Source organism: Equus asinus, chromosome 10 (assembly GCF_041296235.1).
Source record: "Equus asinus isolate D_3611 breed Donkey chromosome 10, EquAss-T2T_v2, whole genome shotgun sequence".
NCBI lineage: Eukaryota > Metazoa > Chordata > Mammalia > Perissodactyla > Equidae > Equus > Equus asinus.
In genome coordinates, this window is record NC_091799.1 from 32,058,085 (window position 1) to 32,301,363 (window position 243,279).

At 39.0% G+C, this 243,279-nt stretch overlaps 2 protein-coding genes across 6 annotated transcripts; both read right to left on the minus strand.

Annotated features, from left to right (window-relative positions):
• Positions 1 to 6,082: 6,082 nt before the first annotated feature.
• KIAA1958 (KIAA1958 ortholog) lies at positions 6,083 to 155,796 on the minus strand. Of its 5 annotated transcripts, none has more exons than XR_011506285.1 (5): positions 155,532 to 155,775; positions 84,883 to 86,077; positions 48,770 to 49,819; positions 23,690 to 23,862; positions 7,218 to 8,335 (listed from the first exon to the last, which is right to left on the minus strand). XR_011506285.1 is itself a non-coding variant. In XM_044779040.2 (4 exons), the coding sequence occupies exons 2-4, from the start codon at positions 86,051 to 86,053 to the stop codon at positions 7,529 to 7,531; spliced, it is 2,151 nt and encodes a 716-aa protein (XP_044634975.1). In that variant the 5' UTR covers positions 86,054 to 86,077; positions 155,532 to 155,796; the 3' UTR covers positions 6,083 to 7,528. The 5 variants fall into 5 exon arrangements, 3 of the variants coding, with proteins under 3 accessions (XP_044634975.1, XP_070375071.1, XP_070375070.1); XR_011506286.1 differs by lacking the exon at positions 155,532 to 155,775 and adding an exon at positions 155,089 to 155,195; XM_044779040.2 differs by lacking the exon at positions 48,770 to 49,819 and having other exon boundaries at positions 6,083 to 8,335; positions 155,532 to 155,796.
• Positions 155,797 to 161,836: 6,040 nt separating this feature from the next.
• On the minus strand, positions 161,837 to 232,546 carry HSDL2 (hydroxysteroid dehydrogenase like 2). Its single transcript, XM_014834472.3, has 11 exons — positions 231,991 to 232,546; positions 222,774 to 222,937; positions 221,399 to 221,497; positions 215,242 to 215,356; positions 210,157 to 210,260; positions 209,045 to 209,143; positions 195,825 to 196,019; positions 194,678 to 194,749; positions 183,031 to 183,180; positions 179,864 to 179,992; positions 161,837 to 168,067 (listed from the first exon to the last, which is right to left on the minus strand). The coding sequence occupies exons 1-11, from the start codon at positions 232,068 to 232,070 to the stop codon at positions 167,955 to 167,957; spliced, it is 1,320 nt and encodes a 439-aa protein (XP_014689958.2). The 5' UTR covers positions 232,071 to 232,546; the 3' UTR covers positions 161,837 to 167,954.
• Positions 232,547 to 243,279: the final 10,733 nt, after the last annotated feature.

The following is a 243,279-nucleotide window of genomic DNA, read 5'->3' on the forward strand; positions in this document are numbered from 1 at the left end:
TTGTTTTTGAAAAGGAAACTGGTTACTTTCTGACTGGACTGCCCGCAGGATTCTTCCTTCTCCATCCTTGGTAAATCAACAATTTTGCCAGGTGCTTATGTGTGGGTCTCTCTCGCCTTTTTTTTTACTGGAATGCAGTGAGCCCTTTTAATCTACACACACAGATTTTCATTCTGTTCAGGAAAGCTTTCATTTTATAGTCTGATGACATTTTTTCTCATATAGTCTTTCCAGCAGAAAAGCAAATGTCAGTAATGTTAGCTAATGTTCTGTCTTCCAAATCCATTATCTTTCCCCATTATTTTCATCTCTTATTTCTTTTGAAAGAACATTAGGAAGAAAATCTCAAGTCTGTTCTTCACATTATTGATTTGTGTTTTTTTAAGCATCAGTATTCTTTTCTGCTTCCAGTGCGGATTTTGATCTGCTATTGTGTTTTTCGCTTCCTGGAAATCCTTCTTTCTAATCTTCTTCTTCATTTTCTTCAATTGCCTTTCTCTCTGAGCCCATTCCCATGTTAAGATAACCCACTACGGCTGCATAGAAGCAATTCTTCCGTTCTTTCAATTGTGACAGAGAATCCTAAAATTTTCTTGTTTCTTGCAAAACACTTTCATTTTCAAGTGTTCTGGAAGCTATTCATTTTCCTTGGTTCAGCATTTTATACGCCTTCTTTCGCTTTCTACTCTATACTCATCCTTAAATGTGATCCTTTGGTCCCAGACTCAGTGTTTGCCCTTGGTTACGCTATCTGTCCCCTTGAGTGTGGTCAAACCCCTTTTGTGGATGTGCAGGTGTGACGGTAAGGAAATGCACCTACTTCCACGTCCAGTTTCTAGTTAAACACTTTTCCATTGAAGGGGCATCCTTTTCCTTCCCATCGCCTGGTCTTCTGGATCTCGGCACCAACACTGTACATGAAAACATCAAAATATTTGCATTTTCTGCTACCTAGTTATTTACTGTTGCTGCCCTCACTTAAAGGGCATTTTTCTCAGAACGCACGATGCCTCTAATAGATCCTCTCTGCTTTCTGCTGTGTTTTAGCCCTAGGATTTGGAGTCTTGGATGGCATGAAGAGGAGGTGGGGTGGGGAGAAGGAAGAGAGAAATGTTTCACTTCACGGTGTGGCACCTGGTTGAGAGGCAGGATCTGCCGGCTACCTCTCTGGCTCTGAGTTAGGAGACAGACATGGTTGGGGAGAAGAAATATTAAATCTCTTTCAAATTTTTTATTTCACAGGGCCTCTCTTTCATGAAGTGAAGCCGAGAAAACACTGAGCTGCAACCTGGAAGGTTTTGCCTCAATCCATCTCCATATGCCTCACAAATTGTATCGATTCCTTCTAGATTCTAGAATTGAGATGTGGCCTTCAACTGGGTCTTTATGAGTGTGTTTTCTGGGAAGGCAGGAGTTCATCGGGGGCTTCTGCTAGCCAGATGTTGTTCTGCAGATGCAGTTCCATTAATTAATTTTTAAAAATCCAAATCTTCCCAGCTGTGATATGGAGGAAAGTGCTCTGGACTAATTTTCCAGTCCTGAATCTACTACTGATAGTCTGGCTGCCCGTAGTATCTCTGGGCTTCAATTTCCTTATTGGTAAAATGAGGGAATATGACTGGTCTATCTCAGAGTTACCCATAACCTATTGTTTTTTGTCTCAAAACAGAAAATAAACATGCCCTGATAAAGGACAGCATGCGAAACAAATGACTAAATAAGCCTAAAGATTTAAAAATCCTCTGACACCAAAATTTAAAAGCAAAAGTAAAAAACCTCAGCATGTACTTGTGACATAGGTTGGGAAGTCCTTTACCTTTTGAGCAATGATACCAATGTCAAAACAGGTAGAGTTTATAAAGTAATTGACTTTTTATTAGAATAAAGTGGCATAACCATCTGCCCCTTAAGATAGATAATAGGTAATATAGGTTATTTGTTAGATAAAGACAGAAGGTTCTCAATTGACAGAAAACGTTATACTCATTCACGGAAAACCAGCAGGCTTTCCAGGAACTACTAAATTATACCAAGTGGCCCATCAATTCGTAGGCCAGTACATATACGGTATAACACAGTACAGCTTAGGAAATGAAATCTTTCCCAAACAAATAGAAACTGCTTAATTTTTTAAAAGCTCTGTGATAAATGGACCTCCGTGGGCCTGAAGAAGGAAGTTTGGTCTAATGGATCGTGTGCTGGATTTGGAGTCAGAAGACCAGGGTTCTCCAACCTATTAGCTCTGTGAGACTTTGGGAAGTTTACTTAACTTCTCTGAGCCTTGGTTTCTCAAGAAGTAAAATGGGAATAATTAGACCTATCTTGCAGAGCTGCTGTGAGAATTAAATGAGGACATGAGGCAGCTGTAAGAAAGCGCTTACCATAGTCAGCGTTAGGCAAATCTGAACCTTCTAGAAACTTTTATTTGAACAAATCAGTAACACTAACTACAGTTAAATGCAAATTAATCAAATTAGTTATACTGACCTAAAGTATCTAGGAGCCCATTCTCATCTCAATGGGGGAGAGGGCTCTAATTGCTATTAATAGTAATGGAAGCAATACGCACCTACATATAACCTAGTGATTTTTTATCTTAATAAATTAATATTTCCTGAAATGATTAATTTCCCTATGAGCTGCATTAGATGAATAATAAAGCACTTTAGTTGAACATAATTTAATTCTGGTCAACAACTGAACATGGAGAACTCGTCTGGATTTCCTGGACCGTAAAGAATGGAAGTACTCAAAATCATAATAATAGGTGAAATTGGCTGGAAGGAGGGGCCGCTTCCCTCAAAGGCATTGTGGGAAATCCTGTGATGTCAGAACACACGGATATAGAATACACAGGAATTTCCAGAGATGACTTAGTTTATCATCCCACACGGCCTCTTCTTCTCTCAGAAAGCCTGGCCTGAGGTCACCATGAATCTCTGCCTCCAGTTATGTTTTGGTGGTAGTTAATAATTTATATGGGAAAATACAACAAAGATTTTTACCTAAGAAAACTGCCAAAACAACTGTTACGTTTTTCTTTTAATTCAGAGCATTAAAAATTCACCCCTTGGGGCCAGCCTGGTGGCATAATGGTTAAGTTTGCCCGCTCTGCTTCAGCGGCCTAGGTTGCTGGATTCGGATCCTGATTGTGGACATACACACAGCTCATCAAGCCAAGCTGTGGTCGTGTCCCACATATGAAGTAGAGGAAGATGGGCACAGATGTTAGCTCAGCGACAATCTTCCCCAAGCAAAAAGAGGAAGATTGGCAACAAATGTTAGCTCAGGGCCAATTTCCTCACCAAAAAAAAAAAAATTTTACCCCAAAGCAAAAGCATCTAAAGATATCTACCAATTTGAAACTTTTAATGTATTCTTTTGTTCAGGGCTGTCTGTTAACAGCTTCTAAATACGTATGGGCCTTAACAGACTAAATTAGAGCTCACAGACAAAATGAGGTAACTCTGCACTGACGTCTGCACTCTTTGCATTTATTGAGCCTAAAGGATAACTGGTTACTAGCTCAAAAATATTTAGCAATCCAGATTTCACTAAAAGCAACAGGATGAATCTTCGATTAGGATAACATTTAATCATTCTGTTTACTTTATTTAACCAGAAACAGTGTGGTCAGTGTTAGCCTAAACTGAGAAAAATATTCAGCATTCTGCTGCCTAGAGATAGCAAAGTAATTTTAGAAGGTGTGAAACTTGAAAATTCAAGAAAAATCTTATTTTTAAAGAAAGCATTCCAGGCAGAAGCACTAAATTAGGAGACTTACCATATGACCCTGAGGCATTATGAAATTTGCTTCCTAGTTTTGCCACTTGCTAACTACGTGACCTTGAGGAGCTAGAGAAGTGTAACGTTGTTCGCTTCGGAGATGCTCCATCCAATGATCCCACTATATCACTGCGGAAAGGGAGAGCACAATTTGCCAAGTGGGCGGTGAAGGGGCTCCCAGTCTAGTCGTCTTTCTACTACAGCAAGAGGCTTCCGCTTCTACGGGAGGGTTACTTTGTGCAGATTCTCCTAATGACTGTCTATGAACATGCTGAGAGAGTGGTATAGTGCTTGATGCTTTTAATAAGGTTAAAATAAAATAAAAATCAAAGTAACAGAATTTCACATTTCTTCAAACACCATTTATCAGTCAGGGCGGATTAACACAGCATTTAATCCCAGGAAAGCTGGAAAATGCCACATGACCAAGGAGACCATTTCTTTCACAACTTTGGTTACGTACTCCAATAATATTCCCCTTTGCCAACACACTAAACAACGAAAAGCTTTCTCCTAAAGCCTCTTACGGCTGCTCTGTTCGTCCTTCACTTGTTTTTGCTCGTATCTGAGGTATCAGGGCTTGGCTGTGTTGGAGGTAGAATTCGTGGGCATTAATGTGACCAGATTATCATGTTTGGTTTCCTCTTCAAGTTTAAAAGTTTAAGGAAGAGAGAATCTCCATAATGGAAGAAGTAAGTGACAGAATGCAGGTTAGTCGAATAATATTAATTAATCCCATCACCAAAAAGTTGTAAGTGAAAGAGCTAACGTTTATTGCATGCCTCCCATGCGCTGCTGTTGTGCTAAACCTTTTATATTTGATTGAGTCACGTCCTTCAAGCTGACGGCCTATCATCTCTGCCAGGATAAACTTCCAGGGGGAGACTTTCCAGGGTCTGGATTCTGGGGAGGAGGGCACCAAGCAAGCAGGCCTCACTTTAGAGCAGACGCAGAAGGTGCTGTGGGCAGGGGTCACGCAAAGGACTCCACGGGTCACACCTACCATTCCTGATACAGAGCCCAGAGGCAACGTGTGCTCAGAGGAACTCACGAACTCCTGAGATCCATTCCCATTTTTGAGTAAAAAAAAAATCTGAAGATTAGTGTAGAAAACACTTAACCTCCCCCCCTCCTTCCCTGGGATTCTCCTGTCTCCTGGGTTGGGCCGCCAGCGGGTAGGGTTTAGAGCTGCTGGAAAGACAGAGCAAGTGCCTTAGCCAGGCGCCAACTGGAACTAGCCACTCTGGCCGCCTTTCAGGTCCTCTGAGGAGGGTCATGGCCATATGGGAGGATAGGTGCTTTGCCATTTTAGCAGGTTTACTAGGCATTTGAATTTGAATTTTATTTAAGTGTGTGTGCACGCTCACACCTCTACACAAATACATAATAGAAAAAGTGACTAGTACAATGGGTGGCACAGAGTAGCAATCGATAAATTTCTTTTTTTCCTCACTCCCATTCCCCAAGGAGGCATGTAAGGAACTCCATTTAGGATGCTGAGATACAATTCTTTCTTCCATCAGATATCACTGAAGATTCCCCTTCTGATTTTTTATTATACTCATTCACTTCAGAACTCTGGGGATTTATAGTACATCAAACAGGCGATAAGCAACAAATGTGAGGCAGAGACGGTTATTCAAATGACGAAAAGCCACTATCAACAGAAAGATTACAACCTCTGGATCAGTTATTGCTACTTTTCAAAATGTTAAAATCTGAAAAGATCCCAGTGATTCCTAAGGGCAATTTCTTCTTGCATCTATTTAAAATAAAAATGGAGGTTTTATTTAATTAGGCTACCGGCTCTGCCCAGAAGTTCACATAGATTACATTTCTGTTTAAGTGCAGAACTGACAAGAAAAATGACCATCTGCTTTCCACAAACAAAATATCCTTTGGGTGTTTGGCAAACTAAAGGAAACTGTATCTAATGTTTTGTGTCTCTTTTTAATCAAAACCCTAAAATCACCATAGGAAACTACAACAGAACAGTATGCAATATCAGGTCATAACATTGATTATTAAATATTACCTGTTGTTTATATATGGATGGAGACAGACCAAATTAATCTATACTCAGCAAAGACCAACTAGTAAACAAAATTATAAATGGGCAATAACTGAAAAGGGAACACCATTAAACCTTAAGGCAGCATTGGTTGAGTCTTCTCTGGGAAAGGAAGTATCACATATTTCAATGATCAGTGAATGATTTTTAAAAACAATTGATTAAACTAAACACTAAAATACTGTTTTGAAAAAAAATAGGACTGATTTTAAGACTCCTGCAAAGTGAATTTGTATTGGAATTTTAATTTTGGATTAGAAAGCACACATAGGAACAAAGTGGTATAAAGTTGTCGCAGTCTTTCTTCAAATACAAAATAAAGATCCCTAGAAATTATTACTATTAATCAGCACTCTTTGGGCTCCTTTTCCACTAACTATTGCATTCAGAGTAGTTATTAGGAAATTCTGCTGCTGTTTCAATAACGTGTGCTCAGGTTGGATTTTATCTGAGTGACACGGTTTCAAAATGCATTAATGACCCGTCACCATGCTCTGAGGGGACAATAAGTCTTTACTGCCGGGTGTGCTTACCTGGTAGGCTGCCAGCATCCTCATGTCCCAAGCATTGGTGCCCACCTAAAACGATGACATCTACTGTGGATGAAAAAGCCCTACTTTGATAAAAATATTTCAAAGCTCTTTAATAAACACATTTAGGGGTTTGTTTTCTTTGCACCTTGTTTTGGTTGGATTTTCCTGGTTAAGCCTGAAAATCACCTTTAGTTGTTTGACAGATCCAGTGCTATGTGCTGACAGAACAACCACAGGACACAAAGAACACAGAAAAAACACTCTAAAAAATGTTCAAAGGGAACTAGCTTTCACGTGGTGCTGAGAAATAAAACGTAGGCACTTCTGCTGCAGGAGGTTTTCACATTTTGGTCACAGATCGCTTTTCCAAGCCACTTTCTTTCACTACTGGAAATTCCCTTATGGTACAAACCATCGAGTTCATTGGAAACCTTGTTCTCACCAACACCTTTGGGTGCATTCATCTTTTTTCATAAAATTGTCTCCGCTGATGCAGAGATCAAGGTCCTCCCAGTGCTGAGGGCAGCCGGCCAGCTCCCTGCCTCTCCCTTAGCATGAGTGAGCGCAGCTCCACCGTCTTCCATCATGCACAGCTGCTCGCTCTGCAGAACCAAGCTAGCCATCCACAAAATATAAAGAAGTGTCAAGTGCAATTCTTCTCCTTGAACTAGTTCATGTGTCTGCCTCTCTGATTCTAGTTCTTTACTGTGAGTGTAATTCAATGAAGTGTATTAGTCTTTATAACATTCTAAAGCTACTAGGCTACTGGGATTTTTTTTAATGACTACTTAAACAGTTTTCCTTTTTCTTCCCACCATTTTTTTTTTGAGAAAATCTGTGCTAAAAAGGCACTAGATAAAATGAACTTCCTCACTCTTGCGTATGTAGCAATTATACATTGTATTAGATTCTGTAATTTCACAAAGGTTACACACATTTGGATAAAACATCCTAATTTTTCATACTCTTCTACTTCCAGTTAAAAAACAAACTCAAAGATATAGCAGGTCACACTGACAGAGACCAGCATGACCATGAAGTCCTGGTCATCTCCTGCCTCCTCAGGGCTCCGGCCGCGGCCGCCTGAGGGAGCGCTCGCCTATCAGGATGAGCAGGGAGGTGGCCTGGAGCCAGGGAATCACTGGCAGAAGCTGTGGGAGCCAAGCCTCCTAGACACCTGAGTAAACGAGACGAAGGTGAAGTTCTCACAGTTTTCCAGCTTGACCTTCTTGGCTAAGTTTGGGACAATTCCCCGAAGAGACCGCAGTCCCATTCTCTGTTCCTCATACCACACACTGCCCAAGTCAGTGGCCTCCTTCCTGGCGGTAAGGTAGAAAGGAGACTTGGCCTCCATTTGGGCGGGCGGCCGGTGGATGTACATGTACTTGTAGAGGAGGCAGTAAGGGCACTGTCTGTGCCCCCTGGAATGCTCATGGTAGATCTTCCCGTGACACACTCTAGTGGAACCACTCCGACTCTCCCGCTTGACACTGTCTGTCCGGGCAAAATAGGGCTGGTTTTGTGGGTCTTTGAGCAGCTCGATGTCACCATACATCAGATCTGCATGCTCCTGCAGCGTCCGCATATTCAGGTATTGGCTGTTGTACTTGACCACAGTGGAGAGGAGAGTGATAGGGCTGTCATCCCCTAGACACCCTGTTTGCCACATCTCCTCCTCATCAGAAAGGGAGAAGTAGACAATATTGCGGGAACGGGCACCTGACATCCCTGCCTTACTCAGCACCCACAGCTTCTCCTTGAGTTTCTTGGTGGAAGAATTGAAGGTGCTGCTGGTGATGGAAAAGCCCACGCCTGCATTCTTCAGGATACGGTCCAGACCTCGGCGAATGGCATGGAGCGAGGTGGCCAAGAAGTCTGAGCCGTCACTCTTCTTCACGGTGACGTAAAAGTTCTCGAGCAGCTCGTTCAACTTCACTGCAGGGATCTCAAATGAGACAAACACTGAGGTTACACATTTGAGGACACCCAAACAGCCAGACCCCTCCTTCCTTCTCCTAATCCTCACCAGGGGCTGGACTGTGGCCAAGACATTTTGTGGCCTCTAGAGGGGTGACTCCTTAGCATGCTACAGTAGAAAGGACAGCGAACTTCAAGCTGGATGATCTAGGTTCCATACTTGGCTCTGAGTCTCTTAAAACCTCAGTGTTTCAAGCAGCAAAATGGGACATAATAATCAATATCTTCCCAAAGGATTATTATAACGCTTAAATAAAGGAGTGGATGTGAAAGGATTTGGAAATAGTAATGAACACACACACACACACACACACACACATCATTATTATTATTGGCCTTTGTAACTTTCACCCTTCCTCTCCGGAAAGCTCTTTCTTCTTCTCCTCTAGCAAAGCATTTCCTTCCCTCCCTCCCCTTCAACAAAATTCAACCATCCTCTCTGAAGAATTCCTGAGCTAAACTTAAACTCTGAATCATTCCAACATTAATTTCCTTGATATCTGCACATACTGTTTGGTACTGCTGGTACTAAACATGGTGCTGTAGGAAAGACGACTGACGTGTTCATTTTGCATAGCAAGTTACTGCGCCTTGATTTTTCACTTGAATTTATCTGAATAGGTCCAGAAAGATCTCTGGCTTAATGATCCATAGGGTTTCAATATCGATATTTGTTCAAAAGAAATGAAAAACTTTAGGACTATACTGACAATTAGAGAGAGCTCTTTATTTGGGCATGGTGGGAAGAAAAGAAGGTTGGCTGGTAAGAAAGCTTTATTTTCAAGAGGGAGCTATCAAGGGAAAACCAGACCTTGCTCATAGTCAATTCAGGCTGAATAAATATTCTAGGACAAAAGAAAGTCTCAATAAAAAATGTTTTAAAAGCAGAAACTGTACAGGTAGCATTCGTTCTTCTAATAGCCCTTGGGCCAAAGAGAAAATAAAAACCGGATTATAGATGAAAAGTGAACCAAACAAAATGTTACATATCAAAATGTATGAGATGTTGCTAAATACACTCCAATAGCACCATAGTCTTGAATGACTTTGTTAGGAAATTTCACTGAAAATAAGCAAACACAATTTCAAAAGCTAGAAAAAGTAAACCAAATTCGAAAATAGTAGAGTGAATCGATAAAAATAAAACATAAAATAATGAACTAGAAAAGTTATAAATTGGGATAGATAAAAAATGAAAATATATAATCTTCGAAAAGACCTATAAAGCTGACGAATTTCTAGCAGGTCTGACAGAAAGAGAGAGAAAGAAAAGGAAAGGAAATATATATATTTAAACAATATTAGGAATTAGAAAGACTATAACTACAGAAAATGAATAAAGAATATGAAAAATGTCATATACTTTATGCATATTAATTTGAAAATCTAGATAGCCTGAACAATTTTGTAGCAACATATAAACTGCCAAACTTGGTTCAATGGAGGTAAAAAATCTGAAGAGCCCCAAACAAGGGAGTGAAATGATTGTCAAAGATGTACAGCGCTCCCAAAGAGGATGCTGCCCCTGATATCAGTTCATACATGGGGTTAAAAGCAAAAGCACACATCTCCTTTCCCTGCTTCTCTAAGTTACAGTCATAAGCAAATAGCAGTTTTTCAAACCTTTGTATCCCTGAACTGCACAAGGCAAATAGAAGTTACAAATTGTTTTTAAAAAAACCCAGGTGGCCTCACCCTAGGCTCACACTGAAGTTTTGGCTAATTACGGGTTCTTGAGGTTTGTTACAGGAAGACTGATATCCAGAGAATATCAAGAAACTGAAGCTTCCCAGACTCCAACTCCTCAGCTTCCTGGCCCCAGAATCCACCACCCATCACAGAGGCAGACAACCAAGGACACCCACCTGTGGATTCCCTCATCTCGCCATCCCCTTCTCTGCAAGCAGCCTCACAAGGCAAAACACAGGCTGAAGATAAAATCTAACCAGAAAAGTCCAGACCGTCAGGGAAAAAGAAATTCCATCTTAAGGCCAAATGCAGGCTGGTGGAAAGGTGGCAACCAGCAAGTCCACATGCTAAACGTCCCCTACCTAAAACCCCAGCACATGCTCCCTCTCCCCTACCTAAAACCCCAGATAAAATCCTCTACCTTTCTCCCTTCAAGGAGGTGGATCTGAATTCTAACTAACTCCCACCTCCTCGTCCGGCTGCCTTTTGATAATAATAAACCCTTTCCTTGCCATCAGCCTGGTGTTTGTGGCTGGGTAACAATTTTGCAAGCAGCCAGGAAGCTCTTGCTCATGGCTCTGTGGCTCCAGGCTGACTGGGATTTCCTGGGAGGCAGTTCAGCAGCTGCCTAGGTGATTTATCCTAGGGACTGTCCCCAGTACTTTTGACCTGATGCAGCTCTGCTGGCCCTAGGCACATTTTCTTGTGTAAGGAAACAGGCTCTAGATTTGTTTGTTTTTGCTTCTGGTGAGTCAATGGACTCAATGTGGAATAGGGTAAGTCACCTTGGGGATGCCTGCGAACTGTCTTGCCCTCCATCTGGGATCATTCCATTTATGGCAGGGCTGTCTGGGGTCCTTCCATTTATGGCAGGGCCATCTGGGGTCCCTTCTGTTCACAGAGGGGCCATCTGGGCACATATTTGGAGTGGGAACAGTTGTAGGACTTTCTACTCTAAATCTGGGAACCAGTTCACTGGTGTCTGGTTTTTCTGTGTCTGATGATCTGTGTGTCTGTCTGTCTTTGTGTATTGGAATGGGGAACATGCCATCTGTCCCCAAGCAGAGCCCACTGGGGCTGATTCTGAGTAGAAAGTCTGATTATAGTTATAAGACAATGCCTAAAAAGGATGATTTTGTAATACCACATGGCCACAATATTGTTTAGACTCTGGAGGAAAAAAATGGCCAAACAAAGGATCCTTAAGTTGGAAAAATTTTTAGAGAGCTCCCATCATAAACAGCTGTTTTATTGGTACCTATGAAAAGGCCAAATTAAAGGAAAAATACAATGACTAGTCTTGAGAACTTAAATAAACTTGGGGTCTCAGCTTCTCATGGTCTTACAGATGCTAATGAAAACATTAAGTTAACAAAAGAATAAAAGAAAGTTGAGGAAAAATAAAGGGACTCTTCAACAAGGTGGCAATTTTTAAAGGCGTTTTTAAAACTATGATAATAATAATAGGTAAATAAGACAAATATTAAAGAGGGAGAAACAACGAAAAGTCAGAAAGGGAACAGCCACCGGACTCATCCCAACAGGATGGAAATGTTTAGCCAGTTATTAAAAATGAAAATGGGATGAATAGAACGACATGAGTGAAGTTAAAACAGAGGTTCGAATAAAACACTGCCTAAGGTTAGACGGGCTAAAAGGACCCCTAGTGGTCCTCCTCAACATTAAAGGACCTCAGACAAGCCCATTCTATTCACCCCAGTTTGAAAAAATTTAAAAGGCCAGAAGGCAGAAATCACAATGAGAAACCTGACCAACAATTGTTTGGGGCAAGAGTTAGGCTGCTAAGGTTCATAAGACTATAAAGATTAAAATTTTTTTGTGTGTGTGAGGAAGATTAGCCCTGAGCTAACTACTGCCAGTCCTCCTCTTTTTGCTGAGGAAGCCTGGCCCCAGCCAACATCCATGCCCATCCTCCTCTACTTTACATGTGGGACACCTACCACAGCATGGCTTTGGCCAAGTGGTGCCCTGTCTGCACCCGGGATCCAAACTGGTGAACCCCGGGCTGCAGAGAAGCAGAACGTGTGCACTTAACCGTTGCGCCACCGGGCCGGCCCCTAAAGATTAAAATGTTTAAGCTAATACTATATGAAAAAGTTTTCTCAACTTTGACTAAATGTTTTTTGGAAATAGATGTTATGTCTGGCTGGGAATGCTTCCCCATGCAGTACTATAATAATGAAACTTGTTAAGGAAATCCTAATATAAGATGTAATTAGAGGTTTAAGTGTTGACAAAATTAAAATAAAATTTTGTAAAAAGTGGTGTATTTAAATGAGCTTTACATAAAATGATTGCATCTCTTTTTGCCTGATTGTGGGGGTAAATCTGCCCATCAGACAATGTTAATTAAACATACTAAAGGGAAGGCAATAAGGTTGCCTGAGCCCACACCATATGAGACAAAACTAGAGACTAATATCAGACACTAAAATGGTAATAAAGGCTTCTCCACACACAAGGTAAATTGGTCTAAGGTTAAACTGTACATTTAGAAAGAGGGCCTTTGTTAAATGCTTTATGCAGACTTTTAAAGATGCGGTACATTGTCCTAAATTTTTAAAACATTAACTATGGAGTCCTTAAATGTATGTGTGTCTATGAATATGTTATATACATATATGATATTTTGATATCATGTATGATTTTGATATATGTATGACCACACATATATATGATATTTTACCTGTGGATGGTATGGCCAAAATTAAGAGCTCTGTTTAATTGGCTTAAAGTAAATGCTTACATAAATTATTTCTAAATGTAACAGAAACTAACCCAAATGTCTTTTAAGTTAACATGATAAGAAATAATCTTTAATAAATAAAAGTTTACTTAAGTTTGCTGGTTCTATTAAAATAGGCATGTCCTCAGAGTTATCACCATTGGATATGATGCACACATACAGCCTGGGTTTACTGGTCAAATGAACTCATGTTATCTCTTACAAAATTTGCCAGCAAAAGCAATAACCTAGAATAACAACTGATTTTGTTTGATGTCTCATGCGGTTTTTGTAGACAATCTAAATATAATTGAGGAGGACAGGGAAACTAAATAGATGTAAAAAAAGATAAAAGTTTTTGGAGAAACTTTTAACAAGAATCACGTTATAATGTATGTTCTTAAAACAACTTACGATGACGGTTAACTGCTTTAATGCCACATAAAGTTTGAAAGCAATCTAATCTAAACATAATTGTTGGAAACAAATAATTTACACAAAAATTGGTAAGAGATTTTTGGGTACTATAATTTAAAAAATAGCTTCCAAAATCTTTTTTGGTAACTTAAAACTTTAGAGTTTTGCTAAATTAAGTGATAAAAACCTGTTGAATATCTATGTCATTTCCATATAAGATAAAATATTAGCAATTGACTAAGCATAGATTTGTCTGCCTTTGGTTTCTTATCTCAGAGAAACTGAAAGATGCTGAAGTTTATTAATAAACGTGTTTTGTGCATGCTGAGAAATTTCTTATGAGAAAGAACATATTTCAAAAAAGTCTGTATACAAACAAAGTAAAATGTATGTTTTCAGTAAAGAAAGTATAAAGAATAGAGATATTTTTGTTTTGTTAAAAAAAGATAAATTTGTCCTAAAGTAGAGGAAAGAAAAAAGCAAAAGAAAACAAGGGACAAATTCTGAATGTAAAAAAGTAAATGACAGAAGGTTTAAAGAAGTAAAACCCTGATGAGTTTTATACATGGTCAAGTTGGCTGAGATTAAAATGAATTCAATTGAATGAGTTTCAATATCAAAAGTAACCTGGTACAAAATCAGAATTTGGTTTTCTCTCTTAAAAAGATATTCTCTTAAACTTTTGGTGTACTCTTGACAAAGAGGTTATATAAAAGGTTCTTCTTTGAGTGAATTTACCTAAGAGAGAGAAAAATCTAAATTTTGTTAAAGTAATTTCCTCTGTTCAAAGAGACTGAGGTCTCTCTGTTAAGGGTTTTGGACTGTTTTAACTCTGTTTGCCTTTGACTGTTTATGTTGTCACCTTGACTGAATGGATAACTAAGCATTGTTTCCCATTTCACCAAATGTTTTAAAACTTTTTGATATTTTTGATGAACCTGTCCTAAAATTAAAGTCTTTCTTTTGACTTAAGAAAACTTTGAGGGGCTGCCCTGTAGTGTAGTGGTTAACTTTGGCGCACTCTGCTTTTAAGTCCAGATTCACAGGTTTGAATCCTGGGCGCAGACCTACACCACTTGTCAGCCATGCTGTGGCAGCGACCCACATATAAAGTGGAGGAAGACTGGCACAGGTGTTAGCTCAGGGCTAATCTTCCTCAGCAAAAGAAGAAAAAGAAAATAAAACTTTGAGAATCTCCAATCAGCCTTGGGACTTCTCAAATAATTGCTTTCCTGCAGTCCTGAATTTGATTTGATAATATAGGCAGTCCTTGTTTTGTGTGGTACCATGTTAATTGCTACTTTGCAGGAAAGCAAAACTACATCATGACAAGTAGGGATTACTGTAAAGTATAAGGATGACTCAATCTTAAATATTTTAATATAATTGACATTTGTATATTAAGGAGAAATAATATGAACTTGATAATTACTGAAATAATTTGAAAGAATGTGACATCCATTTCAAATTTTTAAAAATTCAAATTAAATTTAGATTGGAAGAAAAAAATCCTCTTACTTAGATGAAGAGTATTTTACAGACAAGAGCTATAAAAATTATAACCAAGATGAAAACATTAAAATACTTTTAATAAAGTCAGGAATAGGATGAGCATGCTGAATATCACTGCTATTATATAATACTGGGCTGGAGGTTCTAGCCTACCATGTAAGACAAGAAAAAGAAATTACACACACACACACACAAACATATGTATGTATATACACATATAGGAAAGGAAAATGGAAGAGGAGGGTAGCTGTATACAAAATGTAAAAAGTAACAGCTGTCTTACATACCTGTAGAAACCAGTTAAAATAACTTCTCAATAACCATGACACCCCAATCAGCTGGTTTCAGATTTTTATGTTGTCACTTACAACCCCCTACTTGCAGATGTTAACCTCTCTTTGTATTAGTTGGGACTCATTTGGTTGCAAGAGATAGTCCAAACTCAAACAAGCCTAGGCAAAGAGGGGTATCAGAATTAGTGGACTCCAAGGTCATCAGGACACTCTCTACCTCTCATCTCTGCTTCTCTGTACAGAGCAGCTTTCTTTATATAGCTCAAAACATAGCCACCTAGCACTCCCCAAGGTTTATGTCTTACAGTTTCAGCCACTGGCATGAGTCCAACTCTCATTTTCAGTAGAAAAAGTCTAAAGGAAGGATTCGGATTGGCCCACTCCTGATCCAACCAACTGACCAAAAGGTGGGGCACTGTACTAATATGATGGCTTCTGCAGTAACCCTGGGGAGTACAGAAGAGAAATGGTTCCTAAATAAGAGGTGCTGAGCAGAAAACCTTATTACCCTAGTGCTTAAAAACAAAATAAAACAAAACAACTAACCTCTGATAGCTTCCTGTTGCTCTTAGGACAAATTCCAAACTGTGTACCTTGTATACGAGTCTTCACAATCTGCTTCCACCCTATGGTAGATTGTTTGCAAAGACAGCCACAATTCCTCCCCTCCCTGTTCTCACACCCCTTTGCACTGCGACTTTGCTGGTCTTCCCATCAAGAGGTGGAATCTATTTTCCCAACCTTGGAATCTGCACTGGCCATGACTTAATTGGACCATAGAATATGGCAGAAGTGACAATGTGTGAATCCAAGCCTAGGCCTCAAGAGATGCTGCTTTCATCTGCTTTCGTCTTATAGGTTCTTACAGGCTCTGCTTTCATCATCTTAGTACATGATGTTGCCGCGTGAGGAAGCCAGTTAGACCTCAGGAACACATGAGGCAGAGACAAGCTGTCTCCCATCTAATATACAGATGACTGCACCCACATGAGTACCCCAAGTGAGACCAGTAAAAGAACCATCCAGCTGAGTACAACCCATAGAACCATGAGCAAATAAAGTGAATGTTGCTTTAAGCCAGTGAGTTTTCGGGTGGTTTGTTATGCAGCAATAGATAACTGGTACACACCCTATTTCTCTAGCCTCATCTTCTGTTCTCTTTGTACTCTGTTTTCCAGGCTTACTGAACTTTGTGCCATTCATAGAAACCACCAGGCTCTTTCATGCTTCTAAGTCTTTGCACATGCACTTCCTCTATCTAGAATGCTTTTTTCCTAACCTTCTCTATTTGCAATATTCAATTTCAGAACTAGCTCAAATTCTGCTTATATAAAGCCTTCTCCAGCTTTCCTAAGCAAAGTTACTCTCTCAACTGGGATCTCATGGCACTTAATTTAAATTTTATTATGGTCCTCTCCATATTGCACAGTCTTTTGTCTAATTATATGTCTGTTTCTCGAAGTGGACTGAAAGCTCCCTGAAAGCAAGCACTACATCTTATACACGACTGGGTCTCCAACACCGTTTGACTGAAATATATCATTGAGACCCAATGAACTGATACACAAGGGTTAAACTACTGAATTAACTTTGGAGTCAGGAGAACCAAGTTGACTTAGGAGGCAGAACATTTTTCTTGATTTACACAGAATATCACAAATTTCAAAATAAGATCATAGCGAAAGCAATTCCTAGAGAAATGTCAAGTCACAAAATTTATATTGTTTGCACACAAGAAACCATTCATTCTGCCCATGTTGGCTGCCTCCTTAGTTTTCTCACACTGAGTTTTCGTTGGTGATTATTCCTCCAGGTTACCAAGGTCTTCAATTTGCTACAAAGACACTGCAAGAACTATTTTCCTTCATTATCCACTCTGAACATATTTACCATGTCAAAATTCACCATGGATTATAAATCTGGCTTCCTTGACATGAAAATGACCAAAGGGAGGGACCAGCCCAAGTGGCACAGTGGTTAAGTTTGTATACTCCTCTTCGGCAGCCCAGGGTTCACGGGTTTGGATCCAAGGCGTGGACCTACACACCGTTCATCAAGCCATGCTGTAGCAGTATCCCACATACAAAACAGAGGAAGATTGGCACAGATGTTAGCTCAGGGACAATCTTCCTCAAGCAAAAAGAGGAAAACTGGCAACAGATGTTAGCTCAGGGCCAATCTTCCTCACCACCACCACCAGCAACAACAACAAAAAGACCAAAGAGATGTAAGAGCTTGGTCAGAAGGCTGATGACTCCAGGTGGGAAAGACCAGAATAAAAAAAAATTGAACTGTTTGACAAGTTCCAAAGTTCTGGAACTACACAGTAATCCTTGACACTTGAAAGAGTTATAAGACAAGCAAAACCAAGAGTTACTTTTGGGGAATGCTTCAAACTCCCCTTTGTGGTAATCCTGTCTAGGTGGATGGAGAAAATGCTTATGAACTACAAATACTCTTATAGGAAAACAAAATGAATCTTGAAGTAACCATTGCTGACAACAAAAATGACTTCATTTTGCAGTTACCAAATTTTACTTTATTCAGAAAGATAGGTATGGAACTTCAGAATGCTCTATTTTCTGAGTGAGTCTAAGGAATACCCATTGATGAGATAGCAACCTTGAGGGAGATGAATCAGTGAGGATTAGGCCACACTTGTGAAGAAAAAATACTATGCGGAACACACTTGGTAGATCATAGTGTGACCACAGAGTGGCAGTGTACACTCTGCTTATTTAGATAACATTTTCAAGTCTGATTTGACTCCTTGCCTTCTTCCTTGAACAAACAACTATATTCAAGGATCACCAGTTGCCAAACAGTCATCAAGAGCTGTTCCCTCCCTCGTCTGCTGCCAGCTGTAACTATCTTTAAAGACACATCTAGACCAAAAATACGTTGCATTAAGACCAAGAAAGTGAGATTAAAGAGTAGGGGCCTTGATGCCACAATTCCTTCTTTTAACTAAATATTGGCTATTTCTCTAAGATATTGGCCTCTTTCTTAAGAATTTGTTATTAAAAATATTTAATTTTAGGGGCTGGCCCCATGGTGTAGTGGTTAAGTTCAGCATGCTCTGAATCAGTGGCCAGGATTCACAGGTTCAGATCCCAGGCGCAGACTTACACCACTCGTCAGCCATGCTGTGGCAGCAACCCACACATAAAATAAAGGAAGATTGGCACAGATATTAGCTGAGGGCTAAACTTCCTCAAGCACAAAAAGAGGAAGATTGGGAACAGATGTTAGCTTAGGGTGAATCTTCCTTAGGAAAAAAAAAACCTGACTGGCCCATGTGAGAAGATTACAGAGGATTGGAATATATCTTCTTCACCCATTATTCCTCTAGATGACACCAGGGAAACTAAGAAACACTAGTACCTAGAAGTGGTGATAAGGCACACTCTACTAGACAGTTGGGATATTTCCACCAGCTTGGATGTATATGTTATCTAAGGAATGGAGGGTGTAGAGAAATGAGGCTCTTCATGGATTCTTGCATGGAAATGTAAAAGTTTCCAGTAACAGACAAGTGTCTTCATAGTGACTTCACAAAGTCTGGAAGACAAGACCCTATGGCCTGGAAAAGGTTAAGGTGAGTGGAGATGAAGAAATGGTGATGGGGGTCCGTGAGAATAGGTGAATTTTAAAATTACTACTAATAAAGGTGAAATAGTTACATTTCAATTGATTTATTTGGGGTTTTTATTGTGGTAAAATACACATAACATAAAATTTACCATCTTAACCATTTGTAAGAGTACAATTCAATGGCATTGAGTACATTCACAATGTTGTGCAACCATCACCACTATTCATTTCCAGAACTTTTTCATCATTCTAAACAGCAACTGTACTGTACTCATTAAATAACAACACCACATTTCCTCCTCCCCTCAGCCCCTAGTAACCTCTATTATACTTCCTATCTCTACGAACTTGCCTATTCTAGGTCCCTTAAATAAATGGAATCAGACTTGTTTGTCCATTTGTGTCTGACTCATTTCACTTAGCATAACATTTTCAAGGTTCATCCATGCTGTAAGCATGTATCAGTACTTCATTGCTTTTTATTGCCAAATAATATTCCATCGTATGGATATGCCACGTTTGTTTATCCATTCATCTGTGGATGGATATTTAGGTTGTTTCTACATTTTGGCTATTGTGAACAATGCTACAACAAATATTTGTGTAGAAGTTCTTGTACAGATCTGTGTTTTTAATTTTCTTGGGTATATGCCTAGGAGAGGAATTGCTGGGTGATAGAGTAACTCTATGCTTAATTTTGGGGGAACTGCCAGACTGTTCCCAAAGCAGCTGCATCATTTTATATTCCCACCAGAAGCGTGTGAGGCTTCCAATTTCTCTAGATCCTCATCAACACTTGTTACTATCTGTTTTTCTTCTTTAATTCTGGTCTTTCTACTGGACGTGAAGTGGAATATCACGTGGTTTTGATTTGCATTTCCCTGATGTCTAATGAAGTTGAGCATCTTTTCATGTACTTATTTGGCCAGTTGTTTATCCTCTTTATAATAACTATTTAATGTCTTTGTCTATTAATTCTAAAATCTTTATCAGTTCTGGTTTGGTTTTGATTGATTCATTCATTAAGGGATATATTTTCTTGCTTCTTTGCATGTCTGATAACTTTTGTTTAGCTGCCAGACATTGTGAATTTTATTTCTTGGGTTCTGGATATTCTTAAAGCTTTGTTCTGGGACACAGTTAAGTTACTTGAAAACCATTTGGTCATCCTGGGTTTTGAGTCTTGCTCTTTTTTTTTTTTTAATTTTTAAAAAATTGAGATACAATTCACATATAACATTATATTCGTTTGAGGTGTACAACATAATGATTGGATATTTAGATATATTGCAAAACGGTCACCACAATAAGTCTAGTTAATATCCATCACAACACATAGTTAAAAATGTATTTTTCTTGTAATGAGAACTTTTAAGATTTACTCTCTTAGCAACTTTCAAATATATAATACAGTATTATTAACTAGTCACCAGGCTGTACCTTACATCATCAGGTCTTCTGGCAACCTTTACCCATTTTGCTCACCCACTCCCTGTCCTGCCTCTAGCAACCACCAATCTGTTGCCTGAATCTATGAGTTCAGTTTTGTTTTTTGCTTTTTTTTAGATTCCACATATAAGTGAGACCATACAGTATTTGTCTTTCTCTGTCTGACTTATTTCACCTAGCATAATGCCCTTAAGGTCCATCTATGTTGTTACAAATGGCAAGATTTCCTTCTTTTTCACGGCTGAATAATATTCCTCTGCGTGCGCGCGTGTGTGTGTGTGTGTGTGTGTGTGTGTGTGTGTGTTTTCTTTATCTATTCATCCGTCTATGGATAGTTAAGTTGCTTCCATGTCTTGGCTGTTGTAAATAATGCTGCAATGAACACAGGGGTGCATGCATCTTTTTGAGTTAGTGTTTTCATTTCCTTCAGATAAATACCCAGAAGTGGAACTGCTGGACCATATGGCAGTTCTACTTTTAATTTTCTGAGGAACCTCCACACTGTTTTCCATAGTGGCTGCATGAGTTTACATTCCCACCAACAGCGCACAGGGTTTCCTTTTCTCCACATTCTCGCCAACACTTGTTATTTCCTGTCTTTTTGATAATAGCCATTCTGACAGGGGTGAGGTGCTATCTCACTGTGGTTTTGATCTGCATTTCCCCAATGATTAGTGAGGTTGAGCACCTTTTCATGAACCTGGGTCTTGCTTTTAAGATTTGTTGGGTGGGAACAGCAGAGCTCAGTCTATGGCTAATTATTCTCCACATCTGACGCAAGACCTTTCTGAGTACTCTACCCCATGAATCCTGAGTTTCTTCCAGTCTGTCTGGTGGGAACAGGTACTATTTCCAGTTCTGTGAGAGCTTCGGGTACTGTTCCCTCTAACCCTTCCGGGTGGTTTCTTACCAGCCTCAGGCAGTTTCCTCACATGCATATGCTGATCAGTACTCAGCTGAATATTGGCGGGGGACTCTCTTCACTTCTCTCAGGTTCTCTTTCTCTACTTTCAAACACTCTGTCATGACAATTCTAGCTACCTTGGCCTCTCTGGACTCTCGGCTCCATTTCCTCAAGTCAGCAAGTCTGCTGGGCTCTGCCTGCACTCTGTCTCCCTGCACCACAGCCTTGTAACTCTCTCAAGGCAGCAAACTGGGGCGCTCGTAAGACTCCCCTTGTTTCCTGTCTCTCAGAGATCACTGTCCTTTGCGTGTTATACTCGCAAAACATCATTTATCTCATTTGTCTGTTTTTTGGTTGTTTCAGGCAGGAGGGTAAATCTGGCCCTCCAAATTGGCTGGAAGTGAATTCACTGAGTTTTCTCCTGGGTATGAGTCACTTGTTCCCACTTCTTCCTGTATGCAGTAATATTTGATTAGATGCTAGAAATAGTGAACCTTACATTGTTGAATTCTGGATTTGTCATATTTTTTCAATGAATGTTGGAACTTCTCTCTAGTGTCCTCATGTCCTCAGCCTCCCTGAACTCTGATCCCTGTCTCCCCTCAACTCAGCAAGACTGCCAGGCTCTGTCTGGGTTCCCCTCCCTTCACTGCAGTTCAGAAATTGCCTCCAGGCAGAAGGCCCGGGATGGTAGCACTCATGCCATTTGTTATCTTTCTCTTACGGATCAAGTCCTGCGCTGCCTGTTCTGTCAGAAAAGAGTTATTTCATGTATTGTGCCCAGTTTTCTAGTTGTTGCAGCAGGAGGGTAATTCTGGCCCCTTTTATTCGCTTATGGCCACAAGTGAAAATTTCTACTTATTTTCAAATCTGCTGGATTATTTTGATTAGTGTGTTGTTTTTCGTTCATTTTTTCCTAAAAGATTTTATTTTCCTTTTTTTCCCCAAAGCCCCCTGGTACATAGTTGTATATTTTAGTTTTGGGTCCTTCTAGTTGTGGCATATGGGATGCCGCCCCAGCATGGCCTGATGAGCAGTGCCATGTCCGCGCCCAGGATCTGAACTGGCGAAAACACTGGGCCACCAAAGCAGAGCACGCAAACTTAACCACTTGGCCACGGGGCCAGGCCCATGTTCATTCATTTTTATAATTCTTTTCATTTCTATAAACATTTCATACCTACTTAGTCTATAATCTACTATCTAAAGTCCTTGGGGTCTAAATCTGTTGTTTGTTGTTTCTCTTCCTTCTCACTCATGGTGACTGACTTCCCTGAGTGGCTTGTGATTTTTTTCTTTTAATGAGCACATATTTAGTTGATATTAATCTGCAAAAAACCTGAGCACCTACATTTTGGATATTTCCCTTCAAAGATGATTAGCATACGACTCTGCGAGGAGCCAGGGTATGCTGCTGACCTAGTACAGAGCTTGTTTAGGCCCCTTTTAGGGTCCTCTTTTCAAGGATTCTTCAGGTCAGCTGTCTCTCTCTCCCCTTCCTTAATAATGTTACCAAGATTGCCCTCAAGGAGGGCCCTGCCTTTCAGACGTGCTGACTGCTCACCACTCTAGTTTCAGCTGTCCTTGGTCCTGTGGATGGTTCCCCTTCTTTCTGCAACTAGAGCAGAGAGGCCCCTTGCAGTACTGCGTGCACCATGCTGCCAGAAGAACAAACCTGGATTTCCTATTTCATCTTCTGTTGGTGCCCTAAACACATCACCCAAACTTGGAGATGCTACTTGCCCTTGGGTTTCAATAATAACCTTTATTTGCAAGACCTTTAAATCTATACTTCCAACTTTAACATTTCTCCCATGCTTTAAATCCCACATTCCTGACTGCTTATTGGACACATGCATCTGGTGGACATTCGTATGATTTAGACTCAACATATCCACATCAAAATACAACATCTTTCTGTCCTGCCTCCACATGTCCAAGAATTTTTCCTTCCATTCACAAACCTCAAAGATTTCCAGTTAGAAGAGATTTTAAGGACTCATTTTAAAACTGAGGACCAAGTGTATTAAATTAATTTCTCTATAATATCACTTTCATTATGTTCCTTCCTGTTCAAAAAACTTCAGTGCTTTCCCTTTTGCCCAACCCTTCAGACACTTGCAGATCCTATAGTCAGAGTATTCTATTTCGTTAGTCCCTCCGCTGCTGTGGCTGCAATAATCTTTCAAACAAAGTCTCTCCTTACAAAACAAGTAAAAAACAAAACAAAACAAAACTTCAATGGTCTCCCAATATTCACAAGATTGTGGTTTGGCATTTAAGGGTTGTCAGAATCTCGTTTTACAGTCCACTGTTCCCATATACGAAGCCTCTGTGGCAGGCGAGTGAGTCTGCACCTCCAAATTTTACTCTTCCTTACGTCACTCAGCCTACAACACTCTTCCCTTCATCCAGTTCCATTAAAATTCTACTTCTCCCTCAAAATACAGCTTAAATACAAATTCCTTCGCTAGTCTCATAAAACTGAAATTAATTCATCCATCTGAACTTTTTGGCATTTGTGATCTGTAAATTCATAGAACACAATAAATTCTGCTTTGTACTGTGAATATTTTTCCTTCTATTTTATGTTCCTTTGGAGTTTCCCCAGGCAGAGAGCTCCTGTTCAGTGTTCCCCACAATGCTTAGCACAGTGCCTGGCTCTTGGAAGCTCAGTGAAGGCGGCTGAGAGCAGATGTGAACTTAAAAGTTTCTTACCTTGGTGATGTCTGTGTGATCTTTGAGCCCGTTGGTCATGCACCAATATCGCCACACATTCAGGGCATACCGTGTGGCTTTGGTAGTATTTGGGCTTACTGCACTGGTACACAGATCATTCAAGTCATCATTAATATTAAACACAGGAAATTTGTTGAGCTTAGTAGAATAAGCTAGAAACAAAAACAATAAAAGGCATTAAAATAATTTACTATCCCCTTCTTTAGAGAATTACATCTTGGGATCACATTAAATAACAGAAAACTCCTAAGAGATAACGCTTTAAAAAATAGAATTTCTATCAAGTATACATATATTCGAATAAATAAAGTAAGAAACAATATTTCTAGCATGAAATCAATGCAGTAACCTTGCATTTAATCCCAACAATTTTGCCATCTTTACTAACTGAGACACTTATGTAGGCATTCCAATAACAGAAGGAAAAAAAATGAATGCAGAAAAACACAGAATGTTCTAGCTAAAATTTTCACTGGAAATAAAAACAGCATTTCTATTAACAGCAACAAAACTATAGAAAGAAAGAAGGGAAGACAAGTTACATATCCTTTCTCTCTACTCTTAGCAGATGAAGAGCTGTTATTTCTATGTAATACATAGTCTCAAATGTCTTATGTGTCATCCAGAGCAGGCTTGAATTAAATGGTATTAGCATATTTCTTTAACTCTTTTCACAAATTAATAAAGAGAGAGAGATTTAAACCTTGACTCCACAACCCATCAGCTAGCTTAGAATCAGAATGGAAGGTCAAGCAAGAATCATATTAGAGGAAAGAGGAGGAATGCTCCAGAGAGGCTCACATCTTTTGAAAGAAGAGGGAACAGATTTTATTTTCATTTATTTATTTTTGTGTGTGTGTGGGTATATGCTTTTTTCTTTTTTTTTTTAATTTATTTTATTGAGGTCGTATTGGTTTACAAGAGAGGGAACATTTAAAATTGCAATTGCCAAATTACTTCAGATGAAGACTGGTCTTCCTCAATGTGTCTATTTTAAGTACTGGTTGCCAAAGAGATAACCAAGTCCATAATCATTAGCTGGCCTTTCTTCATACTCTGTGATCTACTGAAAAACAGCTTAAACTGTTCAAATTGTTGTCTTTGGATAGAAGAAAAAAATCTAGGTAGACCACCTCAAAGTAAACAAGGCCAACCTGTACTTTATCTAATGGTTCTGACCCTCTCTGGAATGTTTCTGCATCAAACAAGGCACTAAAAGGCTTGGAAATAGCAAAACGAACAGTTAACATAATTACCACGGTGATCTGCACATCGGTTTCACTTTACCTAAACTTCACCCCTCCTGGCTCCCACTGAGGAACTCCACACCACAGCCTGCTCTTGTCCCCAGCATCCACCTGCGCCCAGGACACCCACACCACACCTTCCCCACACTGAGCCTGAGAAACCTCCCCGTGGTCTTTGTGCCAATTAAAACAGTGTCTGTTTTTCAATTCCACTTCCAATTCCAAACTCACTTCTACATAATCTTCCCTCACACTAACCCAGCTCTCTTACCCTGTCCTTCCGTATGTGTCTCACATTTGCTTTATCCTTCCTTAGAACTGTGATCTAATTGTGTCCACAAGACCTTCTGCACTGGTCTGACTATGTCTTCACCCTTCAAGTCTGCTGTTGAACTGTGGAACACACAATCTGCTTTAATAAATGCTTACAGCCAGAGAGGCATACACAGTGCTAGAAACGCTATCTGAAGCAACTGAGTCACGTAGGTATACTCCTCTCACCACCCTTATGAAGTGAGATAACGCGTATTATTTCTGGGACTTGCTTCATATTAATGAAAGGATTCTAGTATAAAATTTATTATTACATCTAGCACAAATTGAATGCTTACTATATGCCAAGAGTTATATAAATTATCTGTAATCTCTGAGCAACCCTGTTGTTATACAGATAAGGAAACTGAACCTCAGACATTTAATAACTTCATATGTTACTCATCCAATATTTCCTGAGGTACCTTCTCTGTGCCAGGCACTGTGCTGTCCCAAGTCACAGAGTTAGCAAGGATTAGAGCCAGGCTTTGGACCTGGGTCCCACTGACTCTATGATCTGGCCACTACACCAAAGGAATCATGGTCCCACAGGGATAAAGTGTTCGGTAAAGAATGCAATTTAGATATCAGTCTCTCATGCTTATCAAAAATATTCTGGCCCCCCAAATTCACTCGGATTAACCTTCAGTGAGGAGAACTCAGTCTGATTTACTTAGACAACCACTATACTTTCATCAATTTTTTTTAATAACAAAACAAAAAAATGATTTATTTACAACACAGCCCAGTGCCCATCACTTCAATACAGCATAGGAGCAGAAAAGAGTCACACTGCGAGATAGGAGGACTGAGTTTAATTAACACGTTAAACAATTACATGGCCTTAAGTAAGTTCATTTTTATCACAGGACAGAGATTGTATGCTGAAAATGGAAACCAAAGACTAGTATACAGAGAAACAGGTGAAGAACGCTTGCATGCTTACATAATGGGAAAGAAATTGTGTGAGAATGATTAAATGACATAAACGGTTCCTTCCTGACTGTATTTAAAGATTAATATATGTACTTAAACTGCTTTTTAAAATTTTTGAGTAGAAGTTGTAGCGTTATGGTGCTGAGGGAATTTTTAGGAGACTATATTGATGGAGAAACAAACAAAAGAGTTTATTCTGGATAGAGAAAAAGAAGGGACTACTACCGAAGGATTTGAATTTCTTTTCCACTAGAAAACAGGCAAACTCCAAGCTCAAAGTTAGGCACAGCTGGCTGCCGGCGTGACGCCAGGGTCACAGTAGTGTAATCTAAGGATGGCCAGATCTGAATTCAAAAGACGATCCTGCTCTCCATCCATAGCTACCGATTACAGCATTTACAGCACAGGTGTGGCAGGCACAGAGTGTGAAGTGTGGGAAACCTGCTGTGGAAGGCTACTCGGGGTCAGAGAGAGAAAGGGCGGCATTGCTTCATGTAACTCTGGGCAGCCCCATTAGGCAGAGAGGGAACAAAGAAAAGCAGCTACAAAAAGCACGAATGCCTGAATGCACAGCATCTCTCAGGTAACGCCTTCCCTGTGTCTACATTTGAGAGTTCCCCACTTCCCAGCTTGTTTCCAGCTTACACATCCTGGAGGGAAGCCTATCCACAGCACTCGCTGTAGCGGGGCGAAGTCCGCTCGCAGAACCCCGTGCTCAGCTATTACCTACAAAAGAGAGCTCTGTCCAGATTCAAATGGGAACCTCTAACAATGTCTAAGAAAATCCCTGTAAGCTACCAATAATGATAGATCTAGACTTTCATTTTAAAAGGTGAGCACACAAACACGCATCACCTGGCAATTGGGAAAAACAATAGCAGGAAAGTTACCAAGTTACACAAGCAGAGCAATTAATTCCAGCCCCTACCCCCTCCCGCCCACAGAGTTAATTCAGAAAACGGATGAAAAAGTTAAAAGATCACAAATACATCATCACACAGATTTGGGAAGATAACGCATTCTTAAAACAAGAACAGCTTTCATTGGAAAAGAAAAAATAGGAGAACAAGAAACATCCTTGACATTTGAAATGATTGAAGAAACATATTTTAAAAATACCATAGAAGAGCTGAGTATTTAGAAAGAGCATGGCTAAAAGACAAATTAGTGATCCGGAAGGAATTTTCCCTGAAGGGCAGGAAAAGTAATAAAAATTTTAAAATTAGGAGGGAGAAGTTAAGAAGCATAGAAGACAGATTGAGGAGATATAAAGCCCATCTTATAAGAATGCAAAAGAAAAAATTTTAAGAGGATAGGATAAAATAAATAACCAAAGAAATAATATACGAAAAGTTCCATTAATCAAAGAAAGATTTTAATCTCTAGGGTGTTAAGGTTCATGAACTATCAAATAGACATACTGAAAGAAGACACACATATAAACATATCTTGGTGAAATTTCCAAAGTCTATGAACCAAAAGAGAATTCCACGATCTTTCTGGTAGGGGAGAAAAGCCATCAACATAGTAACAAGAATCAGATTTCCCACTTGTGACATCAAACACTAAAAAATAATGACTCAGTCTTCTCCGAGTTGTGAGGGAAAAGGACTATAAATGAAGAATTCTATTACTTAACTAAAGAATCATTCAAGTGCTAGGGCAAAATAAAGGCTTTTTTTTTTTCTTTTTCTCCTTAAATCCCCCCAGTAGATAGTTGTATATTTTTCAGTTGTGGGTCCTTCTAGTTGTGGCATGTGGGACGCCGCCTCAACGTGGCCTGACAAGCAGTGCCATGTCCACACCCAGGATCCAAACTGGGGAAACCCTGGGCCGCAGAAGCAGAGTGCGCGAACTTAACCACTCGGCAATGGGGCCGGCCCCAGCATTTTCAGTCATGAAAGAAGTAGCATCCAAAAACTCTTACTTGGAAAAAAATATTAGTCATGAACATTTGCCAACAAAATGAAAAATGAATTAAAGAAAGGGGAAGATATCAAGTACAAGATACAGCGAGGAGGACAGAATTTATTTTTAACACTAAATAATGTGGCAATTAAGCTTAACACAATGGTTAAGAAAGGACTGTGAAAAGAGATGAGGCATGATGGGACAAATTCTTGAACCAAAACTCCCCATGATTTCAATAATATATGAGGAAAGAAGAGGGAAGATATAAAAAATGTGATTGAGGCCTCATCCTGTTTGGGAAGGGTAGGGAGCAAAGAGGAAAAAAGAAGAGACTACCAATGTGGTAATTTTTTTATATAAAAAACATGTTTAAATCTGTTAAAAACAAAACATAAGAAAAGCAACCATTAGAATGGAGATAGGATTTTCAAATAAGAGAGTAAATAAAAGAGTATCAGTAGAAAAAGAACTAAACAAAAACAAAACTCCAACATCTGCAATCCACCTGGCAAAATTCAGGACAAGTTAATGAAAGAAATGAAGAATTTACAAAGAAAGCATGATGTATAAAAAACTTAAAATGATCGCCAGAGCACTTCCCCTTAGGGCTATGATCAAGTAGCTAGTATCATACTATCCTTCCTTCTGAGAATAAAGCTAGATAAAATGCACTAGAAAACAACCAAAGTAACTGGAACTCAGCAAAAATCCTGGAAAGAAGGGAAATGCAGATGTGAGTCCTCCACTGATGACCACGTTTTCCTCTTCGAGCATGTGTTGCAATGCAGTACAGGACCTGGAGCCCAAATAGAAAGGAGCAGCCTGAAGTCTACTGTGATCTCGGTGGGACAGTATACAAATACTCAAGAATAGGGCTAACGAGCTGCCAGCACTTGAGAGACTGAGATCCTGCAGGAAAGGAACCACAGAAAAGTTAGCCAACATTCTGCCTGCAATTTTTCTTCCAGGAATTGCTGACTCCTAAGCTAAACATGCAGAGGCAAGATGCAGAGAAACCAAAGAGAAACCAAAGAGAAAGGAGAAATCACTCAGAGGCAATTTCATGGCACTGAGGAGTTAAGAATAGTAATTCAGGGCCTTCCAAGAGGAGGAGGCTTGGTAACAATCCAGGCTTTCATTTGAAACCCAGGCAGGGCTTAACTGTAAGAGCAAGAGAAACTGGAAATAGAACAGTCTCAACTGCATTAAGGTTATCTGCCTACCCTATTTGCCAGCTGGTAGGAATCTAAATCCTCTCTGGAAGAAGATAACATCTTCAATAAGTTTTCATATATATTTAATAACAAGTTAACAGGCATACTATAAAATAAGACCAAATGAATGAAAACCAAGAGAAAATCAGGCAATACAAACAGACCTATGATAATCCAGATTATTGGAGTTGTTAGACATGGACTTTAAAATAATTTTAATATGCTCAAGAAAACAAGAAAAAGATAGAGAATTTTACTAGAACATTGGAATCTATTTAGAAAATGGAAATTCTAGAATTCTCTTTTTTCTCATCTTCCCCTTTCCTTCCTCTTCTTCTTCCCTTTTCTTCCTCAACTATTCAGTTTCAAAGCTGTTGGTGGCACAGAGCAAAGTAGACATTTGTACTGGAGTATGTGTGTGTGGGAGGAGTCGTGATGGCCTGGAGTGGGCCGTGAAGCCTGATCAGGATAGAGAGGGCATCTGCAGAGGAGAACTGCCCAGTGAGGGGTGTAGGAAACTGATCAGAGCAGAAATATATTTCAGTCAGGGCAATCTGGCGAGTGGTAACAGAGTTTGAATTGGGAAAGAAAAGCATCCCATGGAGGGGTAGCCATCTATGTGGTGCGATAGCCTGAAGGGTAAGAAGGGCATCCATACAGCAGTGGGAGATATGGGGAGAAGCCCCATGTGAAAAGTCAGTCTTACTGGAGTGTGGCCTGGTGTGAGGTATCATAGCCCAAGAAGGGTGATGAAGGCTTCCACGTAGGAGGGCTTCCCAGCATGGAATGCCAGAGTTTGAGTGGAGTAAGAAAGGTGTCCATGGTTGGGAGGATGGCCCAGTGCAAGGTGTCCTAAGTTGACTGGATAAGGAGGACATCTGTGTATGTGGGAGGCAGACCACAGCTAGGTGTCAGAGCCGAAGCAAGTAAGGAAAATCAAAGAAAGACAGAGGAACAGGATACAATTAAACACAATACATGATTCTGAATTGGATCCTTTTCCAGTAAAGGATACTGTTGGGGCAACTGGCAAAACTTCAGTGAGAACAGATAGCAATAATGCATCTTTATTAATTTCCTAATTTTGACCGTTATATTATGGTTATGTAGGAGAATGTCCCTGTTTGTAGGAAAATCACACAAAATCACTTGAAGGTAATAACGCATGAGGTTGCAACTTAATTTCAAAATGGCTTAAGAAAAAAAATGTTCTGTGTAATGCACTTGCAACTTTTTCTAGTTTGAAAGTTTCAAAATTTTAAAAATTATTAACATACCATAATGAATTAAGAATTCAGCAGATGGGGTAACAAGCAGATGTGACATATATAACATAAAAGATTTGTGACTGAAAGTAAGGTCAATAGAAAATACACAAGTTGGAGCAGAGAGAGAAGAGAATAAAGAAAACATAAAAGAGCATAATAGCTTTATGGGACACAGTGGAAAGGTCTAACATATTCCTAAGTACAGTCTCAAATAGAGAAGAGAGGAAGGAGAAGAAGCAATATTTAAAGAATACTGGATGAGAATTATCAAAAATAAAATACATCAATCTAAAGATCCAAGAAGCTTTATAAACCACACAAAATAAATACAAGGAAAATAAAACCCAGGCACATCATAGTAAAAATACTGAAAACCGGGGCTGGCCCCGTGGCTGAGTGGTTAAGTTCGTGCGCTCCGCTGCAGGCGGACCAGTGTTTCATTGGTTCGAATCCTGGGAGCGGACATGGCACTGCTCATCAGACCACGCTGAGGCAGCATCCCACATGCCACAACTAGAAGGACCCACAATGAAGAATATACAACTATGTACCAGGGGGCTTTGGGAAGAAAGAGGAATAAATAAATAAATATATTTTTAAAAAAATACTGAAAACCAAAGACAATGAGAAAATTCTAAAAGAAACTGGAAGAAAAGGAAGACTCGCCTTCAATGGAGCAACAACAGACTGACTGATTTTTCAACTGAAATGACAGAAGCCAGAAGACAAATGCTATCTTTACTGTGCTGAAAGAAAATTACTCCAAGTCTGGAATTTATACTACCCAAAGCATCCTTCAAAAGTAAATGTGAAATACAGAGGTAGTCACACAAAATAATGAACGTATTTGTTATCAGCAGTCAAGTACTAAATGATAATAAAGGGAGTTATTCAGGCAAAAGGAAATAATCCAGGAGGGAAGCACAATAATATAGAAGAAAATAAAGAGTACTGGAGAGAGTGAATATGTAGATGTATCTAAATGAACACAGCTGTCTGAAACAATACTAATGATGCCTCGTGGAGCTTTAAATACACAGAGAATTAATACTCATTACAACAGCACAAAAGGGGATAACTGGAGCTAGTGTTGACAGGTCCTTGCATTGTCTGGAAAATGATGAAAATACTAATTTAAAGTAAACTTAAACAATGCAAAGATGCATATTTGAATCTCCATGGGAACCACTAAAAGAAGAATAAACGAATCTATAACATAAGTTGATAGAGAAGGAAAATGGTATAAAAAAGACTTGCTTAAGCAAAAACAAGGCACAAAGGATAGATGGGACAAAGAAAAAAAATAAGATGATAGAATTAAACCTAAATGTATCGGTTATTACAGATTCAGTACTCCAACTAACAGATAAATGTCAGTCTGGATAAAGAAACAAAGCTCAGCAATATACGCTTCTTACATATAGGAATAAATAGGTTAAAAGTTGAAAACAGGGGCCAGTCCTATGGTGTAGTGGTTAAGTTCACACGCTCTGCTTTGGTGGCCCAGGATTTGTGGGTGTGCACGTACACACTACTCATCAGGCCATGCTGTGGCGGCTTCCCACATACAAAATAGAGGAAGACTGGCACTGATGTTAGCTCAGGGACAGTCTTCCTCACCAAAAAAAAAAAAGTTGAAAACAAAAGGATGAAAAAAAATGTATACTATGTGCACAATAAAGAAAGGAAAGCTGGTGTAACTACAGAATATCAGACAAAACAGACTTTAAGGCAAGAAATATTATAAGAAATAAAGAAGGACGTTTCAAAACTTATCAGAAAGATTTAACAATCCTAGATTTGTATGGACATAATAACACAGCCTCAAAACATAAAAAGGAAAAGCAAAAAAATCCTTTCCCATAACTGACAGAACAAGCAGACAGAAAAAATAGTACAGATATAGAAGATTTGAACAATGCAAATATCAAACTGGACCTAATTGAATACAAAGAACACAGCCAGCAATTGCAGACTACGCTTTCTTTTCAAAGGTACACGGCACTTTTACCAAAACAGAAAGACTAGAACACAAAGCAAGTCTGAACATATCAAAGGATTAATCATTCAGAATATCAGGAGAATTAAAATAGAAATCCATTACAAAAAGAGAACTTTTGATAATTAAGTGGTAATATTCTTCTAAATAAACCCTTGGTGAAAGAAAAAAATCAACAGGAATTAGAAAATATTTCAAACTGAATAACAATATGTCCAAGTTGTGGGATGTAGTTATTGCAGTGTCTATAGAGAAAATGACAGCATTAAATTCAGAGATTAGAAAAGAAGAAAGGTTGAATAGCAACTGGAAAAGGAAATCACAGAAAGAACAACAAATGTATCCAGAAAAGTAAAAAGAAGGAAACAATATGCTTAAGAACAGAAATCAATGAAATAGGAAAGAAATTTACAATAAAAAAAGGAATGCCAAGAGATAGATTTGAAAAGACTAACAAAATTAATAAACTAGTAAGAAAAAAAGAGAGAAGGTGCAAATTACTACACTAGGAATGAAAAGGGGGTTAACACTACAGATCCTATAGACATTAAAAAGACAGTAGAAAGATATTATGAACAGTTTGATGTCAGTAAATTTGAAATTTTGGATAAAATGGACAAATATCTAGAAAAGCCACAACTTACCAAAACTGAACAAGAAACATAAAATTTAAATAGTCCTACGCCCATTAAAGAAGTTGAATCTACAATTTAAAATATCACAAAAATCCTTCAGGTTCAGATGGATTTCACCAGTAAATTCTTTTAACATTTAAGCAGGAAATAATGCCAAACCTAAAAATTCTGCTAGTGAATAGCAAAAGAAGGAATACTACTCAATTTCTTTTATAGGACAGCATAATTTTTCTATAAAAATATAACAAGGACAATACAATAAAAGAAAATAACAAAGCCAACACAGCTCATAAACACAGACCCAAAAAAAAAAAAAAATCCATGACACAATCCAAGGAAACTGAATGCCTACCTCACACCATAAACAAAAAAACAATTCCAAATGAATCATGACCTAAAGGTAAAACAATAAAGCTTCTGGATGAAAAAATAGCAGACCATTTTTATGACCTCAGGGTGGCTACATATTTTTAAACAGGACATCAATATTACTACGCCAAAAGATTGCTAAATTGGATGTCACTAAAATTAAAAAGATTTCTCAAAATGCACCATCAAGAGGGTGAAAAGGCAAGCCACATAGTGGGAAAGATACGCGAAGTGTAGATACCTGACAAATCAATTAGAAGCAGATAATCCACTTAAAAACGGACAAACACGAATGAGCACTGCATAAGATAAGAAGCACCATTAATATTTCAGGAAATATAAATTAAAACACACTCACCAAAAGGTCTAAAACGAAAAACAAAACTTGCAAATCCCAAGAGTTGAGGATGTGCAGCCACAGGAATGCTCCTCCTCAGCTGGCGGAGTCCTTGGTCTGTACCACCACTCTGCAGCCTGAGTGGCAGTATCTGCTAAGGTTGAACACACACCTGCTCTCTGAGCCAGCAATGCTATAGCTGAATATAGACCCAACGGAAATGTGTAGATATGTTTTCTAAAAGGCACATAGGTATGAGTGTTCATGAGTGTTCATAAAAGTACAGTTAATAATAAATAGCCCCAAACTGGAAATAACCCTATATCCATAAACAAGAGAACGCATATGAAACTTCCAATACTTATACAATGAATTATTATACAGTAACAACAAGGAACGGACTACGGGAATGAACTCCATGCAGAAACATGAATGAGTCCCACAAACACAATGTTAAGCAAAAGCAGCAAGACAGACTGAAACAGCCCGTTTATATAATCCGAAAACAGATAAAATGAGTCCATTGTGAAGTAATACAGTGGTGATTTAGGGAGGCAACAAAGGGAGCGCGTATGAGGGAAAGCTGTGAGGTTCAGGTAATGTTCTGTGTTCTTCCTCTGGGTTATTACAGCAAAACGTTTGCTTCATAAAAATAAGCAAGCTGTACACTAATGATTTGTGCACTTTTCTGTCCTTATAACTCAACGAGAAAACTTTCAAAAAACTCAAAATTAAAAATGTATATACAAACCTAATAAACGAAGATTTATACCATGCGCCTGGATGGGAAGGCTCAATATTATAAAGATGTTTAATTTCTTCAAGTAACCTTTAATTCAATGTAATTCTGATTAAAATCCCCCTTTTTATTGTTACTTGTCAGGGTGATCCTAAAGTTTATCTAGGAGAGTAAATGCATAAGAAAAGGAAGGCAATTTTGAAAGCAATAATTGGGAGGCCTTGCCCTAAAAAATATAAACATGTACTATAACATTGCAATAATTTATTTTTTCTTGAGGAAGATTGGCCCTGAGCTAAAATCTGTTGCCAATCTTTCTCTTTTTGCTTGAGGAAGATTGTCCTTGAGCTAACATCTGTGCCAATCTTCCTCTGTTTTGCCTGCGGGACTCTGCCAAAGCATAGTTTGATGAGTGGTGTGTAGGTCTGTGCCCAGGATCCAAACTCACAAACCCCAGTCCACTGAAGCAGAGCATGCAAACTTAACCACTAGGCCACTGGGATGGGTCCCAACACTGCAATAATTTAAAGTGTTAAGTTCTTGTAAAGAAATAGACAAATAGATCAAAGCTATAGAAGAGAGTCCAGAAAAGACCTGTGTAAATATGCAAATTGAGTATATAATAAAGACTTCAATTTAAACTGCTGGGGAAAGAATGGACTCTCCAATAAATGCTTTGAGAGAATAAGCTACTGAGTTGAAAAAACAAAAACAAATTCAGGGGCCAGCCCAGTGGCCGAGTGGTTGAGTTCGTGCGCTCCACTGCAAGTGGCCCACTGTTTCAGTGGTTCAGATCCTGGGCTTGGACATGGCACAGCTCATCCAGCCACAATGAGGTGGCATCCCACATGCCACAACTAGAAGGACCCACAACTAAGAATATACAACTATGTACCAGGGAGCTTTGGGGAGAAAAAGGAAAAAATAAAAACAAAAACAAATTCAGATTCCTATTTCATACTACACATAGATAACATATTTCCAAATGGATCTTTTTTCAAAAAGCTGTTTCCAAAAAGAAAACAATTTTCATGACTTTGGGAGAAGGAAAGGCTTTCTCAGCACAAAACAACCCAGAGGTACGAAAAACAGATGAGCAAGTAAGACAACATAAACATTCAAAAGTTCTGCATTGAATAAATTTTAAAAGATAATAAACAGACCTGGAGAAAATATTTCTAACACATAAAGTGACAAAGTACATATGAAAAGCTCCTACAAGTCAACTGGAAAAAAAGATAACTCACCAGAAAATAGGCCCAGGATATGACAGGCAATTATTCATAGAAGTACAAATAACAAAAGGCATTAATAATCAGATAGGGTCTGGCCTGGTGGCATAGCGGTTAAATTCACACACTCCGCTTCGGCAGCCCAGGGTTTGCTGGTCTGGAACCTGGGCACGAACGAACCTAGCACCACTCATCAAGCCATGCTGTGGCGGCATCCCACACAGAACCAGAAAGACTTGCAACTAGGATATACAACTATGTACTGCGGTTTTGGGGAGAAGAAGAAGAAGAAGAAAAAGGAAGATTGGCAACAGATGTTAGCTCAGGGCCAATCTTCCTCACAAAAAAAAAAAAAGCATACCTTTAAAAAAAAGAAGGAAAAAAAAATAATAGTCAGACATTATAACCAAAATAAGATGTACTTCATTTACCAGATTGCCAAAAATACAAAAAGGTCCATATCTAAATGCTGGCTAGGGTACAGGGGAACTTGCACTAGTCTACAAAAAAATTTGGAAAGGTCCACATCACATTGGTTAGTAATTACTTTTGCGGGACTTTTAAGATTGACAATATGCATATATTACTCTTGCAAGTTATAAAAATCCCTAGGAGTTTGGAAATGTATATGTAGGAAAAGCAAATTAAATGTTCTTTTTATTTGACTCAGGAATTCCTCTTCTCGAAATTTGTCCTAAGGATTTAATCAGATGTATGTACAAAAACGTATACTCGAGGATGTTCTTTAAAGCAAATTTACAAAAGGAAAAAACTGGAAACAAATCCAATGCAACAAAAGCATTGTAAAATAGATTTTGGGCCCACTACGCAACAGAAAACTATGTAGCTAGGTAATAATCACACTTTCAAAGGCTAAAGATCTTTTATAAATATATAAAACAGTAAATACGGTTTGACTACAATTTTTGAAGTACATTTATGCATAAAAAATTCCAAAATAAAACGCCAAAATGTTAAAAGTTGTTATTTATGGGTACTAAGGTTCCCGTGATTTTTACTTCCTATTTTATTAGTATTTGCCAAATTATTCACAATGAATATTTATTTACTGCCTTAACATTTAAAAAATATTATAAGTTTTAACAAAGAAAATGCCTTTTTAAAAAACAAGTTTGGTCTGAAAGTGTTTGCCACCAAATTCAATGTTTGCTTTTAACGTTATCTTTTCAGATGACATATTGCCAACATTAAGTATTTTATACACATCAGCCATTTTAGTCATTTAAAATCTTCTTGGAAAAGATTACTATAAATTTAAAATAAATAAAACTTTAAAAAAATATTTTCCGAATTGTAGGCTAAATATTACTCAATTTGAATTCTAATATTCTTCCCCTACCGGGGAAATAAAATTTAAATGTGTAACTTATAAACACATTTAAAGATGAATTCATTGCTTATTGAAGTACTAAAAACATAAACTAAGTTACTATTTATAAAGTAACTTTAATACAATTTAAAATACTATAATACAAAAATTCGGTCATTATTTCTACTTGGAATATTCAGGTTTCTATGAGTAAAGATTTTGGTGGATTATTCATAGATATGAAACAAATACATTTGCATTTCTGCAAAAGAACTGACTGTGAGAGAAAACATGGTATTTTCTGGTGTTTTAATATGCTCTTCTTTATTAAACAGTTCTAGTGACACAACAAAGATGTCTGAAGTTAATACTTAATTATGATCATTTTCAACCACCATTCCTATTCTGCTCAAAGAAGACTGTCAATTGCGCTAAATGCAACAAATGGCACATGCAGAACTGTATCTGACCAAAAAGATTTTCCTAAAAACGAAGTCTGGAACCCGACATCTCCTTAGCTTGGTATAACTTGGCACGATTGGCCACCAGAGCTCTACATTAGACAGTTAGACAGACAGACAGACAGAGTTAGCGGTGGAACCTCCTGCTCCGTTAGCAGGATTTTTGGGCCTGGAGCTCCAGGAAGCACAGGATCAATTCGCTGTAAGCGCGTTCCTAGCGTGTCTTCCCTACCCTGTGGGCTGTGTCTGAGCGCTCACAGGTAGGAATGCTTCTCCACCACGCCCCCTTCCTCAGGAGTTAGAAACAACACTTGACACGGAACGCTTTGCTCAATATGCTCTCACTATATCTTGGAGCCAATGCAGTGACCAGGAGAATTTCTTTTTTCCAAAATGTGTTTTAACTTGTTTTTTAAACTGTTTGTTGTAGCTACAAAAACCAGTCAGCTTTGCAGAAAACCATTTATTAAATGAATGAAGACTGGTTATACCCAAAGACAGACAAAATACTGTGATGAAAGCATGCTCTCATGATGGAGACATCACTCATGCTCATTAGCCGATTTTATTGGATTGTTTTTCCTATTTCCATAAGTTTCAGGCTGTACCAACAAATACTGAAAACAATAGAAAATTACACTACATTAGAGGCAAACATTGTACACACAAGGGAATAAACCACTGGGACATAAAACTAGAATTTTATTTGGAGCACAAGTACCAGACAAATATGAAGCAAAAACAGTGGGCTGAGAAAGATGAAAACATCTTAGTGTAAAAGATCAGTGAGCAGCAAAATAAAAATGCAACCAATAGTATACTCTCATAGACCAAAAAAGTTCTATCATATTATTACAAATAGCAACTAGCAGAGGATTAATTAACCAAGAGTATCACAGTCACACATTTTAACATATTAACAGAAATTTCCCTCCATTTCAATTCACCTTTCTCCTCTTTCTTTCATAAATTATAATTGTAGCAGCTTAAAAAGAGAATTTTAAATATGATTAGAGTGAACAGGCACACATGTAGTTTTCTCATGTAAATCAGTTAAAAGTCAGTGGCCAGGAAATATATCAAAAATGGTAATCTATCAAGTAAGGGGGAAAGTAAACACATCTTCAAACAACAGTACTATGCTTCTTCATAAAATTTTCCTAAGTATTAATTGTGTTTATATTTCTAAACAGACACATGGTGTTAAGTTATACTGACTAAAGTGGTAAATCCACCTTTTTATTCCCAATTAACTTCTTAAGTGGTAGAGTAAAAGGAATCTTAAAACCATTCTTATAAGTTCTAAGAAAGATGGAAGAAGTTATTTAACTTGAATACAGAATTCACTCTACTAAACCACCAAAGTTCTTCATTTTGGCAGATAAATGAATCACATACAGTGATTCTGCTGAATCCAAAATGCTTCCAGTCATTCTCTCAGCAGGTTTCAGGCCTATAGGGTTACGGTTACATTTTCAGATTACAACAAAAAAGGTACAAATTATTGCTCACCATGAGGCTGATCTGGCAAATTTATGTCTAACTTGAGCAGTGAAAAAAAGTTTAAAGTCATGGTGGAAACATAACTCTATAACTTAGAAACCTAATAAATATATGAATTATTTGATTAAAAAGTTTCCCTAGGCATAAAGGCCTCAGAACAGACATACAAAATGTACAGAAGACTCAAAGAGGGGAAATACAGCAAGAGCAGGATTCAAATAACCGTGCCCCTTGCTATCTAACAGAAAGTGTTAATCATCAGCATACATCATGCCATAATCTTTGGTGTCCAAAATATAAAAGGAATTCCGAGTACAGAGACCTTGCCTGAAAACTCCCAATGCAGGAATCAGGAAATACTTCAGTGTCACTCTGGAGGCCACTGGACGGGGGCAGAACTTCTTTAGAACAAGCACAAGTGAATTTCCTTTTATTGCTCTGTCACCTCCACTGAGGGGTCAATGTTTAAAGCATATCTGGGAGAAAAGCCCCACACTTAAAAGACGCCTTGCTTTAGTTTTAATACTCTCAGAATTAAATCATCAATTTCAGCAGCAATGTTTCCAAACACAGCATTGGCTGTCGCCATGTCTCTGACAGCCACACAAAAAGCCTCTATATAACGCAGGAGATTATCCCTTTATTAAAGGAATCTTACCATTATAAACCCATTGAACAGACAATGAAACCCTGCACTATGAGGAGTTTTGGCGTAAAAAGGGACTTCAGGGAAGTATGCTCCTTTTCTTAATATTTTATAACAGTTTCCTTTCCATTTTAAGAGTATAAATAAAGTATGATGATATTTCGCCCATGGTGAATTTTAAAAACGTATAGAATTAATCCACTGAAATAACTTTCTCTCTACTTTCAGAGTTTGTTTGGGATTGCTGAGGCAAGCTGGAAATACCAGGAAACATATTGAAGACAGGCGGGCATGAAAAATTCTGATGACCATAAGGCAACCCAATGTTAAATAAGTCTATGCAAATGCTGAATATAAAAGTTAATATTTGGGGGGCTGGCCCCATGGCCGAGTGGCTAAGTTCACACGCTCTGCTTCGGCAGCCTGGGGTTCAGATCCTGGGTGTGGACCTGCACACCACTTGTCAGGCCATGCTGTGGTGGCATCCCACATAGAAGAACTAGAACTACAACTAGGATATACAACTATGTACTGGGGCTTTGAGAAGGAAAAAAAAAAAAGAGGAAGACTAGCAACAGATGTTAGCTCAGGGCCAATCTTCCTCACCAAAAAAAAAGTTAATATTTGGAAACTCTGAGGTTTCCATGGTCCCCTATAAATAAAATGAAAATACTCAATATCCTTATTAAATGCAATTCAAACAATAAGCCATAATAACTACCAAAAATAATGTATGTACCTCTTAGTTCTGTTATTACACTGTTCAACCTAAAAATTATTCAGGTCAAGGGAAATTATGCTGCTACATTGTCATTCTATTGGATTTCTCTGTAAGGTGCTCAAGTATCAGGAAGGAAAAAAAGATTTAAGGTAGGGAGAGCACTGGAAAAGTTCAGAATTCTTGCTTTCTCTTTTTGCAAACATTTCCCTTTCAGAGAGTTGGGGAAGGTGTAGAAGAAAAGGTGACCTGGAATTATTCACATGAAACGAGATTGTGAAGGTGGCAACACTTGACAACTACAATATTTCCTTCTGTAGAGGCCACTAAGTGCTGGCTCAAGATATTAAACAACTAAGTACATACTTTCACAAACCACACATACAAATGTTGCCTGGCACAGCCTCTTAGCACAGTTCTTCAGTTTAACTACAATAAGTGATAGCAGCAATGGTTACCAATTCCACATAAATACCACAAACACACATATGAAAGGGCAACTACGACGACATGCAAAACCTCAACAATGACATCACTCAATATTACACAATGCATAGAAATTGTCATGGTTTTTGGCAAGATTTTTTTTTGTAACAAACACTTTATAAAACAAAAGTTCTCTTGTTATAAATGCTATTTAAAAAGTTGTAATATAATGGATTGTAGATATAAAAATTCAGTTAGATAAAGTTAATCTGAGTGGTTAATACTAAAATGGACTTGCTATTTCATCCAGTATAAATAATCAATTATAAATTAACTTCTAGTGGAAGTATACTAAGGTATTTGATTTATAAAATGTAAGAATTACAGAAAGCAAACAAGCATAAAAATCACTTAAATACAGTATGCACAATTACTGTTAGGATTTGATATTGCTGATGTCTTCCTAAATCTATTTACCACAAATAAATAAATTATGCCAAAGCATTTTCAAAGGTCTTTGAAATGAATGTATAATGTAAAAATGCTCTCTAATTCCAGTGTAATACAAAGAAGAACATTAGAAGTCTAGCAAAATTCAACATTGCATTCGAAAGACAAATAATTCTATTGTACCTTTTTACATGCTAGAGTTTCATCTTTCTTATTCAACTATGATCTAGTAAATATCATTTGCAAAATAAAAATTTGTGCAGTTCTTTTAACATTTATGCTTGAATTCCTTTTTAGAAGCAGAATAGTATGAAAATTTACAAATACTTTGTATTTATACATCTTCCTGCTATAGGTCTCTTTTAGTTCCCATTTACTTTCCCCTTTCTATCTTTAAATAAATTCACTTCAGAAACATCCTAATTGATAGAAGTTGATAGAAATTTGATCCTTTTGATTAAAGATATGTCCCAAACCTTCAAGATGATTTTTTAAATTTTCCATAGACTAAAAAAGGATACTGTAGACTACATTCAAAACCAATAATATAGATGCTAGGTAGCTGGGTAATCAAATGAACAGCAAATTAAATAAAAAGTTACTTTTTAGTTTATAATCTGTAACTGGAATTCATATACTTGAAAACTGAAGTTTGTTTCCTCTCCATAAATGAAAACTAAATATAAATGGGGTAGGCTGAGAGATGTTTGTTAAAATAAGAAAGAGAACTATTATCTTTAGAGATTAACCCATCAAATTTCAAAAGAAGTTGCTATAATCAAGATATAACACTACACAATGAAAAGCGAAAATTCGTATGCAAAAAACAGCCTATTTGTAAACAGGGAGCTTGTTTCTACTAATAGAAACTTGACTCAGGGCTTAAAAAATGACTACAACCTTGAAAACAAGAAAAGAATACCCTTTCTAACTTGGTAGAAACGTAGGGTTGTTTTTCCTCCCTAAACTCTAACTATGGGCTGGAAGTCAGGGTGCCTGGTTCTAGTTCTGGCTCTGACTCTAACTAGGCCTTTGCACCTGGGCATTCATGTAATCTCTCTGGGGCTGTTTACCTCTTGTGTAAAAAAAGAGGAGTGAATTAGATCAGACGTTGTCAATCTTATTTTCCAGCCCAGCGCATGAAGGATGTGTAAGAGGTAACAGCTCATTCAGCCTAGTGAGTCTCAAAGTGGGAGGGTGGCGGCATGGGGAGCGTGAGGATTCCTGGGGAATCCCTGTTTGAGGATGTGCTGCCGTCTCCATCTCCTTGCCTCCTCCCCCAAAGAGGACATGGTGGCTCCTATTCTTCACGGCACTGAAAACCACCAGCTGGATGATGTCTGGGGTCCTTTCCAGGTCCAGCCTCTAGGACTATAACTTAACAAAGAGGATGGCTAACATTAACACTCTCACCTAATTAATATTCTGATCAAATTAGTACTCTGACCTAATTAGTACTCTGACTCTAATTCAACAAAGTCATGGTTTACATAAAAACTCAACTTAAATGTATTAAAATGTTATCTTTTTAAAAATAATGCAAACTTCAATACCAAATCAGGTCTTTCCTTCAGCTTGGGCAGGCCCAATTAGTCAATTTTACAAATAGGATGGATGATAAGAAATTTTGATTATCTTTCTTTTCTCTGTTTAGAAAAGAGAAATCAGAGTTGTTGGCAGTTTACCCCCCCCCTTTTCTGTTTTTATATCATTAGAAACACACGAACAACCAAAGGATAATATATGCAGTATAATTCTTTATCTCAGTTATATTCCATGGCAAGGATCTCTTAAACATCATCCTATCTTCATCACTTTGCCTTATGAAAGGCTATGCATTCGTATCATCTCAGCCAGAGCCAAGTAGGGAAGAGAAGTAATGTTTGAATATCACGCATTAAGTGAAAAATAAAAAACAATTGAGGATGCCCCTGCCAATGGCGTGTTTCTTAATAAGTAACTCCCTATCTGCACCATATCATATGGCAGACATGTCAAGATATATCTTGTATTATTAAGAAATTCTATTTGAGAAAAATCTATTAAAACTGATAGAGAACTTGTCAATTCTTTAATATTTCTATTTTTTCATGAATGGATCTTTCAAAAAATACCTTACTGTAACAAATTATCATATATTCCCCTTGATTTTTCCCCTAGGCTTGGAAATTTATTTCCTTTACCACATGGTAGAGAGTTTTTAATCTATAGATGCTAAGTCTTACAGCTTTATTTTGGCTAGAGAAAAAAGATCGAAAAACTCCTTTCTTATAAATAAAAGCAGTCAGAAGAAAGATGATTAAAATCAGAAGTGTTTGTCTCTAATATGTTAAACTGTGGAGATAATCAAACTAGAAAAAATCTGAATGGTTTCACAGCCCATCTCTAATTCTGAGAATCATAAGGAGAGTTATTTCTCCAAAAGCTTTCTGTTAAAAACAATCTTGACTAATTTAAAAAACCCACAATAATAACAACAAAATCCTCTAATAAATATTGTTAATTTGTTGACACTAAATTTGCAGGCAAGACCAGACTCCCCAGCAACCAGTAGTTGAGTGTCTGGTGGATGGTAACATCAGCTTCTAGCTTTGAGAGGTGTTCCCTCTGCCTAGAACCTCCCCTCTTCCCTGTCTGAGTTACAAGGAACTCTCTTGAAATCTGGTTGGGCTTTATTTGGGGTAAAAAACAAATGACAATCACTTTTAAAAATATTACTTGTGCACATATACACTCACCTGTATGACAAAATTAAGTGTTCTTTAATGAGTGACGCAAAATTTTGCTCTCTACTCATGGCCAGGAGGAAACAAAACTCTGCTGAATGTCCCATCTCAAAGTAACTCCAGTAATGGGGCCTAAATAACGTTGTGCTAACAAACATGCCAGGTGATGGCACTACTCTCAGTCAACAGGGAGTTGAATGAATATTGATGACTTTATTACATCAGGGATGTCATTTATAATTTATCACTTAAGAGGGTCTACAGAAGCACAGCAAGTCACTTTGTGAACAAGCAGCTACAGTAGAAAAGGACAGTGTTTAATGGTATCTGGATCTAGTTTCAGATCCTGATGTTCTTATGTATTAACTGTGATGTGGGAAACCATTTGACTTCTCTGGATTTCCTCATTTACAAAAGAGAAATAATGATACCTTCATAGGACTATGGGGAGAATTAAGTGAAATAACTTATAGAAGCACTTAGTACTACGGTGCATTGTAAGTACTCAATAAACGACAGGCACTCATGTTCATCTGCCCATTCTTACGCATGTGTGCACATATGCGAACACAAGGGATGGTGTCAAAATAGCTTTGCCTTTTCACTGATTTTAAAACAGGCTCTAAGGAAGATTCTCCACAAAATATTCAAAGCAGTACTATGTATTCTATACAAACCAACATATTCAACGGCTAAATAACAGACAAACTGCATGAATACAAAGTTTAAAAAACTGCAAAATAGTATGGGCATAGAGTTTCTTGCTAGGCCCTCAAAAATGAAATGAACCTTCTGTTACAGTATCTTTTCTAAATTCTTTGAGAGCAGGAAACTATTTTACACATCTTCGTACCCTTCCCAGAGTCTAGACACTAGGTGCTCAAATATTTGTTGATATGACTGTAAATTTTCGTCTCAGGAAGTCATCTGACGTCACGGCATCTGGAAGCTAAGCCACATGTCTCAGGCAAGTTAATGTGACAAAAGTTTCAGCTAACAATGATCTAATTGAAAAACCAGAGACCTAACCTAGGCTGGAAAATTTAGACTATTTTTTTGTAGATAAGAAGTGATTTAACATAGGGAAAAGTGAATTAACATAAAGAAAATTTAACATAGGGAAAAATAATTATAAAATGAATATTTTAAATAGCTGATGTATTATGAATCATATTCATACCAGCCCTGCTAACCATGATAACAAATGGAATCTTAAGAATAAGCTATATTGAATAAACATCCTGAGTATCTCTAACCTTTTCAAACATTATGGTTTTCAAAAAATTACTACCATCCATGGTTTTCAATTGCCACTCATTCACATGAATAGAGACGAAAAATTGAATTATGCAGCTATGTCATCCAAATGCAGACAGATGGGTTTGGCATTTTTGTTGTAGACAGTGCAAAACTTCCAGAGTCATGTCAAGGGTACTGGAGAATTTCTTACAAGACATTACACTGACCTTAAAGTATAAACTTTGCAAATATGGTTTTACTGTTTTTGTATGAACCACAGGATTGCCTGGAAAGGCAGCATATTCAGTTGCAGTGAACACCTGCTGGACTGTTGAATTTCTGCCAAAGCACATGTATGATTTGGGGATATATGACTGCCACAGTACGGACATGATTTTTTTTTAAGTTAAAGTAACAATAAACATGGCATCTGGCAGTAGTAAGTCCTTGGCATTGTTTATACAAAACTGCAAAATTTAGAGGTAGCTGCAGATAATTTTTCATAATTTAATTAACCCAAAGAGATACTGTAATTCACCTAAACTTCTATCAAGTCATTATTCAGAAAACAGTTTTCTAAATCTAAATGTCGCAATGTTCCTACTTGGTTTGAGTTATCAAAGCAAAATATAAATAAATAAAAATAATCACATTCTCAATTTAACTGTGTTCTAAATGAAAATGCAATAGGATTAAACAGGAGAGAGATTTTCATTTTAGTACCTCAATAAACATAAAGAGGGATCGAAATTCCCTACTTCTGCTTTCCCAGTGCATCCTGACTGCCCTTCATGCTCACCACAAGCACTTACTTTGCTGTCAAAAACATATCAAGAATTTTTTAAAATATGTCAAAGCAAAAATAAAACGCACAATCACATTGTGTTTTACAGAAACCTTTTTAACGTGAGAGGTAACCTATGTAAAAATAACCTTTTTTTAAAAAAGAGTTATTTTACAGCAGGCTGTCTTGTGCACTTTTAAACCAGTTATAGAATAAGGAGAACAGGAAAGTTTTGTAAAGAGAACGGGGAGAAAGAGGCCTTGTGGTTCAAAATGAACAGAAGAGGGGGCACTACAGGACACAAGATGCCATCATGAAAGATCACTCAGCATCCCTTTTAACCAGCCAGCCTCGAGAGATGGGAAGACACCGTGTCCCCATCTCTGGCTCAAATCACTGGAAACTAATTACGAGCTGGAACCAAGAAGGGTAAATAAACAAACTCTGGAGTTGATGACAGACAGTACCATCTCTTTAGCTATAATCTAACTGATCTGTCTTGATCTCAATGTAAAATAGAGATAACTCACCTTCTTTTCAAAGTTGTTGAAAGGATTCAAGATAAAGTATGTAGAAATAAATATGTATGTACTGAAATGTCTGCAGAAGTAGTTACCAAAATATTAACAGTGGTTATTTTTGGCTAGCAGATTTATGAGTATATATTTTGCTTTCTTCATGCTTATCTTTATTTTCTACTTTTCATACAATTAGTAACTATTACTCATATAAGTGATGCAGGTAAGTCACTTAGCATGGTGCTGGCATGCACACTGGCTCAAAAATGGTGACTATCATCATTATTAATACAAAAAAATAAAGCAGGATATCTTCTGCCCTTTCTTTTTGTTCCTAGATGCCTCTCTATGGAAGAAAAGTCATAAAATGAAGTTGATTCCAACACACAAGGTCCACAGCAGACTTCCCATTCCTCAGCCAAAGGAAAGGTCACAGCCTAGAGGACTGGATCTTTACATGTTTATGACTTAGTGTTGCAAAGAGCTGCCTAGCCATGGGAAAGCTGAGTTAATGAGATGATTTAGCAAAGCAAATCAAAATGAAAATTGTCCTGGTCGTACAATAAATTAATACATAAAATACCACCCACCTTCCTATTTAATGTGAATTATGAGGTTGCCTTGAAGAATAAGTACTTCCCAATAGAATGCCCAGATCCAACAAAGCAATTAAGATTTGGATTTTTTATGTGTTAATGATTATATAGGATAGGAATCTAGCTTATCTTTATTGTGGTCCTAATGTCTAAATTTATTTTGTTATTGAAATATCTTAACTAATAATCCCAGGCTTCCAGACTTAAAAATAAGGACCTTGGAAAAACCACCACAGAAAGCTGTTTAAGCAAAATTATTATTATTATAATTGCAGGATATTGCAGATAAATGAACTCATATTTACTGTAGAAGAAACTGCACATTTTCAAGAATGCTTTGAATTCAGCTAAATCTGGTAACAAAATGTTACCTAAAATGAGTGTCAATATTCCTTTGATCTCAACTGCAGAGTCAAGTAATCCCTCAGGGAAAAGAGACTGAAGTTTAACGCTTATAAATAAATAATTCAAAGGGCTGGAGCTTTGAAGACGATGAGTTTTTTTGTTGTCTTGAATAGTGCTTCTCGATTTTTAGCAAGACTTTTTCCATTCCCTATCTTCTCTTTTTGCTTGATACACAATCTAATGCTTGGGAACATTTTCAAAGCTTTGGTAGTTTAAAATTTCTTGTAAATTTGATAATCAAACTTCATTTACACTGATTTCCTAGGGAACAAAAAGAAATCCCATCCAGGTTCGAGCGCAACAGTAAAAATTAGCTATGTAACAGTCTTTTTTGCCATAATACTAGATTTTGCATTATTGTTTAAAAATTATCTATCTTTCAAAAAGAATGGCACCTTTAGTCCCTCCTTCTACCTCCTTTTCCCCAAAAAAGATGTTAGCTAAACATCTAGATTTTCACACATTGCAAAAAATGAGGCACCGGAGCTAAAATTCTAATTAAGCTAAAAAGAAAAAGTATATAAATACTTTGATATGGAGTTTCTATCAACACTTTCATATTCTGGATCTGACTGAATACAGTTTTGTGTAAGCAGTAAACTTAGCATTGTTGTCGCCTCCTGATTAAAATAGAGTTTTAAAAATTAAAAAAATAAAGCCATTTATTAAAAGTAGACTAAAAATGAGAGGTGGAGTGGGAAGGAAAAGCAGGAGCTGAGGACACAAGTGTCTAGGCTGCCTCTCAGTTTCCTTTCTGACAGTTTTTAAAGAACGGAATTCCTTCTCTACTTTGTGTTGCCTGAGAACCACTCTGGTTTTGTAAAGTCTATAACAGTAATTACATTTAATCACCCACAAGTACATTTGTTTTAAGCCTATAAATACTGTGTTAGTAATACTAAACTATCTCCATTGGCTTATCTGTAAAATGAAAAATATATTATATACTTCTATTTTTATAAAGTTAACACTGAGGGTAGAGGAAAGGGAACAAGAAGCAGTGCATCATCGCACTTTCTCTGGACACAGTAACCCAACTGGGATTGTGCTCAAGCCACCTGGTCAAGCAGTATCTGAGGAAGAGTCATAGGAGGCGGAGACGATGAAGTTGCCGCTGTTGGAGCGCCCAGCCACCGACTGGGCGGCCTGCTGGCTCAGATTGTTACAGATAAGCACCAGCTGGTTGCTCTGGGCCTCGGACAAGGTGCTGCAGCTCTGATACACACTGAAGTTGGTTTTCCTGCCGGGAATGTTGCCCTTCTCGCACATGGTCTTCACCATCTTGGCCAGCTTGTTCTTGCCGAGGGCCTGGCAGTTGTACCAATGCAGAGCCGCCAAGTTCACAACCGGCTTGATGGACAAGTAGAAAGGGGCATCCTCGTAGCGCATGGCAGGAGGCCGCCGCTGGGCATACTCCTTATAGTCCTGTACGGGGCAGGTCTGCGGGGCGTGCTGGGTGGCGTACACACGGGAGTCCGTCCCTCCTCTCTTGGTTTTGGCATTCAGGTCACCAGCGTCTTGACCCATCCACTCCAAGTACTCCAGCCCCGTTTCTGTTACCCGGAGCCGGATATCACCCCACTTCAAGGTGGATCCATGGAAGCCTGTGCAGTGCCCAAAAGCTTTTGTGTTGTTGAGCCAGACGAGGTTGAGCAGACCCTCAGGGTTATAGCGGCTTAGGAGTCCCCTCTTCCGCAGAATGAGCTCATCAGCAAAGGTGAGCTTCATGGACTTGTGGGGCTTGTTTCCTTTTCCTTTGCAGCGGAGTTCAATTTGCTTCTGTTTCAGGGCCTCTTGGGAACGCTTGAATTCCTTATCCCTGGTGATGCTGTAGCCATACCTGTGTTCTTTTAGGTACCGTTCAAGTCCACACTGGTAATTGGCCAAGCTGTTGGGTTCATATTCAGACCCATCCTTCTGCCTAGCATCCACAAAGAAAGAGGCCAGGTAGGCATCCAGCTCCTTGCAAGGGATGACATAAATCTCTCTTGTTTCCGAAGGGTACTTGGAGATGAGGAACTCTCGGAAATTGCGGAGCGCGGTCTGCGTGCTCCGGATGGTTTTCTCATTCTGCTCCCTGCTGAGCTCAGCTGCTCTTTCATCCTGGTCTGCAACAAATTGGGGAGGGGAGGGACAGAGAGGGTGTTGATAAGTTCAGACAATGCACTTTCTACTCTGAAATAAAGTTTCCTTTTATAATGAAAAGGGAAAGAAGGAATCAATTTTACAGAGATCACTAATAAATGTTATTTACATATCCGTTGCATTATAATAGTCAACTTCAGTTCCACAAATGATATACAAGACAAGAGTACACCCATTACAATCAAAATGAGCTTCTCGTGTCATTGGCACAGTTTAGTGCATGAAGGTTTGTGGAAAGAGTGAGATTAGAGACAGCCTTCATTTTAGGAAAAATGTGAGACAGAAATGTGCTAACTATCCTACCACAGTGTGCAAGGGCCCCATTAGAGCTGACACACTTACTCTGAATCACCTCAATTGTGAAACCAGAGACTGTACTGGTTCCATTTTATTGTGTTAAACTAAACTATTTGAATTTGTTATTTAGCACATCACTAGAGATCTACATTTAAAAAGTACTAAATAGATCATTTACAGCAGTTAATTCAACACATTCTACAGCAATTCAGGTAAACACAGTTTATCAATATTTTGTATGTAATTGCAGGGCAGTTTGTAATAAGTGATGAAAACATCTGGTGTTTTGGAAAGCAATGAGGATAAAACTTCATAGCTATAAAGACTACAATAAAATTTGAATCAGGCTATCATAATCAAGATGTAAGGAAGGGGGTATGTCTTCTGGATAAATCTTTTTATTTTATTAATTTATCATTTGTACTCTGCCACCAAAGACTGCAGGTGCCTCTTGCCATTATGGATCATCCATGCTTAAGCAATGCTGCTCTGGAGTAGCGGTTCTCATACTTTGGTGTGCTTCAGAACCATTCAGAATGCTTGATCAAAACCATATTCCTCAGCGGGAGGCCTAGGAATCTGCGTTTTAACTAGCATCTCCATGCTCAGGATGAGGTTCGAGAACACACTTTGAGAAACAAAGTTCTAGTGCTTATACCTTAGGAAGGAAGCACTACTATAGTTTACTCTTTTTTTTTTTAACAATGATTTAGTTCAACGATATCATTAAATGATTTCCTCTCAGTGACATGTAATTTAAATTTGGGATCTTAACATTAACAATAAAGACATTTTGTCAAAAATCACCACTATTATGTCAGACATGGTCTGTGTAGAACTCAAAAGAGAAATCCTAAACATTAAATTACACAATAGAAAACTAGGCTAAACTACTGATTTTTGAGAGGCAAATATCAAGGTTAATTTAAAACAACAAATTATATTATAAAAATACAATTTCTGATTCTAAAGTATAAGGTAAAAAGTATTTTGTTTATCCTAACTATCTTATTTAGGAAAACTTTAATTTGTAAGGTTGTTCAGTGGAAGTCTTTGTAATAACCACATACAATAATAAAAATAAAATTTCTAATAAACTGAACTTTATTCACAAAATACATTTTGTATTACTCTACACATTTCTAAATGATCACGTTATTTTAAAATGACAGTCCTAAGGTATAACTGCCAAAATTGTCATAACTTTATAAAATGAAAGGAACTAAAATTCAGTAAACTAATTTGATGTTTTTATAGGCACATTTTTGAGATATTTTCAAAATTCAAATATACAAAAGTATATTTTATGCTTCATTAGACAACTTTCGGTTACGCTATTTCCTTCTAGTTGAAATTGTTTATATAAACAATATAGATGTGTATCTTTCCATCAAAAAGATGGAATCCTCAGGTTACATGTAACCTTTCACCATGCTGGCTTTCTTGACTGTTTACATGTAAAGCCAAAGGGGCTGGGACATCTGCTTATTTTGGCTACTTGTTCAAATATCTAGCATAGTCGTTTTCAAACTTTAAACAAAAACTCTCTAAGAAATAAACAGCTTCAGGGAAAAAATGTCCAGTTTCTCAACTTTCACATGGAATCTTTTCTAAAACATATTTGTCTAAGAAGCTTGAGCTTGTACACGTTGCCATTTCAAGTCTATTGTGTTACATACTCTAGAGAGTAAAAGATTTTAAGGAGCCAAACAAAATTTATAAATTGATGATTAACTCCATAGGGTTTCCTCTTCCCCTCTGTCTTATACATATTCTGATATAAGTGAAATTTGCCATTAGAAACAAGGTATTTGGGCCTGAATTACAGTATCTGAATTCAGGATTTTTGAAAGAGTATAGGTTAATGAGGGTAATTATTTTAACTAGAACTACAATATTCTGCAGGACTTCAAGATAATGTAGAAGCTTAAAATTTTATTAATTCCTTCAGATTTGGCATGCTTTTGTTCACAAGATGCTTAACAACTATTATCAAATCCTATGAAATACTGATTCTAGTTGCAGTCAGTCCTCATCTTCATTTTATAATATAGTCAATATTTTCTATCTCCTGTTAACAAAAGTAAACTGATTGAAACTTATGTTGAAAACCTTTGGGCATCAATTTAAAAATGAGGGATATAATATGAGTTTTTTCAAAGTTCTTTTAAGAGGTACATGAGTAAAAGAATTTAAGTCTGTCGGACTTGATCAAGCAGCGTTAGTCAGCGTACTGTAAGCAGAACCGGTGAAGGAGATCACAGAAGGGTCCAGAGTGCAGGCTTGTCATTCAATCTGTGAGTTTTCTGAGTGAGGCAGCCAGCTCTCCCACTTCTGCATCGCATCCATCCATACTTGAAGCACCATGCTAACACACTCACAGTTGACCAACACACTAGCCCTGCTTCAACATCCTCAGCCCAGCCTTGTTTTCAAGCCTTTTTCTCCTTTCTTCTTGACCTCAATCTTAGTTAAGAGCCTGTGATAGTGTGACTTATAATAAGAAATATATTTGGTTTTTGTCCTTATTTGGGTTACTGGCACAGCTCCTAAAACCTTGGAATTTCCCGTGATGAGGGTGATAAAGGTGTCTTTTGTTATATGTTAATGAGATGACTTGCAAAGCACTTAAGGATGGGACTTCACTGATTGCGGGTGAAGCCAACAGGTGTGATTACAGAGTTGGAACTTTCCGTCCTGCTCCCTTCGTCTACTTCCAGGGAGGGAAGAGGGATAGGAGATAGAGTTTAATCACCAATGGCCAACGACTTAATCAACCGTGTCTATGTCATGAAGCCTCCAGAAAAACCCAACAGAACAGGGTTCAGAGAGCTTCCAGGTTGGTGAACACATGGAGATTTGGGGAGAGTGGCTTGCTCAGAGAGGGCATGGAAGCTCTGTGCCTTTCCCCACACCTTGCCCTTATGATCTCTTCCATCTGCCTGTTCTTGAGTTATATTCTTTCATAACAAACTGGTAATCTAGTAAGTAAAATGTTTGAGTTCTGTGAGTGAGCCCCTCTAGCACACTCTAGCACATTAATCTAATCTAAGGTCGGGGTCATTGAAACCTCCAATCGATAGTCAGTTGGTCAGAAGTACAGGTGATAACCAGGACTTGCGATTGACATCTTAAGTGGGATTGGTGGGACAGCCTTGAAGGACTGAACTCTTAACCTACGGAATCTGATGTTATCTCTACATAGATAGTGTCAGAATTGAGCTGAACTGTAAGACACTCAGTTAGCGTCACAGAATTTCTTGGTGGTGTGGAACCCGCTTCCCCAACATCAGAATTAAGTGTAGAACTGTAGAGCCATTCCATCTGCAGAAAATAACACGAAAGAAAAATGTCACAGTATCATATCCTTTCCTAACAGCCTGGAATGTGCCACAAAAGGAGGCTGGGAGGGTAGAGAAACCTTCACTCATTTTGCATAAATAGGGGGAAGTAAATGGCTTTAAAGTCAAGTAATAGTAATAAGTTTTTCAGCTAATTATAAAATCAAATAAAACCAGGGAAGATTGATAATATAAAACTGTTACAACTGCATTTATCTCTAGTTTTAGAAATTTTTCTGATCCACTTCCTTTTAAAAACTTTTTGTTAGATATAACATACCTACAATAAAGTAGACTAGATCTTAAGTGCATGCAATTAACTTTCACAAGTTGAATATACTGCCCAGATCAAGAAAAAGAACATCACTAGCATCCCAGAAGCCTTCTTCATGACCCCTCTTCCAGTTATCCCCGCCCACCAAGAGTAACACCTGTCCTGACTTGAAACAGCATAGATTTGTTTGGCCTATTATTATAACTTATATGAATAAGATTTCAGAGGAGGAACTCTTTTGTGTCTGGCTTCTTTTGCTCAACATTATATTTGTAAATTTCACGCATATTGTTGTGTAGTTGTAGATAATTTATCCTCATTGCTGTGTAACATTCCATTGTGTCAATATATCACAATTTATTTTTCCATTCTATTGGACATTTGGGTAATTTTCAGTTTTGGAGTATTTCCAATAAAATTGTCATGAACACTCTAGTAGGTGTCTTTTGATGCTCAGGCAGATGCATTTCTGTTGGGTGTATACTTAGAAATAAAATTGCCAGGTCATAGGAAATCATATGTTCAGCTTTAATACATATTAACAATCAATTTTCCAAAGTGGTTGCACAAATCTACTTTCTCCACCATGAGTGTGAGGGTTCTAGTTGCTCCATATCTTCGGCAACACTAAGTATTGCTAGTCTTCTTTATTTTAGCCATTTTGGTGGGTGTGTAATGATACTGCATTGTGGTTTTAAATTTTCATTTCCCTGATGACTAATGAAGCTGAACATGCCTTCATATGTTTATTGGCCATTTGTATATTCTCTTTTGTTAAACGCCCATTGCAGTCATTTTCTAGTGGACTGTCTGCCCTTTTCTTACTGTTTGTAGGAGGTTTCTAACATATTCTGTATACGAGTCTTTGTCAGATAAATGTATTGCAAATATCTTCTCCCGGTCTGTGGCTTGCCCTTTCACTTTCTTAATGGTGTCTTTTAATGAACAAAGAGTTCTTAATCCTAATATAGTCCAATTATCAATTTTTTTCCTTTATGGTTGACGCTTTTTGCATCCTGTTTAAGAAATCTTGCATACTCCAAGGTCATGGAGGATCTATTTCTCCCAAAATTTTTACTGTTTTAGTCTTCACATTTTGATATGCCATCCACCGTAACATTCATCAACATGTTCTAAGATAGAAATTAAGATTAATTTTTTTCAATATGGACCATGATCCATTTGATTTTAATTAATAAAATTAGAATAGCAATACAGCATATGGTACAGTATCTAAAAGCTACAAATGGGTATAGCGTAAAAGTAAGCCACCCTCCCATCTCATCTGTCACCATGTTTCCCTCTGCATGGCAACCAAAGCTACCAATTTATTGGGTATAAATTTCAGGATTTTCTAAGCATATACACTTATTCTTTACCTTTCAAAAAGAGGGAGGAACATACTATACATCCTATTCTGCGCTCTGCTTTTTGCCATTAACAATGTATTAGAGATAGCTCCACATCATTACACATATAGTTGCTTCAATCTTTCTAATAGCTGTAAGGTATTTTATATGTCTACACCATAATGCATTTATCTAATTCCCTACTGATGGACATTTGCATTATTTCCATCCTGTTGCTATTATAAATAATGCGGCATTGGATATCCTTTTATACATGATATTTCACTTTTAAAACTGAATGGGGGTAAAATTCCAAAGCCCTAGAAAACTGAATGAAGAAGACAATGTGGCAGACAAAAGTTTGCAAGTACAAATTATTTTTTTTCTAAGCAGATCAGGTATTTAACAATTGGAAATCAAGTTTTCCAGATGGTGAATGAGAGGACATCAGAAATATGTTTCCTATGGCTCCCACGAACCTAACGCATCCAACAGCCTAACCAATATATGTGCCCAGACCTAAAGGGCAACTTAGGCTCTTCCACCTCGTCAGTGCCTCCACCACCTGCCTACCTGCCCAAGCCTGAAATCTGAGCACGATCCTTGATACCTGCTCTCTCTCTTCTACAGCTAGTCCATCAAGTCCTGCTGAGCCACCTCATTCATCCATGATTCAAGAACACTTAATGAGTAACTAAAACATGGTAGGAATTAAGGAGGCCAAGTCTATAGGGATGAGCATAATAGAAACAGTCCTTGCTCTTGTGGAATTTACCATAGAGTGAGTGAAAACAGACAATAACACAAATAAGTAAATATTAGACAAACAGATACAAATGCTATGAAAAAAAACCCAGAATATTGTAAGAGAGAATAAGTGACCCATTTAAGGATGCATGTTCCAGGAAGGACTCTCTAAGACCTTTTAGATGAGACCTGAAAAGAAGAAGCTAGTCATACAAATTGTAGAAAGATGAAGAATAGAGAACAGCACATGAGGAGTTCCCACAATGGAAACTAAGTTTGAGAAACTGAAAGAATATCAGTGTGCCTGGAGTGAAGAGATCAAAAGGGAGATGTATGAGGAGAGGTTTGAAAGCCCCCTGGAGCCAGATCACACCAGGCCTTGTGGGCCTAATGAATGAGTTTGTATTTTTCCCTAAGAAAACCAGTTGGTCGGAAAACCATATGGTCAGATTTGCACTATTCTGTTATGATAGAAACCTACATACAGGTTTATATCTACCTATTTCCTCCCATGCTAAGAAAATCTTCAACAGACTCTACCCTGTATAAATAGGGCTGAGTTCACATCTGGATGACCTGGTGCAAAACATTCCCAGACAGTGAAACGATCCATAATCTGAACTACCTCAGTGGAAGCAGAAGGTCGGAGCCAAGAGAGAACAAGAGAATATCCAAGTCAACCACCAGCTCATCTTCACCCCCGCCTCCCCCAACCCACAAAAAGAAGGAAAGGCATTAGAGTTTGGAAAAACCGTGTGATAGAGGTTTGAGCTAATCTTATCTAGATTTTAAAGGATCAGGAGACACAAGCTGATAAACGGATTACACTCTTATCCTGCTATATTTATGTCATTCCATCTCACCTCTCTGTTGAGTTGAAACCTCCTTGATGAGAAAGGAATGCTTAGACACAGCCTCAGTAAAGTTTTTAAGCAGACAACTTTCCTATACTTTTTTGTATATTCTCTCTGCCCCACCGATTACATTATTTTTCATGTATTTGGCATCTGTGAATCCTGAGTACCCAGCATATGTTCCAGCACACCAGAGCTACCCAAAGAATGTATGAAGATTGACTGAATAAATATATGAACTGTCAAAAAAATTTTCAATCCACAGATCCTCCACATATATTTTGAATGACTGAACATCCCAAGCTTTGCCCTGTATGATAGGAAAGGGAGGACTTCTGGACGTGCATGTCTTTCAAAAACACATTTTAAAAATGTTTGCCTTTCCCCCAGAGCTTTAAATTATATTAGTTCCCTTCTATCCACACTGTACACTGCTGGGCTACTATTTTAGGGGTCCTTGCTGTCACTGCATCACTAGAATGTTTTAGTTATACCTAGAGAGGGTGGATAAACTCTCCATGTAAGTTTGAGTGACTATGGTTCTTTGAATGGTCACATTTCTTGCTGGTACCATCCACAAGAGTCATAACACTTATCACTTAAACTTACTGTAAGCTTCTCAAAAGGAGAAGCCATGGGGAAAGGTGGGGTGGGGGACGGGCACAAAGGGTGAAGGGGTGCACCTACAACACGACTGACAAACAACAATGTACAACTGAAATTTCACAAGGTTGTAACCTATCATTAACTCCATAAAAATTAAATTTAAAAAAAAAGGAGAAGCCATCCTATGAAACCCAGTACAGTGAAACGGGCCTTCAACAAATGAGGTCCAACAGGTAGAAAGGTTTTAGGTTAATAACTTCCAAGAGCTCTGTGACGTGAAAGGGACCCCAGACAGAGCCTCAGCACTGACTCAGGAACTCTTCCTGAGAGCCTGAGTCAAGTCTTTAAGCAGACAGCTTTTCTGTACTTATTTACATAGTCTCCATGCCCCATTAATCCAATTATTTCCTCCCTTGTTAGGAGATGGCATGGAAAAACACATAATTAGTGCAGTATCTTGTGTGCTCATTTAATTTGAGGAGATTTATGTTAGATTTAAATTCAGATCCATTTCCTTCTATTGCTGTAGCACTCAATTTAACAAAAAATAAACTTAGCTATCACATCCCTTTTGTGATTTTATTAAACCAATACATCGGAAGCAGTAAGAAACATTTCTTGATGTGTAACTTCATTATTTTCATTTAAGAAGAGAATTTTGTCTCTTCCCTTGACAGAGAAAAGAAATGACGTTCAAATTCTCTTTATAAACCAGTGAATAAGTCCATGAGCTTATTAAATAAGAATGTATTTTAAATTTGAAAATTAAAAAAGAAAGTAAAAAAGAAATCTGGTGAGAGGATTTACATTCATGAGGCTGCAGTTGGAATTAATATTTAATCCACATTTATGAGTGCCCACTGTGCCCCCTAGCATTTCAAGAAGACCTATGGGGTGTAGTCAAAGGCAAGTCCCTGATGGTTATGTAGATCACATCATAGCTAGAACAGATGACTAACAGACATAAAACTAATTAAAGAGACCATACATGGCACTGTGTAATTAGGCATTGAGTTTGTGGCATGGGCTCTAGGTCCTACAGGAATTCAGGAAGCTGGGAGAGAGAGAGAGAGAAAGTCAAACAGAGCTCGAGCTGTGTTGGAGCTCTATTCCAAGCGGGAATGGGGACTTGGGTTAGGTACTAAAGGATGGGTACCATTTGGTTAAACAGAACAGGAGGGTAGGGCATTCCAGGAAGAAACTGCATGAGCACAGGGGAAGAGATGGGAAGGAGTCTGGCTTGTGCTCACGAGGACTGTAAAACACCGATCTTGATTTGAAGTGGATGCAAGATTGGAGTGGGGAATAAAGTTAGACCAGTGGGATGGCCATGTCTATAATTACTTATAGTAATTATACACACACCAAGGAGAGGAGACTGAATGTGCTAAGTGCAAAGTACCCCCAAATGCCAAATATCTGAAGAGGCTGCTTTTTACAAAAATAAATCAACACCCCATTTCTCCACCCCTGACATTCTTTATTCCCCTGTTATTTTCTTCCACACACGTAGCACCATCTGACACACTACATATTTACTTGGGAACTTGTTTAGCATCTGACTCTGCCCAGTGGGCTGTGAGTTCCATGACAGCCAGGACTTCACTGCTTTATTCCCAGGGTCTGGAAGAGCACTTGAGAAGTAGTAACAGTCATTAAACATTTGTTGACTGAATTAACACCAAAGCTGAAAGGAAAGTTACTGAGATAACTCTGTATGTGTAATTACACAATCCACTTTAGACTATACGGACTACATTTAGAAAGAACTAAAAAAAAAAAAAATTTAAGTGGCATAAAATTAAGTTCTGGGACTCACAATCAGAATCTCATAGTCACCTTATCCTTTGTTAAGGCTCTTCAGAGAGTCAGTTGCAGTCAGGGCAGGTGACGTGGACATCCACAATAATGGTATGAAGTACCTATGAGGCCAGTGGAAGCTTTTCCCAGGGCTAATTCCTCAGGAAATACGGACCTATCAGCCATCACACAAACTACTACAAGACAATGTCTTTATATTATTATTAGGATATGGAAAAAACAAATAATACTTTAACAAAAGTCCATGCTAAAATGAATATATCCATGAAATCAAGGGATAGCTCCCTCTCCTCAATGTGACCTGCACTTAAAAAGAGATGATACTTCCCACAACTAGAAGGACCTGCAACTAAGATATACAACTATGTACGGGGCGGGGGGGGGGAGGGGAATTGGGAAATAAAGCAGGAAAAAAAAAAAAAAGATTGGCAACAGTTGTTAGCTCAGGGGCCAATCTTAAAAAAAAAAAAAAAAAAGAGATGATACTGACATTACAGTGCTGCCAATTAGTAACTACTTCTTCCATACATGTATTCATTTCGAAGAAATTTTCCTATAACTCTATGTTCAAGGAAAACGATCTTGGTATTTTTTTTAAAATATGCCCTGGTTGGTAATCTTAGGAAATAGGCCAACTTCAATTTTATTTTTCAGGGGTTCAAAAATGCTATTTCCCAATATTCATGTTTCAGTTTTGAAAAGAGCAGTGGCTCCAAACCCCTGCAATTTATGGAAAAAAACAGTGAGGTATATTTACTTGAAACGTGGAAAACAAATTAAGATAACCTTATAACTACCATGAAATGTATTAAAAAGTCAGTATCGTCTTTCTCTTTAAAACACCCAAAGCCTTGCACATTTTTACGCTTTCTCCTAGAACTTTAAAATGAAGGCAATTTTCTAGGATTGTTAACATCACTAATTGAAGCCAGACTTGTATGCTATGATAGCTATCTGACCAGTAAATTATTTTTATGCTTGGTTAATCTTTTCGAATAGTGGGAGTAAAACACATTTCTTACATACATACTCAGGAGCATGAAAATTTAGAACAATAGTACTAGTTAGTCCAGCATGGGGTTTTTTTAGTATTTTTCACTGAAGCAGAAATCACTTAAATAAATATTAGTCACCTGTTCCTTTCTCCCAGTAGTATGTTATGTGACTCTACAGCTTCTGCAAAATTTTCTCCTTAATAAAAATTTCTCTGTTTATTTTAGAAATAAAATAGAGCACAAAAACCACCAGTGTTTATTAAACAAAGTGCAGGCAAAAAAATCCCTGTCTTTCACACGCATATTCACTGTTGTCTCTATATATGAATTAAATCAGGCCAAGGAGCTGTGTGTTTTGGAAGGTGGGTAAGATATTGCTTGTATAAAGGAGACTAGGCACTGACCTTGCAGATCCTCACAATAAGGAATTAATTTGTGGCGAACTGGATGCAAGAGTCTGCATTTTTAACGCGCTCTCGATGATTCTAGTATAGGTGTGATCCAACAGGCCACGCTTTGAGAAACAGCGCCCTACCTCTCCCTTTCCCCAGAAGGCCTAGAAAATCACCTTCCTCCTCCCAACAAGCCTCAGCCCAAGCCCGGCCTCAGTTACAGCACTTGCTCCCCTGCTGGGATGGCAGATTTTCTGTTCTGAAAATTTTTATTTCCTAGGCAAAATAGTTGCTTCATAAATTAAAAAAAAAAATGTTTAAGTGACATCTGCTTCAGTGAAAAATACTATAAAAAATTATACTGGACTAACTGGTATTATTATTCAACAAAATAATGAATGACTTCAAGAATTACTTTCATCTGAAACTCACTGGATTCAGACGACTTCTTTTGTAACTTCTCTGAAGTTATTAAATTCAACACTGTTTCCTTAATTGCCAAAACACAATTTTTCAAGTCTAATCCTCCTTGGTCCCTTTCAGGGCACTTGACATAGATAGCGTAGTGAATGGTTAACGGCTCCAGCTTTGCCAATAAGAATGCCTGGGTTCAAATCCCAGCTCTGCCACTTAACCAGCCATCTGAATCTGTGTAAGTTTTTTAACTTAAGCCTCAATTTCTTCAACTATAAAATGGGTATAATAATTGTACCTACCTCTTAAGAGTTGTACAAGAGTTGAACAAGATAGGAAAGCAAACCACTAGCTCAGTGTTGGGCACACAAACCACCTAGGTTCAACTCTTTAAACATATATCACTGCTTAGAGATGTGTTCCAACCCACTAAATCAAAGTCTTCCTACTTCACCTGGGTCCCTCCTCCACTGCTGCTTTAATTTGTAGCAAATATTTGCTAATTCTTCCAAGCTGGATCTATGAAGGCCACCAATGTTAGGCATTTGTGCATAACTGAACATATCCTGTCATGGACATAGGTAAACAACTGGAGTTAATATCTGTATCTAAAACAATTATTAGGAGACTTTCCATTCCACATGACCCAGCAACCTGCAATTTGACAAGCATACTGTGTCACTATAAGAAGAGACATCATGTGACTGTATGAATTCAGTACAGTACTAAACAAAGGTGAAATCATGGAATTCTCTAAGAAAGCTGCTTTTTTGAAGAAAATGAGGGTTTCTCCTCAATTACTGCTTCCACTCAAAAGAGATATGGCATCCCAGGTGTGACCTGACAAGCCTTAAGGGCAGCCCCGATAGCTAGGGACAGCTTCAGCCTAGCCACATTTGCTCAGAAGGGAGTAAATTCAAACAGGGTTCACATACAATGGAGATGCAACATTTGGCAACAACTAAGAAGACACAAATAAGCAAAAAGGAGACCAGATGATGGGAGTGAATAAAAACAAGATGAAGCTTCTCAAATCTCAAACTTAATTTCAAGTCACACAAAAGAAATTAAGCATTGCAAAGGAGAAAGAAAAGTAGAACAAGAAAATAAATATTGTACTATATTAATCACAATAAGGAGCACTTTCATCTTGGCCAAAATATATTCTTAAATCAACTTTAGAATGTGGCTGCATTTTCAGGCTTAGCAGCATGAAACCCATGACTGTAATTAATGTAATAAATCATGTTGTGGAATTTTCTACAGAATCTGACGGTACTCACTGATATACTGCTTATTAGAGACTGCAGAGATTTCTCCCCCACTTTTTTATTACACTGCCAGAGACACTGAATCAAGAGTGCCTTCTGATGTGTCTGAAATATCTGCTGCAGGTGTAATACATAAAATATATGCTGAGCTGCTGCCATCAGACTTTGATACACAAAACATCATATATGAGTTCCAAAAAGAACCTTATCTTTTAATTCTCACTTTTCTTGACTTAGGGTAGTTATAGAAAATACATAGGTTCATTACAGAGTGACATTTACATTTTCCACAGTTTCAATCATGGAGTCACAGCTTTGTACACATGGCTCCCCTTTTCCGTTTATTCTGTGATGGCTCCCTTAGTATATAGTGTAGAATACTGTTAAATAGGCATTATTTTATCAATCTATACATGTTCTTTCATTGCTTTCAACATCTGACTCAAGTAAAATTTTATTGAATATTAAATCATTTTCAAAAGTAAAAATTAGTCCTTGTACAGTTCAGGAATTCAGCCACGACTGTATTTCATCTCAGTAAGTTTACATACCCTTAAATATGCTTTGCACAAATATCTTCTAATTTAGAAATCAGAAGTTTAAAAAAGCAGATGGTTTAAAAGGTAACTATTCACATGAAGAAAAGGTTATTTTATGTATATTTCCCCTAATAACTTTATTAGTTTTATCATAAAAGTAATTATTTGTTTAATATAAAATTTTTCCCCAGAAAATGAAAGTATAAAGAAGAAAACAAAACTGCCCATAAATCCATCATCCTAAGATAGCCACTGGATACATTTTGGTGTATATCTTGCCAATTAAAAATTTTAATGAAAAATACTACTCTTTAAACACCAAGAGTCTAGTCCATTCTATCTTAACTATACACTTGAATTTTCTTTTGTGACATTTTATTTTTCTCTGGAAATACTGCTTTGTCTTATGTTCAAGAAGAAAACTATTGTTAATACAGTAATGGTGGATAAGTTACTATTCTTGACATATTCCTTTTGATCATCTGAAATTACATATTTTAAGGATTGAATAAGAATTTGGCATTCAGGCCGGCCCCGTGGCCAAGTGGTTAAGTTCTCGCGCTCCACTTCTGGTGGCCCAGGGTTCGGATCCTGGGCGCGGACATGGCACCGCTCGTTAGGCCATGCTGAGGGGGCGTCCCACATGCCACAACTAGAAGGACTCACAACTAAAATAAACAACTATGTACCAGGGGACTTCGGGGAGAAAAAAAAAAAAAGCAGGGAAAAAAAAGAATTTGGTATTGGATTTATTATCCATTGGTGACACAGAAATTTCTCTCTTAGCTATTAAGAATTCCCTATGTGCACTCATGCTCCCATTCAAACTGTTCTGAGTAGCTGAGTGAGTTTTCTCAAAAGAAGGCAGAGAAAATTAAAGTTCTCTCTTTCTCCTTTCTAGAAATTTTAGCATCTGCATATTTGCTTCAACATTCAACAAAAATATATTCAGCACCTCAACACAGTAGACACTGTTTTAGGCACATCTGTACATGTCGTGTTAAACATGAATTTTCATCCCCTCCTTGTGGAAACAATTAGAAAACAAAAGCAGATGGAGATTGAGACTAGAAAAGGAAGAGTAAAAGTAGAAGTTTTGGCAATGTAGTTTTTGGAGAAATAAAACTGAGAGAAAGTTGGTCCAGGTCCTAAAAGAGGACTTTTAAGTGTAAAGAGGGAGCATCTGAACGGAGCCAGAGAAGCATCACCGTGGCAAGTGGGCCTAGTGTTAAGAGCATGAACTTGGGAACCAGACGGCCTAGGTCAGAATCCCAACTCACCCACCTCTTACTGTGTGACCTCCAGCAAGTCCAAGCTTTCTTTGCCTTAGTTCCTTCATCTGTAAAATGGAGTTAATTATAGTCCTAACTTCATAGAGTTATGAGAACGGAGTAACCAGAAGTAATTAGTGAGTTAATAAGCACTCTATAAGTATTGGCTATTATTATTGCTATTTTGCATGTAGCAATCAAAGAGAGCTAACAGCAGACCCTGCCTACTGAAGAGCAGTTTAGGAGTAAAATAATCTTCACCATTTGTTCACAGTTCATCAGTATGTCGGTCAGAACTGAGTATCCGGAAAGCACTTTTCTTGAGTTTGCTAAAATTCTATGGTTTCAATGACTGAGAACAAACTCAAGTACAATATATGAGGTAATGGCTGATGAATTTAAGAGATGAAATGCTACACCACAACAGAAATAGTTACAACAAACTTTTGATTAGAAACCATTTCTTCTTTTAAACTTACATTCAGTTTACAGGACTGCAGATCTTAATTAGGAAGGATCAAAATGCGAAGGCATCTTTTACTGAAAACGCAAAATACAGTCAAAAACACAAAGGAATTATTAATCAACTTGAAACAAAAGATGTATGGCACATAAAGCAAAGGAAAACAGATAACGCATAAAAATGGAAATGCATAAAACACTAATAAATTGCCTCCTTCTTTTCAGAGTTATGCTATTAATATTCATTACATTCTGTCCATGAAGTAATAACCTAATGGGTAGGAGAATGCTAATTTCTCTAATTGGGTCAGTGGATAATAAAACATATTTTTGAAAAGTTCATTATAAAATAAGAATTAACGTATTTTTCTGTATGGATTAGTTTTCTATTACCCATTTATAAACATGGGCAAAACAGGAAAATAAAGCTTTTTTTCTTAACAATGGAATGGCTGTTTCCATTACATGTAATAATAACTTAGCAGCAGCAATTATAACTGTATAAAGGTGTTAAAAAGCTAGTGACCTGTAACATAAATCTTAATATACTCTAGAGACAAAAAACATTATGTAAAATATAATTTCAGGCATTATTTTTAAGGAATATGTACTTATATTCATTGAACAAAACACTAAAGTCAAATTCACAGAAATAGCATATTTTAGGATTATAAGGACTCTATTTTTCCTGCTGAAATGAAAGGTGAAAAATTAAGTAATACTTAAGTTATTTAAAAAAAAAAGTTCACGGAGGAGTGACATCAACAAAATGACTGAATAAGACATCCCTCACTCGTATCCTCACCTCAACAATAATTTGACATCCCTCCATGTACACAAGTGCCTTTGTGGGAACTTTAGGACTGGGTCAAAGACTGTGAAGCCCCAGTACAGTCCAAGACCAAGGACAGCCATTTTGAGAAGGCAGGCTCCCACCCAGCAGCTGACTCACCAACCACAGTCCTGACTACAGATCCAGAACCAGCTCCACAGCCCTGAAGACTCAGCTATACCCCATTTGGCTTTGGTTCTGTCACCAGCACCACACGCCAAGGGATCAAGAGAAGTCATGCCCACCCCTGCATCGGGTAATAGGCCTACAGACCTTGGTTCAGGCTGTGGACCCTGAAGCACCTCCAGCTCCTCTTGGCTGTGGCCCAGGTGCCCCTGGAGGTAAGCTTGCCAAACTCGGTCAGACTGTAGATTCTGAGGGCTCTGTTATTGGGTTCCAGCCTGTCCCAGCCTTAGTCCATGCTAAGTCAGGCTGACAAAGGCACCCGACAGGAGACACTCCTGTCTGCAACCCTGGACTTCTGAAAGGGTCCTATACCCAGCTCTAGCCCCCTCAGAGCCGCAGTCTGCCAGCAGTCCTGCAGGTCCAAGGACCCACTGGGTGAGCCTCCTGTTGGCAACCCCAGAGATCCCGAAAGGGTCCTATACTTGGCTCCAGCCCCTCACAACCGCAGTCCAGGAGCAGGCCTGCTGCCATAGGGACCAAGCCAGAGATACTCCTGTTGAGGCCCCTGGAGATCCTAAAAGGGCCCTATACCCAGCTCTGGCCCCCTCACAGCCACAGTCTGCCAGCAGTCCTGAGGGTGCAGGATCCCAGCAGGAGATACTCCCATCTGCAAACCAGGAGATTCAAAAAGGGCCCGATACTCAGCTACAGTCCCTCCCACCTGCTGTTGTGAACAGTCGTGCTGGCACAGGGACCCAGCAGGAGACACTTCTGTCTATGCCCTATACTCGGCTCCAGCCCCTCAGCCACAGTCCATGAGTAGTACTACTTGTCCAGGGAACCAGTGGGAGACACTCCTATCTGTGCCCCCAGAGATCCTGAAGTAGCCCATACTCAGCCCTAGCACCTCTAGCCATGGACAGGGAGCAGCCTAGCCCACCCAGGGACCTGGTGGGAGACACACCCATCTATGCCTCCAGAGCCAGGTTGCAGACCTCAGTCTTGTCTGTGGAACCTCAAACAGCCCTAGGGATCAGTTATAGCCCTTCCTGACCATGGTCCAGGGCCAATCCTGCCCACCTGGGACCAATCCAGTGACAAGGCAGGAGCCCTCCCAGGGACCTGGTGGGAGCCACAAATTTCTGCACATCTGGTTAACACAGCTGCTGTCTGAGGACCCAACTGTGGATCCTGAAGCAGACCTTTTCCCAGCACCACCCTACCAAACAAGGTACTGGAGGCAGTCCCACCCACCCAGGAACCAGACAAGATCCACACCCACCCAAGTCACTGGGAATAAGCCTGCCATCTGCAACTCCACTACAGTCCCAGGGATAGCCTCATAACTGGCTCCAGCCCAGCATGACTGGTTCTGGGGGTAATCCCGTTGGCCCAGGGAACAAGACTAGGTCTATACCTACTGAAACCAGTCTATAAAGACTGGAAGAGGTGTGAGCTCCTTCAAATGCACAGACACCAGTGTAAGGCTACATGAAATCACAAACAATGAAGCAAATACAACACCATCAAAGGAAACTACTAAACTCTACTAACTGACCCCAAAGAAATGGAGATCTAGAATTTGCCTGACAAAGAATTCAAAATAATCATCTTAAAGAAACTCAATGAAATGTAAGAGAACACACACAACTAAATGAAACCAGGAAAACAAAGCATTAACAAAATGAAAAGTTTAGTAAAAAAAGAGAAACCATAAAAAAAGAACCAAACAGAAATCCTGGAGCTGAAGAATACAATGACAGAACTGAAAAATTCAATAGAGAGCTTCAAAACATACTTGATCATGCATAAGAAAGAATCAGTGACCTTGACAGACCATTTGATATTAGTCAGTTAGAGGAACAAAGAGAAAACAGAATGAAAGAGTGAAGAAAGTCTATGTGAATTATGGAATACCATCAAGCAAACAACAATTGCATTGTGGGAGGCCCAGAAGAAGAGAGAGAGAAAGGGGCAGAAAGCTTATCTAAAGAAATGATAGCTAAGGTGCCAGCCTGGTGGCACAGCGGTTAAGTGTGCGCGTTCTGCTTCTCAGGTGGCCTGGGGTTCACCGGTTTGGATCCCGGGTGCGGACATGGCACCACTTGGCACACCATGCTGTGGTAGGCGTCCCACATATAAAGTAGAGGAAGATGGGCATGGATGTTAGCTCAGGGCCAGTCTTCCTCAGCAAAAGGAGGAGGACTGGCAGTAGTTAGCTCAGGGCTAATCTTCCTCAAAAAAGAAAAAAAAAAGAAAGAAAGAAATGATAGCTGAAAATTTCCCAAATCTTGGGAGAGATATGGATATCCAAGTACAGGAAGCTCAAAAGACTCCAAGTAATATCAACCCAAAGATTACTCCAACACACATTACAATCAAAATGTTAAAAGTCAAAGACAAAGAGGGAATTTTGAAAGCAGCAAGAGAAAAACTATCTTTAACAGCTCTCAGCTGATGCTGATAGTCCAGGAACCACGCACGGAGTAATGAGGGCCTAGAGCACACAAGGGCTGCACCCAAGGTGGAGGCCACTCGGTCGGCTGGAACCTCAGAGACGCTCTGGGCTTAGGGACAACTGGTGAGAGAGGGTGGCAATGAGAAGGAGAGCTGAACCCAAAAGACTCATGAAAGATCTGTAGCAACTGTACCAGCCAGTGCCTCGCTAATCTGCCCAGTGCCCCACACTCACCTCTTTCCATAAAAAAATCAGACAAAACTTTGCTGAGGAAATTAAACCCATCATGTGGGAGGGCCAAGGCCTCTCATGTGGGTGCTGGTTTCTGAGACTTGTCTTTGGAGGCCTGCTAACCAACCACCAGTTCCCCACCCACTCTCTGTTTTGGGAGTCCTGCCAATCAATACATCCCACCTACTTTTTACTCAGGAAAAGGCCTAAGGGAAGCAAACCTATTTACACAACTGCAGAAGAAACCAACACCAGATTCCTCTCCTGCGTTCTTAGATGTGAACAATTAGACGAGGCATCAGAAGAAAGCTGGCAGCATTAAAGAGATGGATGAAGGAAAAGGAACAGAAAAACTGAAGGAAAAGATAATTCAAGGACAGAAGATAATTTTTTAAAACCTTCTAATTAAAATTCTCAAAGAGATCTGAGAGACTAGTACAATGATAATCTTTGTAAAAGGAACACGTACTAAAGGAAAACTTTCAAAAATCCTATTAGAGGAAAGGAATTTGCAGCAATTTAAAGACCCAAAGTTTACTTCCTACCTATGCATTCTTAGGAAGTTATTTGCTGAGCTCCAGCAAAATGAGGAGAAAATAGAGGGAAACGTGAAATGTAGGGAACAGTGGCTACAACCCAGGGGGAACCTCAGGGTGGGAGGGTTAGGCCCAGAATGGGAATCTTGGGGGGTCCGCACAGATATGATAAGGGTACACTGCACTTTTGTCAAGAAATGGTGACAAAAATTTTAGTAAAACATACACATACACAGACAAAACCCCAAAACTAGAATAATAACTATTTCATTGATTATATGCACTTCTTTATACTTTAACATCTCTGAAATTTTTCTCACAATTCTTGGGGATTATAGTTTAATTGGTAGCAGGCTTTTTCTTTCTTTGTGGAACATAAAATAATGGGACATCTTACATTCAATGACATTTCAGATGCAATGAAATATAGTGATAAGAATAATGTTGGGACATACTTATTCAGGACTTACTTTCTGTACCAGGAACTGTTCTAAGCTGTTAACATGAATTAAGTCACTTATTCACACAACAACCCTTAGGAACATTCTCCTTTCAGTGTCTCAAAGGGTCATGAAATTCATCAGGATGGAAAGAATTTCAATCTCAGAACACTGAAAGCTACGACCAATATTTATGCTGTCAAAATAATAGAAATGGTGTTATTGGTTTGGAACGTTTAGAGTCAACCTAAAAATAAAGCAGAAAAGACTCAGTTATAGCCAGAAAACAAAATGAAAATATTGGCAACCTTGTGAGTTTAAGAAGATGGTAAGAAGGAGGGTGAGGAGAATGCTGGAAAGAAGGATAGGGACACTAATATCTTCACCCTGAGATTGAGAAAGCATATTTATTTCCTCTTTCATTACTTTTAACTTTTCTATTGGTTACTTATATATTTTAATAGCATAACAATCAAATATTGGAAGGGTCATGAAAATGAGTTTAATTCTCATCATTCATAACAAGGAGTCTATAGATATTTTCTGAAGTTGATAAATCAAGAAATATCAAGAAACCGAAGTAAAAACAATTTGTTTATTATTTTGGAAGAACTGAAAAAGAAAGGCTTAAAAGAAGTTACTCTGAAGAATGGGATTATGAGGTGAGACTGTTAATTGCTCAGCAAAATTACTTTACTGATTGCCAACATACATGTGTTACCTTGATAAAAACAAAGAAAATTGAAAAGGTAATAAAAATGATTATTTTTGTCTAAGAGAGAAATCCTATAGTGTTACGACAGTATTGAAGAATCAGCCTGAATGTCAACTGAAGTCAAGAAACCAACTAAGATGCATCAATCATTAAATCAGATTTTCTTGATTGTAATCTGATCACTGTTTGCATCTAAAATAAAGCTGAAAATCACCCTGTAGCCATAGAAGCATAATTTATCATCTTTGTCACGTTACATAAATACTTTTCCTGGGTCTAATATGCTCTTGGGAACACAAGCCATTAGTTACATAAATGAGATCTAGATTGAAAGAGAAGATATTGCTGGGCCTAAAATACAATGGATCACCTGCACTCTGCTCATCCCTGCTGAGAGCCAAGACGGTCAGGCAGCTCAATCTGGGAGCAGTGGGAGGTGTCTGCTGCTTCTCTGAGGAAAACAGAAACAGGGACGACATTTGAATTCACAGGACACCCACGCTAAGACTACAGTGCTCTGACACTCACTCGTCTGCCCAGGGGTCGTACATTATTTCATTTCTTCAGAGCACAAGGAATGGATACCAAGACTAGAAAATCTTCAATTCTGAACTGGTTCTTGGCTTCCCAGTAGTCAATTCATTGAAAGAAAATTACATTCTGAGGTTTATTTATAGCTATTTGCTAGCCTGCTGTATTTGGGTACATTTTGCAAATCTGAAAGTCAATTATATATAGGCGAACTTCAAATATATCTAAACAACAGATATTTTACCTCATTGGTGTAATAGGGAGATGCCTTCATTTTAAAGAAATAAAAAGTAAATTAGGAAGATTTTCTTGTGTGATATTAAGACAAACGATACTTAAAAAGGATGTGCAAACATTGGATGAAACCTAATAAAACTGATAATTTCTCAGAAAAATATGCATTTGTACAACAGAGAGTAATTAGCTTGATTTTCTATTTTTGTCTTTCAGAAAACTAGTAAACAATTATATTTATAATTCTTAAAGACAGGTCACTAGTTTTCTGCAAAAATAAGCAATATTACGATTTTAATACAACTAGGATCATGTTATTTTTAGCTATGTATAAAGTGTCTCAAATAAATTATAATGTGGAATGGATTGACTATAGCCTCTGTCCTTCTAATTTCCAGCTAAGAAAGACTCGCCTTTCATTTATCATAGTGGCTTAATTGTTCCTTTAACCACTTTTAGCCATATATCATCCTAGAAACAGTCTTAATAAATGTGTTATCCAAAGGCAACCAATTTAGTCCTACAAAGTTGTTCACAGTTTAATAGCATCTTAGTTCAGGAAATATTTTAAAGTTTTTTTTTTTTAATTGGAGACGTTTTGAGCAGCAAGAGTTGAGCTGTCTCTCTCCCATTAGTGTAGGCAGTATGAGAACAAGAACCATGTTTTGCTTTGTCCGTTACTGTATCCACGGTACTCAACCTAAACTCGGCACGTTGTAGGCTTCCAATGGATAGCTGTTGAATGACTGAATAAATGGATGGTCAGGACATGTGTCAGAACTCTTAACACCATTTTATCCTACACACAGAATCATAACTTCATTGTAGAGACTTGTGTCCTGAAGACCTTTCGGTGTTACCTAAAACAGTGCTGTGCCTTTGGAAGAGAATACGAGGGTGGCAACAGAGATCCCAAGAGGCCAAACACTCAGAGGTCATCGAGGTCTGCACTTCCTACCTCCTGAAACATCTACCTCTGTCTCCCCTCCAACCCCTTTATTGTTGCCTCGCTTGAGCACTTACTGCCACCTCCCATCTGGGTTATGATAATTAATGCCCTATAAAACAGTTCTTGTGTCCCAGCCTCTACCCCTACTGCTATCAGTGTGATCTTCTACGATAATGAACTGTGTCCCTCTGTGCCACACGTACATTTGTGACATGACATACATACCCTAACACAAGTGGCTCCAGACTGCCTTTCCAGCAGCAACTCTTCTGACCCCTTTGAAATCTACTCTCAAGCCACACTCCCATCCTTGCTTCCCTAGGTAGTCTGCATCTGCTCATGCCCTAATGTCTTTGCTCATGTTGTTCCGTCTTCCTGAAATCCTCTTCCATGCGTCCCATAAGGTTGAGTTGACTGCTCCTTGTATATGTTCCACTGCATTTTATATACCTCTGTCCATACACTCGGAGTTGAAGTTGTTGGTTTGTCTGCCTCCTTCTCCAGATAATGATATTCCGGGGTCCGGGACTACGACATTCATCTTTGTATTTTCACGAGCCCCGTCACATGGCTGATCCTGGAAAAATGTCTGATAAACGGAAGGGCAAGTGACTTGTCCAGATGCTTAGAAGAGAAAGAGACTAAGACACACGTCCCCCTGCTCCTGGCACAGCGAGTCCTTCTATTAAACCTGGGTCCTTTGAAAAATGATTCTCAGAAAAAATAAATTCTCTCTTTAGGATATACTCTAGCAGCCTAAACTTTGGATAAGTGATAGGCACGACGTGAGAATGAAAGAAGGGGAAGAGGACGTGACGAGCTGTTTAGGCTATTCCTACACCAAGACAAGCAGAGAGAGGGACCATGGTGTAAAGCAACAACTCCATCCCTCCTAGGTAACAAGCAGGAGACCAGGTTTCTTCCCACTGTAACTCCAAGCAAATCCTCTTGTTTCTTTGTGCATCATTTCCCATCAGTAAAACAAAAGAAACCACCTTTTCTTCATGGAACTCAGGCAATGCTGATCCTGAAAATAAAAGTGCTATATGGATAAGAGAGGACATTTTGTTTTTGTGTTTTTTATTTATTCCAGCAGAAGAACTTAAACAAATTTCCCATGACAGCATCCCATCATAATCATAAGGAGGAAAGATACAATGAAATCTGTGAGAATAATTCTCAAATTCTTTGTCTATAAATAAGTACACTGGAAGATGATGTTAGTAAAGTTTGCCTTCTTACAAAAAACCCCCCTCGATATTAAGTAATAACAATAATGTCAAAAGGCTCTCATCTCATAGATATTGACAATTTTATTTATGCTTCATGATCTATAGTTAAAAGGTAATTACATTTAAAAACATACAGAAAAGTATGCAGAATAGTACCAAAGTATGCTTACCATGAACCAGAGGGCTCTGTATGGATTAATTTAATCCTTATATCAACCCTACAGAATAGATAGATTATTTTCTCCATTTTACAGATGATAAAGCTAAACCACAGAGAGGTTAAGTAACTTGCCAAAGTCACCCAGAAAATGAGTGGAAGAGCTGGAATTTGAATTCAGGCAGTTGTGTGTCCAGATTTTCAGAATTAAGCACTGTGCTTAAGTTGCCTCTTGTATAACACAAACTCATGTTCCTGCCACTCAGATTTAGTAAATATTAATAATTTGTGTTGTTTCAGGTTTTTTTTTTTTTTTTCCAGGAAGACTAGCCCTGAGCTAACATCTGCTGCCAATCCTCCTCTTTTCGCTGAGGAAGACAGGCCCTGAGCTAACATCCGTGCCCATCTTCCTCTACTTTATACATGGGACGCCTACCACAGCATGGCATGCCAATCGGTGCCACGTCCGCACCCGGAAGCCGAACTGGCGAACCCCGGGCCGCTGAAGCAGAAAGTGCGTGCGAACTTAACCGCTGCGCCACCAGGCCGGCCCCTTGTTTCAGGTTTTTGAAAGAAACTATCACAGATATAGTTCAAGTTTCCTGTGCACTCATTCCCATCCCGCCTCCTTCCCATTCTCATGTACCTGATGTGTCTCCATCCAGGCCATGTTTCATAATTAATCATACGTGCTATGTGTTTATAATATGCAACACATAGTAATGTTTGTTTTTTTAAAAAAGGTATGGTACTCTAAATATTATTCTGCAACTTTGTTTTCAAGATTTATCTACACTAATGCAACACATATATGGCTGATGCATATATTCCATTGAAAAATACATCACAATTTATCTGATAGACATCAAGGTTGTTAACTGATTTTTTTCCTTGTTATCACAAAGAAAGTTGCAATGTACATCCCTGTACATTTCTCCTGTTAGATATGAGGAAGTTTCTCTAGGACAGACAGCTAGAAATTGAATTCCTAGGTTGTAAGATACGTACATCTTTAGCTTTATTAGATACTGTAAATTGCTCTCCAAAATGGTTGTACCAATTTATATTCCCACCAGCATGTCCCTATCTTCCCATACTTTCAACAACACTTGGGATAGTTAAAATTAATAATTTTTGCCTTTCTCATGGTATCTCATTGTTGTTTCACTTTGCATTCCCCTGATTACCAGCGAGGTTGAGCATTTTTCATATGTTTATTAACTACATAGGTTTCCTCTTACTAGAAGTGCCTCTTCATTTCCTTTGCTCATTTCCCTACTGGGTTATTTGACCTCTTTTCTGGCTGATCTGTGGCAGTTCTTTATATAGTGTGCCTATGAATATTTTGTTATGCATATTAAAATCATCTCACAGATTGTTGCTTGTCTTTTAACTTTGTTTACGATACCCCTTATCCCAGCTAAGATTTTTATTTTAAGGTTGTGAGCATTTTCAATCTTTTCCTTTATGGTTTGTGCTTTTTTTGTGTCTTGTTTAAAAAACTCTTCCCCAACGCCAAGGCAATTTTGCAAGAGCTCCTTCAAGCAGTTTCAAGTTTTATATTTCCACATTTAAATGTTTAAATAAGACTTATTTTCATGTCTGATGTGAGGTAAGTATCTAATTTTATTTTGTTCCACATGGTGACCAACTGTCCAATACCATTTATTGACTGATCCATCCTTCTCCCGCTGATTTGTGATGCCATTTTTTCACATACAGTTCCCATGTATGTGTAGCTGTGTTTCTGAGCTCTCTGTGCTGTTCCATGGCTCTATCTTTGTGTCAGACCATTCCATTTTAATTACTACAGCTTTATAATAAGGGGTATATAATACACACATATAAGGTGTATAACATATGTTGTTACGTTATACAAGTAATAATGGGTTTTCATTATTGCCTTGGTAAAACTGCCTTTGTAAAAACCTAAATAAGACATGACAATATAGTCAATTCTTTTTCTTTTTTTAACAGAATGACTATACTTAATCACATATCCTTTCCCCCACCCCTCCCCCAGTGTACAAAACAAGGCTAAAAAGTACTAATTTAAAACCAAGGCTTTGTCTTTTCTAAGAACTGTATTGCAGGAAGGAAGGAGGGGAGTGCTCACCAGCTAGAGGCTGGAGAACACTATCCCCAGCTCCTTGAAATCCTCTTGGTTACAGGCTTTCTACTATACATGATAAAAATCTAAGACAACCACCATCACTCTGAGAATTGCCCTTTGATCAGCTGGGGAAGAGAGGCTTTGCGACACTTAGGCAGGAGACAGGAGACCCTGTGACACTCAAGCAGGAGAGTTAAGAGCTGGTGTTCTTCAAGTAAAGAAACAGTGATGATACCAGCTCAACACAAGGTTGACATAAGGGAAGCCATATTGTAGAAAAGAAACTATATTGTAACTTTGAATGGCCTCTGACTAACTAAGCCAGCTGGATATGTACCCTTCAGGCGATCTACCTGCTCTGTAGATTTTATGACCCCTGCTTGTGTCTGTAACTCCCAGCTGCGATAAGACAATAACTTTGTTCTTTTGAGTTCCCTAGGAATGTGATGACCAACCCCCTCCCACAGAGATTCTATGCTGATATCCATAACAACTGAAAGGTCTGGTATGGCGACTCCCCATCTGTAATACCAGAGGGTCAACATTCCTAACTCCCCATCTGTAACACCAGAGGGTCAACGTTCCTAACTCCCCATCTGCAACACCAGAGGGTCAACGTTCCTAACTCCCCATCTGCAACACCAGAGGGTCAACGTTCCTAACTCCCCATCTGTAACACCAGAGGGTCAACGTTCCTAACTCCCCATCTGTAACACCAGAGGGTCACCGTTCCTAACTCGCCACGGCCCCAATAACTCACTGCTTCAAGATTCTGGGGCCCGCTAATATGGTTCTTTAGGATGCTAGTTCACCATCTTCCAATATGTTAGCTCATCACTTAATAAAATGCCCTTCCCCTGCCACCATCTTCCCTCCCGACAATTTTGGCTTTTGCTTGCAGCAAGGAGATCGCACCCTTTGCGCAATAACAATGAGACCTTCCAATACTCAGCAGAAGCGAGGAAGGTAGCCTCCAAAAGGCTATGGGAAGGGGTGCTGATAGTACAGCTCTGAAAGGGTTCACAGTGTTCAGTAACATATTGGGGATCTGTAATTTCTTTTTTTTTTTTGAGGAAGATTAGCCCTGAGCTAACTACTGCCAACCCTCCTCTTTTTGCTGAGGAAGACCAGCCCTGAGCTAACATCCATGCCCATCTTCCTCTACTTTATAGGTGGGATGCTTACCACAGCATGGTGTGGCAAGCAGTGCCATGTCTGCACCTGGGATCCAAACCGGCGAACCCCGGGCCACCAAGAAGCAGAACATGCGAACTTAACCACTGACCCACCAGGCCAGCCCGGGATCTGTAATTTTTGACTTGCTCTCTCTTACTGTGGACATGCAGTCCTCATATCATAATGGGGAAGAGGGACCTGATTTCTTCACTGCCCAATTAGGTGAGTAGAGGAATGAAACAAGGTTACTGCTTTTAGATGATGTTGCTAACATCAAGCAGTGCGTCCCGCCCCGCCCAAACTCCTGGGAGCAGGTATGTATATTTCCCTGGGATATGCTCTCATCATTGACTACTTATCAACATGATCACCGCTTGCATACTATGTGCAAAGTGCAAGGCATTGCACTGCAATTGAAGAGAAGGAGGCTTTGTACTTCCATCAAAGCCTACCTCAGCATTACAAGAGAAGGGGAACATGAATAAATTAGGTAGGCATCTAGTCCATTAACTTTCTTCTAAGATGCCTAACAAAATAAAGCTCACTCCCTTTCACCAGATCTTACCAAACCTTCCACCGTTACCACTACTACTGATGGCAACTCAAGGGTGAAATTACTCAAGAGAAAGAAATGGAGGGTTAGAAGTGATGAATAAATGAAAAGTAATATGATATTGAGGTACAAGGAAGCCATTTGGTTTAAAACTAATTTGGCCTGATCTTGTTTTTCCAGAAAGGCCTGATGTGGCCTGTCGGGTATGCACTGCACATTTGCTTTAAACATTTACAATGTCCCAAAGCCAAGAATGATGCCCTCAAAGATAGGGATGTATGCCTCCCCCCATATCAGCATTTCTTAAAGATAAGCATTTCTTCCCCAAAACTAAGGATTAATTACGGACCTACTGTGCTCATCTTGTGACCACTGACCTGCTGTGCTAGCAAAACATCTTGTGACTGTAGTAAAAGAGAGATTCCTGTCATGTCTGGTGTATGTTCCTTGTCCTAAGACAATATACAACCACATGGTACACCGTGCTTCTTCAGAGTGCTTCCATCCTTGGTGAAGGTCATTCTCCCGGGCTATTATCCCCAAAACTGGCCCATATAATAAACTCACCCCAATTTGATTTATAGATTGATTACGGATTATTTGCATCAACATTTCAAAGAAAAGAAATGAAATATATGAGGCAATACAAAACGTTAGTGTCCAGATTTCCTAATCTTCTCCTATTTGGGCTACCTCCTAGTGATTCTGACGTTCAACCCCTGTCACAAGTGATCAAACTGAGAAAGCATAAAGAAATCAAATAGATATCTTAGGAAATAGTAGTATCATGTGAATTGACACGGGAAAAGGGACACCTTAGGGAAAACTAATCATTCAAAATTAACTTTTAAGGAATATTCAACATGGTGGTAAGAAGAAAAAATCTCATTTTTCCAGAACTGCCCTTAAAGCCCACAGCTGAAAGCAAAAGTACTAAGTACTTCCTTCCCCCCATTCTAGGTTCAGTGAATGCGTTTGCTGTGGGGCCAACTCCTCCCCACAATGAATGCGTTTCAGCAAAAACTCCCACTGGGAAGGGGAGGAAGGTTTTGCGAGGAGAAGCCATCTCTACCCCTCACCAAGCTTGGGCTGCTTGTACAGTTTCTACAGCAAGAGAGCACACAATACATGGCATCCTGGTATCAGTGGTTACTTACCAAGGGGATGTCGTTTATTTCAGTGGAAAATATAAACCTAGTGACAAAAGAAAATTATTTTGTTTTTCACACAACACCTAGGAGAGGTTAACACCTCTCCTAGGTTCAGAGGTTATATTCCTCCTGATTCTTTGTTTAAAACAACGAAAGCCCAGTCTAGCTAGTTTAGGCAGAAAAAATAATTTAATAAAGGCCTCAGAATTTCCTGGAATACCAGTAAATCAGGTTTAGAGGGGACCACACCACAGATTTGCTCTGGCGGAGACAATCCAGCTGCCAAAACTCCAGCTCAGGCCTCTAACACCAGAACTACTGCTGGAATGCCACTTGCTGCCTCTAGAAACTGACTGTATTTGCCAAAACAGACTCTTCTAGGTACTTCCAATTAGAGCCTGGTGTGAGCGCATTAGACTGGCAAAGCCTAAGGTCACAAGACTGTGCGCTCACTGGAATATAACCTTGGAAAGCAAGGTTCTGGCCTTTCCAATGGAGAAGTGCAGATGTACAAAGGAGGGAATTCTCTTACACAGGAAGAGCGTTCAAAGTCCCTCGGTAGCCAGATGGAATAACAATGTGCCCTAGAACATGGCTCCTGAATCCCCTATATCACTGCTGCTCAAGCTTCAGTGTGGATGCAAGTTACCTGAAGATCCTGTTAAAACGCAAATTCTGATTCTGTGGGTTGGGAGTGGGGCCTGAGATTCTGTGTTTCTAATAAGCTCCCAGGTGATGCTGATGATACTGGTCCATGGGCCGTATTTCAGTAGATGAAGAGGTGTAATTGCATAAAATCAGAATCACTTCACTACTCAAGAGTATTGAGCACAATCTAATCATAGCAACAATGAGGATGATGATAATGAAAATAAAAATACTAAGAACGGTGGGAACTACTACTTCTTGAATGTTTACCATATGTCACATACTCTCTTTAGTGCTTTACCTATATTTTGCATTTGGTCCTCAAACAATCCTGTGAGATAGGCATTATTATTATTTTACAAATGAGGAACCGAGTCTCAGAGAAATCAAATGACTTAGCTAAGGTCACAGGCCAGCAGGAGGGAGGGCTGGGAATCAACCTAGGCTTGTCTGATTGCAAACTCTAAGCAGCCACGCTCTACTGTCTTAATGCCCACCACTGCCTGCCAATCAATCCTCAGACGAGCACCCCTTTGATAAAAAGGGACATGATGGCATAAACCGAGCCTGAATTTTTACTTTGCCTAAATTATCTTTCAGAACTTATGTTTTAGGTCTTCCCGCAGGAAGGTATAGGAAAGGGTGTGGTTAAGAAAACAAACTCAGTCTTGTTCCATCTTGTAAGAAGACACACATACTCCTTGTGGAATAAGAAAATACATAAAATAATATGTGTGTGTGTATATATGTATACATATGCATACATACTCACACACACACACACAAGCCGAAACGTTCATACATACTTCTATCCCTCATACTAGAACACTGTTCTAGTATATCCGGTTTTTGAATTACATATATAAATAATTCTTCCTATCTGCCCACATGCAAAAAAAACTAAATGCTCAAAACTAAAACAAAAACCCCCACACAAATAGTAGTAGGTATCTGTGGTTTGCTGCTCCTTTCAAGGTTAGAACCCAGAATGTCCTTGGAAGACCACTCCCACCCAACCCCACACTCAGCCAAGTGGTCTGTGTGGGACTGGTCTCAACATGGTTCCCGTGCGGGGGCTTGATACCCAGTGACTGATTAAGGGTTTAGTGGGAATGCTGTGACACAGGCTCTGTCTACTACTAGACATAAATCCCAGTAGTACTTGGCAATCACCTTGGGGACCATGCAGGGATCAAATATCTATAGGGGCAACTAATACCAAGGAAGCTAAGGTGAGAAACGGCAAATGAGAAACCAGACATTGTTTGAACTTTGGATAAAAGCTCATTTCAAATAATATACAACAATCAATTTTTAAAAGCTCATTAAACTAAATTTTACATGAGTAGGTTTCAAAAAGTATTCTATTATATGCTTTAGACTACACCTCTCTCTTTCTCTGAATGTATTTTGTTTGGTATAAAACATAATCAAATAGTAAAAATTAGAAGAAAAAGATAAAGAAATCAATAAAAACAGAATTGAAAATCTAGAAATAGACCCAAATATAAGCAAAAATGTGGTACATAGTCAATTCAGTGAAGAACGAGAATTATTCAATAAATGATGTTGGAACATTTGAACACCTGTAAAAATAATGAAGTGAGGTTCTACTCAAAATATATTCTAATTGTAGAGTTAAATGTAAAAAGAGGAAGGAAGGAGACAGAAGGGGAGGAGAGAAAAAGAAAAAAAAAAAGAACCAGAGGAAAATATAGATAAATATTTATCTGATTCAAGGTATCGAAGGACTTCCTAAGCAAAATACCAAAGACAGAAAAGACGACAGCTAGCTAGATAGCTAGATAGCCTGACAGACAGAGGTTGAAAGAACAGCCTTCATAAAAATTAAGGAAATCCAGACCTCAAAAAAATGCCATCAACGAAATTACTTTATCAAAATTACTTTAATGGTAAAGTGGGAAATTATTTCCAATGTACATGATAGACAATGAATTAACATTTCTAATATATAAAGAACACATATGAATCTATTAGAAAAAGATAAAGATGCATATTTTCAAAAGAAAAACATATATATTACAAATCTGATAAGCAAAAGTTGCCTGTTAACCAAAAAACTTCTGGGAAAAGAGCTGATTAATAAAAGGGGTCTATTGGGGCCAGCCCCGTGGCTGAGTGGTTAAGTTCGCGCGCTCCACTTCGGCGGCCCAGGGTTTTGCCAGTTCAAGTTCTGAGCACAGACATGCCATCACTCATCAGGCCATGCTGAGGCGGCGTCCCACATGCCACAACTAGAAGGACCCACAACTAAGAAAACACAGCTATGTATTGGGGGGGCTTTGGGAGAAAAAGCAAAAAGAAAATCTTTAATAAATAAATGAATAAAAGGGGTCCTTGCACTAACTCATAAAGGAAGCTGTGTGTATATGTGGATATTTAAGAATTATACACATAAAAACCCAGATCATGATGCAACAGAGATTTAAATTTATGACAAATGCCCCAAATTTACATAAAAATCTCAAAAATTAATGGAGTCTGAGCCATTGGGATATAGTCAATAATTCTTCTAATAATGTATCCTCTTTACTCATTACTGTTTGCTAAGATTTGGGTTGAGCAGTAGGACAGGGCTAACATGGAAATTAATAATTTTATCCACATCGTGATTAACATTTTATAACTTGGTGAGTTTAATTCTGAAGAGAAATAAGGATGATTTTCCACTAGAGGGAAAGAATTTAAATGGCTTCAGTAACACTAAACGAAATAGAACAATTTCTCTTTGTTTCTGGCTGACTCAATAGTCATTTGTTAAATTATTTATTTAAAAAATATTATTCAAAGGTACACAGTATTGGGGCTGGCCCCGTGGCCGAGTGGTTAAGTTCGCGCGCTCCGCTGCAGGTGACCCAGTGTTTCGTTGGTTCAAATCCTGGGCGCGGACATGGCACTGCTCATCAAAACCACGCTGAGGCAGCGTCCCACGTGCCACAACTAGAAGGACCCACAACAAAGAATATACAACTATGTACTGGGGGCTTTGGGGAGAAAAAATAAAATAAAATAAAATCTTCAAAGGTACACAGTATTTCTACAATGATTTGATAAAGGCTCAAGCTTACACAACATTCATTTTTAAAGTACCTGATTTTGCTTTCAACTACTTCTTGCAGAACCTTTCTTCTTTGCTTAGTCCCAAGTACGTTTTACATATTAACTGTGTAAGGTCCATCTGTACATATTCATTCACATACATTTGGATGTGCTGAACTCCAAATTTTAAAAAAATCTATGTTTAGAATGAAGACTATCTACTATAAATAAATATGCAAAAATGAATAAATAAATAAAACTTTCAGAGCACACAGCCTAGATGGGCCCTATAGAACAAAGGCAAATTTTAAGTTAATTCTATATATCTCTCACAAAAGAAAAATGTCAACCAGATTTTTATTTGTCCCATTGATGTTTCCAGCACAAATAGTGTTTCTCCAAAGCTACTAATACCTTAGCCATATAATATCCTTCTGCAGAACAATGGACCAAAATAGCAGGATCATTCCATAGGAAATGCCCCTTACCAGTTCTTCATACTGTTTTTCTTGAAGGTTAAACTCCAAGCCAAACCAATCCTCCTTATGAGAGTAAAGTCAAATTACAGTTTATGACTGTATACGTTACATGCTACTCCTTGCCATGCCTGCTTTCACAGCTATCATAAGAAGTGCAATTTCACTAAGACAATATAATCTATATAACAATAAATAAATTAAAATGATTTTTTTTTCAAATAGGCTGGATTTCTCTCCCAAAATATACAGTAAGATCTTCATACTGGTTTAGTAAAGAGCCTCAAAGTCTCACTTACTTATCCACTAGGCAGATGCAAGGAAATCTTGCCTTTGCAAAGTAACTTAGTGGAAGGGTATACAACACAAATAACAGTCTTACTAAGCTATTTTGTTATACTAGACCACTTTGCAAAATTCATTTCTGAATTCCATCCTCAAATATAAATTGAGAATGTAGATAACTCTGTCAGGCTAAATTTCTACTTTACAAAAAAGTGGGGTGGGGAGGACAAATAAATAAACCAGATTCACAACTATTTAAGTGAAAAAAAGGTACTACCTCTATCCTATATGAATCAAGAGTACAAAGACTTTCACCAGCCTAATCAAGATAACATTGTGTCTAACGATGTGAAGATTAGCCAAAGACCATGCTGTGATCAAGTGACTGAAGTAAAACTTGAAAGGAAGAAAGAGAGAAAGGAAGAAAGGAAGCAAGCAAGCAAGAAAGAGGGAAAGACAACCCATGGAATGGGAGAAAATATTTGCAAATCATAAATCTAATAAGGGACTTATAACTGGAATATATAAAGAACTCTTACAACTCGCCAATAAAAAGACAACGTAATTAGAAAATGGGCGTAGGATTTGAATGGACATTTCTCAAAAGAAGATATACAAATCGCTAATAGGCACATAAAAAAATTCACCATTAGTCAACAGGGTAATGCAAATCAAAACCACAATGAGATACTACTTCACACACCCAACAGGATAGTTATAATTTTTTTTTAATGCAAAATAAGAGTTAGCGAGCATGTAGACAAACAGGAATCTTTTTACCTCGCTGGTGAAACTGTAAAATGATGAAGCTGCTTTCTGAAACACTTTGACAGCTCTTCAAAAAGTTAAACATAGAGTTAGCATATGACGCAGCAATTCTACTTCTAAGTAGCTGCCCAAGCAAAACAAAAACGTGTGTCCACGGAAAACCTTGTACACAAATGCGATTTAGCAAATTACTCATAAAGTCAAAAAGTGGAAACAACCTAAATGTCCAACAATTGATGGAAACAAAAACAAAATACAGTATATCCTTATAATGAAATATTTGGCAATAAAAAAGAAAAAAATGGTGATACACGCTACAACACAGATTAACCTTAAAAAATTATGCTAAGTGAAACAAGGCAGTCACAGAAGGCCACATAACATGGTTTCATTTATATGAGGCGGAACAGGCAAATTGACAGCAACTATGAGCTGGGAGGAGGGGAGGAGTGACAGCTAATGGGTATGGGGTTTCTTTCTGGGGTGATGAAAATGTTTTGAAATTAGATAGTGGTGACAGTTGTACAACTCTGTGAATATACCAAAAACCACTGAATTGTACACTTTAAAAGAGCAAATTTTATGGTATATGAATTATATCTCAAGAAAGCTGTTATTTTAAAAAGAAAACAATGAATAAACTGAAAAGCATAATTTTGACGCAGGATATGAATATTTTCATTGTATATTTTAATACTACCATGACTGTGTCAGGAAAATCATAAATCAGAGGTTTCCTTTGGGGATCGTAAAGTTGACACTAAAATTGGGAAAGCATGTTTATAAAGAAACTTAATTCTAGGAAGTTACACGGTGAAGGCACAGTAACTCAGGTTTCTAGGAAGCTTTTCCCAAATATATGACTTTCTTGAGAGGGACTAAAATGAAATCAAAATGTGCCACAAATTTCTGCTTCTATATATTCTGCATGTGTGTTCATCCTTGTCCATGTTTCTACTCCTGGCCTACCAGATTGGAACCAGGAACTCAAAGCATGACACCTAAACCCCCTTTATTTAATAATAGCCCAGATTAAATAAACACTAACTGTTAAAATTACAGAACATTAGAATGTTAGGATTACACACAGGGGCCTCATATCATTATTTCCCCCTCCTCTCAATCCATTCCAGGTAGAGTCACGCATTCCAGAAATGCAGTTATCTGATTTCTTTTAAATGTTGAGAGAAAAGATCAAATACTTCTTTTAGAAAAGTTTGTTCCTTTTTACAAAACTTGTTTTAAACTGCCATACCAACTAAAACAAATAGAAATGCCAGGGTCGTTCAGACAAATAAGTAATAATGGGAAAACATTAGGTCTACTGTGATTATATGCCTAATTCAATACCATTTTGGCTTCAAACAGCAACCAAATACCTTAACACTGGTAGAAAAGCATTAAAAACCTCTCAAAAATAACTTCACTGTACAAAAATTCAGCTTAAGAGAAGAAATAAACCTTAAATCTAGCCATGCAATAACAGCATAATCCTACAGCTGTCCTCTCAGCCTTGAGGGAAACAACTGGATGGATGACCTTAATTCAGATGAATTTCCCTCACAGCATCACCTAGATGTAATACATTTCATTATTTCCATCTTTCTGAAAACAATAAAGGCCTGAATTCTAGCAAACAGCCAATGGTTTTAGAAGTGCTGACGGCGCAGGATTCTTTGATATATGTGGATGAGGGACTTGCTGTCACCTCACATGCCATACCTGGTATGCACTGTGCCGTGGCCTCAGTGGTAATGGTTGGAGCAACTGGGGGCTGCTGCTGACTGGAGCTCACTTCTGGCTCTGTATTAACAGAGGGAGAAAGGGCTACCTCACAGGAGGAGACCTGGCTGGGCAGATGGGGCAGGAACTCTTCAGAGGCAACTTGCTCATCCTGTCCAGGTAGCTGCAGGGCAGACAAAGGGATGCTGATCTGTTTGTTAGGATGGGATGTGCTCACAGGCATCTGCATGGCCACCTGCTGGTTGGCACCATGGGCACCAGGGGGTCCTCTGTTTGGTGAAGCCAGAGATACCCTGGCAGTCTTCTGGACGATTGGTCTGGACATCACAGAGGGGGAGGCAGACACACCATGTGGGTCAAGCTCTGTGCCAATGGCAGATGTTACATGGGGAATCAGCTTAGCAGACCCTACACAGGAGGGACCAGCATGAGTCTGAGGCTTGGGCTTTGCCATCTGTGTCAATGATAGGGCTGGTCCGTCTACCCCTCCAGTCAGCTCTGCATTTGCCACAATGTAATAATCTTCAGGAATCTCTTGTTTGATTTTCTTAATGATGACATCACTGCTGCATTCATCAACCATCTGAGCCTGGGAGCTTGAATGGAGAGAAGAAGGGATTATTCCAGGCCTTTTTCGAGCAAGGCTTTGAGGCCTTTGGGTTTGGGGTTCAAAATCACTATCCTCATCTGTAACAGAAGACTCACAAACCATGTCAAACAGGGTGTTTTCATCTTCATATTCTTCAACAGCTTCATCCAGTTCAGATGGCTCACTGCAATAAGAGAAGTCACAAGAGTCTCTGGTCCGATTACAGTCTAGCTTCGCTTTCACTGGTCTCCCAGGGTACCTTTCAACAGGGCTAGTTTGTGTCTCAGAGGGCACTCCAATTATACTCGGACTATCAGAGTTAAAACTTCTGTTATCTTGGAAACAGACCCTTTCTTGGGACCCAGCTCTGCAAGTGGCTGTCAGTGGCCAGTGATAAGCATGGCCAGCACTACAGCCCCACATTGCTGTCAGGTTCCCATGGGAACCTTCCGAAAGCAAGTGTTTCAGGTTTGGAATGAGGCTGCAAATGGTCCCATGGCTGTGGGCCCAGCTGACCAATTTGGACAGATTCTCAGATGAGGTATGAAGGCAATCCTCCATGTTACTGGATCAGCAGTGTCTTTCCTAAAGAAAAATAATCAAAATAAGAAGCCATTATTACCCAAGATATTCCCATATCTCAATTACTTCAATTTCCTTGAACTATGATCATCTGGCATAAAAAAACTCACTTCAAAACTTTATCTAGTTTTTATCACTGCATATGGGCAGGGACTGGAAGAGAATACAGGAAAAAGTAAAAACAGCTGATGCCTTATGGCCAGGGGATTTCAGAAAATTTTTGTTAGTTTCCTTTACTGTAGTAATAATGTTTGCATAAGGAAAAAAGAGGAAAAGAAAAAAGAAATAATTAAGCAATAAAAAAGAGGTGAGCTCTTTCACAATACATTTTACTTGCAAAGTCACAGAGAGCTTCAGCCAGGCCCTTAATACTAAAATGTGTATATTAGGGGCCAGCCTGGTGGCTCAGCAGTTAAGTGTGCACGTTCTGCTTCTCGGCAGCCCAGGGTTCACCGGTTCGGATCCGGGTGCGGACATGGCACCGCTTCGTAAAAGCCATGCTGTGGTAGGTGTTCCACATATAAAGTAGAGAAGACGGGCATGGATGTTAGCTCAGAGCCAGTCTTCCCCAGAAAAAAGAGGAGGATTGGCAGTAGTTAGCTCAGGGCTAATCTTCCCCACCCCACCCCACCCCCAAAAAAGTGTGTATTATTTGTATTAACCAAGAGGATACACTTCTAACTTCACTCTCCACCATCAGAAACCTCTTTACTAGAGGCAGAGCCAACAAAGACTTACATCCATTCTAGGATGGGGTCAGAGAAGGAAAGTCAATCCTCTGCTGGGCACCAAAAGACAAAAAACACAATTGGAAGTCCAAGGAGAGAATGAGGGGCTAAATCTGGGAAGTGGGAAGAAAAGTCTTTAGCTGAAAAGGGAGAACAGATTGGGAGGAGAGCAGCTAGAGGGCCCCTGCTGGGTCAGCGGTGTAGGCAGGCTCTAGATCAGATGCAAGGATAGGTAGGGTTGGGTGCCAGCACTCCAACAAAATCTTAGGAGCAGGCTTCCCACCTCCTTACTGTCTGAAATTTCTGAAATACTGCCTTTCACTTCACAATTAGAGGTAAGAGATGTGTCTGGTGTATTCCACCATCGGAGTTTCTTGTACACCCAAGGATAACCAACTACTAAACGGGAGTAAATCATTCTTTATTGGGCAGAGGTCAAAAGATTCATCACTTGTTATGGATCCCTGACTGGGTAAGAGTAAGGACACAATGGACAGCAAAAGTGAAAGGGGGCATGTGGAGTTCGCATATGAGTAGAAAGGTCAAGTAAGACTCTACCAAAGGCAACAACCTGGAGAAAACTGGGCAGTGAAAAACGAGGATCTTGATATGGGGTTTAGTCTGCCCTGATCATCTACCACTAGAGGTAGGCTCTGCACTAAGGCACCAAGATCTAACTGCAACGCCAGGCGGCCACGTGAAAGGACACAGGTGAGCCTCTATTCCCTGCCCTATCTCCACGGCACGCCATCAGCAGAGTTAGGTAAATTCAAGTCCTTTAACATGTTATGAGGCCTCTGTGATGCAGCCATGGCCAAGGTGAACCTCTCAAGTGTCTTTTCCTACTACCATGGCCTTTTCCCGCATTTCTTATGGTCCCCTCTTCTCTAAATGTAAGTTTCTCACTCCCAGTGGGCCTCTAAAAACTCATTCTTCACCTGGAAAACCTGCTCAAGACTAAACTCAGGATCACCTCCTGTTGAAGTCTTTCCTCTTTAGCCTCAGAAATTTATTTAGATTCTCTTCATCTGCGCCTGCATCCTCTCGAGGAACTTTGCCTTTGCTGTACTGACATATTTGACAATGACATTCTTGTCTATCTCCCAGACTTGACTAAGGATTCCCTGAGCACAGGGGCTATGATATAATTATTCATTCATCAATGAGGACCTACTTGGGGATACAGAAATTAATAAGACATGGTCCTGTTCTTGAGACCTTATAATCTATTGTTGGTAGTGAATAAATGAAGAATGAATAAATGAGTGAATATATAAATAATGGCAGCATCATCAACACTAATGAAGTGAACATATGTCTCCCAAAGAAGAAACACAAAATTTCCTCCAATCACTTTTATTGTAGTCATTCAAGGGATTAGAAGATTCTCTCCCCAATGGTGTAACCAAAACACAGCTGTCTTGTGTATGTAGGAGAGTAATACATAAACAACCAGATTTTGTGAAGCAGCACAGTAAACGGAAAAAATAGTGACTGCCGTGGGATTCAGGAACTTCAAATTCTAGTTCTGGAACTGATGTCTGTGGCCTCGGACAAACCACTAATTATCTCAGTCTAAAATGACAGGACTATATGATCTTTATGTTTCCTTCGCACTCTAGCAATTTTATGCACTTCTTTCATACAACTTCAGTTAAAGTAGAAATGCACATAAAAGAGAAAGACTGGTTTAGTCTGTTTTTTGAGCTTTCTTAACATATCTATTTCACTGGTGTGGCAGAGACTGCTATCTACCTATCCACTGTTCACTCTCTCTTATTCCTTACAGAGAGTCCCAGTTTATTGGGGAAGCAATACTCTCACCTAAAATATACTTCCCAGCTTCCCTTGAAACAGGGGTGGCCACAGGACACAGTTCTGGCCAATGATATGTACCTAGAAGTCACTGGGTGGGGCTTCTGGGAAAGCCCTTTGAAACACAGACTTGTCTGGTTTTTGCCTTCTTGCCCTTCCTGCCAGAACAAGGACATGATGACTGGACTCCAAGGCCATCTTGAGAGCATGAAACAAGAACTTAAGGATGGGAGAGACTAGCCAGAAGGAGCCTGGCTCCCTGGTGACATCAGGGAGCCACTGCATCAGCTCTGAACTACGTAGGATTCCTTGTTATGTAAGAGAAAGATAAACCCCTGATCTTGCTTAAGCCACTATTGTTGGAGCATTTGATTACACACAGCTGAACTTGATTACAAACTGATACACAAAAAATAATACATTCATCTCTGGTTTGTGAAACCTTAGAACCAAATCCTTCATTTTTCTCTGGAATTGTTTCTCAGACTGGATTCCACAAATAAATTCTTTGGAGGTCTATAATTCTAAGCCGAAATGTTTATAACTGCTTTCACTTCAATCATAACAAAACCTCAATTAATATAAGCATATTATGAATCATCTAAATAATCACCTTATATTTGAGTGTTGCCATGTAATTTCTGCTCTCCTTTGCTTTTGCATCTACACTCACATTAGTGTCCATAATCACCTAACGTGACATCATTCAACTTCCAATTCACTGGGAAACCTCTTCATACTGTATTTTCTTTAGCAGACATAAATACAGAATTTCCCTTTTGCGTTAATAAATTTTAAATGAAAGGCATCATGATTTGACATCATGAAAATGGCACATGTGATGGTGAAGCAATATACCATTTTGAGTGTCATAAGCTCATGAGAAAATAAAAGGGAGTTGAAATAAATCATATATGTTCATAGAAAGAAATACATTATGGCACAAAATTTGAATAAAGATGTCAAAACAGTTCAAATATGTAAAAATGTGACAGAATCAAAACAAAATATTGTATAAGAATGTGGAACTCAAAAGAACTTACTGTCCAGGTAAAAGCTACTATATGGTAGTAAAATAACACCTTTACTGAAGGCCCCACAGCCAGAAAAAAATTATAATTAAAATAAATGAAAGACAAAGTGGATAAAATTTAAAATTTGGTTAAAAGCTTATCTATGTAATTCTATAATAATCATCAACCTTTAAGAATCAACAGGTAGTAATCATAAGTCACTTTTATTACATTCTGAAGTTCACTAGCAATTTCATGAAGAGGCTCTTAAACTTTTCTTGAGTACCATAAAATGAAAATATTTTTCCAGTATTACTATTAATATATTTCAACCAAGCAACCAAAGTTAACTGGTAGTTATGAGAGCATAATTAGCTAATATTTAAGGTAATTGAATGGATTGAATCCAAGCTGACAAGTAATAGCTATCAACATACTGCAATATATTCGAAGTTGGATACAAATCAGAATCAACGGTAAGACAATCAAGGTATTTTCAAACTGCTGAGGATAAGTATTTTCTAGAATCTACTGATTTCCTTCAACAGTCTCATGATAAGCTCTATACCAATAACGCTTTTTCTACATTTTCAAGAATTGAAAAATAACTTCCAATAGTATTCTTCCATATCTGATATGGGCAACGACTGGATTAGACACAGCTTTTACAGAGTTATCATGCAACACTTCATTAAAAACTGACACTCAAGGAGTCCTGCCTAGCAGAGTTTATGTTAAATATGAGATTTGATTATCCTAAATTAGCAAACGAAGCTATAACATTATTATCACCACACTGTATATTAACTCAGGCAATCAGACATTCTATGCATTAGTATTTATATTACTACAGTCAAAATGAGAAGCACTTTAAATATAGAATTAGACCTTCTATCATTAAACCCAACATTGATCATTAGGTTTCAGCAGAACTATATAAAACTAACTATTATTACAGGTAATATTTTTTGAACAATTATTGTTCGCCAGGCATTGTTCAAGGACTTGACATACCAATAATCCTAATTCTACCAAGAATCCTGATGATTTAGGTGAATTTTAGCCTCATTTTATAAACGAGTACATTCATTTCACTTGGACAAATCAATGGTGGAGCCAAAATATGAACTTCAGTCTTACTTCAGGGGCCATGCTCTTAATTAACATACTACACTGCCCCAGCATTGTCATGATAGAAAGATACCATCTCAAGCCTGGTCCCCTATCACACTAACGTTGTTAATTTGAATTTGTTGGCATTATAGTTTTACTTTAGTTGAATCTGTATGTCTGTTTTGGTTTATAGCTATATCAGAACTACAAGCATAATTTTATGTTTATACATATTTAAATAACGTTATGATAAAAACGAGTTCCATAAAAATATTTTTCTTTCAAAAATTTGAGAAAAACTTCTTTACAGGAAAAAGAAAGTATAAAAAGATTATGTCACTTTCCAAAACCTAACAGAGTTACCAGCCAAATACCAGTGAATGTCTCGCTGGTTTTCACCTGACTTCACTTACAACAACCTGCCCCATAGTCCTTATAGTTTCTCTTTATAAGGTTCTGAATCTTTCAAAAGATTTGTTGTTGCTGTTGTTTTAAAACCACTAAATCTCAATCACTGATGGATGACAAAATGACCTAAGAAGAAACAGAAAATCTGAGTAGCCCTATGTCTATAAAAGAAACTGAATTAAAAGAAGATCTTCTCCAAAAGAAAGATTTCGCTGGTAAATTCTTTCACACATTCAAGACAAAAGAATACCAAGATTACACAAATGTTTTTTAAAAATAGGAGGAGGAGGGAGCACTACCCAATTTGTTTGAGGAGGCCAGCATAACCCAAATACCAAAATCTGACAAAGATATTACATCAGAGAAAATTACAGGTCAATATTCCTTATTTGATGCAAAAACCCATCACAGAACATTAGCAAACTGAATCCAACAATACATAAAATGGGTAATACATCATAACCAAGTAAGACTTACCCCCGGAATGCAAAGTTGGCTGAACATTCCAAAATCAATATAATCCAACATATTAACAGTCCATAGGAGAAAACCACACAATCATTTCAACAGATGCAGACAAAGCATTTGACAAAATTCACTATCTATTTATAACAAAAACTCTTAGCAAGGGGTTAGCTCCATGGCCTAGTGGTTAAGTTCAACATGCTCCGCTTCAGCGGCTTGTGTTCAGCTCCCGGGCGCGGACCTATGCCACTCGTCAGCGGCCATGCTGTGGCAGGTGATGCACATACAAAATAGAGGAAGACTGGCACAGATGTTAGCTCACAGCAAATCTTTCTCATCAAAAAAACCCCAAACTTTTCACAAACCAAATAATAACAGTAAAAACTTCCTCAAACTGATAAAGGGCACCTATGAGAAACCTATAGCTAACATCACATTTAATGTAAAAGATTGAATTATTTCCTCCCAAGATCAGGAATAAGGCAAGAACACCCACTTGCATCACTTTTATTCAACATTGTACTAGAGGTCATAGCCACTGAAATAATGCAATAAAAAGGAATAAAAGTTAGAAAAATTAGAACAGAAGAAGTAAAACTGTTTCTATTTGTAGATGATACGGCTGCTTATGTAGAAAATTCCAGAGAATTCACAAAACAAATGCTAGAACTCATAAATGAACTTAGTAAAGTGATAGGATAAAGATTAATATTTTAAAAATTAATTATTTTCTATACACTGGCAACAAAATATTACAAAGTCAAATTTTAAAAAATTGTATTTGGGGCTGGCCCCGTGGCTGAGTGGTTAAGTTTGCATGCTCCACTTCAGCGGCCCTGGGTTTCGCTGGTTTGGATCCTGGGGGCGGACACGGCATCGCTCATCAGGCCATGCTGAGGTAGCATCCTACACGCCACAACTAGAAGGACCCACAACTAAAATATACAACTATGTACTGGAGGAATTTGGGGAGAAAAAGTAGGAAAAAAAAAAAAAAGAAGATTGGCAACAGATGTTAGCTCAGGGCCAATCATTTAAAAAAAATTATATTTATAGTAGTGCCTAATACATTGAATACCTAGGAATAAATCTAACAAAAGATGTTCAAGACTTCTATACCAAAAGCTATAAACCATTGATGAGAGAAATTAAATGTGACCTAAATAAATGGAGATATATACCATATTTGTGGATTGGAAGAGTCAATATTGTTAGGCTGGTATTATTCCCTAATTGATCTATATATTCAATGCTATTCCAATCAAAATTCCAGCTGGCTTTTTTAGTAGAAATTGACAAATTGATTCTAAAATTCATATGGAAATGCAACAGACCAAGAATAACCAAAACAAAAGTTTTAAATAGGAATAAAGTTGGAGGACTCATTCTACCTGATTTTCAGACTTAGAATAATTTCAAGCTACAGTAGTCAAGATCATGAGGTACTGTGAAAAGAACAGACATATACATCAATGGAACAGAATAAGTGTCCAGAAACAGACCCACGCATATTTGGTCAATTGACATTCAATAAAAGTGCAAAGGCAATTGAATAGGAAAAGAAAATCTTTTCAACAAATAGTGCTGGATCAATTAGACATCAATTTTTTTAAAAAATCAACCTTGGGGCCGGCCCAGTGGCATAGCAGTTAAGTTCACACACTCCCCTTTGGTGGCCCAGGGTGCACAGGTTTGGATCCCAATGGTGGACCTAGCACCACTCGTCAAGCCATACTATGGCAGTATCCCACATAAAATAGAGAAAGATTGGCAACAGATGTCAGCTAGGGCCCATCTTCCTCACAAAAAAAAAATCAACCTTTAGTTATACCCACACATAAAAAGTAACTCAAATTAGATCACAGACCTAAATCAAAACCTAAAACTAGAAAACCTTGAGAAGAAATCATAGGAGAATATCTTTGTGACCTGGGGGTAGTCAATGGTTTCTTAGGAGGCAAAAAGCATGAACCATAAAAAAATTTGATAGGGGGCCAGCCCGGTGGCGCAGCGGTTAAGTTCGCACGTTCTGCTTTGGCAGCCGGGGGTTCACCAGTTCAGATCCCAGGTGCGGACATGGCACTGCTTGGCAAGCCATGCTGTGGCAGGCATCCCACATATAAAGTAGAGGAAGATGGACACAGACGTCAGCTCAGGGCCAGTCTTCCTCAGCAAAAAGAGGAGGATTGGCGGCAGTTAGCTCAGGGCTAATCTTCCTCAAAAAAATTAAATAAATAAATAAATAAATAAAAGTTCTTTAAAAAACAAAAAAAAAGATCAGTGATTAACAAAGCCAAAAACAAAATAAAATAAAACAAAACATGGTAAGTAATGGCTCCTTTAAAAATCCAGAAATAAGGTACGTTTCCTATTTTTCCTATTTATTGAGAATGACGTATACTCCCTATTGTGTTTTCCCACTAATTACAACTCTTAGAATCTAAGAAGTAGAGCATATAAACTTAATTTCCCCATATTCCTATTAAAGGATGCAATTTATTATATATGCTAAATACGGAAAAATATTCAAACAACTGAGATTTTACCCAAAGAAAGTCTCAAGAAAAAGTTCCAACATTAACGCACACAAATGTGCAGAAAGGAGATACTATTTAAAAAATACAGATAACCGATAGGGAAAGAATATTTACTACTATTGAGGTCTAAAATGTGCTTTCCAAAATTTAAAACACATCTATTGTTTCAAAAAACTTTTATACGTAAATTACATGTTAGTATAGGCATTAAAAGTGGGCTTATAAATAAAGAATTCACAGAATATAATACTGGCTTTCACTTTAAGATAGTGTATTTACTAATTTTCAAATGTCACAAGTACCATATAATTAATCACGTAATTTTTGGAAACAGAGGAATCTAAAAGACACTTTGTACCTAGTAATTTAAAAAAGTACACTAAAAAATCTTTTAATTCTACGCTATGAATATACAATGTGTATTTCATTTACATTTCAATTCAGTAGACAACTACTGAGTATCTGTTATATGCTAAACATTGTGTTATGGATTAAATTGTATCCCCCCAAAAAGATGTTTTACCCCAACTCCCAGTACCTCAGAATTACCTTATTTGGAAACAAGGTCATTACACATGTGATTGGTTAAATTTTGACGAGGTTATACAGAGGTAGGGTGGGCCCCCAAGCCAATAAGACTGGTGTCCTTATACTAAGACAACTATGTGAAGACAGACACACAAGGAGAAAGCCACATGATAAGGAAGGCAGAGAACTGGAGACACGAAGCAGCAAGCCACGGAACATCAAATATTGCCAGCAAGCCACTAGAAGCTATGAAAAGGCAGGCAGATTCTCCTACAGTTTCAAAAGGACCAAGGTCCTGCCAACACCTTGATCTAGGACTTCTAGCCTCCAGAACCGTGGGACACTGAATTTCTGTTGTTTTCAACCACCCAGTTTGTGGTACTTTGTTAGGCGGTCCTAGGAAACTAATACACACAGTGTGAGGCATTCTAAACATAAAGAGAAATAAGACTAGAGTTCTTGACTTCAAGAAGCTTAGACTTTAACAGTATGTTGTCAATTAATTAATAGACTATGTACAATATAAGTATATGTTCCAGAATGGGGATAATGATTAATTCTACTCTGGGGATGATGAAGGCAAAGAAAATCAGGATCTGCTTCCTGACAAAGGTGAAGGCATTCTAGACAAAGGCACTGTAACTTGAAACAGTATGAGGATTTTGGCCAACTATAAGGAAATCAGTCATTACTAGATTGTGACACATAAGATGGAACTATGGGAAAAGATTAAACTGAAGAATAATACAGGGGCAAAAGCATGATGGTTTCTCTGTAACACACAAAGAGCTTGGAGTTTACTTTATGAAGGGACTGAAATCAGAAAAGACATAGGCCAAACTCATATTTTAAAAGATCGTTTTTGAGACAGATTAGAAGGTGGAAAGGGGCAAAGGAAGCTACTTCAGGAGTCTAGACCAGAGGGCTACGGAATGGACCAAAGGGCAGATCTGTTAGAAGATAACAGGCAGCAATTGGTGATGAAATGCGTTGGAGGGATGAGGGTGAAAAGAGAGGCCAGAATAATTCCCAGGTTTCTGTCTTGAGAGCCAGAATAGATTTGTTCTCACTCAAGATAAATATAAGAGGAAGAATAAATGTATAGTTTAGGAGTGATGATTTGTTGGATTTCCTTTAAAAAGCAATGAACTCAGGGGGCTGGCCCCGTGGCCGAGTGGTTAAGTTCGTGCACTCCGCTGCAGGCGGCCCAGTGTTTCGTTGGTTCGAATCCTGGGCGCGGACATGGCACTGCTCATCAAACCACGCTGAGGCAGCGTCCCACATGCCACAATTAGAAGGACCCGCAGCGAAGAATATACAACTATGTACTGGGGGGCTTTGGGGAGAAAAAGGAAAAAAACAAAATCTTAAAAAAAAAAACCAGCACTGAACTCAGGAATCACTGATTTTGATGGCATAACATAAAGTCTATGTAACTTACAAATAAAAACCTCCAATCTGTAGACAAGTATGCCTTTCTATGAAAATGATGCCCTGTCTGACTCTGGAGAACCATTTAAGATAACTTTAAAGTAGAAACCATTTCAGTTGACTTTCAAAGTCATTTTAGGTTTTCTGAGTGAGACTATATAAAATATATGTCTTCAGAAAAAATTCACTAGTTCACCTAGCTTACTTCCTTGAGTCAAATGTAACATGTGACCTGTCACTCATTCTTTAAAAAAATATTAAGCATTGTGAAGCACGGGGCTGAACCCTGGAAACAGAAGGGTGACAAAGACAGACAGTCTGTGTCATCACAGCATTTATAGTCTAGAAGGAAAGAGAAATAATAAAACAAATAATTTCAGTAAGGCATAGTGAGTGCTACAACAGAGATAGAACAAGGTGTTAAAGGAGCATGAGGCAGGGGCATCCAACCTAGATGAGAACAGGTCAGGGTAGGTTACCTAAATAACCTAATGATGTGCAGGTTGAGAACCAAGGGACGCAGAGAAGGTAGTAGGATGAGAGTCAGGAAAAGCAGTCCTGTGTGAAGGCCCAGAGGATACAGAAAACGTGCCAGATTTGAGGGAACGGAAGTTGTTCAGTATGGGTGAATGGAAGAACACAGGGAGGAAGATCTTCACTCTTCAGAAGGAGTGAAGATGTACAAGATGTGTCTGAAAAAGCCAGCGAGGGTCAGATCGTGAAGGTCTTGACCACGTAAAAGACTTTGGACTTAATTATAAAGATCACAGCAAAGTATTTTACGGTTGGAAGCAAGAAAGCCACTTTAGAATCATTCTTCTGATTATAGTTAGAAGAGACAGGACTAGAGACAGCAAACCAGTTAGGAGAGAGAACACAGTAATTCAGATAACCTGCCTTGGATAGTGGCAGGAGGGATGTTAAGAAGAGGACAGACTGGCTAACCAAGTTAAGAGGCAGAAGACGAAAGATTGGATATGGGAGGTGGGAGGAAGGAAGAATTTATAGATTCTGATTCGGCCACTGAGAAAGGGTCTGATTTATGCCATGTTACTTTGAGGTGCCCTTAAGACACCTAAAAGGAGGTACCAAACAGACAGCTGGATATATAGATCAGTATAAAGAGACTGACAAAAGGAATGATGCAAAACATCTATGAACATTTTTGCACAATCATAATATAGAGAATAAAAATTGGATATCCAGGGGCTGGCCCTGCGGCATCATGGTTAAGTTCAGCTTGCTCCACTTTGGTGGCCTGGGTTCAAGAGTTCAGATCCTGGGCAAAGACCTACACCACTAGTCAGCCATGCTGTCGCAGCAACCCATACAAAGTAGAGGAAAACTGGCATGGATGTTAGCTCAGGGCTAATACTCCTCAAGCAAAAAAAAAGAGGAAGATTGGCAACAGATGTTAGCCCAGGGTGAATCTTCCTTAGCAAAAAAAAAACCCCAAAAAATAAATTTAGATATACAAACAACATTGACAATATATAAAACAACAACATGAACTCTGAGCTCAAGGAATTTCAGTTCATTTAGGGATTTACTCAAATCTGGTTGGGGGCTGCTGGAGGGAGGAGGGGGAAGAGTTCTTTGCCAATTGATGGCTAACTTTCCTATATCTCAGCAGTGACAATTTTTTTCCTATGTTTCTGTTTCTTTGACCATTTTTATAGGAATTTAAGATGAAAGAGAATTAAATGTATGAGTTTTAAACTGTGATTGCATAGACATCATTTTGACAAGTGTCAGTGTTCAGATTACCCAAGAGATGATGTCTGGTAAATCAAAATGTCGGGGAGGAAGACAAATCCTTACCCTCTCTAGGTCCTTCTGGCTGGCCTAAGAATTAAAGTGACATGAAACAGAGTAACAGGAGAAAATCAAACAAAGCTTTATAACATGTATACATGGGAGAAACCCAGGAAAGCTGAGCAACTCACCAGAATGACTGAAGAAGTCATCACCTTAAATACCATTCTTAGCCAAAGACAAGGAGGGTGTTGGGGGTGGTGGTTTGAGACCTCAAGGTGGGGGGGGGGGAGGCAATTACATGAAGATGGAAATGTAAATGGACCAACTATAGACAATGTGACCTGAGAGACACGTTTTACATTACATTAGCTCCTTCCTGGAACAGCCCCTTCTGTTTTAAACTCTTTCAGGTAGTGGGGGGGAGGTCAAAGTTTCTTTCAGTCTTTTGTTCTTAAAAATAATCAAGCCAAAGAAACACATTTTGGGGTAGCCAATTCTGATCTCCCACAAAAATAAGGTTTACAGAAGGACAGAAACAGAAGGAAGTCAGGTCACCCAGGTACAACGCAGAGAATCAGCAATCTTCTCCAGTGACTGCTGTAGACAAAAGCTTCGGAGTATCCCAAGAGGGTCTCCCTGGTGGAAGTTGTGGATAAGTCTGATAGGTGAGGGTCACACCAAACTTTCTAGCAACTCAACTGGCCTCATCCAAGTCCAATCTTATATGCACAAAACCAGAGAAGTTCTACAGATAGACTATTCCAGATGTGTACAAGGTACCACCTCTTGTGATTTGGATAGCTCAGGGGTTCCGAGCACGGACTCCACTGCCAGGCAGCCTGAGTTTAAGTCTGAGCTCTGCCATTGCTAACGATGTGACCTTGGGCGAGTTAATTTACTTCTCTGTGTCTTAGTTTCCTAATCTGTAAAATGATAACACCAACCTCACAGTGTTACTGTGAGGATTGAATTAATTCATACTGTGAAATGCTTAGAACAATCACTTGATAATTGTTCACCTGAAATTAGGGGCTTTTCTCCATTTCCATGGTCTACAGTATAACTACGGAGAACATACGATGCTATAGTCATGGAAGAATGAGGTCCCCATTTACTTTCTCAGACTCCTCAGACTGACAGACTCATCACAGTCCATTCTTAAATTTAGAGCAGCATTACAGAACAAGGATCCGTTAGCAGACCTCCCTGGGAGTCATGCAAATAGACCCTTAGATCAGCTATACGACCTATTCTTCAGCCACCTTAAAATTTCAGTCCCAGAGTTTCTTTTAAGAGAAATCATGTGGACTTTTCAGTGGCAACCCCTCATTCAACAAACACTGAATGACACTGGGCCCCTCGGAATACTGTCATGAGCAAGATGGTCAGGATCTGTGCCTAGTGGAGCTCATGGTGGCAGGGTGGGAGGGGACAAACAACTAATTATACAAGAAATAATTTTGTTGCAATTTTGCAAAGGCATATACTGAGTGCAAAGGGAGCATAAAACCAGAGGGATGTGTTCTATTCTGGAGGATCAGAGAAAGCTCTGAGAATTTAGCTAAGAGCTGAAGGATTAGTAGGAATTCATACATGAAGTAGGGAGGGGGCAGAAGGAGAGAAGAGACTACCAGGCAGAAAGATAAGCACAAGCAAAGGGCCCAGAAAGGTTCTGCAATCCCCCATTACAGTAACTACCCCACAACATCCTAGCACCCCACACAGAGGGTCAGGATGATAGATGCAACAATCTGAAGTCCTTCTTACCCTACCCATTCCACCATAGCTCACCTACTCCCTCCTAACAATGCTGTCTACCGTCTCTTTGAGAAATTGATCCAATTTACGTCCTAACTTGAAATATACGTTTACGTCGTCCAAACTAGTTACGCCTTTGCCAAGAAAATTAATTAATTTAGAAAATTTTAAATAAGATTTCTATTGTCATGGAAAAACACCCTAATCTTAGTCAATAATTTGATACCGATATCAAAAATGCTTTCAAAGATATTAATGCATCTAAAATATTCACTAACACCTCAAAATTTTTAATAACTCCCAATTATTCATCTTTTAATTCCTGCAGTTTACACTGAGCATAGGTTTTTACTGTTTACTATCAGAAGAGGATTAAAATTAATTACAATGGCAATTCCATTCATTCAAATTGTTCCATATATGCTGGCTAGCAATATTATTCAATCACATTTTAAAGCGGTTTTCCCATCAATGAGAATGATTTGACATGATGACTGGTGATTTACAGCCCACTCAAAGTAGTAAATAGACAAACTAAAAATTCTATCTCAAAGTGAGTGATGTTAACATTTTTAGCTGCCTTTAAGATTACATAGCCTCATTCTCCTGATGGAATTTTCCAAGACTTAAGAGAGTAGCAGTGTCTTATAATAAACAATCTGTCCTAGATGCTGAAAATACAGCCCTACCCCAGTAAGTGAACAAAAGGCAGGCTGACAGCAGATTTCAGAGAACAACGTGAAAATACATGTGCCACTCCACTGTCCACTGGAACCGCTCTGGCCAAGGTCACCAAGGTCACCACGTCAAGAAGTTTAATTGACACGCCTCGGTTCTCTCCTTTTGGCTTCTCAGCAACTCACAGAGCTGTTCTCTCTGGCTAACTTGAAATACTCTCTTTTCTTGGGTTCCTCAATACTGCCCTCCAACACTCTGCTATTTCTCAGTTTCCTTTGCTGGGGCTCATCACCCTCTTTTTGACTTTTAAAACTAGAGTTTATCAGTGGTCCTAGCACTCTTCTCATATTACTGTCTCTCTAGATGATGCTCTCCTCCACACCTATGGATCTGGTTATCAGGTACATACCCTGATAATTAATCTCCCAATAAATGGCATTACTATCTCCTCAGCTGTTGAAGTCCAAATCCTGCAAGTCACCTTTAACTCCAATACGTTCTTCACATCTTTTATTTTTTTTTAAAATTGGCACCTGAGCTAACAACTGTTGCCAATCTTTTTTTTTTCTCTTTCTGCTTTTTTCTCCTCAAATGCCCCCAGTACGTAGTTGTATATTTTAGTTGTGGGTCCTTCTAGTTGTGACACGTGGGATGCCACCTCAGCGTGGCCTGATGAGCGGTGCCATGTCTGCACCCAGGATCCGAAACAGCAAAACCCTGGGCTGCCGAAGCGTAGCGCAAGAACTTAACCACTCAGCCACGGGGCTGGAATCTTCACATCTTTCTGCAGAGGAACCTGCAGGGCTGTGTCAATTCTAAAAATTCATCTCTGGCCACTGGTTCCAAAATTACTAGGTTTTACAAAGCTTCTGGTTTATATTACAGCTACACTTCTAAAGCTTGTACAAAAAGATGAACATTCAGAGATGTATTTTCTTTATGCACAGTAGATAAACCTTAAATTAACATTTTAAATGTGGTAATAAGTTAATGTGTGGATACAATTATATTTTATATGTGTGTATGTGTGTGTGTGTGTGTGTGTGTGTGTGTGTGTGTGTGTGGATATAGTTATATAACATATAAATTAATTCTGATATCTTTATTGGCTTTCAGGAAGGGAGGACAGGCCTTTCTTATTATTGTGAAATATTTGCTCACGGGAATGAAATTTTGAAGCCAGTGTATATATCATATTAATAGCCCCTCCATTCTGACTCTCATTTTTAGGAATGGGGATGTCAAGTACTGAAAGTGGCATAATTGTTCCAGATGAGATGGTGAGTCAGTGACAGGAGTTGGGAATATGAGTAACCTATCTTTTGTTCATAAAGTATTTTAGAAACTCTGAAAAGGGCTTAACAGACACATCAAGATGACTTGAATTTCAGAACACTGGTGACAGAACCAAACCTTCAAATTTGAGGCCATAGCATTCATTTGAGAAAATATTCAAAGAAGGAAAGAGGCCATTTCCCTGATAAATGCAAAGAAACTTAAAAATTGATATGGTAGGGGGGCCGGCCCCATGGCAAGAGGTTAAGTTCATGCGCTCTGCTTCGGCGGCCCAGGGTTTCGCCGGTTCGGATCCTGGGTGCAGACATGGCACCGTTCATCAAGCCAAGCTGAGGCGGCATCCCACATGCCACAACCAGAGGGACCCACAACTAAAAATACACAACTATGTATTGGAGGGCTTTGGGAGAAAAAGGAAAAATAAAATCTTTAAAAAAAAAAAAAAGAATTGATATGGTAGGGGCCGGCCTGGTGGTGCAGCAGTTAAGTGCACGTGTTCAGCTTCAGTGGCCTGGGGTTCGCCGCTTTGGATCCCACATGCAGACATGGCATCACTTGGCAAGCCATGCTGTGGTAGGTGTCCCACATACAAAGTAGAGGAAGATGAGCATGGATGTTAGCTCAGGGCCAGCCTTCCTCAGCAAAAAAAAGGAGGATTGGCAGATGTTAGCTCAGGGCTAATCTTCCTCAAAAAAAAAAAAAAAAAAGACATGATTTTGGTTGAGTATTATGGTCCCTTTGTAAAAGCACAAAAACTTCTTTACTTTCCATGTACTTCTATAGTTTATATTGTGATTCATTGATCTATTTTACAATTAATACTGCATCATTTAAAATTCTTGTAGCTGAATGTGCTTTTACATTCAGGAAGGCAAATCCCTCCTCATTATTCTTATTTTTCAAAACTGTTTTCTAATTTCTAATTTTTATAGTAGACTTTCTGGAGTTTAATTAAGTATGATACTAGATATTTGTTCCCAATAAATTTTCTTAACTATGTTAAAAATGTTTCCTATGTCTCTTAATTGTAAGGGATGTTGACTTTTATCAGGTATTAGTCAACTACACATTTGATCTTTTTCTTTCTCACATCACAAGCCACATTTACAGAGTTCTCAGTGCTGACCCACCTTGCATTCCTATTGCTACTTCTCAATTTCCATCACTGGCTCTTCGCCTTCCTTTTGGCCTTTAAAACTTAAGTTCATCAGTGGTCCTGGCACTCTTCTCAGGGTACTGTCTTACTAAATGGTGCTTTCATACTCCTCTGTGAATCTGGTTAGCAGACATATATGCCCAAATGTTTCCCTAATTAATATCTCAGCAAATGGCATCACCACTTTCCCAGCTTCTAAAACCCAAATCCCAGAATTAGATTTCTAAATGTTTTCTAGGATTTGGGCATCTTTACACACAGTGCTCAGGGGCTAGACAGTTGTGCGCCAGGCACCCTTTTGCTCTGTAATCCTTCGTTTAAGCACAGAATGGAGCCTGTGGGAGGGTAGAAACCTCGACCAGTACTGTGTCTTCAGCACCTCGAACAAAGCCGGACACACGAGGCATTCGATAAATACTGAACAAATATCGAATGATTAGTACTGAATGAACAAACTCAACTGAATTCTCATGAATTCTTTGATTTCAGATATGCTACCCGTCTGTTCCATCTACCTGTCAGCTCAACCCTAGCATTGTCTGTCCCCCTGCCGGACTACCTCCTGCCCAGTCTGACAAGAACAGAGGCCACTCCTGAGCATTCACATACAGGACTGCATGAAGCACAGTAGCAGTTCGGGGGGTGGGGGAGCGGGGGCGCCAGTCAGCAATCCAAGTAGAATATTCACCGGCTAAAAATCCTCCAACAAATATGCATCATCTTTAATTCCAGCTATACCTTACTGAAAACTAACCCAGAACGCTTGCTACAATCTCTTGCCTAGCTCACTGCAGTCCAAGTGAAGAGGGCTGTATAATATCCAACTTACAACAAAATCAGAGAGTAAAGTGAAGCTACTGTGAATGAAGTAAGAGCGTGTGAGCGTGTGTGCATTAGGCGGTAAACTTTTCAAAGCTGCGCCCCACTCCACTCCAACTCAGCCAGGAGCTACTTCACTTTGAAGGCAGCAAATCCTGCCCTGGGTGCAGGGGTAATAGGGAGAGACCAACGGCTGGGTCTCTCTTGGAAGTACAGGGGCAGAACTGATAGGCAGCTTGGGTCTACTCAAGGGAGATATGGGACATGATGGAGTATTCTGAACTTCCTTGGCTCCCAAGAGGTACCTAGTGAAGTCAGAGGGTCAACACCATGATCACCCTCTCTGTGTGGTACAATATCTCAGTCTCGTTTGTTCCTTAACTCTCTCACTGCTGCTCATGGTCACTCAGGAGCATCTATGGTGACTAAAGCTATAAATGAAATCACTCACTCTTAATGAGATATTCCTTCAAAATGCTGCCTGGAGGTGAGCTCTAAGGTAGATGGCTCTGTATCAGCAACGACACCTGCCACCTCCGCACCAGGCGTTGCTACTCCAATTTTTGGGAGAATCTTCTGTTCTTTTTGGAGAAACTCATCCACTAATGTTTCCAGGGGGTGGGGGCAGGAAATTTTTCTTTGGCTTGTGCTAGGTGCTCAGCACCAGTCTGATCCCATCTTCTTCCCTTCTCCCAAGGTTTGTTTTTTTTCGGTTTTTGGGTTTTGGGGGGTTTTTCCCCAGCTTTTCCGAAATCTTCTTTACTTGTTTTCTAGGGTTTCTAAGGATTTTAACATAGTTGGCATTTCACTTGACTTCAGGAGATGAGTAGAACCTTTGGCTCAGTTCACTGAGAGTCAATGCGTAACGGGAGAGCCACTGCAACAGCAGTTCCCAAATCAGTCTGAGCGCTTAAGTCACCTATAAGATACGGGGCCTGTTTCTTAGCTCAACTCCATAGAGATGGGATTCGCTGACCAAAAGGCTGGGCTTGGGAATCTGTTTTTACCTAGTGTTTGGTGACTGTCTTGTAGCCAATATAAGAATCTTCATTGGAGAACAATGGTTCTACATGATTTTTAATGATAGATAAACTATAATTAACCAACCTTTACTTTTAGACATTTTGCTTAATTTGACTCCAATTCTTCACTAATGTAAGTACTACAAGGAATATCCTTTTATATTAACCTTTTAATATACCTCTGTGTCATTTTGATAAATGCCTAGACATAGAATCTAAAGCAGAGACTTGCCTTGAAGGTAGGGTCTACCACAGACAGCTCCCAACCACAGTGCGTGACAGTGTTTATTTTCCTTGCCTCTATGCCTAGATATGATAGTACGATTTTTTTAAATCTTTGCTAATTTTAGAGGTGAAATGATGTCTTATTGCTGAGTTATTTTATAATTGTAACAATGTTTACTCTTGAACACTTATCAGGCCTTGTGAAGGTGAGAAAAACAAACATAATTCTTACTCTCACTTATGTATGGTGTCATTAATCCAATAATCAAACAAATCTGATAATGATAATTATTATCACTGCAATAAGTGGTACCATCAGATTTTATAAAGCACAAACCTGACCTATTTAGAAAAGTCAGAGGAAGCTCCCTTGAGAATCGAAGTTAACAATAAAGATAATGACACACTGACAGAGCACTTACCGTGTGCCAGGCTCTATTCTAAGCACCTCAGATATATTAATGCATCAGCCTTTATGAGGAGGTACTATTACCATCTCCATTTTACAGATGAGAAAACTGAGTCAGGCAGTTTAAGAAACTTGTCCAATGTCACATACCTGGTAAGTAAAGGAGTCAGGATTTAAGCCAAGGTAATCTGCCCAAGTCAGTGCTACTAACGACTACATTAACCTACCTCTTGGGTGATGCTCCCGAACCCTGTGTCCACACTAGGCTCAGTGTGCTCCCTTCCCCTTGCACCAGAAAGGGATGATGCGCTGCACTGCTCCGAAGGAATGGCATGCAAGCTCTATGCCGACAAGGAGCTCCTGAGTTATCAACGAATATTAAAGATGGAAAGCTCCTCCCTCTCACTTTCAGAGCTGTGCCATTGCTCCACAATCCCCGGAGTAGCTGAGTAAGGGGCTGGAGAAAGGAGGAGGATTTCCCTTGTTTTTAAAGGAGTAATCCCAAACTTACCCACGTTGATGATTTCTAGGTAATCATCTCTACATTATAACGTATTTGAACAGTAAGCACCACTGTTTCATGAGGATGTGGGGAAAACATCCATTCATTTCTGATTTTTAAACCTCTCAAGCCAAGAGTGATTGCCTCTTGTAATGAGGCTGCCTGACACAGGCCTGGTTCCCGTCGGCTGGCAATCTATTTTTATGCTTGCATGTACATTAGGCCTGTAAACATTACGGATGGATTACTCTGAACACAGTGTAAGAGGACTAGGCATCAGAAACAAGGGAACTGTAAAGGCTTAAACCAAAGATCCCTAAGCCTCTGTCAGTCTGCCAAACTTCTGGAAAGTTTAAAGGATGACAACTTAAAGAAGCACGTTCCAGGGAGTTCTGGGAGGAACGTTCACTCATTCCGGTCCCTGAATGACTGAGTGAGCTAAATTCTCTAACAGAGTACTGAGTGACACTCACTACTCCCACAAAGAAAGTACAGGAGGCCTCGTTATCCAGCTGCTCATTAACCATGACCCTGTAATTACAAGACCGTGGAGAGAAGCAAAAGCTGTCGTACATGAAAACATTCATCAATGAACTGGCCACTCTCCACTCAAACTCCCCCTCTAAATACTAGTCTCAACTTCTGGGAACCTGTTTCTGTCACTCTCTGATTCTGGGATGCTGCAAACACATGACCACATAAGAGAAGGAGGAATGTAAACTGAAACTACAAACTCTTCCAAAACTGCAGGATTTGAATGAGCTGCTGGAAAATGCTAGAGAACTGCTTTAATCACATGCAAAGCCATTTTAACCAATTAATGTCTGGAAGACAGACCAGTTAGCAAATGTGGAGAATCCTCAAAGAGGACACAATATATACTTCCAAAAAGAATGAATTAAATCTCCAAGAACTAAGAGAGGCCCTCAGGAAGTGAAGAAGCCAAGGAATATTTCTGCAAAAACATCCCTGTTCCTGACCTGGCTGAGTAGAAATGAAATTGATGAAGGATACTGCATTAAGCTCTTATATCATTTTGTCAGAAAAACTTTGCCCTTAAATGAGCACTCAAGCCACTTCTTGTTCATTCTAAGGATTAGCACAGAGCTTGGACTATATAAATTTTTTTTTTTTGAGGAAGATTAGCCCTAACTACTGCCAATCCTCGTCTTTCTGCTGAGGAAGACCAGCCCTGAGCCAACATCTGTGCCCATCTTCCTCTACTTTATATGTGGCACACCTACCATAGCATGGCTTGACAAGCCATGGGTAGGTCTACATCCAGGATCTGAACCAGCGAACCCTGGGCCGCCAAAGCTGAATGTGCATACTTAACTGCTGCACCACTGGCCTGGCCCTAAATATTTTTAATATAAGATTTTTTTTGAACTATTAATAATTTTCAGTTTTTCAAGTTGAAGCGTTGCAGTATCAGCTTTAAAAAGGAATTAAATTCTAATACATGCTACATAGATGAACCTTGATGAACCTTAATGTCTTATGCGAAACGAATAAGTTAGACACAAAAGGACAAATACTGTATGACTCCACTTATATGAGTTACCTGGAAAAGTCAAATTCAAAGTCGACAGTGGTAACCTGGGGCTGGGGGAAAGTGGAATGGGGAATTATTGTTTAATGGGTACATTAAATTTTCAATTTGGGATGATGAAAAAGTTCTGGAGATAAACAGTAGTGACGGTTGCACAACAATGTACAATGTGAATGTATTTAATGCCACTGAACTGTACACTTAAAAATGCTGAAAATGGTAAATTTTATGTTACGTATATTTTACTACAATTAAAATACACTTAAGTAAAAACAAAAAACCCTCATAGTAAAGCAGGAATAAAATGTAATTTCCTTATCCTTAAAAAAAAAAAAAGGCTGTGCAGTAAAGGGTTAATTCCGCAAGCTAAGGTTGCTCAAACTCTGTACCTTCAAAGAAAGGAGGACTAGCCCTTGACCAGCTCCTGGCAGATAACCTCTAAATTCATGGAATAGCTTGCCTGATAAGAGTGTTTTTGTATGCCTGAGGCCTGGACCACACTGTAGCAGTTTGACCTCTGGGGGAGTGGGAGACTGAGTAGCTAAGGTCAGTCACACACTGTTGCAGGCTTATGTGACTGCCTCAATAATAACCCTGGGCACCAAGGCTCAGGTGAGCTTCCCTGGTTGGCAAATCCGGGACATGTTTTGTTACAGGTCGTTGCTGGCAGAATTAAGTGCATCCTCATGTGATTCCACCGGGAGGGCACACCTGGAATCTTATACACGGTTTCTCCTGGATTTTACCCATCTCCCTTTCCTCTTTGGTGGTTTTAATCTACATTCTTTCACCACCATTTCATTTACCTGCCAGTGGATTTACATTAGTGTGGATTTAAGGTTTTGCCTACAGTAACACCACTCTCCAAATAGCCAAAGAGAGAGACGATGTCTCAATTTCTCAACATGGCTTTTGAGGCCTCTAAATCCAGACCCTGCCAGCAAAGCTTACCTCTCAAACCTATTTCCTTCCCATTCAAAAGCTGAGCATATTAAATTCATTCAAGTTCTCAAACTATGGTATCTTAACTCCAGATCTTTACAAATACAGCCTTTTTTTTTTTTTTGCCTGACTAAACACCTTCCTACTCTCTTTACAACTTGATTTACGGTAAGGTTTCTCACTCAGCACCATTGACATTTTGGGCTGAATAATTCTTTGTTGTGGAGGATCGTCCTGTGCATAGGATATTCTGCAGCCTCCCTAGCCTCTACCCAAATAGATGCCAGCAGCACACTCTCAAGTTGTGACAACCAAAAATGTCTCTAGACATTGTCAAATGCTTCCCTCTACCTCACCTCCATTTGAGAATCACTGATTTAGAGTCATTTCTTCTATGCTGCCCCCCGCCCCACTAGGTCTCTATTAGTTGCCACTCCATTCGCTCCCTGGGGGCCCTATGTAACCCTACTTAAATGTCCCCCTCGACTAGAGTGTGAACTCCTTAAGCAGAGGCTTATGGTTTTATTAATCATTAGACCCACAGCCCCTAGCCCAGTGCCTAGCACATAACGAGGCCTTAAATACTGGGCACTGACTGAGTGGATAGGATCAGGATACGCAGAGTAATGTGGGAATTACAGGAGGAAAACAACGCTGAGTAAGTGCAAGAAGGTGGCAAGTTCAGGGTGTACCGAGAACAGCAAACACTTTCCATTTGCTTGAGAATAGAGTAGGTCAGAGAAGGTAGCAAGATATGAGTTAAGAAAAACAGGTTAGAATAGCAGGGACAGTTACAAAGGCCAAGCTAAAGAGCCTGAACTTTATTGGGAAAGAGAAATCAGGGGATGAAAACATGGTATCTGTTACAGTCTCTTCCACATGCACCGTTCATGCGTCTATATATTATCCTGGCGAAAATGAGGCAGCGCATCCTCTGGTGTTTCTTTGATTAACTGCTATCCTGTACCAGTCCTCTCCGCATGTTGAAAGCCAATGTGTGGAAACGCATAACTTGTAGAGTTTGGCATGCACTTACGGAAATTCATTATTTCCACAAAACGTGACTTAGAGTGGTTAAACAGATCACAAACATACAACTTCTAGTGTGCTGAACTGGAATTCAACAGCTGTGGGCTGCAAATCCCTTCAACAATCGTGATTCATTTATTTACTCGACACCAAGAACTGAACATCTATACTCTTCCAAACCCTGTGCTCAGTGTCAGAGATCAGCATTAAATGAGACAGAGTGATCCCTATTCCCAGTGAGTTTAAAGTCTAGCTGGAGATGCCTACAATTAATCACCAATTACAAAACGGTGTGGTACGAGTTATACTGAGGAAGTAATTAGGACTTAGAGTTCTTCAACACGAAAATAAAGGGGTTGAATAGTGGTCTCTCATGACCCTCTCAGATCTGACATTCACTTCAAGTCTAACAGTATAGAAAACTTTTAAAACTTGAATCTAATATACTGTGGAACTGTTAGAAGAAGGATTTCAGCACACAAAGACTGAGTACACAGAGGAAAAGAGGACATCTTTATTAAGACAATACAGACACAGACAAGGGATCACATCTCCCTCCTTTAACTAGCTAGTAGGCAAAACAGCAACAGAAACACCATAGGGAAAATGTAAATATTGTAGGAAAATCTACGTTCTCATGACTCGGTATTTCAGCTGAAATCTCTTACAAACATTATGATAATCATCCATAACAAGTATTTCCATGACAGATACTTCATATATTTATTCATTAAAAACTATAAAGATTAAGCATCTTTTATGTAGAATAAATTGTGCTAGGTGCTATAGCACAGTAAAGATAAATCAGACGTGGGTGTTGCCCTTAAAAAGCTCACAATTTAGTGGTAAAGTTAATGAAGGAGTTAAGCATTTTACAGAATTCTTTGTACAAATGTCAGAAAATTAACACCACATGGAAAACATCATATAAACAAAGTGTTCACAAGATCTGGCCCACTCAGCATCTAGTTACATTTAATGGTTAATTTTTCGCTCAGATACGTAGGTGAAGTACATGGTTACTTCTGAGTACCTACTGAATGTTAAGAGATTTTAATGATATTTAGGCTTGTTTTTCCAAAAGATGAGCCTATAATGTATTTTTTTTAATAAATGGGTTGAGAACTTTGGGTTGTTGCTGGCAGGAAGCCTCTGCATGAGCAGTGTTCAAGCTGACCAGAGCTTCAATCTGCTCAAGGTGGACAAAGGCCACGAAGAATGCTTGATGTATGAGATCTCAGGGGAGCAAACTGTGCGAAGCCTCAGAACATACAAAGATGAAGTAAGAAACTCACCAAGCAAGCCATGTGATGTCCCAGTTTCCCTCCATTTTGAGTTAAGCTCTATCATTTTGCAGATGGTAACTGGACTAAATTCCTCAGCCCCAAAATACTACCAAATCAACAAAAGAAAACAGCAAACTTCAGAGTATCATCAGGCTCAAGTTTGAAAAAGTATTAAATTATCCTACAGCAAAAGAAAGAGATGTGCCTCCTAGGTACACGTTAGATGTTTGTAATCTAATACAAGTCGTGCCCACTTGTTAATGTTGCTATGAATGTTAAATGAGAAAGTATGGTAAGCACCTAATACAGTATCTGGCATTTCACTAAGAAAAGATCCAGACCCCTCAGTGGCCTGCAAAGCCCATTCTAAGTTCCCCATTCCATATCTAAACTAAAATCCATGAATAAATATTAGATGACAGTCTTCTTAGTTAAATTCATATTTAATTATTTTGTATTTTGCTGCAAAGACTTCCTTTTTAACCAGTATATTTGTCTCAAAGCAGAGAAGATGTGCACCTTAATTACCTATTACATATTTAATACACAATAACTGATAATCCTTTCATCAAAAAAGAGTTTGAGAAATGAGTATATGAGCCACAAAAAGCACAAGAATATAAATGGTGGTATTATTCCTAACAGCCCAAAACTGAGAACAATCCTAAATCAGGAGAATGGATTAAATTTTTTTTATGTAGTCATAAATGGACAGCAACAAAAAAGAACCTAAACAAAAAAGAACCTACTACTGCTACACGTAAGTATACTGAACAAACTTCAGAACTATTACGCTCAGCGGAGGAAGCCAGGCACACCAGAATACATACTGTATATTCCATGCATGTGAATTTCAAGAGCAGGCCAAACAACAGTGATAGAAGTCAGAATAGTGGTTATCTTAAAGGGTAAGTATTGACTAGGAAGGGGCACAAGAAAACTTTCTGGGGTGAGGGAAGTCTTCCACATTTTATCTTGGTGCTGTTCATATGCGTGTATACATACGTAAGAATTTATCAACCTATACACTCTTAAGATTTGTGTATTTTACTGTATGTAAATTATACCTCAATTTACAAAAAGGACTCAAGGTACAGGGGCAGTAAACGGAGTCTGGTTTCAAATGCAGGCAGTCCAACCCTAGAAACCACTCTTCATTGCTAACCTATACAGTCTCATGAATGTGAACCCAAGGGAGATGAGCAGGACCTTGAGAGAACAAGGTCTGGCTACAGTCCCTGCCTGGCATACTAATCTCATTTACCTGAATACATTGCTCCTTGGATGTCATTCAGTAGCCTGAAGCCCTCTCTTCTAACAGGTACCATCATTTCTTTAGAGTCATTAATCGGTCTTATCTGAGTACTCAAGATAACCCAGCTGTTTTCAATATCCTCTTTCTTGTCTTGGTTTTCCCAGAGTAGATGCTGTAATAAATAATGGTTCATCTCATGTTGAGAGAGAGACTTCTAAATTAATTTGCCAAAAACTATTCACTAAAAGCCAATTTATAAATAGATCAATTCAGTGAATATACCAAATTTATAGTTTTTCACTTTTTGAAGATTTCAGTGAAATTTTAGTATTTGCTTCATAGCAGCATATGAAGAACCGTTTAATTTGTAAAAAGCAAAGAGCTGTAGAGTGGTTGAGTTTTCTTATGAATATATTCTTCATGAATATATTCAATAAATGTGAACATATTCTTTATAATGATTATATTCATGAATATATATCCTCCTTAATATATTCATGAATATATTCTTCTTTGCCCTATTGGGAAAACGTTTTAGTGTAGTTTAAAATTAATAAATATTAATATATTCATGAACATTTTTGTAAGTTTATATTCATATTCATGAGCTATGTTCTTCACCATATTGGGGCATTTTTGAACTTGGTTTAAAATTTAATGAATATCAATATAGTCATTAAGACTATATTCATATTTTTATCAGCATATATTCATATTCATGGCCTGTACTCTTGACCATATTGGGAAATTTTGAGCTCAGTTTAAAATTTAGTGAATATCAATAGATTTATTAAGAATATATTCATAAGAATACAATCATATTCATTGTGTATATTCAAGAAGAGTATATTCACAAAGCAACTAACCCATCCAATAATTTTAACCTTTGACAAAATGAATACCCATTAAAATAGTGCTAAGAAGGATATATTTGGGGTTTTTTTGGTGAATTGGCATACTTCCTTCCAGAAGGGTTTTTATCTCCAAGCACACATCAGTCCCAGGATTTACCCAGTGAACTCATTTGGGCACGCACCAGCAGTGTCCCAGCATGTCTCCGATCTCAACGGGCTTTGTGACATCTCTCTCTCTGTCTTTCCTGTTTTACTCTAACACATTGATTTCGGATATATATATATAGGACTAACAGTTTTTCTACCTGAATGTAAGAACCTCTGGCAGTCCCATCAGCTGATGATTACCCTCTACCTTCAGGCATCATTTCTGTTCTATTGTTTAGAATTGTTTTTCACTAGATTTTTTTTTCATTTAATTCTCTGATTTGACTGTTCTGTTTCACTTAACTATTTTATGTTAGAAGAAAACATCCTTAACCCAATAAATAATATTTATCAAAAAACATAAAACCTTAAAATTGGAACAAGAGATTGCCATTAAAAATTTAAAATAAGGATGCCAACTCATCATCATCATTCAAAACTGTTCTAAATGTGCTGGCCTATGCAATAGGCAATTGATAGACAAAAATATTGGAAAAGAATCACAAAACCAGCATTATTTCCAGATGACATGCCTGTCTATGTAGAAAGAGTAATAAAATTCTTTAATGAAATTAATAAACAATTATTTATGCTATACGAAATTCCAAATACCTTAGAAATTTAATTTAAACAAAAACCAAAAGGACTAGAAAAATAATCTCATAATTTTGCAACGTTTAAGGCATTTTTCTCTTTATTTAAGCGTAATTTTAAAATTTAGATATGTAAACAGTACAATAATGTGATCATAGAAAACATTCTAGTGGAGTTTTTTTCACAATTTTTTATTATTATCAAATATAAAGACAAGTTGATAGACTAGTAAAACGATCACCCATATAACCCTCACAGAGTCAACCATTGTTAATATAATAAAATATTATAATATAAATTTTAAATATTTTTTTCTGGGGCCAGCCCTGTGGCTGAGTGGTAAAGTTCCCGCGCTCCGCTTCGGTGGCCCAGGGTTTCATCGGTCCGGATCCTGGGCGCGGACATGGCACTGCTCATCAAGCCACAGTGAGGCAGCATCCCACATGCCACAACTAGAAGGACCCACAACTAAAAATATACAACTATGCACTGGGGGGCTTTGGGGAGAAAAAAGGAAAACTAAAATCTTAAAAAAAAAATTTTTTTCCTAATACCTGATCATTGTAAATATTCAGATAATACAGAAAAAGCTACAACATGGATGGACTTTGAAAACATAATCCTAAGTGAAATAATCAAGTACTAAAGGACAACACATTCAATTTACATGAAATGGGTAGAACAGGCAACTCCATAGAGACAGAATGTAGATTAGTGGTTGCTTACAACTGGGACTAGGTTTGGGGAGATATTGGGAGTAAATGCTAATGAATACCAGGTTTCTTTTTAGGCTGATGAAAATGTTTTCAAGTTGATTATGGGTGAGTAGGTTGCACAATTGCATAAATATACTAAAAATCATTGAACTGTACAGTTTAAATAGGTGTATTTATCATATGTGAAATATATCTTAAAATTATTAAAAAGTTATTATCAGTTGACTTTAATGGAGTCCCTAAGGTATGTATGAATAAGGTAAGACGCAGAAAAATGTGCATATGATTTCATTTTTCTAAAACAATGACAAAACTGCATATATGAATATATGTGTGCATGTAATTATAAGAGCACAGAATAAATATGGAAGGATACATACTAGGTTATATATACGGGTTACCCAGATAGAGGGTGCTAATGTGGGCAGAGGGTAACTATAGGGGAAGGAAGTATTAACAGTGTGATATAGGGACTATCTAGACAAACTGCACTTAAAAAGAAACCCATGATATATCATGTCTGCAACTCAACTCTCAAATGGTTCACTAAGAAAGCATGCATGTGTATACATACACAATTTTATATACACATGTATGTGTACAAACACAAAGAGGGATAGATAAAGCAAGTACAACCAAATATTAACAATAGTTTTTTTTATTATATGATACATAGTTATTTCTCAATTTTGAAACGGTTTTGTGAACAGACAGCCAAGTTTTGTCACAATAATTTTTAAGGGCTACTTTGAGGGTCATTAATATGAAAAGAGGCGTTAACAGTTTTGCACAGTTGATTAGTATTTTAGTGTACTGATAAATTCCATTACGAAGAATTCATAGGCATTCTACTGAAAGGTACACTTGCTTATCAAGGCCCCGGGCAAGCTTATACCACGCACAGTGGCACATTAGCAGAACGGAGGAACCAATTCCACTACCGCCATAAAACGAGACCACTACAATGCAGACGCCGGTTTGACGTTGTGATCCTAACTCCAGAGCTGGGCTACCACATGCTGTGGTAATCCCACCACTGTTTTCTACACACATCAGGATCTTCTATTAAAACAGACTACCCCATTCTCTTGGATATTATATTTCCCAGTAACAGAAAGAACAAGAAGTTGGGCACTGGTTCTTAGGGACAAGGGTCATATTAGGAAGAAAAGCAACTTTCCTCTGGCTTAAGTACAAAAACATGTCTCTTTGAATGTTAAGTTAGAAAGAAAAGTATGGTTTACTTTACTTTAAAAAAAAAGGCTCTACGAAAAGAAAATAAAAGATTTAAAATGCATCTGCCTTTAATTGTGGTATCTTTGCAAATTTTGTGAAGACTGAAACATATCTTTTGTAAACTATAATCTTCTATCTATGACCCAGCCTGAGGACACCCAGAGACATCAGCCTGCAAAAGCTATACTGCAACTTCTAGCCTCAGTTCACCTTCCTCTCACCACCGGAAGCGAAAACAATTCAAAGCAGCTAGATAATGCTAGGCGTTTTTAATCCAAAGAGGCTCCCCAAGGTATCTACTGAGGCCATCAGTCTCCTACCAGAGGATCATGAAGCTGTCCCGCACAACATGGTCTGTCTATCAGCAGCCACAAAGCCCAGACTCTGCTCCGGGGCTGTAGGGCCCTCAGTCTCCAACTCTACCTGCGCTGAGCAGACATTAATGGAGCCATGGTTTCAGTACCTCAGCACTCAGTGTGAACCTTGACACTCTGATCCATTTGTGTGTATAACTGAAATAAAAATCCATCTGATATAGATTTAAGTGAAATAAGATATATTTTAAAAATTGTAAACTATAAAGTGTAATTCCTATAAAAATCAGAACTGGTGCACCAAACCATCAGTAGAGAAAACTAACCTGAGTTATGGAACATTTTTCAAAGGCCTTTTAACTTTCAGTATCTAGAATGAAACAAACAAATTAGCACCCAATAGAAATCCTTGCAGAATATGCTTGTTCCCCAATTTTAAAAAGTGCCCTCATTTCCTCATTAAAAAAGAATACATGCCAATTTTTTTAAATTGGAAAATAACAGGAAAACCGTCTCACACTACCTTAATAGACATTCATTGTTAACATTTTGGTATTTTCCTTCTAGTCTTTTATTCTCAAAGTAGTAATTAAACTAAGTATTACTATTTACGTCTGTTATCTTAAGCATTTCCCGTGTTGTACAATCACTTGCTATACGTTATTCCATCAGCTGTAACTCAGAATAAGCTGAACACATAATATATAATGGAATTACTGACAGTTTCATAACAGTTTCTGAAATATTGAGTTAGAGATAAACATATGAAGCATTCCAGGCTTCTGAAAACTAAACTTAATTTCTGGCAAGCATGACTGGTAATTATAACCAAAAGCCAAATATTATGGAGTCCTTTTTTTAGACTAAGCAATCTTACCACTCAGCATTTATAATCACTCAAACATTTCCAGCATAATATCTGTTCAGCTACTGGCAACCATAAATGTCCCTGAAAGCCAGAGAAATGTAAAAATTCTCTAATATGATTTGCAAAGTGAAAGTTATATCCAAACAAATTGAAAGTATAAAACTGGTCATAAACAATATTTATTCTGAGAAAATTCATACTCATATATATTTTCACCTTTGAGAAGTAGCTGTATAAATCGTCACAAAAATAAAACCAATCAATATGGAAAATTTTTTTATCTACTTAATAGTCTGAGCTCATAAAAGCACATCAAATTATTTTCAAATTCAATACAAAATCATTGAGGGAAAATTATTTAAATTTTCAAAAATAGATACTCTTATAGGACCAGAAAACAAGGAAGTACTAAAAAAACAAACCAATAGGTGAATGCCAAAGGCACACAGGAGCCAACTCAAAGAGCTCCCAATGGATGGTTCAACATCCGCAAATCAATCAACGTGATACACCACATCAACAAACTGAGGAATAAAAACCACATGATCATCTCAATAGATGCAGAGAAGGCATTTGACAAGATCCAACAGCCATTTATGATAAAAACTCTGAACAAAATGGGCGTGGAAGGAAACTACCTCAACATAATAAAGGCCATATACGACAAACCCATAGCCAACATCATACTCAATGGGCAAAAACTGAACCCCATCCCCCTGAAAACAGGAACAAGACAAGGATGCCCTCTGTCACCACTCTTATTTAACATAGTACTGGAGGTCCTGGCCAGAGCAATCAGGCAAGAAAAAGGAATAAAAGGAATCCAAATAGGGAAGGAAGAAGTGAAACTCTCGCTGTTTGCAGACGACATGATCTTATATATAGAAAACCCCAAAGAATCCATTGGAAAACTGTTAGAAGTAATCAACAACTACAGCAAAGTTGCAGGGTATAAAATCAACTTGCATAAATCAGTAGCATTTCTATACTCCAGTAATGAACCAACAGAAAAAGAACTCAAGAATACAATACCATTCACAATCGCAACAAAAAGAATAAAATACCTTGGGGTAAATTTAACTAAGGAAGTGAAGGACCTATGTAATGAAAATTACAAGACCTTTCTGAGAGAATTGGATGACGACATAAGGAGATGGAAAGACATTCCATGTACATGGATTGGAAGAATAAACATAGTTAAAATGTCTATTCTACCTAAAGCAATCTACAGATTCAACGCCATCCCAATCAGAATCCCAATGACATTCTTTACAGAATTAGAACAAAGAATCCTAAAATTCATATGGGGCAACAAAAGACCCCAAATTGCTAAAGCAATCCTGAGAAAAAAGAACAAAACGGGAGGCATCACAATCCCTGACTTCAAAACATACTACAAAGCTACAGTAATCAAAACAGCATGGTACTGGTACAAAAACAGGTGCACAGATCAATGGAACAAAATTGAAAGCCCAGAAATAAAACCACACATCTATGGACAGCTTATCTTTGACAAAGGAGCTGAGGGCATACAATGGAGAAAAGAAAGTCTTTGCAACAAATGGGGCTGGGAAAACTGGAAAGCCACATGTAAAAGAATGAAAATTGACCATTCTTTTTCACCATTCCCCAAAATAAACTCAAAATGGATTAAAGACCTAAAGGTGAGACCTAAAACCATAAGGCTTCTGGAAGAAAACGTAGGCAGTACACTCTTTGACATCAGTATTAAAAGGATCTTTTTGGACACCATGCCTTCTCAGAGAAGGGAAACAATAGAAAGAATAAACAAATGGAACTTCATCAGATTAAAGAGCTTCTTCAAGGCAAATGAAAACAGGATTGAAACAAAAAAACAACCTACTAACTAGGAAAAAATATTTGCAAGTCATATATCTGACAAAGGCTTAATATCCTTAATATATAAAGAACTCTCACAACTCAATCACAAAACATCAAACAACCCAATCAAAAAATGGGCTGGAGACATGAACAGACATTTCTCCAAAGAAGATATACTGATGGCCAATAGGCACATGAAAAGATGCTCATCATCGCTGATCATCAGGGAAATGCAAATCAAAACTACACTAAGATATCACCTTACACCCGTTAGAATGACAAAAATATCTAAAACTAATAGCAACAAATGTTGGAGAGGTTGCGGAGAAAAAGGAACCCTCATACACTGCTGGTGGGAATGCAAACTGGTGCAGCCACTATGGAAAACAGTATGGAGATTCCTCAAAAAATTAAAAATAGAACTACCATACGATCCAGCCATCCCACTACTGGGTATTTATCCAAAGAGCCTGAAGTCAGCAATCCCAAAAGTCCTGTGCACCCCAATGTTTACTGCAGCACTGTTTACAATAGCCAAGACGTGGAAGCAACCTAAGTGCCCATCAACAGACGAATGGATAAAGAAGATGTGGTACATATATACAATGGAATACTACTCAGCTGCAAAACAGAACAAAATCATTCCATTTGCAATAACATGGATGGACCTTGAGAGAATTATGTTAAGTGAAATAAGCCAGCGAGAGAAAGATAATCTGTGTATGACTCCACTCATATGAGGAATTTAAAACTATGGACCAAGAACAGTTTAGTGGATACCAGGGGAAAGGTGGGGTGGGGGGTGGGCACAAAGGGTGAAGTGGTGCACCTACAACATGACTGACAAACATTAATGTACAATTGAAATTTCACAAGATTGTAACCTATCAATAACTCAATAAAAAAAAAAAGATGAGAGAAAAAAAATACATGCAAATCAAGAGGAAAAAAAAAAAAAAAGAGCTCCCAATGGCCAAAGCTAGGACAATATGAGCAACAAAATAAAGTAGTAATGGATTATAAACCAAAGCATAAAATAAATATCCATGAGTTCATACAATATAAATAAATGACTGACTAAATAAATAAATGAGAATAGACAAATCTACTGTACAGAAGAATTCCAAATAATTTATGTAAATACTGTCTCCTCAAGAAGGTAGAGCATAACTCCTTACCCCTTAAGTGTGGGCTGCACATAGTGACTTCCTTCCAAAAAGTAAAGTGTGGTAGTGTGGGGAGGGGGGAGGACTTTACAGTGTAAAAGCCTGACAAACGCTACCTCAGCCAAGCGATCAGAGCATCAACAGTGATAATTCATGTTGACAGCACGTGCCACTGACATGAGGTGATGAGAACAGCACTTTACTTCTGTGGTCTTCCTCCCAAGAACCCACAATGAGAAAAATATCAGACAAACCCAAACTGAGGGACATTCTCCATTCTCCACAATACACCAGTATTCCTTAAAACTGTCAAGGGCATCAAAAAAGAAAAGTCTGAAAAACTGTCAAAGCCCAGAAGAGCCTAAGAGGACATGATGACTAAATGTAATGTGGTATCATGGTTAGGATCTTGGACAGAAAAAGGACATTAGGTAAAAGCTAAGGAAATCTGAATAAAGCATGGACTTTAGTTAATAGTAATGTATCAATATTAGTTCATTCATTAATTGTAACAAATGTACCATACTAATGTAAGATGTTAATAGCAGAAACGGGATATGGGATATATGGGAACTCTCTGGACTATCTTCACAACTTTTCTGTAAATCTAAAACTATTCTAGAAGTGTATATATATATATATATATATATATATATATATATATATGTATGAATGATAGAAAATGGATATGTAAGTATAGATAGATCATACATACATCTAAGCTCCAAGAGAGCAAGCACTCTGTTCTGTTCACTACTCTATATTCCATTGTAAGAAAACCTCCTGGCATTCAATGAACACTTTTAGAATGAATAAACAAACATATATGTTCTGCAACATTGACTTTCTTTCTGAAATTCCATCTAAAGGAAAAGTATCACCTAATACTGGCCAAGAAATTAGCTAACATTCATTAACAGAACCATTCAACAAACATTTATTATATCCTTACTATAATCTAAAAACTGTGCTGGATGTTGAGGATTCAAAAACAAACCAACCATATGAAATTCACAGTCTAATTGTGAGGGAAAAAGTCAAGGGCCTGGCTGATAAATAGATGATGATGATAGAAAATGATTAAGTATAAGCTACTTGCTTTGGGTATCATTGGAGTACCCAGGGGCATCTAACCATCACGAGATGGCAAGTGGTGAACGATTCATAAGTAAAGAAAATCAAGCAGGCCCAAAACAACTGATGTGTGGGGAGGCAAAGAAAAATTCTGTCTATGGGGCACTAAGTACAAGGCAAAGGATACTGATGCATAGTGCTTGGAAGGCAAGGAGGCATCAGACTGTCAAGACGTCTAGGGAGTCAGTGGAGGGTTTTCAAGGAGGGCAGTGGCATGATAAGATGGGTGATTTCAACAGATCACATCTCTCAGGAGACATAGCGGGTCAGGGTTTAGGCAGACAGACCAGTATGAAGTTGTGGGAGCAGATCAGAAGAAGATGGCAAACTGCAAGAGTGAGGAGGGGACAGAGTTCAGAACTAAGGAGGAGGTAATACAGGCAGATTTGGCAATTACTGAGTTTGGATGGCCATGCCTCTTAGCTCATTTCTCATTTCACCACTTGCCCTCTTCAAATTATTAAAACAAATAAAATATGTTTCATTTAAAACATAAAGCAGATCCTCTCACCCGCCACTCAAAACCTTCCAATGGATTCCCATTACATATGCCCAAACTAAACTCCTTAGTGTGGTCTCCAAAAGGCAACATAACAGAGTTCCTGCTTTCCTTCTCCACTTCATCCTGTGCTACCCTCCTCGAGCTATAATGCTTTTCTTTCAATTCCTTAAAAATATCAAGCTCCTTCTTATTTTAGAGCTATTGTTTATGCCTGAAATCTTCTCCCTCCTATTTGTTCCACAGATTTCAACTGAAATGTTACCTCCCAAGAGGCCCAAACTAAAAAGAAGGTCTCTCTCTTAGCACTACCAATTACTCTCCATCACAGCACTGTTTGTTTCTTTCTTTGCACTTAAGACAATTTGCAAGTACAGTTAATTCTTGTTATCTGCAATAGTTACGTTCCGTAAAGTCACTGAGAACACTGAATCAGTGAACGCTGAACCGTTGCTCATAGAGGAAAACAGCGTTCGGTTCCTGCAAGCCTCTGATCATAAAATTTGCACCAACTGGTCAACACATAACTTTGTTTTATCAGTGCTTCTGTTTAAAGATACCTATTCAATATATCATATACTGTTGACTCATTAACATTGAACTCATGGCCAACAGCACCATAACTCATGCCTGAACAAAGCTTATCTAACAAGCATTTCTCCATAAGGCACATCACAGCTTTCCTGTGCTCAGGAACACTAAACAGCACTTTAGCACTACATTTGGGGGCCATTTTAAACAGTGAAATCACCAAAAAACATAGCACTAAATAGACTGGGAAAAGGACACTTGTTTATAGTATGAGAGCTAAAACAAGAAGACAGAGCATCGCCTTGTTCAACCTCAGCTGGGAATTTTTCACCGCTCTGTGCATGTCTGCAAATTAGCGCTGCGAGCACTGATTTCAGGGTTACAAATTAATTTTAGCAAACAGGTGGCTTCACAAATATGGAATCCACGAATAATGAGGACTGACTATATTTGATTATCATTATTTGCTTTATAATCTATAAACCCAGACAGATAGGGCAGGGGCCAGGATTGTCTGTCCTCTTAGTGTCTGGCACACAAGTAGGCATTCAATAAATACTTGAGACTAAATAAATGTATGAATGTCCAACATGGTGGATATATAAACCTCAAGGTCAATCAGAGAAGCTTCACCAGAGATGAAGTAAATGCTGGAAAAGAATTCAAACAAGGTGCTATGACAGAGAACTACAGTGGAGACCTAATTAGGATGGTCAGGGAAAGCCTTTCTAAAAAAGCGATTCTTAAGCTAAGAACTGAGAAACACAAAAGAGGAACTTATGTGAAGCAGAGTGGGGAAAAAATTCCAGGCAAAGAGAACACTAAGTGTAAAGATGCTGAATAGGAAGGTGTCTTAATGCCTAGACAATACTGTCTGTTTAAAAGTTGAGATGACTCATATGTGGAGTTAAACACATGGACAAAGAGAACAGATTAGTGGTTACCAGGTAGGAAAGTGGGGGTGGGGGGGGCATAAAGGGTGAAGGGGTGAACCTACAACATGACTGACAAATAATAATGTACAAGTGAAATTTCACAAAGTTGTAAACTATCCTAATCTCAAAAAAAAGAAACACATTGCAAGCAGCAGAGAAAAAAATAAAATAAATAAAAGTTGAGATGAAAAGGTTAGTATATAAACATGTTAGTGCCTGAATGAGTTCATCATAAACACCTCCCAGGCTTACAGACGCAGTAACTTCAAGCTGTTTAGCACCTCCCAGAGATGTAGAAAGGGGATTCTGTTCTTTAAACCCTGTAGAACAACTTAGATAAATATGGACACCACGACCCCTGACAGTCAACGATTAGGATGGCACTGGGAGAATTCATCAATAGGGATACATCAGAAAAAAATTTAAAAGGAGCTTTCCAACTTCTCCCTCTCCCAAGGTTCCTAATAACAGGCCCTGAACCCCTTTGTCTTGTGGCTTCTCTTCTGTGCTCACCCAGATTCAGTAAGCTGAGGGTCTATTTGTTCCTATTTTGGTTATGCAATGTAATAAGTTTGCAAAACAGCAACAATAATCAAGGCACAATGTGGCTTCTCTCATTCAGAGGAAGTAAAATTATGGAATCCTCTGAGGACTAGAAAATTACATAAAAAATAAATATACAATAAATTCCCCTTCATATAATAGGTACTAGGCAAAATTACTTTTATATATGAATAATTGCAGCAATAAACACCAATAAAGCAGGAGTAATGGCATCATTAGGAACAGCCAAATAATTCAGGCAATGAACAGACCACCGGTGGTCCCCAGAATCAGTCTACCTCACCATTACTGCGAACATACCATTATGAATAAATGAAAACCACAGGAAATGCTCATTTTCTCAAGATTTGTATGCTTATAAGGAGGTCAACTGCTGTGGATTCCAGGAGAGACTGTATTTCTAGCATTTATGGTCTGGAGAGGATGGCAACGGGTGACTGATGGGAAATGAGAGCAAAGGAGAAAAGAAACTGTGCCAAATGTCAACACATAGCCAGCACAGTAAAATGTTCTCTTATTATTCAGTACATAGAGCACCTACCCAAATACCTTCCATGATGAAACCATCTCTGACATACCAGTTAAAGAGGCAACATGTACTGAGCCTTATATACAGTGTTTTGTAATCCTCTGTGGAGGGAATTCTGGGGAAATAAAACACATAGCAAGTCTCTTCAAGGAGAATGAGGTCCAAATATGGTAAATCAATTGGTTTAGAAGAGAAATGAGGATCTTGTCACAAAAACAATGCTGTGCATAGAGTAATTAGGTTCTCAGGCCACCCACAAAAATCTCATGTAGCCCACACTGCTCACCAGAAGTATGAAACTAATACTGCTACATAACACAGACAACTAGAATTTTTACTATTACTTCTACGAGAAAATGCAATCCTAGTTTACCATCGATGGCAAGCCCTGACTCCTTTGGAGGCATCAAAGCCCTCCTCAGCAACAACCCTAAGGTGCCAGTGCAGCGCCAGGGTCATTAAAGACTTACTAATCCTCTTCTACAGTGGCTATTTAAACTTAAAATAATTAAAATTAAATATAATTAAAATTTCAGTTCCTTACTAGCCACATTCCAAGTGCTCAACAGCCACATGTGGCTAATGGCTATTGTACTAGAGTCCAGAAAGAGAACATTCTCATAACTGCGGAAAGTCTTACTGGACAGCATTGCTCTATCTTTATGAAGGAAGGTTTCTCACTTTTCTATTGCATCACAAAAGAAAACAGCTCTCTGTGGACGGATGGTGGTGACGGTAGCACAACCATGTGAATGCACTTAACGCCACTGAACTGTACACTTAAAAATGGTTGAGATGGTAAGTTTTATGCTATAAGTATTTTACCACAATAAAAAAAAAAGCAGCTCTCTCAGTTACATTCTCTCCTTATGTTCCAAGGGGTGGCACAAATTGCAACTGGTCACAAAATTGGACCTTCAAGTGTGGGGCACACCAAAGCCAAGAGTTTGTAAGTGGCTGTGAGCACACAAAATAGAGCCAATTCCTGCAGCCCAGTTGTACCGCCCATGCTTTGTTCTGAGTTTCCACATATCCTTGGTTGGGTCTTGGATCCATCCACATTTTATTTCAACATCATTGTAACCAGACCCTTTTCAAACCTCCCCCCGACACAATTCTCTCCTTCAGATCTATGTTAACCTGTCAGCACTAACATCGGTGCCACCGGTGACATCTCATTAGCTTTGGTTACAAGGAAATAAGGATAGGAAATGGTCAATCAAAACTGAAAAAAGAGCTCAAATCAACAGGAGAAATAAGGTGGGGTGGAGGGACACACCCAAAAAAAACCCAATCTCATTCTTTACAAACTCAAATTAGAAGGGATAAATTGGTTTGCTAGAATTCAGAGCAGAAAAAGCCTTGTGTGTATGTACTTAATGTGTTTGGGGGAAGGGAGACAATGGCTCCAAAGAAAGGCCAGCTTGAAATCTCTGTAACGCAATCTGCAATTGTGCTTAATCACATACAAACCCCGGTGCTCCCTCAGTTATTAAATCTTACTGGAGAGTCCTGCCTTAAACCTTTTAGAGGGTTTGCGTACCATGTACACTCCCCACTTGGGGCATATTTGATGTACGCAGGGACTTCTAGGAACACGACTCCCCCCATGCCTACCGCCCATGAGGTCCAAGAATAAAAGCAAAGGCATCTGAAACAGAGCCAACTTTATCCCCGTAACTCCGCCTTGGGTTTTGTTTTAGCATTTTCTTTTATCTACAGAGAGATACTAACATTTCATCAACCACGCTTAGGTCATATACACTGAGTTTTCTGTGGTTCTGCTAAACCATCCACACTTACTTTCCTAATCCCACCAATCAGCAGTCTGTAAACAGGGAACAAACGGCCTTTGAAAGAAGCCAACTCTCCTGAAACGGCATCATGTGTGATGGGGGCGCATGTGCACCATCTGGCAATCTGCTCAGATTCACTGCTGATGTTGAATAAACCTACCAGCTCTCATTCAAACTTGTAAACTGAAGAGCTACTTGCAAACTCCCATTCAGGGCAAAGTTCCTGTTAAATCTATCCGTTAAAACATGGTGGGGCAAACTTAAAGGCTTTTTTTTAAGGTGAATTCAAGAAAAGTCACATCACTCGTGGGTCATATCCGCTATGCAGCGGTTCAGTACACCATGCACAAGCTTTGGCATCAGACAGACATGGTTCAAATCTTGGCTCCAATAATTACCAGCAGTATAACTTTGAGCAATTCACTTAACCCCTGAGACTCAATTTTCACATTTCTAAGATAGAAATGACACTACAAGAATCTTAGTCGTATGGCTGTAGTAAGGCAATATATGTAATAGACTGACATCACAAACAGCACAAAGACTATTTAGGAAACTTCTCTCTGCACGACTGCCACTGCCCAGTTCAGCTAACTGCCTCCCTGGTTTTGCTATATATTCTGCATTCAGTTCAGCTCACATAGTCTGTCCTCAATAAATGGTAGCTACTATTTATTACAGTGTGATACTCCTCATTCAAATCAGCTCTATCCTCTGACCTCACCGCTGTTAGTCTGCAGATTCACTGACCTCACCCACTCACTAATTATGGCATCTCAGAGCACACTCTACACCCAACCACCCCTCTCTAGTCAGCACCCTGGCCCCCCTGTAGCTGATCCATCAGTGCCTACTAATACTGGGGCCAGTTCAATACAAGCCTAGACTAGAGGTTACAGAACTGATACGGGCTCAACACAAGGCTGACATTAGGGAAGCCATATTGTAGAAAAGAAACCATAGCGTAACTTTGAATCACCTCTGAATAACTAACCCAGATAGATACCCACACTCCAGGAGATTTGCCTGCTCTGTAGATTTTATGACCCCTGCTTACATATGTACCTCCCAGATAAGACGATAACTTTGTTCGTTTGAGTTCCTTAGGAATGCGATGACCCCCAGACAGAGAGTCTATGCTGATAGTCATCATCAATGACAACTGAAAGATCTGATGTGGCGACTCCCAGTCCGTAACACCAGAGAGTCAACATTCCTAACCCCCTCTTCTATAACCCACTGGCCTGTATAACTGCTTCCAGATTCTGTGCCTCCTTAAAATGGTTCTTTAGGATGCTAGTCAACCATCTTCTGATTTGCTAGCTTATTGCTTAATAAAATGCCCTTTCTCTGCCCTATCTTACCTCTTGATGACGGGCCCTTGCTTATGGCGAGCAGACCATGTCCCTTTGTGCAGTAACAGAACAACTTGTGCTAAAATTACGCTAGAGCATGTGCTCATACACCTTCCAGAAAGATGTGTGCAAGGGCTCACTTTTGATCATTTTCAGAAAAATATTTCACTAAGAAATTCAAAACTATCTTCTTCAAGACGTTCAAAAGCATAAAACAAGGTGAAGAAGTTCCAGGCCAGCAATGAGATCTAAGAAATAGCTTAAATTTCATTTACTCCAGAGCAAAGCTTCTAAAACCACATCTACTGGTTGGTGCTTTAAAATCAACACATCTAATCACCTTACACCCATAAGAATGACAAAAATAACTAAAACAAATGGTAACAAATGTTGGAGAGGTTGTGGAAAAAAAGGAACCCTCAAACACTGCTGGTGGGAAGGCAAACTGGTGCAGCCACTATGGAAAACAGTATGGAGAGTCCTCAAAAATTAAAAATAGAACTACTATACGATCCAGCCATCCCACTGCTGGGTATCTATCCAAAGAGCTTGAAGTCAGCAATTCCAAAAGTCCCATGCACCCCAATGTTCATTGCAGCATTATTCACAATAGCCAAGACGTGGAAGCAACCTAAGTGACCATCAACTGATGATTGGATAAAGAAGATGTGGTATATATACAATGGAATACTACTCAGCCATAAAAAAGAACAAAATCGTCCCATTTACAACAACATGGATGGACCTTGAGGGAATTATGTTAAGTGAAATAAGCCAGATAGAGAAGGACAATCTCTGTCTGACTCCACTCATATGAGGAATTTAAATATGTGGACAAAGAGAACAGATTAGTGGATACGAGGGGAAAGATGGGGTGGGGGGTGGGCAGAAAGGGTGAAGGGGTGCACCTACAACACGACTGACAGACAATAATGTACAACTGAAATTTCACAAGATTGCAATCTATCGTTAACTCAATAAAAAAAAGAGCAACACATCTAATTATGCATGTATCTGAAAAGTTTCAGCATCCTACCAGGTCCACCCTCCACCCTTAGCATGTGATTCTCATGTCACTTCTCAAATTAGGATTCATGAATACAAAAAAGAAATCAGTTTCTGATGGATGGCTCCGATGATGGGTGGCTATGACGGTAGGTGCCTTTGTTGTGGGTAGAAAAGATAGCACCCAACTGTCATCCTATAGCCCTTGTATCTTGCTAATTCAAGTCACCCAACACCTGTTAAACTGGGGATACTCCCACCATCCACTCAACTCTAAAAGCAATCTGGGCCACGTACATTAACATTTCCATTCTACCTATTGTGACCAAGAGGCAGATGCTGGATGTTAGATCCACACATGAGAATGAGTTCCCACAGTGGTGCCCTGGGCAGCTGTTCCAAGGACCCACTAGAGGCTGAGCCAAGTCCTTCTGAATTAGTACATTCATCTGGCCCAGTTTTAGACTCGGGGCTGGGTAAGAGGGATAATCTCTACGGCTACAACCAAGGATGAAGCCACAGAAAAGTAGATGTGGCAAGTGGAAATAAGGAAGCTGGTCCCAACTGGATCAAAGAGGATCAGGGTCCAAGGTCAAAGTCTGCAATGAGAATGACTGAACACATCAAGCCAATCATATCTGTGGTATGGAACCGAGGAGGACGGGATCCTGCTCCTCTGAAACGCACCAGGAGCTGAGACAGGTGTATGGAGAACAGGGACTAGATAGATATCAAATGTGACTCAGGTGAAAGGAAAGTAGGCCTAGAGCTACTCGGAAATGGTAGAGATAGTAAACAAGCAGAACAGGGTTAAGATTTGGATGGTTGTTGTTGGGGAGCAGTAAAAGGGATAAAGTACCAAAACAGAATAAGAAACATTCTGCAACATGAAATACGAAAGGACAACAAAGATGGCCTACAGTTTCTCAGGAAAAAGCTCTTTAAAGCAAGAATCCCATGTCCAGCAGTGATCATTCAGGTGTGTCGATCAAAATAAAGATACTTCATTTAGGGCATGTAAGGGCATAATCAACCCAATGTGCTTTTACTAGGGGGAAAAAAAGATCAGAGAATGTATTCTAGTGATATGAAAATAAGTAAGAACAAGGATTCAAAGTAGACATTAAAAAAATCAGAATAACACAATTAGACCTACGTTAACAGATACAATTTTTTTCAAATAGAGAATACACATTCCATTCCAATGCCCACAGAACATTTCTCAAAAATTATTATGCAATACGCCACAGAGAATATCTCGAAATTCCAAAAAGCAAAAATCATATAGGCCATAACTGTGACCAAAATGCAATAAAACTAAAAATCAACATAATGATCAAAATAAGAAATCTTTTTACAATACTATTATAAATAGTATAGACTATTTAGAAATAGTAGACACTGAGAATACCACACAATAAACCCAAGGAGGGGGCCGACCCGGTGGCGCAGCAGTTAAGTTTGCACGTTCTGCTTCGGCGGCCCAGGGTTCGCCAGTTCAGATCCTGGGTGCGGACACGGCACCGCTAGGCACGCCATGCTGTGACAGGCGTCCCACATATAAACTAGAGGAAGATGGGCATGGATGTTAGCTCAGGGCCAGTCTTCCTCAGCAAAAAGAGGAGGATTGGTAGCAGATGTTAGCTCAGGGCTAATCTTTCTCAAAAAAAAAAAAAAAAAGCCCCAAGGAGAACAGCCAAATCAATGGACCCAGGAAGATGGATTGCCTTACATGCTTTCATTAGAAAAAAATTTTTTAAGATTAAAAAAATAAATTAAATAAATATTAAACTCAAGCTTGAAACATGATCAAAGAAACTGGAAGAAAAGGCTTATAAAGGATAAATTAATAAAAAACAAAACAAAGGAGGAGATGGTAAGCTAGCAAGTCACATCGTGAGGGAGAAAAAAGATCACATGTGAGCATCATTTATTGAGCACCTCCTAACTCTTTAAGAACTGTATGCCAGATGCTAGGGACAGAATGTTGAAAAGGACCAACATATGCTGGCTCGATGCAAACCACAGATGGTCGAGAAAGGATTCCTAGAAGTAAAACTCAGGACGTTATATTTCTAGCTTACATTTTTAGATCTTTATAGTTTGACTTTGTTCTTATTGGAAACTAAAAATTAACATTTATTTGTATTCAGCAGTACAAATTCTTGATGATCTGGATTTCCTCTTTTAGAATCACTTACAGTGAATAGTTACAGTAAAAAACCCATCTATTTCTCACAGTTTCAACACCGTGTTCATTTCTCTGTTCCTTAAGTTTTCTTCCTTATCAGTGCTCCTGCTTCCTCTGTCATTCTTCTAACTATACTTTGTTTGTGAGTGTTAATTTACAAACGACGCCCACAACTCTTACTGTAAAACAGCTAACCTAAGACCAACAGACCCACTCACTTGGAGTATAGAGTATCATCTAGATGGTGGTAAAAGCATCAGGCATATGCTGTTGCTTTATCAGACATGATAAATAATGCACAACTAATGCAAAATATCAATTTCGTTCTGTCTCCAGTTACTTGAGACTATACCGCACGCATTATCTTACCTACAAATGAAGGTAGTACTTCTACTCAAAACCATTGCTACAGACTGAATTAAATTTCCTTGGAGGTAATATACACATAGGATGTTTATCTACCTCTGTCTTTTCTATTTTCCATCTTAACTGTTTTAAAAACATAAAAGCAATTTAATTTGCTGCTTCCTCTCTACTAGCCAATCTAATCAATCAAGTCAAGTGTAAAATGGCAAAAAAAGTTTTGACTTTGCCATTTTCCCAAACACACAAAACTTAAGAGCTCCTTGATCTTAATTAAGATGACATATCACTGAGGAGACTGAACCACCTCTCTTCTATTATACTGGTCCACTTTCTGCAATATTGTATAATTAGGAACAAGAGATGGGGTGATGTATTTATATCAACACTTACTGAAATACTAATTAAATGCTTTAATAATCCAACAATTACGTGAATATAATCCAATGGGATCAAATTATTCCCATATAGCTATTCTTTTATCAGAAACAAGTTAGTACAAAAATGCCTTTGAACTCCAAAAGGTACATCAGCATTTCCCACTACTATGTCTTGTAGCAATATCCATCTGCTGGAAATGCCCCAAAGGACTAATGGACTTGGAATTTATTTTCCTGATTACCACACCTTACACAATATTTACTCATTCAATAAACAATCACTGAGCACCTAGGTAACTAGGCACTAAGGCAGGCAGACTTATGTATAGAAATGTTCAGAAGAATTACAAGGATAATTCAAAACAGCAAATTCCTAAAAGCCTAAAAGCCGTCTGTATTTGTCTTTGATAAGACTTTTATTGTGAAATTACATCTGAATAGCAGAACATGTGGTGTCCTGGTGATAATCAATGTGTAAACCAGATCAGGAAACTTCCCAATGGATCCTGAACAGTTTGGGATATTATGAGTACAAGTTCGGATATCATAAAGAAACATCTAATTTGTGTTCAATCTCATGTTAGTATCATAACAACATAGATTAGTAAAAGCCACATGATGTTTTACACAGGAATCAATAAAGAAATCATGAACTAAAACCAGCAAAGAAGGATATCTCTTCTGCTTTCTTTGGCTGTCATTTGTCTTGTCCTAAGAGATTTATGGTTTTAACTCTTACATGTTGTTGTTGATCCATTTTGAGTTAATTTTCCTACACATGGTATGAAGTAGGGATCCAACTACATTTTTTCACATATGGAAATACATTTGTCCCAGCATCATCTGTTAAAAATTACTCTTTTCCCATTGAACGGACTTGGTACCCCTGTCAAAAGTCAATTACCCATAGTTATATGGGTATATTTCTGGACCATCAATTCTATTCCATTGGTCTACATTTTTATCCTTATGCCACTATCACACTATTCTGATTATTATAGCTTTGTAATAAGTTTTGAAATCAGGAAGCACAAGTCCAACTTTGTTCTTTTTCAAAATCGTTTTGGCTATTCAGGGCCTCTGGTAATTCCAAATAAATTTGAGGATCAATTTTTTCATTTCTGTAAAAAAAAAAAAAGGGCTGTTGAAATTTTGACAGGGATAGCTCTGGGGATTATTGACATGTTAACAACATTAAATCTTTCTACCCATAAACACAGGATATATTTCCATTTATTAAGGTCTTCTTTAATTTCTTTCATCACTGTTTTATAGTTTTCAGTGTACATATCTTTCACCTCCTTGGTTAAATTTACTCCCAGATATTTTTAAACATGCTATAGTAAATGAAATTACTTTCTTTTAATTTCCTTTTCAGATTGTTCACTGCTTGTTTATAGAAATACTACTGGCTTTTGTGTGTTGACCTTGTACCTTGCAAGTTTGCTGAATTCGTTTATTAGCTCTAGTAGCTTTCTTATGGATATCTTGGGATTTTCTACACATAGGATCATGTCATCTGCAAACAGAGATAGTTTCACCTCTTCCTATGAACTCCATCACCTTGGCTTTCACACTCCCAGCCCCATCTTCTCAACTCCGGGAGACTGGCAGCCTCCACCTGGCTTCCCCCTCCTCACACCACAGCCTAGAAACCCTTTCCAGGTAGTAAGCTGGGGCAATCATAAGGTTCATCTTGTCTGTTTCTCATCCCTCAGAGATCACGGTACTTCAACTGCCTTATAGCCAATGTCTTAAAATCACTGTTTAATATATTTTGTCTGGTTTCTTAACTGTTTCAGGTGGCGTGATGGTTAATTTTAAGTGTCAACTTGAGCGGGCCACAGGGTACCCAGACATTTCATCAACATTATTCTGGGTGAGTCCGTGATGGTGTTTCCGGATGAGATTAACATTTGAATCAGCAGACCCAGTAAAGCAGATTGCCCTCCCTAATGTATGTGGCCTCATCCAATCAATTAACACCTTAACAGACAAAAAGGTTGAGGAAGAAAGAACTCCTCCAGCCCGACCGCTGAGCTGAGTCATCAGTCTTTTCCTGCCCTGGACTCAACCGAAACATCAGTTCTTCTTGGGTCTTGAGCCTGCTAGTTTTCAGACTAGAACTCAGACTATATGCTCTGCTGGTTCTCAGGCCTTCAAACTTGGACTGGAACTACACAGTTGGCTCTCCTACGTTTCCAACCTGCTGGCTGCAGAACTCGGGAGTTCTCAGCCTCCATAATTGCATGCCTCCATTCCTTATAAGAAATCTTTTTACACACGCACACGCACACATACGTATATGTATATGGATATACATACACACGCACAGGCTATTGGATCTGTTTCTCTAGAGAACCCTGATTAATACAGGTGGGATGGTAAACCAGCTCCCAATTATTCCATCTTGGCCAGAAGAATAAGTGTAATGTATTTTTAAGACAGTATTTTATTACAAGGCAAGTTCCTACTTTTCTACAAGATTCATACTTTTGTCATAGCCATGAGGTTCTTTGCACTACATGAACAAAATATAGGCTATAGGAGGAGAGGAAGGCAGTGCGGAAAACAGAGGAGGGGACAGACTAGGAGGTGGGACTCCATATTTTACAAAACATTTTCATACATTTGCCTCTCATTTCATATTCTGGACAACTGTGAGACTAAGTTATTAGGTACTTTTAGTTCCACTGTACAGACAGTGAAACTGGTTCAGAGAGGTTAAGTGACTTACCTAAGGCAAAATAACAATAAAGGCAGGACTTCAACTCATAACTTTTGACTCAAAATTACTTGCTGTGAGAAATACTGGTTATGGAGACACTTGGCTGAAAGAAAAACACTGGAATTTGTTATCAATCAGATCTGTGTCAGAATTTCTTTCCCTGACCTATTCCTTGACCCCCTGAGACCTCAAGTCAATTGATCCTACCATGTTTTCACTGTCCCAATGCCCCATCCTCACTTCTTTCTTTACGCAGCTTAGATTTCATGGTACATCACTCAATTCCCTCATCCCCTCTTCAGCACAACCTAATGATTGTTTTCATGTTAAACTCAAGATCACTAAACACAAGTGGGTACTCAGGGCTGCCTAGTAATTTTACTTATCTCCCTAGTCCACTGGTTCTCTAACCCTTTTATGTGTTAGAATAACACGGAGGGTTTGTTAAAACACAGATTGTATGCCCTCACCTCAAGAGTTTCTGATTCACTAGGTCTGGGGTGAGGCCCAAGAATTCACATTCTAACATATTCCCAATTGATATTGGGGCTGCTAGTCCAGGGATCACACTTTGCTCAAATCCATTCACTCTCCACTGTCCTAACTGCACATCTCCTCAAATCTCCATTCCTTCTGCTCCATCCTCACTCCCACTGAGGAAAGAGAAGCAATCAGAAGATCACTTCCACCTGCTCCCAACGTCCTAGCTACCTACTTACCTCTTTGACATCATCCCCTTCTTGGTCACTCTGTCCCATCTGCAAATCCTCCTTGCTCTTCCTCAAATGCACCAACAGTGCCCCTACTTCAGGGATTTTGCACCACCTGCATGGAATGCTCTTCTCCCCCAGATACTTGTATGATTTGCTCCTTCACTTCCTTTAGATCTGGCTAAGTGTCCCCTGATCAGAAAGGCCTTCCCAGACCACCCTATAAACCTCCCCACCTGTCTGGCACTCCCTATCCCCCCGTCTTGAATTACTTTTCTCCATGACATTTATTACCACCTGATAGTTTACTCAGTTGTTTATTCACTTATTTATCTTCTATGTTTAGCTTCGTGGAGACTAAGTGGAAGGGAGGTAAAGGCAGCCAAATTCCCTGGGATTAAAGAGACTTAGTGATAAGGGAAGAGACAGCATTGTAATCCATTTATATAAGAAACCTGGCTGTGAAGGAAAGGAGAGAAATAGGAACAAGAAGCAACAGGCTCAAGCAGAGGCTTCTCAGGATGCAAAGGCAGGGCTGAAGAACAGGGGCCAAGACTAGTGCGAAGTGCAAGTTTAAAGATGCTGAATCTACGGGAGTTAACATTGCTTAAATATCTGGAAAGAACAGGTTCACAGAGCACAGGATTTTTCTTTTGTTTTTAAAGCCGATATCCACCATGAGCTTACTATACACAGGGCACTGTGGGAAACAGTTCATACTCATTGTCACATCCGATTTAATTAATCTCCACAACAACCTTACGAAGTAGGAATTATCATCTAGGCTTTTTTGTACACAGAGACATTCTACTGACAGATCTGTCCACTACAAAAATCACACACAGGCTTCTCCTCCCAAACAGTTTCATCCTTCCTTTCCCTCTTACCTTACTTATAATTGATCCTACAGGATCTCCAACTTCAGGATTTCATGCAGTCAAATATCAGATCTCAGGAGCAAACTTTCGTGGAAGGGGCTGAACCACTTCTTTACCACCTCAGGTGGTTATCAAGCTGCCCACGCAGGCAATCAACTGCTTATGCTCAGGGAATCCAGAAGTCGCCGTGACTCACAGCAACCGACCTTTGTTGACTAACTCCATAGTGTCTTCACGCCAATGGTGGGCACCCAATAGAAAATGTTTCAGCCTCCCTTCCTTCCACTTTGAACATTCATCTTATTCTCAGGAATGTTCTCTTCCTCTATCCCACCAGTACTCCTGCAGATGGTGGTAAGTGTATGGCTTCCTTTCTGATATCTGTATCCCTTTTTCTTGCCTTATCTTACTACATTAACTTGGACCTCCAAAGCAACGGTGACAACAGATATCCTTATCTCCTTCCTGACTTAACCTATAGGCCTCCAGTGTTTTCCTTATTTGGACATACCTTCAGTATTCCCCATTAAGAATGGCCCTGGCTTCTCACAACACTGCTTATTTTAAACTCTCAAGGATGGAACATCCACAAGGCTCATCCAAACCTTCTCTGATAAAGCTTATCCGTACACTATTCTGCCAATATGAACAGAGAAGACATTAGACATATCTACCTTCCCCTTTTTTTTAACCACACAGTATATTATCTTTCTAGGCATTTTAATCACAAGTCAGCTATTTCTTGAAATGTTTATTTTAGTGTCTTCTTTATCACCAAATAATTTTCTTTCTATAATGTCTGTAAATGCAGGCTATGTTTGCTCATTTCACAAAAGTACCATATAGGGGAATGGCCCATAAAAGTGAAACAGTTTTAAAATGAACCATATAGTTTAACTAGTGGCCAGCAGGGCCAAATAATCTTATACAAATCTTATTAGAAAAAAAATTACACAATCAGCTTTATGGTACAAACCAGCCAACAGAACACTGATTTCAAAAACAATTCTCAAATGTTTAATAACGGAAATTTTTACAACATGACTTTCAGCTGTTGTTTCACCTTCCAGCTAGACAATCAGATTTTTAACCACCCTTATGGCATTGTACATATGCAGGGAGCAAACGCAATCTACTGAAGCGAAGCGGTGTGTGTAAAAGGGCTCAATTAAATGGTGGAATGTTTCTTGTAAATTAAAGCCCTATTGAATAATCATCCTCCATGCAAATTATCTTTCATGGGATGTTCCAACAATGTGCCATCATCATATGTAGCCGCTTTAATACATGCTTATTTGTAATGCTTGACATAATGAATTCTCCCTCTTTATTCCTGGAGAAATGAGAATGAGAATTTAAGCTTTTTAATTTTTCCTCGCTAGACTGCCTTTGTGAATGCACTAGTAGCGAGACACTATTTCTTCATAACCTACAGCACAGAATTATTTCACCAGATTCACACTACTAGTACATTTATCAGAAACAACAATTTAAACAGATTTCCAATGGAAAAATACCACTTTATCCTCTCCTCCTTCAAAAAAGTAAATTTTCCCTCAGAGCCTGTAAGCTCATTCACCTAATTCTTATTTCAAACCTTTAAGGTTTCTTTCTATGATTAGACAGAAGAAAATCATATGCTAAAATGTAAATGCACAAAATAGAAATTGTTAGCATAATGCATGGGGGGGCAGATATTTCCTAAAATTTATACAAAATTGTATGTTGTAAGGGCAGATGTGCATTTTCTGAGAATAAAGTTCAAAGTTTTCATAATTCTCAAAGGGGTCAAAAACCCACAAGACGGTTAGGAATTACCAAGTAAAGCTAAAAGATACAATATCTCAGAGTCATACTTTCATCTTAAAGTACAGAAAGTTTGATTAATGTCCCAGTCCACACAAATTTAGTTCCCTTGGTGCTAATGCTGCACATTTATCACACAGAACAAAAATTCCTACTCAAAAGAATCAAACTAAAACATTCAATCATAGTCATTGCTCAAAACCTAAAAAGAGATTCCACACGTCTTCCTGAGCATTCCAGATTAATTATGCACATAAGATATATCAACCTGGGGCCGGCCATGCCGAGTGGTTAAGTTCGTGAGCTCCACTTCAGCTGCCCGGGGTTCCCTGGTTTGAATCTTGGGCGCGGACCTGGGACCACTCATCAAGCCACGCTGAGGCGGCGTCCCACATGCCACAACTAGAAGGACACACAACTAAAAATGCACAACCATGTACCTGGGGGCTTTGGGGAGAAAAAGGAAAAATAAAATCTTTAAAAAAGATATATCAACCTAAGCCTTGAAGAGTAACTGACAAGGGTGTTAAGGGGGAATCTGAGTCATATGGTACTCCTTGGACCAGCGCCTGGTCTGTCAGCAGAGGGCTGGGAAAGAAAGACTAACTCAGTGTCACAATTTCATGTTCCATGAAGGTCTCTGTAAATGTATGGCTTCCTTCCCTCATACCCCCAAAATGCTTCTAAGAGTCCTTAGCTTAATTAGTATTAACCAAATCATAAATACTGAATTGTACTTTTAAAAACTTTCTCAGAGGTCTTTCTACTCACTTTAATATAATGGACTAAGAAAATTCCAAGGGACCTTCAGGTTCAATTAAATACCACAACTGCTACAACAGCAATGTCTCACTAAGCACGTAAGTACCTGAGTCCTGTTAGGAACTCACTACCAAAATCACCACACTTCTAGTTAATAAGCACAATCCCCAGGTTCTGTTCAGAATTAACGTGCCCACAGAAACCCTAAGTAACTACCATGATTCTGCAAGGAAGGCAGAAACTTTCTTATAAAGCTAGTGTGGTAGAAACACTGCTGACTATATCTGCATTAATCCAGCTATGTTAAAAGGAAAAAACAGCAGCCCAAGCAAGTAAAACTTCTGAAGACTTAGTACTGAAGAAAACAAACTAACATTGTAAAAATATTTCAGATTTTCCCCATAAAAAGTGACAGAATTTTATGCAATTCCCAAATAGTCACAAACACAAACTACTAGGGAGACGCTACACATATAAAATTATCCTTAACTAAAATAAACACCACCAAAAAAAAACCTTAATTAAAATAAATACCACAAAGAAAAATATACACAAAGAAAAAAGGAAATTTTTTTTCACAAAATGTCATAGTACTATGTAAGTTAAATTTCATGTTCAGGCCCGGCCCCGTGGCCGAGTGGTTAAGTTCACTCGCTCCGCTCTGGCAGCCCAGGGTTTCACTGGTTTGGATCCTGGGCGCGGACATGGCACTGCTCATTGGGCCACGCTGGGGTGGCATCCCACATGCCACAACTAGAAGGACCCACAACTAAAATATACAAATATGTACTGAGGGGATTTGGGGCGAAAAAGAAGAAAAAAACCAAAAAGATTGGCAACAGTTGTTAGCTCAAGACAATCTAAAAAAAAAAATTCATGTTCATACTTCAAATTTTACCAAAAGCTTTATCATAAAATAATTGTCATTTGCTAGAAAAACTAAAAAAAATTGTTAATTCTTAATTACATCCACTATGTGAGTTCAGTGGTCTTCACCCTCTTGGAGCTTAGGGGACACTCAAATACTAGAATTTTGGTGACACATAAAGGACAGGGTAACATCCTCACTCATCACTCTCTACTCGATCCCCTCCACCACTGTGTGTCTGTTTAAAGAGAGCTCTTTATTGCCCTGACCTATATACTCACAAAGCAAAGTTCTTGCATGCTCCAGTAAACAAGCAATCTTTCTTAGAACTGGCCAGACCCCATGCTTTGCCATTTACCACTCATCCTCTTCCACATTTCCTCACATGACCCACTCAGGCCGTTCAGTTAAGTCACAGTGTTTCTCCTATTGAAATAAAAATAAACAGTATTTCTCCAAAACTGGATAACCACCTATAAAGGGTTTATAGTACAGATGCTAAAACAGCACACGACTTGAAGTCACTGTGCTAATTAAGATGATTAGCTTTAAGATGTTCTTAAATTACTACATTACTATGAAGTTAAAGTAGAGAGACATGCGTAATATATAGACATTCAACAATATAAGTATTTGTTGAACTCAATTTTCTCTGATAGCTAGTGTTCAAATACCTTCCCTTCTAGATATTTAAACCTCAAAAATAATGCGTCCTATGTGCCTACTCTATTCACATGAATTCATTTAAGTTTCACAACAATCTTATGAGTTATATAACATATATCCATTTTATAAATGCAAAACTAAAGCACAGAGCGGTCACGTACTAATAAGGACCAGAAACAGGATTTAAACCCAGGCAGTCTGACTCCGAAGGCCATGCTCTAACCAGGGGGCCAGCCAGAAGACCACATTAGAAGTATCGTATGTGCTATAGTGGTTTTGGTGCTGAGAAGAGTGGGACAAAACAGATTTATATATTACTATTTTCAAGAATTTTCTTTTTAAGTTAGAGATTAGGTAAATTATTCACCACAAAAATCACTAAAGTGCTGGAAAACCTCAGACTAAATGGTGATGGAACCGAGGACCAACCATGAAAAAGAACTAGAAGCCCGAGTTCCTTCGCTTCTCTAGCTCATTTCCTTACCCACAAAATAAGGAGGTTAAAACAAATCACCTCCACAGTTCCTTCTGGTTCAAACACTGAAAAATTAATAATTAAAAACCCAGCAACTCCTTAGATGATTTAAGACACTGCTGCTCAGCAGGTTACAATCAACTTGGAGGGGGGACCTCAAGGACTTGACTTCTATGGTATTCAGAGACACAGATATGCAAAATGTTTCAAGTTTTTCAATATGCTTTTTATTATAAAATACAGCCAAATTATAGAACGTGTGGCAAAAAGTAATTCATAACCCCGTACATTAAAAACGTTAGCATGTCAGAGTATTTTCTTCCAATCTTTCCTTATGCGTTGCTTTAAATAATTGTCATTATTGAGCAGAGAGGGAGGGAGGGAAAATGGAAGAGAAAGAGCCCTCTTTTTTTCACTTGAACAATTTATAATTGGGATTTTTCATGCTGCCACTCCTCACCCCCCCTGCCTGTCCATCCTCATCCATTACTACTCTCCTCTCTCCTTCACTCCACTGCAGCTCCTCACCTTACCAGAGTTCCTACAACACATCAGGTACATTTCCAGCTCCAGCCTTTTGTACTTTCTGTTCCCTCTGGCTCAAATGCTCTTCCTTCAACTATCACATGTCAAGCCCTTTCACTTATTTTAAGTCCTTACTCAAAAGTCATTTTCTCAGTGAGGCCTTCTCTGCAACCTAAAATAACAAGGCCTCACCCTGAAATATTTCATGTCTCCCTTCCCTGCTTTGTTTTTTCATCTTCGCACTTATCCCTTACATATTATTTTATGTATTTATCTTATTTATTCTCTATCTCCTCTACCAAAATTAAAGTTCTATGAGGGTATGAATTTTTGTCTTTACTGATTTCTCAGCACCTAGAAAAGTACCTAATCCATAATAAATGCCCAATAAATATTTGCTGGATGAATGATCTCCATAACTTCATTTTAAATGGCTATATCCTATTCCATCAAGTGCTTACACCAGGATTTATCTAATAATTCCCCTACTGATGGATACATTGGTTATCGCCAATCTTTCATTATTCCATATAATGCTCTAATGTAAGGGTCAGCAAGCTTTTTTTGGAGATGGTTTGATAGCAAATATTTTCTGCTTTGCAAGGTCTCTGTAACAACAGCTAACGTCTGCCATTGTAGCACAAAGGCAGCCTCAGACAAGGAACGGGTGCAGCTGTATCTGGCTTGCAGCAGGCCACATGTAGCCTGTGGGGCCTGATCTCGGCTTCACTGCATGTTTGTGTGCATGAATCTGTTCCTATCTTTGCAATTAGGAGAATTACTGGATAAACAGGTATGAATATGTTTATGGCTCTTGATACATTGTCACACTGCTTTCAAAATGATCATCACGAGGAAGTGGAGCAACAGGAACAGTGACACACTGCTGGTGGGAGTACAAACTGATACAACTACCTTGGAAAACTGGCAGTATCTACTAAAGCTGAACATGCACACCCTATGACTGAGCAGATTAGTCAGGATACTTGTTTTCCTTCAGAAAGGCTGTGTTAGATACCGGAAGGAGCACCAGGGTTCATCTAGGGTGTGATAATATCCTGCTTATTGATCTGAGTGCTGGCCGCATGGATGCAATTTGTAAAAATGCACCAACTGTACACACAATACATTCATTTTTTGTACGTATATTATACTTTGAAGGAGTTCAGAACATATCACCCTAAAATATGCCTCTTTGACACATTCATATACCAGCAATATATTTATATACCAGCAAACAGAGGAAGGGCTCTCTGATCTCCCTATTTTTACCTAAAAGCAGGTCATAAAATTTCCCATGAGAGAGACTGGCCCAGTGGCTAGGGGTTAAGTTCACGTGGTCTGTTTCAGTGGCCCAGGGTTCATGGGTTCAGATACCGGGCACAGACCTACACTGCTCATCAAGCCAAGCTTTGGCGGTGTCCCACACACAAAATAGAGGAAGACTGGCACAGATGCTAGCTCAGCAACAATCTTCCTCAAGCAAAAAGAGGAAGATTGGCAACAGATGTTAGCCCAGGGCCAATCTTCCTCGACAAAAACAAAGAAAGAAAAATCCCACAAGAAAGGTACCCTCCTTATACCAGGAAGAGAAGAACATTTTCATCACTGGCAACTGGGAGTCAATGCCAAAATGGATCTGCACAAACAAACCTACTAAAATAACCCTTATCTTTCATTAGTTTCGCCCATATATTTCCTAATCACTGTCTCACAATTTATGGTCCCTAGCTAAAACTCCTTTGTCTTGTCAATTCCCTACACATTTCTTTTGTTTAAAATATATTTAAGCTCTTGGTCCTAACTGCTTCTTTTTGGGTCTTCTTTTTTTTACGAAGACTCCTGTGTACATATAAAAATGTTAAGTAAAATTTGTATGCTTTGCTCCTGTTAATCTGTCTTACGTCAGTTTAACTTTTAGGCCCAGCCACAGAATCAAGCAGGGTAGAAGGAAGTTTTTCCTCCCCTACAACTTCAAAGTTTTAAAAGAAAAAAAAAGAATAATGGCATATACCCATCAGCAATAAATATGAGAATAACTTCCTCCCCTCATTTCTCTTCACTAGCAATGGGCATATCTCATTCTATATTTTTGCTAATTTGATAGATTTTTTAAAAGCATCTGGATTGCCATATTATTTTATGTTTAATTATCAGTGAGGCTGAACATTTCTTTTGATTTTCATTTTGTCTGTTTTCACTGGAGTTTTATTATTTTTTTGAAACTGAAAAAATAAAACAATACAAGGCCATGAAGACCTCAATTCTTTTTTTCTTTTTTTTTGAGGAAGATTGACCCTGAGCTAATATCTGCTGCCAATTCTCCTCTTTTTGCTTTAAAAAGATTGTCTCTGAGCTAACACCTGTGCCAGTCTTCCTCTATTTTTTGTACATGAGACACTGCCACAGCATGGCTTGATGAGCGGTGTGTAGGTCCCCACCCTGGATCCGAACCTGCAAACCCCAGGCTGTCAAAGTGGAGCGCATAAACTTAACCACTATGCCACCAGGTTGGCCACTAGACCTCAACTCTTTGTCTACCACATTGCTGCAAATATTTTCTCCAGACTGTTGCTTCCCTTTTTAATTTTATTATTTTGTTTTTTAAAAACAAAGCTTAAGTTTTCACATAGCCAAACTGATTGACATTTTCATCCGTGTTCCTTTCTCAGAAAACATTATATAGAACTACATTCTTTCATTTTTAACAAAAATACTGTTTCTTATTACATAATGTGCAAGGATATCCTTATTTCTCAGGCCAACAGTATGCTCTTAGAAAGACAAATATCGGGGCGGGCCCGGTGGCGCAGCAGTTAAGTTCGCACATTCCACTTAGGTGGCCTGGAGTTGACCAGTTCAGATCCCAGGTGCGGACTTGGTACGACTTGGCACACCATGCTGTGGTAGGCGTCCCACATATAAAGTAGAGGAAGATGGCACAGATGTTAGCTCAGGGCCAGTCTTCCTCAGCAAAAAGAGGAGGATTGGCAGCAGTTAGCTCAGGGCTAATCTTCCTCCAAAAAAAAAAAAAAAAGACAAATATCTATTTCGATGATTTACAGGAAGGCATCAACTAAAAAGGTACTACGGCAAATCTATAGGGTAACTTTTGATCCCAAAAATAAATTTTAAAAAGAAAAACCCTAATCTTTTGAGGCAATTATTTTATTAATGGAAAGTGCAGATTTTATACCTTATCATTGTATAAACACACCATTAGAGAAATGCTAAGTATACAAGAAATATACTTGTGATAAGACTTTTTGTCTGTCAGAGAAAAAAGCCAGCCAGTTAGCCAAAAAACAATTTAAGAATATATTACATATCAAGAAAATATTCATATACCAAATATACTCATAGGCAGAATATTATTTATAAGAATATATATTTTCCATTGACTCAAGATGCCAGGTAAACAAAGTACATTATTGAACCAGAATTGGCATAAAAATGTTAACAACCTGAGTAATTTAGAAAAGAATTAACTCTGCAACAAATATACATTGCCTTAACACTATATTATAAAGCAGATAAACTCAAAAAGCTGTTAATAATCAGTCACTGCCTATCTTACCCTTTTTTACCTGCACAGATACACCCTTTGATCAACAGGATGTAAACAGTTTTCCAAGATAATAACAAAAAAACATACTTAAGAGTGAACAAGGACTTCTAAGCAAGCAGGACAGTAGCAAAGGCTTAGTTTTGGACTCTCCCCAAATCCACTCATAAAAACAGATGGAGCAGACCAAGAAACAGACCCAGACACATGCTCAACTGATTCTTTTACAAAGGTGCAAAAGTAATTCAACGGAGGAAGGACAGCTTTTTCAACAAGTGGTGTTAGAGTAACTGGACATTCACAGGCAATAAATGAACCTCAACCTAAACTTCACACCTTAAATAAAAATTAACACAAAATGGATCACAGACTTAACTGTAAAACACAAAAGTAAAAAACGTGTAGAAAACAACACAGGAGAAGATCTCCGAGATCTAGAGCTAGGCAAAGAGTTCTTAGACTTCATACTAAAAGCATGACCCATAGAAGGAAAAATGGGTAAAATCAAAATTAATATCTTCTTTCTCGGTGAAAGCCCACGTGAAGAGGATTAAAAGACAAGCTATAGACTAGGAGAAAACATTGGCAAACCGCATATCTGACAAAGGACTAGTATCTAGAATACATAAAGAACTCAAAACAAATATACACATACACACACACACACACACACATCCTCAATTAGAAAATGTGCAAAAGACATAAAGAGACATTCCACAGAAGAGGATATACAGACAGCAAATAAGCACATGAAAAGATGTGCAACATTAGCCATCAGGGAAATGCAAATTAAAACCAGTATCACTACACACACATCAAAATGGCTAAATACAGCAATTACGGTCCTGGGTATGTATCCCAGAGAAATTAAAAGTTATGTGCATAAGAGCTTTATTTGTAAAAGCAAAAAAATAGAATCAGCCCAGATGTCCTTCAATGAATAAATAGCTAAATAAACCAAGGTACACCCGTGGACTACTACTCAGGAATAAATAGGAACAAACTATTGATACATGCAACAGCCTAGATCAATCTCCAGGGAATCATGCTTAGTTTAAAAAAAAAAGTCTCAAAGGTTACATACTATATGATTCCATCTATATAGTATTTTTTTTTTTTTTTGGTGAGAAAGATTCGCTCTAACATCTGTTCCCCCAATCTTCCTCTTTTTTTGCTTGAGGAAGATTAGCCCTGAGCTAACATCTGTGCCATTTTGTACGTGGGTCGTGGCCACAGCATGGCTTGATGAGTGGTATAGGTTTTCACAGCCGGGTTCTGAACCCGGGGCCACCAAAGCAGAGCACACTGTACTTAACCACTACGCCATGGGGCTGGCCCCTATATAGTATTTTTTTTTAATGACAAAATTTCAGAAATGGAAGATCTAGTACTGGTTGTTAAAGGTTAGGGATGGGGGGCAGGGTGGGAGGAGAATGGAGGGGCTGGCAGAAACATGAACATACGAAGGTGATAAAACTGTATTGAACCTAATACACAAAGACAAATGAGTACCAGTAAAACTGGAAATCTGAGTAAGAGCAGTAGATTGTATCAATGTCAATGTGTTCGCTTGCTAGAGCTACCATAACAAAATACCGTAGACCAGGTAGCTTACGTAACAGAAATTCATTTTCTTACAGTTCCGCAGGCTAGAAATCCAAGATGGAGGTGTCAGCAGGTGTGGTTTCTTCTGAAGCCTCTCTCCTTGGCTTCCAGATGGCCACACTCTCGCTGTGTCCTCACATGGTCTTTCCTCTGTACAAACATCTGTGGTGTCTCTCTTTGTACCCAAAGTTCCTCTTCTCACAAGGACACCAGTCGGATTGGGTTAGGGCCACTCTAACACCCTCATTTTAACTTAATCCCCTCTTTAAAGGCCCTTGCTCCAAATATAGTCACATTCTGAAGTACTGGGCTTTAGGACTTGAACATATGAATTTGTGGAGGAGTAGAATTCAGCCCATAATAGTCAATATCTTGGTTGTGATATTATAAGTATCATTTTGCAAAATGTTATCATTAGGGGAAACTGGGCAAAGTATGCAAAGAATCTCTCTATTATTTCTTACAACTGCAAGTGAATCTACAATTCTTTCAGTGCAAAAAAACCAAAACACAGATGGAACAACTATTCTCACAATTCTATGGGTTATCTGGACAGTTTCTCTCCTGGCTTTACTTGGACTTGCTCACGTGGCTACTTTTAGCTGGAGGGTCAGGCGAGCTGGATGGGCAAAGAAGGCCTCACTCACATGCCTGACAGTAAGTGCTGGTAATCAGCTGGGGTGCCTCAATTTCCCTCCACCTGATCTCTCCTACTCCAATACTTCCTTATATTATGGTCTCAAGGCAGTATTCCCCTCAATGGGTAAGCATTTATCAAGCCTCTGTTGAATCACACTTGCTATTGTCCCACTGACCAAAGTAAGTTACGTGGCCAAAATCTGTGGAAAGGGACAAACACTGGGGCACAGATAGCAGGAGATGTCGTTTATTTGGGGCCATCAATCTAATACTCTACCACACAATATACTGATGGTCATTTGGGCAGACTTCAGTTTGGGGCCATCAATCTAATACTCTGCCACACAATATACTGATGGTCATTTGGGCAGACTTCAGTTTGGGGCTATTATAAGTAGTTCTATGAACATTCTACTACATTTATCTTGGTTAAGTACATATCTTCAAGTGGAAGTACTGAGTCATAGACGATGCATATGTATAGCTGTAGTAAATATTGCCAAACAGCTTTCCAAATTGCCTGCATTCATTTACATTTCTGTACCAATTCTGCACTCATCCAACAGGAGTGCAAGAGAATTCCAGTTATTCTACGTTCTCACCAACACTACGAATTTTTTCATCTTTTTCATTTAGCCATTCTAGTGGGTGTGCAATGGTATCTCAGTTTGATTTTAATTGAGTGGCCATATTTTTAAATACTTCACATAAGCAACAAAGGAGAAAATTTCAAACCATGAAACTAAGAAAACTACCCTGGCCCACTCCCACCCCCATCACAGAAACCTTCTAAAGTACAGGTAAATCCACCTAATTTAAACATGACCAAGCAAAAAGAATGTAATCTAATCCTACGAAAGGTATTGTGAGAAAAAAATGAAAAAAGAACCAAATAATGTACCAGTAACCAACAAAGACACATCACAAAACTATGGCCATAAAGCAGATGAGAATTGTAACACAATATTTTAATACGAATTAAAATAACTTAAGGGGCCGGCCCCATGGCCGAGTGGTTAAGTTCGCTCGCTCTGCTTCGGTGGCCCAGGGTTTCGCTGATTTGGATCCTGGGCGTGGACATGGCACCGCTCGTCAGGCCATGCTGAGGCAGCATCCCACATGCCACAACTAGAAGGACCCACGACTAGAATATACAACTATGTACTGGGGAGCTTTGGGGAGAAAAAGCAGAAAAAAAAAAAAAAAAGAAGATGATGATTGGCAACAGTTGTTAGCTCAGGTGTCATCTTAAAAAATAATAATTTAAGAAAATGATAGAAGCTATGAAAAAAGTATACATCAGAAAAAGAAAAGCTAAAAAAAGGAGAATGGTCAAATAACAAGAACATGTACACAGAGAAATGATAGAGTTCAGCACAGAATAGGAAAGAAAAGCAGCTCCGAAAGAAAGAACACGAGACTTAGATACCACGGAAAGCGCGTTAAACAGGATAAAAAGGAAAAAACACAAAAATAAAGCAAATATAAAAAATAAGATAAAAAGAATTTGAAGAAAGGTATAGATAGAAAAGGCAAGCAAAGAGCCAACATACATGTAGCAGGAGGCCCCAAAGAAGAAAATGAAAACCATGAGAGAGAATAAACAAGAAAATCTATAATTGATAAAAATATTTACGAAAAAATATTTTAGCCAACATAATAAAACACATTGTTTATATGGAAAAATTAACAGAAAACAGCCAACATTTAAGACATATTCTAGTAAAGTTATCGGCCTTTAAAGATGAAGAAAAAAGTCCTTTGGGCATCTAGGCAAAAAAAGTCACTTTTTAAAAAAGAGAACAAATCGTATTGGTATTAGACTCTGACAACACCACTTTTTACCAGAATACAATAGGGCAGGACTTCGCAAAGCATGGCTTGCGGACCAAATCCAGCCCACTGTCTGGTTCTGTAAATAAAATTTTATTTAAACACTGTCATGTTTGTTCCTGTACATGCTTTCTACGGCTGCTTTTGCACTTCAGCGGCACAGTTAAATAATTGTGACAATGACCTACGGCCTACAAAGCCTAAAATAACCACTATCTGGCCTTTACAGAAAAGGCTGGCCAAATCCTACAAGAGAGTAACATATTTAAGATACTTGAGGAAAGAAAACGTGAGGCAAGTACTTATATTCAGACAAACTGACCTTCAAGTATAAAAGCCACAGATCAACAGTTTTAAATATGAAAGACAGGAGATGTTATCCACATAAACCATTTATGAGGATGCAATGAGCTTCACATTATCAAGTGATGATCACAGAAGCCTTAGCCTAAGGACTTGAGCTGCACCCCGACTATATTTAACTGTAGAACCGAAACCAATGATGGGCAAAGGTGATAGAGTACTATGTGATTTGTACGGGGCAAACCGACAGAACTGAGAAATCTTAGGGGGCAGGAACTGACTGGTCTGGGGGCTTTATTTACAGAAGATGGGACTGAGAATAAGGGAGGAGTCACAGATAACTCCTAAATTTTTGGACTGAGAAAATGGACGGAAGGTGGCCCCATCCACTGAGCCAGGGAATACCAGAAAGGACGCAAATCTGAAGAGAAAGATAAGTCAAGTTTTAGGCATGCTGAATGTGAAATGCTTGTGGAATATCAAGTCACTGTGTCCAGTTAGTAGCTGTATACATCTGGATTTCAGGAAAGAGGGCCTAACTGGACACTAGATTCAGGGGTCATCCCCCACGGGACATGGGGGATGACCAGGATGGTGAATAACTTACCATGCAAGCAGCAAGACCAATAACTGAAAAACAGCACCAAAGAAACATGTCCTCAGAATTCACAGGAAAATCACAGCATCAGTACTTCCACTGAATTTGGCCACACTGATACGCTCCTGTATTCCAAACCAGTTATTAAGAATTTTCTACTTTAAACTATTCAAAATAAAGCATTTTAAAATAATAAATATGAAGAGTAAATAAAAACAAAATAAGGCAACTACCTACTTATTTTTGATGGCATACAGAGTTGATCACATTGCTGTGCACTGGGCCTTGCACTCAAGTGACAAACTGCCAAGAGAGTGAAAAAGACGTAAAAGATGAAACCACTGTAAAATTACACATATGGAATGAAGGATGTACGTGTGCATGAAAGACAAGGTGGAGGAACAGGCTGAGTCACGGGCTGAACTGTGTTCCCCCAAATTCACACACTGAAGTCCTAAGACTCAGCACTTCAGAATGTGACTCTGTTTGGAGACAGGGCCTTTAAAGAGGTAATTAGTAAAATGAGGTTACTTGGGCGAGTCCTAAGGATCTGGACTGATGTCTGTAAGAAGAGATTACGAGACAGACAGGCAAACAGGACAGACCATGGCAAGACACTTAAAGAACACAGCCATCTACGAGCCAAAGAGAGAGGCCTTAGAAGAACCCAACCCTGCCAACATCTTGATCTGGGACTTCTAGCCTCCAGGACTGTGAGAAAATGAGTTTTTGTTGTTTAAGCCACATAGTCTGGCGTCTTGGTTATGGCAGCCCTTGCAAACTAATACAGCCTGGGGTGAGGAATTATCCTAGCTGGGTAAGAGAGTTCACAAATACCGTGTAGGGGAGGAAGACAACTCCTCCTGCCTCTAGCTCCTTCTGGCTGGCCTAAGAATTAAACTGACATGAGACAGAATAACAGGAGAAAATAAAACAAAGTTTAATAACCTGTATACATGGGAGAAACTCAGGAAAACTCAGTAACTCGCCAAAATGGCTGAAGCCAGCACCTTAAACACCATCTTCAGCTAAAGACAAAGGAGGATGCGGGGGTAGTGCTTTGGGACCTCAAAGGAGAGGAAGGCAACTCACATGGAGACAGAAAGCAAAGTTCGCTAAACAAATGTTTGCTGGGCCATCTATAGACCATGGGACCAGAAAGAAATCTTTTGATAAAACAGCCCTTGCTAGATGTCTATCACACCTAGAATTATATACGGTGATAGCTCTTTCCTGGGACAGGCTCTTCTAAAATTCTTTTAGGCAGTTAGGGGGAAGGTCAAAGATTCTTTCAAAGAGTCAGAGTCTTTTGTCCTTAAAAATAATCCAGCCAAAGAGACAGATTTTGGGGTTGCAAATTCTGACCCCCCCACAATTGTTAACTCTGTTCCAGAAGTAGGAAGTCTCCTAACAAAAAAAAGTAGAACTTTAGCTATGTGGTAATTATGCCTTAAATAATGTAATGATAAAATTTTTTAAATAGTAAATATTTATAAGGGAAAATATTTATAAAAGAAAACTTAGGGGGCCGGCCCCATGGCATAGTGGTTGAGTCCAGCGCACTATGGTTTGGTGGCCTGGGTTCACGGGTTCAGATCCCGGGTGCAGACCTACACCACTCCTCAGCCATACTGTGGCAGAGACCACATACAAAATAGAGGAAGCCTGGCACAGACGATAGCTCAGGGCTAATCTTCCTCAAGCGAAAAAAGACAAAGACTGGCAAAAGATGTTAGCTCAGGGCAAATCCTCCTCAGTGGAAAAAAAAAAAGTTCCATTTCCAGAAACAAGAAAAATTAATGAACAATAACATGAAGAAGGAACTCACCTCTGGGCAAGCCAAATAAACAAAGAACAGGACTAGGCTTGAAATGAAAAAATACTTTTAAAAAAGGAAAACTTAAGGGACACAGTATATGCAATTAGAAAAGAAAAGAGGGGCCGGCCCGGTGGTGCAGCAGTTAAGTGCGCACGTTCTGCCTCTCGGCGGCCCGGGGTTCACTGGTTCGGATCCCGGGTGCGGACATGGCACCGCTTGGCAAGCCATGCTGTGGTAGGTGTCCCACATATAAAGTAGAGGAAGATGGGCATGGATGTTAGCTCAGGGCCAGGCTTCCTCAGCAAAAAGAGGAGGATTGGCGGTAGTTAGCTCAGGGCTAATCTTCCTGGGGGAGGGGGGGAGAAAAGGACAGAAAAGGTTAAAGTAGTGTCAGTTTTGAGGAAAACCAAAGAGAGAAGCCACCAAGATAAGTCCACTTCCTGAAATTAAAATTAACTGAAAAATAAATAAATAACCCAAAAACAATCCAGCCAAGGAAGAGAAAGTAATGATGGCAACTTTGGATAATTCTCTAGAATTCAAAAGATTTTTTTTTTCCCAGTACTTCAGCTAACAGATTCCTTGATGATTAACAAACAAAAAGACATTTTCAGGCGTGAAAAGAAAAGATATTTGCAATGGCTATTAATGGAATTCTGGTTCTTTGCAAGTTTTTAAATTTTTTTTTACAAACGGATAATAATTAGCAGCAACTGCACACATATTACTCACTGCTCTGCATCGAGAGCTACAGAGGCCATAGATTTCAAGAAGAGAGTAAGGTGGAGAGGAAAGCTATTCTTCAACTTGCAGCTACCTCAGAGAAACCTGCTCCCTGGCGCTAGGTCCACAAAGTTCAGGCAGATCAGAGGGGAAAAAACGAGCAAAATGCATCATTTTATGGCAAGATGTTTAATGTTTTTAAACGTTTCTCAAATGTTTTAACGTCTTCTTAAAGTTTTTTAAAGTTATATTTCACACAAAGTTGCACGATTTATCCTTTGAGACGCATCATGTTACTTTTCATTCAGCACAAAAAGACCAATCACTGATATTATAGACCACATCCCTTTGCTTTCTCTATAAGTGTGATAAGGCGTTTCTGAAATACATCTTTGTCACTAGAGCCATTGGTATGACCAGTATGAAATATCAAAAAGCTCTCCAACTGTTTCAGTGTAAGACTTTGCAAAACAAACTTGAATACTGCTGCATACTTTTTGTCTTTGTCCAGAAAAGCATATTAAACTTTGTTGACACTGGATACAAAATAAAATTCAAAACTTTGCATTTTCAGTACTTTTGGTTTCTTGACCTTTATTTGAATTTGAGACTAAGCTTTACCAAACAACAGAATTTACACTGTAACTAGCCAACCACAGTCCTCATTATGGAATCTATGCAGTACATTTGTTACCTAGGAAACAGACCAGAGCACAGGCAGAGTGCAATTTCAGTATAGCAAAAGAATTCTCCACTCATGCTGGTAAATAAAGTCTATAAATCAATTAATCAGAAGCAAAGTCAAGAAGTACCATGTAAGAGTTAAGCTCTACGGAAACTTTTTTAAAGGAAAAAAAGAAACCTGTGGTGCTTCTTCAGGCAACTATGTAGATCTTTTTAAGTAAATATTATGAGCAGGTTTCTTTACAAACACAAACTGTCAGAAAATAAACTGTTCAAAATAAATGGCTTCTCTCCAATCTTCAGCTTCTCTATTTTTGACAGTATTTAGGAGAAAAAGCTTCTTTAGAGCCAGCCTCATACATCTGGTAGCAGAATATTAATCCAAGAAGGAACTCTGCATTTTCGGCAAGCAGGATGGGTTTGTGCTGATCTTAAACAATGCAGGACCAGAAAGGCTGGAATGTGAGGTCACTGTCCACACCTCTCAGAGCCAGACCTGCTTCCCCACCAGGCTACAAAAAACTGCATGAAAAAGAAGGACTTAAAAGTCATAGATCTATTATAAAGAATAAAATTGTTACTTTTCAGTTTTCCATTTGGTTACTGCTAATGATAATACTAGTCATTTGTGAGTTCCAGGTAACATAAAGTGGCCATTTCGAGTTTCCTTGAAGAGTACCACATTAACTAACAAACATGAAGAGGCTAGAAAAGTCTGATTTTTAAAAGCCTATCAAATTTAACTGTGGACAGCTTAGTGTGGTTTAAAAAAAAAGAAACTGATAAATGCCAGTTTATACTGCTCAACTATATGTAAAATCCAACTTTACACAAATCAGAATTTCTGGAAGTAGCACTTGTCATATCGAAAGCAACAGAAATTTCAACCACGAAAGTGAAAAATAACTTATACGCCTTCCTAAATACCAACATACCAGAAGGCAAATTAGTTGAAAATACGTAAGGTTCTCTAGACTGCTTCTGATTACACTAATATATTATTGTCAATTATACAGAAACCAAAAAATTACTATCTACATATCACAGTCCAAAAACAAATACAAAACAAAAAACTAGGCGTTATCTTTCAGCCAGCCCACATAAAGACACTACACTGCCAATTCCAGAAAACTGTTAGACACAACTACAGCTATGCCAAGCAATTCTCAACACAGGCCACTCTCTCTGAGTGTTTAGTTTACACAGTGATTCTTTGTTAAACCTTATCGCTACGACTGACAATCTTGTATATAAATACATAAGCAAGAAATTCAATTTGTTAGCTTATCTTTTAAAAAAGTTCTTCTAAGAACTGATGAGGAGTGTATCTAAGAGCTGAAACTCTGGGAGTGGGTTTTAACTCCATTCCACCATTCCTGATAAAGCCTGAACAAATTTCAGTAACCATTCTCTTTGGGCCATCTTTATTAGAAAAGGAAGAGGAACCTTGCTCAAGGGCCTACCAGCCAGCGCCTGGCACCGAGCTCCGTGCCTTTGTGCAGAGTTTAAATTCATTTATCTAATCTAGACCGGAAGTCAAAGCAGGAACTAATAAAATTTGATCAACTCAAAGGGGTTGGTAAGATCACTGTTAGACGAAACCTCTTCTAGGTTTTAAGTAAAGCGTGCAAAAATGTACACTCTAGGCATTTACAAAATTAGGCCTGAAATAATAATAATCTGTTAATGTAACTAGGGCAAGAATCTAGGATAAATTTTTCTCCTTGAAAAAGACCACTATTTTAAGCATACTAAACTGTCTTCTCTTTATAATGACAAACATCAGTTTGCCTAATTAAACGGTATTAAATTGTATATTGTTTTCTGATCAATTTCTACATCTTACTTTTGGAAAGTTTAAGTAAATATTTTTCTACTGTGTTTTTCCTTCAAGTTTAAATAATGTTTTATTTTTTAAGAAAACTTCCATTTTCTACATATAGCTGTACATATAACTGAGTGCTTCTCAAACTGTTTTTCTTTTTTGTAATCTCCCTGGTAACTGTCAGTTTTAAGTTTGTCAATATGGATTCTCAAACAACAGGCACAAAATAAAAAATAAAGTTTCCAGAAGTGAAAAGCAGATTAAGATTAATACAAAGGTATAAATCTGTACCTGCATTAAAATTCTAAATCTGTAAAATTAATTTTCTGGGTGTTTATTCAACTTCATTTATTATTTGAATATCTACAAATACATAGTTCATAAGAAACTCAGCCAGATAACATAAATCAGAAATAGCATCCACGGTACTTTTCACAACACTATATCCACCATACACAACACAATCGTTGGGTTATATACAGAGAATACATAAATACATAGAATGAGATAGGGAAAGGACAAGCACAGGGGGGAAAAAGTCAGTTCTAACATTCATGTTCTCCCAACACGCTGTTAAAGATCTCATATCTTAAAACAGCAAAAATAAAGGTTTTAGCTTGAACGGCAAGCTAGATAACCGTTTACTGCACTCCAATTTCACTCCACCGTGGAAGCTGTCACTACCTGACTCGCTTGTTAACTGTTTATTTAACAGGTACATTCTATTATGCTAATCCTAAGGAGTCTGGAAAATAACAAAACTTTACCCCAAAACTTTAAAATAGACATAGAGATAAAACTGTAAAAATCACAGCCACGTTCACCTTTTATTTCTTGCCTTTAAGTCTCCATCTAATCTTAAAAAAGGAAGAAAAAACAGCCACCAGGAAGCCAAAAAGATTCTTGATTTTGATTTGATTGTGGTCAGCCCACCTCCTTCTACCCAGGGAAATACATTTCTCGATGTATTTGATAACAAACACGCATCACTGTGCGCAGCCTCAGATGGGGGCGGGGAGGGGGGTGCAGAAGAGCCTTTCGGAGAAAGCCCTCCTCCGTTAGAAACAATAAATAAGGGACCGAAGCGATGCACGTTCCCTCACACCCGCCCCAAACGCACTTCAGCGTGCCTTCCCCGCGAGGGAACGCGACCGGCGAAGCCCCGACCCACCTCTCTCCCTCCCTCTCCACAAGCATCTCAAGACTTGGAAACTAAGCGCCCCGATCTTTTCTTTCTCCTTCCCGCCCTCCTTCCCACCTCCAAAAGACCCCGGAGCAGGAGCAGGAGCAGGAGCAGGAGCAGGAGCAGGAGCGGGCGAGCCAGCCCCGCGCCGCGCGCCCGCGGCCACCGGAGATGCTGGGCGGCCGGCCGGCCCCGGGGAGGCGGACCAGAGCCGCCCGCGGCCGCCGGCGCTCGCTCCCGGAGCCCGCTCGGCCGCCGGGGGTGTCCGCCTCCCACGCCCCCAAGCCCGTCGCCGGCGATGTCCGGCCGCCCGGCTCTGCCCGGACTCTCGGCCTTTCCACCGCCCCCCCTCCCCGCCCCCGAAGAGACAAAAGGAGGGTTCAGCCGGGTCACTGCTCGGCCGCCGAGGGGGAGGCAGCGCGGACACCGGCGCGGCCGCCCCCCACACAAAGGGGCTCCCCGGCCGGGTCGCAGCGTCGGCGCGCTCGTGCCCGCCCCGCGCGCGGGCTCTCACCCACCTGCAGGTGTCTGTGCGTCTGTCCATAGGAACGCGGGCGGCGGGGGGGGCCTGAGGGAGCCGGGCGGACCGGGCTGGACGGGGCGGGACGGAGGGCAGGCGGGGAGGGAGAGCGCCCGCAGGGCCGGGAGCGAGGGCGAGTGGAGCGGGGAAGGCGCCGGGCGGGCGGCGGACGGAGGCGCGGGGCGCGGGGCGGGGGCGCCAGCCTGGCTCGGCCGACCGGCGCGCGCCGCTCCGTGCGCCCCGGGCTCCGCGCGCCCGGCTCCGAGCGCGGCGGGCGGGCAGGGGGCGGGGCGGGGGCGGGGCGGGGCCGGCGCGCGGGGCGGGGGCTCGGACCCCGGGCTCCAGCCGGCGCCGGAAACGCGCCGTGGTCCGCGAGACCCACAGGAAGTGTGTAACGACACCTCCTACGACGCGCACCGGGCTCGCAGTCGTCGCTGCCCGGAGGAGGTGGGGGCCGACCCTCCGACTCCGCGCGCGCGCGCGCGCGCCCGCGGGCTGGGTCTCCGCACCCATACAGGTGTGGGACCCACGATCCCCGTGCGTTCCGAAGTAGGTAGCACCCCTTCCTGCCGCGCGCCCCGGGCCGCTGTCCCCGCTGCCGCTCGGAGCTCCGGACAGCACCTGAGTACAAGCAGCACACCTCCTTGCAAGAACCCGCTCCGTTCTTCAGGTGTGGGACACTTGCTTTAACGCACTGAGTATAGTCCCCTCTGCACCCAGGCGTGTGCAAGAACACCTCTGACCGACAGACGTACAGCCCCCGCATCACCGCTGATGCGGGGTCGGTGAGCCGAGGAGTCGAAAGAAAGATTTCTTGGACTCTCAAGATCTGGCAGTAGTGCTCTTTTATTTAGAGAATAGTATGGAATAGCATGGGGAGAGGACCCATGGGCAGTCAGAGCTGCTGCGTGGGGACAGGACCCACAGGCAGGAGGAGCCGCTGCTGCCCCCGCTACTGCTGCAAACATGGTTGGAGAGTAAGGCTAAATTTAAAGCATAGGTATGTGAGTTATCTCTTTACCAGACAAAGTTAAAATGGTACCAATGCCAGAGGGTCCGGCCATTGGGCGGTCCCACAACTTTTAGATAAGAATCAAACCGGATTGAGTAAATGGCAGAAGCCACTGCTTAAATATTATCCTCAGCCAAAGACAAAGGAGGATGGGGGGGGGGTCAGTTACATGAGGTTGCCAGATAGTAAACAACTTAAGTTCTTGCCTTCCCCATTAAGAGTTTCCAGAGATAAGGCCATCCCCCCTTCCTTCACAAATGCAAATCTCTCTCATCAAAGAGCAAGCAAATTCCAGTCCTCGGAGCCTGCTTCTCATCTGCAGTTTTAAAATTAACTAGCCTAAAATCCTCATCAACCGCTGCCAGGTGGAAGTTCCTAATCCACCTGCAGCACACGCACCCATGCCGTGGAGGGAGCGCAGCCATCTATTAACACCCAAAACCCTCTCCTGGCAGCGTGCAATAACACCACCTACACAGCTCGGCACAGCAGAGGTAAGGCTGGACATGCTCTGTGCTGCCAGGCGCCCTCCACCTTTGTTTTACCTAGCAGACACTTTCATAGCACTTACTATGTGCCAAGGGTTTACACTAAGTGCTTAGTGAATATTAATTTATTAATCCTAAATACTCTATGAAGTGAGTGTGATACCTGCCTCAACACGAGGTTGACATAAGGGAATCCATGGTGTAGAAGAGAAACCATATTGTAACTCTGAATGACCTCTAATTAACTAATCCAGCTGAATATGCACCCTCCAGATCTACCTAGGCTCTGTAGATTTTATGGCCCCTGCTTGTGTATGTACCTCCCAACTGCAATAATTCAAGCCGATAACTGTTCTTTTGAGTTTCTTAGGAATGTGATGACCCCCAGACAGAGCGTCTGTGCTGGTAGCCATCATCAGTAACAACTGAAAGATCTAGTGTGGTGACTCCCAATCTAACACCAGAGGGTCAATATTCCTAACCCCTCCCTCATAACCCACGTGCCTATATAAGGGCTTCAAGATTCTGTGGCCCCTTGAGATGATTCTTTAGGATGCTAGTCTACCATCTTCCAATTTGCTGGCTTACTGCTTAATAAATGCCCTTTCTCTGCCACCATCTTGCCTCTTGAAGATTGACTTTTGTCTTGCAGTGAGCAGACTGTGCCCTTGCGCAGTAATAGGTGTTAGCATTGCTGTTTTATGGATGAGGAACCTGAGGCACAGAGAAATTAAGAAATCTGCCAAAGATTACATAGTAGCTGGAGAAGCCCAGGTTCATCCCAGGCAGTCTGGCTCCAGATTCCATGGTCTTAACTCCCTTTCTACTTAATACACTAAGCATCTCCAAAATAATAACAATGGTAATAAATAACATTGAAAGCATATCTGATTAGCCATATGTGGTACTCTCATCTTGGCCTCACTCCAACTGCGATAGGGAAACCACAGACACTCCTTCCCTTGAGATAGGGGATGGGAGAGAAGAATATGACTGAGGCAGAGAAAGAGACTAATTTCTGAACAAAGGAGAAAGGATTCTTAACACCTTGCTCTATGAACACTCCTCCTGATCTAGGCTGAATAAAAAAGTCTGTGCAAAAAATCTGACAAAATAATGTGTGTAGAGTTAATTGCTACATATTTCAAATATGTAATCCTGTGGAGAAAGTGGAACCCTGTGCACTGCTGGCGGACATGTAAAATGGTGCAGCTGCTATGGAAAATACTGTGGAGGATCCTCAAAAAACTAAAAATAGAATTACCACGTGATCCAGAAATCCCAGCTCTGAGTATATATCCCAAAGAATTTCAGCAGGAACTTGAAGAGACATTTGCATATCGTGCTCACTGCAGCATTATTCACAATAGCCAAGAGTTGGAAACAGCCCAAATGTTCACGGATGGATGAATGGATAAACAAAATGTGGCATATACATACAATAGAATATTATTCAGCCTTAAAAAATAAATCCTGTCACACATGGATGAACAACATCCTGCTACAACATGGATGAACCTTGAGGACATTACGCTGAGTGAAGTAAACCAGTCACAAAAGGAAAATACTGTACGGTTCTATTTATATCAGGTACCTAGAGTTGTCAAAATCGTGGAAACAGAAAGTATGATGATGATTGCCAGGCACTGGAGGAGGGGAATATGGGGAGTTGTTCCATGAGTATAGAGTTTCAGTTTTGCAAGATGAAAAAGTCCTAGGGATCTATTACACAACAATGTGAATATAGTTACCACCACTGAACGGTACACTTAAAAATAGTTAAGAGGATAAATGTTATGTTTTTTACCACAATTAAATTTTTTTTAAATGCAATCCCATTTATGTAAAGGATATTTCCATCATGATGAATTTTTTAAATGATGCAGGCTTCCAGCTATGATGGGGTACCTTGTTGAACAAACTAACTCTTTCACTGACAACTATAAAAGCTAGATTTTTTTTTTTAAAGGACTATTTAAAGCTATTGTAGGCAGCCAAAGCTTGAGAGTCCAAGAGCCCAGGAAGAAGAGAAACACATTGAAGTGAATCCTACATTCGCAGCAACTTTTCCTTCTCAGGGCATTGTTGATTTGTGCCTAGGAGTATAGAAACCAAACAGACATCCTAGAGCTTGGGACAGTCTGATTGGGCTAGAGGTAGGAAATTTGGAAGTCAAGTCTATCGAGGCAGCTAGGACTTGGGAGGCTGAGATCCCAGAAAAAAGGCAATCACAGTAAAAGGAGTCAATTAGTCTACAAGCCCCTTCCCTGAAAGCACCTGCTGATTCCTAACCCGTACATGCAAGGGGCAAGAAGCCAGGAAACCAAGCGGAAATCAGCTGCTAAGAGGGAAAAACAATCTAAGCAGAAATCTTTGGCCATCTCATGATGCTGGGAAGAATTAAATAAGAAAGAGGGGCCCTGGTAGACACCTCAGACTTTCAGTTGAGATCTTTGAACTAGACCCTGAGAGTAATGCAAATCAGAAATAGCACTAATAATACCTAAAATAACCTTGAACTGTCTCAATCCCTGACTGAATCGAACTGATCTTCCCATGTTCAATCTGCCGGAAAGAAAAAAATAAATCTTCTTTGGTTGATGAGCCTTTATAATTTTTCATACACAATATCTGATATTCCATCAATAATTACCAATATGCCAAGAAAAAAGACTAACTGAACAAAAGCCAGGAGGAAAAAAAGACAACAGAAACAGAAGCACACATGATCCAGATATTGCAGTTGTTAGATACAACCTTTAAATAGCTATGATTAATATGTTCAAGAATACAAATAACAGAATGACGAATTTCACTAGAGAGTTAGAATCTTTGAAAAAGAATCAAATAGAGCCATCAGGGAAAGGCAAATCAGAACCACAATGAGATACCACTACATGCCCAGTAAGATGGCTATAATAAAAAAGACAGACAATAACAAGTGTCAGTAAGGATGTGGAGAACTGGAACCCTCATACACCGCTCGTGAGATTGTAAAATGGTGCAGGTGGTTTAGAAAACACTGGCATTTCTTCAAAAGGTTAAACATAATGTTACCATATGACCCAGCAATTCTCCTAGGTATATACCCAACAAAAATAAAAACATATATCCCCACAAAAACTTAGACATGAATATTCATAGAAGCATTATTCATAATAGACAAAAAGTGGAGACAACTCAAATGTCCATCAACTGAGGAATGCATAAACAAAATGTGGTTTATCCATATAATGGAATACTATTTAGCCACAAAAAGGAATAAAGTACTGACACGTGCTACAACATGATGTCCTTGAAAACATTATGCTACGTGAAGCAAGCTGGTCACAAAATACCAAGTATTGTTTGGTTCTATTTATATGAAATTTCCAGAACAGGCAAATCTAGGGGCAGAAAGTAAATTACTGGTTGCCTAGGGCTAACAGGCTTCAGGGGAAATGTGGGGTGACTGCTAAAAGGTAAAGGGTTTCTTTTGGGGATGATGAAAATGTTCTAAAATTGATAGTGATGATGGTTTGTTTCACAACTCTGTGAATATACTAAAACCCACTGAATTGTACACTTTAAATGGGTAAATTGTATAGTATGTGAATTATACCTCAATAAAGCTGTTACAAAAAGAAAGTATCAAAGAGAAATCCCAGAACCAAAAACTGCAATAACTAAACTTAAGAATCCAATAGATAAGTTTACCAGTATATTGGACACAGCACATGTGACAATTAGTAAACTGATATAAAACAGCCTTCCATAATTATTCAGATAATTGCCACTTGATACTGGTTCCTATCCTCTGATCAGCTCCTGTTCTCAAACTGGGGAGAATTATAAAGTTCTTATCTTCTAGAAGGGTAGGAAGTGGCTAGGAAGTTACTGCCTTGTAATCATTTGGAACTTTCTCAGATATGGTCAATTGTCTATACTTTTAAGTTTCACTAACGTTACTTTTGTGCTTTTTGTGACCAAACAATGTTTTTCATTAACCTTATAACAACGGAACCCTCAACTTATCATATTATGGCAAAGTTTTAATGTGTTATATTTTGCATTTCTAAAGTTCTATTAGGTTCTTTTTAAACTCTGCTATGTTTTTCAACAAATGGTGCCAGAACAATTGGATATTGCTAGTCAGAAAAGTTAAATTTCATCCATACCTTGCGCCATGTACAAAAATTAACTTGATATGGATAAGAGGCCTACATGCAAAAGTTAAAACTGTAAAAGTTCCAGAAGTTCTCAGTTAGACAAAGATATCTTAATTATGACACCAAAAGCATGATCCATAAAAGAAAAAAATTGATAAATTGAGCCTCATCAATATCAAAATTTTTTGTTGTTTTTAAGTCACTGGTAAGAGAATGGAAAGACAAGCCATTGACAGGGAGAGATTATTTGTAAATATCTGAAAATGTCTTGTATCTTGATATATAAAGAGCTCCCAAAATTCAATAATAAGAAAACAGTCAATGGAATGAAATGTAGGCAAAAGACATGAGCACACACTTCACCAAGAAGATTTACACATGTCAAATAAGCACATGAAAAGATGTTCAACACCACTGGGGATATGAAAATTAAAATACAATGAGATACCACTACACATGCATTAGAATGGCTAAACTTTAAAAGACTGAACATATCAAGTATTGATGAGAATGTGAAAAAATGAAGTCCTATACATTGCTAGTGAAATGTGAAATGGTACAAGCACTTTGGAAAAAAGTTTGGCAATTTCTCAAAATATACATCCACTATATGATCCAGCGATTCCATACCCAAGAGAATACAAAGACTTGTAAATGAAATTTCACAGCAGATTTATTTGTAATAGTCAAAAGCTGGAACCAACCCAAATGTCTATCAACAGGTAAATAGATAAACAAATTGTGGTTTATCCATATAATGAAAACTACTCAGGAATAATAAAAAGGAATCAACTATTGATATACCTAACAACAAGAATAAATCTCAAAATAATTATGCAATTGAAAGAAGCGAAACAACAACAAAAAAGTACATACTGTATGATTCTATTTATATAAATTCTTGGAAAATGCAAACAAATCTATAGTGATAGAAAGCAGATCAGTAGCTGCTGGAAATGGTGTGGAGGATGAGCATAAAAGACTAGAAAGGGGCAGGAGGAAACTTTTGGATATGTTCATATGTTTGGATAATTGATGATGGACATTTTCACAGTGCAAATAGTAAATATATGGGTAAATTTAAAAGACCTTTTTCTCATTTTTTTAATCTTTCAAAAGATAACTCTGTTTAACAAAAATATTAAACAATATATGGTAGAATTTATAACATATTTGGAAATAAAATGTATGACCAAAATAGTACAATGAATGGGAAAAGGAAATGGGAATATTTTGTGAGATCCCTGCATTACATGGAAGGCAGAATGAAATGGAAGAAGTCTGGAAAAGAGGAACAAAAAGATATACAGAACAGATGGGAAAAAACAGGATGGTAATTAATAACCTTCAAAACCAGAAAGCAGAAGATCAAGATGGGTTCACTGGTGAATTCTAACAAACACTTAAGGAAGAAATTATACCAATTCTCTATAGTCCCCTTTGGAAGATAGAAACAGAGGCAGTATTCCTAACTCATTCTATGAAGCAGCATTATCCTCTTACCAAAACCAGACAAAGACATTACAACAAAACTACAAACCAGTTTCTCTCATGAACATAGATAGGAAAATCCTCAACAAAATATTAGCAAATTGAATCCAACAATGTATAAAAAGAATTATATACCACAACTGTCTTAGCCTATTTGGGCTCCTATAAAAAAATACCAGAGACTAGTTAGCTTATAAACAACAGAAATTTATTTCGTACAGTTCTGGAGGCTGGGAAATCCAAGACCAAGACACAGGCAGATTCAGTGACTGGTAAGGGCCCAATTTCTGATTCATACATGGCACCTTCTTGCTATATCCTTACATGGTGGAAGGGACCAGCTAGCTCTCTGGGGTCTCTTTTATAAGAGCACTAATTCCAGTCATGATGGCTCCACTGATGACCTAATCACATCCCAAAGGGTCCACCTCCTAATACCTCCTAATACCATATGAAATTTGGGAGGACATGATTCAGACCATAAACACAACCAAGTAGGATTTATCCCTGGTATGCAAGGCTGGTTCAACATTCAACACACCAATTAATGTAATCTACCACATCAACAGGCTAAAGAAGAAAAATCACATGATCGTATCAATAGATGTAGGAAAAGCATTTGACAAAATCCAACGCCCACTCATGATAAAATCTGTCAGTAAACGAGGAAGAAGGAAAACTTCCTAAACTTGATAAAGAATATCCACAAAAACCCCACAACTAACATCATACTTAAAGATGAGAAACTGGAAGCTTTCCTATTACGAACATAAACAAGGCAAGGATGTCCCCTTTTCACTACTGCTTTTCAATATCAAACTGGAAGTCCTAGCTAATGCAATAACACAAGAAAAGGAAATAAAAGTTATACAGATTGGAAAGGAAGAAATAAAACTGTCTGTGTTTGCAGATGACATAACTGTCTATGTACAAAATCTGAAAGAATTGATTAAAAAAAACCCTGGAACTAATATATGATTATAGCAAGTTTGTAGGATGCAAGGTTAATATACAAAAGTCAATTGCTTTCCTACATACCAGCAATGAACAAGTGAAATTTCAAATTTAAAACATATTACCAGTTACATTAACACCCAAAAATATGAAGTACTTAGGAACACATCTAACATAGTATGTACAAGATCTATACGAGGAAACCTACCAGACTCTGATGAAAGATATTAAAGAACTTAATAAATGAAGATATTTCATGTTCATGGATAGTAAGACTCCATATTGTCAAGACATCAGTTTGTCCCAAACTAATATATAGATTCAGTGCAATGCCAATCAAAATCCCAGCAAGTTATTTTGTGGATACAACAAAATCATTCTAAAGTTTGTATGGAGAGGCAAAAGACCCAGAACAGCCAACTCGATATTGAAGAAGAACAAAGTTGGAGGACTAACACTACCTGACTTCAAGACTTACTATAAAGCTACAGTAACCAAGTAGTGTGGTGTTGGTGAAAGAATAAACAAACAGATCAATGGAACAGAATAGAGTCCAGAAATAGACCCACATACATATAATTAACTGATTTTTAACAAAGGAGCAAAGATAAGTCTTTTCACAAATGTGGATATCCACATGCAAAAGAACAGAATCTAAACAAAGACATTGTACCTTTCACAAAAATTAACTCAAAACGGATCACACAGATCTAAATGTAACGCAAAACTACAAAACTCCTATAAAATACCATAGGAGAAACCTAGATGACCTCGGGTATGGCAGTAACTTTTTAGATATAACACCAAAGGTACAATCCATGAAAGAAGCGATTAATAAGCTGACCTTCATTAAAATGAAAAACTTCTGCTCTGTGAAAGATGATGTCAAGAGAATGAGAAAATAAGTCACAGACTGGAAGAAAATATTTGCAAAAGACAACTGATAAAGGACTATTACCCAAAATATACAAAGAACTCTTAAAATGCAACAATAAGAAAACCACGTGATTTAAAAATAGTCCAAAGACCTGAACAGACACCTCACCATAGAAAATAAAGAGGCAAGTAAGCGTATGAAAAGCTGTTCTACTTCCTATGTCATTAGAGAATTGCAGATTAAAACAACAAGGTACCACTACACACCTCTTAGAATGGCCCAAATCCACAACACTGACAATACCAAATGCTGGTGAGGATGGAGAGCAATGAGAACACTCATTCATTGCTGGTGGGAATGCAAAATGGTACAGCCACTTTGGAAGACAGTTAGTGGTTTCTTACAAAACTAAATTTACCCTCACTAAACAATCCATGTATTTTCCTTTGCACAATTTGCCACCCTTAGAAATTCAAAGTCCTTTTCCTTTGTCTTGTTACTTCTCTAAAAACTTATTGTTCTTTTGTTAAGATGTTACATAAGCTCAAGTTCTAACCGTCCCTTTGAGTTACTCATGTATGAATGCTCCCATGTATATGTGCAAATGAACGTTAATGAATTTCTTTGTTCTTCTCTTGTTAATCTATCTTTTGTTAGTCTAATTTACAGGGCCCCAGTTGAGAACTTAGGTAGAGAAAAAGGACTTTTTTCTTCTGCTTAAGAGGATTATTTAAGAAGTACTATAAGAGGATTTGTTGAAATATAGGATTACTAGCAACAAACCATCTTAAAAATAATGTCTAAATAATTTCACTCAATCACTAAAAAACCCACTGGCATGATTTCCCTCTAAACCATTCTATTTCAGAAACAGGGCTCAACTGGCTACTGGACAACACACAAAACGGCCATTCAGAACCTATGGCAGGATCTACAATTTCAACGCAGTTAATGTGGAAGATCCAAGAAAAGGGAACACATGAATTCATTAAGGCAGCTGGGGAATGTGGCAAGACGGAAGGTTTCAGGAATGTAGGTAAGGTCTCCTTTATTTCTGATAGAATAATGCAGATTGCTCAGTACTTCTTGGTGATAATGAGCACAGAGGGGCTGCAGATGACCTCATCCAATTCACTCAATTACTAGGTGAAAGAGTTTCTTCCAATATCCTAAAACCTTTTAGTTAGCAAGTTCATGTTTAGTGACCAGAACCCAGGATTCCTGCCTCACAATATTTACTTTTTATTTTCCCAAAGCTTTGAGACCATTTGCAGAATGCAGAGAAAGGAGAGAAGTCTTTAGAAAACTTCAGTAGAAAAGAAGCCTGCTGGCAACATCTGACCAGGATCTCCCAACTAGAAATGACTGGGAGATGCCAAAGGAGTTGTAAGGCTACCACCCCAAAGTCAATCCATTTGGGCTTCCCAGAGGGGGAGGTGAGGGCTTCAGGTTCTATTCAAGGCAAATGTACTGGGAGGTTTTTGTTGGATAGGCCTGGTTAATTTTGACCTTGGGCAAGTTCTTTCCCATCTCTGATCCTGTTTCCTTATTTCTAAGATACACATTAAATACCCCTAAAATGATTTCACAAAATGTCAGAATCAGCTAAAGTCACTTAATAGCACAATAATATAAGAGGGTGGAAGATAAGTAAAAATTACACTGAGGAAGTATCTTTAACTGATTAAAATGAAAGGTAAGGGCTGGTTTTTTTTTTAAGTTGAGCTTTTTAAAAAAAGAAAAACAAATCATTGTATTAGTTTGCTCCGGCTGCCATAACAAAATACCACAGACTGGTGGCTAAATCAACAGAAATTTCTTACAGTTCTGGAGACTAGAAATCTAAGATCAAGGCGTCAGTAGATTTGGTTTCTTCTCAGGCCTTTCCCCTTGACTTGCAGATGACTATCTTCTTGCTGTGTCCTTACATGATCTTTCCTCTGTGGTACATTCCAAGTCTCTCTTTTGTGTTCCAATTTCTTCCTCTTATATGGACACCAGTCACATTCGATTAGGGCCCCCCAAAAGGCTCATTTTAACTTAATCAGCACTTTAAAGGCTTTATCTCCAAATATATTCACATTTTGAAATATTGGGGGTTAGGACTTCAAGATATGAATTTTGGGGGCATACAATTAAGCCTGTAACCATCATCTGTTCTAATGTTCTCATTTCAAAACACTGTTACCGAGTGCATACTTCTGGGGAGAAATTATTTTGTTACCATGCAAAATTGGGGTTCTCTGCCCAATGCACATAAATAAGCCAATTAATTATGACATCAGCCTTTGTGGGAGAAATCAGCTTTTTATTCTGTGAGATTGATGTGCAGGGAGCCAGGGGACACGTGCCCTCAGATCTGTCTCCCCAATTCAAGATTTGGGATGAAATTTAAGAGGTTAGGGAGGATAAGCTGGCACACATAAACGCTGGTGGAACAGGTTTTGATAAGCGGGCTTCAAGCATTTATGGTAAGGTTTTAAACATTTATGACAGGGTTCTAAACATTCATGATGAGGTTCTAAACATTTATGATGGGGTTTTAAACATTTTTGATGAGGCGGGTAAGGAATTTTAACACGGGATCTTCCTGAATGAGGGACCCCTCGCTTCTGATAAGAGTCCAACTTTCAAGATCTGGTCGTGTCCTGGTCCTTGGGTTCCGTGGGAAGGAGGATCTTTGGTTCCAAGGTTGTTTCTGGTCACCACTTCTTTTGCACATGCCCTGGCTATGTGACTTGGCAGATTTTCTGAAAGTCGATTCCTAATCACTCTCTTGATAAGAGATGGGGTCAGCTTAACTGGTCCTGGAGGGCTTGGGGTTACAATTTTATTTTAGGGCATTTTTACATACTTTAAAATAGGATACATACTACAATTAGTTGAATTACATTAATATTTTCCTATAGATAACTTACACCTAGAAAGCTAGTTAACAAAATGAAAAACTGTTTCATTAGTCTTTAAAAATGGTATTTAAGTAGTTTATTATGTGATTCCTGGGAAAATGCATTGTAAAAGATCTTTAAAAGAAGTATATAAAAATTTAAAATATCATTAAGATTTTCATTAGTATACAGTCCAAAACTAAAAATTTTTAAAACTGACTAGTCTGGGAGAAGAAGCTTTGAAAAGAACTTATTTTACTGCTTGACCCTAATTGGTTGCTCATAATACTTGTCCTGTAAGAAGATGGTGAATGATTTATAGGGCTGAGAGGCAAGACTCACAAAATAGAAAGAACAGTATGTATTAGAATTCCACTTAGCGAAGCTTATAGCTAGCTGTTTTAATTACAATTTCAAGTCTTATAGATACAGAAATTCTATTTTTTCCAGCACAAACAGGCGTATCCTTACAATACAAGAGGGAGGAAAACAAACGTTAGATTTTAACTACTGAGCCCTTTTCCTTTTTGAGCTTAGAGGATGAAATTTTTTTTTCTTTTCCTTCACAGCTTGGCGTTCATCTGACTCATTAGCTTCTCCAATTTGATTGCTAGGGCCATGTTTCCTTTAATCTTCAATTTTCCTGACATGAATGCCATTGTTGGTTTTAGTTTCCCTAAATTGAGAAAATGAGAGACGGGAAAGCATCCATTAGTGCCCTTAGGGATATACTGCTTCAAGAACATGCATTATAAAAAGAATCTCCTTGAGTTCTAAAACATCTGAAGCACAGAAATTTCTATTACAGCATTTTTTTTATCAGTATCTTGGGAATCCCAATTCCTAGACTTAGATGTTAACAATATCTTATAATAGGAGAGAGAATGTAAAAACAACAATCAGCAAAGATTATAGCAAAAGGCTGGAGATGTAACATTTATATACTAGTTACAGTACACTGAAGGACATATGACCCTCAAATGAATTGTGGTAAACAAATACCATCTACTTTAGTTAATTTTCCAACCTATTATAGTTTATTAACCTTTTTTTTTTGAAGATTTTATTTTTTTCCTTTTTCTCCCCAAAGCCCCCCGGTACATAGTTGTATATTCTTCGTTGTGGGTCCTTCTAGTTGTGGCATGTGGGACGCTGCCTCAGCGTGGTTTGATGAGCAGTGCCATGTCTGCGCCCAGGATTCGAACCAAAGAAACACTGGGCCGCCTGCAGCGGAGTGCGCGAACTTAACCACTCGGCCACGGGGCCAGCCCCTATAGTTCATTAAACTTTTAACATTTCAAGTTTAGATTGAAAAAATCAAATGGTGTAAACGCATATAATATTCTTAAGAAACAATCATTAAAAGTATAGTGTATGGACACAAAAGTATGTGCTACCCTTATTTTAACCACTGAAATGCCAGGATTTAAAATGTGAGCATTAAAACAGAATTGTCACTAATAACAACATACAATAAATAGAAGCTCCAAAGAGGGAGGAAACTTTATATGCTACTCTCATTCCAACGCTATATAGGGTCTGGCATACAGTGGAATTAATGAGGAAATAGGCTCAGAGAGGATTTTTGACTTTCCCAAGGTCACACAGCTTGTACATGACAGTGCTACAATTCAAAGCCAGGTGTGTCTGATTCTCATTTATAGTTTTCTGAGCTATATTATGCCAATTTATATATAGGTCTTATCTCTAGAAGGCACTATATGTGTCTGGTGCATTAGTAAACCTTTACTGGGCCACATACACAGGCTCTTTGTAGAAAAAAAAATGTGTGGGTTAATGTATTGTGTATATATATTGAGATACTGAACACCTTTAAATTATTCTATACAGGACTTGTAGTAAAGCATTGTAGACTGGTTATGGATAGAAAGGATCAAGTCCAATTCTTTCATTTTAATGAATAAACTGAGCTGTGCAATATTCCAAGGCAATGTGATGTTAAAATACCTAAATTTACAAATAATAGATTAAGGGATAATTTTTATTTACATGGAAGATCTTTATTCTTTGGAGAAACATAACAGCCCCTCCAAAAACTTACAAACACTGATATTTGAGTGCCCTTCAGCCAAAAAACTGGCTCCCTGCTCTGTCACTCTACAGTGAAACCCACTAGGCTACAAGCCCCACTCACCTATATACACTGCTTCCAATCAGCTTTATAAGAGCCTTGCCAAAAAGATGAATGGACATTAAATGGACACCAAAAAAAACCCCCAAAACAAAAACAGATAAAAGCAATTTGGAGGAAACAGAGAATGCAGGCACAGAAGAAAACAGAAACAAAGTAAATGAAAAACAAATTAAAAATTCCATAATTCATGTCCTCATTGATTAGAGAAGACATAACAACAATGTATCAAGAACAGGATGCTGGAGGGGCCGGCCGGTCGCTGAGCAGTTAAGTTCACGCACTCCACTTCGTCGGCCCAGGGTTTCGCCGGTTCAGATCCTGGGCGTGGACATGGCACCGCTCATCAGGCCATGCTGAGATGGCATCCCACATAGCACAGCACAAGGCACTCAGAACTAGAATATACACCTATGTACTGGTGGGCTTTGGGAAGAAAAAAATAAAAATAAATTAAAAAAATATTAATAATAATTTAAAAAAAAGAAGATTGGCAACAGTTGTTAGCTCAGGTGCCAATCTTAAAAAAAAAAAAAGAACAGGATGCTGGAGGAAAAAGGGCGAAGAGGAGAAACACAGGAAAGAGGGAGAAAAAGGAGGGGGATAAACAAGAGGAGGGGAAGGAGAGGACTGAGACAAAGGGAGAAAAGCAGTAGAATAAGGAATGCAATGGGGTAGAGTGACGAGGAAGAAGGGGGAAGTAAGAGAAGAAGAAGGAAGCAATGAGAAGACAAGAGTGAGCTCTTGGAAATTAACAATTTGATATAAATTATACTATAATAATATATTTATTATATTTATATTTATATATTATTATATAAATATAATAATATATAAAGTATATAAAAATATAAAATACAATAGAAAGGAGACACTTGCAGATCTGGTCACAGCAGTCTGTCTATTACAACAGTCTCCTTCCCACTGTTGCAAAAGTCTCTTTCCAGCCACCCTTCTCCCCCAGTAATCTTATTAAATAAAGTCTCTCCTTACTATGTGAAAGAAAAGTAACAGAAAGGAAAGAATAAGGTGAATCAATCTCCTAAAAAGTAAGATGATTAAATCAGAGATCTAATGTTTTCTGCAGAAAGTGAGAACTGAGAGAGCTATCAAAGAAATAATATAAGATACATTCCCCCCAGGAGCCCATCAAGGACTGAGGAAAATGAAAGAAAAAAGACCATAGCACCTTGTGTCATTGTGAAATTTCAGAACACCGCAGAGAAAGAGATGGGTTTGATTCCAAAGCTTTCAGAAAGGGGAAGGGTGCATACAAAAGATTAAGCATAAGAATAGTATCAAATTCTCAATGGTAATCTTAGAAGATGGAGCAATGCCTTCAAAATTCTGAGAGAAAATGAAATTCAACCCAGAAATCTCTACCAGCCAAACAATCAATGTGTTGAGAGAATACAAGTAGTTTTAGATACTCACAAAAATAACCTCTTATACATCCTTTCTCATGAAGCTACTGGAGAACATGTGCCACCAAAATAAGGATGTAAACCAAGAATGAAGACATGGGATACAGGAAATAGCAGAATCGATGCAGGAAAGAGTTAAAGAAATTTCTTGGATCACAGCTGTGTAGCAGGCTTAAAGAGCTACCTGTTTAGATTGTAACAAGAAGACAAAGGGCTCCAGGAAAAAAAGTAGACTGACAGGTAATCTAACACATTTGGCAGTAGAAAATTGTATCAAGAGGCCGTGGGAAGAGTACAGGAAGATTTTGCTTAGTTTCCTTATACCTAGTCTAATGGAGGAAAAAAATAGAGCAATTATTTATGTCCAGGAAAAATAAAAGTTCTGAGAAGAAACATAATAATAGTATACTATTTGACTCAGCGGCAAACTACACCAGAATCATAATTATTTAAACACAGAGTATTGATTGAAGCAAAGATGGTGAAATAACTACACGGGGAGGATGGGAAAGGAGGAGCAGAATCAAGGTTCTACAAGAGAACTTAAATCTCACCTATCAGTCTTTAGATTAGTGATTCCAAAGAGAACAGTATAACATTGAGACATGTAATAACATTGAAAAGTGTGGTTTTAAATATTGAAAGAAATACCAAAAAGACCTGAAGGAGATTATCTCTGGGGGAGCAGACAAAGGAAAGGCTTTAAAATGAACAATTCAGTAGCATTTAAGTACAGTTACAATGTTGTGCAAACACTACCTTTATCTAGTACCAAAACATTTCATCAGCCTGAAAGGAACCCCTGTATCCATTATGCATAGCAGTTGCCCCTCCCTTTAGGCCCTGACAACCACCTGTGAGCTTTCTGTCTCTACAGATTTTAACTCTTCTATTTTTTCATAAAAATAGATTTATACAGTATGCGATTTTTTGTGTCTGGCTTCTTTCACTTAGCATGTTTTTAAGGTTCATTCACATTGTACTATGAATCAGGACTTCATTTCTTTTTATTACTGAATAATATTTTATTTTATATATATATATACATACACACACATACATACACACTATAATTTGTTTATCCATTCATCTGTTGATGGACATTTGGGTAGTTTCTACCTTTTGGCTATTGTGAAGAGTGCTGCTATGAACATGCATTTACTAGTATTTGTTTGAGTATCCGTTTTCAATTCTTTATTTTTTAATTTTTTTCATTTTTTGAGGAAGATTAGCCCTGAGCTAACATCTACTGCCAATCCTTCTCTTTTTCTTTTGCTAAGGAAGACTGGCCCTGAGCTAACATCCGTGCCCATCTTCATCTACTTTATATGTGGGACGCCTGCCACAGCACAGCTTGCCAAGTGGTGCCATGACCACACCTGGGATCTGAACCAGCGAACCCTGCGCCACCAAAGCAGAACATGTGAACTTAACCACTGTGCCACTGGGCCGGCCCCTGTTTTCAATTCTTTTGAGGATATATCTAGGAGTGGAAATGCTGGGTCATATGGTAATTCTACATTTAACTTTACCCACCTATGTATAGGTTTGATTAAACCCATACATCTATGGTCAACTGATCTTAAACAAGATTGCCAAGACCATTCAATGGGGAAAGAACAGTCTATTCAACAAATGGTGCTGAGACAACTGGATATCCACATGCAAACTAATGAAGGTGGACCCTACCTCACAGCATATACAAATATTAACTCAAAATTGGTCAGAGGCCTAAATTTAAGAGCTTAAACTAAAAACCCTTAGAAGAAAACATAGGAGTAAATCTTCAAAACTTGAGTTTGGCAAAAGATTCTTAGATATGACACCAAATGCTCAGGCAACAAAACAAAAAGCAGATAAATTGGACTTCATCAAAATTAAAAACTTTTGTGTTTCAAAATATATCATCAAAAAAGTGAAAAGACAACCTCCCCAAAAATGGGAGAACATATTTGCAAATAATATACCTGATAAGGGATATCTTCTTTATATCTAGAATATATAAAGAATTCCTAAAACTCAATTTAAAAAAAAAGACAAATAATTCAATTAAAATGGGCAAAGGACCCGAACAGACATTTCTTCAAGGAAGCTATACATATGACCAATAAGCACATGAGAAAATGCTCAACATCATTAGTCATTAGGGAAATGCAAATCAAAACCACAATAAGATATCACTTCACATCCACTAGGATTGCTATAAAAAAAAAAGTGTTGGTGAGGGCAAGGATACAGGGAAATAGACACCCTCATATATTGCTAGCAGGAATATAAATGGTGCAGCTGCTGTGGCAAACAGTTTGGCAGTTCTTCAAAGAGTTAAACAGAGAAATACCGTACGACCTAGCAATATAAGAGAAATGAAAACATATGTCCACATAGATACTTGGACACAAATGTTTAGAACAGCATTATTTGTAACAGCCAAACAGTGGAAACAACCCAAATGTCTGTCAACAGGTAAACAAATAAACTAAATATGGCATATCCAGATGACAGAATATTACTCAGTCATAGAAAGAAAAGAAGTACTGATCCATGCTCCAACTTGGATGAACCTTGAAAACATGATGCTAAGTGAAAAGAGCCACACACAAAAGGTCATATATATTGTATGATTCCACTTACATGAACTATCCAGAATAGGCATATCCAGAGAGAGAGAGAAAGCATATTAGTGGTTGCCGGGGGTGGGGGAGGCTGGAATGGGAGTGTTACTTAAATGGTACGGGGTGTTCATTTGGGGGTGAAAAAGTTTTGAAACTAAAGAGAAGTGGTGGTTGCATAGCCTTGGGAATGCACTAAATTAAATGCCACTGAACTATATACTTTAAAACGGTTAATTGTATGCTATGTGAATTTCACCTTCATTTTTTTAAAAAAGGGAATGAAGTACCAACAACATGTACTGATACATGCTACATCAAGAACGAAACTTGAAAATACGCTAAAATAGGAAACATGCGGAAAGAAACCAGTCACAAAAACATCACATATATGATTCTATTCATATGAAAGCCCAGAATAGGGAAATCTACAGAGACAGAAAGTAGGTTAGTGGTTGCTTAGGGCTTGGGGCAGGTGGATGGGGGATATGGAGTTAACAGCTAACGGGTATGGGGTTTCTATTTTTTTTATTGCGGTAACATTGGTTTATAACATCATATAAACTTCAAGTGTAACTATATTTTGATTTCTACATACATTACATCATGTTCACCACCCAAAGACTAATTACAGTCCATCACGGCACATGTGCCTAATCACCCCTTCCGCCCTCTACTCTCCCCCCTTCCCCTCTGGTAACCACCAATCCCATCTCTGCCTTTATGTGTTTGTTTGTCATTGGTTATCTTCAACTTATGAGTGAGATCATAAAGTATTTGACTTTCTCCCTCTGACTTATTTCACTTAGCATAATACCCTCAAGGTCCCTCCATGGTGTCACAAATGGCCGTATATCATTGTTTCTTATGGCTGAGTAGTAGTCCATCGTGTATATACACCACATCTTCTTTATCCATTCTTCCCTTGATGGGCACCTAGGTTGCTTCCAAGTCTTAGCTATTGTGAAAAATGCTGCAATGAACATAGGGGTGCATGTATCTTTATGCATTTGTGTTTTCATGTTCTTTGGATAAATATCCAGCAATAGGGGCTGGCCTGGTGGCACAGCGGTTAAGTGTGCACGTTCCGCTTCGGCGGCCTGGGGTTTGGATCCTGGGTGTGGACATGGCATTGCTTGGCAAGCCATGCTGTGGCAGGCGTCCCACATATAAAGTAGAGGAAGATGGGCATGGATGTTAGCTCAGGGCCAGCCTTCCTCAGCAAAAAGAGGAGGATTGGCAGTAGATGTTAGCTCAGGGCTGATCTTTCTCAAAAACAAAAAAATATATCCAGCAACAGAAGAGATGAATCATATGGTATTTCTATTTTTAATTTTTTGAGAAATGTCCATACTGTTTTCCATAGTGGCTGCACCAGTTTACACTCCCACCAGCAGTGTACCAGAGTTCCCTTCTCTCCATATCCTCTCCAACACTTCTTTCCTGTCTTGTTAATTATAGCCATTCTGACAGGCGAGGTGGTATCTCATGGTAGTTTTGATTTTCATTTCCTTGATAGTTAATGAGGTTGAGCATCTTTTCATATGCCTGTTGGCCATCTGTATATCTTCTTTGGAGAAATGTCTGTTCAGATCTTTTGCCCATTTTTTAATTGGGTTGTTAGTTTTTTTGTTGTTGAGATGTGTAAGTTCTTTGTATATTTTAGGTATTAGCCCCTTATCAGATACAGGGTTTGCAAATGTCTTCTCCCAATAGTTAGGCTGTCTTTTCACTGTGTTGATGGTTTCCTTTACTGTGCAGAAGCTTTTTAGTTTGATGTAGTCCCATTTGTTTATTTTTTTCTATTGTTTCCCTTTCCCTGTCAGACATGGTACTTGAAAATGTGCTGCTAAGACCAATGTCGAACAGTGTACTGCCTATATTTTCTTCTAGAAGTTTCATGGTTTCAGGTCTTACATTCAAGTCTTTAATCCATTTTGAGTTAATATTTGTGTATGGTGTAAGATAATGGTCTACTTTCATTCTTTTGCATGTGGCTGTCCAGTTTTACCAACACCATTTATTGAAGAGACTTTCCTTCCTCCATTGTATGTTCTTGGCTCCTTTGTCAAAAACTAGCTGTCCACAGATGTGCGGGTTGGGGTTTCTTTTTGAGGTGATGAAAAAGTTTTAAAAACAACTGTGGTGACGATTGCAAATATTGTGCATATGCTAAAAACTACTGAACTGTACACTTTAAATGGGTGAATTGTATGGTATGTGAATTACATCTCAATAAAGTTGTTTAAAAAATAAAAGCTACTGTCATATAACAATAAATTGAATCAGTAATTAAAAATTTTGCCACAGAAAATCCCAGGCCCAAATGGCTTCACTGGTTAATTCACAGGATAGAAAATAAATACACAAAAATCAATTGTACTTATCTATACTAGCAACAAACAATTCAAAAATAAAATCAAGACAATAATTCCATTCACAATAGCATAAAGAAGAATGAAATACTGAGGGAATAAAGCATGAACTATAAAAGAAAGAAATTATAGATTAGACTTTATGAAAACTGAAAACTTTCATAATTCAAAGGATAGCATTAAGAAAACGAAAATATAAGCCACAGACTGAGAGAAAATATTTGCAAATCACATGCTTCTAGAATTTATAAAGAATATTTACAACTTAATAATAAAAAGACAAGTCCATTTAAAGATGAGCAAAAGATTTGAATACACAGTTCATCAAATATAAATAGCTATTAAGCACATGGAAAGATGCTCAACATCATTAATCATTAAGGAAATGCAAACTAAAGCCACAATGAAATACCACCGTGTACCCACTAGAATGGCTGTAATAACAAAGACACTGCCATCTGTGACAACATGGATGAACCTGGAGGGCATTATGCTGCTTGAAATAAGCCAGACACGGAAAGACAAATACTGTATGATTACACTTACACGTGGGATCTAAAAAAGTCTAATTCACAAAAGCAAAGAGTAGAATGGTGGTTGCCAGGGGCTGGGGGGTAGGCGAAATGGGGAGATATTAGTCAAAAGATACAAACTTTCAGTTATAAGATGAATAAGTTCTGGGGAACCTAATGAACAGCATGGTAAGTCCAGTTAACCATACTGTACTGTATATTTGAAATTTGCTGAGAGTAGATCTTAAGTGTTCTCACCACACACACAGAAAAGGTAACTAACTATGTGAGGTGATGGATGTGTTCATTAGCTTGATTGTAGTAATTTCACAATGCATATGTCTATCAATCATCATGTTATATACCTTAAATATATACAGTTTTTGTCAGTTATACCTCAATAAAGCTGTTAAAAAAAAAAGAGACAATAAGTGTTGGTGAGGATTTGGAGAAACTGGAACCTTCATCCATTGCTCATGAGTATGTAAAATTGGTACTTTGAGCCACTTGAGCAGTTTGGTAGTTTCTTAAAAAGTTATATATCAACTTAAAAAGTTATATATCAACTTACCAAATGACCCAGCAGATTCTTGGGAATCTACCCAAGAGAAATGAAAATATACATCCATACAATACATGTGTGAGAATATTCTTAGCAACATTATTCATAATGCTTGAGACAATCCAATCAAAAACTTGAAACAATCCAAATGTCCACCAGCTGATGAGTTATGGATAAATAACATGTGGTATATCCATCACAATGGAATACTATTCAGCAGTGAAAAGGAACCAAACTATTGATACTGCTACAACATGGATGGATGAATCTCAAAAGCCTTTGCTAAGTGAAAGAAGCCAGATACAAAAGACTATATACTGTTTGATTTCATTGACATGAAATGTCTGGAAACAGTAAATCTGCAAAGACAGAAAGCAAATTAGTGTTTGGCTGGCTAGGGGCAAGAATGGGGACCAACTGCAAGGAAACATGAGAGAATTTTTTAGGGTGATGGAAATGTTCTCAAACTGGATTCTAAGAGATGGCTGTATAACTCTATGAAATTTACTAAAAACCATGTACACTTATAATGGGTGCATTTTATGGTATGTAAATTATACTTCAATAATACTGTTTAAAAAAATAACTTTTTAAAAACAGCTATTAAACACAATATCCTATATATAATCCCTCCTCGCAATCAGGTCATCTTGTACAATTTAGTTTCTTTCTACCGTAACACTTTGCCATACAGTGGCCTCTAGTGGCCAAAAGGAGAGATTTTGATTAATTGATCACTAGTTGCTTTGAGTTTTTATATTTACAATGTATCCTCTATATTAACTAAGTCACAGAAATGGCTATGGTTCCTCAAAAGAGAACGTTTAGCATATAAAGTGTAAAATGTGCCCAGTCAAAGGAAAGCAGATGGGATAAAGAGTAAGAACAAAAGGACATTAAGAGGCAGAAGCGAACTCACTTGCTCTCAATGTAAACTGTTGCTATAACATGAACCTTAAGGATACTTGAAAACACATTACTCATTTAGCTGACGGACCTCCCCCATTCAACCCAGGACCACACTCAAGAAAGACATAAATGGAAGGGCCATCATCACAGGTTTATGCTACATAAATAAAATGTAAGTTAAAGAAGTCACTTGATTCTTTCACCTTTGGAGGGCACCATAGCATAATGACTACAAGAGCATGAGCTTAGAAGTTAGTTTAGAGTCATATCCTAAACTTGCTATGTGACCTTGGGTTTATTATCTGATTCATCAATGCCTCAGGCTTTTTTTTTTTTTTTTTTTTTTAAGATTTTATTTTTCCTTTTTCTCTCCAAAGCCCCCTGGGACATAATTGTGTATTTTTAGTTGTGAGTCCTTCTAATTGTGGCCTGTGGGATGCCACCTCAGCATGGTGCCATGTCCACGCCCAGGATCCAAACCTGCGAAACCCTGGGCCACGAAGCAGAGCACAAGAACTTAACCACTCGGCCACGGGGCCGGCCCCCATTTTTTTCAAATGGAAAAAATATTTTATCTCAAAGCATTGGTGGGAGTATTGCTTAACTCATAGTAAACAGAGAATACACATTAACTATAATTATTGTAATTTCAGTTTAGAAATTGACAATAAATTTTTATTTTAATGATTTTAAGTTCAAAATATTATATATTTATAAGATTCAAATTTACCAAACATTTCTGGAGCATATAGTATGTCTAAAGCACCTTGTTTAAGCTTTATGGAAAAACAGTTGTTGAAACTCTAAACAAACTACTGAAAATGATTAAAGAGATAACTATGCATTAACATTGAGAGATGTTATAATGTACTAAGTAAAAAAGATTACCAAAAAGTAGCAATGCTATAATCCTGTTTTTATAAGTACATGTGTATATTTATATACATTCACAGAAATATATATATGACTCTAAACCAAAATCAACTGATAGCCATCTCTTAGTAGCGCAATAAAGAATAATTTTACTTATTTTTTCTTCAGTGTATTTTCTAATTTTTGTACCATGAATATTTAATACTACTATTAAAAAAGAGGAAAAGTTGAAGAGACCTTGATCATTAGTAACATCATGCATAGATTGACTCAGATGGCATATAGGCCATTAACATCCTGGATTAGAATTGGAAAGCCAGACCTACAGGGCACAGAATACACTGTGATCTTCAATTTATGAAGTTATAACATTTATAACTCACTAAACGAAAGAATCTTTACATTAGAATGTTATAATGCTTTAAAGTGCTGCTTCTAATAAATACATGTGTTAACTCACTTACCATTTGGAGTAGTGTTCTAAGAGTAGAAAATTTTAAAAATTACCCTTAACGTTTTTCTGGCACAGTTAGAGGTAAATGGGCAGAACAGAAAATTATGCAAAACCTTCTCCTAGTTAGAGATTCCACAGAAAGCACGGTCACTGGCCCATGGGAGATCCGTTTCCTACGACAATAGTGGCAAGACTGAAGCACGACTCTACTCTCAATAAACGACCTGCAGCTGAGTTCAGCACCTCCGGTGAGCCAGGTGTTACTGGAAATGATATCTTAGTCCAACTGGTAGAAATGAAGCCCGCCTAGGAGTCCTGCTGAACAGAGAGTCCTTTTCTCTGTTCCCAATATTATCTTATTAGCTTCTCAGTCATGCAAAAAGGAAATTCTGACATCACTCCTCACTTGTTGGTTAAAGTAGAAAGGGCAGTAGACGTGACAGTGGGAACCACCTTCCCAAGGCTACGTGCTCTTCAATATGCACAGCTGCAGACATTCTACTGCTACAAACACTCAAGAGGCTTGATGATTTGGAAAGGAATAAATGTTAGAACTAAGTTTTCCTTAAACAGTAAGTAAATTAATAAAACTGAAAACTCACCAGAAAACATTTTTACAAAATCCTCAGTAGACATGCTCATCACCACGTCTGCCCGATCAGAGGGCTCTCCATATCCAACATTCCCACCCTGGCTTTTCAGATCAAGAAACCAAGTTCCACCATCTTCACCTACACAAAAGATAAGATATAGAAATAAATGCCAAAGAAGCCTGGTTCTTAAACTTCATAACTGCTCTAATTAGAACAATCTTACATAAGTCTGTTTCCTAAGTTAAAATCCTCAGGCATCTATCAAATTCAGTACTTATAGACGGTCCCCGATTTACAATTTTTCGACTTTACAATGGTGCAAAGTGATACGCATTCAAACTGTGCTTTGAATTCTGATCTTTTCTTGGGCTAGCGATATGCGATGCGATCCTCTCTGGTGATGCTGGGCTGTGGCAGTGAGCCCAGCTCCCAGTCAGCCACGTGATCATGAAGGTAAACAACTGATACACTTACAACCATTCTGTACCCATCCAGCCATTCTGTTTTTCACTTTCAGTACACTATTCAATAAATTGCATGAGATATTCAACACTTTATTATAAAATAAGCTTTTTCATGTTAGATGATTTTGCCCAACTGTAGGCTAATGTAAGTGTTCTGAGCACATTTAAGGTAAGCTAGTTTCAGCTATGGTGTTTGGTAGGTTAGGTTTATTAAATACATTTTCGACTTATGATATTCTCAACTTACAATGGGTTTATCAGTATGTAACCCCATCATAAGTCGAGGAAGATGTGTGTTATGTGCCAGGCACTAGGCTAGGCTCTGAAGACTCTGCAATAACATGGTTCTTACAAACGAGGAAGTGGAAGGTAATGTGCAGTCAGACAAGCCCAGCTGAAGCTGAAATTTAAAAGTTAAGTACGAATTAGCTAGATGAGGAACTGAAAAAAGTACAGTAAGACTAGAAGGTAGGAAGAGAGTGGATAGTGGCATTAGATGAGCTCGTGAAGCAGCCCAGATGTGGAGCATAGTGAGCCACGTAAAGGATTCACTGACTTCACCCTAAGGAATGTGCCATGAAGGAGAATGACATAAGGTTTGTATTTTAAATACATTGCCCCAACAGTGTAGAGAACATATTGGAGGGGAATAAACAGGATGCAGAAGACGAGGTAGGATGGTGGTGGGGTAGTTCAGGAGCTTGAGGATATGTGCCTGGAGCAGGATGGTAGCAGTGAGAATGGACGACAGAAGGCATATCTGAGAGATCATTTCACAGCAGAACCACAAGATGAGACAACTGATTGAATATGTTGAGAAAAAGGTAGGGAAGGTCTGTAAGAATGATTTGCTAGTTTTGGGCTTGGGAAACTGGGTAAATATTGGTGTATTTTTTACTGAGAGAGGACTACTGAAGGAGAGCAGATTTAATAGGTAGTGCCAAAGGCAGGTATTGGGAATGGTGAGTTGTTTGGGACATTTTCAGACTGAGGCATCTTTGTGGCAGGGAACTGAAAATGTCAATGAAGTCTGACTAGGATAGAAATAGAGATACATTGGTAATCAGTTCCTGTAGTCATTGAAGCCGTGTGAGTGGCTGAGGTGCCCTGGAGAAGGTGTGTAAAATATTAAGAGTGCTAAGACAGTGACCTGAAGAACAGCAACATTTAGGGAAGGATAGAGGAGAAGCACCTAGCACAAGAAACTGACAAGGCTACAGCTAGAGAAGGAAGCAAGAAGAGCTACTGTCAAGGAAGCCAAGGAAAGAGAGCATTTCCAGAAGGAAAGAGTGGTCAACAGCATCAAATGCTATGCAGTGGTGATAAGGTAAGAATGACAAATGCCCACTGGTGTTATAGAAGTCACTGAGGAGGTGAGAGCAAATTCACTGGAGTGGAGAAAAATGATATCAGAGCAGAGCAAACTGTAGATGAAAATAAGTTTGGCTCTAACAGGGAGAAGAAAGACGGAAGTGCAGATGGGGGGTTGTTGTTGTTGTGTTCTGTTTTAAAGATAGACTAGACTTTGAGAATGTTAAAGTACCACTGGGAAGGAGGCTGCAGAATGAACAGGTGGAAGAAAGGGCATCATAAATAGTACAAAGTCCCAGAGGAGGCCAGAGGAAATGGGATCTAGAACGCTGCTGCTCAAAGTGTGATCCATGGTTGCAGTACTGTCATCACCTGTCAGAAATGCAGACTTCAGATCTACTGAATCAGAGTCTGCATTTCAGCACGATCCCAGGTGACCAATATGGACATTAATAATTGAGATGCACAGTTCTAGAGTTGGCTCCATTCATCTGGGAGGAGAGGAAGAGAGGATGACGCTTACAATGGTTGATTTGATATGAGACGGCAGGAAGCTGAAGTAATTTGTCTGTCAGCTTCTATTATCTCTTTGAAAGAGGAGGTGGGATTATCTGCTGAAACTGGCCAGGAAGTGGTGAAGGGAGAGATGGGAGATTTGAGAAACACTGAAAAACTTTAAACTAGTTGCCGTAGGGAATGAGGCAGTCAGTAAGCTGACCACAGAAATATAGAATTCAGAGGTGCTGCTTAAAACCCAGTTGAAGAAGCACAAAGGGTCCAGGAAGTTTAGGATACAGGCAAGAGAGTGACTGAAGCAATGGACCATGGGTTCTAACGATAGAAAAGGAAATAAAAACAGGAACGTGCAGAAGGATTCAGATAAAACAGAGGAGACAAAGAAGAAAAGAGCTGATAATGGCAAAGTCTGCATACAATGGGACTGAGGTAGTAGTTCTTAAAACTATCATTAACGTGTTAATACTATATTGAGAAGAAAAATATTAACAGAGGGTTTAAAAAGCTGACTACATTCAGACTGAGTTAAATAATCTCAAAGATAAAAATGGCAAAGTGCTCGTGGTTGATGATAAATTACTCTATTACCCTGTCAAGATCCATATGCCCTTCTAAATATGATTTTCTCTCCATTATAGATGCCAAGGAGTTATTTAACACTGGAAGTATCTGTAATGAAATTTTATTTTACATGCGCCCATACGCACGGATCTTAAAAATACAAATCAGTAGTCATTTGCTATTCTTGAATGTCTACATTCTAGGGTAAGGGTTCCAGAAACAGCCAACTATCAAGATGATCACTACTGGAGGCTGATTTTTGTCCAAGGGAAATATGCTACTTTGTTTCATAAAAGCCCCAGATTACTAGACTGTAATCCTTACCTGAGAGTTCAAACTGATAGATTGCTTGAGTGGCTTTAACCATATTGTCACTGAGAGAGTCCTTAACAATTCTAAATGTTTCTTCCACAGCTCCAGATCGTGGTTTTGGTGGCGGCTGTGACTTCTCTTCTCTCAGTTCTGGAGGAGGACCTGTAAAATATTACTGACGTCAATGGCTTTAAAGCCTAGGCAATGTAAGGCCACACACGGAATTAATTAACTAGGAGAACAGACTTGCTACCAATTAGACCTGTTTGACCAAAATGAGGGCTTAAATGCACTCAGTGGCATCTAACAGCATAAATCAAACTGATGGAATAACAGCCAAACACATCAGTTGTGATTATAAATACAAACGGTTTATACTCTCCAAGTAAAAGGCTCTCAGATTAGGTTAAAAAAAAACCCACTAGGGGCTGGCCCCGTGGCCAAGTGGTTAAGTTTGCGTGCTCCGCTGCAGGCAGCCCAGTGTTTCGTTGGTTTGAATCCTGGGCGCAGACATGGCACTGCCCATCAAACCACGCTGAGGCAGCGTCCCACATGCCACAACTAGAAGAACCCACAACGAAGAATATACAACACAACGAAGAATATACAACTATGTACCGCAGGGCTTTTGGGAGAAAAAGGAAAAAATAAAATCTTAAAGAAAAAAAACCCACTAAAAAACTATATAGTGTCTATAATAAACGGACCTAAACAAATTATTGGAGTTTCAGGGGTAATAGTCAATCACTCCTTTATTATTCCCTCTGAGGTGTTTTTTTTTTTTCCAGTGAGGAAGATTGGCCCTGAGCTAACATCTATGCCAGTCTTCCTTTACCGTGTATGTGGGATGCCACCACAGCACGGCTTCATGAGCAGTGTGTAGATCCATGCCCAGGATCCAAACCTGTGAACCCCAGGCTGCCAAAGCAGAGCATGTGTGAACTTAACCACTATGCCACTGGGCTGGCCAACCCCTCTGAGTTTTAAAACCAGATGAGAAAAGAGGACACTAGAGTCAGAAAGATGGAGATCAGAATATCAACTGTGCAAATTAGTGAAGGCTGGCCCTGGTGGTCTGGTGGTTAAGATTCAGTGCTCCCACTGCTGTGGCCTGGGTTCATTTCCAGCATTTCTAGTCAAGGAACCACACCACCGGACTGTTGATTGTCATACTGTGATGGCTGCCTGTTGCTGTGATGCTGAAAGCTATGCCACCGATATTTCAAATAGCAGCACAGTCACTCATGGTGGATAGGTTTCAGCAGAGCTTCCAGACTAAGACAGATGGACAAGAAGAAGGACTTGGCCACCCACTTCCGGAAAAACTGGCCATGAAAATCCTATGAATAGCAGCAGAGCAGTGTCTGATATAGCGCTGGAAGGTGAGAGGATGGCACAAAAAGAACAGGCAGGGTTCCGCTGTGCTGTCCACAGGGTCACCAGGAGTCGGAATCGACTCAACGACACTAACAACAACAAACTGGTGGAGCTGAATTGGAGACTGTAGCTTGAATCAACAGCCAAGTCAACTCCCACTAACTTCACCTCTAAATTAAACTTATTCACCCGGTCCCTTCACCCCGGATTGAACTGGCCTCCTCCCCATCAGGGGAGCGAAATGCCTCTGTAAGTAAAGATCAGGTGAAAACTGAGGACAGAATGCTCAGAAAGGGTCTAAACCACACAAAGTCCTTTCTCCTCCGACTCTCAGTCAGATTGGTCCCCCCGACTAGAGGCAGAGGGAGGTCAGATTATTGGATTCATGAAGGCCCCCCTGCCTAGAAACACAAGGCCAGGGGAATGGAGGTTACATTTTTTAACTTGTATCCACTTAACTCATTGGCCATAACCATTCAGCATAGGATGAGCCAGGGGAGAAGACGGGCAGTGCATAGAACGGTTCGACTCCCACGGCATGCAGCCGGCCCCTCTCCCAACCTCTGCTCCTTTACTTAGCCTCCTGGAATCACCTGTGGGCCATTTCATGGTCGCCCCCAGAAACAGGGGAGGACAATTCATTCATTAAATTAATTCCAAGGCCAATCTGTACTCCAGGCTGAAAATTAACTCTCCATCTATCTCCCAACTCAATTATACCCAGTTGATATCGACCCTGATATCAGTTTCCCTACATTAAACCCAGCATATATGGGGTTAAAACCAAAACACTCATTCCCTGCTTACTCTCTGGCTTCCTGGCTCCAGAATCCACTATCCTCCATGGAGACAGACACCGTCAAGGACAAGCACCTGGACTATCTCCTCCCCACAAAGAGATACAGACTGGTGGGAAAGCTGCTGACCAGCAAGGTCACAGGCTCCCTCCTCTCTGCAAGTGTCTCAAGGCCGAAGACAGGCTGGTGGGAAAGCTCCAACCAGCAAGGCCATATGCTCCCCCTCCCCTACCTAAAACCCCAAATAAAAACCCTTCCTTTTAGCTTTTCGGGGAGTTTGGGATTTCAGCGTTAGCTACCCTCTCTCCTTGCTCAGCGCTGTGCAAAAAATAAAGTTCCTACTTTCCTCCACCACCCCCGGTGTCAGAGATTGGCTTGCTGCGCAACGGGTGAGCGAACTCACTTCAGGTTCGGTAACACAGTCATCTTGTCCAACATAATTCACCAAAGGTTATTAAATGAAATCTAACTGACAGCATAAAGACACTTCAGAATAGAACATAAGCAATATAAAAGTATCCCAAATTTGTTAAATATGAATTACCTTCCACTACGATGTTTCCAGAGACACATAAAAACAACAGTAAAATCCTTCTCTTATAAAGTCTAAGCAGATATTAAGGATGAGATCCTTAAGATCCAATGGAGCAAGGATAATCCCTTTCCATAAAAATGTTTAGTCAGTTTTGTTATTGTTTTTAAATTCACTACAGAGAGTGCACCCCTTTATTGCCTGCATCCAGGGCAAATAACTCTGACCGCCTTGCCCTTGACACAGCGCTGCTTTTTTTTTTTTAAGATTTTATTTTTCCTTTTTCTCCCCAAAGCCCTTTGGTACATAGTTGTGTATTTTCAGTTGTGGGTCCTTCCAGTTGTGGCATGTGGGACACTGCCTCAGCATGGCCTGATGAGTAGTGCCATGTCCGTGCCCAGGAGCCGAACCAGCGAAACCCTGGGCCACCGAAACAGAGCACGCAAACTTAACCACTTGGCCATGGGGCCGGCCCCACAGCACTGTTTTTTATTGATGTATAACATACATAAACAGTGATTTTAAGTACACAACTCAAAAAGTTACCAGAAAGCGAAAACACTGTGTCATCAACTAGGTCAAGAAAGAGGACATTACAAGTACCCCAGAAACCCACTCCGTACGGCCTCTCCTAATTGCTACTCCCCCTCTACTACCTAAAGAAACTATCCTGACACCTAACACCACGGATTAGTTTTGCCTCATTTTTACCTCCATATAAACGGAATCAATCATTTAAGTTTCTGTTCTTTTATGCCTGTCAATCCTTCATCAACTTTTCCAAAAAATGCAAGAAAAGGGAAAACTTTCTTTTTCTTTTTCTCTTTTTTATTTTTTTGAGGAATATTAGCCCTCAGCTAACATCTGCAGCCAATCCTCCTCTTTTTGCTGAGGAAGCCTGGCCCTGAGCTAACATCCATGCCCATCTTCCTCTGCTTTATATGTGGGATGCCTACCACAGCATGGCTTGCCAAGTGGTGCCATGTCCACACTCGGCATCCGACCCGGCGAACCCCGGGCCACCAAAGCGGAACATGCACACTTAACTGCTGCGCCCCCAGGCCGGCTTGAAAAGGGAAAACGTCTTAATTCATTCTTTGAGGCCATCATTAGCCTTATACTAAACCAGACAATCACACCACAGGAAACCCGTGTAGTGTAGACAGACAATATGCAAATACATACATACCAAAAAATTAAGTCAAGAAGTGATGAGTTCTATTACCAAAAACAAGCAAGAAGTGGAAAAGGATGGGAGACTACCTTATACAGTGGTCGGTTTGAATAGACACTGAATTAAACAATATAAGGCTGAATATGTGAATACACACACACATACATTTATCCTACAATCTGAAAACATGACATTTTGTCAATAGTTCCTGGTATATTTTCACCCATTAAATTTGAAAAAGGTGCCCTCCCATAATAATACCTAATGCTCTACAATCTTTGTCATGCCTGTGTTGAGCAATGCTACTTCCCAGCATATCCTTGAAAATAAATTATTTCCCGAGTGTACACCAATGTAAGTGAATAGGGCATGATTTTATATTACTATTATTATTATATTATTATTTAGAGGCCAGCCCCATGGCAGAGTGGTTAAGTTTGCACACTCCACTTCGGCTGTCCAGGGTTTTGCCAGTTCGGATGCTGGGTGTGGACATGGCACTGCTCATCAGGCCATGCTGAGGCAGCGTCCCACATGGCAAGGCCAGAGGCACTCACAACTAGAACATACAACTATGTACTGGGGGGATTTGGGGAGAAGAAGAGAAAACAAAAGTTTGGCAACACATGTTAGCTCAGGTGCCAATCTTTAAGAGAAAAGAAAAAAAAAGATATTATTTAGGGGCTGGCCCCGTGGCCGAGTGGTTAAGTTCGCGCGCTCCGCTGCAGGCGGCCCAGTGTTTCGTTAGTTCGAATCCTGGGCGCGGACATGGCACTGCTCATCAGACCACGCTGAGGCAGCGTCCCACATGCCACAACTAGAAGGACCCACAACGAAGAATATACAACTATGTACTGGGGGGCTTTGGGGAGAAAAAGGAAAAAATAAAATCTTTAAAAAAAAAAAAAAGATATTATTTAGAAGCCCATTTAAAAATTCAGATATGTATTCTAATATTTAATGCTGATAGTGCAGTGAGGGAGGTGCTCATACACTGCTAGTAGGTTTAAAATACTAGAAGAAAATTTCGTAACATGTATCAGGGGCCTTCCCATTGCCTCATCATCTACTTTTAGTGATCAATTTTAAGAAAATCCTGTAACATTTATAAAATGAAACACTTACAAACAACTAAAACAAAATACCATTCACATGATAGTATATAATACTAAGTTGCCATTTCAAAACTTTGTTTCTGAAGACATGGAAAATATTCACAATATAATGTTAAGTAAAAAGGGAGTCTATATAATTAAATATAATATGATCCAATCTGGTAAAATATATGTTTGTGCATCTGAATTTTAACTATATTTGAAAAAAAAGTGAGGGGCCAGCCCTGTGGCCAAGTGGTTAAGTTCGAGTGCTACGCTTTTTTATACTATTTTTTCTGTACAAACTAATTTAAAATGATATCAAAATTAATGAAAGTACATAACAAAATCTATTTGATGTGGCCAAAGTTATACTAAGGGGAGAAATAATGCACAATCAAAAGTTATTTTATTTTAAAAGGAATAAAGATAAAGTATTAGCCTAACAAGTGAGAAAAGGAACAAAAACGTGTAACCTCAAAGAAAGAAGAAAATAATAAAGCAAAAATTAAAAAATTAATGAATCAGAAGGTTGCACAATTCTGTGAATATACTAAAATCACTACACTATGCACTTTGGTGAATTTTTTGGCGTATGTAAATTATCTCTCAGTAAAGCTGTTATAAAAAAAGTAATGAGGGGCTGGCCTGGTGGCACGGTATTAAGTTCAGTGCGCTCCGCTTTGCGGACCCAGGTTCGCAGGTTTGGATCTCGGGCGTGGACCTACATCGTTCATCAGCCATCCTGTGGCAGTAACTCACACACAAAATAGACGAAGACTGGCACAGATGTTAGCTCAGGACCAATCTTCCTCACCAAAAATAACCCCCAAAACCAAAAACAAATCAGAAAGAGAAAAGCAGTAGAATAAAAAATAAAATTTAAAATCTAGTTCTTTTGAGAAAAAATAAGATACAGTAAAATTAGCAACTTTCTGGCAGATTTAATCAAGGAGAAAAGCAGAGAAAAATAAACTTTAAAAAGAGAAAAGAGATAAAATAAATATGGAAATTTAAAAAATTATAAGTGAATTTACTACATGTCCACACAAATATATTTTAAAACTTCAAATGGATAAGTCTTGTCTTTTATTTTAGAATAAGCCAATAATTGAATGAGAAAATAAATACATTTCCAAAGAAAGAACTTCAGAAAAGACCAAATAATTTAGTGGGTGAGCTATTTCAAACCCTCAAGGAAAAGAACATAGAAAAAAAAGCTACCCAACTGATTACCATATTCAAAATATAACGCATTTATTACACTAAAAAATGTAGACACTAAGCTAACTTTTATCTGATAAAAAAATGTTAACCAATATTTAACCCCTTACTTATGGGTAAAATCTAAAGATTTTCCCTTTATAATTCAGAATAAAATAAGAATACCTAAAATAAACATTTTCAATTAATGTCCCGGAAGTTCATGTCAGTGTATTAAGATACATACCAGAAATAATCCCATAAGATATTATTATTATATACAGGCAGTAAGTTAGATCACTTAGAAGATTCAAGATCATTATCCAATGATAATTAGAGCAACTAATCTTTATAGGGGGCTGACTATGTCAAATTCACAAGACGATGCACTATGATACTCAATCCTCACAATACTTGCATAAGGAAAGTGAGAGATGAGAAAAGTGTCTCAGAGAGCTGAAGTGACTTGTCCAAGGTCACAGATATAAATAAGTGGCAGTGGCAGGATTTAAACCCAGATTCTGTCTTACTTACTCTAAAGTCTATGCTTTCAATGACAACTACTGTCTCTCTGTTAGAGACTATTAGAAGTCTTAGGGGGAAAAAAGCTCATGAAGATGACCAGATATAAATATATAAAAATTAGCTTCCCCCTTTTTATTTATAATTTGCCTTATTCCAGAAAGCATTTCAATTTGCTTAATAAACATAATCCAAGATTAAATTAAAGTAAAAAGAAGTGAGTGAGCTTTTAAAATGGCAACTGGAATGCCCAGCAACTCACCCAAGGTTACTGGGTACTAAGTGGCACAGTGGGACTTCAAACCCAGGCAGTCTGACTCCAGAGCCTACACAGTTTTACCACTCAGTAATACTTCCTCCACATCTTCTTCTATATCTATCTAAGTTTTTTTTTTTTTTTTTTTTTGGTGAGTAAGATTCACCCTGAGCTAACATCTGTGCCAGTCTTCCTCTACTTTGTATGTGGGTCACAGCCACAGTATGGCTGACCAGTGGTGTAGGTCTGCCCCTGGGATCCAAACCTGTGAACTCCAGGCCACCAAAGCAGAGCTGGCTGAACTCAACCACCACACCACAGGGCTGGCCCCTAATATTTATAGAGTCAACATAAACTTGGTGCTGAGCATAGCACCAAGACCTAAACTCACCAGTAGGGGACCAACCAGAAGCTGCTCAAAGCGGGGCTAGCAGAGATACAGGCTTCCTTCATGTTTCCATAGCAGGAATACAAAGGAATGATCTAGTTTTGGTAGTTACACCAGAGAGAACTAACTTTGTCATATAAATAACTGCTGGAACTTCTCCCATACTAGTAGGTGACTATTTAGGTGATTTGTCTATTAATCAAGATATAATATTGGTATCATCTGAAGTGCTAAGAAGATTGCAGCAAAAACTTTAGTGCAGCCCTGAAAGACACTTGCCCAGGCATAAATTGCATAATTTATCACCTGGAATATTTGGATGTAGAATGATGATGGCACAAGAATAAAACTTCAGAAGACAAAGAACAAACCAGTAATATATTTGAAAGATACAGTCAGTAGACTACAAATACATAAGCGTTAATGAGAAAGAGACACTTAGACCATTTCAATAACTTTAAAAAAAAAAAAGACACATGGCTAGCAGCCTCTGACCCAGCCTCTCCTAACTTCGTCCTAAATAAATACAAAAATGAAAAAAAAAAAGACAAATACTAAACATCACCTAGACTGACACAATTTACTGTCAGAACCTAGGAAGAAATGGTCAGTAATGCTAAGGTAGATGGAGTCAGCCTAAGAAACACAGGACTGCCTGTGCTTCGCCACATGAAAGATCTCGAAGGAGGAAGAGCTCTGCTCACCTAAAGAAAGAAGACAGGTTCTCACATTTTTAAACCACTAGATCACATTCTGGGCTTGTACCAACCAGAAGACTACGATCTGCCCCTCGGTTCTATGATGCTGCTTTTTAAGAAAGCCTCCATCTTTCAAATCCCATTTCAAAGCTTGTAGCTCCCAGATAACAGAGGCGCAGACAGCAGGGGGAGTCGTGGTGGTGTCCACCCTGAGAAGTACAAGCCGCAAAGCCTGTAAGACGGATCAAGATGGGGAGGGGAAGAACCCTGGCAGCAGGGCATGCTGGGGAGAGTAGGTGTTAAGCAGAAGAAGTAAAAGAAAGTCACAAGAAGGCCTTGGACAATGGCACCAGCTCTATGCCTAACGGGTACCACAAGAGAAACTGCAGCTCTGAGAAAGGATTTCCACCAGATGGACAGGGAGCGGAGCCAAAATCAACCTACACATCCCTGTCATTTGACTACACTAGCTCTAGAGATATCTCTTAATATGAGGATTAATTAATAGGGAAAAAGTGACCTGATGCCTCTGAAAAAACAAGGTACCACAAGGTAATGGAAGGTTATCCTGAAGAGCAAAAGTCTACCTCTAAAAATAATGTACTATGAAACCCACAAGAATTCCTCCACATGAAAACTATATGAAACAGGGGCAGAAAGTCATACATAATTGGCTGAGATGAAAAGACAATAGAATAAAATGAAAAAGGAAATGGGAAACATGAAAAACAAAAAGAACAATAGCAAAATTAAACTAACAATTAGAGGCAATATGGAACAGACGAAAGTGTCGAAAATCTTATCAGTAACACAGAGTACAAACTTGAAAAGGTCTCCCAGAATGCAGAAGAAAAGAACAAAAAAATGGAAATAGTAAGAGATGGTCTTAACTACAGGGGAAAAGGAAAGACTAGCCAGGGTAAGAATAAGTGTTTCTGAGGTGAATTCAGAACAAATGGAACAGAAGCAATTAAAACTGTAACTAAAAGGGCCGGCCCCGTGGCCGAGTGGTTAAGTTCACACGCTCTGCTGCTGCGGCCCAGGGTTTCACTGGTTCGAATCCTGGGCGCGGACATGGCACTGCTCATCAGGCCATGCTGAGGCGGCATCCCACATGCCACAACTAGAAGGCCCACAATTAAAAATGCACAACTATGTACCAGGGGGCTTTGGGAGAAAAAGGAAAAATAAAAATAAAAAAATCTTACAACTATAACTAAAGAAAAAACAAAAATAAACTAGAGGTAAAAAAATTAAAAGACTATATGAGCTCCCTGTGTTGCAATGGGGGGAAAATCAATGAAGAAATGACAGCATTGCTTTTACTATGAGAAAGAAAGCATTAATATAAAATTATGTACATAGTTTACAATATATTACATAATTACATATATATTATATAAAACGAGTATATAGAGCACAGATTCCGGAGAAGGTACAATCTAATGTTAATAGGATTATTAAGTAGTGGGTACAACAGAAAAGTGAGCCTCTCCCCCTTGGAAATGAGGGACACACACTGACTTCTGAGAGAGAAACTGTAAAGTCAACACACAATGGATCTGGATATGGATGTAAAAAGTCACCTCAGAGAGCTAAGTTAGATCCCAGGCCAGAAATACTGGACTATTACCCATAAGACTATATTAATATATCTATAGAAAATGGCAAGTGGAACTGCAGTTGACTGAACCAGGAAGACTAAGGTAAAGGGAGCTACAGAAGTAAATGCTCCTTCCAGCCCTGTCTGGGGAAGAGAAGCTTTAGCCAGAGGAATTGGAGTATTCTGACCTCAAGGATGAGGGCATCCCTCACATGGAGACGGATAAAGGGATCGCAGTCACGCACTACACATGTTCTGATCCCACAGGCAAAACAGCCCCTATCAAAGCCTGAAGCCAATAAACATTTATCCTACACTTTACTTATCTAACCCTTCTTGTTTGAGTCCACGGTCACGAAACAACCTTCTGATCATGATTCTGTTCCCCAGATAATTACGCCCTAAGGGAGAGAATAGGCTGATCATAGCAACTACACATTTAGTCTGTGAGATGGCAAGCCCTCATTGTAAATTAATAAATTGGATTCCTGGTGGGGAAATATGCTAATTTAAATGACTTTACATGTTCTGGAGTTAGGAAAGCAATTTTAGTTTGGTTAAAGGTATGGGCTTTGGAATCAGAGAAATATGAATTTAAATCCTGGTTCTAACACCTGCCAGTTGTGTGATCTTAGATATAAAATGAGGAAAATAATACCTGTCTTGTAGGATCATGAGTATTAAATGAGACAACGCACGCAAAGTACTTAGGATAGTGTTTGGCCCACAGTAAACGACAAATAAATATTTGTTGAAAAACAAAATGAATATATGTGATCAATAAATGGTTCTGATTATTTCAACTTGGAATTTAAGTGAGCTTAGTTCATGCATATCTTCCTCCAAAACAGAGCTCCAATCTCAGGGTGCTGGGCAAAACCCAGGATTTTGGACTTGCCTAACTCAAAGACTAGACTCCCGCAGACTTTGACAAGCTCTCTAATTCCTGCCATTCTGTAAGAGGCCTTTTCAAAAAGAGACTGACAGCCTTGTTTTAATACTCTGATACATTCACGTGGCAACCAGATCAAAGACGTAATTTTTAAAATTTTTTAAATTTTAAAAAGAGCCATCTCTAGGTGGTGGGATAATGAATAACTTTTTTCCTTTCTGTACTTTTCAAATTTTCTATAATACAAACAAAAAGTTGTCTCTTTTATTACCTAAGTAATTTTTTTAAGCTCTCTCAAAAACTTTGGACAAAAGATAAAGATAGAAAAAAGAAGATAAAGCTGGAAATAAGGTTTGGCACTAAAATGCATCGAGTTAAGGTTCTAGAGTTGTGGTCAGGTTCTATAGGTCTGCTGAGGGTGTAGAGAGACTTTGTTCCTAAGTTTTCTAGCAGCCGTTTAAAGAATCTATGATCACTTAGGAGACCCACAGTGTCTGTAAGACAAAAATAAGAGTCCAGGAGAAGCACAGCTATTCTTGTTAGTAAAGCATGAAAGACATTTTCCCCATGGGTATTTGTTAGAGTATTTCTTCTCATATCTTTCAGCAAACGAGTGGCATAATGCCAGAACACCAAGAATCAAACATACGCTCTGGACTGATTCAAGGGGGCTATTGTTTCTGAATTATAAAAACAAAACAAAGTAAAACCAAAACCTCGTCTGCAGTTAATTTCTCCCCTAAAGTGGTCACATAGCCACAAACTCTGAGAATATAGTGTTAGATGTACTTTGATATGACATAATTTTCCTTAAGACAAAATAACACATCAACATGAAATACCTAAAGACAGTGCCAGGGAAAAGAAAGAAAACCTTAAAAAAGGTTGGTTTTTTTAGGCAACATTTTTTTAACCAAATGAAAAGAATATTTTAAGAACTTCTTACTGGTAGAAGGAAAAGACAACCTTCTTCGCTGGAATTAACTAAGACCTCACATTACTTGTCTAGTTTAAGTCACAAAATGGTTTAAAAGGAGAAGGCAGAAATGTCCAGTTTTATATTTTGGAAGAAATATATGTCAGTATTTTTATTTTCCTACATAAAATATGGTCTACATCTTACCACGTGATTCCATTTTCTTGGTAATTGTATCTGGTTGTTCATCTAAGAAGAAATCTGGTATGAGAGGATGGCCTGAAAAATTGACCCCAAAAATAATCAGTTTGATATAACAACTTCAATATATATTAAGATTTTAACATCTGTTCAATAAGCATTACATCTGTTTTCATTTTACTGAGCATTCTGGTGCAACGGAAAAGACCCCCATTGGAACTGTCAAACTACCTGAACTTCATTAAGCTAAAACACTTCTCCCATAATCCACCTACCCTCCTCTCCGATGGCAAATTTCATCTTTAAGATCCAACCAATGAGTCACCTCTATGTTAAACCCTTAACTGCTCTCCCAGGAGCCTTTGCCCCCTTCTCATCTATCTATGCAAGCCTTCCCTCCAAAATGCTCAGGACTCACTTCTTACCATCCCCCCAGGATGAGACAAATGTAAACACGTTGTTTCATCACCTAGAAACTCAATCTAATGAATAATATTTAAAATATACTATAGCACAAATAAATACAATTCCCATTAATGGCTATATTGTATATTATTTAGTATATAGTATACTTTATACGTAAAGTAAAAATGCATTATCATCACCATCCTCCTCCTCCTCAATTACAGACAGGAAGAATTATTTTTGAACAAGGGGGCCTTCTGAGAACTTCTCAAATCACACCCGCGTACACAGGACAGCCCCTGCTCACTCTCCTGCCCCATCTGTCATGAAGCTACACTAAGAGACTGCACTTGAGACAAACATTTGCAAAAAGCCCATCATCTTAAAAAGTTTTTGTAAAAAACCCACTACTGTATCATGTTATCATATCCTTGAATAAAATTTTTACTCTGTGATTTGTAAGATCACCTTAAAAACTAATTTTCATTCTCGGTTTCAAGATCTGGAAATGGCTAATAGCTGATGTGATCGTCTGCATCTGGATATCACTTAAAAAGCCCTCAAGTCACTTCTGTTTTTCCTTTCTCTGTTTTTAAAGTTGTGCTGTTACGGGTTTTTCTCTTCACTGGGAGGACAGCTTCTAAAAGAGCATATTAATTTTATAATCACACACACACAAAACAGATGTGTGTTCATTGCCGAAAATCTGGAAAAACATATCACTACTTTTAAAAACTATAAGCATTACCTGGTTTAACTGCATAGAGGTCAAAATTTTCTACGCCTTCTTCTTTTAAGATATTTTCATCAATAACAAAGTTGCCAGTAAAAGTTTTTGGCCTTTTGAAAATGGAATATGCAGCATCTGCAATGATGTCAACTTTTCTACATTGGCTCTCAATGCCAGAGCCTCCCAGCATATCCATAGCAGCAGTGTGTATGGCTGTAGAGAAAACAAACGCACACGTCTGTAACTCCAAATCAAATAATAGGACGTGGAAATAACAGAAAGACAGCAAATCTCTTTATTTATCAGGTGACGAAAACAAGGTCGAGAGAACTTAAGGGATTTGCCAAATGTTCTACTGACATGACTGGGTAGGAAACCCAGTTCCTTATTCTACACAACACTTCCTTGTACAGAACCCCTTCATGAGATGCACAGCAAGATTTGACGAGACTTCTGCTTTAGAATGCTCAAGAATCTGTGTATCATTCTTTTTTTTAATGTTCTTTTTTTTTAAAGATTGGCACCTGAGCTAACATCTGTTGCCAATCTTTTTTTTCTCCTTCTTCTCCCCAAAGCCCCACAGTACATAGTTATATATTCCAACTGTAGGTCCTTCTGGTTGTAGCATGTGGGACGCCAGCATGGCCTGACGAGTGGTGCCATGTCTGCACCCAGGATCCAAACCGGCAAAACCCTGGGCTGCCCAAGCGGAGTACGTGAACTTAACCACTCGACCACGGGGCCGGCCCTGCATATCATTCTTGAGAGTCAAGAAAGCCAGTAAGGTATAATAGAATGAACACTGAGCTATAAATCAGGTGAGTGGAGTTTTTATGCCAACTATGTCACGACTTTCGGCAAGTCACTTTAACATCTCTTGGACTCAGTTTCCTGTCTCTAAAATATGGAGCTCCCTTCCTTAGTTTATTGTCTCGCCTTCCCCTCTCCTAGAATATAGAGACTTTGTTCTTCCTGTCCATCACTGTACCCTCAGCACCCAAAACAAAGACAAATGCACCATAAACACTCAATAAATACTGTTTGGATTTTTGGGGGTCCCTATTAAGGTCAGATACTGCTTTTATTTAGGGAAATACTAGAAAATAAAGAGAAGCAAAAGGCAGAATTTTTTAATTATCTACAATTCCCTGACTCAGAGATAGTTCTCTCCACACCACTGTTGAACTATCACTTAAAGTCACTACACACTGGAATAAAATAATTCAGTCCATAAGATGAAAAGTTTATAGTTTTTAAGAGCCACTGACCCTTTTTCATTCATTCAACAAAGAGTTACTGAGCGCTTACTATAAATCAGGCACTGTTGTAGGTATTGGGGACAAATGAGTGGACAAAACAAAAAGCCCCTACTCCATGGCAATGACATTCGAGAGTCCATCTCTATTTCAAAAGAGTGCACAATTAACTAGGGGAGTTTCCTAAAAGCGCTGAGGTAGAAGTTTCTACCTTGTAACTGAAGCTCCTCTACTAAGAATAAATTTTTTTTTTAAGATTTTATTTTTCCTTTTTCTCCCCAAAGCCCCCCAGTACATAGTTGCATATTTTTTTTAGTATGGGTCCTTCTAGTTGTGGCATGCAGGACGCTGCCTCAGCGTGGCCTGATGATCAGTGCCATGTGCGCGCCCAGGATCCGAACCTGCGAAGCCCTGGGCCGCCGAAGCGGAGCACACGAACTTAAACACTCGGCCACGGGGCGGGCCCCTGGTCTCTCTTGAAGTGATACTTTATTAATAAAAAATAGCAGCTAACATTTATTAAGTGTGCCCTGTGCTGGGCCTGGTGCTACATACTTTCCATATATTATCCGAATTAATTCTATGAGGTAGGTATTATTATGATTCCTATTTTACAGATGAGAGCACTCAGGCACAGTGGGGTTAAGTAACTTGCCCAAGGTTGCAGGAGCTAGAATTAAAACACCTGGCAGTTTGACTCCAGAGGCAGGTACTTGGCCACCATGAGACTAACCAGTCATACGTTGTTAACCAACATGATTAAAGCCCGTTATCATCTCACTCCCATAAAGTACAGAATTTTTCTGTAAATATTTCAATATAGTCTACATTGAGACTGGAGTGTATATATATATATACACACTATATATATATGCATATAGTCTCAATGTAGACTATATATAAAGGGTATGCAAATTCTTAAAAATCCTTAATTAAGAATATGTCATATAAGCATACACACACTCACAACATAAGAACAAGGAATGGTTTTTCCAAACAACCTATCATTACTTTAATGATCTTTCTACGGAAGATACAAAGAAGGCACAAACAAACATTCAAACTCAGGAAGCAAGCAATAGTTATTCTCCGCAAAGTTTTTGCAGTGGTAACAGGCTAACCCACAGGTTATAAACCTGACAACAATAAAAACAGGTTTACAATAGGATCAATCAAACGAAATTCACTGATTATTTCTAGGTAAGAAAATAAGCAAGATTTATAATGAAAGCTAATATGCCTTGGATCACAAGGATCCTAAAAGTGACCCTAAAACTTAAGTCTCATTAAGGACTAATTGGAGAAGTATCTAATAGCTTCTGATTGATTCTCCTGATTACAGCTTGCTCAGAAGAGACAGGAACAAGACTTAAAATCAATCAAAGATTTCCTTTCACATAAATGTGTGGAGTGCATATCAGGCTTCAAACACCAGCATCACCATTGACTCCTTTCTCTTCTGGAGCTTGTCTTACCTCTTAAACGCCTGCCAGCCTCCACCAAGTGCACATATATATTCTCGTGTGTACTCACTGAACCAAAGATACCATTGATTATGAAGTGCACCACTAAAAAAAACCCCCAGCAACTAAACTACAATACATCATCAATTAATTATAAGAACATCCTGATATCAAAGATGTAAAATGTGAAAACATGGGCATCTCAGAATCAAGGAAATAGGGTATAAATTCCTGTTTAACCTAGTTGGCAAGAAGGTCCTTTGAAAAAGAGGGAAACTAGTTTTGGTTTCTAGCACCAGAGAGGCCAGCTGCCGTCTCGTCACTTTGACCTCCTTGGTTAGCTGAGTTCCCATGTCCGTGTGAAGTGTAGTCCAGGTCACAGAGGACTGCAGCTGTTCTGTGAAGCTTCTGTGATCTTCCTCTCTGCTGCCACTACCAGGATTAGCAGCTGCCATTCCCAGACTCCTCACCCCAGCTCACACGAAATCTATCCAAGAGTGGACTCTCCTCCTCTGCCACACTTGATCTGACCAGTCAAGAGGTAAGAGGCAGCAGGCATTTTGAATAGCAGCCCTCATCCCTACTCCCCTCCCCTGCTTCCACTTCAGCAGAAACTAAAAAGAAAAAAATTATACTTCTTAAGGTGACCGAGTTGGGGGCCTGAGATCCTCATGTTGTGAAACTACTAAAGGCTCGCTCTCTGATCCCTTCTCTGGATGTCTTGAATTCAGTGCGGTGAGAGTTCTAGACCCAGGAGGGGTAATACAGCTGGTGGCGAGAAGGAACACCAAGCCAGAGAGGACAAACAGTGGACCAGGACTCTGCTTTGATTGTGGATAACATATGTTACACCGTATCCATTCTGTTAAGTGCAATAAATCTCCTTTGCATTGAAGGGCAATAATATTGGGAGATTACTTCTGGTTCCAACAAGTATAAAGAGAGAGCCACTCTACACAGTCTAGGAAGAGGAAACGTATCTTTTAAATGGAGGCCTCACAAACACCCGGGAGCCTGGACACCCTCTCAGATCTGTTTTCATCGCTTCAATCAGGAATAATGCAATATTCTAGCTAGCTTTCCTGCCTCCTCTCTCCACAATCTTACAAGCCATCTTATATTCAGATGCCAAATTAATTCCTAAACCTCATCATATGGTTATATCACTCCACAGCTCCTATTTTCACTCGGTTTATTATTGTTCTCCTGCTCCTAAAATTCTCAAGTGGCTCTCTCTCCTGAATATACGTTAACATTCAAGCTCCGAGACTTGGCGATCAAGACCTGGGGCTCAGCTCATCCATCTCCCCACAGCCTCACATCCACTCAGCATTCCGGTCAGCCTGAACTACTTGCAGTTTCTCAACTTCAGTGAGAAATAAAAAGCACACACAGTATCATGCACACACCGTAACAAACTCCTTGTAGTTCCACCAAACACATAGTATCTTCCCATGCTGCAGCCTTTGCTGTTCCCTCTGCCAGGAATGCCTTGCCCAGTTCTCCTTGCTAATTCCAACGTCTCCTTGAGATTTCATTTCAATTGTTCCATTAGAAAACCTCTTTTCCTGACATTTAATCTGAGCTACATGGCCCTCCTGCTATGTTTCAAAAGTATTCCGTTCGTAATTCATCAAGCCATGTATCACAAGGAGCATGACTGTCAATTCTATTTACTGTGCCATCAAGTCTAGGATCCAAATGATATCAATGGTTCCATTCCAAGATGTCTAGTAAAGCTTCTAAAATGAACATCTCAAAGCTAAAGCAAAGATCCAAGCACTGAGCTGATTACTCCCACTGATCCTGATAATAATGTCCTCCATATTCCCTGTCATTCAATGCTCTCTCTCTTTTTTTTTTTGAGGAAGATTAGCCCTGAGCTAACATCTGATGCCAATCCTCCTCTTTTTGCTGAGGAAGACTGGCCCTAAGCTAACATCCGTGCCCATCTTCCTCTATTTTATATGTGGGACGCCTGCCACAGCATGGCTCGCCAAGCGGTGCGTAGGTCCATACCCAGGAACCAAACCGGCAAACCCTGGGCCGCTGAAGCAGAACATGCAAACTTTACTACGCCACCAGGCCAGCCCCTCCTCTTTTCTTATATAAGCTTTGTTCAGAATGTCTATTCTTGGACTAGGCAGAAGTTAATCATATAGCATGTTCATTCCTTCATCAAATATTTATTGAGTGTCCACAATGACTACAATAAAATGAACAAAATACTGTCTCTAACATCAAGAAGCTTTCATTCCTGCAAGAAAGACATTAAACTATAATTATAAAATTAATAAATTAATTGCACATGTTATACGTGATGTGAAGGAGATGTACAGACTACTAAATCCAATGGTCAGTCCCCATCTGGTAAGATATATAAATGAGACTACATCAAACTAAAAAGCTCCTGCATGGCAAAGGGAACAATCAACCGAATGAAAAGACAATCCACCAACTGGGAGAAAACATCTGCAAATCATATATCTGACAAGTGGTTAATTCACAAAATATATAAAGAACTCACACAGCTCAACAACAACAAAATGAACAACCCAATCAAAAAATGGGCAGAGGATATGAACAGACATTTTTCCAAAGAAGATGGCCATTAGGCACATGAAAAGATGTTCAGCGTCACTAACTATTAAGGAAATGCAAATCAAAACTACAATGAGATATCACCTCACACACCCCCCTCCCACCCCAGCCCCAGAACGGCTATAATTAAGAAGACAAGAAACAAACAGTGTTGGAGAGGATGTGGAGAAAAGAGAACTCTCATACACTGCTGGTTGGAAGGCAAACTGGTGCAGCCACTATGGAAAACAGTAAGGATATTTCTCAAAAAATTAAAAATAGAAATACCATACGATCCAGCTATCCCACTACTGTGTATTTGTCCAAAGAACATGAAATCAACAATTCAAAGAGATTTATGTATCCCTATGTTCGCTGTGGCATTATTCACAACAGCCAAGACATGGAAGCAACCCAAGTACCCATCAACTGATGATTGGATAAAGAAGAGGTGGTATATATATACAATGGAATACTACTCAGCCATAAAAAAGGATACAATCATCCCATTTGCAACAACATGGATGGACCTTAAGGGTATTAGACTAAGTGAAATAAGCCAGACAGACAAAGAAACACTGTGTGATTTCAGTCATATGTGGAAGATAAACAAACACATGGACAAAGAGAACAGATTAGTGATTTCCAGAGGGGAAGGGGGTAAAGGGGAAAGCAAAAGGGGTAAAAGGGTGCATAAGTATGGTGACAGAAAAAAACTAGATTATTGATGGTGAGCATGACACAGTCCACACAGAAATGAATATATCATAACGTAATAATGTACACCTGAAATTATACAATGTTATAAACCAACATGACCTCAATAAAATAATTAAATTAAAAAAAAAGAAAAAGGCATAGTAAAGTGTGAGATTTATATTTTTTGACTATCATCCACAATTAGTAACACTTTTTACCACGTGGCTAAGAATACATAATATGTACATACACACACTCACAAACATATACATATATACATTTAATTTATATGTGATGTTTATATACAAAACAAAAGTTTACAGGGACCGGCCCCAAGGCCGAGTGGTTAAGTTCGTATGCTCTGCTTCGGCGGCCCAGGGTTTCGCCGGTTCGGATCCTGGGTGCAGACGTGGCACTGCTCATCAAGCCATGCTGAAGCAGCGTCCCACACGCCACAACTAGAAGGACCCACAACTAAAAAGAAATACACAACTATGTAGCAGGGGGCTTTGGGAGAAAAAGGAAAAATAAAATTAAAAAAAAAGTTTATGAAACAATACTGACTTCTATTATGTGCAATGTTCTCTAAAATTTTCTATTTTATTCCATTAGAAATAAAATAAAATTCTGGCTGCTATCTCCTAAATCAATTTCATAAACCACGAAATTGATTTCATGCATCACTAAATTGATTTCACCAATAAGTCTCCACATGCAGTTTGAAAAACATTGTCGAAGCATCTTTTTCACTCTCATCTTTTGCACCACTGCAAAAAATATCACTTTCCAGAAAGTCTTAAAAAAATTGTGCCTGTTAGAGAAACATAAGGAAAATGAAGAAGCAATAAAACACGGTTCTGATCCCACACGGGCCAGGGAGAAAGAAATCTCGGTCAAATTGCAGAAGAAAGGAATTTCTAAAACTTGACTCCTGGAGTCCTTAGACGAAAAGAAAGATGGGAGACTGGAGAGCCAGCTCCAACAGCAAAGTTTTCCTAAGAGTTACACTAGCAACATGCCTCGTGTTCCAGAAATTCTCACCACAGCCCCTTGTTTCCACATCACAGGCCACTGGACCTTTCACTACTGCTTGGAGCTAAGGAAAGCCCTTCACCCAACACACAGCGGCTGGGAAGCAAAGATGAAAAGAAATCCCTCCTTTGTTCCTAAGCAGAACTCTGGGTACGTTTCACATTGCTGTGTGTGGTAGTTCAGTTCCAGAATTATGGGGCTATAATATCTTGTAAAAATGCTGGATTAAATGTGCTTTTAACGGCCCACTCCTAGATCTACTAGATGAAAAGGCCAGAGAGGTATCCCCAGTACCCCGCACAATGACCGCCACGTGGTAACTGTCCAACAGATAACTGCTGAGTGACGGTGACTAAAGAAAAGGATGCCAGAGGGAAGAAGAATGGAAACAAACAATGGAAAGGTCCTTTGAGGGTACAAGAATACGTTACATGACACAATGGGGAGAATCAGGAAAATCCACAATGCCAGACATTCTATAAGATAAATGACCTGGTTTTTCAAGGAATCAGTGGCAAGGAAAAAAAATTAACAGCGTAACTACTACAGACTAAAACATTTAAGAGACATATCACACAAATGTAATGTGTGGAACTTGTTTAGATCCTGATTTGAATAAACCGAGTGCAAAGAGAACGTTTAAAGGCGCTTGAGGAAACCGGAACACTGACTGGATATTTGATGATATAGAGGTATTTTGTTAATGATTTCTTGCTATGATAAGGATTTCATTTTTTTTAAGAGCCTTATATTTTAAAGATACTCACTGAAGTACATACAGATGAAATGATAGATGACTTGGATTTGCTTTAAAACAATCCAGGGTAGGTACAGATGAGGATGAAAGGAGACGGAGGCATGTTGGCTGGCAAAACAAGACTGGCCATGTGTGGAAAACGGCGGAAGCTGAATAGTACACGGTGTACTATTCTACTGTGCACGTGCTCGTACGTATGTGTGAAAATTTCCATAATTCAATGTTCGAAAATAAAGGGCCTTAGAGATTACTGACTATAATTCCCAATTTTATACAAGGGGACACTGGGCACAGAGAGCTACTGCAGCTCACACAACTAAGAACAAGGTGAGCAATATAGAAACTGGATGACTTCAAATACTAACGGCGTTTGGATGTTTAAGAACAATCTGTTCTATCATCTCTTTACCCTAATTAGACCGCAGGCTTACCTGACAATCTGGAGGACAGATTAAATGTGTTAATTTAAAAGAAAAACTGTGATTCTGAGAGTACAAATGCCCAAAGGCTCTCACAAAAGAAAAGATGCAGACTGAGTTAATCTGGGAAATCTATTTAGACTTTAGAATCAAGAGTACACATAGCTGGGGCTGGCCCTGTGGCCCAGTGGTTAAGTTCACGCGCTCTGCTTCGGCAGCCCAGGGTTTCACAGGTTCGGATCCTGGGCACGGACATGGCACTGCTTGTCAGGCCATGCTGAGGTGGCGTCCCACATGTCATAACTAGAAGGACCCACAAATGAAAAAAGTATATATGCAACTATGTACAGGGGTGGGGATTTGGGGAGAAAAAAAAAAGATTAGCAACAGTTGTAAGCTCAGGTGCCAATCTTTAAAAAAAAACAAAGTACACATATCTGAAGAGTACAAAGGTAGACTACTTCTCTGATTACATTTTGTTTATATGATTTTTTTCGCCAAACAAAATTTTTAAACCACAAAGGGCAGGAACAATGTGTTTTATTTCTTCTTTTTAATTCTCCAATAATTCCAAGTTTGAGATATGACGAAAAAGTAATGTGCAACTTTAATAAGCGTTAAGAGAGCTTACACATAGATTTTATGCTAGTTCACTATGAAAGTTCCCAGCTTGCCAAATCCACTTAGCGGATAGAAACATTTCCAGCAAATCAAGCAAGCCCTTGGTGCGTTACTACCACATTTAATACCAACGCAGCATAACATAGCAGAAGGAATGCAAGAATTAAAGTAAACAAATAAACAGGGAAGAAACTGCATATATTTAATGATGAAACAAAAGCATTCCATTATTGCCCTGCTATTATTACCATTCAACATTGTTCTAAAAGTATTCACTCATTTAGTAAGAAATGGATGGATAAGGAATTTAACATACACCAAAAGAGCAGAGACATAATTATCATTTTTTGTGATAAGACATTCAATCTGAAAAATCTAAGAGAATCTGCTGAAAACTTTTTAGTATTAGTAAGAGTCAGTTTGCTAGTACATTTATAAAAGATAAAGGTGTATAGTTTTTATACATACTTTGATAATAAAGTAGAAAATATACTGGAAAAGATACTGAACACAATAAAAAATATATAAATACCTAGTAATATATTTAAATTAAAAATGGATAGGACTAGTCTGCTTCTGGAAATATGATGAATTAGAAACTCTAAAGAGTTGCCTAATTACAATAAAACTATAAACAGATAACAAACGTTTTTTAAAGCCTTGCTGGGCTCTCAAAAAAATCAAGAGAAATCTACTGGTGGAGGGGAAGAAGAAGGAGAGAGGAGAGGGTGAGCAGAGTAAAGCAAGAAAAAAAGAAACCAAGGGTAAAATTATTGGAAAGAAGAAATACATGTTATTATTGATATGGTTACCTACATAGAAAATCCAAAAGAATCTACAGATAAATTATTAGAGTAAGTTTAGAAAGGTAGTTATCAATAATTTTAATATCCAAAAGCATTTCTATACCCTATCACCAAACAGAAAATATAATTTTTAAAAAACATACCATCTAGAATTGTGGCTGCCCCAAGATGAGACTGTTAGAATACTTTTCTTCCTCTATCTTCCCTTGCTCATACGAGCCCTTTAGAATTCAATCACTTGCTTATTTCTCCCTTCCCCAACTCATAGGTTTTACAAAGAGAGTTCAGTGCTTTGGGCCAGAGACAAATCTGAAGTCTCCTCTACAAGGTCCTTATTTGGTACCTACATTTCATATTCCCAGTTCTTATTTGGTACCTACATTTCATATTCCCAGTTCTTATTTGGTACCTACATTTCATATTCCCAGTTCTTATTTGGTACCTACATTTCATATTCCCAGTTCTTATTTGGTACCTACATTTCATATTCCCAGTTCTTATTTGGTACCTACATTTCATATTCCCAGTTCTTATTTGGTACCTATATTTCATGTTCCCAGTCACTCAACCATAACCCATTTACAGTTAACCATCTATATCACATGGTTATTTCCTTGACATTATTTCCTCTCTTCATTTCCCTTTTTCTTGGAAGTCTCTGCTCTGATTGACCTGCTATTTCATTCAGAGCCCTTCTAGAAAATTTTTCTCAAATGTGATATCCTTGCATGTCCCCTCATCTTCCTTTGATCCTGTCAGTAAATGTCATCTTGACTGGGTCCCCTCCTATCAGTAATCTATAGATATTATCCCACTGCCTTCTAGTTTCTGGTGTTGATGACAAAGGGTCTGCAATCTGGTTCTTTTTCCTTTGTAAGTAACATGTATTCTGCCAGAAAGTAGGTAAGATTTTCTTATTATCCTAGAAATTCTGAAATTCTCCCAGGTGTCTTTTTTCCCTCATAAATTTGACCTCAAACTTGGTAAACCCTTTAATCTACACACTGAAGTCTTTCTTCAGCGCAAGGGAATTGTTTCCTATGTTTAGTTCAACTATTGTTTCTCCCCATTTGTGCTTTTTCCTCCTTCTGGGCCTCCTGATATTTGCATGTGAAGTCCCCTAAGTCTCTTTTTTCTCTCTTCAGGGTATTTTTGCTCTGTGTTTTAAGATATTTCTTACACTTGAACTTGCAAGTTACTTATTCAATTGTTCACAGCGACCATCCAATTCTTCAATTCAACTACTATATATTTTTTAATTCAAAACACGATCTTTGTGTAGTTCCAGAAAGCATTTTTAATGCCACAATTCAATCTCTTAAGTAGCTGTTGTATTTATGTAATCAAGGTATCTCCTGTTTTCTTTAGCAGTTTTATTTCTCTGAAAGCTGTTACTCTGGGTGCTTTGTTTATTCCTTCTGTGTTTGGATCCCAGATCCCCTTAGCTGCACCACACTTTTTCTTTGTCTCCTCATTGCTCTACTCACCCTTAGGTAATTTAAACGATGGCAAGCTTGCCCACAGTGGCAAGTGCAGCAGTCTCTGCTCCATGAGCAGGTAACACATCAGATGTCCCAGTTGTTGAATCCATTTGGGGGCCTAAGAAGAAGTCCGCCTGGTTTCCTCACTGTCCCAGCCTCAAGGGTAGGAAATACTTATTGCACCTTTTGTGTGTTTTTTTTGTTTTTGTTTTTGTTTTTAAAGACTGGCACCTGAGCTAACAATTGTCGCCAATCTTTTTTTCAATTCTTCTCTCCAAAGCCCCCAGTACATAGTTGTATATTCTAGTTGTAGGTCCTTCTGGCTCTGCTACGTGGGATGCCACCTCAGCATGGCGTGATGAACGGTGCCACGTCCGCACCCAGGATCCAAACCAGCGAAACCCCAGGCCGCATGATCTTAACTACTCGGCTGTGGGGCTGGCCCCTTACTGCACCTTTTGAATCCCTCTTGTTGAGCTCCTCAGATCTCCATGGGTCAAGCTCTCTCCAGGAACTTCTGAGGATTTATTCTTTCTCCAGTGCTCTCTACTGGCCCCATTCTGTCCTCCAGACCAGAGGGGAACAAAGTCCTTCACAAGTGTCTCAGTTACTTCTCTTATAGAATCAATGCCGTGCTAATTCCTTCCAAGTCCTGCCTGCCTGCCAGCCCAACAGCTGTTCCACTCAGGGGAGCATGCAGGTAGCTGGAAAGGGAAGATGGCAAGGACATGAGTTCTAACAGGCACCTTCCCAGAAACCTTTCCCTCTAACCCTCAAATAAGTGGAAAATAGTCCAAGTGGCCATCTGTAAGTTTCAAGGAATGTACTGAAGAACATGAAGATACTTTCAAAAGGAATCCAAAAATCCCATTCATTCAGTAAATATGAGTGACCACCACGTGCATGCCCACCATGTCTCAGGAGCAGAAACACCAGTATTGACTCCTAAGAAGTTTCCTTGGAAAAATGGCCACACTAATTTGAATGTTTAAATGTTGATGTTAGTGTAATGAAGGTCCTGTTAAATTTTTAAAAAGTGAAATGAAAAAGTGGTTCCCACCACACAATCACTTTAGGATTAAACATACTTTTCTGGAATAGGATTGCCATTTAGATTTAAGATGAAAGAAGTTAATGTTTTCACAGGCATTATCTATTAAATATATGGAAAAATGTATAACAAAATAAATTGTCTTTTCTTTTTCCTCCTTTAAGCTACTATGATATATAAGTGGAGAATAAGAACCCACAAAAAGGCTTTCCCTTTCTTTTTTTTTTTTTGAGAATTAGCCCTGAGCTAATATCTGCCACTAATCCTCCTCTTTTTTGCTGAGGAAGACTGGCCCTGAGCTAATATCCATGCCCATCTTCCTCTATTTTATATGTGGGATATAAGCAAAGCTTGACAAGTGGTGTGTAGGTCTACACCTGGGATGCCAAACGGCGAACCCCAGGTCACTGGAGTGAAACGTGCAAACTTAACCGCTGTGCCACCGGGCCGGCCCCCCTTTCTGTCATTTTGGATGGGTCTCCCTCATTTTTATACAGCATATTCCCTAACCTGCAAGCCAGCAGCTTCTGTCATACGTTTACTCTAAAGCTGCATACAAAGCCCAGCCATATGCAGGTTCTCCTGTAAGGGGGTCTAGGCTCTCTGTGAACTCAGAAGCAGCCACATGAAAGTACAGATAAGTCAGCTTTTCATAAAGGAAAGAGACAAAGGTAACAAGAATATAAGAAAGTAAACAAGAATTCATTGGGATATGTGAAGAGAAAACCAAAGCATGAGAACCTGCAGAATTTAGTGAGGTACCAAGGACGAGAATGGAGAAAAAGTTAGGGAAGCACAGTTGGCTTTAATGAGACTCAGGTGTTCCGGTATTCGATGTTTCTAGTATAGCAATTGGCTGAAGAGTCAGTCCTGTAGTCCAAGTCAAAGCTAGAAGATGATTGAAAAGGGCCTTATCTGTACAACAAAAAGTTTAACTTGCTTTCCAGCAGACAGAATGGGGTTACCATTGATAGTCTACTCACTCCCGCCACTACACCCACCCAAGACACATCGCACGAGTGTCAAGGGCAATCAATGAGAATCCAATAAATGGATTTTTTTTAAGTACATACCTGTTTTAGGCCATAATGCATTGACTGCAATTTCACCTTTGAATTCTTCTGCCATTCCAAGCACACACATAGACATACCATACTTAGCAATGGTATAAGCTGAAGGAAACCACAAAGAATAGTATTTAATTAAGAAACAAACTAATTTGTGGGCATAAATAACCAATTTCCTTCTATTACTATTTCTTCCCTGATACATTTTTTCAGAATTCTCTAAGAATATAAAATATACAAAATATAATTTTAAAAATGTACTGTTTTCAAAAGAACTATTTTTATGGAAGTAGCTGAACAGGAATGAACTAGTTTTATATATTTCCATTCTAATATTTTATTAAAAGAAAAGATAAACTTTCATTTTTCTCAATATAGGGATGTTACTTGTTTTTTTTTTTTCTTTTTAAAGGATGAAAGTGATCATTTCAAGGGAAACTACTGCTAGTAAAACCACAACAAAAGGTTACACACTTGTTTAACCTACTCAATTAAAACAGTACTTCTTTCAGTTTTGCACCGTGGGTTTCTACTCCAACTGCCTGTGCAAATTTTAGTGAATGATGTAGCAGTAAGGGCTAAGTATCTGATACAACTATTTTAACGGAGACACCCATATGTAAACCTTGTCACTTAGCATACTTCCCACACAACCATCTTAAAGGAGGCACCCACACATAAATCTAGTTATTTAGCACACTCCCCTTAAGTCATTAGTTTGCTGTGAAATGTGAAGCATTTCATGGATAGTTTTTAACCAACTTCATTGAACAATAAGTTAACGTACAATAAAACACACCAATTGGGACTTGAAGGAGCTTTCTGGGATGATGGAAATCCCTATCTTGATTGGCAGGTTGGTTATCCAAGTGTATACATTTGTCAAAACTTATCATCAAAGAATCATTAAGATCTGTGCATTTTATTGAGTGTAAATTATACCTCAATTTTTTAGATTACAGACAAAAGATTAAGAATCTGCTTTCCAAAATGCTACCGATTCTGCATAGAAAATTTAATGTTGAATACTACGGACAAATTATGATTATATCATAGATATACTGATTTAATACAAAACAAATTAACCAAACAAACCATCCCCTCATTCTCCCACCTACCACAGTGCTGTTTGAACCACAGTGGGTTGAGGTTCAGTGGTGGGCTGAGATTGAGGATATGAGCGATTTTACTCTTTTTCAGATAAGGAATACATGCTTTAGATCTGAAAGCAAAAGAAAACACAAGTCAATAGCTTTCTAACACCTTCCTCACTTACATTTTAAACCACTGCTATAGAGCAAGGGAACTTGCTCAGTAATCTGTAGGGTACTTTCATTTGTTTGTTTTTACTTTTCTAGAATGAAGCTAAGAAGAACAACTAATTTTCATCCTTTGAAGCTTTGCTTAATGGCCTGACAACATGATCTGCTTGAAGAAAATAACCAAATCCTTGGCACATTAGCCTTAAATCCAACTCAACTATATCCTTCCAAGTTCTCCCTCCCCGACACACACACACAACTTTCAGTAACAGTTAATGTACTTGTCGGCCAGCAAAGCCAGCAGTGTGGTAAAGAACATGGGTGTTCAAGTCAGACCTGGGTTCAAATCTTCTTTCTGCCCCTTCATTGTGTGATCTTGGGCAAAACATATAGTCTTCTAATTCTCAGTTTTCTCACTTGTAAATGTTGGTAATACCTGCTACCATCTAGGACTGACCAAGGGATTAAAATGAGAGGATATATATGAGATACAACAGTGCAGATACTAAACATGAAATAAACAACTGCTATTATTAGTATGACATATGCTGACTAATTTCTTCTTAGTAGGTGTGGTATTCCTACTACATTGGAACTGCAATTTAATAATATAACTCCCAATCCATTCCCAAATTTAATTTGCACCAAAATGCAATGCAATATGTCTTTGAGGGCAATATTTAGTTTAAAAAAAAAAACTCTTCATAAGGGTATGCAAATTATTTTACAAAAGACTCAAGTCTAATATTTTAAAATTTTAATTATTAAGCTATAACATATTGTAGCATAATAATTTTATAGCTTTTAGTTTTATTTCTCATTCAATAACTTCTCGGACTTTAAACTAGTCCATTCTTCTTTCAAGTCAGTTTTCTGATTACCAAATGTACAACATTCTTGTTATCACCTGCAACACCTTTTCAAGTTTACGAACCAAATACAATCAACATCACTAAAGGGATTTTGTACATACTGCTGTTCCTTTCCAAAGATGCTTCACTTTTACGAGGGTGGGGGGGGAGGTGCAAATATTACCGCTCATATTCATTAAAATAGTGAAGGTGCACCTCAAAGCATCAATAAGAAACAAACCAAATCTATTTCAGGCAATAAAACGATATTTTACACTCGAAAGAGCTCCTCTCATTGACATTATAAGCATGAGCTTCTCCTTTGATCTATCAGACAAACCTTTCTACCTGCACTTCGCTCCCCTGACCCTCGACAGGGACTAATCCTACATCAGGTGCATTTTCACAGCACATGCCTTATCTTATATACTATACCGAAAACTCTTAGCACCACGCTTAGAGACTAACACCTTCAGTTTAAAGAAATAGTTAAGTTTATCGAAAACGTACTGTGTGCAAGGCCTTGCACTTACTACTTTTACATGAATTATTTTACTTACTCAGGGTTGTGAGCTCAAAGGCCTGTAGGGAAGTTGAGTAAATAAAGCAAACGGGGTATGAGAAAAATCAACTGTTCAGAAATATAATCGAACCTTATTACTGAATTTCTATAAGCATTTAACATGATACAAACACATACAATACTGGAGATTATATATTTAATTAAAACTTAAAAATACAAATTAAGGGTCTGCCTTCTACCTCCCCTCTGCCTTCCAACCCTGTTTTGCTAAACAACTAAAACACAAGGCACAGGCCACAGGCCCCTGGGCGCCAGGGACGAGGAGACAGCTCCAGTTCCTTGCTGAAACCTCCAAAGAGGTCAGTTCTCTGGGCCTCACCCCCACTCTCTGCCTGAGGATGCTCCCCAGGCTTCCCTGAGAAAACAATCTATATTTATTTTCCATGAAGAAATGAGTGTCACTAAATAAAACACAAGACAAAAATTAAAATGGAAATGTTTCATTATGAACTTCTCTGTTATAACTTATACCCTTCAAAGAGGGCTAAAAATCTGAACATTCTCTTTGGTCCAAAGGTCAATGTCAGGTCTTTCATTTGGCAATGCAATATGCCTTTAACTGGGAACAATAGTTAGTTTTACCTTAAAAATAGCTGTTCATAAATGTAAGAACTTTAAACAGTGAATAGAATCTTTGCTTAAAAAAGGGGTTTTTACTTTAGGGTATCTATTCCTGAGATATCTGTAGATTTCTTATTCCAATGTGCTCATATTTAGTTTAGAGACCTACAGCTTATATATTCCATTGTCAGTTCTTCAACTACACAAATAATTTCAATGAGAAAGGTAATTGAACACGGTTAGTTCATTTGCTTATAGTTTGAAATTAGGATTTTTTGTTTTGTTTTGAACTGAATCTTCAAATCTACAATTGTAGGGGCTGGCCCTGTGGCTGAGTGGTTAAGTTTGTGCGCTCCGCTGCATGCAGCCCAGTGTTTCATCGGTTCGAATCCTGGGCGCGGACATGGCACCACTCATCAAACCACGCTGAGGCAGCCTCCCACATGCCACAACTAGAAGGACCCACAACGAAGAAGAATATGCAACTATGTACCGGGGGGCTTTGGGGAGAAAAAGGAAAAAAAAAAAAACCTTCAAATCTACAATTGTAGTAATGTAGTTTAGGCCATCATTTTCATTTTTGGAAAATGACCTCAGCATAGGAAAGGGGCCAGATTGTTCTTGCAAGTGGATTTTCCAAAGACATAATTTCACAAGGAACGAACAATGAGAATCATACATTTGCGTTTACATAAGTGATAATGTCAGCTAAAAAAGCCAAGTCTTTGATGCAATCTTTGTTTGGGAACAGCTGAAAATTTTCTCTTGGGTGGCAAAAAGAGCTGATTTCTTTCAAATTAAAAACAAACTATCTTCAACAATATGCTACAGCCACACAGTCTTTTCACAGAGCAGACAATCACGTGTGTATTCAACATGAGGAAAGCACTGAACTGTCTGTGGTTCAACCCACGGAAGTGTATTTCGTTCTGAGAATTCATAACATAAGCCATTTTTAACTTTTTAGCAAGAGCACTTCCTAGCGAACAATACAATAAACAAACTGAATTTACGTACCTCAGTGAAACATTTCCACATTAGTGTAGATTTTCATAAGCTTAACGTTAACAATGACCATCACAGCAGCACTGTCTATAGCTATGATTACTAATTTTGACAAATCTATATTAACCCTCCTAAGACATTTCTCAACACTTAACAAGTCACTTCCTAATGCTCATATTACGGGTACCCAGTCTAAAAATTTTTTAATCACACCAAAATTCTCCTGACACCATAAATAAACATAACTAGGTGGATGGAATATTTATATCTGTGGCTTCATCACCTATATTAGAAACTGCCACAAATGATTCACCTTTCTCACATATTGTGCCCTTCTGAGCCTTAATTCAACATGGTGAGCAACAGTATTCCTGGTTGGTTTATATTTTTAAACACCTGTTTAAATGAGTGTTTACATTTAATCAAAATTCTTTCACAAAGTTTCCAGCTATAAAAGATTTTGATGCTCAGATAATTTCTTCATGTAACACATAACTGTATCACATACAACATTGCTGATTTTATTTGAAAATAAACACAAACCCTATTGAAATGTTAGTCCTTTTATAGCTCATTAAGTTTTTCACCACAATCTTTTCTATATGCTTGCCAAAGTTCTTACCATGGTTTGATTCACTACGATATACCTTACATATTGCGTTTACAGAAGTAAATTCAATAAAGTAAGCTCTCACTCATTTCAGTTGAACATATGGCCCTCTTGGCATAAGTCTCATTTTCCCACTTCAGATAGACATGGGTATGAGAAATATTTTACTTCCCTCTTTAATATAAGAAAAACAAAAGCATAAGAACAATGAACGGCAACTTGTTAGCCTATCCTCCACATTCAGAAGACAATGGAGCTCATGACCCATCTAATGAGCCAACTGATACTGTGCCACTCAGCCATGTAGGAATGCTGTCTTTATGTGGCCAGATTTTCCAATGCTTCAAGAAAATCCAGAAATCTGCATTTTTGTGTAAATATGATTTTTTTCATGTAGGCAACTGATGAAATTTTGAACGTAGGTAACTAATAAAAACAATTTTAACATGGTGAGGGCCAAGTTTTGCAAACCCAGCAAAACACAGCTGGGGGCAAAGTTTAGGACTAAGTTAACAAAGTTTATATTTAACCCTCATGACCAATCCTATGACATACTTCTTTATTATCCCCATTTTACAAATGAGGACACTAAACCTGCAAGAGGTAAGTTACTTGCACAAGGTCACGAGATAGAAAGTCATGAGGAATAGGGGGCAGGATTTGAATCCTACTCAGAGGAGTCTGGCTCCAAAGCCCAAGGTCCTAACCACCTGTTCTATTATACATATAAGGCAGATACACATAAGAGACATTTAAGGCAGACAAGCAAGTTCTATCTATCCTTATGTCTACAAGCAAAATGGTAGAACCCGAGGGTAAATAAATAAACAAATGGACACTTAAACAAAAGAGGGGACCATCTGATCAATCCAGAACAGATCTGGACTACCCTTCACTTTCATTCTATATTCTATATTTCTCCTGATATTGTTCAAGATAGAATTAGCCTTTTGTCAGTTACATTAAAATGTGATTCAAAATGAGCTTTCTGTTAGTTATATAACTTAAATTCAAGTGTTCTGTAGAGGAAGGAGAGACTATTGCTGGCTTGAGTAATAAGAAGACTATGAAAGACTTGGTATGCATATATGTATTTGTTCACGCAAACATTTGAAAATGCTTGAGCTATACTTCAGTCTTTCCTAGAGTCACAGAGAAAAGGAGCTCTGAATAAACTATTTACTTAAAATACTATCTGCTGCCTCGGAGTACTTTTAGGCCTTTACAAGTATTGAGTAGATTTTAAACTGTATTGATAATCCAGTTCAAATCTGTTTACAACTATTCTATGAGGAATCATTGCAACATTCTCTCCCACAACTCTAACTTACGTAAGGTAGGTGCCTCTGGTGTTGACATTCATCATCAAATCCACTCTCTTCGTAGGTGTCTCCAATGTGTTGGTCAAGCTGATAGCACTGGCGTTATTCACCAAAACATCAATTCCTGTTTTCAAATAATTAGTTTCCTATTAGTGTAACTTAAACTTCATAACAAAAAGAAATAAAAACATTTACATAGTTGAACCCTAAATTGACTCACAAATACTTCCTTTAGGTAATATGACTGACCAATACAACGATGTAAGACTCAGTAGCTGTGTTTAAAGGCCCAAATGATTTTCCCTGGCACCACGGAGACAGCCAATCATCAGAGCTCCACATGACACTACGAGGAGGCTTAGTCTTTAATGGTTTGTAGCTTCCATTCTTCTCTGTTCCCTTACCTTCTGGTCTTCCTTCCCTGTCTCCAAGAACCTTAAGTCAACGTCCTTAAAGTTTTCCCTCCTCTCTAGCATCTTTCCAAGGCCTGCCCTCTTTCCAATCACACCACTCCCCCTCCTCTCTAAGACCCTTACTTAAAGGAGAGAGCTCCTTTCTGGTCTTGGGAACTAGAAAAAGAGAACAGACCTAGAGTTTCAATTCCAGGGAAATTATCAAAGTAGACCAAGTTTGTTTTGTAACCCATACACAAAATAAAAGAAAATAAGTCTAGAATAACTATTATTTCTGCATAGTCTATCCAGTCCCTACCCATATGTAACATATTTTGTTTACAGTTATGAGTTTAATTAAATACGTTAAAATGATAAAATGCAAAAGTATTTCAAACCCTTCTCTGTGTTTCTACATGGACTTCATAATTCTTTCCAAAAAGCACTTAATGTTCCACCAAATAGAAATATCACAATTTCTACTGCTAGGGTTAGACTGTTGCAATAAACATCTTTTGTTATCCTTGTAACTTTGCCATGCCTCCCTCTCTCATAATATGTGGATAATGGTTTAAATAAGGTTATTATACTCACTGAAACACTTTAGTCATAAGCACCCTGTGTTCATATATAGCAACATTATAAAATTTTGATCACATCCTCCTTCCTCAATTTCCACACCCTTTAGTATAGAGTTTGTGTTGCTAACGTTTTCTTAAAATGTGTCCTTAGACTAGCTTTGGATTTAACTGTAATACATTTTATAGCTTCATTATAGTAAAACTCAAACTCAAGTAAATCATCTGTATATCCGAGACAAGTTCTAGGTGCTGTGACTACCACCTTTCCAGAATGAACATAACAATGCTTGCCTTCAGCAGTGGAAAAGGCCCGTGGAAAGAATTTTTAAATCTAGGACATGTTTCTCAATCCACAAAGCTAGTTGCTCAACCACATTACTAAGAGATAATCACCGAGGGCCTACTCTACACCAGCCACTCTGCCAGGCCTAAGAGACAAGATAATAGTCACTAAAGAAGAAACCAGGTGGGAGCAAAGCAAATTGAGGGTCAGGGTGAGATGCTGAACTGATGGGTATATATATGTGTGTATATATATATATATATATACACCACCTGTGTAGAATTACCCTACTCAGGAAGTTGAAGCCAGTGAGAGTGGATCCAATCAATGGATTCTTTGACTTTACTGACTTCATCTCTCTCACTACGTGATAACAAGTGACAAGTATGTTAGCAGCACAAACTCTGGGCCCAAAAGCAAAGAAAGCAGATGAGGAATGAAGATATACTGATGTGGCAAATATATCTGACTTGCCAATGATAAAGAAAAAAATGGGTCCAATTTAAGAGGTAGGTTAAAATACTAAACTCAGATGGGCCAGATTAAAATGGATCAGGGGACGTAGTGGGAAATGATACACAAAAGGCATATATGTGCCAGCTGCAGGAAAAAAAAAAGGTGGCAGGAAAGAATGTTTCTGTGGTTTATGAAATAGCATAATTTGGGGCCGGCCCCATGGCCAAGTGGTTAAGCTTGTGCGCTCTGCTTTGGCGGCCCAGGGTTTCGCCAGTTCAAATCCTGGTCGTGGACATGGCACCACGCATCAGGCCATGCTGAGGCAGCGTCCCACATGCCACAACTAGAAGGACCCACAGCTAAAAATACACAACCATGTACCGGGGGGCTATGGGAGAAAAAGGAAGAATAAAATCTTAAAAAAAAAATAATAATAACATAATTTGCTCAAGGCCTGAAAAACTCTGAAGGTGAGGGAAGGCAAGGGGATCGGGAGCACCAGGTGGCATGCTCATCAACTGCTCAGGACTTTGTCAAGGACAATTATCCAGCAGAGAGAAATATCAGGACGGAGGTAAACTTTTCCCTAAAAGGCAGAACTCAAAGGTCTACGGAATTCCAAACAGAAGGCCATACGAGTAGCAACCACAGTATGGAACTGAAACCAGACAAACAAAAAATAAAGGCATGGGATCTCTGTGGAAAAAGAATACAGAGGAAGAAGAAGAGCAGGCTATTAATCGTCTCTTATAGACAGGGCATCATCCTGATTAGGAGAGAGTAGCAGCCGAGTAGCTGAACAGCGCTCACTCTTAACTGCATTGTTATGCCAGGAAAGCAGAGGTTAATGGGAAAATGGAAAGCAAAAACTTTTAAATACAGTAGTTCCCCCTTATCTGCGGTTTCATTTTCCACAGTTTCAGTTACCTGTGGTGAATCGCCGTCAGAAAATATTAAATGGAAAATTCCAGAAATAAAAAATTCACGAATGTTAAATTGAGCGTTGTTCTGAGTAGTGCGATGAAATCTCCCAATGTCCATCCGAGGACATAAATCATCCCTTTGTCAGGCGTATCCACACTATACCTGCTACCCACTCATTAGTCACTCAGTAGCCGTCTTGGACATCAAATCAAATGTCAAGGTAGAATAGTGCTTGTGTTCAAGTAACCCTTTATTTTACTTAATAATGGCCCTCAAGCTCAAGAGCAGTGATGCTGGTAATTCGGATATGCCAAAGGGAAGATGTTAAGTGCTTGCTTTAAGTGAAAAGGTGAAAGTTCTCGACTTAATAAGGAAAGGAACAAAATCATATGCTCAGGTTAAGATCCACGGTAACTTTTGTTACAGCATGTTGTTATAACTGTTCTATTTTATTATTAGCTATTGTTGTTAATCTCTTACTGTGCCTAATTTATAAATTAAACTTCATCATGGGTATTATGTATAGGAAAAAACAAAGCACATATAGGGTTCAGTACTATACATGGTTTCAGGCATCCACTGGGGGGTCTTGGAACGTATCCCTCAGGGCTGCGGGTGGGGGACCACTGTATAGCAAAGTCGATACTAAGGAGAGAAGGAAATCTTAGGAAAGATTCCAAAATAGAGTAACTCCATGACCAATCTGTAAATTTAGCAAGAATACAGAAGTGTTTCAGATGCCCCTCTCAACAACAGACAGCAAAATATATTGGGAGATTTTTTTCCCCAAAGATATGGAAAGCATCACCTCTTAATTGAAGATTTCTACCAAGTGAGTTTAAGTTCCCATGACATGAGTTCCAGGCCAATAATACAGATCAACAGGTATCCGAAGAAACAAAAACCAACATTTCCCTCTGTTCCTTCCATTTTCTCTGTCTACTCCTGGAAAAATAGATCACATGATAGGTAAAATTAGAATAATCCAACATTGAAGATGCTGAAGGAATGATACCAGGTCCAATGGAAACAAGAAGCTATCGTGGCTGAGAATAAACCCCAGACTACCGGTGCAACTGAGTGAAACCTCTTTGGCTGGGACAAAACAGAACAAGAAAATGCGAGAGGAGAGATTTCTAGCTTTAATTTTCCCAAGAAAGATTTCAATTTGGGTCTTCAAGTTCTCTGTGGCAACAAGAGAAGAAATTCATTTGTGAGACTTTAATTTCCCTGTAGGAGCCTGTCGATGCAAATAATCTGTAACCAACCTATAAATCAAAATTGGGGTGAGTTTATTATGAGCCAGATCTGAGGACCATATAGCCCGGGAGAGTCCTTTCACAAAGGAATGGAACACTCCAAAGAAGTCGGGTTGACACAGTGGTTATATACCATCAAAGAGCATGTATCACATATGATTGGAATGTCCCTTTTACAATAGTCACGAGATTGCTTTGCTGGCATGGCTTTTCACATAGCAATTGATGAACACAGCAGGTAGCACGTCTGTGGTTTCAAGCCAGGTGGTCACAAGGTGAGCACTGTAGGCCAGCAATCAATCCTTAGTTTAGAGAGAGATGCTTATCCTTAAGGAAATGCCAATGTGGGGGAAGTTCCATTCTTATCTTTAAGGGCATTGTTCTTATCTTTGGGACATGGTAAATACTTAAAAGATACACAATGCACGCTCAGTGGCCACCTCAGGCCCTTTTGGAAAAACAAGTTCAGACCAAATTAGTTTTACACCAAATGTCTTCCCCATATACTCCAATATATCCTTTTGCTTGCCATTTATTGATCAAGCCCAATACTGGAAAGTGGAGATCCTTCACATTTTGACAGTCAAGCATATACTATTGGGCTATGCTGTATTAGCACATACTGTACAACTCTCTCTGGTGAACCAGGCTGGACAGCACAAGTAGACTTCAAATGGAAAGTTACATAGCGGGTAAATTCTGGGCCTGAACAGTATGGCCTTGAGTACCTTTAACTAATGTCCTGTCTTGACCCATTTCAGAGGGTTCTTGGGACCATACCGGACAACAACTGAACTGTTGTTAGGACAGAAATAAAGGTTGAGCAAGGGCTCAGATGAAGGTGGCAGCAGCCTTCCCCAATATTCTGATGATCTCATTCTCCAAGAAGGATAAACTCACCCTCAGTTGATAGACACAATGGATCAACAGACAGAACTAAAACTGGATGAATACAGGGATAGGAAAAGTTCCAGTCTATCCCCACGCACCTCCTCCCTTAATTCCTCCCTAAAAAATGAATGGATACACTAATTAAGTCCAATCCTTATTAGCACTAACTGGCCACTTTTACTAGCAGCTGAAGTCATTTTAGATAAAAGGTCTTGCACATGAATGTGGCTTCCTCTCCTTTCTCTTCCACATTTATGGCCCTATCAGTAAGAAAAAAATCAGTAAGTTTGCATTCTCTCTCCTCTTCTCAAGTGGGCATTCACATCACTTTGGGAAACGTGGCCACCTAGGGGTAAGATTTTGGATTTAAAGGAAGAGGCCCCACTTGAGCCAAAGCTCCATGCTCCAGTCCAGTATAACACAGCTCTCTACCCTGGGGGTTAGAAGCAAAAGCCTCGCTAAGGAGACAGCACTACCTTATTCCCATTGGCCAATATCCCTTGTATGTCCATACAGTCTCTGGAATATTAGGAGGGAGCGTGGTAATGGTTTGGGTAGGATTTGGACATGGCTAGGTGCTTTGCTATAATATCATCAAAACCTTAGCTCAACCCCAAATGCCTGCCTTCTAGGAGATTATGAACTAACTGGGGAGAAAAAAGAACTACTAAGATCTAAAGCAGTACAAGATAAGGATCGAAGGAATGTTTTAGGGGTTCAGAGAAAGAAACATACACTTCTGATGAGTGGGCATGGTCAGGGAATTGGCTTCACGAAGGAGATGAGATTTAAGCACAGAAAGATGGGATTGCAAAAGACAGAGAAGGGAGCATTTCAGGAAAGATCGGAGGTGGAAGGCTGGGCACTAGAGGAGCCTCAGGAAGGGGAAGAGAAAATGCGAAGAGGTAAAAAATTCAAGGTAAGGAGATGGAAGTCAACTATTTTGGCTAGAGTAGGGAGTTTACACAGGGGTCTAGAAGATGGAATCAAAAAAGTCTGTTGAGATCAGAATGTGAAATATCTTGAACGCCAATAAGTTATCTGCACTTTTCCAATAAATATGAAAAAGTTATCAAATGACAGTTAGATTAATTGGGGAGAGGCAAGTGGATGGGGTCTGGGAAACTACTTGGTTAGATGTACATTATTGTCAGGGTTCTAACTCAATACTGGATGGCAGATTTGTTATATTATTCAAAATAATTGTCAACAATTAAAAAAAGTCATCAGATGGTTTTAAGCTATGTTTCTGTGTCAGCAAATACTCATTTGGGGTTATATTCCAAGGACTCAGAAAATTTTAAAAAATTAAAAATTAAAATTATAGTTACACCTATATTGCAAAAATAGTCAACAATTATTTCAGAATTAAGGCACTACCTCCAAATTTCTCAACTGCTTTCTCCACTGCATTATTGATTTGCTGTTCATCTCTCACATCAACAACACATGGCAAGGCCTTTCCTCCAGCTGCTTCGACTACAAAGGATAAACAAACAAAAAAAGCATGAAAGCATTCAAATATTAAACTTGTCGTTCTGATACAAGAGTCAAAAGAAATTAGTATCCCATTTTCAGAAAATCAATATAAATAACTATGTCTCATAACTACTAGCAACTCGATTCTACAGTAGGAAAGATTGACCAACCCATCTCCAGCTTCAGACTAGCTGGACCAACTCTATAAAAAACAAAAAATGGAAGGTAATTTTAAAAGAATTCTATGAAAAAGCAAAAAAAGAAAAATAATTTTAAAAAGCTTTATTATGGAAAATTTCAAAAGGATACAAAAAACATAAAGAATAGTATAATGAATTAGCATGAATCTATCATCTACTTTCAACGATTATTAATGTTTTACCAGTTGTTTAATTTGTTTCATTTATCTGCCCCTAATCCCATTTTGGGTTTTGCTGATGTATTTTAAAACAAATCCCAGGCATCATTTCACTCATACATACTCCATATGCATTCCCCTAACATAACCACAATGCTATTAACCTAACTAATAAAACTAGCAATATCAACTGAAGTTGAAATTTTAAGCCCTCCCTCCTGATACTCTGACTAAAACAATTCCTTGAATATCAGCACTCAATAATTATTTGTGAACTGAAAGTATTAAAATGATGACTTGAGAATTGTGCAGAGAATAAATCACACAGAGAGCTTTTTCAAGCGTTCACATCATCCACCATTCAAGTATCTCCTCTCCGCTTCCACTCCAGCTCTCTGCTCCCATCCAAGAACCACTGCCCTCTCGAGACACGATTTTTAATGGGAGTCTCTCATATTACTCAAAACTGCTGGAGAGGGGCCGGCCTGGTGGCACAGTGGTTAAGTTCGCATGTTCCGCTTTGTGGCGGCCCGGGGTTTGCCAGTTCGGATGCTGGGTGTGGACATGGCACCGCTTGGCAAGCCATGCTGTAGTAGGCGTCCTACGTATAAAGTAGAGGAAGATGGGCATGGATGTTAGCTCAGGGCCAGTGCCAGTCTTCTTCAGAAAAAGAGGAGGATTGGCAGTAGTTAGCTCAGGGCTAATCTTCCTCAAAAAAATAAACAAACAAAAAACCAAACTGCTAGAGAAGAACAACAGAGCCTAATCCCTACTCTAAGGTGTCAAAATACTTCTTTAGCCAGATAAAATTATTTTTAGGGCAGCTTTCAAACAGCTATAATTAAACTCTCCAGCAAATTCTCTACATATTAAAACCACGGGAAGGGCATTTCATGCAAAGGGCATTGTCACACTCACCTTCTTCAGCAGCGGTATAGATTGTGCCTGAAAGTCTGGGGTGTGGATGGGTGGTCTTCGCAGCAATGACAATATTTGCTCCGTCCTTTGCAGCTTTCAATGCAATAGCTTTGCCAATGCCACGGCTTGCGCCTGTGATAAAAACCGTGCATCCCGCTAGCTTCCTACAACAGAACAAGTGCGACCTTATTAGAAATCTCAACGTTTTATTTACTTACCAGTGTCAGGAATGCATGCACATTTTCACAATATATGCTTCCCCCTCTGAAACTTTCTCTAAACCCTCTTCCCTCCTCCTCTGATAGTTAATAATTCTACTGGACTCCCATCGTACGATTTAGAAACTGTTTATTACAAATGCCGTTGGCCAGACTTGCTGTGATTTGGCAAACAAAATCTGCTCAAAGGAGAAGTAAATCTGAAAGAGAAATGAGGAATTAATAAACTACATAAACATGCATTTTCTTGCCCACTTTTACAGTGTTAAAGCTTATTTTTGGGTAGCAGGATAGTGAGTAAATTTTATCATATTCTTCAAATTTTCTACAATGAATACATACCACTTAAAAGAAATTATCTAAAAGCAAATAATTGCTTAATGGATGCTGATCATTGCTCATAACAGCGAGAGTGGAAACAACAGAAATGTCCATTAACTGATGAATGGATAAATAACACGTGGCATATCCAACCACCGAGGGGTGTGGGATTTCTTTTTGAGGATCATGAAAAGGTTTTAAAATTGATTGTGGTGATGGTTGCACTACTCTGTGAATATACTAAAAGCCACTGAATTGTATACTTTAAACAGGTGAATTGTGTGGTGTGTGAATTACATCTCAATAAAGCCATTACTCACACAAAACTAGGAGGCTGGCAAAGAACTCAGGGTATTGATCAAAAGCTTCTCTGAGCCAAAAGTACTAAGGAAAGTTCTCTGAGCCCATTCATTCTTTACATCCATCCACCTTCACTTTAAACTTCCTACTTAGTTGTTAGGTGAGAAGGAAAGATCTAAAATAAAGTCAGACAACAGAAAGGAAAACCACTTTCTTGTTTACTTTCTAAAGGGAAATAAAAAAGCTTGTCTAAGGAGAAGGATGAAGAGAGTACAGCAAAAGTGACAATAACAAAGAGAAAGGGGGACAGTAACCAGAGACAGGCTTGTTAACAAAAGAACATAAGGCACTTGCCAAAATCCAGAAGATTACACTCCAGAAGTTAAGAAATCAGAGGTGAGTGTGGGAGGAGGATTTTAAAATAAAGAATAACTGGTTTGGTAAGAAAGAAGGGGATGGGGGCAGGCCCTGTGGCCCAGTGGTTAAGTTCACACGCTCTGCTTCCACCGCCCAGGGTTTCACTGGTTTGGATCCTGGGCAAGGACCTAGCACCATTCATCAAACCATGCTGAGGTGGTATCCCACGTGCCACCACGAGAAGGACCCACAACCGAAATATACAACTATGTACTGGGGGGCTTTGGGGAGAAGAAGGAAAAATTTAAATAATAATAATAATAATAATAAAGAAAGAAGGGGAGTGGAGAAGAAACAGAGAGGTGGCAACTATTTTTCATGAAATACAGCAAACATACCAAAAGCATATAAACTAATATGTACAAAGAACAAAATAAAATGAATACCAAGAAACAGAATAAAATATTACCAGTACCCCAGAGCCTGCCGTCTATTCCTCTCTAACCCAATCTTCCTTCTTCCTCCCCCACCCCACAAGATAAAAACTATAAACATTATTACTCATTCCCTGGTTTTTTACTATTCCTTTTCTTTGTTTTTTTTGAGGAAGATTAGCCCTGAGCTAACATCTGCTGCCAATCCTCCTCTTTTTGCTGAGGAAGACTGGCCCTGAGCTAACATCCGTGCCCAGCTTCCTCTACTTTATATATGTGGGACGCCTGCCACAGCATGGCTTGCCAAGTGGTGCCATGTCCACACCCAGGATCCGAACTGGCAAACTCCGGGTGGCTGAAGCGGAACGTGTGCACTGAACCGCTGTGCCACCAGGCTGGCCCCATACTATTCCTAATACCTACATATCTACGTCTAAGCCGGGGCCAAATCCAACCCTCCATCTGGTTGTGGGTGGTCCTAGAGCTAAGAATGGCTTTTACAGATGAACATTTATGATCAATTTGATGAGAGGGAACACGAACTCTGAACCCCAATTAAGCAAAACATGATCTCCCTGTTACAGACTGAACTGCATCTACCAAGAGGATACGTGGCAGCCCTAACCTCCAGTGCCTCAGAATGTGACCCTATGTGGACACAGGGTTACTGCAGATGTCATCAGTTAAGAAGAGCTCAAACTGGAGGAGGGTGGGCCCTTAATCCAATATGACCGGTGTCTTGATAAGAGGAGGGAAGACTATGCAAAGACAGACACAGAAGGAGAACTCCATGTGATGACAGAGGCAGAGCTTGAAGTGACGCAGCTGCAAGGAGCGCCGCCTACACCAGAAGCTGGGAAGACACAAGAGGCAAGGAAGGATTCTACCCAGAATTTCAGAGGGAGCGCGGCCCTGCTGACATCCTGACTTCAGACTTCTAGCCTCCAGGACTATGGGAGAATAAATTTCTGTTTGAAGCCACTCAATTCGTGGTACTTTGTCATGGCAGCCCCAGGAAACTAATATGCCCTCCCGCTTCCCCCTAAAAAAAGAATTTCATTCTTCTCATGAGTAGATCTGTATTACAAAAATTATACTTGTTTTGAATTTTACCAACAAAAAATATTGTGGAAATTGGTTCTCTGTTGCTATACATACATCTCATATATATATGATGTTATATATACATCTCTTATACCTACATAGTATCTCCAACTTTGCCTCTTGCCCATAAAGCCTAAAATATTTACTATCTGGCCCTTTACAGAAAAAGTTTGGCTAACCATGGTCTAAATAATACACTGTTTAGCTTTTGCCTAATTTTGAATTTTTTCTTTTTTTTTTTTTGAGGAAGATTACCCCATCTTGGCCAACATCTGCGGCCAATCCTCCTCTTTTTTGGCCCTGAGCTAACATCTGTGCCCCTCTTCCTCTACTTTATATGTGGGATGCCTGCCACAGCATGGCTTGACAAGTAGTGCATAGGTCCACACTTAGGATCCAAACCGGTGAACCCTGGGCCGCCAAAGCGGAACATGCGAACTTACCCACTGTGCCACTGGGCTGGCCCTGAATTTTATATAATAGACTCATACAGTATATGTTATTCTATGATTCACTTCTTTCATAAAACATAGTTTGGAGACTTATCCATGTTGGTGCAAATAGCTACACTTATTTTAATTAATATACAACATTCCACATATAAACACACTATAAATTATTTACTCATTCTACTGTTTATGGACTTTTGGCATGATCTCCAGGGTTTTTTTTCCTATTATGAACAATGTTGCTAAAAATATTCTTGTACCCTTCTTCCAGTCACATGTGCAAGAGCTTCTCTAGGGCAAATACCTACTGGTGAAATTGCTGGATTATTGGGCATTGCTGTAGATTAAACATGTCACAGATCCTCTGGCATTCCTTCCATCAAGAGGAGGGGTATATGCCCCCCCACCCCTTGAGTCTGGGTCAGCTTTAAGACTTTTTTGAGCAATAGAATGTGATGGAAATCATATTCTGGGATTCCCAGGCCCAGGTTGTAAGACAGCTGGCAGCTTCCACTTTCTCTGTCTTGGAAGCCAGATGCTATGTTGCAAAGAAGAGGGACAGATTACCAACTGATGAGAGGCCAGATGAGAGAGGCCGTAGAGGGTGAGAGGCCTTTTAGGACATTTCAGCCCCAACCAAGGACCCAGCTGAATGCAGCCATATGAACGACCTCGACTTAGAGTGTGCAGAGCAGAAGAGAACCCAGCCCATCCACAGAACTGTGGATAAAGATAAATCACTGTTGTTTTAAACCATTACGTTTTAGAGTGTTTTATTACACAGCAATGGATAAGTGAAACACACACTGAAGTTCAACTTTCCCAAATAATGCCAAACCTCTTTCCACAGTGGTGATATTCCCACCAGCAGCAATGTATGACAGCTCCCACGGTTCCACAGCTCTCTACCACCTGATGTCAGACATTTAAAATTTTTGCCAATCTGGTAGATATGAAATGGTATCTCACTGTGGTTTTAATTTGCATTTCCCTGATTACTAATAAAGTTGAATATATTTTCATATGTTAGTCACTTATGTTCCTTCTGTGTAATTCCTATGAATTAGTTTTGCTCATCTTTCTATATAGTTAATTTTTTTGGAATAACTCATAAAAGTCTATGAGTTATATATCTTTAAGACATCTTCTCATTTGTGGCATGCCTTTTCACTATCTTTACAGTATCTTTTGAAAAGGAGAAATTCTATATTTTCTTGTAGCAGAATTTATGAATCTTTTCTTTTACAGACAACGCTTTTGGGGTTAAGAAATCCTTCCCTGAGCCAGCTCTGATGGCCTAGTGGTTAAAGTTTGGCACGCTCTGCTTCAGTGGCCCAGGTTCAGTTTCCAGGCATAGAACCACACCACTTGTCTGTCAGTAGCCATGCTGTGGCAGGAGTCCCATGTATAAAATAGAAACAGATGGGCATAGTTGTTAACTCAGGGCCAATCTTCTTCAGCAAAAAGAGGAGGATTAGCAGTGGATATTAGCTCAGAGCTAAACTTTCTCAAAAACAAAATTAATTTAGGGGCCAGCCCAGTGGCACAAGTTCCCACATTCCGTTTCAGCAGCCCAGGGGTCGCTGGTTTGGATCCTGGGTGCAGACCTATGAACCTGCCTGCTTGTCAAGCCATGCTGTGGCAGGCATCCCACATACAAAGTAGAGGAAGATGGGCATGGAAGTTAGCTCAAAGCCAGTCTTCCTGAGCAGAAAGAGGAGGATTGGTGGCAGATGTTAGCTCAGGGCTAATCTTCCTCAAAAAATAAAGAAATAAAACAAATTAAAATGGGATGGTTGGAGTTTAACTTTTCTAGGTCCTTGTATTATTTGGGAGAACGGTAAAATTATATTCACTTTAGACTTCAGTAAGTTCTATATATGTTAAAAATTTCTAGGTTCAACACGATAAATAGAAATCCTAGACCCTGATAGTTTTGGTAACAAGGATGGGATGCCAAAAGAGACATAATTTCCTGGAAGAAAAAGGACAAGAGCCCTGTGAGACAGGGTAAGGGATAGCAAAAGATTCCAGTACCACGCTCTTGCCCATGGCAACGGGGAGAGTAAGGATCTTCATCTGTTCTTATATTAAAGAAGGAAACCAACAAGAGGCAGGTATATACCGTAAGACACAATAGTATTCGAATTGCCACACTAATACCACCGCCAATAATAAATCTGCTAAGTTCAAGATTTCTTTGCACTTCTTTTTGTCTTTAGAATAAATCTCTCCAAAGGTGCATAGTCAAATTACTATGTTAAAAATTATTTGAATTCTTTCTTTTTCTTTGTATGTTAATGTGATAAATTTGATATAGCGCTAATCCCCTTTGTTTATATTGGCATTCCATTTTACTTTCTTTCTTTCTTTTTTTTCTTTTCTTTTTCTTTTTAAAGATTGGCACCTAGGCTAACAACTGTTGCCAATCTTCTTTTTTTTTAAGGATTCGCACCTGGGCTAACAACTGTTGTCAATCGTTTTTTTTTTTTTTTTTCCTGCTTTATCTCCCCAAACCCGTCCTGTACACAGTTGTATATCTTAGTTGCAGGCCCTTCTAGTTGTGGTAGTTTATTTGTTTTCCTCCATCTTTGGTAAGGGATGTTGTAAAACATGTATATGGTTTAAAAGTCAAAACCTTATAAATATGTACACTTAGAGAATGAACTAATCCCATGCCTGCAGGTAACCAGCTTCATTAATTTCTGGCTTATCTTTCTTGTATGTCTTTTTCCAAAAATCCACAAATACGCACACACATATATAAAACACATCGTGTGTGTGTGTGTGTGTATATGTATGTAATTTTCTCTTCTTTTTTATACAAAAGGCAGAATACATAGAGAATTAAAGTGATTTTTTTAATGTAAGTATTTAGATGAAAATGTGCTGACTATTGCTTTAACAAGCAATAACCCTTTGCCTTGGGTCCAGTTGGATGGATAAAGGACATTTTCCTGCTCACTCAGAATCTCAGGCACTGGTGGAAAGAAAGGCAAAGGCAGCTTCTCCTCTTAACCTGAGGCCCAAGTCTATCCCACAAAGGAACTCCTCCAGCTCTAAAGCATTAGGAGCAGAGTATGGAAGCCGAGAGAGAAAGGACCCAAATTCCGCCGTCCCATCAGCAGATGCTAAAACTTGCTAACAAAGAGTCAACTGACACCACTATTTACCAAAACTCTCTGGTACCTCAAAATCAGGGGGAAGGTGATAAAATTTTTAATTATTTTTAATAAGAAAAGCACTTAGAAACTATACAAGCTATTCTAAAGTTCCTTTGGAAAAATAAACATCTAGGAATAACCAGGAAAATTCTGAAAAAGAATCCAAATGGAGCAGGAACCAGCCTTGCCAGATATTTAAACATTTTATAAAACTAGAGAAATTTAAATAGTTTGGTCCTGGCACATGAATAGACAGACCAAAGCAAGAGAATAAAAAAGTCAAGAAACAGACCCTCATAATACAAGAATGCAGTTTACGACAGAATTTAGTTTACGACAGAATTCTGGGGCCAGGCCAGTGGGACAGAGTTAAGTTTGCATGTTCTGCTTCAGTGGCCTGGGTTCACCAGATCGGATCCCGGGTGCAGACCTACACACGGCTTATCAAGCCATGCTGTGGCAGGCGTCCCACATAGAAAGTAGAGGAGGATGGGCACAGATGTGAGCTCAGGGCCAATCTTCCTCAGCAAAAAGAGGAGGATTGGCAGCAGATGTTACCTCAGGGCTAGTCTTCCTCAAAAAAAATAATAATAATAATAAAATGAAAGCCAAGATAAAATGAAAAGCACCGAGAAAAATATTTGTAACACATATGATACAGAAGGAAATTTTAAAACTCGAGCTCTCAAAGATCAAAACCTAATTGTGTAAGCCAGGCAAAGAAAAAGATACACACATGGCTTTAAATAGGATTTCTCTATCTCTGCACTATTGACATTTTGGACGAGATACTTTGTTGTTGGGGTCTGTCTTGTGCATTATAGGATGTTTATCAGCATCCCTGGACTCCAACCATTAGATACCAGTAGCATCTCCCCTCAATGTGACAAACAAAAATGTTCCCAGACACTGCCAAATGTCCCATGGGGGTCAAAATCCTCTTTGATGAGGACTACTGCTTTAAACATATAAAAATATCCTCGGGCCCAGCCCCCTCTCCAAGTGGTTAAGTTTGCACACTCCGATTCAGGGGCCCTGGGTTTCACCGGTTCGAATCCTGGGCACGGACATGGCATGGCTCATCAAGCCATGCTGAGGAGGCATCTCACATGCCACAACTAGAGGGACCCACAACTAAAAATACACAACTATGTACCTCAGAGCTTTGGGCGAAAAAGGAAAAATAAAATCTTAAAAGAAAATCCTTATCCTTACTCACGATCCAAATTTTAACTATAATGAGGTGCAATGTTTTTTCTCCGATTAGATTTTTTTTTAAAGATTCGCCCTGAGCTAACATCTGTTGTCAATCTTTTTTCTTTTTTTTTTTTCTTCTTCTTGTTCTCCCAAAGCCCCTCAGTACATAGTTGTGTATTCTAGTTGTAGGTCCTTCTAGTTCTGCGATGTGGGATGTCACCTCAGCATGGCTTGAAGAGCAGTTCTAGGTCCATGCCCAGGATCCAAACCAGCAAAACAGGGGCCTCCAAAGCAGAGTGCTTGAACATAACCACTCGGCCATAAGGCCAGCCCCTCTAATTAGGTTTTATCATCAAAACAAACAATTTTATTATCAAATATTTTGCTGTTGGCCAACATGCTGGATTAGGAAATCTGATTCATCCTTTTGGGTGTGCATCCTCTTTGGAGAACTATTAGTATTAGCAGCTTCGGGAATTTATCATACAGATACATTTAAATATGTGCAAACAGGTTAATACAAAGATAATCATTGCAGTAAAAATGGAATAATAAAAATCTAGAAACGATCTGGTATCCAGTATTAGGGACCTGGTTAAATAAATTATGATACATCAATAGAATACTATGTAACCATTAAAAAGGAGGAAGATCTACATGCACTGAAAAAGTGTGTCCCAAGACATATTAAGTAAAATAGCAAAGCCCAGAAGAGAGTTTACTCCTATTAAAAGGGGGGAGGGGGGTGTTAGGGTGGTGTATAAAATGTTTATAACCGCAACAAAAAATGTTTATAAATGCATAGAATATCTTTCGAAACATACCAGAGAGCCACTGGGGGACTGGAAGTTAAGGATGAGGAAACTCACTTTTGACCATTCACTCTTTTGAGCTGTTTAAGTCTTTTGGCCATGAGCTTGTATGTTTCAAGCAAATTACAGAATGGACATGCCTCTCAGCTAAGACACCCATGCTTTCTAGCAACAGAAAATAGAATGGTGGTTGCCGGGAGCTGAGGGGAAGGACACAAGAGTTGTTTAACCAGTACAGAGTTTGTTTTCCAGGCTGAAAAAGTTCCGGATATTGGTTGCACAACAGTGCGAATGTACTTAATACAACTGAGCTGTACACTTGAAAACGGTTAAGATGCCAAATTTTACGTCATGTGTATTTTACCACAATTAAAAATCTTTTTAAAGTGAAAAACATATACCCCCCAAAAGCTACCCATACTTTTAAGGTGTTTGTTACTAACTTGAAAATCATTTTCTAAACACCCCATTATTTTATTATTCCAGAATTGAGCGCTCGGAACAAGTGGAGACTCATCAGGGGCACGAGTGTTCCAGCGACCTTTCACCTAGAACTTGCACGCCTTCAGCAAGACACCCAGCTATTGCTAAACCCAAGGTAGGGCCCGCCTGGGTGCTGCAGGGTAACCAACTCTGCATCCTTTACCTGTGGAAGAGGTTTTTCCAAGGCTGCCACCCTAAGTACCCAACTTTGGGTTACTTTTCACGCGTTAACTGCAGGTGGTAAGAACACGAAATGCAGCGCGGAAGAGCGTTCCAGAGCGCGCCCGGCAGCTCCAGTAACTCTCCCACCGCCGGGGCCGGGCCCCCGGGAAATCCACTCCGGCCCCACCTAGCCGCGCAATCCCCCCAGCCCCTTACCCGGTGTTGGGTAACATGACTTTCGATGGCGAAAACAGCGACAGCGAGCTGGCAGAGAGAGGCGGATCTTCTCGGCGCATTTAGCCCCGGCCCCAGACCTCGCCCCCCGAGACCCCGCCCCAGGCCTGCAGGGAATGGGCGCTTGAAGAAGGGAGAGGGCGCTGAGTGCGCCTGCGCACGTAGCGGTCCTCCCTGGCGCTCCCCACTGTCTCCTCTGTGGAAACCGGCTCCCTGCGCAAGCGCAGTGAAGGACAGCTCCGCCCCGCCCCTCGCCCGGGGCTCTGCGGTGACAATCGGGCTCCCGCCGGCGCCTGGCGAAGTGGGCACGTCAGCTGCTGCGTACGCCTGTCCCCGGCCTGGGAAGGGTTTCTGGTCGCAGCGCTGCCTTCCTGTGCCAGCGGGGTGGCCGTTTGAGTCCTCCAGCGGGGACCTTGAGGGCTGGGGTGCGGCTTCTCCCCCAACACATTCTGCGCTGGGCGTGCGGTGGCTCTCCGTCCTCCCTCCCTCCGTTCCCAAGCCGGGGCGCCTGCTGGGCTGCGCGCTCCCTCGGAGGCCCCCTTGGGAACGCTTTTCCCCGGCAGAAGCCGGCCGGCGTCTTATTTCGCCTCCCCCAGCGCATCAAGGCTAAAGCCGGGCCGCCCTCGCGCGCCTGTGGGTGGCCCGTGGTGAGGGGCAGCTCGTCCATCAGAGCTGTTTGCAATGGTCGCGCTGGAGAATTCGTAGTTAGCTCTGGTTTTTCACTCTTAGTCATTACCTCAGCGAAGAAACTTCCAAACTCAGTGCAGGAGTGAGGTGACGTGTGGGATCCAGTATTGCTTTTGGTGGTATACTTTGAACATAACTCAGCTACCCTAAATGAACTAAAGACTGGCATATTTTTAGGGGAACATTAAGAAATTGCTTTGTATGTTTAAGGGGTAGAACAAGGTGATGAGGAGCTTGTAATATGGGGACTAGTTAAAGAAACTAGCCTGGAGATAGGGTACGTACTCCCCCATTTATTACAAGGCGGAAATGGCTCTATTTCTTCATCTGTTATCACTTGCCAGTATCCTATAGGCATTTGAATTTGCCATCCATGATACGGTCCTTAGAGACTCTGGAGGGATTTATTCAACAAATATTAGCACCTACTGCATGCAGATCACTGGAGATACAGCAGGACAGAGAGGACAAGGTCTCCACGCATATGGGAGGAATGAGGAGTAGCCACTGTGTTCTTGAGACTGTTCTAAATATTAGATATTTTATAAAGAGTGTTGATAGGGAATGTTAGATGAAAAAACCAACACTCCACTCAAGAAAGTGAAAAGACAACCTCCGGAAGGTGAGAAAATATTTGCAAGTCATATATCTGATAACATCTGGTATTCAGAATATATAAAGAACTCGTGGGGCAGGCCCGGTGGTGCAGCAGTTAAGTTCGCACATTCCACTTCGGTGGCCTGGGGTTCACCGGTCCAGATCCCAGGTGCAGATATGGCACCGCTTGGCAAGCCGTGCTGTGGCAGGCATCCCACATATAAAGTAGAGGAAGATGGGCACGGATGTTAGCTCAGGGGCAGTCTTCCTCAGCAAAAAGAGGAGGATTGGCAGCAGATGATAGCTTGGGGCTAATCTTCCTCAAAAGAAAAAAAAAAGAACTCTTATAACTCAGCAACAAAAGGATAAACAACCTAATTAAAAAATGAGCGAAGACTCTGAATAGACATTTCTCTAAAGAAGATATGCGGATGGCCAACAAGCACATGAAAAGATGCCCTACGGCATTAGTTGTTAGAGAAATGCAAATGAAAACCACAATGAGATTCCTCTTTACACCCACTAGGATGGCTGTAATGGAAAATAATGTGTTGGCCAGAATGTGGAGAAATTGTAATCCTCATAGATTTATGGTGGCAATGGAAAATGGCTCAGTCACTTTGGAAAACAGTTTTGCTGTTCCTCAAAAAGTTAAACAGGGCAGTCCCATAGGGTAGTGGTTAAGTCTGGCACACTCTGTTTCCGTGGCCTGGGTTCTCAGTTTGGATCCCAGGGAGGACATATAGCACTCATCAAGCCATGCTGTGGTGGCAACCCACAGACAAAACAGAGGAAGATTGGCACAGATCTTAGCTCAGGGCTTATCTTCCTCAAGCAAAAAAGAAAAAGAAGAGGAAGATTGGCAACAGATGTTAGCTTGGAGGAATCTTCCTCACCAAAAAATATTTTTTTAAAGTTAAACATAGCCCGGTGGCAGAGCAGTTAAGTACGCACGTTCCACTTCAGTGGCCCGGGGTTGGCCGGTTCAGATCCCGGGTGCGGACATGGCACTGGTTGGCAAGCCATGCTGTGGCAGGCGTCCCACATATAAAGTAGAGGAAGATGGGCACTGATGTTAGCTCAGTCTTCCTCAGAAAAAAGAGGAGGATAGGCAGCAGATGTTAGCTCGGGGCTAATCTTCCTCAAAAAAAAAAAAAAAGGTATAAAGTTAAACATAGTTAAGCTGGCAGATATCCACATGCAAAAGAGTAATTCCACTCTTAGATATATGTCTACCCAAGAGATGAAAAACATATCTTCAGAATACCGCCAGATGGCACTGTTGCTTTATGATTCAAAATTATATGCTACTGCAAAATGTTAATTTATTTACAATATTGTGATATTAATATTATAATCTGACTTGAATTAAGGCAAAAATAGCATGAGGTTCTCTATAGGATTTCCTCCATAAAGAGGAAATAAGAAGAGGTATAAATTTTAAATCCCTTAAAAAAAAAATAATACTTTGATTCATTAAAACAGGATGTGATACTCTAATTCATTTTGCATTATTATTTAAATTGTCATTAAATAGTCAAACTTATCTTGTTTTGTGACTTCTAAATCCTATCAAGTGTAATTCTCCATTACTGTATTAAGTAATTTTCAAATACATAGGAGATTGAAAATGCTGTCTTAAATTAAGATATCAAAGGGAGGACATTGAAAACAACTTTAATTTTAAATTACCACAAAAGGACTCGTAACCCTGACCTTGCATAAGAATACATTTTTTTTAAAGTGTATAATACAGTAACATTCAAATTTGTTGACCACAACTCACATAAAAAAAGAAATTTTTCATACAGATCCAGTACACACCCAGTTTTTTATCTATTTTATTTAAATCTATTATATCGTATCCTGTTTAAAAAAAAAAACTTCATCATAACCTAAGTTTTTTTGATGACTCATTAATGGATCATAAGCTACCTTTTGGAAAACGCTGCTTTCGTGTGTTGTAATTTGTTATTGCAGTTTTTCAACTTGACTTTTAAGATATTCTAGGCATCTGCGGTCAGATATAAAATTACTAATTAATGGTCAGAGGCTAACAATACAATGTGACTAAGAGCAGATGCTTTCAATGGCTGTGGGAGAGTAAGAGATCTTTTGAAACTTTCCATTTCCTTCACCCACAAGACAGCCTAGCCTGGTTCAGAAGGCCAAATGAGAAATCCTTGGGGTTTTGAGGGTATAGCAGTTACTTCTAATAATGTACCAAATCTTCTGCATAGGACCCCTAGCTGCACCTTTGCTGCTCAGTGAATTATTGCCGGTCATGATTTAATTAGTAACTGTTGGATATTAACCTCATTGTTGTATTTTAATGTCTTTATTTTTCTGATAATACATGATTCCAACAGTCTAGAGAAAGTGAAAGTTTACCTCTAATACCACCCTTCAGAGATAATCATTAACAATTTAACACGTATCCTTTAAGACTTTGAAATGTTTATATAGATTTTGATCATTTTCAAAGCATAGGGAGATTATATACACTATATTGTTTTGGAACCTGTTTTTGTTTTACTTAATGTATCAGAGACATCTTTCCAAGGTTACACCTAAAAGTTTACCTTAACTTTGTTGTGTGTGTGAGGAAGTTTGGCCCTGAGCTAACATCTGTGCCCATCTTACTCTATTTTGTATGTGGGATGCTGGCACAGCATGGCTTGTTGAGTGGTGTGTGGGTCTGCACCCGGGATCCGAACCCACAAACCCTGGACCGCTGAAGTGGAGCTCACCAACTTAACCACTACACCACCAGGCTGGCCGCTTACCTTAACTTTTTAAAAACAGTTGCATCGTTTTCTTTTATATGAATGTACTTCAAATTAATTTTACGATTCTCATTTGTGATGGACATTTAAGTTGTTTCAAAATTGTCTCTATTATAGATAATATTGAAATAAAATCCTTTGTGCCTATATCATTGTTCACTAGTCATACTGTATTTCCCTAGAATACATTTCTAGAAGTGAGACTATTTGCTCAATGGGTATACACACTTAATACCCTTTAGCAAGGCAGTACTAATAATTTACACCAAGATTTCTCAACCTTGCCACTGTTGACCTTTTGGGTTGGATAATCCTTTGTTGTAGGAGTCTGTCACGTGTGTTAGTATGTTTAGCAGCATTCCTGGCCTGTACCCGCTAGATGCTGTAGCTCCCCGCCCCCATATATGTGTTTACGTACATAACGTAATGTTTAACATTTTAGCCATTTTTAAGTGTGTAGTTCAGTAACATTAAGTACAGTCACATTGTTGTGCAACCAACACCATCATCCATCTCTTGCCCTTCCAGTTTTGACAACCAAAACTGTCTCTAGAAATTGTTAAAGTCCCCTGGAGGGCAAAATTGCCCTGGTTGTTTACGCCATCACAGAAGTGAATGAGAATGTCGGCATCATAAAAAATAGAAAAAGAAAAGAAAAAAAGACTGGGGATCTGTAATTGATTAAATAAGACTAAAAAGATGTTACAGGAGCTGGCCCTGTGGCCTAGAGATTAAGTTTGGTGTGCTCTGCTTTGGTGGCCAAGGTTTGGTTCCTGGGCACATACCTACACTACTCATCGGCAGCCATGCTGTGGTGGGTACCCACATACAAAATAGACGAAGATTGGCACAGATGTTAGCTCAGGGCCAATCTTCCTCACACACAAAAAAGAAAGAATGTCTGTGTTCTTAGTATGAAGTATTAAGGAGTAAAAGGAAATGAATACGCACCAACTGTCGTGTGTGTGTGTGTGTGTGTGTAGAGAGGATGCAAAAACAAACGTAGAAAAATGTTAAAAATTGGTGATTTGGGGTTAAGATATATGAGAGTTTCTTTTATTATCACAACTTTTCTGTAAGCGTGAAATTAATTCAAACTAAAAAGTTTTGTTTAAATGAATAAAAATGCTTTTAGCTGAGAATATTGATTGCCTGCCCTTGCTTTTCAACTGCTGGTTCCTTGCTTATTTTGTTCATCTATGCTTCAGAAAAAGTAACCATACTGCAGCTTAGGATAAAATCCTAATTAGTCTAGGGCAGTGTTTCTCAAACTCTAGTGTGCACCAGAATCACCTGAAGAGCTTTTTAAAACATGGATTAATGGGCCCAAACTCCAGAGTTTCTGCTTCATTAGGTCTTGGACAGTGGAATTGAAGAATTTGTTTCCAACAAGTTTCCAGGTGATGCTAATACTGGTGGCTGAGACAGCAGAAGGTGTAGGCCAGTAGTTCTCGACCTTGTTGTAAATTGGAATCACTTGGGGATCTTTAAAAAAAATCTGATATCTGGGTTTTACTCCCAAGGATTCGAATTTAATTGGTTTGGGATACACACAGGAAGTAGTAGTTTTAAAAGCCCCTCAGGTGGTTCTAATAGCAGCCAAGATTGAGGATCACTGATCCTGGTTGATGTAATCCTATTCTCCTTGTCAGTATCATGTTTAGAAGTGGGCGTGTTATCCAGTTCTGGCAAATGTGAGGTCTGCAGGAAAAGGTTTTCTTTCTTTAAGAAAGATGCCACAGAATAGACGGCCTCTTTGTTTTTTTTTTGAGGAAGATTAGCCCTGAGCTAACATCTGCTGCCAATCCTCCTCTTTTTGCTGAGGAAGACTGGCCCTGAGCTAACATCCGTGCCCATCTTCCTCCACTTTATATGTGGGATGCCTGCCACAGCATGGCTTGACAAATGGTGCATAGGCCCCCACCCGGGATCCGAACCAGCAAACCCTAGGCCACTGAAGTGGAACATGAGAACTTAACCTCTGCGCCACCTGGCCAGCTCCAGTTGCGTCTTTTCTTCTAGATGTTATTTCTGGATGTGATGCTTGAAACAGCTGCATCTGTCTTGAAACCATAAGGGGAACTAGGCTTCCCCTTTCCCATAGCTCCTTCAATGGTAAACTTTCTCTCTAATACACATGAAGGAAAGTTGGGGGCGGTTGTCTCAGAACCCTCCTGAGTCTCCCACTCAGCTTTCTGATACTCCCACTGCTCCAGGATACGCTGTGGGTTTTCCTCACTTTGCAGCAGGCCATCTCTTCGAATTCCAGGCAACAGTTTCCTTAGGAAACAAATGCTCTCTTGCATGAGTGCAAGTAGTGGAGTAGGTGTGTGGATCGTGCCATATTTCACTTTTTCGCTCTGTTGATTTGTTTACTATACCATCCCCCACAACTCTTTGCCAAAGAGTTGAAGATTACATGAGGGCATTACTACATACATTAAAAAATTAAATTTATACTTTATATGACAACTGCTATGTCATAGACTGCTATTTGCCTACCCATTATGCATTCTCCACTTGCTACCAACAGTATCTCTCTATTATTAGAGGTGGCAATTTGCCCAGTAAAAAGACTGCATCTCTCCGCCTCCCTTGCAACCAGGGGTGGCCATGTGACCAACTTATGACTAATGAGACATAAGTAGAAGATGTTAGGAAGGACTTCTGGGAAAGCTTCTTTAAAGAGCTTCCAGCCATTTTGTGACTTTAAGAATGAAAGCCATTTGCTCACATAATGGAACAAAAAGAAGAGTGTGTCTTTGATGGACATGGAGTGCCATAACAGCCCTGAAACCACTACTTCTATACTTTTGCATGAGAAATAAATTTTGTTGTTGTTGGTTTTGAGGAAGTTCAGCCGTGAGCTAACATCCACCACCAATCCTCCTCTTTTTGCTGAGGAAGATTGACCCTGAGCTAACATCCATGCCCATCTTCCTCTATTTTATATGTGGGACGCCTGCCACAGCATGGCTTGATGAGCAGTGTGTAGGTCCATGCCTGGGATCCAAAGTGGTGAACCCTGGGCCGCCGAAGTGGAGTGCACGAACTTAACTGCTACACCACTGGGCTGGACCCAGAGAGAGAAATTTTTATCTAGTTTAAGGCACTGTTATTTTTAGCTTTCTGTTATATGAGTCTGAACCTAACTCTTAAATGATGCTCTGTCTCAAGGCAAAAGGATCAAAAGAATATAAGCCATTGCCGAGGGTTCCCTCTTGAGCACACCCAAATCCCTAGCTTTGCTCTATGTCTTCACTCTGCTTTTCTCCCTGAGAGCATCAATTTTGTTCAAATTGTCTTCTCTCAAAGTGCCTTTAAGATCCCCACCCCCTTTCAGGAGACCCTATGCTCTTCTCACGGGGGTTGGTTTCATACCAGGATCCATCCTCCTTTCTCAGGCCAAACATTTTCTCAAGTCTTGACTTACTCGTTTTATTTAGAATATGCCTTAGCAAGAGAGTCCAGGGTGGATGTGGGTATTCCAAGGCCAGTAGAGAGATATTTTTTTGGACATATTTCCACCTAATTTTCCTGGTGTCCAGCAAGAACTATGATGTCAAACACACCCACGTCTCCCCAAATCAGGCCTTAATTCTGAGACACAGGACTCTGTGTACTCTTTCCATGCTGAGAAGGAGAAACATTTGACTCTTCTATAATCAATATATCTTCATCCCTGCTCACTATAAAGATAACATTTTATTTTGCAGAACAATGTCAGTTCTTTTTTATCTTCTAGCTTCCAAAATCTGCCTACTGGGCATTTGGGGGGGAAAAAAGGACATTTGAAGTTTGATTAAGAAGCAGCCCTGCAACTGAACCATCTATCTCCTAACTGCCACTACTTTGCTACATAAAGATCAAGCTTTGGAATTACCCCATGTCTTTACTCCCTGCCAAATTAAATTCTTGTAGGTGTCATCCTCCTCCTACCCTCTACTAAATTAAATTCTTGATTAAGGTCTCACACTCCCACTGCTCCAGTACAAGAGAGGCTATATGAAGATTTATTATCTTCTGATATAAGTAATCCTCCGCTGCCAAGGATAAGGGTGGGGTTGGGGAAGAGATTTGCTTTTCCCGTTACATAAATAACATATTCTCATAGAGAAGCCTTCCAGATTGTTCTTTTGTTTTGTTTTTCTGCCACTGACCTTTTGCTTGTTTGCCTGTTCAAGGTTGAACATTTGCCTAAGCCCTGTGGGATCATCTGCAGTTAAACATTTTTTAGAACCACAATGGGGAGAGAGAACCACAGCTCTATCCAGTTGTCTGGCTTCCCAGGGAACTTTCTACTAATCTTGCACACTATGATCTGCCTTTTGCCCAAGGCTATTATTTCAACGAAGGGCAAAGAAGGAAAAAGAAAATAGATATACTCTAACCAATCTATTTGGCTCCTTGTTAAACAGTTATGTCAAAAAATTTAGAGAAGGTTTTAATGAGTACCCAGAGAGAAGGCCTTGTTCTAGTTGCAAAATAAAATTTATATTTCCTGTGAGTGATAGGCTCTCAGATACCTAAGAAGGGATTATTTTGTCCCGTATAAGAACATTTACAATCTTATAGGCATCTATAATATGTGTCGATTTCATATATCTGTAGATAAATGGAAGACCAAGGCAGGGAAAGCAAATCAACTCTAAGTACAGTAGGCTACAGTTCAGGGAGGAAGAGTTATAGATAACAGGTTAATTGGAAAAGAGAAAAAAAAGGGAGTTCTCCTTTTTCCTCTGCCACCCTCCTCACAGCTATTGCTCCACCTGCCCTTCTTGGAGAAGCCTGAGGTGAATCGCATGTTAGTTAACTGGTTAGGGATAGATAAATTAAGGGAGATTCATGTTAAGGGTTGGTGAAAGGACAGTATCCATGGCTGCTTGAGAAGAGTGGAAATATTTTAATGGAAGCCATTAATTGTTACATAACTTCCAGGGAATGTGGAAGTCTAGGAAAATGGACAAAAATGAACCAAAACCAGAGAGAAAATTTCAAAGATGATGAAACTAGGGAACTGATATAACACCACCACAGATAATGAAGAATACCTTCCAATTTGTACTCAAATTAAGGAAAGCAGTGAGATTTGACAAGCATTTCCTCTAAATAGTAAATCAGTGCCATTTTTAGAAAGTAAGTGAAATGGTCCTAAAGGTCCAGCAGTAATCCGAAACCTGAAGAAATAACTACTAAAGACATAGGTGGACTTTGGAAAAACAGAGTAAACAAACAGTAACCATAAGATAAAAATTCTGTGACAGGCTAGATCTCCTAAAACTCTCAAAGTAAACCAAACCAAATCTTTTTTTTTTTTTTTGAGGAAGATTAGCCCTGAGCTAACATCTGCTGCCAATCCTCCTCTTTTTGCTGAGGAAGACTGGCCCTGAGCTAACATCTGTGCCCATCTTCCTCTACTTTCTATGTGGGACGCCTACCACAGCATGGCTTGCCAAGTGGTGCCATGTCCACACCCAGGATCCGGACCGGTGAACCCTGGGTCGCAGAAGCGGAACCTGAGAATTTAACTGCTGCGCCACCGGGCTGGCCCCTAGTTTATTGTTATATAAGAATCTAGTCTTATGTTTCTAAATATTTAACTGCCATTCTAAGAAAACTATTTTAGGGGCCAGCTGGTGGTGCAGTGGTTAAGCTTGCACGTCCTGCTTTGGTGGTTGGGGGTTCGCTGGTTCGGATCCCGGGTGCAGACCTATGCACCACTTGTCAAGCCACTGCTGTGGCAGGCATCCCACATATAAGGTAGAGGAAAAAAGGCACAGATGTTAGCTCAGGGCCAGTCTTCCTCAGCAAAAAGAGGAGGATTGGCAGCAGATGTTAGCTCAGGGCTAATCTTCCTCAAAAAAAAAGAAAAGAAAAAGAAAGAAAACTATTTAAGTCAATGCTGAAGAGTATCTTTTTTTCTTTAAAAGCAGTCCAGAGCCAGCCCTGATGGCTGTGGGGGACTGAAATTGGCCACCCCAAGATATGTGTCTTCAGCATGAGGATTATTTTGGGCTGGTTACTTTTTGAAAAACTGCAGACAGGAAAGAAGCTCTGAAAAGTAGAATTTACTTACCCTTTGTTAAGAGACATTTACATTTGTAAAGGAAATCTCCATCTGTAAAGGTGTCTCCCTCTCTGTAGCAAGAAGAAGGAAGGATGACCTTATCTCTAGAAACTCTAAATCAATGTAGAAGGCAAGGACTTAAATCTGCATAATGACCATACTCTTGTTTACTGTGCGTTTTTGGTAACCTCCCATGATTGACTTCCCCCATCCCCAACGTCTTCCTTTGTCTTTATCTGAGGGTGATATTTAAGGTGAGAGCTTCCGCCATTTTGGCAAGTTGCTCAGTTTGCCTGAGCCACTCACATGTATCCATGTTACAAAGCTTTGTTTAATTTTTTCCTGTTATTCTGTCTCATGTGAATTTAATTTGTTTACCAGCCAGAAGGACCCAGAGCAGGTAGAGGAAATGTCTTCCCCCCCTACACGGCCTAGTGGTTAAAGTTAGTGTGCTCTGCTTTGGTGGCCCAGGTTCCATTCCCAGGTGCAGAACTACACCACTCATCTGTCAGTAGCCATGCTGTGGCAGTGGCTCATACAGAAGAACCAGAACTTACAACTATACACAACTATGTACTGGGGCTTTGCAGGGGGGAAGGAAGAAAAAAGAAAGAAGATTGGCACAGATGTTAGCTTAGGGAGAATCTTTCCCTGCACAAAAAAAAAAAAAAAAAGTAGTCCAGAGGTGTAGGTTACGTGTGTATCCTTTAAAAAACTGTAGAGTTAAAATCTGTGTATTTCAATGTATGTAAATTTTTCCTAAAAAAATGGAAAACAAAAATTGAGTGGAGTGAAGAGTGGGTAAAGTCATAGATGAAACAAGAATGTCGGAATATTGACGTAGAGAGTCCTAGAGTAAGACTATCAGAAAACAATTGAGGAGAAAGAGAACTTCATAGACACTTAGGTTGCTCATAAGAAAAAGGAACAAGGAAGCAAGAATGTGAAGAGCAGGCAAGGCAAAAATTCTGTTATCATGTCTCAAGAAGTAGATGGCCTAATAGAAAGTCTGGAAAAGCACATTCTGTGGACTTCAATTAGTAAAAAAAAAAAAAAAGGTACTGGGAATATATTCTAATAGTCTACCTTGGGTTTAGCAAGAAACACATGCTTTAGTGCTTTAGACTAAGGGGT

Bases quoted from the DNA above. Each gene is read 5' to 3' on its own strand.
- KIAA1958 (XM_070518969.1), bottom strand. From the start codon at position 86,053: ATGGAGGATTGCCTTCATACCTCATCTGAGAATCTGTCCAAATTGGTC. The intron at 49,820-84,882 runs GTATGGCATGTG...AATTTGTTGCAG, and splicing joins CACGGCACAGTGCATACCAG to ACCAGGATGAAAGAGCAGCT.
- HSDL2 (XM_014834472.3), bottom strand. From the start codon at position 232,070: ATGCGCCGAGAAGATCCGCCTCTCTCTGCCAGCTCGCTGTCGCTGTTT. The intron at 221,498-222,773 runs GTGAGTGTGACA...TATCCTTTGTAG, and splicing joins CTATACCGCTGCTGAAGAAG to TCGAAGCAGCTGGAGGAAAG. The intron at 194,750-195,824 runs GTAATGCTTATA...TCAATTTTTCAG, and splicing joins CCTCTATGCAGTTAAACCAG to GCCATCCTCTCATACCAGAT.